The sequence below is a fragment of the Astyanax mexicanus genome, chromosome 25 (assembly GCF_023375975.1).
Source record: "Astyanax mexicanus isolate ESR-SI-001 chromosome 25, AstMex3_surface, whole genome shotgun sequence".
Classification (NCBI taxonomy): Eukaryota; Metazoa; Chordata; class Actinopteri; order Characiformes; family Acestrorhamphidae; genus Astyanax; species Astyanax mexicanus.
The window spans coordinates 22,022,732-22,247,248 of record NC_064432.1 but is presented as its reverse complement, the minus strand read 5'-3'; the positions used below and the strand labels follow the sequence as shown (position 1 = coordinate 22,247,248).

The following is a 224,517-nucleotide window of genomic DNA, read 5'->3' as shown; positions in this document are numbered from 1 at the left end:
ACCTGCAACGACCTGATCGCTAAACACGGCTCTGCGCTCCAGAGGTCGGGACCACCTCTCTCTCTCTCTCTCTCTCTCTCTCTTTCTCTCTGACTGCTGACGAGCTCAGTACTGACTGTTAGTCCTTCTTCAGGCACATCTGATTAAGCCCATCCGTTTGTGTGGTTCCTTTCAGGTCCTTGTCCGAGCTGGAGGGTGTGAAGCTGGGTGGAGACACGAGCGATAAGATTCGACAGGTCACAGAAAGAGCCACGCTGTTCCGAATCACTTCCAATGCCATGATCAACGTAAGGCTCTGACCCATATCTGACTCTTGTAGTTCTGTAGTAATAGACTAAAATCCTTTTATTCTCAGCACTGCTGTGATTAGCACTGATTAGCATGGTGGTGGTGTATGTGGTGTTAGTGTGTGTTGTTCTGGTTTGGGTTGATCAGAAACAGCAGTGCTGCTGGAGTTTTTAAACACCTCAGTGTCACTGCTGGACTGAGAAAAATAAAAATCAACCAGAAATGTTACGCCAAAATCGTCTTGTGAACATTAGGGGTGGGCAATATGACAAAAAAAATATTTTTTATTATAAGAATATACTACTGCAACAAAAATATTTGTTTTATTTCGTTTAAAAATAACAGTTTCAAACTGAATGAATCTTTAAGAAGAACAGGATTGAAGTAGGAAGTAGGATAATCACATATATTTTGTTGGACATGTCTCTGCGGTGTTCAGGCGTGCCGGGATTTCCTGGCCTTGGCTCAGGCTCACAGTAAGCGCTGGCAGAAAGCTCTACAGGCCGAGCGCGATCAGAGGGTTCGGCTGGAGGAGACGCTGGAGCAGCTCGCCAAGCAGCACAACCACCTGGAGAGAGCCTTCAGAGGAGCCACCGTACTGCCCGCCTCACCCAGCAACCCCACTGCAGACAGCAAAGGTGGAGTGTTTATACACGCGCACACACACACACACACACACACACACGTTCAGCAGACACTTCCTAGTACTTGTTTATTGATCTTTGCAAAGGCCAAAGTCTGAAATAATTGACAGAACTGAGAGATGCCCTCTTTGCTCTGGAGCTCAGCCAAAAATGGATGATGGGAAATCAATCCTCTGACTCTTCACTCTCTCACACATCATCAACCTCATGCAAAACCTGTTATCTGTTAAAGTTACCTGTTGTACCTGGCAGTAACAGTTAAAGCAGAGCTTTATGAAACGCACAGAAGTCACAACACATTGATGTTTCTGGCTGCATCTCAAATACATACTTACTCCCTATATAGTGAGACCCTATAAAGAGTCAACACGAAGATAGCATTAGATTTCAGATTGTCGTACGTGAGTTTATTGTAAATACATTTCTATTACATATACAGTACCAGTCAAAAGTTTGTTGTTTATTCGAATAATTTACGACGTTGTAGATTAATATCAAATATTTAAAAACTATGAAGGAACACATGCATTTAGTTATTAGACAAAAAAGTGTTTTTCTTGATATAAAAACCCAACCCAGGTGTTTTAATTGGGACGAGTTGGAGAGCAGAGTAAAGGAAAAGCAGTTAACAAGATCTCAGCACCTCTAGAACTCCTTTAAGACAGTTGGAAAACCAGAACCATTACAGTGTTTTTTTTTTTTTTTTTTTACACTTTGTATGTTTTTTTTTACTTCATGACTGCAGATGAATTCCTTCATCATTTTAACGTGTTCAATATTAGAAAGTAATACAATTAAAAAAGAATCATTAAATAAGAAGGGGAGTGTCCAAACTTTTGACTGGTACTGTGTGTAATGCTCTGTTAAGATTTGGGCCCAATTTAATTTCTCATTTCTACCCTTGTTTTTGAGTGTCAGTTTTTGCCTCAAAACTGAGTAATAAGGGGAAGTGGCTAAAATCTTTCCCATATGAACAGGGACAGCTCTTCAAGAACCAGATACGTCATCAAAATAAATAAATAAATAAGTAATAATAATAATAAAATGAAACACTGTAAAGTTCAACAATCTGCCTTAAAATTCAGTTTTGCCCCACATGGAGCTAAAGGTAGCTACTCGCTAGCTTCTTAGTCAGAATTTTATTTTCCTCCTTAAATGCAGCAGAAACTCAGTAACTGCTGTTGCACCATTTAAGGTGGAACAGAAAATGTGCCTAGCAAGGTACCAAAATGTTCTACTAGCGATTTTTTAAATGCTTGTTATGAAGGAAATGGCCATAATATTAAACTATTTTAAAATGAACATTGTTGTTTTATTCTATAAACTACAGACATTTCTCCCAAATTCCAAATAAAAATATTGTCCTTTAGAGCATTTATTTGCCTGAAATTAGAAATGGCTGAAATAACAGAAAAGATGCAGAGCTTTTAGACCTCAAATAATGCAATATTTATAAAGAAATCAATATTTGGTGGAATAACCCTGGTTTTTAATCACAGTTTTCATGCATCTTGGCATAATGTTCTCTTCCACCGGTCTTACACACTACTTTATGCCACATGTTAGGCAGGTGGTGTGCTGGTCAATCTATCCTGTGTTTTTTGACTTTCCTATTTTAGGTTCAGGTCCTGGAAAGGGCGACGCCAGCGATGACGATGATAATGAGTTTTTCGATGCTTGTGAGGACGTGCAGGAGTTTATCACTATTCCTGCCGACCCCAAATACCACAGGTCTTCACCCTCTCCTTTCTTTCTACTGCGTGTTCTGTAAAGGGATGCACCAGAATGAGCGTTTTTACCAAATTTAAACGAAAAATTAAATGATTACTTGAATTAAATGTGCTAAACAATTTTAAAACAATTAATTGAACACTGAATGCTTTAAACGTCAAGAGTGGTTGTAAATACGTGATGTTTCACACCAAATCGGATGCATCCCCTGTTCTGCATGTTCTCTGTGTGTGTTCTGCATGGTCCTGTCCCACTGTCGTCCATCTCTTTCCCCATTCTCTGTTTGTCTGATATAAGTGTTCACTGGACCTAAGTGTGTGGCCTCTGCTTTCCCTCCACCTTCTTTATCTTCCCCCATTTCACTCTCTCACTCTCCCTCTCTCTCATTCTCTCTCTCTCTTTCTCTCCCCCCTCTTCTATGCATTACTCTCAGGAGGTCCGGCAGCAACATCAGTGGAATCAGCAGTGAGATAGGAATGGACGATGGGACGACATCGGTAAGACGTCACTCTTCCCTTGTGATTCCTCACTCATAGATACAGTCTATCAGTTTTACCCACAATCACTTGGCAGTGGTATTGGTTTTTGTGGTATTGAGTTCTGACTGGATTTCTGCAGCAGAATAAGTTTAGCTGGGTTTCATTAAGGTCAAAGCCATTATTTATTGTTCTTTCAGTTTCAGTTTTGTGCTTAGTTTCAAATCTTTGCTTGAAACGCACACAAAGACGCCAAATGCAGAGAGTGCACAGTTAGGTAAACATGTAGAAGTGCTCTAAATTCGGGCTCTACTTCTAAATATTCATCCACACTTTTATTTTCTTTCCAATTGTCCACACACTATCGCTGTGCTCAAAAAAAAAGTCTCAAAAAAAAGTCTAAAAAAAAATAAATCTTAAAAACTGAACTGGATCTAGCCGTATGCTTAGAGAAAATATTTGTAATTTAAGCACAAGTAATGCTGTTGTTCCAAAGATCCAAAAAGATGGTAAATCCAGGTCCAGAGTAGAGGATTTCCAGGGCCAAAATTGTTACAAATGTTAAGAAAACTACTTTTTTTAATTCCCTAAAACAATTTATATCCCTTCAGAAATGTAAAATGCAGCATTTCCAAGTATACTTCCAGTATTGTAAGCTGGTGCTTTATGTTGAGATTCACCGAACAGTTGTCTTTTCTCTGAGCAGAGCAGATTAGCAAATGAGTTTTAACATCTGAGTGCCCGAGCCGAGGTTCATGTGTTTGTCACAATGTGTACTAGCAACTGATCACACAAGAACGTTACTGCATCCTGTAATCATCACCACCTACATGGGCTGCATCTCTCTATACTTCACACTATTAGTTTGTATGACGTTTTTAATTCGACAAATTTCTTTCCTGGTGTTGTGTCGAATTCTCAGTGACTCAGTGTCAAATTCTTACTGTTATCCTTTAGAGGTGTGCCAAAAAATCGATTCACATAAGAATCTTGATTCTCATTTACTACGATTCAGAATCGATTTAAAATGTCCCAAAATCGATTCTGAGGGGCGGGTTTTAGACTGATTTTGGGCTGGGTATTTTTGTTGGACCTGGCAACCCTGGGGATAGCGCTTGTCCTTTCAAACGGAGATCTTCCAGACACACACAGAGCGTAGGTGTTTGAGAATCACCGGTAAGATGGCAGAACAAGCACTATATTACATTAGATTAACGTGTAGTTTCAATGTTTTATGGCAGAATGCTTCATAACAAGCATAAAAAAGATCGCTAGTAGTTAGTTTCAGTAACTGTTAGCTAGCTAACTAGCTAACTTTCCAGTTCCACCTTAAATAACGCTACAGGTGGCAGCGGGCTGCAGCATTTAAGGCGGAACGGAAAAATACAATAAGCTAATCAGAGCTAATTTCAGCTCCTCATCACAGAGGAATTAAGGAATGGACCATATGAATTAATTTCTCCACCTCCTGCCCCCTTTCTGAAGAAATACAACGACCTTAAATTAACTAGTTAATCAGCAGCTGCTCCTGAACTTTAGCGCTTCACTGCTATCATCACATCAGCCCAGCAGCGTCACCTACACACCACCGCTAGTAGCCTGGTAATAAAGCAGTGTTATTTATTATTTATTTATTGTTCATTAACGTCATTGTGATATCCCAGTGATTCCTCTGTCACTGAGGACCCACATTCCTTTATTGTTTTTGTAACACATTACCTGCTCCAGGACCAGTGTATATTATGGAGGGTTTTTTTTCAATAAGATTCATAAGCCAGAAGCAGAAATTTTTATAATTCAAATCGTTTTGAATCAAAAATCGATTTTGAATCGAATCGTGGCCCCCAAAATCGGAATCGAATCGAATCGTGAGATAGTAAACGATTCCCACCCCTATTATCCTTACTAAATAAGGATTAATCTACAGTTACAGTAGATACAGAATCACCAGCACTGTAATCTATTGTACCCATACTGCTGCATGACTCATTTAAACACAGAGGGGAGTCAATTCTTCTATTGTTTAATGGGTGATGAAAGCCTGCTGTAACTTCCCATAATTTATCTGAAAGTCTCAAGTGTCTCACTGCAAACAAAACAGACCATTGTCTTTGAGCATTTATGAGCTACTTTGATGTGAAATGTGTTATTTGTACTAGGGGGTTTTAAATATCGTATATCGTTAAATATCGTTATCGCAGAAATATCCTGATATGGTGATAGCATTTTAGATCCATATGAGCCATTAGGGTACTACTTTTCTGCTGTTTGTATCAAAAGAATAATTCACACTCAATATAATTCTGTCTGTCCAGTATCATTCATTGTACTTCAGTCCTGGTACAGTCTGATAAATCTTGTATAAAATATCGCCAAATAAAATGTAATATTAATTTTGTTGCAGTTAGGACTGGTCTATATCGTAAAAAAAAACAGCACCAAGCTATTGTTTCTTTTACGTTTAATTTCAATATATATATTTTATATAAATAGTAAGCAGCCCCCTTCAACCCTATGCCTGTATATTAAACGTGCAACATAACCTCCTCGGATTTCAGTTAATTCAGTTAATTATAAGGAAAAGTGTAAAATATGTAAATCAGTTCTAAGGTTCACTGCAGCTTTTATATATAAAGATGGCAATCTTTTTAATCTTTTAAAGTCGCATTAAGACAGTAATTTCATTAATTGGATTAATTCCATTAACCTTCCAGCCCTAATCACAGTAGTATAATTTTTTAATTTATATATTTTTTAAATTCAGTATTTAGAATATATTTGGCAGATTTTGGTTTTGTGGTTCTCTGAGAGCTGCAGGTTTTCTTGGGTCATCCTGCAGTTCCTGTTACCCAGATCCTGATCCACATCATTTTGCTCTTAGCGTGCACTTTTGTGGTTTTGGCGTAATGACTTTCTTCTTCCTCTGCTGTCAGCTGATCTGTGTTTGACGTAAAGGCCTGTGTTTCCTGCAGGCTTGTCAGCAGATTCAGGACAGCCTTTCTGAAGCACTCTCCATAAATCTCACACTGGATCTGCCTGTTTTCTTCCTTTGTTTGGTTTTATAGCCAGATTGTAGCCGTGGGGTCTCAGTCAGGACGAGACTTTGTGCTTTTTACTTATTCAGTTTCGGTTCACCCAGTTAAGCGTCCCAACCTGAATGGACAGAGAAACACATACATAATATATATATATATTTTTTAAAAACATTTTTTTATTAGAGAAATCTCATTAATAGAGAAAAAAGAAAAGTTCTTATCCTTATTATTTTTATGATTTTGTTCTTCTGTACACTGTGGTAAACAGTGTTGAGCGCAGCAGCAGCAGCTTTAGCTCATGTTTGTTTTACTCTCTCTGTGTCCTGGTGATGATGGCAGAGAGCCAGAACCAATTTATAAGGATCCTCCTCCTCCTCCTCTTTCTTCTCCTCCCATCATAGCAAAAACCAAACTCACTGAAGAACACTAGAGGGCACTCTGAGACCTGAGAAACCGGATAAACCTTAATGAATAAGGCACTCTAGCTGCTGAATACTGATTGTTCTCTGGAAGAGCATGTTTCCAGATCATTTACTGTTTGATCCTCAATATATTTCAACACTGCTCATAATCTATCAGAACTTTTACATGTCAGGTTTATTAATGAGGTTTATTGGAATTAAATACAGAGTTGAATAAGGCAAAAACACTGACTGCTATATGTAATAACCTGGCAAAACTGTGTATAAATGGGGAAAAACAACACTGTTCAAGATTAAGAGGCATTTCCTTTTTCTCAGGTTTATTATTTAGGATTGTTGTAATAAAATATACAAAAAAGGCAAAAACAGTACTGTAATACAATGTGTGTAAAAACCTTGCAAAAACAATATAAATGAGGATAAATAGGGAGCAAATAAAATTTTACTACTATTTTACTACTATTCAGTATATATCCCAATATATAACAATATTGCAAGCAAAAGTGTATATATATTAAAATCAAATTTTTATCATATTTATAAATCCTGAGTTAAAGCAAAGTTTACTTTTTAGCCAGTCAGAACAGTGGGCTCTAAAGACTACACTGCTATCTAGTGGGCGGGGTTTAGCATAACCCTAAAGTATCCACATATAAACTATAAATGAGTTCACTCCACTAAAGTAAACATGTACTTCATGTACTTCAGATTTTTTTATTTTATTTTATTATTTTTTTTATTATTATTATTATTATTATTATTGTTTTTTTTTTGTTTGTTTGTTTTTTTTTCTCAAATTTTAAGTCCAGGCTTCAGAATCATTTATAATAAAGTGCTTCATTTTGGTGTATGTTAAATATTTTCCCCTCGTTGGTTGATTTGCAGCTGGACGAGCAGTCTTTGGCATCCAATCCGGAGTCTCCTCAGTCTCAGGAGGTGGTGCCTGTGAGGAAGAGGCGGACTCGCATCCCAGACAAACCCAACTACTCGCTCAATCTGTGGAGCATCATGAAGAACTGCATCGGGAAGGAGCTCTCCAAAATCCCCATGCCTGTAAGTGTCTGTCTGTTCTTCCTTTATGTGAGAGTGATTTTATGTAAAGAACAAATGATGAACATGTTTTGTAGAGCTCATAATGTGTGCCCTTTAAATAAATATTTTTGGTTTTATTTACTTTGTTTGTTAATGAATTTTTTCTTATTTTTCTTCCTATTTATATCAAATTATTTTACCACTTTGTAGATGGTACCTTTTTTCACTTAGGTTTCTTTCATTTGGCTTAAATAATCTTATATCTTTTTATCTTTATTCAGTGACTGATATAAACTATATGTTCCTTACTGTATCATTAAATATATACAAGCAGGTGAAGTGTTTGTGCTGTGCTCAGTTTCCTGGACAGATAAGACCTTACCACAGACTATATTTTCCTCTCAGTTGGAGATCTCCTATTTAAAATGCTGTTAAGTGGCCTCTGAGTGTTTAGAACTTTCTAAACCAATCCCTCCTCCTCCTCCTCTTCCTGCTGCAGGTGAACTTCAACGAGCCGATCTCCATGCTGCAGCGTCTGTCTGAGGACCTGGAGTACTCTGAGCTGCTGGATCGAGGCGCTAAGTGCCAGAGCTCTCTGGAGCAGCTGTGCTACGTGGCTGCGTTCACAGTGTCCTCCTACTCCACCACAGTGCACCGCACAGGCAAGCCCTTCAACCCCCTGCTGGGGGAGACCTTCGAGCTGGACCGCCTGCAGGAGAGCGGCTACAGGTCCCTCTGTGAGCAGGTGAGGAGATCATCACACAGAGAGAGCAATGAATGGGTTGGGTAATTGGCCTTCTAAATTAGGGAGATAATTGGTTAACAAATAGCATTATCTCCATAGTTTGTTTTACACTAGGAAAAAACCCTAAGTGTACAACAAACCTAAACTTAGGCCTGTCGCCATAATTGTTATCTAAGTATTGTACACAAAATTAATATGGCAGTAATCATCTTTGCCACCCATATATATTGCTGGTTTGTTTTTTTGTGTGTTTAAGCAGAGACGTTTAACCAGGTGTGCTGTTCTGATAAGCTCCACACACAGAGCCATCAGTTTTACTGCTGCTGTAGTCTTTCACACTGTTTAATCAGGGGGTACACAAACATCTGTAACTTGTGTTTTAATGGAAATCAAGTGATTATAATTAGTTACATCAGACCAGTGTAATGTATATACAGAGCTAGTTTTAATGTTATGGCTAATCTGCATATGAATTACGTATCACACAAGCTATATTATAGACAGTTGCACATTTGTATAGGCTTCCTAATGCTTTATACACACAGGAATTTGTTCAGCGTGGCTTATCTGATAAACAAGTCATAATAATAAAAGGAAATGCAGGTAGCAGGTCCTGTTTTGGGACAGTTTTGTATGGAGTAGCAGCAGAGATGGCTTCTGTTCACGGCTACAGTAATGTGAGCCTGTTATAAAGTACTGAGAGAGTTATTTGATGCATATAAAACTGTATATACATAACAAACGTTACACAGTGTAATGAATTTAAACTATCCTTCCTCCAGGTCAGTCACCATCCTCCAGCAGCAGCTCACCATGTGATCTCTGAGCGGGGTTGGACCCTGAGGCAGGAGATCACTGTGGCCAGCAAGTTCAGGGGCAAATACCTCTCCATCATGCCTCTCGGTATGTATGTGTGAAAGTGTAGTGTAATGGAAAGTCAGTTCTGTGTCCTCTGTGTCTCGAAATACGTCCGTCGATATCTACTGCCACAGTCACCCAGAGAAACTTCTCTACAAAGTAGAGACTTTTCTCTACAAAGTTGCAGCTAAAGACTCAAGCTATCACTAACAAGAAAGGACATGGGTGTACAATTTTACTGAGAATGGTCTTAAAAGTTCTTTAGTCTTTAATTTAACTTACTGAAACCTTAACGGTGTAACAAAGCAGCCTCAAAAGATGCATCGCGATTGAAACATTTGAGGATGTGCTTCACGGGAACATTTCATGATCTGTTTTTTTAAATGTTAAGCCGTTGCATTATTTAAACACCAGAGGTTGCAGTCATTCTAGTGCAGGGCAAAAGCAAAGGGATATGTCAGTCATTTTTGACTGAAACCAAGCACACAAGCTATGTAGTGGAATAAAGAGTAAGATTTTTAAAGATTGAATTTTGCAGCCAAATTAAAGAAAAACGTTACCATAAACGAAAATACTTTATTAAAGATGCACAGAAACCAATTTAAGTAGAGTAATTAATCATATTTCTTTTCTTCCACTTTGACAATTATAATTTTACTATAGATTTCCTAAATGAACAAGCTATTTTGAGAAATAAAAGAGCACAGTAGTTAATTTTTTTTTTAGGTGCATTTTTCCTTGTTTATACACTTAAGGAAAAAAAGATGTCTCATATTTTTGTCATTCAAAATTAGATCAGCAAATCCAGAATTGTGAATTAAATCCTGAGCAGAGTGCATCGATACACCACTAGTATATAGAATTAGACATTATACAGGATGAGGAATCTCAGTTTAAATAACAGTAATGGTAAACTGTATATCTGGAAAATACTTTTGCTTGCTTGTTTTTGCAAAAGGTGCAATTAGAGCACATTTTTAGCATAAATGCCAATCTTTTAGCTGCTTTTTGTATTGATTTTACTGTTTAAATCTCGCATTAATTTCGTATTCGTTTTCAGATTGTGAGAATAACGAGAGTAATGTATATATTGTTCTCTCTAGGGTCCATTCACTGTATATTTGACAAGAGTAATAATCACTATAGCTGGAAGAAAGTCACCACCACCGTGCACAACATCATTGTAGGCAAGCTGTGGATAGACCAGGTGAGAACTTTTACACCGTACACTCTCATAAATCTCCCACAGTTTATTGTATTATTTTAAAATGGATGTAAATTAACGGTAATATTGATTATTGAGGTTATTTTTTGGGTAAATATATTGTAGCATTGAAAAAAAATAAGTTATTATTATAACACTCCTACAAAACACTCAATATTTATTTGTTTATTTATTTTTATTCAGTCTGGTGAGATAGACGTGATCAACCACAGGACGGGAGACCGCTGCCACCTAAAGTTCACCCCCTACAGCTACTTCTCCAGAGACGTGGCCAGAAAGGTGAGGGTTTCTCAACCCAGAGCTATTTCCATTAATAACTACATCAGATAAGGTTATACACAGTTTTTTTTTGTCTTGTTTTAATTCATTTTCTCTCCTTTTTTCTCTCTGTCTGTTCTCCCAGGTGACGGGAGTGGTGACGGATAAGGACGGGAAGGCTTACTACGTGCTGTCCGGAACGTGGGATGAGAAGATGGAGTGCTCGCGTGTGATGCAGAGCAGCAGGGGAGGAGAGAACGGCACGGAGGGACGCCAGAAAACGGTTTACCAGACTCTCAAAGCCCGTGAGCTGTGGAGGAAGAACCCGCTACCGTAAGAACCTTACTGTTCCTCAACAACTTCCTTTCTTTAGTATGCAGTGGCAACTATAGGTTCAAGTTAAAGTGACAGTCTGTGCGTTTTGGTGAGAGTGTGTCATTACACTGAGCATGCTGGAGAGTACTTTTAAAACATGCATTGTGGTGCAGACTCTCTTCGGAGTAGATTAATCTGCTGAATTTAACTAGGAGTCATTGGCGCTCCCATTGAGCTTTTTGTAGGTCCCAGAACCTACCAGACAACCTACGTTTAGAATGAATGCACAGGACCAGTCAAAAGTTTGGACACACCTTCTTAGTCTGGTATTCTTTCTTTATTTATTTAATAAGTTTTCTACATTGAAGATTAATATTAAAGACACAAAAACTATTAAGCAACATATAAAATTATGTTCTAAAGAGTAAAAAAAAAGTTGATGAACTGAGATGATGATTTTAGGTGTTTTAATTGGGATGAGCTGGAGCTTCACAGCGTGAAGGAGAAGCGCAACTGTTGTTCAGCACCTCCAGGAACTCAAGTTGTGCTACAGATGACGATGGAAAGGCTGCAGAGAAGTATGTGTCCATTTTAGAGATTTTAGAGAGTTGCACGTCATCAGCGCAGCAGAGGAATGAGATTCCATGATGTCTGATTAAATTGCAGAGGGGAAGCATGTATATAGTAAAGAGGTTGGGGCCAAGGACTGACCCCTGGGGGGCCTGTGTAAAGATTCATCCAGAAATGTTGACATCTGTGCATTTTTATTAAATATTGCTTAGCATGTACCATTTTAAAGTCTTAAGTTGTGTGTAAAAGTTGTGTGGATGGAAATTTCAGGGGCTGTCGGTGGTGTTAACTGCTCAGCAGGTAGTCGTAGTTCTCCTCATATCAGTCTCTGACCCTGTTGGGTCATTGCGGAGGTGGTTCTGCCTCTAAAACAGATTTAAAACAGCTGTGTGTGTGTTGTTGTGTTAACAGGGAGGGGGCGGAGAACATGTACTACTTCACACAGCTGGCGTTGACCCTGAACGAGCAGGAGGACGGCGTAGCGCCGACGGACAGCCGGCGACGGCCGGACCAGCGGCTGATGGAGCAGGGGATGTGGGACGAGGCCAACGCTGAGAAGCAGCGTCTGGAGGAGAAGCAGCGCAGCGTCCGCAGGGAGAGAGAGAGGGAGGCCGTCCGACTGGCCAGCACTGCTGAGGAGGGTAAGGAGGAGAGAAACGCTGTAGAGCTCGGTTCAGACAAGGGGTGGGAATCACATAGGGCATCTCATGATACGATACAATCACAATACTGTAGATAAAATACTCCTAAATAAGCAAAAAACAGGAATTTTCCATACGCAGTAATTTAATATCGTATTTTTCGCACTATAAGGCAAAGAAATCTTTTAAACTTTCTCAAAAATCAGCAGTGCACCTTTTAATCCGGTACACCCTATGTAAGAATTTTACCAATCAGGTTGTAAGGAGCAGTGAGGCCACTCTGCTGAAGTACAGAGTTATACAGGAGTTTCAGGAGTTTAGTTCTCCAGCACCGAGATTCGAGACTGGAGCAGTATTAGCATTAGCCGCTAACCGCACTAAGCACTAGCACTCTTGAACTGTTCAAAAGTGAGAATTATTGGCCTGTATCCTGCTGCTAACTCTGGCTAGCACTGCTGGAGCAGCTTTAGCATTAGCATCTAACCCCGCTAGCTTTTTCAGCGTTGAAAGGCAAGTTTATCGGACTGTAATCTGTGTGTTTACACTTTTAAAACAAGCTAAGTGGTACAAACTACTAGTTAATATCATCCTGGCTTACCGAAACACTCAGGGTTCCTCAGTCTAGCGCTGTCGGGCAGCATTAGCTGCTAACTGCTAGCAACTACTGTTAATGTTCCAGCGTTAGTGCTGGAGAAATTCAAAAATCTAAGCTTACTGTAAATAAACGGAAGCACTTTACTCACCCAAATAATACATTTTTTTTTAGAAGAGAAGTCTGTGTAGAAAATAGACATTTATTGAGAATGCGCCTATTAATCCGGTGCGCCTTATGTTCGCCTTATTATCTGGTGCGCCTTATAGTGCAAAAAATACTGTAAGTTAAATTTGGGGTAAGTTTTGGGGAGCTTACATCGCCTATGTTAAAAAAAAAATAAAAAAATCCATATTTGACACCATGTATCGATACTAAACGATAAAATGTGTTCAACACTATACAATATATCGTGATTTTAATATATTGTCCCACCCCTAGTTCAGACCAGAGCTCAGTACTGCTCAGAATCAGAGGGTTTACTCTAGTTAATTCAGCCACCGCCTGAAAATCAGTTCAGAGTTCATTTATCTTGTCCTAATGTTGTAGTTTATGTGGTTTGTGTCCGTGTGTCGACGTGTCCTGTGGCATCTCTACTTGTTCACGGTCCTCCATTCACTCTCCTCTGCCTCTGTCTGTCTCTCCCTCAAGCTGTCATTGAGGACTCCATAACTGACTCGCCTCTAAAAAGCAAGTACTCTTCTTCTTCTTCTTACATCTGTCTCTTCAGTACAACACACACACACACACACACATACACAGTGTTGGTGCTGTGGGGCAGTACCGTATCTGTTATGTCTGAAACCCTACTGTTTAAAGCAGCTGATTTATTGGATTACACTTTAAAATAATTAAAAATATACGTTTTGAGATATTATCCAGTGAGAGACAGAACCTGTATACAACCTGTACACACACTCGCTGGTGTGCAGGCGTCCCAGTAAGTACTGGAACAAAAGCATTGAGACCGACATATTAATGCCTCTGGTTTTAGTATGTTATGTCTTAAAAGCTCCTGTAAGTGTGATGTGTAGGTGTTCCATTACTTTTGTCTGTATAGTATACACCGTTATTAATATATTAATGCCTTAGGAATGCAATGTCTTAAAAGCTCCTGGAGGTGTTATGTGCTAGGGGTGTGCCATAATGTATCGTACACAATAATAATAATAACTATTTTAAATTTTGTAATTGCAAAAAATAAACTAAAATATTGTGATACTTTTTTAAGGCCATATTGGCCTTCAAGATAAAACTATATCTGTTTATATCAAAAGGAAAATTCACACTAAATAAATGTACATTAAACCCAAATCTGTTACAGACACAATATGTCTGATTTCTATCTTTCCATTTTCATTCGTTGTACTTTTTGTAGTACTAGATATTTGGAGTGCATTATTAGTATCATGACATGCTGGATTATTCACTTCTGTTATAATCTGGTAAAAATCTCAGATCGGGGTGTGCCATAACATATCAAATGCAACAGTATTACCAAATATACTAAATACTTATTTTGTTGCAGTAGTGTGTTAAAAAAAAAATTAAATCCATTGTTTTTTCATTTTGACAAGAATATGTTTATTGCAAAAATACCCTGATATATTGTGATATTTTTTATAGCAATATCACCTACCCTAGTGTGTGTTAGTGTCCTAATACATTTGTACATGGAGTGTTTAAAAAGGCGTAGACCAACCTCATTCTTTCGTTTGTATTTATTTTATTGTTTATTGCATGTTTACCTACAACGAAAATGTTGGTGCATTCCCTGAAGCAGTGCTCAATATAAACATATTTAAATATATATATGTATACACACATGCACAAATAGACAGCAATCTCATTTGACAAGTGAGCACCTCAAAGGTCAAAATGTGTGTGTGTGTGTGTATATAGATATATATATAGATATATATAGATATATAGATATATATATAGATATATAGATATGTGTAATGGTAAGTAGTATATTACACAATACAATCTATAGTTTGTATAGTATATAGTGGGTAAAAACTGTGGGTCCTTATCAGTGCGCAGCATTAAGGAGCCAGTAGAGTTTAAGAGATGGACCGTGTATGTAGATCAGTCTTAGTTTTGGTCCAAAAAGAGTTTTTTGTGGCTTGATTATGTGTAGATAAAAAAAATGAAATGAATGAGCACAACACTCTGGAATTTTCCTCTCAAAGCGTTCCAGATGTGTCCTGTTCAAATGTTGTTGGGTTTGTGTTCTGAAATTGTCCTTTCTCTCACTGTTCCTGCCCCACCGTGCTGTTCCTGCAGACTGTGTGATACTATAAGCTTTACCACACACACACACAAAAAACAATCTGCTATAGATGAAGGGCATTTGTGCCTCTGTAGATTCAGTGATGTCCAGCTCTGGTCTAGGTGATTCAAATCTTCATGGCAATTGATATGTCTGTGTTGAACCTATGTCCTATTCTACGCGTACCATACGCGTAGCCATAGACCCTATGGTCTTCCCAGAAAGGTAAGAGTCATGTGACACAGACAGCAGCTGCTGTGATTGGTCTGTGATTGAACTGCCCACACATTTCCCGCCAAAAGCAGGGATGTAAACGAAAGAAGCTGCATAGGGCGCTCGCACAGGCAGAAGTATAAATTGGCCTTAGTCTTTTTTCCTTTTTTCCCCACCCCTGGTTATTTTGGTTTGAGTTGTTTTTTGATTGCCGGGCTCTCTGTGCTCCTCATCAGCTGACGATGTGGAGTTTTCTTCTGACCCATCGGACAGCGCTTTCAAAAGCAAGTATCACTCTCTTCTTCTTTATCCGCTCATCCCTCTTCAAATCCCGGTGGTCCTCCTTCCACTCCTTACTGTTTTTGGTGACGCTTGTCTGTTTACACGGACAAATCTAGCCGGATGCTACCAGTCACAATCATAACCACCCACTGCGCTGCCCTGCTATTCACTGTGGGTGGTAATATTAGCTTTCCAGTACGTATCCCTGTTACACATGTGATGTTAAATTTTACGTGTTTTTTTTCCCCATAAAACTGCTAAAGAGAGTAGGAGTGTAAAAATGTAGTAGTAAATTGAATTATTTAATATTCTGTATTAAACTCTGTAAAGTTGTGTGTTAGAGCAGTGGAGAATATAGCTGAGCGGCAGAGCACTGTAGCCATTATTCATGCATTCCAGTTCTTCCAGGTTCTCGCGTATAATATCTAGATCAACTTGTGAGTTTTATGCACCAGTCAAGAAGCTCATAATTTGATGGCAGTCTTGAAACAGTCACTGTTAGTAGCTAACATAGAGTCGATTTATAAAAGTAATGATGTGAATTTACTGAAATCTGCCAGGAATGTTATACATGTTTATTGTTTGACCCCCCCCTACTCTGTGTTTTTTAACCCCCAAACAAAAATACATGCATAAAAACATCTCCAGTTTTTTTTTTGTTGTTTTTTACTGTGAGAAGTATCCATTAGTAAAGAAGATTCTTCTAATTCTCAAAAACGGAAACAAATACTGTAATACAGTGTCGATGTTCAGATTGTGAAGGTTGGATTCTGCATTTTTAGTTTCTTTAAGCGCTCATCACTCATCGTTCTTCACTCCGCTGTGTTTTATTATTCTTCATTTGTCCTCCCGCCCCCAGCTTACACAGACGAGACCTCCTCTGATCTCTCGCTCTCAAGCAAGTAGCTCTTCATCACCCCTCTCTCTTCTCCTGTAGATCAAGAGTAGAGATGTTTAGTGTCAGAATCAGCATTTCAGCACCTCTCAGACGTAGCTTCTAGTGTTAGAACTGTATTTTTCTGGTCACATGATCAACACTGACTTTTTCACGCGTCTCTAATTCTGCTCTGTTCTTTGTTCATCCTTTCGTCTTTCATCTTCTGACCTCCTGCAGGTGAAACTCTGCATGGTTCACATCCTCCATCATACTCAAGCAAGTACCTTCACTACTGGACTGAACCACTAATGCCAGGTTCACGTGCAAAAGCTCTGCGCTGTTAAGATACGAACGCGCCAAAGTCAAAGCACACCTGGCTCTTTATCAAGCTGCGTGATGCGTATTTGCCCGCTGCGCTATAGATTGCTAAAATAGGGCCCATAGTATTAAAAACACATTTATGTTATGTATAAAGTGTAAGTAAAATAAAAGTTTACCTTTTATTTAGTCATAAAATTAAGATCTGACACACAAACCAATAATGATAATCAGTACTATATGGATTCTATTTAAATGTTTGCAGAGTGCTGTTTTACAAGCCCCTGCCAAATATCTAGCAGGTTTAATATTTGTACCAGTCGGTGATTTTAGTTAGTGAAACCAGTAGCCACAGCCAATGGGAAGAGCACATTGTGTGAGAATAAAGCTGAGAGTGGAGTTTGGACATTGTCAGCATGCATTCTTTTTCTCATCCATATTCTTCCCTTTTTCCTTTTGTTTGATTTTGCTGCAAATCTGCCAAACGTAAAACAGCTCTCATTGCTCATTTCTTACGGACGTGTTCCTCCTCTGAAAGATTGTGTATCATTTTTTTTTTATTCACTCCATCTCGTACAAACCACACAACTAAACCTTAAATATCTGACACCTCTGAAAGTAGGGCAGTGTGAACCTGGCATATGAATCTCATAAGATAATAGCTAGTCTAGTATAGAGACACAAAAGATTATAACCATGATGCACAAAGAACACACGTCCTCATTTGCTTGTTCTACTTACTTTAGTGGGGGGCGTGGACCTTCTGTATGGATCTCCAGCCAAAAGCAAGTATCACCCACACTGGGCTATAGACCTAAGCCCCCTCATCCTCTGCTTTAAGAGTGTATAGTGTGTAGAGCTGTGTTTTGTTCCTGTCTGGCTTGTGTTTAGGGCTGCAACAGTTAGTCGAGTGCAATCAATGTCAGTGTAAATTTGTAGACTATGTTGAGTTTCAGTACCATGTTTTTAATCCCTTTCCTGCCATGATCACAACCTGCTTTAGCTCATTTTCTTTTTGTCTCTGAAAATGTCCAAACAAAAAGTCCATATTTACGTCCTACACTTTGCTGTTTTTGTAATTTTGGCAGTTCAGACATCAAGTGACGACTGAAAGGGGTGGAGCCAGTAACATCATTGACCCAAATGGAGTTATAGCTGAATAAAAGAAATAAAAATAAAAGACTCTTTGCTGAAAATGTATAAAATAAAAAAATTAGGGGGCGCCGAGTGGTCCAGCGGGCTAAAGCGCTGCCACTATGAGCGGGAGGTCGCAGGTTCGACCCCCCGCTCATGCAGCTTTGCCATCAAGCTGCCGGCGCTCAGAGGGAGCACAATTGGCCCTGCTCCCTCCGGGTGGGTAGATGGCGCTCTCTCCCCCTCATGCTTAAAGGTGGCGCCGGACGGCACGAGGCATCTGTGAGCTGATGTATCGGAACCTAGCCGCTGTGATGATTCATCAGCAGCAGCTGGAAAAAAGGTGTCGGAGGAGGCATGTGCTTGTCCGCATCCTTCTAGGGTTGCAGGTGCCACTGGTGATGGGGACGCACAAAGGGGAGGGACAATTGGATAGCCAAATTGGGGGAAAATGGGGAAAAATCAGAAATAAACTTATATATTTAAAAAAAAAGATTAAAAGCATGGCTCCAGATTAACTTTTTTTTTTCGCAACCGTCACAGAACCATCACAAAGCTTTTTGTCAGTCACCCCAAACTGAAAATAGTCTTTTCCAAAATTACATATACAGGTGCTGGTTAACGAATTAGAATAATTTGAAATAGTGCAATCATGAAATTCTTTGAATGCATTTTTTGTGCAGAAAGCAAATCAGGTGTTCACCGCACCTGTCCTACTCGTTAGACTAATCGCAGAACTCGTTACCTGGAAAAAAATTTGCTCAGCTGAGCTTTCCAAAAGGCCCATTTAGGCCATTTAACTGTGACACTGTTGTTTTATTGAATTAGAATAATGGAGAAACCGTTTCATTGAATTAGAATAAATGCTCGAATTTTTGTTTTCTGTGAAGAGTGTTCACTGTGCAGTATAAAGTCAGGGTTGAGTAGAAGTTGTAAAATCAATCATGGGTAAGCAGCGCGACCTCTCAACCGGAATAGTGGCTCAAATTCAAGCCCTTCGCCAACAAGGCTTGACCCAAACTAAAATTGCTGAGCAGTTCGGCATCAGCCAGTCTTCCGTCTGCAAAGCTCTCAAGAAAAACTGCAGCAAGCGCACCAACTGTTCCGGCGTCCGAAAAACTTCTGCTCGCGACAACAAGCAGCTGAGAAAGATCGCAGTCAGCAACCGGTTCAAGTCCACTTCCGAGCTCACCGACTTGTGGAACAAGCAGACCGGCGCTGACATCTCCAGATCAACCACTTACCGTCGTCTGCGCGAACTCTGCTTCAAATCTCGCGTTCCAGCAGTAAAACCGATGCTGAACAAGAAACAAATGGAGAAACGGCTGAAGTGGGCCAAAGAACACGGCGAGTGGACTGCTGAAGACTGGCAGAAAGTGGTCTTCAGTGACGAATCACGCTTCTGCATCTCCTTCTGTGATTAGTCTAACGAGTAGGACAGGTGCGGTGAACACCTGATTTGCTTTCTGCACAAAAAATGCATTCAAAGAATTTCATGATTGCACTATTTCAAATTATTCTAATTCGTTGACCAGCACCTGTATATATATATATAAGTTACCGTTGCACAGTTTCCCTTATTTCCCTCTACACTTTTAAGCTCCGCAGTTGACTGACATGGAGAAACACCAACCCCCATTATTTTACTGTAGGGGCTTAACCAAAAAGAAGTTGGAACACAGAACTCACCCACAGGAAGCACTGATGGTAATAATTTCTTACCTAGGAATGTACTGAATATTTGCCAAACCTCTTTAAGGTTTTATGGATAAGATGGCAATGATGAAGGCATCAAATACATTTAACATATTTAATATATGCAGTGGTGAAAAAAGTGGCAATTTTTAAAAAGCCTATTTTCAACTAATTGAAAAAACAATCAACAGAATAGAAGACTATTTAAATAATAATTAGTTGCAGCCCTAGTTCTGCTAGAACACATCCTCCCTGTAGTTCTCAGAGTTTAGATTAGGCAAAATGTGCAATCTGTAGAGTTCGGGATTTTGGGTGTGATTTAGAGCAGGTCTTAACGTGTTTGTACAATTTAAAGTCGGGTCCAGAGTCTGAACCAAGGTTGATGTGTTTGTTACGTTGAGTCAGATTAGTTTTGTCCACTTTTACACTGTAGTTTAGCACAATAAACTATAAATAATGTTACTACATCCTGTCACAATCCCCTTCATGGGTAAAGTCTCCCTTTACTCCCCACTGATTGGTTTGTAGAATGGTGTAAGTTCGTTGAGTTGCTTTTCCAGGTGCTGGGCCATATTCCACCTCCTTTTTAAGAGCATGTTCCGGAGCAGAAAGAGTGTAACTCAAGGTTTAACATACATTTGCAGTAGATACAGAATCCCCAGCATAACCTGTATTACTCATACTTCTGCATGGAGAGGAATCAGAATTCTACACAACACCCATTCTATTTCTTCTTTTATTGTTTAATGGCTGATTATAGCCAAATAACTTGATGTAACTGGTATCTGAAGGTCTGAAACATCTAGAAAAGTGCTTTACACTGCTTTACACTGCAGACACAACCAGACCATGGTGTAAGCAGTTCCAGATCAAGACCATATTATAGTACTTTAGTCCTGGTCGAGATCATATTATTGTACTTTGGTTCAAATCAAGGCAATATTTTGGTACTTCGGTCTGGATTGAGACCATATAGTACTTTGGTCCCAATTAAGACAATATTATAGTACTTTGCTCCTAATACAGACCATATAATAGTACTTCAGTCCAGATTAAGACCATATTATATTACTTTGGTCTGGATTAAGACCATATAATAGTACTTCAGTCCAGATTAAGACCATATAATAGTTCTTCAGTCCAGATTAAGACCATATTATAGTACTTTGGTCTGGATTAAGACCATATTATACTCCAAAATGGTCCAGAATGTGGTTTGCAGCAGCTTTCATTGTTGTGACGTTGTGAAAGCACCTTTTAAGGACGACCAGGTTACTCCCTATGTTTTGTGTTTGAGGTTTTTTTTGTGGTTTTTAATCTCTAATCTATAATCTACTGTTTCAGAACCTCTCAGCTCCTGCAGAAGGTCCGGATCTACTCACTCCTATTAGGCTTCTGGACTAATGGTTCTCTGTGTGTTTCCTCTTTATTCAGGCGCTCCGCAGGACAACTACACGGCCTTGTGGTTCGAGCAGGTGGTGGACGAGGCGACTGGAGAGCCCACACACATCTACAAAGGAGGATACTGGGAGACGAAGGAGCAAGGCACCTGGGAGAACTGTCCCGACATCTTCTGATCCAAATATTGCACATCTTCTCCGGCAGTGGAGCGGACTTCCCGAAAACGGAACGGAACACGTGACACGCAGCGGACTGCTCTCCTTTCCCGTCGTCTGTCTCCTCCTCCAGAACTGACTGGACATGTGATTCCTACACCTGTGCTTGTCTCACCTGTAACCCCTCCCACCCATCTCCTGTTCCCGCTGTGTGAGTACATACAACAGTGTCTGACAGCAGAAACGACAGCAGAGGCGGCAGAGGGGTGCACGGGATTCTACTCTACCTGTCTGTCTGTCTGCTTACCTGATACTCTGTTCTGTTAACATCTGTCTGTCCTACCTTACCTCCTCTCCTCCTCCTCCTCCTCCTGTGTCCTCCACTGTTTGGTCATATAAGGGAAGGGATGCACACCTGCTCTCGTTCTTTAGTGCTGTCGGCGGAAAAGTGCCGGACTCGTTCGCACCGCGGTCCGGCCTTCGCTAAAAAAAAGAAAAAATAGAACAACCCCCTCACAACCACACGTCTTCCGTAGTGTGGTAAAACAAGGGGGTCTATGAGGTGTGTGTGTGTGTGTGTGTGGTGTATGTGGTATGTGTGTGTGTGGGGTCCCTCATGGCTCTTGAGTTCTGACTGACAGCGCGCCGTGTTCCTGGCTTTATCTCCCAATTCGTGAGCCCATATCATGCAAATAATTAATAATAATATTAATAATAATAATAATAATAATAATCATGGTTGCTCTGTGGAAGTGTGGAAAGTGTGCAGTATTAAGTCAGCTAGTTACTAACTAAGATACCATTGCAACCACCTAGGATACCAGAGCAGCCACTTGTCTGCTATGGCATCTTAAATGGTTGTTTTTATCAAGCTATCTCCTAGCAACAGCCTAGCATCCACCTAGCAACAACATAGCAGTGCAGTGTTTGAGTTGAGAGAGTGTTTTTTTTTCATACAGGCCAATCAGAACACAGGTCCTTTACATAGATCAGTCTTAAAATTACGATAACAAATGTTGTATTTAACCAAGTTGGTCAAGAAATGAATTGTGATTATTTTAGTGCTTTGGCGCAGAAGCTATATGATATAAGAGAGCTGTGGGTTATGAGCTCTTTAACCTCCCTAAACATGGTCTAATTTACATATTAATTAGACTTATCATTAATATAATAAAATTAATATTAATATTAACTTATTTAGTTTTGCATATGCAGTCTGCCACAGTTTAGCCCCAGCCCCCTCGATAATGACAATAATAATGGGAAAAAAGTACCTTTATCCCTTGTGTGGGATAAAATCCTCTAAAGTAAAGAAGTAAAGGTCTAATTTACATATTAATTAGATTTATCATTAATATAATAAAAATGTATTTATGTCGCGATTTCATTACGCAAGTTTAGTCTACCACAGTTTATTCCCACCCCCTTAGTAATGCTATCACTCTGGAGTACAGAAACAAGGTACCTTAGCAACACCCTAGCATCTACTTAATAAAGTCACAACAACCACCTTTTATTTTTGGAATAGACCAATTAGAAGACAGCTGATTTACATATATTAGTGGTAAAGGTATAATGACAGATACTGAATGTCTAACTGTAAATGATGAATTATGACTGATATAGCTGATCACTCAGCAATACCTTACCATCCACCTAACAGGGTCGCAGCAACCACCCGTTTATACTGCTGCTCTTTTTGAAGTAGGCCAATAAGTAGACCAGCTGATTTGTGCAAAAATGAATGATGACAGATTTTGGAACATAAAATTATGGTGAATAAAGTGAAGCTCAACAAAATCAATTAAATGAAAGAGAGCTGAAAGATATGGGCTCTTTATAGCGCCCCCTAGCAGCAGTGTGCGCAACAGCATCCTTCAAATTTAGAGGAATTATGCAACTGACAATAGAGCAGCTCTAATTTCCAAATTCTGTAGAACACTACTAACCTCCAGCGGCCGAACACCTACTATACCTAATGAAAGTGTGTGTGTGTGTGCGTGCAGGTGATGTCAGAGGGACTCTGAGAGAGTGTATGTGTGTGTGTGTGTCCGTCCGTCCGTCCGTGTTAATGAGTGACGTGAAGGGTTTCATGTATATTCTATCCGGGGAAAAAAAAAATCATATTTTATTTTCAAGTGTACTTACAGTAAAAAAACACACTCTCTTTCTCTCTCTCTCTCTCTCTCTCTAACACACATACACACACAGTGTGATAAACTGACACACAGCAAAGCAGCCCATTGCAAATATGTGTATATATCAAATAATGAAGGACTATTAGTAATATTAATAATAATAATAATAATAATAATATTAATGCTGATATTAATAATAACTGCAATCACTCTGCATGGGAGACCTGAGCACACACTCTGGTGCGGTGTTGAGGGCGCTGTGCCTTTGCTGTGGAGCGACACACTGCCCCAACTGCTGGTAAACAACAAAACCACACACAGCACAGTCCACACTAACAGTTCTTTCAGCAGGATAATGCTCGCCCACACACAGCGGAGGGGTTAAAGGTGGCGTAAGGGCGGTGGTGAGGGAAGAGCGATGGTTAGGGTGGGGTGGAGGGCTCTTTCGAGTGCAGCCTGGGGTTTATTGTGGCTTTAAGGGCATGGCGTGGTGCTGATGGTGTAGTGTTAAGGGTGGTGCTGGTTGTGGTTCAGTGTTGAAGGTGGTGCAGTGTTGATGGAAGTGTAAGTGTGTGTGTGTGTGTGTGTGTCTCTCAGCTGAAAGCTGGGAATGTTTTTCTCCTATCAGAATAAATGAACAATAAGAGCCAAGAGCTTTTTATTATGAACACAGACTGATTATGATGAAGAAGACGGCAATGATGATGATGATTATGATGATGATGGGATTTTTTCTTTTTTCTTTTTTTTTTTGTAATGTATCTTTTGACTAAACCCTCTCCGTTACTCTAAACAGCAGTAAACTGGTTTGTAATTTTTACTGTTTTGTGTTTTAATTTTTTGTGTGTAAACATTACTCTCTCGTTTTTCTTTCGTTCTGACTGATTTTCTCCTCTTTTTCGTTTTTTTTTTTTTTTTTTTTTTTTTTTTTTTTTTTAATTTCTCCCTCTGTTCTGGGTCTGTCTGGCTCTCTGTACCGGCGCAGAGCAGACTGAGTGTAGTGATGCTGCAGGATGATGATGTAATTAAATCGGATTGGAAACACGGCTGGTTTCGTTGTGTTTTGGTTTGTGTGTAAAAGTTAATGATCCATGCAGCACAACATTGACCACCTCCTTGTTTCTACACCCGTTAACGCAGTTATCTTTTCAATCATATACAGACCCTGGCTATGGTGTGTTCAGGGCGCTTTGCATCTAGGCCAAAAAGTTCAAGTTCAACTTTGTTTGCTTTGTTCTCTACATGGCTTGTGGCAAACTTTCTTTCAACAATGGTTTTGCTCTTGCCACTCTTTCATTAAGTCTAGATTTGTGCAGCGCACAACTTATAGTTGTCCTGTGGACAGATTCTCATGATTCACCTGAGCTGTGGATCTCTGCAGCTCCTCCAGAGTGACCATGGGCCTCTTGGCTGCTTCTTTGACCAGTGTTCTCCTTGCTTGATCTGTCAGATTTGGTGGACCATGGCCATGTCTTGGTAGCTTTGTAGAAACAGTTGTAGAGTACTTTTTCCAGTTTTGGATGATGGATTGAACAGTACTCCTTGGGAAGATCAAATCTTGGGATGTGTTTTTATAACCTAACCCTGCTTTAAACAAGATAAGCAAGTTTATCTCTAAACTGTCTGGTGAGTTGCTTGATCTTCATTATGCTGTTTGTTCACTAGTGTTATCTAATAAAACACTGAGGCCTTCACAGAACAGCTGGACTCTGTTAACTAATTAAATTACTTGTATAGTATTTAGGGGGTTCAGTGTAAAGGGGGCTGAATACTTTTGTAAGATTTTTATTTGATTAAAATTCATTGTTTAAAATTTCATCTTCATTCTAGTTTACACTTATGTGCTACTTTGTGTTTGTCTATCACTTAAAAAAATCACAATAAAATAACATTTAAGTTTATAATTGTAGGGGAGAAACGTGTGAAGGGGTTTGAATACTTTTGCAAGTGACTGTACCTAGCTGCTCCACCTTGTAGAGGTAAATTCAGAGAGCGATGCTCATTCTGGAGCTGAAAAAATAAAAAAAAATGGGTGTAGAAACAAGGATGTTTCTGTTATGCTTGATGGGTGTATGTTAAAATGAAACTGTGGGATTGGCTCATTTGCATAATTTTTTTAACATATTTTCCATTAGTCACAGGATGATCTTCAGTTCTGTTAAAATTCAGGACTGGCCAGTTTTGGGACCTTCCCCTTCACATTCCTCTCATCTGCTTTACATAATATTTACATTTTAATCAATTCCTGCTCTGATCACTGTCAGCTTTCCGTTTAGCCTGAAAACACACCTGTAACATCCCCACTGAATCAGATCTAGTGTACACTGATTAAGCGTAATGTTAGGATTTACAACGCTATTATCAGTTTTTCAGCTCCACTGATCATTTAGAGCTTTACAGACTGTAGTTTTGTATCTGTTTCAGTGGTCTGGACCACCACAGAGTCGCTATTATTAATATTTAATACTCTGCTGCTCCATGCTGTTTACACACTGAGGACAGTATGTGCAGCGTTCACTGCTCACATCTGCGCTGCGCGTCCCTGCACATTTTTTGTGTTCTGTGTTAAAGCAGCTTTCCCTTGCACTGATATACACACTGGAACACAGCATCTTCTCACTATATATACAGACTGTTCCGATCAATCAGAGATGACGATGTGGTTTTATCTGTATCCAGGAAGATTAAAAATTAACTTTTTGGATTTGGATTTACCCCTTCTGAATATGAATACACTATTAACACCCAACCAACCATATGGGTACCAGAGCAACCACCTGGGAGATGACTGCAAATGCCTGGAAACACCTGAGCAACACTCGAGCAAAAAACTAAGTAACCGCATTGCAGCCCTCTACCAGCATTGCAGTGACAACATTCTACACTGAAGCAAACGCCTAGCAACTGCCTTGCAAACGCCTAGCAACTGCCTTGTAAACCCATAGCAACCACTGGGGAGACCATAGCAACCACCATGAAACAAATTCCTGGGGTGTTTTTTTTTATTTTTTATTTTGTATATATATATATATATATATATATATATATATATATATATATATATATATATATATATATATATATTTATATTTATATATATATACACATACATACACCTGGGTTTGCCCCCTCTAGAAGCAGCTGTGGTGGGTTTAGTGCTTTGTGAAGGTGTGGATCAGGTGAAGATGATCTTCTGCTGACAGTAAGTAGATCTTCCTTCACTGATGAATGCTTGTAAAATTAATTAGGTAACACTTTCTATGAATGTCATCTCTATAAGACACTATAAACATACTCATAACACATTATAATGCATCCTTAAGGCATTATAAACGTGGCTATACATATTTCTAAAAATGTATAATTCATTATAGCAATGTTCACTATGCATCATGAACTGTGATTATAATGCATTAATAACTGTGTTTATAACATGTTATACATCAATACCAAGAAACTCAGTCCAGTGTGCAGACTCTATCATGACTAAAACAGCTTCCAACTTATAAACCCTCACCCACACCCTCAATAATCCTATAAATATATTTTTAACCACTCATAAATCATTCTTGTCTTGATATAATTGTGTTTAATATAATATTAATTGTAGTCCATTATAATGTATTATAAAAGTGCCAGACTTTTATTGTGGGACTAGATTTTTAATGATAGAGATATACTATTTTAACATATAAATTATAGGCACAGCTTATAATGTATTTTGATCACAGGTCATTATGCCTAACAAACATGGCTATAATGTTTTATGCATTTTTATAAACGTTTATGAATGCATTATAATATGTTATGAATGTGGTTATAGAGTCTTAATAAAGATGACATTCATAGAAAGTGTTACCATTATTTTTTTTTTATCTCTACAGGCATTGTTTTAGCCCTGTTTCTCTCCTCTTCTGAGAGCTTTAGGAGGAATTCTGCTTAGTCACTTATTAAAATAATACAACTGAAAAAATACCAGAGTCCTCCGTAAGTTTCTGTTCCCCAGAGTGTCCACTGATTCTGAGGAACTCCGCCCCCTGAGTTTATCACCTCCAACTCTCTAAAACAGAGCAGACCTCCTCCTTCACTCCACTGCTGGAGAACCTCCAACACCAGAGACCGGTGCGTATGTTCTCTATTTACTATTCTTTACTGTTAAATCCTTTATAAATCTGTCTGAACAAAAGAACTCAACAACAGCTAAACTATCTGCTAAGAAGCATTTAATGTATCTAGAAAAGATTTACTTGAACATACTAGAACAAGATTTTTACTCAAAAAACAGCCTTCAAAAAAAAAATAATAATAATATTTAAATTGAATTTAATTATAAACCTGAAATAATTCTTTATTTATATTCATTAATTTGATTCTTTGATTCTTGATCTTTTTTTTTTTTGAGGTCAGGTGAAGAATTTGCTGTTAAATTTTAGAAATGACTTAAAAATCAGATTCAGATAAAAAACAAATACTGTACTTCATTCATTTTCAGATCCTTAAATTTCTATGTTAGAATTTCCAAGATTTAAAATTATCAGGTTTTTAAACCAGTACAAGGTGGGTTGATCATGATTCTGCATAGATCCTTAGCCTTTTAATAATGACGCATGTAGCGTTGTATTAATAACTTAATACAATTCAAATCCATAAATCCCTATATTTATTGGCGTAACTCATAAATTTAATTGTAACTTTTTTTTTTTTGAAGATGAAAAAGGTGAAAAGCAAACCTTCAAGCCTCCAAGAAACTTTAATCATATGTTTTCTTTTTAATGCTATTAACATTTAAATTAAAATTATCCTCACATTGGAATTTTATTCATATTCAAATTTGTTTGTTTAAATTGTATCTTTTTAACTTTAAACACAAATTGTATTTTATTAAAAAAAAATATATATATATATATATATATATATGAAAGTAATTGATAAATAAATTTTTTAACAGTGCATTTTTTGGTTGCTGTTGAATAAAAAAAATTCTAACCCTAAATAAAACATATCGACCAGATGTTTCACCTGTGGCCTGAAAAATGCTTTAAGATTTAAATGTATACCCTTTTTTACCCATAAAAGTGGGATGATTAATAATAATAATGTATAGAACTGTAATCTTAATAAAAAAAAAACTAACTAACAAAAGCACGTTTTTAAAAGTGTTGTGTGTCACATTATAGTAATTATTTAGTAACATTTGACAGTGTAGTAAAAAGCAACTAAATATCTCAGATGAGATAATTAATAATCCCCTTTTAGAAAAAACAAGTTGTGTAAAAAAAAAAGTGTGTAAGTTCACCTGGACTGCGTGTTTGGATTGTGTAGAGCTTCTGTTTTATGGTTTAATCACATTTTTCCTTTTTAATACTGAAACTTATTAGAAATGTTAAATAAAACCATTGAAACAAGATTATCAGACTGGGATTTGATTATATATTTCAATATTTTTGTTTGTTTAGTCTTTTTAATTTTAAACAGTGTATTTTATGCAGAAATACAAAAATAATGCAAAATATGAAAAAGAAAGAAGAAAAGATTCTCATTAAGGTTATTGGCCTGTACTGTATGAATATTCATGAGCAAGAGCCCAAACCTAGACATCTGATTCAGTGATCTAAAACAGGGCTAAATAGTAACACAACTATAACAGAAATCACAACTAAACAAAAAAAAGTTGTAAGAGGTTGTAAGGAAATAAAAAGTGAAAAAGTTGAAGATCATATCCCTCACTGAAGGATTGTTTCTTTCTTTGTTTTCTTTCTTTTCTCGTTTAAGCATTGTATGTCCGTGCTTCTACTTTTCAGACATGACCCTGAACGAGCTGTCGCAGCTTCGTGACTCTGAGTTCGGGCGTCCCAGTCCACGGCACGGACTCAACCTCCTGTACTGGTTCGCCCAAGATTTCGTCACCTTCAGTGATGGCCTAATGATCCCGAAAGAGAACCCCAGCACCAACGCCTACGGGTTCCATCGGTTCTACAACTTTGACGATGACGATGACGATGACAATGACCATGACCATGTCAATGCCCTCCTGCCCAAGCAGAAACTTCCGTACTATGATGTGGGCAACCTCAACGCCCCCGGAGCAGAAAAGCTGCCCTCGTACGTCAGGAAGAATTACAACCACCGTGTGCCCAAAAGCAACATGGATCGGATCATGGTGCGTCTGAACGGCAACTTCCTGGAGAGGGTCTACATCACCCAACACGTTAACAAGAAATGTTTTGGCCACACCTACCGGATCAGCCAGGGCCTACTCATGAATATCAAGAACATGAGCCTGGAGGAATTCCTCAAGAAGATGCAGCCTCCTCAGATCCAGTATCAGAACCAATCCTACCTACAGGCTGGCTACAGTCAGAGCGCCTACGTCCAGACGGAGCCAAGTAACGACTCTTGGTGTGTCATTCTTTAAGCAGATTCAGAAACGAGGTGGTTTTGATTCGCTCATTTTTATCTTCTCCTTACCTTTGTTAAATAATTCAAATCAGTCATGAAGTCGCTGTGCTTTTTACAATTGTTATTAATCAAATAAACCATTATATTTGTTATTCCACTAAAGCAAAAAAATGAATAAAGCTCTTAATTAATCTTCCTCTGTTTTATGAATGCCTTGTTTTGTCTTCTGACTCTTCTTTTTGCCTCAAGTCTAAGTCTAAGGTATAAAATCCAGGTCCAGAAGGTAAAAAATCCATTCCAGGATTTTGCTTCAACAGCCTGGCTGATCACTGGTGCTTGAACGCTTGTATTTGAATGTATTTGAATGTATTTTTGCATGAACATGACCTGAAACATCAGATTTTCACAGTAAATCATCCTAAAAGTAAAAAAAGAGAACCTAGTTAAATAAACGAGATAAATATATTATACTTCGGGCATTTATTTATCGAGGAAAACATTACATACAGTATGTGAACCTTTACTTCTAGTATCTGGTGTGATTTCCCCTCTTAAGTGCAACTAAATGTTTTCAGTAACTATTGATCTGTCCTGCACACCAGCTTAGAGGAATTTAACCCCTTCGTACAGAACAGCTACAAATCTGGGTTTTTGGTGGGTTTTCTCACATTAACTGTTCTATTCAGGTCCTTTCACAACATTTCCATTCTAGAACTACTTGTGTGCTTTGGGTCGTTGTCTTGTTGCGTGACCCACCTTCCCTTGAGATTCAGTTTATGGACAGATGTCCTGAGATTTTCCTTTAAAATTCTCTCATTTAAATGAGGGCAAGTCTTTCTGGCCCAGATTCAGCAAAATAGAAATAGGTGGACTTGACCCCCTATAAGTGTAATGTGGAGTAACATGTTTAGGTGGTAACGTCACCTTTAGTTTGATTTAACTAATAATAAACAGAATTACAGGAACAAATGTATTTTGTTTATTTTTGATTAACTGTAATTCCACAAAAGTCAGTATAGAGTGGGCTTTAATATATTTTAGCAAATGTGTCTCCCCCCCCCCCCGTCTGTTATCCGTCTGTCCTCAAACCATTCTTTTATACATCTTTAATATTAATCCACATTGTAGAAAATAAGAAAAATAAAGAAAGTAACAGGTCATGAGAACGGTGGTGTCCAAACATTTGACCGCAATGTGAACTAATATGTGTAGATTTAAATTTTTTCAAAGTAGAGTAAGATAATAAAATATATACAAATATATATAAAATAAGATAGAGTAAGATAATAAAATATATACAAAGCACTTCTGATGTTCTAATCTGATATGATCTAATCTGATGAAATGCGGAAAAACCTGAAACAGAAGTGAAACAGCTGTAGCTGTAACTTCAGCAGCCCTCATCCTGATATGGCCGTACAGGTATGTATAGTGCTGTAAAAATAAAAAATAAATAAACTATATTTTTTCATATTAACAAACACATTTTGTATCAGAAAGATAACCTAAGAAAAAACAAAAAGTGTTTTTAAATGATGATTTCACTTATTAAGGGAGAAATCTATTTAAACCAGTCTTGCCAATCAACCCAAACGTTAGCGCTATCTAGCAACAAGTCTTTCACGTCTTTGTGGAGAGATTTTGGTGCATTCTTCTTTACAGAATTGTTTTGATCCAGCCACAACATCTCAATCTTAATCGGGCTACGGCACTCCACAAAAAAAAAGCTTTTTTTTTTTTTCTTCAAGCCATTAAGAGATGGACTTTCTGTTGTGTTTTGGGTCATTGTCCTGCTGCAGAACCCAAGTACGCCTGAGCTTGAGGTCAGAAACTGATTGCTGGACATTCTCCTTCAGGATTTTCTGATAGAGAGCGGAATTCATGGTTCCATCAATGGTTGCAAAAAGTTGTCCAGGTCCTGAAGAAAGAAGAATCTAAAGAAATCTGTAAGGGGTCAAATACTTTTTTTTTTTTACAGCAGTGTTTGTAGTTAGTTCACTTACTGTACTCTTTCAAGTCAAATCAAGTCAAGAGGCTTTTTAATGTCATGAAATCTGAGTACAGGTACACAGAGTAATGAAAGCTGTATTGTATTGTATTGTATTGTATTGTATGTTTTGTTTATTGTGCTCATTGTTGTGGCACCTAATTTGAGTCTGTTGCCCAGGCTTTACTTTCTCTTGTTGTTTCTGTGCAGTAAAACAACAGTGAAGCTGAACTGCCTCAGCCCAGACTCTCGCTGTGTCCCTGAGTGACCCCAGTAAAGCCCCTCCTCTTCAGTCCTGGACTGGGTAAGTTTCGGTTTCCTGCTCTCTGGGCTCTTTCTGAAGAAGCCAGTGGAGAGTCAGCAGCAGATCCAGATGGTAAGACTGGTTTAACAGGACTGAAATCCTCTAGTCTTTACTTTCATCTCTTTTATCTTTCTCTGCTGGATTAAGATCAGTGAAGCTGCAGTTTCAGTAGTTTTAATGTGTGTAACACTGTGTTTTAAGCTGCCTAAAACTTGAACGGAAAGCCCCAAGGCTGTGGTTTTACATATAGCAGGTTTTTAATAGATCAGCCGGCCTATGCCTTGTCCTCCTAATGCGTATTCTAACTTTCCAATACTTTAGATGAGCCTTTGCCAATTAATTGTATTAATTTAAAGTGATCTGACTCCAATTTATAAATATAAAAACTAGGTAAAAAAATTAACAGTTAAATATGACTAAGGAGCTCAATCTAAACACTATTTCCTGTTACCCAAATTAATCCTTAGATCTTATTTGTTCATTTTAAAATACTAATCTTGGGAAAATCACTAGAATGTGCTCGGTGTTCTCATACTATTAGCATAGACTCCATTTAGCTATTTTTCATGTTTTGGCTAATTCTATGCTAAAAACTCATTCCTGTTACTTGTATTCCTGTTACTCAAAACATAAAAAGTAACAGGAGTGAGTTAAATTAACAGGAATAATTGTTTTCTCATTAATCAGTTATTTGAATATGCAGTTGACCATGACCTCATGATCTCTCAAGAAGACAAAAAGTTGCTTTAAAACATGTTTTTTTTAAATGTAACATGAGTTTTGTAACCATCATCAGCTTAGAAACCTTGTAAAAAATTAAGTAAAAAAAAAAAAAAAAAAAAAAAGTAAAGTTTGACCATTACATGTTTTGAATAGTTAAATACATGTTTTTTTTTTTATTCAGAGTTTAAAAATATATAAAAATAAGTTTAATTTGTAAGAGTTACAACAAACAACAGGCCCCCATTCGCTGAAATGGCACTAGTATTAATTTAGCTGAAAACATTAGTTGAGAATCATTTTAATTGATAAACGTCACATGTTTTCAGAAAGTTCCTGGAATGTTATTTCTGTAATGTTACAGGTTAACCTTCCAGGAATCTTTTTAAAACGCTGCTAAACGTTCTTATAGACTTCTCTGTTAGTTGGGATTCTGAAGACATGAGTTGTAGTTCTAACACTGATGAAGTTTTAGTGTTTTTAGAGTTTAATGATCTGAACTATTGCTCTGGATTTGTCCCCCCATCCTGTGGCCATGTCCTCCAGAGTGCAGACCCTGTATGGAATGACCCGGCTGAGAGAGTCAGAGTTAAAGGATAAAATAAAATAAGGATGTACTATAATCAAAACCAAGTTAATTGCAGAATAACTTAAATACTGAATGATTAAATTATTTTATTGCAAAGCTATAGAACATTTAAACTCAGCCGGGTCACTTGTCATCCATTTCGCGCATCAAAGTTTTTTTAGTTCTCTAAACAAACTTTAGTCTAAAAGCAAAGATAAACAGAACTGAGCAAACAATTCAGCATAAAAGCTCAATATTTGGTCTATCACTGTTGTAAAATGAACTAAAGCTGTCCACGGCCACACACAGTTGTTTGATATGTAAAATCCCTTTTAAAACAAGAGATTAGCAGACTCAGTACTGTGTGTTGAATTTGCTTTGAATTTTTATGAGTTTTCAATCACTTTAATAACAATCTTAAAGGACCAATAGAGAATATATTTTCTGTAGTACCTCATAAAATGGTCAGAATGTATCATCAGGTATTATAAAGAGATGTGTTGAGTTTAAGCTCTGGCTTCAGGCAGTATTTTCTGATTTGAAATGTGTGGTACGTCACGCCTCCATATTCACCACCATTCTTCCAGTCCCATTTCCTCACCCTGGATTGCCAGGTGTAGAACAGAGTAGCGGACGAACAGTGTGCCGCAGCCATGGATGCTAAAAGTTGAACACAGGCAGGGTTTTGGGGTTTTTGTGTGGTAGTTTTCTGAAGTGAACTAACGTTGTTCTGGATTTATCCCCCCCTCGCAGCACCGCTGATCATGTCCCCCAAAGTGCAGACCCTGAATGGAATGCCCCAGCTGAGGGAGTCTGGGTTTGGATTGCCTTGGCCCAGACATGGACTCAAGCTGCTGTACTGGTTCTCCACCAGGTGCATCTCCTTTGATGGGAATAATGAAATGGTGTCTCGTTGTAACCCCAGGAGAGGACACTTTGGGTTCCACTACTTTAACAACACTCCCGACCAGGACGGCCTTATCCTGCTGCCTGACGAGGACCTCCCGTACTACATGGTGGGAAACCTTTACTATCCAGGAGCGAACCGGCTGCCCGAGTACGTCCGTGAGGACAGAGCTCTTAACAATGGTAACAAAGACCGCATCATCATCAGCCTGGACGACGAGATGGTCGACAGGGTTTACGTAACTTCACACATCGACGACTCAGAGTTCGACATCGACAGCACCTTCCGCATCAGCAGGGGCCTCCTCACCAGCATCAGACGCCATCAGGACGTAGACGACTTCCTGAGCGAGATGGACTTCCACAGACGACCTGCTCACCCCGTTCAACACGTTCACGTAGAGGTTGCTCCCATCCGGATCAGAGCAGCTGCTGCTCAGGTTAACAGGAGCCCGGGATTCTGGGAGACTTACTGTACAATCCTTTAATACGTCGATACTTTACGTTTCTCTATCGAACTTTTACTTCAATTTTTGTTAACAGTATTTTTTTTTGTTTTTCTCTTGGAGTTCTCATAAAATCCAGCAATCAGTATTATAATGTTGTAATTTTTGGCCTCCTTCAGGCCCTGTCTTAATGTTTTTTTTTTGTTTTGTTTTTTTTTAACGTTGATTGTCTACATAGGTTGTACAATGAAACTGAAACAGCTGGTTTTAGAGCACAATAATTTATTGAGGTGACGGACAGTTCTGGTGGAAACAGGAGAGTTGAGGTGCACATTGAATTCTGCGTGATTTGATCAGCTGTGGTTTTATGTTTTTTTGGATTCAATCTGGGTTAGCACCGGAACATCCCTTTCAGACAGCTTCCTCTTACAGCGTCCACAGTTAATCCTGTTGGATGTGGTTGGTCCTTCTTGGTGGTATCTCGCTGACATTACCCTGGATACTGTGGCTCTTAATGCATCACAAAGACTTGCTGTCTTGGTCACAGATGCTCCAGGAAGACGTGCACCAACAATTTGTCCTCTTTTGAACTCTGGTATGTCTCCCGTAATGTTGTGTGCATTGCAATATTTAGAGCAGAACTGTGCTCTTACCCTGCTAATTGAACTTTCACACTCTTACTGCTCTTACTGGTGCAATGTGCAATTAATGAAGATTGAACACCAGGCTGCTCCAATTTAGCCATGAAACCTCCCACACTAAAATAACAGGTGTTTCAGTTTCACTGTCCGACCTCTGTATTACTATATGTACATCATTAAGTCGCTTGGGACAAAAGTGTCTCCCAAATGTAATGTGATGTAATCACTAGTGAAAAAAAGTAGATTAAAGTATACTAAGCATTATTATGCTGTAGTGCACTAAATCTTCTTGTAGCCACATTATTATTAATCAGTTTATTTAAAAAGTGCTAAAATGGAACAACTATTTTTGTACTTATAAAAATAGTACAAAAGTCTTACTTAAATTGTTCTAAGTGTACTTAACTATACTAAAATGGAACAATATAAAATGGAAAATATACTTTTAAAGTAACACTTAAACATTTAAACTGTTTAATGAATATACAAAAACAAATGTACTAAGAATTGATGTTAAATATATGTGATTTAGACATTAGTGTACAAATATGCTTCTTGTTCTTTTTTTTAAGTAGCACATTTCTAGTATAGAATATACTTTGGTGGGTACAAAAGTATATTTTAATATACTGTACTACAATGTGTAGCGTGTTACAAATTTACTTTAAAATGTTTAAATTAGTAGTAGTAATAATTTAATTTACTTTCTAAAAAGTTACATGATACATTAAACTTTAAGTGAACTTCTGTAACAGATGTTTTTTTACACATTTTGCTAAAATGTACAAAAGTATATTTGGTAATAAGTATTTTAGAAGTATATTGAATTACATTGAGCTAAACTACAAGTGTACTTTATAGTACTATATTTATTTAAATGCGCTATATTTTACTTTTCAAGAAGTACGAGCAAAGTTCACGTTCAAATATTTTATGAAAGCATAATATTAATGTACTTTTAATCTATTTTAAGTAAGTATATACGTTGGTTTATAGTATATATTTACAGCATACTTAAACATTTCTCAACATGTTTGAAGTACAATTAAGTACATTTGTTTTTCACCAGGAATGGAATGGAATGTAATTTTAGAATAATTCAGTTCAAGTAAAGAAAATCCCAGGTTAAGTCACACTATTTTAATAATGACAATGTCTTTTAAATTTTTTTCCTGAGTATATTTTGTAATTGTGATGTAATTGTAATGTGTATCCAGTTTATAACATTTTCTAAATGATTTGTGAGATATTGAACAGACTTTAAACTGAAATGTCCAATAAACAGTTTTTGAAACCTTCTGAACAATTTGTATGTAGTTAATGTACCAATAACTATATAGTCATGTATACTGTGTGTGTGTGTGTGTGTATTTGTGTTTGAGTGTGTGTGTGTGTGTGTGTGTGTGTGTGACACAGGTGAACCTTAAAGATGGTAAAGTAGGTGTTTCTATTAAAGTGGCCAGTGAGGAAAAGCGCATAGTTAAAAAAAAAAAGTGTTCTGATTATTTATTTATTTATTTAAGTGTTTATTGAAAAGTAAACAAATTACCCCTTTACAGATTCTTCACATCAGTAAGTATTGTTGACAAGATACAAAATAAAAGTCTAATATCCAGTCTTGTATGCATAGATGTACACATGCATAGATACTCATACACACACACACCCACATATAAATACATATACACACACACAGTCACACACACACACACACACACACACATATATATACACATATATAAATATATACATATACAGCTCTGGAAAAAAATAAACCACTTCAGTTTATGTTTTAATAAAAGGAATATTGTTGTTTTATTCTATAAACTACAGACATCATTTCGCCCAAATTCTAAATAAAATATCGTCATTTAGAGCATTTATTTGCAGAAAATGAGAAATGGCTGAAATAACAAAAAAAGATGCAGAAAAGCTTTCAGACCTCAAATAATGCAAATAAAACAAGTTCATATTCATAAAGTTTTAAGATTTCAGAAATCAATATTTGGAGGAATAATCCTGGTTTTTAATCGCAGTATTTCATGCATCTTGGCATCATGTTCTCCTCCACCAGTCTTACACACTGCTTTTGGATAACATAATTTCACTCCTGGTGCAAAAATTCAAGCAGTTCAGTTTGGTGGTTTGATGGCTTGTGATCATCCATCTTCCTCTTGATTGTATTCCAGAGGTTTTCAATGTGGGCGGGCAGCGTTTTTTTTTGTTTGTTTGTTTTTTTGTTTTTGTTTCCTCTTGGACAGGATGCGTTCAGGAGCACCGTGGCTCCCATCAAAATTCATTTCTCCTCTGACTCTAAAGTATATCCATGTCTGGTAAAAGTGAAAAACAATGAAAGTCTTGCACGCTGTACAGTTTATAATAGTGATTTTTTAGTGTCCAAGTCCAGGTCTAGGGGATGTCTGAAGTTGGGTGTTTGTAATAAATTAGCTGGTAAGTACAGAGTTGAGAATATGTAGTGAAGATAGATAACATTGTAAACCTGGTTTTGATGTTTGAACTTTGCTTCATTAATTCTACTTCCTGTTCCTCTGTGCTGCTCTGTTGTGCTTAAGTTTCTGTTTCTCAGACTTTGGTCAGATCTGTTTTCAGTCTCGTCCGGCGCCCACACACTCCCTCTCTCTGAGTAAACCAGTACGGTACAGTATGAGTTTATCTTCTGACTCCTACTATAAACGATAAGAAGTGCTTTATTCTCTGTATTTTAATTATTAAATTATTACATTTATAAACAGTGTGACTTTTCCCTATTTTACATTCAGACCCATTCAGGCCAGACCCATGTTGTAATCAGGTCACAATGGCAATTGTATTGTAACAATAAAGGATATATGTTTTTTTTGGTTTAGATTAACACAGTGGTTTATTTTAATGTTTAAATAGCACAAGGTACAGTGGGTGCTTCTAATAAAGTGGCAAATGAGAGGTTCAAATACCTTATTATATTGTTGTAAGAACATGATCAGATGATTTAATGATTTGATGGACGTCTTTGTTGGAGGTTGAAGAGTTTAACCGTCTAACTGGATACCCCTCTCAAGAGTTAATCACTCTCAAATCTGGACTAAGTATGTAATATTGTTGTAAGAACAATTTCAGATGATTTAATGGCTTTAAAACTTGTTATTATTGGGGTCTGTTTTGATGGACGTCTTTATAGCAGGTTTGAATAAAAAAATATATATATATATAGATCTTCTCTTTTGTGTTTGATTTGTTCTTAGAGCTGAACTATGGTGAGAAAGGAGACCCTCAACACCTTACCGGATCTTGTGGACTCTGGGTTTGGGCGGCCGTCCCCCCGTCACGGACTCAACCTCCTGTACTGGTTTGTGACCCACTGTTTGCATTTTAGCTTCAATAACGAGATAACCGTTCTCTGCAGCCCGTTTAGAGGAGATTACGGCTTCAGACTTTTTCACAATAAAGAAAAGATTCTTCCTGTTACCAACATGCGCTACTATGAAGTTGGCAACCTGAACCATTATGAAGCCAAAGACCTGCCTGATTACGTGAGGAGAGAATACACCGGTAACCTGGACGACAGCAACACCGACCGTATCATCATCTGCATCACCCGCTTCAGTCTGGAGAGCCTCTACGTCACACGACACAAAGACCAGTGGACCTTCAACCCAAACCAAACCTTCTGCATCAGCCCAGAACTACTGAAAACCATCAGTGATGTGGAGAAAGAAGATTTCCTCAGACAAACAACCTCCCGTTACATCACCATTCCTGAGAGCACCCGACATGCGTCCATGCAGGACCACCAGCCATCCCAAAACCCCTGTGTGAAATGCTGTAGCCGCTGGCGTTACTGCATCGCAGTGTTCATTCCAATAATCGTGCTTTTTGTAATCGTCTTCCTACTTATAAAATATCTGAAATAGAAACAGAACAAACTTCAAGCCTTAACTTAGTGCTGTTATTGATTATCTGCCCGAGGTCTAAAGCCCGACATCTGTATCTGCTTGTTTTAATCACCACATTTAACAATAAAAATAACTTTAAAATCATGAGTTTTTTTCATTTTTTTGTTTGTTTTCAAGCTACGAGTGACCTTTTTAGATCTGCATAAAATAAACAACAAGCAACAAAAATATAAAGTTATCACATTAGTATGAAAATAAAATCTTATTGAAATGTAATTGATAAGCTGCTGAAGCCTACCAGATCAGGGCGTCCCTCACTATCTTTAATAAACTCCTGAAGACAGAGCTCTTCAAAGAGCACCTACTCTCCTAACACCTCTAACTAACTACCTTCTACTACCAGATCAGGAGAATCTCTCACTATCTTTAATAAACTCCTGAAGACAGAGCTCTTCAAAGAGCATTTACTCTCCTAACACCTCTAACTAACTACCTTCTACTACCAGATCAGGAGCATCTCTCACTATCTTTAATAAACTCCTGAAGACAGAGCTCTTCAAAGAGCACTAGACTCTGCATAGCCTGCCTCCTGGCGCTGGCTGCTGCGCTTTGTGGAGTCTATGTATATATGTCTGTCATTATCAGTTCAGTAATGGCGGTGCTCTGAGTTGAAGCTAGTGTTATGGGATGTAAACAGTGGGTTTTAATAAGCTTCTTGTGCACTTTTTAGGTTATTAATGCCTCATTTAAATGGCAGGGCTCTCCAGAATCTAGCAAGGAGGTGTGGAGCTATTTTGAGCTGGAAATAATGATTTATCAGGGTAAATTAAGCCCCGTATCTCCCAGTCTGAAGGGTGTTTTGGACAAACTGTTAAAATGTCTGGATCTCGGAATGCTGTGGGAGAACGGAGGTGTGCTATTCATCAAAGGTAAGAACTTTTATCATGTATTTATCATTACTACAACAAAAGTCCATTTTACACCAAAGTTCTCCTTTAATGTAAGGGAGTTTTTCCTCTGCGACTGTTTTCTCCACAATAATTGGCATCACTGTGGCGCTTGCTGCTCATAAGAGGCGTGGAGCTGTTTTTCCATGTAAAGCATAGAAAAAAAAAGCGCTATAGAAATAAAATTTAATTGAATTAAATGAATCTGCTGGCAGTGTCTCGGGGTGTTTTCTCTGTGTTTCTCTTTTATATTTCTTTTTTTTAATCTTACTCTCTGCCTCTTCAGGTAGCTGATGATGATGGAGCTGATGCTGGTTCAGTATTGGAGGATTTGTGCTTCTAATAGAAGAGACTGTATTACTGAGAGACAGGTAACAGTCTTTAAAAATGTCTTTATAGGGAAAAAAATAAGCTTATACCTTTTTTCTTTATTCAGGACAGTCTAGTCAGGTGTTTTCCTGTGTTTTAATCTCTCAGATTAAACTTCTTTTTTTTTTTTGACATTTAAATGTGTTATTTAACACTGTATCCTATAATTTACTTATATTTATATTTTCCTAGTTATAATACATTGAAATACATTTTAACTGTTATATCAATGTAAGTTAATACCTAAATATATTTTAAAACTTTTTACCATTGTAGTTAGTAATTTAATTTATTCTCTAAAAAGTTACATGATGCCCAAGTTACATTTAGAAGTATATTGAATTACAATAAGCTAAAAGTGTATTTCATATGAATTAGTTTATTTTTGATAATTGTCCTTTCAGACATTTGATGAAAGCATAATATTAATGTACTTTTTCTATATTTTAAGTACATAAATCTGTTATATGCATATTATATGTATATTTACAGCATACAACATTTCTCAATATGTTTAAATGTACAATTTTTATATATATTTATATATATATATATATATATATATATATATATATATATATATATATATATATATATACATCTACAGTGAAGCCCAAAATTATTCATACCCCTGGCAAATTTTGACTTGAAGTTACTTTTACTCAACCAGCAATTTTATTTTTGACTGGAAACGACACAGGCATCTCCCAGGAGATATTACAATTATGTACAAGAGGCATCATTGTGGAAAAAAATATTTCTCAGCCTTTATTCACATTTGAACAAAAAGTGGCATGTCCAAAATTATTAATTATTAAGTTTTCGGGCAAAAATAAAATTGCTGGTTGAGTAAAAGTAACTTCAAGTCAAAATTTGCCAGGGGTATGAATAATTTTGGGCTCCACTGTATATATATATATATATATATATATATATATATATATATATATATATATATATATATATATATATATATATATATATTATATATAATTGTACATTTAGACATACTGAGAAATGTATATATATATATATATATATATATATATTTATTATTAGGCAGGACAGTCTATTCAGGTGTTTTTCTGTGATTTAATCTCTCAGATTCGTCTCCTGGTCTCTGGCTGTTATTCAGTCTCCTGTTGTTTAGAATAGACTGAGGGGTCTGAGATCAGAGTTATAAACTTGATGGATCCTAAAATTGTTCTAAATATACCTGAAGTACTTTAATTATGTTTTTTTCTATTGATTACTGCTGTATGTAACCAAAAAAATCTACAAAAAATAGTTTAAAGCTGTGGTTATGTTTTTTTTTGTTTTTGTTGTTTTTTGTTGATTTTTAAATCGCTCTCTCTCTCTCAGTCTCTCACTCTGCAGCTTCAGACAGAGCTGGAAGATACACCTGCCACAGATCACAGGTACAGTTATTTTCTCTCATTTTTTTATCCTTAAGATTTCTAAATTTAATCAAATGTTTGTTCAGACTGATTTGTTTATCAAATCAGATCTGATTTGCTTTTTTTGGACCTACTCTGGTAAAAAAAAAAAAAAGTGAACTACTGTAACAGCTGTTTTAACACACTTTTCCTAAAAATGTACAAAAGTATATTTGTAAATAAGTATTTTAGAAGTGTATTGAATTACATTAAACTAAAACTTTACTTCATAGTAGTCTATTTATTTAAAATACACTGTATTGTACTTTTTAAAAAGAATAATAAGTTTATTTTAACAATCTGTTAGTGTATTTAAAGAATAATTTTATTTTTATTTAGTAGATTAACTAGTGTTTTCTTGTGGCCACATTATTATTAATCAGTATATTTAAAGAGTGATAAAATTGTGCTAAGTGTACTTAACTGTACTAAATTTTAACTATTTTAAATAAACTTAAGTAATGTTTAAATATTTAAACTACTTCATGTACATAACCCTGTATGTATTTTAAATATGCTTACAGTAAAATTATAATACATTTAATGAGTATTACAACAGTATCACTATTTATATATATATAAATATATATATATATATAAAACTATATATATATATATATAATTAACTATATATATTTTATTCTTGAGGCAGGACAGTCTATTCAGGTGTTTTTCTGTGATTTAATCTCTCAGATTCGTCTCCTGATCTCTGGCTGTTATTCAGTCTCCTGTTGTTTAGAATAGACTGAGGGGTCTGAGATCAGAGTTATAAACTTGATGGATCCTAAAATTGTTCTAAATATACCTGAAGTACTTTAATTATGTTTTTTTCTATTGATTACTGCTGTATGTAACCAAAAAAATCTACAGAAAATAGTTTAAAGCTGTGGCTGTTTTTTTATGTTTTTGTTGTTTTTTGTTGATTTTTAAATCGCTCTCTCTCTCTCTCAGTCTCTCACTCTGCAGCTTCAGACAGAGCTGGAAGATACACCTGCCACAGATCACAGGTACAGTTATTTTCTCTCATTTTTTTATCCTTAAGATTTCTAAATTTAATCAAATGTTTGTTCAGACTTATTTGTTTCTCAAATCAGATCTGATTTGCTTTTTTTTTATCTACTTTGGTAAAAAAAAGTGAACTACTGTAACAGCTGTTTTAACACACTTTTCCTAAAAATGTACAAAAGTATATTTGTAAATAAGTATTTTAGAAGTGTATTGTACTTAAGTAACTTAAGTAATGTTTAAACATTTAAACTACTTCATGTATATAACCCTGTATGTATTTTAAATATGCTTACAGTAAAATTATAATACATTTAATGAGTATTACAACAGTATCACTATTATACACCAGGTATATTAGAAAGCTACTCAGAATTGATTTCTGTCTTTTGTAAGCAGCACACTTCTAGTTTACTTCATTTGGTATAAAAATATATTTTAATACACTGTACTACACTTTTTAGTGTTACACATTTACTTGATTAATTTTTTTTATTTTTTTTATTTTTTATTGGTTGTAGTAATTTAATTTACCTTCTACTGTAAGTTAATAGATGTTTTTAACATACTTAACATCCTAAAAATGTACAAAAGTATATTTAAAAATAAGTATTTTAGAAGTATACTGAATTTTATTAAACTAAAAGTGAACTTCATAGTAGACTATTTATTTAAAATACACTGTATTGTACTTTTTAAAAAGCATGACCAAAGTTTCCTTTTTAAATATTTGATGAAGCATAATATTAATGTGATTTAAATATATTTTAGGTACGAACACAAATCTAGACATTTCTCAATATGTTTTAAGTATAATTAACTATATATTTATATATATATTATAATTTATTCTTGAGGGAGGTCAGTCTATTCAGGTGTTTTTCTGTGATTTAATCTCTCAGATTCGTCTCCTGATCTCTGGCTGTTATTCAGTCTCCTGTTGTTTAGAATAGACTGAGGGGTCTGAGATCAGAGTTATAAACTTGATGGATCCTTAAATTAGTTCTAAATATACCTGAAGTACTTTAATTATGTTTTTTTCTATTGATTACTGCTGTATGTAACCAAAAAAATCTACAAAAAATTTCTCCCCGTCTCAGGCGACCAGCTCTCTCTGCAGCTTCAGTAAACAGAGCTGCACAGATCACAGGTACAGTCCTTTTCTCTGGTTCATATTTGACTTAATTTAGACTTAATTAGATTTAATTTAGATTTCTAAATTTAGAACTTAGAACTCTGGGCTGTTTTGGGGTGTTTTTGGTCAGTTTCTCTTTCAGGTCTTATAACACAGTAATTATATCAGACAGACACATGCCCTGATCTCTTTTACTCCAGAAGACATACGGCTGCTCAAAAATATCATCATTTAAAATGTAAAAGGAAGCAGAATTGTTATATTGTATAGCTGTTCATGTTTTGGTCAAAAGCACCTGTTTTTACTTATTTATGGACGTATAGACTTCAAATATGTTTACACCTAAGATATCTTTTTTTTTCTATTAAATGGTTTATTACTTTGAAAAAACAATTTTATTCTGATAATCACACCTCTAGAATACATGTAGATAAAAAAAATAACAGAACTGATTTACTATACAAGATCTTTATTTTCAGCTGCTTAAAATAACAACAAATATTATAATAAAGAGTTGTTCCACTAAATTATGAGAAAAACACTTTTATTTAGGACACACAATGAAAACGATATACAAAAAATGTTTGGTCTAAATAAATAATGTTTAGTGCAAAATAAGTACTTAGTAAAATGTAAGTAAAATAAAATAAAAACTCTATAAAATAGTAGTGCCTGCGCCATACCTAGCTTTTTCTGTGGACACTAGTGTGCCATTTGCTGATATTATTTGGTTTGAAACATCATATAAATATGTTCAAAGCAAATTGCATGTATTTTTTAGTTTTGGTGAATTTACTCAGAGGCCCGAGAGTAAATATAGATACAACTGATTATGTGTTTTGAGCAAATAAATAGTTATAATGGAATAATAAAACAAGGAACTTTGAAGGAGCTTTTTCAGGGATTTACAGGATAGAGAAGCTACATGATCACATTAATGCAAAAATGATCCGCATTCATTTTCTATTTTATATATTTTCTATTCTACTTTATGTATGAGTGTTTCTATGATTTAAATATATTTTAGGTAAGAACATAAATTTAGACATTTCTCAATATGTTTAATAAAGTATAATTTACTATATATATTTTATTCTTGAGGGAGGACAGTCTATTCAGGTGTTTTTCTGTGATTTAATCTCTCAGATTCGTCTCCTGATCTCTGGCTGTTATTCAGTCTCCTGTTGTTTAGAATAGACTGAGGGGTCTGAGATCAGATTTATAAACGTGATGGATCCTAAATTAGTACTTTAATTATGTTTTTTTTTTTTTTTTTTTTTTTTTTGATTACTGCTGAATGTAACCAAAAAAATCTACAAAAAATAAAAAATCTTTTCTAATTTCTCCCCGTCTCAGGTGACCAGCTCTCTCTGCAGCTTCAGTAAACAGAGCTGGAAGTGGAGATACACCTGCACAGATCACAGGTACAGTCCTTTTCTCTGGTTCATATTTGACTTAATTTAGACTTAATTAGATTTAATTTAGATCTCTAAATTTAACCCTTAGAACTCTGGGCTGTTTTGGGGTGTTTTTGGTCAGTTTCTCTTTCAGGTCTAAATAGTTATAATGGAATAATAAAACAAGGAACTTTGAAGGAGCTTTTTCAGGGATTTACAGGATAGAGAAGCTACATGATCACATTAATGCACAAAATGGGTCAAAAATGACCCGTATTCATTTTCTATTTTATATATTTTCTATTCTACTTTATGTATGAGTGTTTCTATGATATACATTAGCAATAAATAAATTCAGTCATTCAGAATTTAAGGTAGTCCTCAATTCACTAGTTTTTGATCATCATACATCCTTATTTTATTTTTACCTTTCTTACTTTTTAAATTTATTGACCCACTTTTTGAATGGGTCATTTTTGACCCATGTTGCGCATTAGAGGGGTATTATTCAAAAAGCTAAAAAGGATAAAATAAAACAAGGATGGACTATAATCAAAAACAAGTTAATTGATAAATACCTTAAATACAGAATGATTAAATTATTTTATTGCAAAGATATAGAAAACCAAAACTCAGCCAGGTCATTTTTCACCCATTTTGCTCATCAAAAGTTTAACTCTCTAAACAAACTTTTGTGCAAAAGCAAGGATTAACAGAACTGACAGCAAATAATTAAGATATTTTAACCAATTCAGCATAAAAGCTCAATATTTGGTCTATCAATATTGCCAAATTAAGTAAAGCTCTCAACAGCCACACACAAGAGCTTGATATGTAAATACAAAACAAGGGATTACCAGACTTAGTAAGGTATGTTGAATTTGCTACGCATTTTTTATTTTAATAACGATCTTAAAGGACCAATAAGGATTCTACTGTATTTTCTGTAGTACCTCATAAAATGCTCAGACTGTATCATCAGGTATTATAAAGAGATGTGTTGAGTTTGAGCTCTGGCTTCAGGCAGTATTTTCTTATATGAACTGTCTGCTCTCACCACCCATTTCCTCATCCTGGGTTGCCAGGTGTAGAACACAGTAGCGGACGAACAGTGTGCTGCAACCACGGATTCTGAATGAAAACTGTGTTATAGTTGAACACAGGCAGGGTTTTGGGGTTTTTGTGTGGTAGTTTATTGAAGTGAACTAATGTTGTTCTGGATTTGTCCCCTCGCAGCACAGCTGATCATGTCCTCCGGATTGCAGACCCTGAATGAAATGACTCAGCTAAGGGAGACTGGGTTTGGAATGCCTTGGCCCAGACATGGACTCAAGCTCCTGTACTGGTTCTCCACCAGGTGCATCTCCTTTGATGGGAACAATGAAATGGTGTCTCGCTGTGACCCCAGGAGAGGACACTTCGGGTTCCATCGCTTCATAAACAGACCAATCGAGGAAGGCGTTACGCTGCTGCCTGTGGAGGAGCTCCAGTACTACGTTTTGGGAAACGTTAATTTTCCAAAAGCGGACCAGCTGCCCGAGTACGTCCGTAAGAACAGAGCTCTTAAAGGTAGTAATAAAGACCGCATCATCATCAGCCTGGACGCCCAGAAGATCCGCAAGGTCTACATAACCACACACATCGACAACAAGGAATTTGACATCAACAACACCTTCCTCATCAGCAGAGACCTGCTCACCAACATCAGCCTCCATCAGGACGTAGAAGACTTCCTGTGCGAGATGGACTACTCCAGTGCATCAGATCTGAAGGGTGGAGGTGAATCTTCCCCCACAAGAAGCTCGGACACCAGTCCAGAACCAGAATTAACTCCTCCCCCTGAGAACAGAAGCACTGAAGCTCAGAATACCATCTCACCCAGGACTCCAGGACCCTGGAAGTGCGCCTGCACAATCCTTTAAAGCTCAGGACACAGAAATATGAGGGATCAGATAAAAAAGGTGCTCCTTCTGAACTGTGTTTCAGCTAAAAAATAATTAAAGCTGAAATGGTAATCTTTTGCCTCATATTTATGTTTTAACGTCGAAACCAAGGGATTTCAGTTTACAGCAGAAATAATAGGATTGGCCTCACTGTCCCAGCGCATGTGTGGAGTTGGAATGTGGACATCATATCTGTATGGACATCAGTATTTGTAAAAGATCAGAAAAAAAACTATTAACTTGCCTTGACCCGTATACGGGCTAAAAGTGTAGGTGATACAAAACCCTTTTTCACTGCAGTCAAATAACGGTACCACTTTCAAATAAGACTACCTTTATAAAGCGTTTATAAATGGTTTACAATTAGTTTATTAACGGTTACTAATGAGGTTGTAAAAGCCTTAAAAATCATTAATAATCAGTTATAACACAAACATAGAAAGGGAAACATTGACCTGTTGTTTGCCAAATAGGAACCCACAGCCTTCTGTATTGTTACCCTTTCTAATCATGTGTTATAACTTTATAACTTATTAATGTGATTATTAATGATTTTTAAGGCATTTACCACCTAAATAGTAACTATTAATAAACTAATTGTAAACTATTTATAAACTCTTTATAAAGGTAGTCTTATTTTAAAGTGTTACCATAATAACTTATTTACATTCTGAAAAACTGAGGGCTTTAAATCTCTCTAAATTCACTTAATAATTCCAGATCAGAAACAGAAATTAACCCAAATTCTGCATGTTTAAAAATAGACGTAAAAACTAGAAAAACATAATGAAACTAAAGGTTTGGAGGACATGAACTGTTTGATCTGTATTCAGGAAAAATACTGATTTTAAAATGAAGTTCAGGAAAGAGTCAATTTTATGTTTTTTCTTTTATTATATTTTGACATTAGTAGATTTACTTAAATGTTTTTAAAATATTTTCTATTACAAGTACAATGATGTTTTTTAGTAATGTTCCTTATCAAATATGAAAGCTTTTTTATGTGATGCTTGATTAGAAATCCTCAAGATTTATTGGTGTGATGTCAGACGGACAAGCTGTGAAATTTATTGAGTATTACAAATGTATTGCTATTATACACAGAGTATATTAGAAATGTACTAAGAATTGACGTTAAATATATGTGATATATTTATTTTATAAAAATATGTTTTAATATACTGTACTACAATTTTTAACGTGTGACAAATGTACTTTTTTTATTATTTGACCTTTAAATGTTATTTAACACTGTATCCTATAATTTATTTTTATTTATATTTTTCTAATAATAATTACAGAGCATTGAAATACATTTTAACTGTTATATTAATGTAATATCTAAATATATATATAAATATAGTACATAAACCTGTTAATATATTCCATCTCCTATGATGGAAACAATTAAATGTTTAGCAATTGTACAGGTAAACCTATAAAGTGGCCAGTTAGAGGATGCACAAGGTAAAGTAGGTGTTTCTAATAAAGTGGCTAGTGAGAGGAAGCACAAGGTAGAGTAGGTGTTTCCAATAAAGTGGCCAGTGAGTGAAAGCAGAAGGTAAAGCAGGTGTTTCTAATAAAGTGGCCAGTGAGTGAAAAGATAAGGTAAATAGGTGTTTCCAATAAAGTGGCCATTGGGAGCACAAGGTAAAGTATGTGTTTCTAATAAAGTGGCCAGTGAGTGAAAGTACAAGGTAGAGTAGGTGTTTCCAATAAAGTGGCCAGTGAGTGAAAGCAGAAGGTAAAGCAGGTGTTTCTAATAAAGTGGCCAGTGAGTGGAAGGATAAGGTAAATAGGTGTTTCCAATAAAGTGGCCAGTGGGAGCACAAGGTAAAGTATGTGTTTCTAATAAAGTGGCCAGTGATAGGAAGGATAAGGTAAAGTAGGTGTTTCTAATAAAGTGGCCAGTAAACAGAGTTGAGAATCTGTACTGTACGTATGATGTAATGTTGGTTAACCAGTTTTAAAAGGAATGTTGCATAATGCTGCTTCCTGTTTCTGTACATCACTCTGTTTAAGTTTCTGTTTCTCAGAAGACGATCTGCTTTATTGCACAGAGCATCAGTCCTCAGTTATCACTTTCATCCAGCATCTTCGACACACTCTTCCACACTCCGAGCAAACTCACTACGGTATGTTGAATTTGTTATTGATTCTTCTGTTGTTGTACTTTACTAGCAATCTTAAATCTGCTCTAAACACCTTTGTTTGCTGTATGAACATGAACAGATGATGGAATCCTGTATTTGGACGTTTTATTTTAAAGTTGTGACACGCTTTGTAATTGGGGCTGTATTGATGAACGTCTTTGTTGGCGGTTAAAGAGTTTCACCCTGTAACTGGATACCCCCTCTAGAGAGTAAATCTCTCTCAAATCTGGACTGAGTATGTATTATTGTTGTAATAACATTATCAGATGATTTAACATACTGTATATCCAGATAATTCTTATGGCTCGCAGGTAAAAATTCAGGGGTGGCGTTTTTTTTTTTTTTTTTTTTTGGGCTACATTTTAAAATGACTGTGGCCGCCAAAAAATACAAAAAAAAAGTGGGTGTTGCCTTGAATGTTATGGGCAAATGTGTACAAATCGACACTAAAATCAATCTGATCCTAATGATCAACAACAATGAGAGACAGAGAGAGAGAGATTAAAAAAAGAAACAAAAAAAATTAAAAAGCAGAGAAGAGAGTTCAGGAGGGGCAAGAACCGAGATGAGTAAGTAAAAAATAAAAGTCAGTTTTCTTTGCTACTTATGTTACTATTAAATGTTGAGTGGAATATAAAACTGTTATAAAAGAACGAATAAAACACTAATGTTACAATATTATTAATGACCTAATGAGGTAAATAGCAATACTGATAATAAATCCCTTATAAACAAAAAACTAAGTCGTACACTCATAGTTATTTTGCAATTTGCTTTAAATGTGTGACAGACATATATTTTGGGCTAGTTTAAGCTTCTGAAGGGTGAGTTTTAGACCGAGTTTGGGTTGGATGTTTTTGTTGGACCTGGCAACCCTGAGTTAACCTAAAGTATCTAATATTGTTGAAGAACATTATCAGATCATAGACTGAAATAGATCTCTGAAATATGTTTTAATGGGCATCTTTATTGGAGGTTAAAGTGTTTGACCCTCTAACTGGATACCCCTCTCGAGAGTGAATCTATTTTAAATCTGCTCTGATACGTAATATAATGTTGTAAGAAAATGATTAGATATTTTAATGTTTATCTAGACTTAAAACATGTTATTATTGAGGCTACTTTGCTGGATTTTAACTTTTTCAACAAAGCAAAATAAAAAAGTCCCTTTTCAGATCTTTATTTCTGTGTTTGATTTGTTCTTAGAGCTGAACTATGGTGAGAAATCAGACCCTAACCACTGTCCCGGATCTTGTGGACTCTGGGTTTGGGCGGCCGCCCCCCCGACACGGACTCAACCTCCTGTACTGGTTTGTGACCCAATGTTTGCAATTCGGCTACAACCAGATAACCGTTCTCTGCACTCCGTCTACAGGAGTCTACGGCTTCAGACTTTTCCATAATAGAGAAATGATTCTTCCTGTTACCAACCTGCCCTACTATGAAGTTGGCAACCTGCACCATTATGCAGCCAAAGACCTGCCTGATTATGTGAGGAGAGAATACACCGGTAACCTAGACGACAGCAACACCGACCGTATCATCATCTGCATCAACGGCTCAAGACTGGAGAACCTCTACGTCACACGACACAAAGGCCAGTGGAAATTCAACTCAAACCAAACCTTCTGCATCAGTCCAGAACTACTGAAAACCATCAAGAGCCTGACACGAGATAATTTCCTCAGACAAACAACCTCCCGTTACATCACCATTCCTGAGAGCACCAGAGAGACGCCCCAGAGAGACGTCCCAGAGAGACGTCCCAGACAGACGCCCACCATGCAGAATAGCCAGCCATCCCAAAACTGCAAGTGCTGCAGCGGCTGGTGTTGCTGCATCGCAGTGTTTATTTTAATGATTGTGATTTCTTTAACCATCTTCCTGCTAACTAAATATCTAAAATAGAAACAGCAGAATCTTCAAACCTTAACCTAATGCTTCTATTGATCATCTGTCTGAAGCCTGAAGCCCAACATCTGTTTCTGCTTGTTTTAATTCCCACGTTTAAAAATAAAAATAACTTTTAAATCATGAATTGTTTCATTATTTTTGACTGATTAACTTTTGTGGATCTTCAAAAAAGTAAACCTGCGAAAAGATCTAAAGTTATGACATTAAGATAAAAATGAAAGATTATTAAAATGTTATTGATGGGTTGCAGACTATAAATCTTGCGACTGGACAGAAAAAAAAAAGTGTTGCAAATTGGCGGAAACTTTGTTGTAAAGCCAGCGCTGTGTGGGTGAGAATTATCCTCATTGCTTGATTCGCTCAATAATGAGGCAGCTTCAACCAAACAGCTGACAGAACACGGTACCTACTGTCAAATATGGTTCAGGGTTAATGATGATTTGTGCAAGTCCACCTCCTTTTAATGGCTTAAAAATGTACATGAAGGTTTTGGAGAGTTAAAGTCTGATTGAGATGCTGTGGATGATCTTAAACAAGCAGATCATGTTCAAACCCTCCAATGTGTCTGAATTAAAACAATTCTGTAAAGAAGAGTGGAACAAATTTTCTCCACAGAGATGAGAAAGACTCGTTGACAGTTATCAGTAAAGCTTGATTGCAGTTGTTGCTGCCAAAAGTGAACAACCAAGTTATTAGATTAAAATATATTATTATCATTATTATTATTACTCAGGTATACATATAAATACAAACAGCTCTGGACAAACGAAGAGACCCCTTCAGATTCTAATTCAGTTTCTCTGAATTTGCTATTTATAGGTTTATGTTTGAGTAAAATGAACATTGTTGTTTACTCCTGGTGCAAACATTTAAGCAGTTCAGCTTGGATTGATGGCTTGTGATCATCTATCTTCCTCTTGATTATATTCCAGAGGTTTTCAATTTGGTAAAATCAAATAAACTCAAAGAAAACATCAAAGAAACACAGGTGTGTTTATAGGTACCTTTAGATAAAGTGAATGATGAGTACAGTGTTGAGGATCTGTAGTGAAGACAGATAACGTAAGTAACCTGGTTTTGGTGTTGGACAGGAATGTTTGGACTTTGCTTCAATATTTCTACTTCCTGTTCCTCTGTGCTGCTCTGTTGTGTTTAAGTTTCTGTTTCTCAGACTTTGATCAGATCTGTTGTCAGTCTTGGCCAGAAGCTCCAGCACATTCCCTCTCTATACGGTACAGTAGGAGTTTTATCTTCTGAATCCTTCTAAACTTTCAGTGTTTTTTTCAGTGTTTAAGTGTATTTTAATGATTCAGTTATCACATTTTAAACAGTGTGACAATTTTATTAGATGATGTACCAAACAATTAGGACACTATTATTGGTATTTTAAGTAATTTTCCTATAAACATACGTAAGACAATAGTGTAATATTGATGGTTTGAGAAAATAAAACTATACATGTTTAACTTGCCCTGATGTACCTGATCAGTCAATAACTGTTTCATTTTCTAATTGTTCTTATTAATTTAGAATTGCAGGGTTACTGTAAGCTATAATTAATGAAAATGTATTTAGCTAACCAGTTAGCTAGAAGCTGGAGGTTGTGGATAGCCAGAATTTAGTCCTATACTTAGTTTAAATTAGTTTCTTAGCCCTAAAATTGTTTTCCACCGGATCCAACTGATCAGCTAATAAACTAATATATTTAACTGGGCTGAGCCCCGAATTTTTACAAACCCAGGCACCTGGTTTAGAAGACCAGCGCTCTGTCCACTGAGCTATGGAGCCGTGCAGGTGTACCTCGAGCTAGCTAACTGCGACTCCAGCGAGGATCGAACTCGCGACCTCTATGGAGCCGTGCGACTTAAATAATATTTAAATACAATTTTAATAAAAAATAAAAACTTGCAAGTTGAAAAGGGTAATAATATAACATGATCAAATTAATATATATATATATATATATAACAGGGTATTAAACAAGAACAAAAAATATATATAATACAATTTAAAATGTTAGAGTAAGGATCAGGAACATAAAATAATAACATAATACCATTAATAAACTAAAATTAAGCTAGTTAAATTATGTTAACATAATACTATATACGCTATATCTGCTGGAGGAATCGCCATTTATATGCTTCTCCTTAACATTATCTCAGATTGCTTCGTCTGCAAGTCTTCCTAATGTGTGGCCTAAAAAGCATAATTAGGTCCCACTGAGATTCGAACTCGGATCGCTGGATTCAGAGTGGTGATCAACCATTACACCATGGGACCGGAAATGCCTTTACCCCAAAGTTGTAGAAAAGGTTTACCTCGAGCTAGCTAACTGCGACTCCAGCGAGGATCGAACTCGCGACCTCTGGTTTTGTAGACCAGCGCTCTGTCCACTGAGCTATGGAGCCGTGCAGGTTTACCTCGAGCTAGCTAACTCCGACTCCAGCGAGGATCGAACTCGCGACCTCTGGTTTAGAAGACCAGCGCTGTGTCCACTGAGCTATGGAGCCGTGTAGGTTTATCTCGAGCTTGCTAACTGCGACTCCAGCGAGGAGCGAACTCGCGACCTCTGGTTTCGTAGACCAGCGCTCTGTCCACTGAGCTATGGAGCCGTGCAGGTGTACCTCGAGCTAGCTAACTGCGACTCCAGCGAGGATCGAACTCGCGACCTCTGGTTTAGAAGACCAGCGCTCTGTCCACTGAGCTATGGAGCCGTGTAGGTTTACCTCGAGCTAGCTAACTGCGACTCCAGCGAGGATCGAACTCGCGACCTCTGGTTTAGAAGACCAGCGCTCTGTCCACTGAGCTATGGAGCCATGTAGGTTTACCTCGAGCTAGCTAACTCCGACTCCAGCGAGGATCGAACTCGCGACCTCTGGTTTCGGAGACCAGCGCTCTGTCCACTGAGCTATGGAGCCGTGCAGGTGTACCTCGAGCTAGCTAACTGCGACTCCAGCGAGGATCGAACTCGCGACCTCTGGTTTCGAAGACCAGCGCTCTGTCCACTGAGCTATGGAGCCGTGCAGGTGTACCTCGAGCTAGCTAACTGCGACTCCAGCGAGGATCGAACTCGCGACCTCTGGTTTCGGAGACCAGCGCTCTGTCCACTGAGCTATGGAGCCGTGCAGGTTTCCCTCGAGCTAGCTAACTGCGACTCCAGCGAGGATCGAACTCGCGACCTCTGGTTTCGGAGACCAGCGCTCTGTCCACTGAGCTATGGAGCCGTGCAGGTGTACCTCGAGCTAGCTAACATGCGACTCCAGCGAGGATCGAACTCGCGACCTCTGGTTTCGGAGACCAGCGCTCTGTCCACTGAGCTATGGAGCCGTGCAGGTGTACCTCGAGCTAGCTAACTGCGACTCCAGCGAGGATCGAACTCGCGACCTCTGGTTTCGGAGACCAGCGCTCTGTCCACTAAGCTATGGAGCCGTGCAGGTTTACCTCGAGCTAGCTAACTGCGACTCCAGCGAGGATCGAACTCGCGACCTCTGGCTTAGGAGACCAGCGCTCTGTCCACTTAGCTATGCAGCCGTGCAGGTTTACCTCGAGCTAGCTAACTCCGACTCCAGCGAGGATCGAACTCGCGACCTCTGGTTTCGAAGACCAGCGCTCTGTCCACTGAGCTATGGAGCCGTTGAGGTTTCCCTCGAGCTTGCTAACATGCGACTCCAGCGAGGATCGAATTCGCGACCTCTGGTTTCGGAGACCAGCGCTCTGTCCACTGAGCTATGGAGCCGTTGAGGTTTCCCTCGAGCTTGCTAACATGCGACTCCAGCGAGGATCGAACTCGCGACCTCTGGTTTCATAGACCAGCGCTCTGTCCACTGAGCTATGGAGCCGTTGAGGTTTCCCTCGAGCTTGCTAACATGCGACTCCAGCGAGGATCGAATTCGCGACCTCTGGTTTCGGAGACCAGCGCTCTGTCCACTGAGCTATGGAGCCGTGCAGGTGTCCCTCGAGCTAGCTAACATGCGACTCCAGCGAGGATCGAACTCGCGACCTCTGGTTTAGAAGACCAGCGCTCTGTCCACTGAGCTATGGAGCCGTGCAGGTTTACCTCGAGCTAGCTAACTGCGACTCCAGCGAGGATCGAACTCGCGACCTCTGGTTTCGTAGACCAGCGCTCTGTCCACTGAGCTATGGAGCCGTGCAGGTGTACCTCGAGCTAGCTAACATGCGACTCCAGCGAGGATCGAACTCGCGACCTCTGGTTTCGAAGACCAGCGCTCTGTCCACTGAGCTATGGAGCCGTGCAGGTGTACCTCGAGCTAGCTAACATGCGACTCCAGCGAGGATCGAACTCGCGACCTCTGGTTTCGGAGACCAGCGCTCTGTCCACTGAGCTATGGAGCCGTGCAGGTGTACCTCGAGCTAGCTAACTGCGACTCCAGCGAGGATCGAACTCGCGACCTCTGGTTTCGGAGACCAGCGCTCTGTCCACTGAGCTATGGAGCCGTTGAGGTTTCCCTCGAGCTTGCTAACATGCGACTCCAGCGAGGATCGAATTCGCGACCTCTGGTTTCGGAGACCAGCGCTCTGTCCACTGAGCTATGGAGCCGTGCAGGTGTCCCTCGAGCTAGCTAACATGCGACTCCAGCGAGGATCGAACTCGCGACCTCTGGTTTAGAAGACCAGCGCTCTGTCCACTGAGCTATGGAGCCGTGCAGGTTTACCTCGAGCTAGCTAACTGCGACTCCAGCGAGGATCGAACTCGCGACCTCTGGTTTCGTAGACCAGCGCTCTTGTCCACTGAGCTATGGAGCCGTGCAGGTGTACCTCGAAGCTAGCTAACTGCGACTCCAGCGAGGATCGAACTCGCGACCTCTGGTTTCGAAGACCAGCGCTCTGTCCACTGAGCTATGGAGCCGTGCAGGTGTACCTCGAGCTAGCTAACATGCGACTCCAGCGAGGATCGAACTCGCGACCTCTGGTTTCCGTGCAGCCGTGCAGGTGTACCTCGAGCTAGCTAACTGTGACTTAAATAATATTTAAATACAATTTTAATAAAAAATAAAAACTTGCAAGTTGAAAAGGGTAATAATATAACATGATCAAATTAATACATATATAACAGGGTATTAAACAAGAACAAAAAAATATATAATACAATTTAAAATGTTAAAGTAAGGATCAGGAACATAAAATAATAACATAATACCATTAATAAACTAAAATTAAGCTAATTAAATTATGTTAACATAATACTATGCCTTTACCCCAAAGTTGTAGAAAAGAGCTGATCTTCCTCTCCTAAATATTCAGAAAATTAGCTTGGTCCCTGCTCTCCTTCACTATCGCTCATTAGTATAGTCCTGATAAACGATAAATGATCCGCAGTGGACTCTGTCCCCCTTTTATAGACTCTCGCTCTGATGACGTCATCGCGAGGGAGAGCGATGACGTCATCGGGCCAGAGAGAGCGAGCGCGGCAGAACGTCCTTTGAACTGCGGATTGGTGGAACAGTCGCTTAGCCCCGCCCACTTTTACACACTGATGTGTGTATTTAACCGCACCCAGAGCGGTGTACTGAAGAATATAAACAATATTAAAGTGAATTTATTATCTTATAATAGAGTTAATATAGTATTATCTAAATTATATTACAATATAGTGGTATCTACAATATATTATAATATAGTGTTATTATAGAATTATATATATATATATCATATTATAAAATGGTATTATCTATATTATATTGTATTATAGTTTTATTATCTCATAGTATAGTACTAATATAATATTATCTATATTATCTTATAATATATTATTATCTATATTATAGTATTAATATAGTATTAGCTGCTATATTAAGCTACAATTAATAATGTACTAAACAAATATAAATACTTAAAATATCAGAAAAATATAGGTGTTTCTAATAAAGTGGTCAGTGTGTGACAGTGCAAGATAAGTATGTAATGTAGGTGTTTCTAATGAAGTGGCCAGTGTGTGGATGTGCAAGCGAAGTACAGTAGGTAATGTAGGTGTTTCTAATAAAGTGGCCAGTGTGTGAAAGCACAAGCTAAGTACAGTGTGTAATGTAGGTGTTTCTAATAGTGGCCAGTGTGTGAAAGCACAAGCTAAGTACAGTACGTAATGTAGGTGTTTCTAATAAAGCGGCCAGTGTGTGAAAGTGCAAGATAACAAAGTAATGTAGGTGTTTCTAATAAAGTGGCCAGTGTGTGAAAGTGCACGATAACAAAGTAATGTAGGTGTTTCTAATAAAGTGGCCAGTGTATGAAAGCACAAGCTAAGTACAGTACGTAATGTAGGTGTTTCTAATAAAGCGGCCAGTGTGTGAAAGTGCAAGATAACAAAGTAATGTAGGTGTTTCTAATAAAGTGGCCAGTGTGTGAAAGCACAAGCTAAGTACAGTGTGTAATGTAGGTGTTTCTAATAAAGTGGCCAGTGTGTGAAAGCACAAGCTAAGTACAGTGTGTAATGTAGGTGTTTCTAATAAAGTGGCCAGTGTGTGAAAGTGCACGATAACAAAGTAATGTAGGTGTTTCTAATAAAGTGGCCAGTGTGTGAAAGCACAAGCTAAGTACAGTGTGTAATGTAGGTGTTTCTAATAAAGTGGCCAGTGTGTGAAAGTGCACGATAACAAAGTAATGTAGGTGTTTCTAATAAAGTGGCCAGTGTATGAAAGCACAAGCTAAGTACAGTACGTAATGTAGGTGTTTGTAATAAAGTGGCCAGTGTGGGAAAGCAGAAGATGAGGTCAGCAAAAACATAATTGTGATAATCTCGTCTAAATTTCAGATGTTTCTCATTTTAGGACTGTTGTAAGAACCTGATCAGATGATGTCCTGTGTTACTTATTCTAGATTCTAGATTTAAACCAATTCATTATTGAAGCAGTTTTGTTGGACATCTTTGTCGGATTTTAAAAACTCAGTTTGTTTACTTCTCTGTTTGATTTGTTTTTTAGAATAAAATTATGGTGAGAATTCAGACCCTCCACACTCTGCTGGATCTGCAGAAGTCTGGGTTTGGACGGCCGTCCCCCAGACACGGACTCAACCTCCTGTACTGGTTTGCAAACCGATGTGTTGAGGTCAGCTACTGGAACCTGATAACGGTTCTGTACGACCCCAGGACCAGGGTCTACGGCTTCCGACTTTTCCACAACGATGAAGAGCTTCTACCTGTCACCAACCAGCCCTACTATTTAGTGGGCAACCTGAACCATGATGAAGCCAGAAACCTGCCTGATTACGTCAGGAGAGAATACAACAGAAATCTGAACATCAGCTACACCGACCGTATCATCATCTGCGTCGGCCGCTTCAGTATCAGCGTCTACGTGACGAATTTCAACCCAAACCAAACCTACCAGATCAGTCCACAGCTTCTAAGAACCATCAGGAGAATGGAGCGAGAAGATTTCCTCAGAGAAACCACTTCTGTCATCAGCTACATTCGTAAGAGCGTTAAGAAATGCTGCAAAATGCTGCTTCATTTTCTGTCGTTTATAACGATTGTGTTTTGTATCGTCATCATCTTTCAAGAAAAAAATAATAATCCCAGAAAAGTTTCATAACTTTACCTCATGCTGTTAGTGTTGATCCTAAAAGCCTGAGTTATGTTTTTAATCCCCACTTTTAACAATAAAATTCTAAACAACTTTGCAGTGTTTCATTGTGTTTTATTGAATGAAAAACAGGATTTTATTGTAGAAGTATTGTGTATCACACAGGTGGCCAAAAAGCGTTGCAATCTGCCAAATACTGGGAAAAAAATGGACAATACCGGCTGTTTGTTTGGTTAAACATTGTCCTGCTGAAAAATAAGTGTCCCTAGTCCCCCTTAGTGTCCCTTGTATCACTACTAGTAGTGCTCGTCACGAGGCTTGCATGGACAAACCCAAATGTTGAGTCCAGACAGAACTTTAATTGGTTCACAAAACACCCACTGCACCCACTGTCCAATACTGAGTGATCTCTCACCAAGAGGTGCACTACCCCAAAAGTAGCTCTCAGATGAAGCACCAACACAGTTAGTGTTACAAATGTTTAAATGGGTTCTTTGCAAGGGTAGAACATCTTGCGCTGAGTTAATATTAGTGAACACGTTTCTGTATAAAGAGAGGAAGTGTTTACATCTTCAGCTTAACGCAGAAGAGTCCCTCCTCCTTCCTAACTTCCTAGATCCTCTCTCTCTCTTTCTCTCTCTCTTTCTCTCTGTTTCTCTCTCTCTCTCTCTCTCTCTCTCTCTCTCTCTCTCTCTCTCTCTCTCTCTCTCTCTCTCTCGGGTATCAGAGAGTCTCTGTGCAGCTGCAGTAAACAGAGCTGAGATTGGACGTACACCTGCCAGAGATTTCAGGTAAGATAATTTTCTCTCAAATTTTATTTCTTTTTTCTTAACTCAGATCAGATTGAGATGATTTGAGATGATTTGCCTCCCTGGACATCACAAAGATATCTACACGGGTTGGTGTGTATCGTTTGTGTTGAGTGAAGCAAGAGATACATTAAATCAGAGCAGAGTAAGAGTGGTAACTTGCTCTTACAGCCTACAACTCTGAGACTTTAAATGTACTTTAAATGTATTTAACACTGTGTCCTCTAATTTACTTACATTTATATTCTCCTAATTATAATTACAAAGCATTGAAATACATTTAACTGTTATATTAATGTAATACCTCACTCCCCATGTCCTCATGCCTTATGGTTTAACCCTTAGAACCCTACAGACGGATTTTCTGTCCAAAATCTCACCTTGTGTCCCTTAACCCTTTAAAATAATCCATATATGGTTAGAAAGGGCGGAGCTTACTCTTTCTAAAAATAGGGATCACATCCCAGTGCGATAAAGCTAAATCTACAAGAAAACCATTGAGTAAAACACCTAAAAAAGTGAAATCTCCTTCCCCAACCAATATTATTTACCTTTAGTGCTTCAAACATATTTATATGATGTTTCAAACCAAATAATATCAGTAAATAAAGACTCAAAAGTGTCCACAGAAAAAGTGTGAAACTACCTGCTTTACTCAAACTAAAGCTAGGTATGGTGTGCGCACTACTTTATATAGTTTATATTTCACTTGCACTTTTTTGCTAAGTATTTATTTTGCATTAAACATTTTTATGTATTTAGATTAAAAAGTTTACATTTTTGTATATATTGTAGTTTTCTTTATGTGTCCTAATTAAAATACTGAAAGGTATAGGCTGCTCTGAGTGTCAGGTTTTTAGTATCTACATGTATCCTAGAGGTGTGATTATTGATTATCAAGAGAAATAAATCCACCTGACGCTGTTTCTCCATGTATTTTATCAAAGTAATTAATAAACAATGTAATGAACCATCATCAATATTCTTATGCTTTCATCTCATATACACTCTAGTCTAAACATGATCCGTTCCAGGAATATATAACACTTCTGCTTCCTTTTACATTTTAAATGATTATATTTTTGAGCAGGAGTGTGACTTCTGGAGTAAAAGAGATCAGGGCATGTGACTGTCTGATATAATTACTGTGTTATAAGACCTGAAAGAGGAACTGACAAAAAACTAAGAAAAAACACACCAAAACATAACATATAACGGTTGAAGCCTATGGGAAAGGTGGAAATATGGCAGAAGCCAATGGGAAAGGTGGAAATATGGCAGAAGCCAATGGGAAAGGTGGAAATATGGCAGAAGCCAATGGGAAAGGTGGAAATATGGCAGAACTCAATGGGAAAGGTGGAAATATGGCAGAACTCAATGGGAAAGGTGGAAATATGGCAGAAGCCAATGGGAAAGGTGTGAGGTTTACTCATCGAGAGTGCACTCCCCAAACACCGCCTAAAGGCAGGTAAATTCATCAGCATGCCTGGCTAGACAAACTTAAGCACAACCCATTGTTTCTGTAGTTTACAGCAGAAGGTGCTGGTAGAGCAGGTAGAGCAGGTAAAGCTCTGAATTTGATCAGATGTAGTTTATTTGCGTTTCATGAGCAGCAGTGATTAGTCTCAGCCAGCAGCTCCGACACGCTCCTACACTCAAAGGAGACTCGGTACGGTATGTTGAATTTTCTTTTTTTTTTTTTTTTTTTTTTTTCTGTTCTTGTAGAATTTGTATTAAATTCCTTTTCAAACAATCAGGACTGACAGGGACTATTTAACAGGCCAGCATTGCGTTTTTTTGGCTTCATTTGGCCTCAATTTAGCTTGACATTGACTCAAATCATATACTTGTAGATTGGTTTAAGACTTAAGAACTTTCACTAAGGGGTGTACTCACTTCTGCTGCCAGTGGTTTAGACATTAATGGCTGTATATTGATTTATTTTGGGGGAAGAATAATTTACACTGTTATATAAGCTGCACACAGACTACTTTTCATTGTGTCAAAGTGTCATTTTGTCAGTGTTTTCCTGTGAAAAGATATACTTTAATATCTGCAGAAATGTGAGGGGTGTGCTCACTTTTATGATACACTGTATATATGTGTATGTATGTGTAAATAGATAGAATAAACATAGCAGCTCCACAGGTGTGTTTCTAGGTACCTATAGATATAGTGAATGATGAGTACAGTGTTGAGGATCTGTAGTGAAGACAGATAACGTAGTTAATCTGGCTTTGATGTTGGACAGGAATGTTTGGACGTTGCTTCATTAATTCTACTTCCTGCTGTTTTGTTTAAGTTTCTGTTTTTCAGACGTTGATCAGATCAGACCTGTTGTCAGTCTCGTCCGGCGCCCACACACTCCTTCACTCTGAATAAACCAATACGGTACAGTATGAGTTTATCTTCTGACTCCTTCTATAAACTATCAAGATTGTATTTTAACTGTTAATTGATTACATTTTTTAATTGTTTGGCTTTTTTACTATTTTACATTCTGAGCCATTCAGATCTTATGTTTTAAACATGCATGAATGATGTACTGCTCCGAACAAATGAGACACTAAACACAAATACTGTTATTTTAAGTAATTTTCCTAGTGGTTGGTGAACATCAACATAAACATATTTATTTATGAATGTGTGGAAGCACAAGATAAGTAGGTAATCTAGGTGTTTCTAATAAAGCAGCCAGTATGTGGAAATGCAAGATAAGGCAGATGTTGTTGTTGGAATATACAAATGTAAAATTATCCTAAATTAATAAAATATTTAATGTGCCATCTATAATAACTAAATACAACAAGCAATATTGAGATCAGCAAAAAAAACGTAATGCTCAGAGGTTATGTCCATGTTCTATACGATAAATTAACAACGTAACTGTCATAATCTAGAAGAGCTTGATGTAAGAACATGATCAGATGATGTTCTGTGTTCAGTCATTCTTACTAGATTTAAACCAGTACGTTATTGAGGCAGTTTTGGTGGACATATATCTTTTTGACATTAAAAACTATAAATAAAAAATTTAAAAAGCTTCACTTCACGATTTGTTTTTAGAATAAAAATATGGCGGGAATTCAGACTCTCAACACTCTATGGGATCTTCTGGACTCTGGGTTTGGACGGCCGTCCCCCAGACACGGACTCAACCTCCTGTACTGGTTTGCAAACCAGTGTTTGGAAGTCGACGACTGGAACCAGATAACGGTTCTCTACAAGCCCAGGACCAGGGTCTACGGCTTCCGACTTTACCACAACAATGAAGAGCTTCTTCCTGTCACCAACCAGCTTTACTTTGAAGTTGGCAACCTGAACCATGAAGAAGCTGAAGACCTGCCGGATTACGTCAGAAGAGATTACAACAGTGATCCGTACTACAGCAACGCCGACCGCATCATCTTCTGCATCACCCGCTTCAGTGTGAACAGCGTCTACGTGACGAGCCACAGGGACAAGTGGACCTTCAACCCAAACCAAACCTTCTGCATCAGTCCACAGCTTATAAGAACCATCAGGAGCCTGACGAGAGAAGATTTCCTCAAACAAACCCCTCCCCCTCAGTACATTATTACACAGAGCACCCCAGAGCGAGCCAATCAGCCTTCCCAAAACTCTGCTGAGGAATGCTGGGAATTTCTCTTCAGATTTCTGCCATTTACCATCCTATTATATTGTTTATTCATCTTCAGAAGTATCTGCACATAGTGGGATATTAGAAGCTTTCAAGATCAGCGACTTTGAATGCATTTATTAACAATGAAATTGTGTTATTTGTGTTGCATCAGGATTTTAACCATAAAACATGATTGAGTTTACTAAATCTATCTGATTCAATTTGAATTTGGAATTAATATTCAGGAATGGGTCAGGGATCTTAATACCGGTCCACGTCAAACCATGTCTAGAAATCGTAATGCGCAGTGCTTTTAATCATGGTATTTTTTTTTATATATATGCTAATAATCTTTTCCTTGTTATTATTATTATTATTATTATTCAGTAATTAGTTTGTTGGACTGACCATGGCTAAAATTTTTATTTTGTCGAGCCTAAATTGTGCTTTAATAATGGTCTCAAAGGGGGCAGGGGGGGGGGGGGGGCAACCACCCCCTCACTCCCCTGTCCTCAGGGCTATTGGTTTAAAAAACAAAAGTGCCTTCTAGAGTGGCTGCCCTTCTTGTCTGAAAAAGTGATCACGTGCCGCTTTTTGCAGTAAATTATGAATGGAATTATGAAATTATGATCTGCCTTCTAGACTCTTAGAGGTCTTAAGTTCCCCAAAATCATAACCAAGTGCTTATTCATGTTCTCTTCTCATAGTAAAGGGGGTCTCTAGATGTCTGAGAAGGATAGAACATGTCTGGAAGCCACTTTATTAGTAATTTTAATATTTACCTTTTATTTTTTCATCTCTGCCCTTCAAACACCTACTACTATCCATCCCTGAAGCTTCCTGTGGTAAGAAGCTCTTTAACCTGCTTAATTCCAGACACACACACACACCTGTCTATACACACACCTGTCTATACACACACACATACCTATCTATACACACACACCTGTTGACTTACCTAAAGAAAAGTTAAAAAGAATCTGTTCAGAAAATCAAAGGCACAGCTCATCATCTCAGACTCTTTCATTAAATAAGTCCTGAAATGAAAGTTGGACATAAAGGCTCTTTAGGGACAGTAGGAAGAATACTGGACAAAATGAGTAATGAACACATCTATTTAACTTCATCAAAATGGGATCTGGTGATGTCAAACCAGCAATAAAATAAAAGGGTAGCTGAATATATTGCTTATCCTTGGTTGGACATCACTAGGCCACATTTTGAAAAAGTTACGTAGATTTGTTCATTACTCATTTTGTGTGGTAGTTTAAAGGGCTTAAAGGTAAAATAAATAAAATTTGATAAATAAAAAGACAAATAAAACTCAACTAAAACAGACTGTCTGAAGGTGGCTAGTGATTAATAGTTTAAAATGATTCAGTGACTCCAGTGAGCTGAGTTTAAAAGTTTTAGAGTCTCCTACGATACTTTTTTTAACCGCGATCATTTTTGCAGACGTCGATAACAGCCATCGGGTCTCCGCACGAGTTTGTTTACATGAGAACGCTGGATTTCTAGTGCTGCTCTCCCACCGGCTCTTTATCTGAGGCAAAGTCCAATCTGTCAGACAGCGACATCTATCGGTTAATGAGTGTAGTGCACGCAGAGCTGCACCAGTAACGGTGCCACTGTAACACACAGCGGAGAGTGTGTGGAGATGTGTCTGCTGAGAAATGACATATGGAAGCCACGTGAGCATGGCATGTCCTGCACATATCACTACTAGTGGTGCATGATTGTGCTCATCACGAGGCTTGCACACTCAAGCCAGACTTTCGGATCCTAGACAGAACTTTAAATGATTCACAACACCCACTGCTACCAATTATGATGGAGGTAAAGAAACAACCATCCTGCTTCTCTTAGACCCTTTCATAGATTTTTAATTGGGCAAAATATATTTTAGTGTGCTGTAGATGAGTGTCCAACACTGAGTGATCTTTCACCAAGAGGTGCACTACCCCAAAGAAGCTCTCAGATGAAGCACCAACACAGTTAGTATTACAAATGTTTAAATAGGTTCTTTGCAAGGGTAGAACATATTGCACTGAGTTAATATTAGTGAACACGTTTCTGTATAAAGAGAGAGAGCTCTTTTTTCAGCTTAATGCAAAAGAGTCCCTCCCCCTTCCTAACTTCCTAGATCCTCTCTCTCTCTCTCTCTCTCTCTTTTTTTCTCTGGGGTGTCTGAGTCTCTCTGTGCAGCTGCAGTAAACAGAGCTGAGGTTGGATGTACACCTGCCAGAGAACAGAGGTTTTTATTTATACCGGTGCTTCCCCCAAAAAATTAGAATATCATTGAAAAATTACTTTATTTCAGTAATTCAGTTCAGAATGTGAAATTCATATATTATATAGATGTATTAAACACAGTGATCTTTTTTAAGCTTTTTATTTATTTTATTGTTGATGATTATGTCTTGCAGCTAATGGAAACCCACCAAAACAGCCTAGCGTTCAAAGGGTTAAAAAACAAATGTGCCCTCTAAAGTAACTGCCCTTCTTGTCCGAAAAAGTGATCAAGTGCCTCTTCTTGCAGTGAATTATGAATAGAATTATAAAATTATGATCCAGCTTTTAGACTCATAAAGATCTTTAGAAGGGGGTCCCTACATGTCTGAGAAGGATAGAACATGTCTGGAAGCCTCTTCAGCAGATCCTTTTATTTTATTTATTAATAATTAGCTTAATTATTTAATTCAATTTTTTTACATTTAATTTTTTTCATCTCTGCCCTTCAAACAGTTACTACTATCCATCCCTAAAGCTTCCTGTGATAAGAAGCTTTTTAACCTACTTAATTCCAGACACACACACCTAATAAATAACAAATGTATAGTTATATAGTTACGTATTGATTATGATCAGGACCCATAAACTAATAAATAAGTCCTGAAATGAAAGTTGGACATAAAGGCTCTTTAGGGACTGTTGGAAAAATACTGGACAAAATGAGTAATGAACACATCTATTTAACTTCATCAAAATGTGATCTGTTTACGTCAAACCAGCAATAAAATAAAAGGATAGCTGAATATATTGCTTGTCTTTGGTTGTACATCACTAAGTCGCATTTTGAAAAAGTTACGTAGATTCATTTATTACTCATTTTGTGTGGTCATTGTCTTACGGTCCCTTAGGTGCTGTTTGGTGCTGTAAATATAGACTTGTAAATGCTGTGACGTTGCCTCCAGTCCTATTGAATCTCTAATTTCAAAATACTGCCCAAAATCATTAGTGTCACCATATCTCTATCTCCCCTTTTTATTATCTTTGAGATTCCGAATTCCAGTTGGATTTTGCTTCACTTATAGCCAGGAGTAGAATATTATTACAGTGGAAATCTCACAAAGCCTCCTTCTTTTAGCTTCTGGCTCACAGACATGATGTTCTTTCTAAAGTTGGAAAAATTAAGTATGCTTTGCCTGGATCAACAGACCAATTCCATTTTTATAAATAGTTACTAAGAGTAGGATCCTTAATCTTTCTACATTGTCAATGTTTCAACAAATCTCTAACAGCAAAAACAAAACATCAACAACTGTGCAGACTACAAGCCACAGTCACACAAGCACTAAGTGTTCTGTATCCTCTTACTGATGAAACTGGTGGAGCAGACTGGGCCAGGTAGAGTTAGTAAAGGGAGTAAAGCAGGTACACAAAATTACAAAAAAGCAATTTGTCATTTGTAACTTGCTCTTACAGCCTCAAACCCCGAGCCTAGGCCAACGCAATTTAATAAAAGGTAGTGGTGACTACATATGAGAATGTGTAGGTTGAGGGAGTGACTACACACTGAGGGTAAGCATGGGTGGAATGCACACCCAATATGGCAGAAGCCCATGGGAAAGGTGGAAATCTGGCAGAAGCAAATAGGAAACTTTAGAGTGGCAGAAGCCCATGGGAAAGGTGGAAATCTGGCGGGAACCAATAGGAAACTATAAAGTGTCAGAAGCCAATGGGAAAGGTGGAAATATGGCAGGAATCAATAGGAAACTACTGTACATAGTGGCAGAAGCCAATGGGAAAGGGGTAAATATGGCACAAGCCAATGGGAAAATACATAGTGTCAGAAGCCAATGGGAAAGGTGGAAATATGGCAGGAACCAATAGGAAACTACATAGTGGCAGAAGCCAATGGGAAAGATGTGAGGTTTACTCATCGAGAGTGCACTGCCCAAACACCGCCTAAAGGCAGGTAAATTCATCAGCATGCCTGGCTAGACAAACTTAAGCACAACCCATTTTTTTCTGTAGTTTAAGCAGAAGGAGCTGGTAGAGCAAGTAGAGCAGGTAGAGCAGGTAAAGCTCTGAATTTGATCAGATGGGTTTTATTTGCGTTTCATGAGCAGCAGTGATTAGTCTCAGCCAGCAGCTCCGACACGCTCCTACACTCAAAGCAGACTCGGTACGGTATGTTGAATTTGTTTTTTTGTTTTTTTTCTGTTCTTGTAGAATTTGTATTAAATTCCTTTTCAGTCAGTCTGGCACATGACTGGCAGACACTAATAGTCATTTGGCATCAATTTAGCTTGATTTTGACTCAGATCACATATTTTAGATTGTGTAAGACTAATGCAGACTAACTCGTAGAGGACCCCACTAACTGGATACCCCTCTTGAGGGGTAAACTGTGAAATTAGTAGACTTATACAAAAAGCCTACCTTCTCTGATCTTTATTTATTATGTTTGATTACTATGTTATCTTTATTTATTATTTATTATGTTTGATTTGTTCTTAGAGCTGAACTATGGTGAGAAAGGAGACCCTTGACACTTTACCGGATCTTGTGGACTCTGGGTTTGGGCGGCCGCCCCCCCGACACGGACTCAACCTCCTGTACTGGTTTGTGACCCAATGTTTGCAATTCGGCTACAACCAGATAACCGTTCTCTGCACTCCGTCTACAGGAGTCTACGGCTTCAGACTTTTCCATAATAAAGAAAAGATTCTTCCTGTTACCAACCTGCCCTACTATGAAGTTGGCAACCTGCACCATTATGAAGCCAAAGACCTGCCTGATTATGTGAGGAGAGAATACACCGGTAACCTAGACGACAGCAACACCGACCGTATCATCATCTACATCAACGGCTCAAGACTGGAGAACCTCTACATCACACGACACAAAAACCAGTGGACCTTCAACCCAAACCAAACCTTCTGCATCAGTCCAGAACTACTGAAAACCATCAGGAGCCTGACACGAGAAGATTTCCTCAGACAAACAACCTCCCGTTACATCACCATTCCTGAGAGCCCCAGAGAGACATCTACCATGCAGGACTACCAGCTTCCACCAATCTCTGCTGAGGAATGCTGTGGAATGTGCTGCAGTTGTCTTTTTATTCTGTTTATAATTACTGTGTTTGTTTTTATCCTCTACTCCTATCTCTTTAAATAGTATAACATTAGAAGCCTTATCTGTTAGTTATACTGATTTAACTCTGTTATCTAAACATAGCTGTTACCACCCACGAGGGCTCCACCTACTGTCTGTTTAGGAAAAAAAACTAAACAAAAACTATTGCATTCCTATTTAAATAAAATCATTTTATATCCCCAAAAATAATATAAAGCTCTGAAAAGGACCAATCCAGTTTCTTAATCAGTTTCTCTGATTTTACTATTTATAGCTAAATGTTTGAGTAAAATATTATTGTTTTATTCTATAAACTACAGACAACATTTCTCTCAAATTCCAAATTCAAATATTGTCATTAAGGGCATTTATTTGCGGAAATTTAGAAGTGGCTGAAATAAAAGATGCAGAGCTTTCAGACCTCAAATAATGCAAAGAAAACAAGTTCATATTCATAAAGTTTTAAGAGTTCAGAAATCAATATTTGGTGGAATAACCCTGGTTTTTAATCACAGTTTTATGCATCTTGGCATCATGTTCTCCTCCACCAGTCTTACACACTGCTTTTGGATAACTTTATGCTGCTTTACTCCTGGTGCAAAAATTCAAGCAGGTCAGTTTGATTTGATGGCTTGTGATCATCCATCTTCCACTAGATTATATTCCAGAGGTTTTCAAAGAAAAGCATCATTTTAAGTGGTCTCTTATTGTTTTTCTCCAAAGCTGTGTATATTTTTTACTATGCTTTTGCTTTATACCGAATTAACTGATTTCTATACTGAAATTGACTCTTTATACTAAAGAACTCACTCTTTTTAACATTAAGTAATACAAAAGCCCTGAGCTGCCAATGGCAAATGAAATTAGTTGTGTGTGTGGTCACACATGTTCAGGAAGAAGAGAGTAATACATTTACTTAGTCATTAATGGCTAGACATTAATGGCTGTATATTAAGTTATTTTAAAGGAAGAATAAATTCACACTGTTATATAAGCTGCACATAGACTACTATTCATTGTTTCAAAGTATAATTTTGTCAGTGTTTCCCATGAAAATATATCTGCAGAAATGTGAGGGGTGTGCTCACGTTTGTGATACACTGTATATATGTGTAGGTATGTATATATTTAAAGATACCTATAGATGAGTGAATGGTGTGTACAGAGTTTATGATCTGTAGTGTAGATAACACAGTTATGTCGGTCGTTCGACGGACACTGTTACTCAAATGGCTTGCATGTACTCGCCTTAAACAAAATAGTAAAAGAATTGAAATAATTACAGCTGGAGACCAGGTTCTTCAAGAAAGGTGGAGATCCATCTTTTATTAAGCTTTAGATGTTACATCACCGGTGATTCCGTAGATCTCAATGACAAATACAGGCATTGCACAGTGTTTTATACACAAACTTTGCACACAATGAACCAATCACATCCTGGCTAGTGGCTGGGTTTTATAGCTCCACCCATTCTTTATTTTTAGACCTTTGAAAAATTAAACATAATCGTGTCCAATATGGCACGTTTTGTGTCCCCAAAAAAACCCGATACTCTCTTCACCTGGCACCTCTCCCTTGCAAAGAGCTGTCAGCTGTGGTTGGGTTTCTGTAGATTTATTCTAGTCAGGTCAAGTTGCACGTCAGTTTGTTACATTACATTACATTACATTACATTTGGCAGACGCTTTTGTCCAAAGCGACTTACAATAGTCAAGTACAATGTAAAATAAGTTTAAAGCTAAAACATCTTTGGATAGGGATAAAAGGAGGACAAAGGGGAATAATAGGATAAAGGAGTGAAGGAGAGGAAGAAGGAAATGAGGTTAGAAGTAGTTAGTGTGTTAGAGGTGTTAGGAGAGTAAGTGCTCTTTGAAGAGCTCTGTCTTCAGGAGTTTCTTAAAGATGGCGAGAGATTCTCCTGATCTGGTAGTGGAGGGTAGTTTGTTCCACCATTGGGGAACTCTGTATGAGAACAGTCTGGATTGCTTTGTGTGAATGTTTGTTTGGTAAAGCGAGGCGACGTTCATTGGAGGAGCGCAGCGGCCGGGAGGCAGCGTAAGCCTTCAGGAGCGAGTGCAGGTAGGAAGGAGCCTGTTCTATCATCACCTTGTAGGCGATTGTAAGAGTTTTGAATTTGATGCGACCATCAACTGGTAGCCAATGGAGCTCAATGAGCAGCGGGGTGACATGTGCCCGTTTTGGTTGGTTGAAGACCAGACGTGCTGCTGCGTTCTGGATCATCTGGAGTGGTTTTACTACACAGGCCGGGAGGCCAGTTAGCAGGGCATTGCAGTAGTCGAGGCGTGAGATGACGACCGCTTGCACCAGGAGTTGGGTGGCCTGTTGCGTCAGGAACGGTCTAATTTTTCGGATGTTATAGAGCGCAAAGCGGCAGGACCGAGCAACTGAGGCCACATGGTGCGTGAAGGAGAGAAATTAGAAATTTGTCCCTATATTATCTATACTTTTGCCATTTCATGAACTCTAGTATATTAAAGGCCTGTTCGTCTCTAAGGATGAGTGTCTGTAGTTTGTGCTTTTTTTCCTGTTTCGGCCGGAGAACATAAGAGTGTCTGTGTTTTCCCGATCTAAGCTTTAGATTGTTTTATGAGCTACGGTTTTAATTTGCATCGTGTATGCACTTTCTGAATATGTGTGTGTGCTTCGGCTGAGTGTCCAGGTTTCCCTGTATATGTGTAAAAAGAGTCTGCTATGTCTGTGTGTCGACTCTGCTGTGTGTGTGTGTGTGTGTGTGTGCGTCAAGAGAGCTCCTGACAAATATGACTGTGTGTGTGTGTTGTGTTAAACTTTCTATTTCTTTTATTCAAAATACTCCTACATTCAGTCTGGCTTTGATGTTGGACAGGAATGATTGGACGTTGCTTCATTAATTCTACTTCCTGTTTCTCTGTGCTGCTCTGTTGTGCTTAGGTTTCTGTTTCTCAGACTTTGCGCAGAACTGTTGTCAGTCTCCAGGCTCCAGCACACTCCCTCGCTCTGAGTAAACCAATACGGTACAGTATGAGTTTATCTTCTGACTCCTTCTATAAACTATCAGGAGTGTATTTTTTTTAATTGTTTGGCTTTTTTACTATTTTACATTCTGAGCCATTCAGATCTTATGTTCTAAACAGGCATGAATGAAACAAATACACAAATACTGCTATTTTAAGTAATTTTCCTAGAGGTTGGCGAATGTAAACATTAACATATGTATTTATGAATGTGTAGAAGCACAAGATAAGTAGGTAATATAGGTGTTTCTAATAAAGCAGCCAGTATGTAGAAGTGCAAGATAAGGCAGATGTTGTTATTGGAATATACAAATGTAAAATCATCCTAAATTAATAAAATATTTAATATGCCCTCTATAATAACTAAACACAACAAGCAAGATTAAGATCAGCAAAAAAACGTAATGCTCAGAGGTTATGTCCATGTTCTATATGATAAATTAACAACGTAACTGTCATAATCTAGAAGAGCTTGATGTAAGAACATGATCAGATGATGTTCTGTGTTCAGTCATTCTTACTAGATTTAAACCAAGACGTTATTGAGGCAGTTTAATTAAAATAAAAAATGAAAAAAAAAAGCTTTCCTTCTCTGTTTGATTTGTTTTTAGGATAAAAATATGTTGGGAATTCAGACTCTCAACACTCTATGGGATCTTCTGGACTCTGGGTTTGGATGGCCGTCCCCCAGACACGGACTCAACCTCTTGTACTGGTTTGCAAACGAGTGTGTGGAAGTCGACAACTGGAACCAGATAACGGTCCTGTGCGACCCCAGCAGCAGGGACTTCGGCTTCCGACTTTACCACAACAATGAAGGTCTTCTTCCTGTTACCAACCAGCCCTACTTTGAAGTTGGCAACCTGAACCATGAAGAAGCCAGAAACCTGCCTGATTACGTCAGGAGAGAATACAATGGATATCAGTACAACAACAACGCCGACCGCATCATCATCTGCGTCGACCACGACAGTGTGAACCGCGTCTACGTGACGAGCCACGGGGGTCAGAGGAACTTCAACCCAAACCAAACCTTCCAGATCAGTCCACAACTCCTAAAAACCATCAGGAGAATGAAGAGAGAAGATTTCATCAGAGAAACCACTTCTGTCTTCAGCTACATTTGTGGGAGCTTTAAGGAATGCTGCAAAATGCTGCTTTACTTTCTGTTTATTCTGTTTGTTCTGTTTGTTCTGATTGTGTTGTTTCACCATCATCTTTCAAGGAAAAATTACTGATCCCAGAAAAGTTTTATAACTTTACCTCATGCTGTTAATGTTAATCCTAAAAGCCTGAGTTTGTTTTTAATCCCCACTTTTAACAATAAAATTCTAAACAACTTTAGAGTGTTTCATTGTGTTTTATTGAATGAAAAACAGGATCTTATTGTAGAAGTATTGTGTATCACACAGGTGGCCAAGAAAGCGTTGCAATCTGCCAAATACTAGAAAAGATTGGAAAACACATTTGCTGTATGTTTTGGTTGAACATTGTCCTGCTGAAAAATGTCATTTTGAAGCTGTGTGATCATGGGATGTCTCGCACATATCACTGAGCTGTTAGTGTCCCTTGTATCGCTACTAGTCGTGCTCATCACGAGGCTTAGGTTGAATCCAGACAGAACCTTGATTGGTACACAACACCCACTGCAGCCAATTATGGCGACGGTAAAAAAAAAAAGAACCATTCTGCTCCTATCAGTCCATAATTGCACCTCTTTTAATGTCTTTTAATTGCACAAAATGTATTTTTGTGTGCTGTAGAGGCGTGTCCAACACTGAGTGATCTCTCACCAAGAGGTGCACTACCCAAAAGAATCTGTCAGATGAAGCCCCAACACAATTATTAGTACAAATATTTAAATGGGTTCTTTGCAAGGGTAGAACATCTTGCGTGTTTACATTTTCAGCTTAACACAGAAGAGTCCCTCCGCCTTTTTACCTTTACCTAAATACCACACTCTCTCTCTCTCTCGGGTATGAAAGAGCTGAGATTTGAGCTACACCTGCCAGAGAACACAGGTACGATCATTTTAGCTTACAGCCATTGAAAACCCAAAGATCAATGTCTCAGAAAATTTAAATATTATATAAGACAAATTGATACTTTTGCCATTGTGGGCTGTGTGCCAAATCCTGCTGGAAAATGAAATCCGCATCAGATCACATGAAGATTTCAAGAAAAAGAGAAGGATGACTCCGGTCCACTGCTCCTGCTCCTCATCACCTCCTGACCTCTGGGTTTGATGTTTTTATGTATGCAGTAGATAAAATATATATAGTTCTTTATTTTGACAGATTGATCTTATCTCATTACATGTGGGGTTTTACTTCTTCTCTTCTGGTTCAAGCAGTTATTTCCAGACACATGCACTGACCGGGCTAAAGTTCATTGGTTAGACATTTATTCCTTAGCATACATTTTAATGGGAACGTTTGATCATGAGTACAACATAATACACATTTTAATCTTGAGTAAAGCATAATATAAATCTTAATCTTGAGTATAACACAATGCTTTTTTCCCCCCAACAGTTGTGTATCATACACCCTCTCTTTTTTTTCTCTTTCTCTCTCTCTTCCTTTCTTCCTCTCTATAATAGTGAACCACACTTTCAGTTAAGCACAGGTAAGCCACTCCCCCTCCAGCAATAGTTTCTGTTTCCTAGATAACCCTCTCTCTCTCTCTCTCTCTCTCTCTCTCTCAAATCTCTACCTCTCTCTCTCAAATCTCTCTCTCTCTTTTTCTCTACCTCTCCCTCCACCTCTCTCTCTCTACCTCTCTCTCTCTCTCTCTCTCTCTCTCTCTCTCTCTCTCTCTCAGCTTCCTGTATGAAGCTGCAGTAAGCAGAGCTGAAAGCTGACGCAACACCAGAGAACTCGGGTATGATCAATTTTTTCACATCAAATTTATTACATTTTTATTCTGAATTTATTCTGATTTTATTCACATTTACTGATTTTAATCCAGTTCATATTCAGGTTCACTTTATATGTTTATATATCAAGCAAGATAAGTCTGTCCAGTCTACTCTTTAATGTGTGGTGTCGTTAACACACACACACACACACACACACACACACACACACACTGAAATCTCAGAAGCAGTAGAGAATTAGAAGAACAGCGTTTTCACTCCTACAGCTCTCTGAACTCAGTCTGAACTTCCTCCTGGTTTATGTTTTAGAGAGATTAAAGTAAAGTGCTGTCAATCTATTCACGTATTTATTCAAATTAGTGGCATCAATCGATTAAAAAAATTGACCATTTAAATGGCCTGAGGGAAATATTTAATGACCGGTGTTGAGTAAAGTGTACATTGTCAGAATGTACATATTCATATTTTTATCAGTGAATATATAACTACTTTAAAAATAATTCTATTAATCACAACAATATTCTTCGATTACGAATGATTCAAATGATACATTAAAGGTACAATGCTGGTATTTCCCTGTATTCTTGTGAGAGCTACAAAGATATTTCTGTTGTGTGGAAAAGGTACAGTTATAGTAGAGTAATAAATAACAGCACATTATAATCCTAATAAAATGTAAAAATCCGTACGTTTTGGGACACGTCTCAGATCTTCTTACAGTTTGTTCCAGTTGCAATCAGTGTAAAAGATAAACACTGTGTTATCAGGTTCAGTCTTAACTCTAGCGGACCTGAGGCAAAGAGGATACACACTCTGACAGACATAATATCACATCTGTGTGTGTGAGTGTGTGTGTGTGTGTGTGTTCTAGGGCGCTGTGATTAGTGTTCTAAGTTTTCTTTTTTTTTTTTTTTTGCAATTAGGTCAATGTACAAGACACTAAGCTTAATAATGAAAAGTATCGTTAAGGCCGTAGGGCTGTAAAAGAAGGTTAGGTGAAGGTAGATGTTACTGTGCTGTACTTGTTAATCTGATTCAGCAGATCAGAAAGCAGATTACAATGTTCTCAGTTTCTAATAAAATGTTTATTTGGTGTTTATAGATCTCCAGTAAGAACCTGACGATGAGCAAACTGGGGACACTGAACGAAATGGACCACCTGAAGAGGTCAGGATTTGGCGGATATTACCCGAGACACGGTCTCAAACTGCTGTACTGGTTCGCCAAGGACTTCATCACATTTGATAGGAGCAACAATATCACCTCTACGTATCATCCAGAGAGAGGAGACTTCGGCTTCTGCTACTTCCAGAACAGATTAGACCAGAACGTTAAACTGCTGCCGGACGTGGTCCACAAGTACTACGAGGTGGGCAACCTGAGCTCTTCAGGAAGACACGATTTCCCTGATTATGTCACTGAAGACTACACCGGTGATGAGGACGACAGTAACATGGACCGCATCATCATTAGCATCACCAAAATGAATGATAACGTTAAGTGGTTTGAGATGGTTTACGTGACTGAACATATCGATCTGAAAAACTTCAACCGTAAAGCCACCTACCGCATCAGCAAGGGTCTCCTGAAGCACATCAGGAACCTGCAGTTGGAGGAGTTTCTAGAACTGGCTGGATATCAGGGAGAAGTTGTTCACCAACTTGTGATGATCGATGACCCCGGAGTCGCTGAGAACCATGTAACGATTGCAGTATCATCTGATTCAGACAGTGAAAGCGACAGCTTTATGAATGAGCAGATGTATGAATCTACACGGAGCAGAAGGAGAAACAGACGCTGTGAATGTACTATACTTTAGAATTATACAATTTTACATCCCAAAATCTGGACCAAATACATATGTTTTTGTTGCATTGTGTACACTGCAGTGAATGGTCCAAAAACTCATGCAATTTTGCACAGGCATGGGCTTGGGCTCCCATAGTGCCTCCCTGTACACTCATTGACGTCCTCATAAAGAAAAGGGATTACTTGATTTTATCTGACTGTCCAACAGGAAGTCAGCCATTTTGGCAGTTATTCAACTTGACTTGACTTAAAAATGTTCTGCTGCTTTTCATATTTTTAGCTACAAAAGTGTTTTTCTCGCTGCAATCAAATCAAACCATGGTTCAGTTGATCTGAACCGAGTTCTTGTCTGACAAATGTTGGTCTTGGGGTCAAGACCATTGTTTGTGGGACCATTCACACCTGCTGTTTTGGTTTAGACCAAACTACATTTTTTTATCTAAAAATCTGCCCCACTCAAGCTCTATATGTGAAAGCACAGCACCTTATTCCTAGTCCACACTACACAATTTTTAGTTGCCAACTGTTTTAGAGGCACATTGACAATCCCTCAGTGCTACAGTCGAGTACAGCCGCTGTATGACCGCTGATGAGTCACAGACGCTCAGCAAACATCTATCAGCTTTGACATCTAGACCAGTCAGCAACTGTGAGTCAAAAACTGCGCCTACCTCCCTACCTACATCCAAATATTGATATACAGCTACGGAAAAAAATAACCAATTAAAAAGACTACTTAGAAATTATGAGATTTCTTTTTATTTTACCAAACTGAAAACCTCTGGAATATAATCAAGAGGAAGACGGATGATCACAAGCCATCAAATCAAGCTTGAACTGTTTACATTTTTGCACCAGGAGTAAAGCAGCATAAAGTTATCCAAAAGCAGTGTGTAAGACTGGTGGAAGAGAAAATGCCAATATGCATATCATATCATATATGCATAACATGCCAATATGCAATCACATGCCATGTGATTAAAAACCAGAGTTATTCCACCAAATATTGATTTCTGATCAACTGCTGTGTTACCAGTATAGGGTATGTTTTTTCCCACCAGCTTGACCATCAAAAACCAGCATAAATCATCTGAAACCAACTATTTCTAGAGATTCTCATGCAGTTGGGAAGAAGATTTGCTTTGTTTATGGATTTTTTCACTTTTGAATATGATATATATATTTGCTGATACAAATTATTAGAACAAAACCTGTATCAAAATATATATTTTTTTACACTGTATGTTTAAATAGTTTTACATATTTTCATGTGTTTACTGTTTTCTATGCATATAATAAACTGTGCAGTCTTTTATGTCAAGAAGGTAGATAAATTAGTGAGCTATGAATTAAATATTACTGTTAGCTGCCAGTCTAGCTATTATGGTTATAGTAGATAATTGAAGACACATTAATTGTAATACATTATTAAAGACATATCAATCTAAAACATGTTGTTGGTTCTAGGAGGCAGTATGAGGACTATTAATATTTTTGACACTGTTAATATTATTAATACCATGACACTATTCATTTGTTTGATTTTTATATTATTCAAAAATATATGATTTTTTTTAATATGATTTTATGTGATAAGTGTACAAATTTCTGATTTCTGATTATATTCTTAACAATAAATGTGTTTTATTTTAGCTTTTGCCTCAGACTTTATTTATTTATTAATTTTATTATTAATAATAAATAGTTAGAACACTACTTTAACAATATGAATTTATGAACAATTAAATCAATGACAGCAATAAGACTTTTTGAGATTTTTATTACTTTCCAAGAACAACATAATAATAAAAAAAGGAAAGCCATTATGATTCATAATGATTCACAGCTGTGATTAAACCCTTTCTCTGTTTCTCGTTTACAGCAGGATGAAGCGGCGGTGCTCTCTGCTGTCTGAAATCAGAATAACAGAACTGAGCTGGACTGGGAGGACTGGGTGGACTGGTCACAGGTCAGTCTGAACTAATAAGATTACATTGTTAGAAGGTTCTGCAGGACATCTCCCCTCACATGTTCCTCTCGCCCCCCTAAACACACACACTCAGCTCCTCTCAGACCATCAGGACCTGAAGGTAAGTACCAGGTCTGTGGTGAAAAAGTGGGAATATGGTGAGAAAAATAGTTTTTACATATCTATAAGTAATTTATTTCATGAAAATACATTTAATACATGCAAAATACAGGATGAAGACATTTACAAACAACGAAAATTACAAATACATAGCAATGAATAGACCATTAACCCATACCTGTCAAGTTTTAGATTAAAAAATTCACAGCTGTGAGCAGTGAATGATGCACATAGCGGGTGTGTAAACAGCATGGAGCAGCACAGACAGCGTTTGTTCATAGCTGTGGTAGTTAGCATTATCTTGCTAATATATCAGATTAAACTGTGCCTTATCAGCACTTTAGCTCAAATGAAATGATTATATTTGATAGATGGTTTGGATAGAATAAAGAGTAAAAGATAGTAAAAGAGGCAAATTAAAAGACCCTTACTTTACTAGTTGTATGTAATTTATGTAATTCATGTTTATTTTAGTGTTAAGGGATGACTTGCGAACAAAAAGGTCAATATCAAATCTAAAAGAAAAAACGTTAAGCACAGGCCTCCAATCCAATAGGCATAAAAAAACTGTTACTTATTTTAGTCAATTGGATTTAAATTGTAATATTAAAGTCTTCCTTTGTGTGCATTGCAGACAGAAAACAGCAGACAGAAAACAGCATTGTTATTATTAATAATATTTTTTCAACACTGGCACATAATTCAGGTCTGAAAGGGTTAAATGGGTGTTCATGACAGGGTGGACAGGGAATTCTTGAATATGTTTTTTTTTTTTTAAATATGCATGAAAATAGCTAAAGGAATAACAAAACAAATGCCTAAATTATGAAGAAAGAATATTCTAAACTTATACTTGGTGTGGTAAAAACCCACGCCCCACATGAAAGAAACTTTTTAAAGTATAAAAAAAAAAGTTAAAAAAATGTTTTTTAATAATGTGTTTATTCATAATACACCTTTAACTGATATTGACCTAAATAAACACACATATAATAAACAGATTCATCAATTGTATGTGAAAGTGAACTGCAGCCTGTAATTGAATCATTATGCTGTGCTGTTGTTTACTCCTCGTGTTGTTGCTCTTACAAGAAACCACGAGACTTCTCTTAACGTTTCTGTTTGCTTTGTTTGCCCAGTTTGCCCAGCACAACCCTCTGGATCATTTTCTCCTCCTCTGTAAAAACAGTGAGCTGCCAAATTAGGACAAAAGGGGAAGAAAAATACTTCAAATTCCCCTGCAGTATTTCTGATTAACTCAAGAAAACAGGAACACTAAAACTCTCCACATCATCTGACTTGAGGGCAGCCTAAAGCAGCCTAAACCCATACACCAGTACCGTAGCAGTAAAAAAAATTATACATACCATAAACTCAGTGTTTTTTATATTATTTAAAAAATATGCATTGTAGATTAATACTAAAGCCATCCAAACTATGATGACAAAAAACTTTACAGTGTAGTGGCGGCACCTTAATCCGCTGTACCACTAACTGTAACGGACTGTATTCATTTATTTCTAAGATCTCTGCTCAGTTCTGCTGAAGCTGCGCTTTCCAGATCAGGGATGATTTCCATTCCAGGAAGTGTGATCTTCAGAAACCCCCCCCACATTTTTCCCTCCCTCTGTCAAGCATTATTGTACTTTTAATATATTTTAATTAAGTATATATTTAAGCAATAGAACACGAGAGGGAGTGTGTTATCGCGAAATAACATCACGGCTGTGATTTGGTCGCAGGCACGAGCCGAAGGCGAGTACTGTAACGTTAGATCATCACAGCCGTGATGTTATTCGCGATAACACACGACCTCGACTGGTCTATTGCTTTTATACAACAGTTTCTTTTTTTACTAAATAAATAAAGAACATAAATCAAAGAACTTTAAGAAATTCAGGTTGAATATGCTTTAATATGGACTGAGCCTTCCGCCAAAAAAGTAGTTCCACCACAACTTAACTACATACAGTGTATGGTTCAGGCAGACTAACACCACGAAAGTTAGCTTGAAATCAAAATTGGGAATAGTGAAGATGGTAACGTTAGGAGCGTGAAATAACGCTAATACTCTCCTCTCCTGCTCCGCGGAGTCGTCTTCAGGTGAAAGCCGCGAATTTGATCATTTCTGCTTATTTTCCTGGGTGGTGTTGGTTTTAGCTAGCTGGCTGGACTGTGGTTAGGTTAGCGTAGCTTGCTTTAGCTCAGCATTAACTTAGCTTAGCCTAGCCTGGCTGGTTAGCGTTCTGGCTGTCAGACGGTATTAACCGAGCGATTTTCGTTCCCTTTTTTCCACGAAAGACGAGCCAGCGCTGCGGGCGAGCGTGCCGCGGCTGAGCGCTTGTCTGTGCTAAGCTAATGCTGCTGCGAGTGTCCTGTGTATATACGCCGTTACTCGGCAACGCGTCGGCGGAGAGATTAACAAGTTTAGTGTGAGAAGGCCGTTATGTTATCACGAAATATCATCACGGCTAGATCACTTCTCAACCAATCAGATTGTGAGGTCGGAACTAACTGTTGCATATATATATATATATATATATATTTCATTTTTCCTGCAGTTTTTCCAGGAATTCAGGACCTGGCTTTTCATTCTATGCTGGTAGGCTAGCTTGTTATCTAGCTCTTGACCAGAATAGGGTGTTTTTTTTCTGAATGACCAGCTGGTCTTGAGCTGGATTTGTTTTCAGGGTTGTTACTTGCAACTTTGTGACATGTTTCCATCCCACCTATGCTCAAAAAATAAATCAAATAGCTATTATTAGTAATAATTAGTGCACATTTGGGATAGATCCTATACAGCTGCAACACACAACAGTACTAATATGTTTGGGGTGAGTGGAGAGAGTAGCTTTCTTGCCCCATTTGCCCAGAAATGGCCCCTGTTCCAGTAATCCAACACCACCACAGAAAGCTCCTGCTGTGTAATGGGAGGGAGGAGCATCTGATCCAAACAGGACTTCACACTCTCACTTTCTTCAGTCACTCTCTCAGTCTCTCGTTCTCTCTCTCGCTCTTCCTCCTGCTGCTGCTTGGTAGTTTAGTAGTGAACGGGCAGGACTCCCAGCATTCAGCTCTCATTTACTACTACAGGCTCTGCTCAGCCTCAGCATTTACCCTCAATAATCACCCACAGTTTACTGGATCAAATGTGCCAAAGGACTTTATTTGGGGTTACCCTTGGTTTGCTGTGCTTGTATTTAGTCACAGGTAAGTAGTGGGATTTGTACCATTATATTTCAGATTTGGCTCTGTATTTCAGTTTGTGTCAAAGAGGCAACAGAAGCTGAGCTCTTCATTTAAATCATACTTTAACTTAAAGTATATTTCCATTATTTTAATGTTAATCATTGATTAGTCATTATAGAGTCAGAGTAGCTTATTGATATAGTTATTAATAATTATTAATTGAGGTGGTGTTGTGGGTGGGTAGGTGGGAAACTACCCAGAATTACCCTTTGCTCTGAGATAATGCTTTGTGAAACTGTGTAGGATGAATTGTTGTGCTATCTAGTAGGCTATATGCTATAGGCTCATTTCACCAGATATTACAGTAAAACATCTTCTGGACTTTTTCATGAACACTGGGTTTTCATGGTCACACAAATACCAATAACAAGTGGTGACGAAGCTGAAATTCCTTAGTTTAGACTACCAACAGATGACGCTGTTGCTTTGCTACTATTGTGTTTAGTTTGAGAAGTGCATCTCTAATGAGTTTTAATGCAGATCAGTGATTTGGTTCAGTTGTACAGAACTTTCTATTCTTTTGAATTGTTAATTTCGTTAAAGAGTCAGTTTAGAGTAGTTTCTTTAGTATTTTATGTTAAGATTTTTAGAGTTACCCCAGCTGGCATTTCAACGTTGAATAAGCGTTGAATCAACTATTACTGAACATCTGATCTCAAAAACACTAAAACAGTAAAACTATTAGAACATGAACATGATGTTAAATTAAAAAGCAGTTACTGCAAATAGAAGTAAAACACTGTTTCATTCCTCCATCCAACCGTTTTTATAAATGATATGGTGATGAAATGCAAAATGCTGATTCAAAAGGCAGAATGTTGAGGACATTATGTTGATTCAACGTTGAAACAACAACATACGTTACTTTAGTCATATTTCAACCACATTTCAACGTTGAAGGTCGTGAAGGTTGTGTGCCAGCTGGGACAGTTGTAAATGATTATTATGCTGCTCCATAAAGTGTAATATTTTTGTCAAATAATTAATTAAAAATAGACAAAATGTGCTTCAAAGTCTACTTTCTATTAGTCTCCCAGTTCGAATTCAGTTTAAGTAGATGGGGAGATTTTGTTGAGATTGGTTCACCTTTACAAAAGTGAATCTTTTATTCCATGATTCATTGATTCACTGACCTAGAAATCAGTTCTTATCTCCAACAAAGTGAGATTCTGTTCAGAGAGTGAGTCATTTTGTCTGTGTTGTGTTTAAAATTAGGATTTTAGGAGATTTTCTGATGTGAATGGTTATTATTCTGTTAAACAATAAAAAAATATTGCATGATTCATTGATTCACTGAATTAGGAATCAGTTCTTATCTCCCAGACTCGAACGCAGTGTGATGTGGTTCAGAGAGTGAGTCATTTCTTCAACACTGTGTTTAAAATTAGGATTTTAGGAGATTTTCTGATGTGAATAGTTATTATTCTGTTAAGCAATTCTCAAATTTAGGCAACTTTATTGCATGATTTATTGATTCACTGATTTTAAAGGCAGTTCTTTTCTCCAACACAGTGAGAGTCAGTTCAGAGAGTGAATCATTTTGTCAGTGTTGTGTTTAAAAATAAGATTTTAAAAGGTTTGGATGTGAGTTGTTACTATTCAGCCTAATTTGTTTTGTCAAAGTAAGTTCAGGCAACTTTATTCCATGATTCATTGATTTACTGATTTGGAGTGAGTCAGTTCTTCACTGGTATTTTATACTGGGACTTTCTAAGTTTAAGTTTTTCAGAAGTCCTTAGTCTTTAAAGAACAACTAAATCCTAAAGAATATTTTTCTATAAATAGCCGAAACGTGTTCCTTTTAAGTAATGAAACATACCAGTCCTGCTTAAAAAAAATTATAAACATTTCCTAACCTTTAAAAAAGGCTATTATTGTGGTCATTTTTTTTTCGCCTCTGCAGCGCCCTCTCAGGTTCAACTGTGCTATATGTAGGCGTAGATGATGTGTCCGAGTACTTTGGTTCGCAGACATATCTCAATATGCAGATCAATCAATCGATGATACCACCCCCCTGCTGATGTCCAATCATCTGCAATGAATTAATTGTGCCATTAATTTCTGTATGGGTTCAGCTTGTGCTTCAGGCCGTGTCAGTGATGCTAGGTGTTGTTATTTATATTTATCGGGTGAGTTTCATTGAGCAAGCTAAATACAGTCATTTTACCTCAGATATCAAATTCTGAAGCCTTACCTAGAGTGGGACATTACTCAAGAAAACACATTTACTGACTGTTATTTATGGATATATTTATGTTACATATATTTACTGTACAGCAGTGACAACCTACTAGCCTAGCCTACGACTAGCCTGTTCTTTTTACATTTGTTTTATAGATCATATTTGAGAGTCTCATCACCTAACTGATCTTAAGAACAAATGTCTTTTTTTAATGTTTTAACAAAGACTCTGATATTAACCAGTGTTTTGTATTTGGGAAATGTTAAATTCCCAGAACAACTTTTCAGGATTCATCATTATAAGAGAAGAGCTGTGAACAATAATCCATTTAAAAACACATCATGACTCTTATGTACACTTTCTGTAAATCATTTTCTCAAGAACAAGTGGTTATGAAGATATTGGTAAAAGAGGTCTGTTTTTTATGTATGTTTATGTGTATTTGTATTTTTTGTTAACGCTGTATTTTGTAACATTATATTATCGTAATACTTCAACTGAAGAACACTAAACAGTGAATGCTGTAGGTTAAGAAACACATCTCTAGCATGTTGTTATTTTCTACAGGTACAAATGCCAGCTCTTATTTGCGGCTTGACCCACCGAGAATTGTGGCAAGCTTTGGAAGTTCTATCTCTGCAAACTGCAGCACAGATGTTGCAGACTACTTGCTACTGGATTGGGAGAGTCCTCTAGGATTAAACAAAAAAACAGGACCTAAGACGGTCACCTGGATAGTGGAGAGTCTGACAGAATGGGACATAGAACCATCTTGCTACATCAACGTTAATTTTAACGTTCAAGAAGTACTTTCACTCAGCCTGACTGTATACAGTGAGTATTCTGTTTCCACCGGTCACTTTTTAATTGTGACAGTATCCCAGCTATTATACGAATATTTAGCAAAAATGTCAACCTACAACATTACAGAAATAACGTTTCAGGAACATTCTGAAAATGGCTGATGCAATACTAGTTTGCATCACAACATTTTTTTTTTTTTACATTTCTTAAAAAATACTTCCAGTTAGAGAAACACAACAACTGCTGATACATGATCACATTGATATCGCAGTAATGCATAATATTTCAGGAAAAAAAAGGTTAAATTTAGGGTTGTTAGCGTTAAAGAATTAAAGCATGTGATTACTTTGGAATCAGTAACGAGTAATTTATTAAGTTAATTACAACACCAAGTTTGACCCCAACTTCCGCCATAATCTGCCCCACCCCTAAAGCAGTTTGCTTGTGGTAAGAACGTGCTCTAGTCCTGATCCAACCCAGTTATCAAATATACTTCTTTTTATTTGAGCTGAACTACTGATAAAGCACAGTTTAATCTGATATATTAGCCAGATAATATACTGCTTTGAACAAACGCTGTCCCTGCTGCTCCTCCATGCTGTTTACACACCCAGTATGTGCAGCGTTCACTGCTCGCAGCCGTGCTGCACATCCCCATAAAAAACAATGGGTTTGAAATCTCAGCGGGACAGTCATTCCTGCAGAACCACAAGTTTTAAACGTTTTAATCGATTGATAATATGGCAACCAAATATAAAAAGCCCATATTCCAGGGGTGTCAAAACTGTCCACCTTGGGCTGGAGTGGCCACAGGCTTTCATTTTAAACAACTGATTCCACGTGTTAAATTAGTTGAGCAGTGACAAATGCTTCTGCTCGGCTGGAATGAAAATCTGCAGCCATATTTTGTTGTGTTATATGTATTACATGTTGCATTAAATTGTATTTAATTATATACATTATAATTTTAAATTAACATTCAAAAACATATTAAGAACTTCCAGAATAAGGTCCAGAAAACACTCTACAAAGGCGTATTCGTCGGATATTGAGATTTTGGGCTCTTGACCTAATTCTCAGTTTCATTTTAGTTTTTCATTTTTAATTTTCAGCTACAGGTCTAAAATGCTTGATATTTTCTGTTACTCAGAGAGTGTGGGTATAATATTAACTTCATTTATATTTTTTGTTTGACAGAGACCCCTGACACCGTGTCCATCAGCTCTGTCAATCACGCTGGACCGATGGTTGAGGGCCGACAGTATGAGCTCAAGTGTGATATTCAGAACGTCGCTCCTGTTGGGAATGTCACTGTGAAGTGGTACAAAGGAGACACTCTAGTGGGAAGTACAACCTTTACTGAATCCAGCAAAACTCCAGAGAATCTGTTAGCTACACTCCAGATCTCCCCCAGCAGAGATGATGATGGAGCTCAGTACAGGTGTGAAGCAGAACTGGATCTGGGACCAGAAGGACCTCAACCTCCTCCTGCAGTGATGTCAGATCCCCTCAACATTACTGTACACTGTAAGTTACACATGCGTGCCTGGTGGTCTGAGACTGCAAAACTGGCCAAGCTTAAATTTTGTAATGTAAGTTGTTTAGTGTTTTAAAAACTCCAACTTCGACTTCACCCTCATTCCTTGAGGAACTACGCGGCAGGTGTCTCGCGGCCGGGGAACCGATGCAGTGGTCAACTCTCCCCGCGCGCTGTGGAGACTCCACCACCACTGCAAAATCTGCACACTGTACTGTACATCTAACTGTATCACTAGTGCATTAATATCAGCAGGTTATAAATGTAGATAACTGATTATCTTCACCTCACCCCTGAAACAGATCAAGAGAGAGAAATTATCCTTTTCCTCTGAGCTTATTAGTGCGCATAAAACCGTTCGCTCGAATTACAGAAATCGTTCACTCCAATTACAGAAATCGTGAGCACGAATTGCAAATCGTTCACTCGAATTAAAGAAAACGTGAGCACCAACTGCTATATCGTTCACTCGATTTAATTATTTTTTTTATCCACGGCCCCTCCCGGGCTCCGTAGTTTTGCTATTTGCTACATATATTTTGGGCTAGTTTAAGCTTCTGAAGGGCGGCTTTTAGACTTTGAGAGATAGTTTGGGCTGGATATTTCCGTTGGATCTGGCAACCCTGCCAGCAAGAACATAGCAGACGTATGTAGTCTAGTATGAAGCTGATCCGTGCAGAGACTCAAGAAAACTCCAGACAAACGTCCAGTCCAACTAAGCTTTAACTTTAATATATTTACTTTATTCTACTCAAATATATTCATTTACAATCAGCATGTATGCAGCTGAAACAGGGAACAGCTTGAGCAGATACTTCAACTTCTACAGAAGTATTTTATTCAACCCTAGTATCTATACTTCTACCTACAGAGTAATGACTGGATATACACTTTATACCTGGGAGAATTCCACTACGAGTTAAACACAGTCAGGCCAAAATAGCTCAGTTGGGAGAGCGTTAGACTGAAGATCTAAAGGTCCCTGGTTCGATCCCGGGTTTCGGCAGAGGGTTGAGATGTTTTGAGGAGCAGTGCTCTCTGCTGGTGAAACGCTGCAGCTGACTGCATTTTCTCTGTAGTGGAAGACTTCCTGTGTGACACCTGTGGACACAAATCACTCCTGTGTTTACAGTGTGGTTCCATGGTGTAATGGTTAGCACTCTGGACTCTGAATCCAGCGATCCGAGTTCAAATCTCGGTGGGACCTAATTTTAGAAAAGTTTACACAGATACTGTGGTAGAGTGTGAACAAGTGGTCAGGAGGTTACTGAAGAGAGGTGATGCAGAGACCTAAAAGTCACCACCAAAATGCTCTAAAATCAGGCAACTCCCCGTCGGCATAGCAGCCACGCTCAACCAGTGTCTAACCCAATAGTGTACCCGCCTGCCCCCTTAACTACTCTTAGCCCACCCCTGGCTAAACCAACAAGTAATTAATTAGTGGGCAGGTGGGTAAGACAACTGTACACAATTGTTATTCTACATTATTTGCATATTTACAGTAAAGAAGACATGCATGCATCCATTTGGACAGCCAGGTAATTATTAATTATAATGTTAGGATGTTACTAATATACTGTTTTCTCTGTTTTCCCTTCCACAGGTACCCCAGGCCCCCCTGCCCCAGGACAACCCTTGGTCTCTACCAAGACCTTAAGGACCCTGGTGGCTCGTGCGCCCCCATTTGCTCTGAATCCAGGTGAGTATTCTGTTTGCTTTATGAATGTCTGTGTGGATAAAATGTCTCTTGAGTTGGTGGTGATGTGCTCAGGGCCCTGACATCATCACAGATTCATAAAGTGAATAAATGCAGTTCACTACATTGGAACTTATATAAAAAAATATGACCTTTCACCCAACATAGCCCTAGTGAAAAAAAGTAGATTAAAGTATACTAAGCATTATTATGCTATAGTGCACTTAAGTATTCTTGTAGCCACATTATTATTAATCAGTATATTTAAAGAGTGCTAAAATGGAACGACTTTTTTTTACTTATTATACTTTAATTGTATAAAAATAGTACAAAAGTCTTACTTAAATTGTGCTAAGTGTACTTAACTGTACTAAAATGGAACTATTTTAAATATACTTTAGTAACATTTAAACATTTAAACTACTTCATGTCTGTAACTTTATATTTTAAATATGCTTACAGTAAAATTAATACATAATACATTTAATGAGTATCACAAATATCACTATTATACACCAGGTATACAGTATGAGGAATGTACTAAGAATTGATGTTAAATATATGTGATATATTTACATTAGAGTAAAAATATGCTTCTTGTTCCTGTCCTTTGTAAGCAGGACACTTCTAGTATACTATATACTTCGTTGGGTATAAAAATAGATTTTAATATACTGTAATACAATTTTTAGCATGTTACAAATTTACTTAAAAAATTTATTTGACATTTAAATGTCTTATTTAACATTATCATATAATTTACTTATATTTATATTTGGCTAATTATGATTACACAAAATTTAAATACATTTTAACTGTTATTTCAATGCAATACCTAAATGTATTTTTAAACATTTGACCAATGTAGTGATTTAATTTACTTTCTAAAAAGTTACATGATACATTGTACTTTAAGTGAACTACTGTAAGAGCTGTTTTTAGCACACTTTGCTAAAAATGTACAAAAGCATATTTGGAAATAAATATTTCACAAGTATTTTGAATTACATTGAATTAAAAGTGTAATTCATAGTAGTCATTTTTTTAAATACACTATATTGTACTTTTTTTTTAAAGTATGATCAAAGTTTACTTTTAAACATTTGATTAAAGCATAATATTAATGTACTTTTAATATATATTTTAAGTAAGTACATAAATCTGCTATATTTTTCATATGCTTTAAGTACAATTAAGTATATATATTTTTCCACCAGAGTATACTTAATGTTAATGAATGTTAGTAATGAATGTCAATACTCTTGATATCTGTGGTTGCAGAGCTGACAGGCCCACTACGAGTGAAACCCCAATAGGCCGAAATAGCTCAGTTGGGAGAGCGTTAGACTGAAGATCTAAAGGTCCCTGGTTCGATCCCGGGTTTCGGCAGAGGGTTGAGATGTTTTGAGGAGCAGTGCTCTCTGCTGGTGAAACGCTGCAGCTGGCTGCATTTTCTCTGTAGTAGAAGACTTCCTGTGTGACACCTGTGGACACAAATCACTCCTGTGTTTACGGTGTGGTTCCATGGTGTAATGGTTAGCACTCTGGACTCTGAATCCAGCGATCCGAGTTCAAATCTCGGTGGGACCTAAATGTTGGTGGACCATGTGGTGTTTGTCCTTTTTCATGATTTCTTTTTTTTTTTTTTTATGAAAAGTATCCTGCATGAAATGTTAGAATCATTTATTCTTATATCAGTAGTTACATTTTTATGTTTATTGGGCAAAAATGTATTATATATATTTTTAATAGTATAGAAAGATGTTTTTAAGTATAAAGAAAAAACTTGTGCTTGTGTATAAACATACTTTAGTAACACATTAAGTTTTTTTAAGTATTTTTTTTTTATCACATTCGGCCACACTGTAATTTCAAGACAATAAGACAAATTAAATTGATTAAATAAAAATGTATCCACTTTGTACTTTTATACTTTACGTAGTTTTGAAACCAGTACTTTTACACTTTTATTTAAAGAGTAAAAAGCTTGAGTTGATCCTTTAACTTCTACAAAAGTGTTTTAAACACTAGAAACTACAGAGTAATTTATGAAAATACTCCTGGGACAATCCCTCTATGAATTTAGTACCAACAGGCCGAAATAGCTCAGTTGGGAGAGTGTTAGACTGAAGATCTAAAGGTCCCTGGTTTGATCCCGGGTTTCGGCAGAGGGTTGAGATGTTTTGAGGAGCAGTGCTCTCTGCTGGTGAAACGCTGCAGCTGACTGCATTTTCTCTGTAGTGGAAGACTTCCTGTGTGACACCTGTGGACACAAATCACTCCTGTGTTCATGGGGTGGTTCCATGGTGTAATGGTTAGCACTCTGGACTCTGAATCCAGTGATCTGAGTTCAAATCTCGGTGGGACCTGAATGTTTTAGAAACGTTTTTACAGATCCATAAAGTGAATAAATGCAGTACACTACACTGCAATTACAGTAAATATTAACAAAATACAACACTAATATTAAGAAAAAAACACTTTTGTGTTTAGTACACAATTCCATTCATTCCATTTTTAATTCCACTCATTAATTCGTTTTTAAACATTTAATTAAACTCTATTTTTAATTTGACTTTTTATTTTTGATATTTGATCTCATACAGTCTTTATTACTACTACTTCCCTCTTAGATTACTTTTACACTTTAATTAGTTTTGAAAAATGTAATTAAATTTATTTTAAATTAGACTTTTTTTGTTTTGATATTTGATCTCACACATTTTATTACTACTACTTCCCTCTTAGATTACTTTTTAAACTTTAATTAGTTTTGAAAAATGTAATTAAATTAATTTTTAATTAGATTTTTTTTGTTTTGATCTTTGATCTCATACAGTCTTTATTACTACTACATTAATTTTACATCTTAATTAGTTTTGAACTTTTTATTAAACTTTAGTTTAAATTTGCCTTTTTTTGTTTTAATCTTTGATCTCATACATTGATCTTTGATCTTCACTACTTCCCTCTTACATTACTTTTACTGTTATACTTCAGTTGATACTTTACCTTCTACAGAAGTATTTTATTAAACCCTAGTGTCTATACTTTTATCTACAGAGTAATGAATGGAGACACTTTTGATTTATTACTTTGGTAATTAGTCACAGCTGCCGAGAATCAGAACTCAGGTGATGATGAGCGTAGGAGCTGTCTGTGATTGGTTGAAAAAAGAGCATGTGACTGTGGCCTGAGAGGGAGTGGTGTTGTGATCCCAGTGTGTCAGAAGAGGAGAGTAAAGAGTAAAACTCTTAAACAATAAGTGAGAAAGCTGTGTGTGTATGTATGTGTGTGTGTGTGTGTGTTTTATCATGGTTGCCAGGGTGTTGATATTGTGAGAGTATTATGAAAACATACAACCGTTTCCCAGAAGATTCCAGCAGTAATTTCCACAAGGAAAACTATATCATCCTTCATCATCATTCTGGAGCGTGATTGGCTGTGGAGATGATTCAGAGCAGATCACTCAGTGTGGGCATGTTTTTGTAGCCACTCCTAGAAAAGCACTGGTCAGTGGTGAGTCAGTGTTTCACTGAGCTGCAGAGCTTTCCTCAAGCTTCCTGTCTCACTTCCTCTAAACTAATCGGAGGAAGGCGTTAGCCGACAGGACTGCAGGGTTGATGTCCGGTCTGGATAAAAGCAGAGCTTCCCTCTGCTGGGTGGACATTCCTGAAGTAGGAGAACTTGGAGAAGTTTGGCTATAACAGGACAGCAGGAAACATCTCGAGAGAGGTAAGTGTATACTTAAGAGCATCAGAACTATGTTTAAAATGTTTTAATTAGGTAAAGAAAACACATTTTTTAATAGTAAAGTGCTATTTTTATTTAATATACTCAATTAAAATACACTTTAAATATACTTAAAGTGCACTATAACATAGTTTTTTTTTTTCGCAGTAGCATTAGGTGTACACAATATGTGCATCATTACGCAAAATAGTAAATTTACAATATACTTCAAATGAATTTTAGAAAAAAAAAAAAAAAAAACATTAACATAATTAAATCTACTTAAGTTCGCAGACGATATATAAAAGAAGCACTGAAAAAAACAACCTAATGCTTTCATGTTGTTTTTAAATATGGCCTGATTACAAATATACTTGAAATATACTTAAGTTGCCATGAGTTGTTCCAATATAGTACATTTAGTATGTATTTAACCCTTTCAGACCCTACATCCATTGCAGTGGACAACATCTGTTTTCTTTTTTTTTTTGAGTGTGTGTGTGTGTGTGTGTGTTTTTGCATTTAACACAGATTAGATTAAGGCTTGTTGTCCAACAGAATCGACATTTATCAGACAGCAATCAAATAGCAGTTTAGCTCTGCTTAATGCATTGAACAAAGTAATAAAAAATCATGTTATGAGTTATTTTATTTGTGTGATGAAAAAAAGTTATATAAAATAAAAATAACAAACAAATCATTTTTAAACAAATGATTTAACTAAAATTAACCTAAAATTACAAATAATTTGTGCTTTGGAGTGTTTCTGGAGACAGGAAACAGCATTCTTCTTATATTTTTCTTCACAGGAACATAATGCAGGTCTGAAAGGGTTACGTACGTATTAGTTTTAAAGCTAAAAGTATGTACTTTTTAACGTTTAAAAAAATACTTTAAAAAATATACTTAAATGTACTTTCTTAAGGGTACTTTTACAAGGATACTCTATATGGTTCAGTCTGGCATTTAAATCCCAACCTGTCAACATTTTTCACCAACTCAACATTTTCTCTGCAGTATTATTGTTGTGTTGTTTATATTAAATTCAGATTTTATTGTGTATTATTTGTGATAGAAGTGTTTGATGACTGTTTTTACATTATTAAGAAAGCCTGCCTCTGAACTGCAGCCTGTAATATGTAATCATATGAAGTGTTTTCTGGATTTCTGTGTTTTTAATTCTGTTTTCTTTTTTCTCTCTCTCCGTGTTTCCTGTGTTCTCTTTGGCGCTGTTTGCGAAGGCGCTTGGACTGACTGACAGAATGGAATGCGTGAATCTGTTATTTCTAATCCTCCTCTCCAGCAGCCTCTCTCACACTGTAAGCTCTTCATATCCTACCATCTTCACTTTAACCCACCAGCAACAAAACACACATATATATATATATATATATATACATATATATATATATATATATGTATATATATATATATATATATATATATATATATATATATATATATATATATATATATATATATATATATATATATATATATATATATATATATATAATTTATATAAAATACTTCTGTAGAAGTTGAAGAATATACTCAAGCTTTTTACTCTTTAAAAGTAAAACTGTAAAACTTTTCAAAACTACTTAAAGTATAAAAGTAAAAGTAATGTAAGGGGACAAAAATAAAGCCATTAAGAACAAAAGCTTAGGCCCCGCCCACAGAGTCCTATAGTGCCCCAAAAAACACATTATTCTAAAAGTCATAATCTCTACAATGTTCTAATGTACTATTTCAGATAATTGTGTAAAAACGTAAAATAATTACTGCAGTAAAGTACAGATAACCAGCATTTCTACGTAAGAAGTGAGAGGTATTTGTTCTTCATTATGTGAGGCACCTGCTGGTTTATTTGCTTCTGCTTTAGTGTAGAATTTTACACACCAGAGCAACTAAAAGTTTTATTCAGATGGGAACAGTTTTACATTAGGGATGTGAGGAATGTAATTGTTACCAACGTTTCTCTGTGATTTTAGTTAATTTAATTTGAGCATTTTTGGAACATTTCTTTTAGTTCATTATTCAGAAAACTCTAAAATAATATAAAACCCGATCAACCCGGTTACTGACAAAAACAAAAGTAAAAATAAATAAAAATAAAATGAACATTCAGGTTTAATGTCCTTCAGCTACGAAATACTGTCACTTACACACCAGACCCTGTGGGAATTTAATGTACATGATTGTAAATATTTAGGTCAAAAATGCTTGTTTTTTAACATTTGCAGTAATATAAGTCTGTATTTCTATCTATTTTTTAATGTTCAAATATGAGTCTGATGTTCCTTCAACTAAATTTAAATGTGTGTTATTGTCCAGAGTTGTAATGTACTGTAGGCAATGAGAGTTAGATTAGCCCACATTTTCTTGGGAACCTGTTTTTGTGTGTTTTTAAGATTTTTTACTACCCTAACATCCAGAGATAAACTTAAGAGAAAGACCACTTTCAAAATAACACCACAATATCACAAACACCACACAACCAGTATTACATTTACATTTATAGAAAGCTCTATAGCTAGTAATAAAAGGGTCCAGTGCAAAATTGGGGTTATTTAACCTCCATGCCTGTGGTACTGTTTACACTAGATAAAAACTACTAACAAACCTTCCTGAAAATAGCATCCTTCTGAACTACAAATAATGCCTATTCTTCCCTTAACTTCAGTTCTGTTAAATCGGTAAGCTAGCTTGTTTATCATACTTGGAAAAGCATTTTTAAGTCTTTGGAGGATGGATTTAGGATATTTTTTGATATTTTTAATTTTTTTTTATTAAATTTTTTAAATAAACAAATTTAATACCTTTTTGAGGAATCTGTTGATCAGAAGGAGCCACTAGACACACCCACTGCTCTCTGATTGGCTGCTCTGAGATTCAACCAATGCCTGGAGCTCTTATGCAGCTTTTTTGCGTTCATTGTTGAAACAGCTGTACTTCTGCTGTAGTTTTAGACTCTTTTACCAGCATCTTTCTGTAGTTTTAGAGTTGGTGGATGACCCAGTGCACCCCCCCAGTCCCTGTAGTTGGTGTGTAGTTGGGTTGAAGTGCTCTGAACATGGTTCTGAGATACAGATGTGAAATTCATAGCTTTGTAAGCATGTGATGAATTACATCACTCACATAATAGCTTTCACTTGAAATTCCACCGCCCCGACACTTCCGTTCTTCAGCTGTTTCTGAGTGACATATTCTGAATACACACTACAATCCTTCTCATTCAGTATTTTTCTCCATTTGTATTATTGTCTATACTGTATATAGAACTCACCCTAATCCCATCCCAAACTCACTCAGAACCTGCAATGGTTCTGCTGAGCTCTTGTTGCTGCCTCAACTTGCTTTCTGCCTTCCATCCCAAACCTTGCACTCTGTACTCCAACTCATCCCAAACCCATCCAATGCTCATCCTAAACTCGCAGTGAACTCTGTGAAAATCCATGAAAATTTACCCCAAATTTATCCTATACACACCTCAAACCCACCACTGAACTAATTTCCAAACTCATTACCAAACCCATCCCATGCTCATCCTAAACACCTCATGAAGTTCTCCTGAACCCGTCTCAAACCCATTCCAAACCCATTCCAAACTCACCCAGGACTCATTCCACTTACCCCAAACTCACCCAGGACTCATTCCACTTACCCCAAACTCACCCAGGACTCATTCCACTTACCCCAAACTCACCCAGGACTCATTTCCACTTACCCCAAACTCACCCAGGACTCATTTCCACTTACCCCAAACTCACCCAGGACTCATTTCCACTTACCCCAAACTCACCCAGGACTCATTTCCACTTACCCCAAACTCACCCAGGACTCATTTCCACTTACCCCAAACTCACCCAGGACTCATTCCACTTACCCCAAACTCACCCAGGACTCATTTCCACTTACCCCAAACTCACCCAGGACTCATTTCCACTTACCCCAAACTCACCCAGGACTCATTTCCACTTACCCCAAACTCACCCAGGACTCATTTCCACTTACCCCAAACTCACCCAGGACTCATTCCACTTACCCCAAACTCACCCAGGACTCATTCCACTTACCCCAAACTCACCCAGGACCCATTCCAAACTCATTTCTGAACTCATCCCAATCACACCTTGAATTTGTCCTGAACTCGCCTCAAACTCACAAGAGTTTGTTGAGTAAAAAGCTTTGAATGATTAGGAACGTGTCCAAACCCTTGACTGGGACTGTAATCAGTGAGATTGAACTGGATCAAGCCTGTGCTGCTGGTTGTTGTTCTGCAGGTGAGAGCAGCAGAGAAAACTCTGGACATGGCTCCTGACGCTGTGGACGACGTCTTCTCAGGGTGTCGGGAGAGGATGCTGAAGGCTGTAACAGAAGCAGACGGCCTTCTGCAGAAAGAGCTCCAGACCACAGAGAAGTTTGCAGAGATGTGGAAAAACCCTAAAACCTGTAATAAGCAGATTCAAGGCCTGACCTCATTTCACCTAAATGCGTTAGAATCTTACGCAAATTCTAAAGGCGATATCCGAAAGACATTTAACGACAAGGTTTACGCCAGTGGCAACAATGCCACAACTTACAAAAATGAATTTTCCTTCAAGTCTCTTCACTTCCTGTTAACTGATGCTATGAAACATCTTAACGGTGGGAAAACACATATGCAGGTGTTCTACGGCACAGGCAATAAGTATAAAGCAACAACCGGGAAAGAGGTACGCTTTGGAAAATTCATCCGATCAGGAAGCAAGAGGACCGCTCAAGAAGAAAATTTTTCTTCAGACGGTACAGGAACGCTGTTTATCATCACCTCCGGCTCTGTGGTGAACGTGGAGAACTACACATGTTCTTCTGAGGAGATGGAACTGCTTATATCCCCAACCGAGGTCTTCACAGTGGAGAACATCCAGACTGTTTCAAGCGACGACGCAGACTATAAATTAATAACTTTAAATCATTCACGCTTTCTGAGCAATCATGACTGCTACCTGTTTGACGGGTAAGTGTACTAACTGTATCAATTACTCTTAATAATTTATTCTTGAATGCATTATGATTCTAAAAAAGTAGATCTTTCTATTTAGCATCAGTGAAGCTACAACACCAAGCAGCCGTGACCGCACTCAGTAAGTCAAGTCAATAAAATATGTTCTCTGTGTTCTTGCAGCTATAGGCAGTTTAAGGCTAATTATGAAAAGAAAATGTGAAAATATATTCTTTATTGTGGCTTTATTTATTAATTTCCAGTATTTTGTTCCAACTACAGCAGAGCCACACACAGATAAAACATGAAATGCATTATATTGCCAAAAGTATTCAAAAATCATTGACCACAGGTGTATAAAAACAACACCTAGGCATGCCGACTGCTTCTACATTATTAGAAGCATTATTAAAAGAGTTTGCCAGTTGCCAGGCAAAAAAGTTTGGTGGAGGGGGGATTATGGGATGGGGAGTTGGGCTCAGCCCCTTAGATCCAGTAGAAGGAACACTTAGTGCTCAAGGCTACCAAGAGATTTTGGACATTTTCATGCTCCCAACTTTCCGAGGACGTTTGGGACCTTCCTGTTCCAACATGACTGTTCCAACAAAGATATGGATGAACGAGTTTGTTGTGTGGAACAATCTGCATCTCAACCTGATGAAACACCTTTGGAATGATTTAGAGTGGATATTCACCAATGTACTAATGGAAGAATGGTCTACATTTCCCATAAACATGCTCATAAACCTTGTGGAAAGCCTTCCCAGGAGATGTAAAGCTATTATAGCTGCCAAGGATAGGCTGATATCATAATAAACCTTATGGATTAAGAATGGGGTGTCTCTCAAGTTCATATGCATGTGAAGGCAGATGAGCGAATACTCTTGGCAATATAGTGTATACTGGTTTTATATTGTCTCATTTGTATTTGCGCTTTTCATGCTGTCCCAACTTCATGGATCTACAACTCTTGGATGAGTGAGTTCTTGGCATCTTGGCTACAGCAGAAGCAGGACAGATGACCCCAGACTGACCTTTCTCTGTTTTCTCTTTTTGTCTTACTACAGGGCTCCTGGTGGATCCTCCAGTTCTCTGCTGAGCTCTATGGTTCTGGCCTGGATGGCGTCCATTCTGAGCTCATACTACTGCACATAAAACAGCCTCACCAGCTTAGTTCTTCACCAGTATATAATAGATGGGCTATGCTAAAAATCCAGTTAATCCATCAGATAATGTATAAAAATAATGAAGAAACGAGTAGTTGTGTTTAATTGGTGCATTGGTGCCCTATACTGGTAAACAAGCTGGTAAACAATTTGGCTCAAATCTTAACCTCTTAAATAACATGAATTTATTACACATTTGGCAACTATCTTTTGTGTGAGCATGCACCCAGTCATGCTTGAAGAGGCATTATAGTTCTTAAAATATTTTAAATAGCATTTCATTAAGTCAAAAGAAGATGTAGAGAAGAGGTTGTGGTGCTTGTAGCTGTAGTTTACGACGTAGTGTTTTTATATGCACTGATTAACTGTTCATCATGGATTTAAAAGTCTTAGCTGATAAAATGATCAGGATGAGTGATCAGATATTAAGGAACCATGCTTAGTTGATGCACTGTATGCTATTTTATTGATTTTTTTTTATGCTATAGAGTGGAAAACTGTTTGTATTTTAGCCTCTGAACCTGCTGCCTGCCCATTCCCCGGTCCTATTCCACACCCCGGATTGCCAGGTATGGAACACAAAAGCATGCAAACACACAGCCTTAGCATCCTCCTAATAGCTCCATAAGTAGAAGTGGTGTAAAACTTCAGTACATGTTGGAATCAGATTTGATTAATATATATATATAGATATAGATAATAGATCCCAGAAGGACTACAAGACATACTAACTTTCTCCTGAACAGGTAGGTAAACACTGAGCAACGTTATTTAAAGTTAAACTGAGCAGTATGTACTGTGTTCTGTATTTACTGGGATCTGTAAACTCCAGAAACCCCAACCTCAGAGTGTATGTTCAGCTAATAATAATAAAAAACACTGCAAACATACACCATTAGTCATTGCATGTCATGACTGTAAAAGTATTTGAACTCGCTTTGTGTTTGTTTGTGTACATTGAATATCCTCTACCTGGCAACCCATGTAAGCAGGAGGGGGGATGGGCAGACAAATCTCGTTTTAGTGTTTTGCAATTAGACTTGAATTTCATGCTTGATGTTGTTTAGAACATGTTTCTCAAACTTTTTAATTAAAAATACATTAGTATAAATAAATAACTGTGTGTATCGTTTGTTTGACAGTTTAATCATTAAATATTAAATGATGAAACAATCTGAGGCTTTGATTGACAGTTTGAATCTCAGATCGTGCTGCTTTGGCCTCAGCGGCTGGAGTCTGAGAGAGAGCGTGCTTTTTACCCAGTGATGCTGCTGTCTTTAAAGGTATCAGAGGAGGCATTTTCCTAATCTTAATTAGCATTCAGTTAGCATTTTATTTAAAGTTTTAAACGTTCTAGCATCATTGCTACAACTGTATTCCTCTAGCTGGAAACATTGTGTGAGAAATGTACTAAAACACATTAAAAAAAAAAGTTCCTGGAACATTTGGGTTTCTGTAACGTTACAGGCTAACCTTTCTGGAACCTTTTCAAAACGTTGCCAAACGTTCTCTGCTAGCTGGTACATTGCTGGTAATGGAGGGTAGAGTTCATATGAATAGGGATGGGTGTAACTGGCCTTAAAAATTGAAGAGAAAATGTCAACTGCTGCAAAAAAAAATAAGGATACATGATGTTCTTGTTTTACTGTTTTAGGTTTTGTAGTTGTCAGCTTTTGTTAACAGCATGGGAAGGATCATTTAGAGACAGGAAGGGACGTTTCCTGAAACCAGGCCAGGACTCTTGGATTCCTGCCGGCCCCAGGGGTCCGAGTAAACATCCCAGTTGAGTTGAGAGCTCTGAAAGTTGGAATGCCTGGAATGATATAATACCTTATGGCTAATGTGGAATGTAGAAATGGTGGGTTTGGGGTGAGTGGGTTACTGATTGAGTGAGGTTCTGCCGGGGGTTCCTTGTGGCGGTACTGGTGGACCGTTTCACGATGGGCTCCTTCCTTTGACGTCACAACGTTCCCCAGTCGCCATCAACAACATTTAAAAACCCCAGCTGGTTTTGGTTCACGTCCAGTTTAATCATACTTAATACATTCTGATAAATCAACAAAACACAGCCTTGACCTTCTGACCCCACCCCCTTTAACTCCCTCAGCCAATGACAGCACAGGCCCATATTCATATACAGCTTCTTAACTTCCCCAGTTAGTCATCAGTCATTTCTGGTTCCCTCTCGCTCTAAACATGCAGAGTTCTACAGTCCAATGCAGAAGTTCTTTCTAAAAATGTACTTGATACATTGTACTTTAAGTGAACTACTGTAACAGCTGTTTTTATCACACTACAAAAGTATATTTGGAAATAAGTATTTTAGAAGTATATTGAATTACATTAAACTAAAAGTGTACTTCATAGTAGTTAATTTTTTTTTAAATACACTATATTGTATTTTTGTAAAAGTAGGATCAGTTTAAAGTACTTTCAAACGTTTGATGAAAGCGCAATTAAAGTATATATATTTTTTCACCAGGGTTGTTAGAGTAGCATCTCCTGATTGGTTGACCAGTATGTATATAAATACGGGCCTGTGCTGTCATTGGTTAAGGGAGTAAAAGGGGGTGGGGTCAGAAGGTCAAGGCTGTGTTTTGTTGATTTATCAGAATGTATTAAGTATGATTAAACTGGACCTGAACCAAAACCAGCTGGGGTTTTTAAAATGTTGTTGATGGCGACTGGGGAACGTTGTGACGTAAACCCATCGTGAAACGGTCCACCAGTACCGCCATGAGGAACCCCCGGCAGAACCTCACTCAATCAGTAACCCACTCACCCCAAACCCACCATTTCTACATTCCACATTATGCACAAGGTAATATATCATTCTGTTCTCGTTCTGTTCTATTTCCTATCATCTCTTGTTGTAATCTAAAGAACAGTACATGTTGTGATTGACTGAGTCTGTGATCAGTTATGATACTCTGAATGTTGAAATCTGAAATGTTTATTTAGGTGGTTTTAGTTTGAGCCACTGGAGGAGCATCTGCTGTTTGTGGTACTGTGAGGTTCTCAGGGTCTGATGGGACGTGTCAACAAGCTCTAATATTTAATACAGGCCTCCATAAATCATCATAGCTTCTCCTGCAGTGTAGCAGAGCGAGGGGGGAGGCGGTGTTCCCACCCCTGTGTAGGTCAGAGCCAACTGCAGACTGGAGAACAGCCCAGAGCTTTAAACTGGGGAACCAGGCCCGGCATGTTGTTCTGTCTCTGGACTCGGACGTGCTGCTGAGCTGAGCTGAGCTGAGCTAATAGAGGTAAGTTCTCTCGCACTTTTTACAGAACCATATAGACTCCCATGCTGTTCTCTTTCTGTTCTATTTCTGTTCTACTGGGTTAGAGGTAAGAGGAGGAAGGAACTGGCTGTTCCTCAAACTGTTCTGTGTCATCACTCTCACTCTCACCGGGCCCCCAGAGCAGCCTGATCTGGGCCTCTTTCCTCTGAGCCTCAACACTGTAAAATCAGGCCATAAATCCTTTAAATACAGGCTTTATTATCAGCCAAGCCACTGTTTAACTGACCCTAGATCAGCTCAGTAAACCTGCTCTCTTACCACATGTTCAGAACCTGCCACCAGAGGGTCAGTCTGAACTTGTTTACTTGAGAAAACTTCATCAGAAAAGGTTGAGACTTCTCTTTCTCAGGTTTCTGGTCAGGAACCGCCCCCCTTTCGGTCACAGATCCAATCGTTTCAGGTTCACACTGCAGGAATTGGCAGCGGTCCAGCTACTGTGAATCATATTTTCACTGCAAAAAACTAGACAAAATGTATGTAAATTGAGACGTAGATGCTTAAATTAAGCAAAAAAAAAATCTGCCAATGGGGTGAGCAAATTTTTATTACTAAGATTTTAAAAAATAAGCAATCACAAAATATGGAAATGAGTGAAATAAGCTTAAATCAAGCTAAAATCCCTTATTTCTTGGCTTAAAATTTGTACACAAGAATCAGAATAACTTGACTAGTAACATTTACTTAAAATAAGGTTAATAAATTATCAGGGAAAGAAATAAGATTTATTGCCTTGAAATGAGATAATTTCACTTGCTAAGATTAATGTTTTTGCAGTGGAGTACCAGTCCAAAGCTTGGACACACCTTCTCATTCAGTGTTTTTTTATTTCTTTATTTTATTTATTTTCTACATTGTAGAATAATATTAAAGACATGAAAACAATTAAGGGACACAGAATAGAATTACGGAACCAAACTAAGATGGTGATTTGAGGTGATTTGAAGAAAAATGTTGTCTGTAGTTTATATAATAAAACAACAATGTTAATTTTACTCACATTTACCTATAAACACAACAATTCAAAGAAACTGATTGAAAAACTGAAGTGGTCTCTCTGGAGCTGTAGTCTTTAACATTAATGTACTGTATTTGGGATTATTATTATTATTATAAGACTGGTTTGAAAGCATGTTTATTTTAGGACTGCAAAATATATTATTTTAACATTATCGCAATGTGTTAATGTGCACGTGTGATCAAAATATCAATAAAAGCCTTTTGTTTTGCAGCGTAATTGTTTTAAATTTCATTCAAACAGTGTATTATTATTTTTTTTATTAAGATTTATTATGAATCAACAGATTAATACACATAAATGGAGGCTTTAAGTGCTTAAATATAAGGTTTCTTAAAAATCTGAATATATTTTTAACAATGTACACATGACTCTTATACAGATCTGGAAAAAAATGTAGAGATTTATAGGTTTATGTTTGAGTAAAATGAACATTGTTGTTTTATTCTATAAACTACAATCAACATTTCTCCCAAATTCCAAATGAAAAATATTGTCATTTAGAGCATTTATTTGCAGAAAATGAGAAATGGCTGAAATAACAAAAAAGATGCAGAGCTTTCAGACCTCAAATAATGTAAAGAAAACAAGTTCATATTCATAAAGTTTTAAGAGTTCAGAAATCAATATTTGGTGGAATAATCCTGGATTTAAATCGCAGTATTTCATGCATCTTGGCATGTTCTCCTCCACCAGTCTTACACACTGATTTTGGATAACTTTATGCCTTTACTCCTGGTGCAAAAATTCAAGCAGTTCAGTTTGGTTTGATGGCTTGTGATCATCCATCTTCCTCTTGATTATATTCCAGAGGTTTTCAATTTGGTAAAATCAAAAACTCATTATTTTTAAGTGGTGTGATAGACAGACATTTTCATAAAAAATATTAAGCTATTTTAACGTGTCTGAGAATTACTTATCCGCTCGTTTATCTTAGGAAAACTCTGCCCCTTTATTTTGGGATAACTCTGCCCCTTTAGGAAAGGCTCTCTTCAGCAGTGTAAACATGCAGCTAAAGATAAGGATAAAGAACATTGGTAATTGGAAACACAAACATTTAGACATCATTCAGAGCAGCAGTGATGTTTATAGTCCTTCAATAGAAAAGAGAAACTTCTGGTTTAGATAGTGTTTCCTTTTATAGCATTACTCTGGAAGAAGAGATCAGACTTTGGCTCCGGCAGTATGTTTCCTAACTCAGTCAGATTACGGAAAGTTCTCTCAGATCCTCAGGAGAACATGGCGAGTCAGAGTCTGCAGAGTCTAAATCAGAGAACCTGAATAAGCTTTTATTCATTTTTAAATACTATTTTATACACATCTAAATACACAGGGATGAAACTAAGAACAATAGAGTGACCGAGAAAGATGGATGGATGCAGTGGGGCCGACTCCAGCGAGAATCGAACTCGCGACCTCTGGTTTCAGAGACTAGCGCTCTGTCCACTGAGCTATGGAGCCGTGCAGGTTTCCCTCAAGCTAGCTAGCTGCGACTCCAGCGAGGATCGAACTCGCGACCTCTGGTTTAGAAGACCAGCGCTCTGTCCACTGAGCTATGGAGCCGTGCAGGTTTACCTCGAGCTAGCTAGCTGCGACTCCAGCGAGGATCGAACTCGCGACCTCTGGTTTCGGAGACCAGCACTCTGTCCACTGAGCTATGGAGCCGTGCAGGTTTCCCTCGAGCTAGCTAACTGCGACTCCAGCGAGGATCGAACTCGCGACCTCTGGTTTCGTAGACCAGCGCTCTGTCCACTGAGCTATGGAGCCGTGCAGGTGTACCTCGAGCTAGCTAACTGCGACTCCAGCGAGGATCGAACTCGCGCCCTCTGGTTTCGTAGACCAGCGCTCTGTCCACTGAGCTATGGAGCCGTGCAGGTTTCCCTCAAGCTAGCTAGCTGCGACTCCAGCGAGGATTGAACTCGCGACCTCTGGTTTAGAAGACCAGCGCTCTGTCCACTGAGCTATGGAGCCGTGCAGGTTTCCCTCGAGCTAGCTAACTGCGACTTAAATAATATTTAAATACAATTTTAATAAAAAATAAAAACTTGCAAGTTGAAAAGGGTAATAATATAACATGATCAAATTAATACATATATAACAGAGTATTAAACAAGAACAAAAAAAATATATAATACAATTTAAAATGTTAATGTAAGAATCAGGAACATAAAAAATAACATAATACCATTTTAATAAACTAAAATTAAGCTAATTAAATTATGTTAACATGATACTATATACGCTACATCTGCTGGAGGAATCGCCATTTATATGCTTCTCCTTAACATTATCTCAGATTGCTTCGTCTGCAAGTCTTCCTAAAGCGTGGTCTAAAAAGCATAATTAGGTCCCACCGAGATTCGAACTCGGATCGCTGGATTCAGAGTCCAGAGTGATCAACCATTACACCATGGGACCGGAAATGCCTTTACCCCAAAGTTGTAGAAAAGCTAGCTAGCTAACTGCGACTCCAGCGAGGATCGAACTTGCGACCTCTGGTTTCGTAGACCAGCACTCTGTCCACTGAGCTATGGAGCTGTGCAGGTTTTCCTCGAGCTAGCTAACTGCGACTCCAGCGAGGATCGAACTCGCGACCTCTGGTTTCGGAGACCAGCACTCTGTCCACTGAGCTATGGAGCCGTGCAGGTTTCCCTCGAGCTAGCTAACTGCGACTCCAGCGAGAATCGAACTCGCGACCTCTGGTTTAGGAGACCAGCGCTCTGTCCACTGAGCTATGGAGCCGTGCAGGTGTACCTCGAGCTAGCTAACTGCGACTCCAGCGAGGATCGAACTCGCGACCTCTGGTTTCGTAGACCAGCGCTCTTGTCCACTGAGCTATGGAGCCGTGCAGGTGTACCTCGAGCTAGCTAACTGCGACTCCAGCGAGGATCGAACTCGCGACCTCTGGTTTCGTAGACCAGCGCTCTGTCCACTGAGCTATGGAGCCGTGCAGGTTTACCTCGAGCTAGCTAACTGCGACTTAAATAATATTTAAATACAATTTTAATAAAAAATAAAAACTTGCAAGTTGAAAAGGGTAATAATATAACATGATCAAATTAATACATATATAACAGAGTATTAAACAAGAACAAAAAAATATATAATACAATTTAAAATGTTAATGTAAGAATCAGGAACATAAAAAAATAACATAATACCATTTAATAAACTAAAATTAAGCTAATTAAATTGTGTTAACATAATACTATATACGCTATATCTGCTGGAGGAATCGCCATTTATATGCTTCTCCTTAACATTATCTCAGATTGCTTCGTCTGCAAGTCTTCCTAAAGTGTGGTCTAAAAAGCATAATTAGGTCCCACCGAGATTCGAACTCGGATCGCTGGATTCAGAGTCCAGAGTGATCAACCATTACACCATGGGACCGGAAATGCCTTTACCCCAAAGTTGTAGAAAAGGTTTCCCTCGAGCTAGCTAACTGCAACTCCAGTGAGGATCGAACTCGCGACCTCTGGTTTCGGAGACCAGCGCTCTGTCCACTGAGCTATGGAGCCGTGCAGGTTTACCTCGAGCTAGCTAACTGTGACTCCAGCGAGAATCGAACTCGCGACCTCTGGTTTTGGAGACCAGCGCTCTGTCCACTGAGCTATGGAGCCGTGCAGGTGTACCTCGGGCTAGCGAGAATCGAACTCGCGATCTCTGGTTTCGGAGACCAGCACTCTGTCCACTGAGCTATGGAGCCGTGCAGGTTTCCCTCGAGCTAGCTAACTGCGACTCCAGCGAGGATCGAACTCGCGACCTCTGGTTTCGAAGACCAGCGCTCTGTCCACTGAGCTATGGAGCCGTGCAGGTTTCCCTCGTGCTAGCTAGCTGCGACTCCAGCGAGGATCGAACTTGCGACCTCTGGTTTAGAAGACCAGTGCTCTGTCCACTGAGCTATGTCTGCAAGTCTGCAAGTCTTCCTAAAGTGTGGTCTAAAAAGCATAATTAGGTCCCACCGAGATTCGAACTCGGATTGCTGGATTCAAAGTCCAGAGTGATCAACCATTACACCATGGGACCGGAAATGCCTTTACCCCAAAGTTGTAGAAAAGGTTTACCTCAAGCTAGCTAACTGCGACTCCAGCGAGAATCGAAATCGCGACCTCTGGCTTAGGAGACCAGCGCTCTGTCCACTGAGCTATGGAGCCGTGCAGGTGTACCTCGGGCTAGCTAACTGCGACTCCAGCGAGAATCGAACTCGCGACCTCTGGTTTCGTAGACCAGCGCTCTGTCCACTGAGCTATGGAGCCGTGCAGGTGTACCTCGAGCTAGCTAACTGCGACTCCAGCGAGGATCGAACTCGCGCCCTCTGGTTTCGTAGACCAGCGCTCTGTCCACTGAGCTATGGAGCCGTGCAGGTTTCCCTCGAGCTAGCTAGCTGCGACTCCAGCGAGAATCAAACTCGCGACCTCTGGTTTAGGAGACCAGCGCTCTGTCCACTGAGCTATGGAGCCGTGCAGGTGTACCTTGGGCTAGCGAGAATCGAACTCGCGACCTCTGGTTTCGGAGACCAGCGCTCTGTCCACTGAGCTATGGAGCCGTGCAGGTTTCCCTCGTGCTAGCTAGCTGCGACTCCAGCGAGAATCGAACTCGCGACCTCTGGTTTAGGAGACCAGCGCTCTGTCCACTGAGCTATGGAGCCGTGCAGGTGTACCTCGAGCTAGCTAACTGCGACTCCAAACAAGAACAAAAAATATATAAAAAAAATATATAATACAATTTAAAATGTTAATGTAAGAATCAGGAACATAAAATAATAACATAATACCATTAATAAACTAAAATTAAGCTAATTAAATTATGTTAACATAATACTATATACGCTATATCTGCTGGAGGAATCGCCATTTATATGCTTCTCCTTAACATTATCTCAGATTGCTTCGTCTGCAAGTCTTCCTAAAGTGTGGTCTAAAAAGCATAATTAGGTCCCACCGAGATTCGAACTCGGATTGCTGGATTCAAAGTCCAGAGTGATCAACCATTACACCATGGGACCGGAAATGCCTTTACCCCAAAGTTGTAGAAAAGGTTTACCTCAAGCTAGCTAACTGCGACTCCAGCGAGAATCGAACTCGCGACCTCTGGTTTCGGAGACCAGCGCTCTGTCCACTGAGCTATGGAGCCGTGCAGGTGTACCTTGGGCTAGCGAGAATCGAACTCGCGACCTCTGGTTTCGGAGACCAGCGCTCTGTCCACTGAGCTATGGAGCCGTGCAGGTTTCCCTCGTGCTAGCTAGCTGCGACTCCAGCGAGGATCGAACTCGCGACCTCTGGTTTCGAAGACCAGCGCTCTGTCCACTGAGCTATGGAGCCGTGCAGGCGTACCTCGAGCTAGCTAACTGCGACTCCAGCGAGGATCGAACTCGCGACCTCTGGTTTAGGAGACCAGCGCTCTGTCCACTGAGCTATGGAGCTGTGCAGGTGTACCTCGGGCTAGCGAGAATCGAACTCGCGACCTCTGGTTTCGGAGACCAGCACTCTGTCCACTGAGCTATGGAGCCGTGCAGGTGTACCTTGAGCTAGCTAACTGCGACTCCAGCGAGGATCGAACTCGCGACCTCTGGTTTCGTAGACCAGCGCTCTGTCCACTGAGCTATGGAGCCGTGCAGGTGTACCTCGAGCTAGCTAACTGCGACTCCAGCGAGGATCGAACTCGCGCCCTCTGGTTTCGTAGACCAGCGCTCTGTCCACTGAGCTATGGAGCCGTGCAGGTTTCCCTCGAGCTAGCTAGCTGCGACTCCAGCGAGAATCGAACTCGCGACCTCTGGTTTAGGAGACCAGCGCTCTGTCCACTGAGCTATGGAGCCGTGCAGGTGTACCTTGGGCTAGCGAGAATCGAACTCGCGACCTCTGGTTTCGGAGACCAGCGCTCTGTCCACTGAGCTATGGAGCCGTGCAGGTTTCCCTCGTGCTAGCTAGCTGCGACTCCAGCGAGGATCGAACTCGCGACCTCTGGTTTCGAAGACCAGCGCTCTGTCCACTGAGCTATGGAGCCGTGCAGGCGTACCTCGAGCTAGCTAACTGCGACTCCAGCGAGGATCGAACTCGCGACCTCTGGTTTAGGAGACCAGCGCTCTGTCCACTGAGCTATGGAGCCGTGCAGGTGTACCTCGGGCTAGCGAGAATCGAACTCGCGACCTCTGGTTTCGGAGACCAGCACTCTGTCCACTGAGCTATGGAGCCGTGCAGGTGTACCTTGAGCTAGCTAACTGCGACTCCAGCGAGGATCGAACTCGCGACCTCTGGTTTCGTAGACCAGCGCTCTGTCCACTGAGCTATGGAGCCGTGCAGGTTTCCCTCGTGCTAGCTAGCTGCGACTCCAGCGAGGATCGAACTCGCGACCTCTGGTTTAGAAGACCAGCGCTCTGTCCACTGAGCTATGGAGCCGTGCAGGTGTACCTCGAGCTAGCTAACTGCGACTCCAGCGAGAATCGAACTCGCGACCTCTGGTTTAGGAGACCAGCGCTCTGTCCACTGAGCTATGGAGCCGTGCAGGTGTACCTCGAGCTAGCTAACTCTGACTTAAATAATATTTAAATACAATTTTAATAAAAAATAAAAACTTGCAAGTTGAAAAGGGTAATAATATAACATCAGAAACATAAAATAATAATATAATACCATTAATAAACTAAAATTAAGCTAATTAAATTATGTTAACATAATACTATGCCTTTACCCCAAAGTTGTAGAAAAGAGTTGATCTTCCTCTCCTAAATATTCAGAAAATTAGCTTGGTCCCTGCTCTCCTTCACTATCGCTCATTAGTATAGTCCTGATAAACGATGAATGATCCGCAGTGGACTCTGTCCCCCTTTTATAGACTCTCGCTCTGATGACGTCATCGCGAGGGAGAGCGATGACGTCATCGGGCCAGCGCGAGCGAGCGAGCGCGGCAGAACGTCCTTTGAACTGCGGATTGGTGGAACAGTCGCTTAGCCCCGCCCACTTTTACACACTGATGTGTGTATTTAACCGCACCCAGAGCGGTGTACTGAAGAATATAAACAATATTAAAGTGAATGTATTATCTTATAATAGAGTTAATATAGTATTATCTAAATTATATTACAATATAGTGGTATCTATATTATATTATAATATAGTGTTAATATAGCATTATATATATCATATTATAAAATAGTATTATCTATATTATATTATAATATAGTGTTATTATCTCATAATATAGTACTAATATAATATTATCTCTATTATCTTTAAATATATTATATTATATTATTTTATATTATATTTAATATATACTAATACATATCAAAAAACTGAAGCATAGCACTAATCAGGCACCCATCCACTCCTTCCCCATCTATCCTCTTGTCACTTCCTCACAAACACACATCATGGCGCACCTGCAGGACAGGTGCTGTATTTACAATATAACGGATCATAATATATAATATATAATATATAAATATATTATATAATATATAAAAGTAAGTAAGTAGATGGTGAATCATAAAACTAATAAATTACAGAACAGGGGTTGCCAGCACTGCTTTTTATATTACATAACTGATATTCTGCATCTAGAAATATGTTTTTGGGAGGACTATAGTAGGTTTGCATACACCTCAAAAAGTGTAGTTGCACCCCTGGATGGATGAAACAGAGAGCAATATAGTGACAAAAAGACCTAGAGATAATAGAAATAGGGAGAGAGAGAGTGAGAAACAGAGAAAGAAAGACATAGATTTGGAGAGAGAGAGAGAGAGAGAGAGAGTGAGCAAAAACACCACTGCGTTGTTGAGCAATAGATTGAGAGAGTGAGACAAAGACTGCACTGCGTTGTTGAATCTAATTTTCTCCCGTGATTCTGTTTTGTGTGTGTGTGTGTGTCTCTCTGTGTGTGTGTGTGTGTGTGTGTGTGTGTGTGTGTGTGTGTGTGTGTGTGTCTCTGTGTGTGTGTGTCTTTGTGTGTGTGTCTGTGTGTGTGTGTGTGTGTGTGTGTTTCAGAGGCGGGTCCTGTGGGCAGATATGATGGGAGGTTTGAGTATGAGGCTGTTTCTGCTGATGCTCCTCCCTCTGCTCCTCCTCACTGTAAGTTATTCTTATAATTTTACATCAGTTAGAGACTTCAGCCTCTCCTGTACTCTCTCTCTCTCTCTCTCTCTCTCTCTCACTCTCACTCTTTTTGTCAGTAATTACAGATCTATAGCTCTATATATTAATGATGTGCTGATCTAATACTCAGTATCAGGGTATCAGTGTACTCTTAACCGGAGTATTCTGGGATTTCTCAGTGCATGTTAACTCTTAATCAGAGTATAAAATGACCGGGGTTAATATATTACATCAGATACATCAGAAACATTAGTTATCTGGACAGACCTATATATTGGAAATGGCAGTTACTTATAATTATAATATGTTATACTTCTATTAAAAGCTACAATATTGTATGATTGTATATATTAAAATGACTATATAATTATTTGTATTATATGTTATAATCTACTTATTGTAACTTATTTTAGATTTTTATTCTGGTGTATGAATTGTAATTTCTTATTTAATTTGCTTATATTTTATTACCAGTATTTTTGCTTAACATATATTATTCTTAGTTTTATTATTATTATTATTATTTTAATTATTTGTACAGCACTGGAAAAAAAAATAAGACCACTTAAAAATGATGGGTTTCTTTTATTTTAGAATATTAAAAAAACTCTGGAATATAATCAAGAGGAAGATGGATGATCACAAGCCATCAAACCAAAGTGAACTGCTTGAATTTTGCACCAGGAGTATAAGACATAAAGTTATCCAAAAGCAGTGTGAAAGACTGGTGGAGGAGAACATGCCAAGATGCATAAAAACAAAACTGTGATTAAAAAACACCAAATATTGATTTCTGAACTTTTAAAACTTTATGATTATGAACTTGTTTTCTTTGCATTATTTGACGTCTGAAAGCTCTGAATCTTAATTCAGCAATCTTATTTTCTGCAAATAAATGCTTTAAATGAGAAGATTTTTATTTGGAATTTTGGAGAAATGTTGTCTGTAGTTTATAGAATAAAACAACTATGTTCATTTTACTCAAACATAAACCTGTAAAAAGCAAAATCAGAGAAACTGATTCAGAAACTGAAGTGGTATCTTAATTCTTTCCAGAGCATCACTAATTGCTAGTGGCCTACCACATCATGTGGTAGAATGGGGTTCAATTCGTGGTCTGTGCCAGATTGGCCGATGGCCGCCAAGTGTCTTTGAACATCTCTTTTTCTTAGGCTCTACAGTAACACACTGGTTCCCTCCAGACGTTTTTGAGCTTCATTAACAGTGTTTCTAACTGGTTGTTGTTCTGCAGGTCAGAGCGGAGCAGAAAACTCTGGACATGTCTGCTAACGCTGTGGACGACGTCTTCTCAGGGTGTCGGGACAGGATGCTGAGGGCTGTAACAGAACCAGGCGGGGTTCTGGAGAGGGAGATCCGGGTTAGAGGGGATTTCTCGGAGATGTGGAGGGTTTCTGGAAGAACCTGTGAGAAGCAGATTCACGGCGGGACTCAGCATCACCTGTCTGCTCTGCACTCGTACGGGAACTCTGGAGTTAACTTCAGAAAGAAGTTCAACAGAATGGTCCAGACCAATGGCACCAACGCCACGACGTACTCGCAGTTTCCCTACAAATCTCTCCACTTCCTGCTGACGGACGCCATGCGGCTCCTGAACGACAGGAACGCCTCCTGCCGCCACGTCTACTTCGGCACCAACCTTCGATATTCAGCACAAACTGGGAAGGAGATCCGCTTTGGGAGGTTCCTCCATCCCAGAACCCAGAAGAGCTCTGAAATAGAAGCAGCCGGGTCAGGTGAAGGTGAAGGAACGCTGTTTGACATCACTTCCTGTTCGGTGGTGAACGTGGAGGACTACACATGTTTTTCTGATGAGGTAGAGCAGCTCATATCCCCGACTGAGGTCTTTACAGTGGAGAACGTCCAGCCTGTTAAAAGTGACGATGGGGACTACAGAACTATCACTTTATCACATTCACGCTTTCTCAGCAATCACGACTGCTACCTGTTCCACAGGTGAGTCTCATATCTGTTGATTATCATCATATACGTACAGTACCAGTCAAAAGTTTGAACACATCTTCTCATTCAATGTCTCAATTATTTATTTACTAAAATCATCCAGACTATGAAGAAACTCATAAGGAGTAGTATAATGTAGTAACTTAAAAGTGTTAAACAAACCAAAATACTCTGTGAAGCATTAGGTGCTCTGGGGAGTCGTTAACTTGCATTTGTTTGTGAAGCTAGTCCTGATGAGAGCCAGTTTCATCATTATTATAAGACGAGGGTCTTTGCGACTGCACTTGAGAATACTTTTAAGTTCTTTAAGTTCTTGAAATGTTTCAGATTGACTGACCTTCATTTCTTAAAGTTTCATTTTGTTCTTTACTTAGTTGAGTAGTTTTGCTTTTCATAATATAGATCAGAACATTGCTCAAATAGGGCTGTTCACTGTATACCAACTCTACCTCTTCACTACTTTACTACTGATGCTCACAGACTAACACTAAGAGGCAAGAAATTCAAGTAATTAACTCTTGAGGATTTTAAGCACAGCTGTTAACTGAAAGCCTGAATTCCAGGTGACTCTACCTCATAAAACTGACTAAGAAAATCCAGCCAAGATGTGCAAAACTGGCTTTTGAAGAATCCAAAATATGTGTAACTCTTTTTTTGTTTACTAAATAATTCCATATGTGTTTTCTTCATAGTTTGGATTACTTTAGAATTGACCTACAATGCAGGACATTTTAAATAATAATAATAAGAAGAAAGTACTGAATTTAAGGTGTGTCCAACTTTTGATTGAGGCTTGCCAAAGCACTATGCATATTTATTCATAATAAATGCACTACTAATACTTTAAATTGGTTGCATATTTTTCTGACATGATTACACATCTTCAATACACAATCTTCATTATTAATGTTTGAAACTCTGTGTTTCTGTGATTGTTCTCTCTAAAGTTCTGATTCTTCTCCTGATGGATCCTCTGCTCCGTCGCTGACGCCCTGGATCCTGGTTCTCCTGGGTCCCCTCCTTCTGGCTGGTCTCCTGACAGAACCCCTGCTCCAGATCTGACTTAGAATAAGTCGGCTTCTTTTCCAAACTTTCTTCAGTGTTCCATTAAAAGCTACTCTGCAGATTAGAGGAGCTGGGTTAGTGTATTCAGGGCAGGTTTAATATACGCCTGATTCAAACTGAACTGAGGAAACATAGGAGAAGTGAAAATAACAGGGGTTAATAGACTACAAAGTCTTAAAAAAAGGCTTTTAATGCATCTCTAAATGTCTTAAAATGTTACAGACAATAAATACCACTTTGTTTTTATTTTATTACATTGCATTTAGCAGTTTCCATATTTGACATGCAGGTTATTTTTCTAATTTAACAGCAGAACAGAGCAGTATCATTATTTGGCTCAGAGGGGGCTGCTGTTTTCAGCTATGGTCATTACTAGTGCTTTAGTACAAATTCTGAATTTTAAATATACCAACAGCTATATTTTAGTCTGAAAAATGGTAAATCAGGTTTGTTTGTAATATTGGTTTATAATAAATACAGGAATTACATGCTTTCTGTAGTGTCTGTAAACAGATCAGTGTCTGAAATTGATCAGAACTGTGATTAAATGATGATCGATTTGATTGAACCCACTTTATAGATTCACATCTCTAAATTTTCTTAAAGGTGTGGAATAGTTTTGCCAAGTGCCAAGTCCTGCTGGAAAATGAAATCCTCATCTCCATAAAAGCTGTCAGCAGAGTGAAACATGAAGTGGTGTGAGACATTTCTCTCCAAACCATCACTGATTGCGAAATCTTCACACTAGATCTTAAGCAGTTTGGACTGTGTGTCTCTCCACTCTTCCTCCAGACTCTGCTGCCTTGATTTACAAATGAAATGTAAAATTTACTGAAGATCAGTGATGGTTTGGAGAGACGTCATCTGCTGGTGTTGATCCACTGTGTTTTATTATCAAGTCTAAAGTCAGTGCAGTTTTGTTTTCCCACAACACCTTACAGCACTTCCCAAAATGCTTTCCTCTGCTGACAACTTTTATGAAGATACAGATTTCATTTTCCAGCAGGATTTTGGCACACTGCCCACACTGCCTAAAGTACCAATTGGTCTTGATTTTCTAAATTTCTGAGACACAGATTTTTGTGTTTTAATCATCAACAATAAAAGAAATAAACACTTGAAATAAATCACGCTGTGGGTAATACTCTATAATCTATATGGTATATAATTTTTACATTTTGAACTGAATTACTGAAATGAAGTAACTCTTTTTAAAGTGAAATTCTAATTTTTTGAGATGTACTAGTAAATAATTAGTGTTTTGCTGTTTAATTAATTCTTCTATAATTAAGAATAATAATTTTATCATTATTTTGTTATAATAAAAAGTCAGAGCTGTTTTAAACAGCAGTCAACACTTAGCGCCTCCTACAGGCAACTCCTTGTTAGTGCAGTACACACACACACACACACACACACACTGTCGGCTCCACTTTTGTTACCGAAGGAGTGAACACACACACACACACACTGTCAGGACAGTGAGAGCAGTGTGTGGAGCTGAGGATGAGCAGGCGGAGGTGTAAACAGCAGCTGGTGAAATTCCTGCAGCACCTCCATCGACTCCTCACCGGGACCCTCAGCACAGGTCAGTGACCCGAGCCGGGCGGGGTGGGGTCAGCTGAGGGGGCGAGGTGGTCTTGTGGGTGGGTTACATGGGTGTGGCCAACAGAATAACGGCTCTGTAACAGGTTCTGTGTCCTGAAATGACCAGGGAACCCTTTTAATGCTCTATAGAACTTCTCTTTACATAAGATTTTATGAAGAAGTACATTTTGTAGAGCTTCTCCTTCTACACTCTTATCATAAAAAAAAAAAGATTTTTTAAATGTTTTGTGTTGGGGAAAAAAAGAGCCTTTATATCCACATGATGATCTGTGTAAATGTTTTGTTTGAGATTATCGTTCTATTCTCATAGTACTAAACAAAGGTTCCTCACAGGTTCTTTAGTAAACCAACAGTTTTATTTTAGTTTTTTTGTTTTTTATATTCGTTGACATGCTTCAGTGGATATTCTGATTTATTTTTAACAAATATGAAACAGTTCTACTGTATAGAGAACCTGTTATTATATTGGTTCTGTGGAAGTTAGTTCTATATAGCACTGAAAAGGGTTCTATGAACTGTAGTGGCATTGAAAACCCTTGAACGGCTTTTTTAGAATATTTATTTATTTTTAAATAACTAAGCTTCTGTGGAGAACCATCTACCTGATATTCTTGTTCTATTATCTTAGTACTAAAAATGTCTACTAAAGGTTCTTTAGTACACCAACAGTTTTTTTCATTCATTTACATGCTTCAGTGGATATTCTGATTTATTTTGAATAAAAATAGAACATTTCTACTGTATAGAGAATCTGTTGTTATATTGCTTCTGTGGAAGTAGGTTCTATATCTGGTGTTTTTAGAGCACTATAAGTGAAGTCGGTGTAATGTGGTGTTTTCAGCACTGCAGTGTCGCGTGTTCACCGTGATGATGTCATTAGAAACTGGGTCAGTGGTGTAACGCTCTTTAAAGAGGACACCGCTTAGCACAGGTGTGTTCAGTTACCTGCATGGCCTGAGGAGCTCCAGGTCCACATTCCAACGTTCCAGATCTAAACATAACCTAAATTCTCACCCAGAAATCCACCAAGCAACACCCTACCACAAGTAACAATTGACTCCTATACCACAACAAAACCTTTGTAGCAGTTATACCATATCAACACCTTGCCAACACCTTACCAACCACTTAACAACTGACTCCTTTTCTTCAGCAACATCTCAGCAATCACTGAACAACTCACTCCTATTCCTCAGCAACCACTTAACAGCTGATTCCTATAACTCAGCAACACCTCAGCTACCACTTAACAACTGACTCCTATTCCTTAGCAACACATCAGCATCCACTGAACAACAGACTCCAATACCTCAGCAACACATCAAAAACCACTTAACAACAGACTCCAATACCTCAGCATCACCTTAGCAACCACTAAACAACTGACTCCTGTACCTCAGCAACCACTGAACAACTGACTCCTATTCCTTAGCAACACCTCAGGAACCACTAAACAACTAACTCCTTTACCTCAGCAATCACTGAACAACTTACTCCTATTTCTCAGCAACACCTCGGCAACCACTTAACAACTGACTCCTATACCTCAGCAACACCTCAGCAACCACTTAACATCTGACCTGTGTAACTCCCTAGTAATGCCTCAACCGACAGTTATACCATATCAACACCTTACCAACCACTGAACAACTGACTTCTATACCACGGCAACTCCCCGGCAACCACTGAACAACCTATTTCATTTTGACACTAATGGATTCCTTCTCATATTTGACTCTACACACATGCATACACACATACACACACATGAACAAACAGACATGTGGTCCCCATAGCGCAAGAGGTCCCCATGACCTAACTGTGTAAATAGATAGTTGTCCCCAGAATGTATTGAATTACAACACACACTCACACACGTGGGTCAGTAATAGTGTCCAGCTCTCTACATTATTGATGCTGGAGGTAAGTGTGTGTGTAATTAATGGAGCTGCTGTAGCGGGTGAGTGAGCGGTGAGCACAGCTCACGATTCACATCTGAGGCAGAAAACTCTATCCAGTGTTTAGAAATTGGACTCCTATAGCCATTTCACACACTCACTCCCATTTATTACTGATTGAATTTTAATAATGCTTTGTTTGTGATTTAAACTTGTGAAGCATGAAATTTGCTGTTGGACAAAATACATTTACATTTTTTTTTAATCAAATGGATTTTAATTTATAGATCTAATAGGTATTTGTATTAATCTAAATTATTTAAATCTAAATACTGCAAATTGTTATTTTTAAATGCATATACAGCTCTGGAAAAAAATTAAGAGAGCATTTCAGTTTCTCTGATTTTGCTATTTATAGGTAAATGTTTGAGTGAAATGAACATTGTTGTTTTATTATATAAACTTTTATTTGCAGAAAATGAGAAATGACTGAAATAACAAACAAAAAAATGCAGAGCTTTCAGACCTCAATAATGCAAAGAAAACAAGTTTATATTTATAAAGTTTTATGGATTCAGAAATCAATATTTGGTGGAATAATCCTGGTTTTTAATAACAGTTTTTATGCATCTTGGCATCATGTTCTCCTCCACCAGTCTTACACACTGCTTTTGGATAACTTTATGCTGCTTTACTCCTGGTGCAAAAATTCAAGCAGTTCAGTTTGGTGGTTTGATGGCTTGTGATCATTCATCTTCCTCTTGATTCTATTCCAGAGGTTTTCAATTTGGTAAAATCAAAGAAACTCATCATTTTTTAAGAGGTTAGTAATACATGAATAGCATTATTTCTTTAGTAAATGTATAATTTGGGCATTGTATTGTGTTGTAGATAATGAGGATGAGGAGCAGGATGGTACTGTGGTGCGCCGTCGGCGTCCGGAGGACCTGGAGAGACTCCACCGTCAGAGTCGCTTCAGCAAGAGAGAGCTGCAGTTTCTCTACAGGAGCTTTAAAAGTGTAAGACTGCTTCCTTTACACTGTTATAATCCTATGTCAGGATTATATCTTTGCTTTATATGGTAAATATTGATTTCTGTTTTGCTTGGGTTTGGTCAGGGCTGTCCCAGCGGCATCGTAACCGAGGAGACATTTAAAACCATCTATAGCCAGTTTTTCCCTGGTGGAGGTATGTGTTTTTTATTATGATAATAAACAACTTTTCATCAGCACCTCCAGAAACTCCTTTAAGATACTGAGACTCTACTTATATATAAAGACACTGAGAAAATGGCAAACATTTGGAAACCCCTTCTTATTCCATGTTTTTTTTCTTTTGATAAATTCCTAAATTTAATGTTAAAGATTCCAAATTTGCCCCTTAATTGTTGTCATGTGTTTATTATTAATGTGCAATGTAGAAAATAAATAAAATTAAGAAATAAAGAAAAATTCTTAATTAAAAAGGTGTGCATTGGTACCTTATATATATATACTGAAACAGTATAAACCACTATAATGTGTAATTACCAATGTTTTTTAAATAAATATAACAAATATAAATGTATTTTAATTATGTAATTTAAAGAAATAAAATATATTTTCTATTGAAATAAATATATGTTTAATTTTTAAACATTTAAAAATACTGCAACACTGCCATCTAGTGGGTAAAACTGATCATTTCGAAACAAACTGCATTTTTTTTTTTACTGTTTGGTTTATAATGTGAAATCATTAAACTGTATTAATACGACCTGCTTTAATTTACATATATTGTACATATATTGTGGTATTCATAGCATACTTAAAGTCAGAATACTGCACTATACTGTGCTGGATATATTGTGTTTTCTTAGCTTTAACAGTGTAAAAATATTAAAATATTTTAGTTGTAATGATGTCATTTTATTGATGTGATTAATATTGTTTTTGTTTCAGATGTGACTAAATACGCTCATTACCTCTTCAGTGCATTCGACACTGATCAGAACGGCACTGTCAGCTTTGAGGTAAGAGTGACAGCAGAGACACAGAGTCTCCAGAGTACAGATACAACATTTTAGTACTGAAGTACAGTAGTAAAGTAAAAGTAATACTCCAGTAGATACAGATACAATACGGTGGCCGAGAAAGCCCAGCGCAGTGCAAATTGAAAAGCGCTGCAAAAGCACAAAACACATCCATCAAAATAACAACACAGGCGCAGCAAATAGAAAAACGCTCTGCAAATAGAAAAACGCGCTGCAAATAGAACCACAACACAACGGAAGTGAGTCACAACACAACGGAATTTTCCCGGGGGACCTTAAAAGATGCTGTACCAGCTGTATACAAAGGACAATAAGTGGCAAACAAGCTTCTGAAAAGTAAGTTATGTTTATTACCTGTGATTACCACGGTTGTGTGCATATTATTAAAAGTTCTGCTTCACAAAACGCCTTGTTTGCCACTTATTGTCCTTTGTACACATAGTGAAGTCCGAGACGTTACTGAAGACGCAGCTTAGCTAGTACAGTATCTTTTAAGGTCCCCCGGGAAAATTCCGTTGTGTTGTGACTCACTTCCGTTGTGTTGTGGTTCTATTTGCAGCGCGTTTTTCTATTTGCTGCGCCTGTGTTGTAATTTTGATGGATGTGTTTTGTGCTTTTGCAGCGCTTTTCAATTTGCACTGCGTTGAGCTTTCTCGGCCACCGTATACGGCCTTTTAATACTTAAATACAGTAGTGAAGTAAAAATAATACTCCAGTAGATACAGCTACAGCATTTTAGTACTTAAATACAGTAGTGAAGTAAAAAAAATACTACAGTAGATACAGCTACAGCATTTTAGTACTTAAATACAGTAGTGAAGTAAAAAAAATACTACAGTAGATACAGCTACAGCATTTTAGTACTTAAATACAGTAGTGAAGTAAAAAAAAATACTACAGTAGATACAGATACAGTATTTTAGTACTTAAATACTGTAGTGGAGTAAAATAATACTACAGTAGATACAGATACAAGCACAGTAGTGAAGTAGTTGTACAAGTAAAACAATGTACAATGTAAAACTTCTTCACTACCGTACTTAAGTACTAAAATGCAGTATATGTATCTATTGGAGTGTTATTTGTGTGTTATGAGTGTGTTTGAGTGTTATACTTCACTATGGTACTTGCATAATTTATTTAATTTCAGTATTTAATTACATAATGTCAGTTAAATATATCAGAAGAACACAGTGAAATTTGAGAAGTGAAATGAAGTTTATAGGATTTACAGAAAGTGTGCAATAATTCTTTAAACTAAATTAGGCAGGTGCATAAATTTGGGCACCCTTGTGGTTTTATTGATTTGAAGATTTTTATCACTAATTATTGGAGCACAGCATTAGTTTGGATCTATATGTGTGTTTGTGTGTGTGTGTATTAAGAGGAACACACTGCTGTGAGTTTTGCAGGAGCTGATCAGAGGCATGTCGGTGCTGCTGAGAGGTTCTGCTGAGGAGAAGCTGTACTGGACCTTCAACCTCTATGACCTGAACCGAGACGGACAGATCACTAGAGAGGTCTGGACTCTTCAGGAATTCTCAGATTAGATTTAATAAGAGATCTAATTAAAGATATAGCCAAATACCATGATTTACACTGTTTACACCTGTGCTCCAGGTGTCCTCAGTAACCTGTACAGGTGTGTTTGGTGTCAAAGAGGAGCAGAAGCTAAAGTTTTGGCTAAATGTTTAATCATTTCTCTGATTTACTGAAGTGAATCTGTTTTATTTAATCATGTTAGTGTTGTGTATCATGTTTAGGATTATAACAGTAGCATTAAGTAGTGATGAGTAGTAAAAACAGAGACGTGTTTAAGGATAAAGTCCCGCCCTTTAACAAAAGGAGCCAATCAGCTTACTGCTTAGAATAGAGTAAGAGCCTCTCTTGATGAGGAGATCTGCGCAAGCGCAGTAGCCAGAACTAATAGAGAAATCAAGAGTCGAACCCTACAAACTGTTCATGGTTTTTGATTACTTTTATAAGATCCTTTTACTGTGTGATTGTGATTATGTGTGTGTGTGTATGTGTATGTGTGTGTGTGTGTGTGTGTGTGTGTGTGTGTGTGTGTGTGTGTGTGTGTGTACTGTACTGTACTGTGCAGGAAATGCTGGATGTACTGAAAGCTATTTATGATCTGATGGGGAAGAATGTTCCTACAGGACTAAAGGAAGAGATACCCAGATTACACCTGGAGGCCTTCTTTCAGGTAATAAAGAATTTACACACCTAGTCACCCAACACACACACAATAACATTTCACAAAATGCATACCTGTCAAGTCTCCCGTTTTGGCCGGGAAACTACCGTATTTCACTCCTCTTTCCCGCCGTCCTCCCGCATTAGTATTTTCCCGTATATTTCCCATATTATATTAAAATTAAAAAATATATATTATTGAGGAGACAGGGCACTGACCGCTCTGTGTCTCTTAACCAATCGTGGAGGCGGTTCAAGGAGAAAGTCCCGCCTTTCAGGAGAAACAGCCAATCAGCTTGAAAAGGAGGGTCAGTGTGGGGAAGCCCCCCCGTCGCGGTGAGTTCAGGGAGCTAGTCGGAGCTGCTGATGTTAAAACAGATCTGGATATTCAGCGATTTTTCTTAAAGAAAGGTAACGGTAGGCTAATCATGTAAACTGTGATGAGATTTTTCTGATAGCTGCTTAAAAATACTCGTCTCCGAAATAAAACACACAGATTAAACCTTTTAAAATAAAAAATGTACAGCTTGTGACTAGAAACAACTAGAAATGTGGAGAGGACCGAAATTAACTGAACTGATCAGGAGTGATCAAAAGAAAGAAGTATTAATTAAAAATTATTAATTGTGTAGACCCCTTAGGACTAATTTTTACTGATGGAATATATGTGGTCCATGTCCTTTTAGTAAAAGCTCATAATACTATTTTTAGGATTTTTAATTTGGCTGTAAAGAATGACATATGTAGGAATGTCCACAAAATTTCAGATTCTGATAATCTAATTGTAGTGTGTAAGTGGTTCACATGTGGTAGATTTTTTGTAAACCTGTCTTAAAATGGAAGGGATACTGAATCTTCGTTGGGCTGGTGGGACGACTTTAAGCGGACAGAGGAAAATATCCCTTATTTTTAAATCTAAAACTTGACAGGTATGAAAATGTCATACATTTTTGTGTATATATATATATATATATATATATATATATATAGATAGATAGATAGATAGATATATAAACACATTGCATACCAGACATGTATTGGATAATAAATTGATTCTGCTCTGAATAAATTCACCTTTTTTTAATGTGTCATTTAATATTACAGAGATGGAAGTGGAACACATCAATTATCTTGTCCTTAACAGCTATTAGATAGAATTTAGGTAATTTTAACAAACCTAACCAAAAGAAAAAAATGAAAATGTTCTAATGGTAGGAAAAATGCAGTTTATACTGGCAAGAAATTGCTTTTCTAGGAGCAGACATGCCAAAAAATGATATATTGAAATTCTGTGACAGTTTTTGCCGTTGTTTTTTTTTTTCATAATGGGATTTTTCTGATTTTTTACAGATCTGCTCCTGTAAGCTCAGTATATAAGAGTATCTCACAGTGTTGTTTTTTTGTGTTTGTAGAAAATGGACCGGAATCATGACGGCGTGGTCACCGCTGAGGAGTTCATCGAAACCTGTCAAAAAGTGACCTTTCTCTCTGATAATCTCATTATTTACTAAAACTTATATCATTATATCATTAACTGTTTAATCAAAACACTGTCTGCCTGCCTGCCTGCTTGCCTGTCTGTCTGTGTTTATTTCTGGCTGTCTGTCCTCTTATATTCCTCTCAGTCTGCCTCTCTGTCTGTCATTCTGTATTGCTTCTACATTCCTGTGTTTCTGCCTACCTGTGTATCTGTTTCTCTCTTTCTTTTCTCTCTTACATAATAAATTGTATAATAAAAAAAAACATATTTGTTTCTCAATCAGCCTGCACACCTGTCTGTCTGACTCTGTTCTGGACTTCCTTATATAATCAGCTGTATAATCAAAATTCTATATCTGTCTGTCTGCCTGCCAACTTTTCTTTGTGGTTGTCTACCTGTGTGTCTATATGCCTGTCTGTCTGTCTGTGTGGTTTTCCTTGTATAATAATTAACTGTATAATCAGAACTGCATTAATGTCTGCCTACCAGTCTTTCTGTCTCCCTGTCTGTCTCACTGCCTGCTGGTCTTTCTCACTGTCTGTCTGTCTGTCTGTCTGTTTGTCCACAGGATGAGAATATCCTGAGGTCGATGGGTCTGTTTGAGAACACTGTTTAGGAGCAGCTGGTGGGTTTCTGCTGAAGGATGACAGCTGCTGGGTCTTCAGGAACTCTTCAGGACGATCTGATTGGACGATGTTGACGCTCTGTGATTAATGAACATTGCTGTCGGTGGATTGATGGCGTCGTCCAGCTCTGAGATGTTTTACAGGAAGTGACAGTTTTCCTCTTCTCTTGCACCAATCAAAACCCGACCCAACCCTAAGAATCGTAAAAAAAACGGATGACAAAACCTCGTCAAACGTTAACATCCGTCTCAGATCAGAGCTTTAACTATGTATAGCTGTATCTGTAATTATGTGTAAATTGTGGGGTTTGTGTTCAGAAAGAGACAGCACTGACGAATATGCATTACTGTGTATATATATTTACTTTAATTGAATGTAAATTGATGGTGTGTTAATCAGGGTGTGATCTTGTGTGTGTGGTCAGAAGTATTTGGACACCTGCGCTTTCATTGTTTTTAACAAAAAAGGTATTAAAATAATTTATCCTGCTTTTGTTGCAGTAATTAATTGTCTCTACTGTCCAGGAAACACTTTCTACAGCTTTTACGGCTATACCCAAAAATATAGGATGGAGCTCCATCATTCCAGAGAACACAGGTCCACTCCCCCACAGTGTTCTCAATACTGGGGGGCTTTATACCCCTCTTGCCCACCGCCTGCCATTCGACATGTTACCAACAGCTTCATGTTTATTAGTCCTATTCTATTCTATTAGCAATGATTCTCTTCTGCAGAGAATAGACAAGCTGTCTGTGTTCATTAACAGGGTGTAACTTAAAAACACAAAAACATGTACTTGAGTGAGGTCTGTGTACCCCCGGGGGTCCCAGACATATACTGACATGCCAAAAGTCAAGGGACAGCAGTATGCAGGATTACTGTGAAGTGTTACATCATGGGGCGACTTGGGAAGCAGAAATCACACCCTACAATATATATCCCACAGGTAGGCGTGTGTGTGTCTGTCTGTCTGTCTGTCTGTCTGCCTGCTTGTCTGTCTGTCTACCTGCGGTTTCTCTTTTATTTCTTCCTTATATAATGAACTGTATAATCAAGACACCATATCTGTCTGTCAGCCTGCTTGTCTCTCTTCCAGTTTTCTTGCCTTTCTCTGTCTGTCTGTCTGTCTGTCTGCCTGTGTGCTGACCTGTCTTCCTGCATTTCTCCCTATCCATCCACAAGATGAGAATATCCCACAGGTAGGTTTAGCCTGTGTATCTGTCTTTCTTTTCTTCCTTATTTTTTAACTGTATAATCAAGACCCCAAATCTGTCTGTCAGCCTACTTGCTTGTCGTTGTGTTTAACTGCCTGGCTCCCTGTCTGTCTGTCTGTCTCTCTATCTACCTGTCTTTCTGCCTGTCCATATACACAGGATGAGAATTTCCCACGGGTCAGTTCAGCCTGTGTATCTGTCTGTCTGTCAGCCTACTTGTCTGCCTTCTGTTTCTCTGTCTTTCTTTTCTCCCTCAATTAAATAATTACCTGTATAGTCAAAACCCCATATCTGTCTGTGTGTCTGTCAGTCTTTCTTCCTGTCTGTCTGCCTCTTAAACTGTGTTCCAGTCTTCCTTATATAATTAACTTTACAATCAAACCCCTCTATCTGTCTGTGTGTCTGTTTGTCTGTCTGTCTGTAAAGATGATGAGAATGCTGTGAGGTGGATGGGTCTGTTTGAGAGCATGGTTTAGTTTCTGCAGGATCTGTGTGTGTGTGTGTGTGTGTGTGTGTGTGTGTGTGTGTTGCAGGCGTGTTAGAGTCAGTGTTTATGTGGATGACCGACAGCGATCAGCTCGTTAACCTCGGCAGAGTGAGTCGGAGTACAGTGTCCGTATTTGGACAGGAGCTGCAGTGGAGTATCACGCTGAACTGACCTAACAAGGCTGGATTTGCTTTAAAAAGCCCTGCGGTACCGGAGTAGGGGGTTTCTCTGTAATTACAAAATTCACTCATACACAAACACACAGACTAAAATTTTGGTTCTGGCTTGTCATTTTCATCTTGGATTGAGAATAACTGAATCATTAGAACTCGTTGAGAGATGGATTTTTAGAATAAGAACTTGTTTTGTCATCTAATACATTCTTACATGAGTAAAATATGTAAATTGACTCCACACTGATATTCTCAGCCAGTATTTTCAGTCTATGGTTCTCAGGGTATGGTCCAGGGCCTCCTAATGTGTCATAATTAGTCTTCAGGGTGTCCCCAAACCTAAGTATCCTTGAATTACAACCAAAACGAACATCACTGAGCTCATTATTCTGTACGCCAACTCAAATCAATAAAAGACCATGAGTGTGGTTGCTGTGGTTGCATTGTTATACATTAGGGTAGAAGGATGGCAGGACTGTGAGGACTGGGGAATATTAAGACTACATAACTAGAGGGACAGTAGGACCTGAGTACTGTCAAACTGTAGAGTAATAGAAATGTAGAGAAGTAAGAAAGAAGAAAGTTCTAGAAGGAGTTAACAATGTGTTTTGAAATTCCTTTATTTCAGTAAACTATAAATTCTGATTTCTCTTATATCGGCCATCTAGGAGAGTGCTTTCTGGACATTCCTCCACCTTTGCTTGTTGGGGGGAAAAAGGAGTGCTGTAAAAGAAAGTGCGGTGGTCCATCACCCAAAGTTCCTCCCCTTTCTCTCTCTCTCTTTCTCTCTCTCATTCTCTCTATGTCTCCTGTCCTCCCCCGCTCTATGTGTTGTGTGGATGGCTCTTTTCTGTCTGTTGCTGAGGTTTCTCTATAGGGTTTACTTTCAGGGTTCTGAGAAGTTCTGCTGGATGGAATGAGAGCAGGGAAGGTGCGGGTGGTGTGACCCATCGGACATCAGATCGGCAGAGCTCCAGAACCTTCAGCCTCACCTGATCTGATCTGCTCTGATCTGATATCAGGTAAGCTTCTATTAAACTTGAGTATAATCTGATTTCAAAGCTAGCTGTTTATAAAGTGTCTCAATATTAATGAATGTCCACTTAGCATTGATCATTAGCATTGGTATCAAAAATAGGAAGGAGAAGGAACAGTTTGATATGTGAATATTGATTCTGGTGTTGAATATTGATTCTGGTGTTGAATATCTGGCAACCCAAGAACAGATGGATGTACCACAGTTGTGATTGCAGGATGCTGATGTTTAGCTCAAGGTGGGATCCTGATGGTGGCAGTGTTAATAAATAATGATTTAATACATATAAAAATGTTGTTAAGTGAAATTTATCATAACACCCGCACTGTTCCCACTCCAGATTGTTTGGTCTGAGGGTAATACTACTAGTAATGCTCAATCAAGCACTTGGAGTACCACAGCAACCACTTGACAACATCATAACAACCATGGTGGATCAAGTACTGTACCTAGCAACGTTCTAGTAACCACTATACAGCACCACATAGCAGCTGCTGAATACCATTGCAGTCATTTTAGACACCATAGTAACCACCTCTGATACTGTATCATAGCAAACACCTTGTATTGACTTAGGTACACCACAGTTTAACCACCTGGGAAACTTAAGCTGCCATCTATCAACACCACCTGAACCAACCCCCTTCAGGAAATATTAATGTATTATCTATCTAACGTATGTATTATTTTTAACAATTCTAAAATATAATGTAGAAAATAGTGTTCATATGCAGGCAGTTTAATATCACAGCTCAACCTCCTCCATCTATTGCTCTGCAGCTCTTTAAGTGCTGCTTCTTCTTCCCTGCAGAGCAGCGAGAACACTGATGGTGAGGTAATCTGTGATGGAAAAGCTTTAATCCTGTGACAGGTTTCACACAGGTCAGCCAGCTGGACGTGAGGGTCACTTGCTGGACACAGAAACGCACTGCCTTACTAGGAAACTGTTATAGAACTAAGAACCAGGATTATTAAAGGAGAACTCTGGTGTAAAATGGACTTTTGTTGTGGTAAAACATGATAAAAAGTACTTAGCTTTGATGAATAGCACACGTCTGTTCTCCCACAGCGTTCTGAGATCCAGAAATCTTAACAGTTTGTCCAAACACCCTTCAGACTGGATGACCCAGGGCATAATTTGCCATGATAAATTACTTTTTCCACCGTTATCCAGCTCAAAGTAGCTCCACACCTCCTTGCTAGAATCCGAAGAGCCCTGACATGTATAAAGAGCCATTAATAACTTAATACATGTCATAGACATATATACATAGACTCCACATAGCGTAGCAGTCGGCACCAGGAGGCAGGCTATGCAGAGTCTATGCGTATGTAAACAGTGTTTTTTAAATAAGCTTCCTGTGCACTTTTTAGGTTATGAATGCCTTGTTTTTAATGTCAGGGCTCTCCGGATTCTAGCAAGGAGGTGTGGAGCTACTTTGAGCTGGATAACGGTGTAAAAAGTGATTTATTAGGGTAAATTATGCCCCGTGTCGCCCAGTGTGAAGGGTGTTCGGACAAACTGTTAAAATTTCTGGATCTCGGAACGCTGTGGGAGAACGGAGGAATACCATTCTTCAAAAGTAAGAACTTTTTTATAATGTTTTACTACAACATAAGTCCATCTATCTATCTATCTATCTATCTATCTATCTATCTATCTATCTATCTATCTATCTATCTATACCACATTATCAATAATAGTATGGTTAATTAGCTAGCTGATAGAACGACGGCAGTGTAGCCCCGCCTTCTTACGATAATACAGTAGAATAAGTTTAAAAACTGATTTCTGGGCGATGTCACACTGTTTCCAGTCAGATAAGGCACTAGAACTGCAATGGCTTCCCTTTTGAGAGTCAATATGGTAGATGTTATTCTGGGTGTATTTTTGCTTTGTGAACCTGGATTACGATAGTTTTTTTCTGAGAAGAGTCATTGAAAAATTTCCCTTTAAAGGAAGACATTCGTTTTTTTTTACGAGTGAATCAAACTGAGACGGGTTCAGAGAAGCTTAACGTTCTGCTGTTCCAGTCTATAAACACTAATCTCAGCTTTTAGCCTCGTATATAAACCCCTGAGCCTGTGATTCAGCCCCGGCTGGGTTTTATTAGCTGTTAATTGACTCTCTGGGTTGGAAGATAAATTGACTGGCTGATTGCCAACACCTATAAACTGTCTGTAACTTCTAGGCCTGACTCATCCAGGAAGAGCGCTGCACAATAAAAACCACAGTGTGTTCTGTCTCAGAGGCTCTTCGTCTTCTTCATGATCTGCGGCCACCATTAGTCTTAGTTTAGGGTTAATAGGGTTGTATGTTTTTTGTGGGTTTTTATGTGTTTATTCAGATTAATGGGATTTCACTAGTGGAGCATTATTTACCCTCTTGTTGTTGGGTGAAAGTTGGATTAGGGTCTTCACTGACAAGTTGCTGTTGATGGATGGATGGATGGATGGATGGATGGATGGGTGGATTGAATGGATGGCTGTTTGGATGGATGCTGTCAAGAAGGACACCCAGGTATTTGTAGGTATTTACCAGCTCTTCATTCAATATCCACTGATCTTTTATGTTCTTTCCTGTACTAGATAAAGTTTGCTCAGGATGAAAAAGTCACTTATGACTTCCACATTTTATAATCCCCTATTAATACAAGCTTTACTTGTGGAGTAGAAATCAGTAGAAATCATACACTCTAGTAAAGGGCACATCAAGAGATCAGTCATCAAGAGAGTTTACACATAAATAGAAATGTTACACAAGGATGTGAAACTTAAGTGGTTCCCACTTCTTGCTATGGGCTGTTGTTATGTGGTTGATGTGGTATCCCATGTGGTTTCTATGGTGTTGCTAGCTGCTTGCTGTGAGATCCCAGGTTGACTGAGTTGTTTGCTGTAATGTTGCTAAGTGGTTGTAGGGCTTTGGTACTTTGGTATCCCAGATGGTTGCCATGGTGTTTCAGGTGCTTGTTTACAAGTGGTAGCTGTGGTACCCCATGTATCTTGCTGGGTGTTACTAGTATATCTAATAATTACATTTTTGCTATATATATATATATATATATATATATATATATATATATATATATATATATATATATATATATATATATATATATATATATATATATATATATATATATATATATGTGTGTGTGTTTTCTTTTTTTTTGTGATTTTTATGATTTTTATGATTTTTTTTACATTTTAAATCTAATATTGAAGGCTAAATTTAAGCTATACAGGAACACATGCAGAATTATTCTGTAAACAAACCAGAATATGTTTTACACTTTAGATTCTTCTAAGTATCACATTTATCATTGAGGACAGATCTGCTCACTCTTGGTATTTTAATCTCAGTGTCTTCATGAGGGAGAGTCACCTGGATTAGTTTTCTCAGCGTCTTGAAGGAAGGAGTTCCTGGAGGTGCTGAACAATAGTTCCTGCTTTTCTTCATCCCAAATCGCCTCAAATCACCATCTCAGTTCATCAGGTTTAGATCAGGGGATTGGGTCAGGTGGAGAACAAATACTTTTTTACTGTTTACTTGTTACTGTTAATTGTTTTCATGTCTTTAATATTAATCTACAATGTAGAAAATAAATAAGATCAAATATATTACTAGTAGAATACAGCAGGTGGTTTAGGAGTCTTGTGGGGAGATCTGATTTTCAGCACTAGAGGGCATTAAAACACACTGCATTCACAAAAAATAGACTGTGTGTGTGTGTGTGTGTGTCTGTGTGTAAGAGAAAGAGAGAGAGAAAGAGAGAGAGAGAGATATAATATAATACAGTTAAATAGTTTTTGGCTCTTTTATAGTGACTAAATAAAAAAAAAGACTATTCTCTCCATAAACATTACCTTTCTCTTTTTTAAACACTTTATTTATAGATTTTTGTGAGCATGAATGAATGTTATGAATGTTACTATAGCACTTCTGCACAAGCAGTAATAAAAAGTTCACTTACTGCACTACATGAGCTGATATGGGAAGAAATCTATCTGAAACAATCTGGCCCTGTGTGAAAAAGGATTTACCCTGTAAATCTAATAACCTGGTTGTGTCACTTTTGGCAGCAACAACTCAAATCAAGTTTTACAGATAACTGTTAATGTATCATTCATATCTCTGTGGAGGAATTTAGTTCCACTCTTCTTTACAGAATTGTTTTAATTCAGACACATTGGAGGATTTTCCAGCATGAACGTCCTGTTTAAAAATCATCCACAGCATCTCAATCAGACATTAGCTAGGCCACTCCAAAACCTTCATTTAGTTTTTTGTTTTTTTTTAAACCATTCAGAGATTAACTTGTTTGTGTGCTTTGGGTCATTGTCCTGCTGCAGTACCCAAGTAAACCTGAGCTTGAGGTCACAAACTGATGGCCGATATTCTCCTTTAGGATTGTCTGGTAAACAGCAGAATTCCTGCTTCCATCAGTTACAGCAAGTTATCCAGCAGCCCCAGACCATCACACACACTACCACCACCATGCTTTACGTTTAATATGAAGTTTTTCTTCTGAAAATATGTGTTTAAGTCAGATTTAAAGGGACACACACCTTTCAAAAAGTTCATTTTTTTTGTCTCCTTTGGAGTCCCAAAGCTTTAGAAATGACTTTGTTGTCTTTTCCAGACTGATAAATGATCAATGACTTAGTTTTCTTCTTATCTGTGTTTGAATTTCTTCAGATTGTGGTATAATGTGCTGCTTTTTGAGATATTTTATCTGCTTCATGTTGTCAGACAGGTTCTATTTAAGTGATTTCCTGATTCTACAGGTCTGGCAGTAATCAGGCCTGGGTGTGAAGAGTGAAATTGAACTCAGCTTTCTAAAAAAATGTAGTTAATCACAGTTAATTCATGGGGGGAGTTAGGGCACTGTATTTATATGTATATTTTAATTAAATAATTATTACTGAAGAGAACTCAGCACATTCACCAGCACCCAATCAGAGCAGCCGAGTGCTGTCTCCTCAGGGATTCTCCTGCTGTATATCTCCTCATTCCTCCCTGCCCTCTCCCCTGTATCCTGCACTGCTGCCCGGGGGGGGACTTAAATGGCAATGCATCCTGGTCGGGGTGGAAAACAGCCGCCCCTCTGTTTTGTTTGGAACGCTGGTTTACTGTTCAGAACCAAACACTGAATACCATTCCATCTAGAGAGAGCAGGGAACCGTCCGCTCCACAGCGCCGACCTCGGCTCCCGGCCCCCGGCCCCCGGCTCAGCCTCAGGAATAAACCCATCCCTCCTCAACCCGGCTCTGGACCTCCTCTGAATTTATGACACTTTTTATTTTGCTAAACGTCCCAAAAATCCAGTTATTTCAGGACTGAACTTTAGAAGAACACTCAGTTCTGTGAGCTCTGAGAATGGGTCAGCTGGAGTTCACGCTTCTGCAGATACAGAACCAGCAGGACCAGTCCAGAAGTAAAGCAACCGTTCATTAACCGTTTGTTTGTATTTTACAGTGATTTCTTTATTTTTTGTCATACTTACATTTTTCAGATTATCAAACAAACTTTAATATCAGACAGATTTAACCTGAATACATCCAAAAATCACTTCTTAAATGAAAATTTAATTTATAAATGTACAGGAATCTATCCAAACCAATCTAGCCCTTTGTGAAAAAGTGTCTCCCCCCTATAAATTACCTGTGATTAATCACACTTTTTAAAAAAAAAAAAAAGAGTTCAATTTCGACCTGTAGAATCAAGAATTTACTTAAATAGAACCTGTCTGACAACATGAAGCAGATAAAAGATCTCAAAAAGCAACACATTAAGTCCCGATCTGAAGAAATTTAAAACAGATGAGAAAACATTGAGTCATTGATCATCTATCAGTCTAGAAAAGATTATTAAGTAATTTCTAAAGCTTTGGGACTCCAAAGAACCACAGTGAGAGCTATTATTATTCACAAATGGAAAAAACATGGAACACTGGTGAACCTTCTCAGGAGTGTCCGGCCGATCCACATTACTCCAAAAGGGCATGAACAACTCATCCAGGAGGTCACTTACAAAGAAAAACCCAGAACAGCATTTTAAAAATTTCACGTCTCCTTTGTCTCAGTAAAGGTCAATAATTTAATAATTCAACAATAAGAAAGAGACTGGGTGAAAATAGTCTTCATTAAAGAATTCCAAGATAAAAAAAACACTGCTGACCATAAAGAACACAACAACCAATTTCATATTTGCCAAAAGAATCTTGACGATCTCCAACCAAATATGTCCTGTTACATCTTATATAAAACTGACACAATTTCAGAAAATGAACATCATACTGAATGTAAAACATGGTGGTGGTGGTATTATGAACTGGGGCTGCTTTGCTACTTTAGGACCCGGATAACTTGCTGTAATTGATGGAATCATGAATTCTGCTGTTTACCAGACAATCCTGAAGGAGAATATCCGGCTTTCAGTTTGTGACCTCAACCTCAGGTGTACTTGGGTTCTGCAGCAGGACAATGATCCGAAGCACATCAATTATTCTAGCTTAGAATGGCAAAAATAAAAAATAAAATATAAGGTGTTGTGTGCTGCACTGACCTGTGGGGTATGTGTGTGGGGTTTTCACAGAAAATTTAGGCCAGACACAGATTATTTGGTAAAAGTTTTTAGTTTTCATTTTTACTCCTGCAAGGTTCTATTTTAGGTCATTTGAAATAATCGGATGATTATGGCAGTAATACAATTATAAGATTGAATAACCAATAAATATTCATACAGTGAGTATAACCAGTTACAAAATTAGAATTCGGTTTGGTTCGAATCCTGTTCATGCAGCTTGCCATTAGCTACCGGAGCCCCAGGGGAGCACAATTGTCCTTGCTCTCTCTCTCTGAGTGGGTAGATGGCGCTCTTTCCACTCATCACTCCTAGGGTGATGTTGATCAGCACGAGGCTGATCCCGAGTCGCTGCGCTTTCCTCTGAGCGTTAGCGCTGTGATGCTACTCGGCAATGCAGTTCAGAAAGAGGCGGAGTCTGACTTCACATGTATCAGAGACGCATGTGCTAGTCTTCATCCTCCTGGTGTTGGGGCATCACCACTAATGAGTGGGTTGGATAATTGGCCTTGTAAAAAAATATGGAGAAAATGAAGAAAAAAAAATAGAAATAAAATTATATTTAAAAATTGTCTAATAGGTTTATAAATACACTGTTTTTATTGAGATTTTGATGCATTTTGCATTTTTTATGTATTATTTTATCTGAAGTCTCTCAGAACAGTGAAGTGAGAGGTAACTGCTGTACTGGGTCTCTAGCTGAGCTGTGTGCTGTGTCTATATTAGGGTTTGTACACAGCCCTCATTTGCTGTGAGAGACGTTGGGCTTTGCTGTTTAATGTCTCGGAAAGGCCGGAGATGTTCTGCGTGTTTTTGGACTGGGTGTGTTTGTGGGTTCTGGTTCCTGTCTCTTTCACTTTAGAACTTTATCCTGAGCCGTATGATATTTACCTAAATAAGCAGCATGTTTAGTTAGGACCGCTAGTTCTTAATTTTGGGTCTGTTAAACAGAATTTCAAAGTATTTGGTGGAGTTTCCCTCCATCTGCTTTAACATATTAGAACCTGTATGTCTTTTAAGGATGGTATACACCCTGCTTACCATCTGATAGCCACCTAGCAACCATCTAGACATCATAGCAACTGCTTCAAGTCAGCATATCAGCCATACGTAACTGCACAGCTAATATCTATTAACTTAGCAGCCACCTAGAATACCACAGCAACCACTAATAAGTAACCATGTCAAACAGCATAGCAACCATTTATAAGAGCAAGGAATAAACAAGCATCAATTTTAAACAGCATAGCAACCATCTCTTGCTTAGCATGGCAACATCACCACCTGGGGCACCATAGCAACTCCGTAGCAACTGCCTAGAAGCCACATAGAACAGCAGAGCAACTGTAAGGAACAGCATAGCAACCACCTAGCAACAGACCAGTAACCATGTAGGACAGCACATAGCCTTGCATCCATTTCCAACTGCATAGAAACTCCCTATCAGCCATCTGGGTCACCACAGCAACTGTTTTATAACAGCATGGCAAGAAGAGCATAGCCACTGCCTAACAATCAGTCATTATAGCAACTGCTTAGCAACTGTGTAGCACCCTGCTGGAAGAAGTGAAAACCTAAAAACCATAGGAACCGTTTGGAATAGCATTGTAACCATGTGGGAAATCATAGCAACCACCTAGCAACTGACACACAATCATGTAGGAGGCCATAGCCTAGCATTCATTTTGAACATCATAGCTTTAATCTAGCAACCACCTGCACCACTATAGTAACTGGTTAGCGTATAACAACATCATGGAACACCCTTGGTTATTTAGAATAAAACAACAGTGTTCATTTTACTCAAACATATGCCTATAAATAGCAAAATAAGAGAAACTGAAGTGGTCTCTTAATTTTTTCCATAGCTTTAGAGTACAGTATAGTCACTGCTGCCTAGCAACCAGCTAGCAGCACCATAACAACCACCCAGTTCTGCTTCTATTGTGAAATCACTTTTTTTAGCAAGGTTTGTTAACATTCCATTTATCTCCATTCAGATCAGACTACATCTCATACAGTGTAAATGGACCCTATCACAGATGACCCTGACAGATCCAGCTCCCTAGATGACTCTAAGGCTTGGTCAGGTTCTGAAGACCCTGAGTATGACCCTGAAGGACCATACTGCTCCCAGGATGAGGACCACTATAGGGAATCTGAGAGTGATACAGAGCTACAGGACAATCAGGAGTCATTGTTCCAGGCTCTGGACCCCGAACTTGACGGCCATCCTGAGGATCCCCCAGAGCAATACAACCCTGAGCCCTCTTCCTCAGACTACTCCCAGGAGGACGAACGCCAGGAGTTGCTCAGATCTGGGAAACAGATTGACAGCTCTGCTGAGGAGCAGGACTCTGGAAGCAACTCTGGAGGCAGCCCAGGTTCTGTCTCAGAGTGCAGTGCCCACCATCAAGAAGATCACCAGCCTTCTGATTCAGGCTCTTCCTCAGCTGGTACCCCACCACAGCTCAGGAAGCATTTGGCTCAGAACAGTTTGGAATCTGCGGAATCAGAAGATGAAGGGAAGGAGGGAAGAGCAGCAGGAGAAGGAGGAGAAGGAGGAGGAGGGATTGAGGCAGCACCTCCCGCATCGTATGTCTCTGATGGAATTCAAGCCCAGAGTGCTGAGCAGGCAGAGCAGTGGGGCGCTGCTTTCCTCACCGAGACCACCAGAGCCAGCAGACAGCGGGCAAGACACACATGTAAGTCCAACTGTCTGTCTCTCTTTCTCTCTTTTTTTCTCTCTCTCTCTACGACCCTGCCTCTCTTGCCCTCTCTATCTCACTATGTCTGCTCGAGATGTTTTATTAAGAGCTCCAACCGTTGAAGTTTATGAAGGAATCCAATTGATTTGGTTGGGATTTGTTGAGGTTTGAGGCTCTAAGAAGTTGAAGGAGTTCAACTTCAGGAGATTTCTCCAGACTTTTAGTGAATTTAAAACACTGTGAAAGAAACCCTTGGTTGTCTGGTTGCTTCTCTGCAGCTTGTTTGTTAGTTATGGCTTGCCAAAGCCAGTTTGAAGAGGCTGAGAAGAAGTATGCTCCTTACGCCCACCTTCAGCACTTCAGCACTCGAGCAGAGGCTTTATTAGGCATTGCATTTGCACTCGACTGGCGTATGTGCCCCATTAAGCTGCTGGGCACTATATGAACAAATCCCCTATGAGCCCCTGGGAAGTTTACATGAGGTAGGACTCGTAGGATCGTTTGCAGTCACTTCTGCTCTGGAATTCTAAAAGCATTTGTTTGATGAAAGCTCAAGAAGGAGGAGGAGGTGGGTCAGCATTTATTTGAGAACAATTGAGGACGTCCAAAGCTTTGAGCCTTTTAGCTCCTGAAAATTAGATTTGGGTTCAGATGAGGCAAAGCAAAGCCAGCATTTAAGAGCAGCCAACGTCGGCCTGTGTCCAACAGTTAGTTGCCTGCAGAGGTTTGACAGACACCAGCATGTGTCTATGATGGTTTGTCATCTGATCTTTCTCGGCTTGAAGCCCTGGACCCATTTGCGAAGAGTATGCCTCAGTCCCTAGCTCTCACTCACTCTCAGTCACTCTCAATTGCTCTCGCTTGCTCTCACTTGCTGTCTATCTCCGTTCCCCACCCTTCCACCCCATCCAAGGTTAGCGCTGCTGCTGTAAGTGCAGAGACCCCCTCTCGCCTAAGGATTTTGTGGCACCTTGTAATGTTTGCGCTCCTAAAAAAGGTTGCAGGTGTCCAATCCTCCTGCCCTGCTCAAGTCAAGTTCAAGTCGGCTAGAAGGCATTGGCAGATGCAGCAAGTGCCCACCTAAAAGTGTATAAGGGGTCCTGGGTTATTTTGAGGTCCCTTAAACTGTGCCTAACAAATGTGGCATGCTTTGATAGAATCAGCTGCTCCAGAGAGCCACAGTGACATCATCCCCTGACCATATGCTTATTCTATTTTTTTCCAGTAGTGGTCAGATTTCTGTCTGATGAACTTCCGTTGCATCACCTAACAAGTTTAAATAATAGAAGATTTTTTAAGAGTTAAAGAACTATTTATTTCAGTCCATCTACATTAAGTAATCTCCCTGAGTCCCTGAGTATGGCCGATTATTCCAGCTCTAGCAATGCACAGTGCAACAGTGCAACAGTGCAACTTAAAGTTTAATATTAAGGATGAAATGGAAAGCAATGCATGTATGTAAAAGTGTAGCAAAGTATTTAAAAGGTCTTGTTGGTATGGTTTGCATGGTATGTAATAAGTGAAATCCAACATGTCTTTAATAATTTCCAATTGTTCTCTTGTTCACTCCACATCAACACCAACCTTAGGCCTAAGACGAAGTGAGGGGCAGACCGAGAGGCATCTGAAGGAGGCCAAGTCCAAGTGTAAACGCATCGCTCAGCTATTGACAGCCGCACCCAACCCCAAAAGCAGGGGAGTGTTGATGTTCAAGAAGCGCCGGCAAAGAGCCAGGAAATTCACCCTAGTGAGCTACGGTACAGGAAAGCCAACAGACGACGGTTTTGAAGACGAGTACGGATTTGAAGAGGACAGTGCAGGCCAGGACTTTAGATGTTCTCTACAAGCAACCAGTGATTCTGAATTTGACGAAGATTACAGCTTTCATGTGCAGGGTCAAAGTGCTTTGAACTTCTACTACGAGTACAGTACACAAGATCAAGGACTATCTGCAAGTTATAACTGTGACAAAATGGAGCAACTTCCACAGACAAAAGGAAAAGGAGTTATGATGTTCGCCCAGAGGCGCCAAAGGATTGACGAAATTACTGCACAGCATGAGGAGATGAGGCAGAAGGGCATACCTGTGGAAGCATTTTTGGAAACTGAGACTCCTGCACCTCCAGTTCCTGCCTTTATTCGGCAAGAAAGCGCCCCAGGACAGCAAGAAGTACAGGCCAAGCAACAACTACAGTATCAGGAACAGCAATATCAGCTACAGCAATATCAGCAACAGCAATATCAGCAACAGATGTCCCAGCCTTTAAACACTGGGATAAATGGTGTAGATCCCTACCAGATGTCTTCCGTGTCCAAATCCCTTGTGTCCAACAGAACCGCCAAACCATTCCTTGGTGGTCTAAATCAGTCCCCAACAACCTATTCTCCTGTCAAAAATGTCCCAAGCCCAATACCCAAAAAACCTGACAACATCTTCAAAGTTCCTGTCCCAGTAAACACAAGCCCGCAGGTGTGGTCTCCCACGGGTGACGTCATTGCCTCTCGTGATGAACGCATTGCAGTACCAGCGATTAAATCTGGAATTCTGCCAGAGGCAAAAAAGAGAGGGTCAAATAAAAGCAGAGACGTTCCTCCAGAGGAAGACTATCTTAGTCTTGGTGCAGAGGCCTGCAATTTCATGCAAGCTCCATCAGTCAGGCAAAAGAAACCTCCACCTGTCCTTCCAAAGCCTGCCATCAACCCAGCCTGCCCACCATGGTCTTCAGAGGGCCATGCCTCTCACAGTCCCCTTCAAGCAGCATCAAGTCATGCCCCTGCTCAGCAACCTCAGCCGGCCACCAAACCCTGGACGCCATCACCAACTCAGCCAGTGCCACAGCAGCATATGGCTGGGTGGGTGCCATCAAACCCTTCAGCTTCATATCAGCCCACCTGGCCTTCAGAACCACAGCAGACATCCGTGAGTATCAAGACCCCAACCACACCCCACGCAACTCCCTCGCAGTCAAAGGGCCCACGGACTACATCACAAGTTGATGCTAATTCTGTGTCTTCCTGTCCACCCCAACGAGGGAGCTCCTACCTCCATGCATCCAAGGCTCCACCAGCTTCTCCAAGGGGGCATGCCTCAGAAACAGGGCTCTCTGATGGGCCAGCCTTTAAGGGAAAAGGTGCAGAACTCTTTGCCAGGCGACAGTCCCGTATGGAGAAGTTTGTGGTTGATGCTGAGACTGTGCAGGCCAACAGAGACAGGCCCCCTTCACCTACACTCTCCATGCCAAGCACTTGGAAGTATTCCCCAAACATCCGGGCCCCTCCTCCAGTGTCCTACAATCCCATTGTGTCCCCTTTCTACCCTCTTGCAGCACAGAAGCAGCCCCCTCCTTCAAGTAGCCCTAATGCAAAGTCCAAAGAAAACCAAGGGAAACCCAAGGCAGCACCCAAACATCTCAGTGTTGTGGATGTCATGAAACACCAGCCGTACCAGCTAGACACCTCACTCTTCACCTATAACTCCACCCCAGAGGTGAAGGGTCCAAGTCCCAAAACCTCTCCTGTGCCCCCTCCAGAGTCTAGGCGAACCCCTTCCCACACCCCTAGCCATCTCCAACCCACCGTTTCTGGTCGTTTCCCATCCCCTACCATGTCCCCTTCCCCAGTCCCATCTTCTGGAAGTACCCAGTCACTTAAACAAGGTGCTCCTGCCAAACCTGGCGGACCGGTGAGTGTTCCATATCCCTTTTTCCGTCAACCTGCTCCACCTGAGGCTGCTCCTGCCACACAGCCCTCACATGGGAACACTGCTGGAAATGCTCCTTCTTCTTCCTCCTCTTCCTCTTTCCCACTGGGTAGTGAAACTGTCTCGAGAAATGCCCCGCCAGTAGCCCCCAGGCCTAAGTTCTCTGCAAAAAAGGCTGCCATTGGCGGCAAGCAGTGGAAACCGGTGTTAATGCAGCATTAAACAGATTTATTGATCGAGTCAGAATGTAGCTCAGAATGAGTGTGTGTACAGAAAGACTGGATATCTCAGAGCGCTTTATATGTTGAGAATGCACAACAAAATGCATCACTAAATGAGCTTGCAGGTATTGTATTGCATCAGAGTTGTCATGCAGTTTGAAATTTGAACATTGTGAATGCTACGTTGAGTTAGGAAGAGATAAGAAAAGCTAAAGTGAAAAAGAGAAGTCTATTTTTTAAAAAAGATTATGAAATTTTGGAATTATTAGCATTGTTTTTATGTCAGATTTACAGAGATACTTGTAGATTTCCCAGTGATCTCAGGAAAACAAGACACTTTAGATCATTAATTATCATGATGCCTTAATTACATCTTCTAGTTGTGCCCCATAAATACAGAATAGTTATATTTATATGTGAAACATGTTGGAGTGCACCTCGGGGAGACAGGGAGGAATGTTGGGAGGATCCGTGTCGACCCTTTTCCTGGGCTAAAAAAGGATTGGTGGCAGAACAGCTCAAAGCAGATCAAAGCAAAAAATATAGTGTTTGGCTTTCAAAGCTTTAGAAGTTTGGTCTTTGGTCATAAGTTTAGTGCAGAGATAGAGCTGCCATTAGACTGTGAGTGCAGACTGAGGGGTTACTGTTGCTGCATGGCAGACTGTTACTCCTGATTCAGACTCGCTCACCTGGTTGATGCTCCACCTAGAAATGCTTTCTTTTATAGCAGATGTTTTACAGAACACTATTAATCCTGTTCAACTTAATTATAAAGTGATAATGCTTAATATTTGTAGAAGATTCAACAGGGGTGTTTATTGGAGATAACACAGACTTTGTATAAAAATAGAAAATAAACCATTTTTATTGTATATTATGTATATTATTGATGTAAATAAAAGCTGATTATGCAGAATTATTGGTATAATTCAGTAGCACATTAACTAATTAACAAAATATTAACGAAATACCTTTTTGTTATTTTTCTTAATACCAATATTTAAAATAATGACATCAAATAGAAAATATCACTAATTTGTTACTTTTTTCAATCAGTAAATTTCAGAACATTTATCCATAATAGACAAAAAATTACCTAGGAAAAAAAGAGTTTAAAAGACATTCACTTAAATGTTTGAATGAACTGCTTGAATTTTTGCACCAGGAGTAAAGGCATAAAGTTATCCAAAAGCAGTGTGTAAGACTGGTGGAGGAGAACATGCCAAGATGCATGAAAACTGTGATTAAAAAACAGGGTTATTCCACCAAATATTGAATTTTTTGTTGCCTACAAATAGCAAAATCTGAGAAACTGATTCAGAAACCGAAGTGGTCTCTTAATTTTCTCCAGAGCTGTATATATATATATATATATATATATATATAGAGAGAGAGAGAGAGAGAGAGAGAGAGAGAGAAAGAGAGAGAGAAAGAGAGAGAGAGTTTTTTTCAATCTTCTGTAAAGCTTGAAATTTAGGAATTAATTCTGTGATCAATACTAAATAATTATTATAATGTATGTTCTGATCCAGATTCTTAACAGAGATGCTGCTTTATTGTTTAAGAATGTTTTCTATTATACTGAAATATTTAAGTTATAAAGAATCTTACTGCTAGTCTGTTGCTATAAACACTTGCTATTGAAGAAGGAATTTGTGGGCGGAGCTTGGGTAGGTCACTTAAGTCTGTTTTCTCGTGTCCTGTGTTTTTTAGTCTGTAGTCTTTTATCTACTGTTGTTTAGTGTTCTGCTGTGCAGACAGGGCTGTTATACACAGGGGGTCCCCGGGGTCTGAGCTATGGTCCAGTATGTGAGTGTAAACACGCCTCCTCAGTTGGGCCTGGTCTTTTCTGACTGCACCTCCTGAACTTTCTCTTTTCCTATTAAACATCTCTCTCAGCTCCGCCTCTTTTCTTCTATTCTGCTTTTTATCTCACTCACTTTCTGCAGCACCTGCAGGCCCACCGCCAGACACACACACACACACACACACACACACTCATACACACCTGCAGGCCCACAGCCGGACTACACTGTTCTTTCAGTGTAAAAATTTCCACTCAAAATTCTGCTTAGTTCAACACTAGGCCCAATCCTGAACCATACTTCATGCTCATGTGGAGCCTGCATGGTTCTCTCCACAGGTTCCACACTGGCCCCATATATTGATGTTAGTGATGATCAGGGTATACACATATACAATCCCACCCAGAGCCCCCCCTGCAACCCACCTAGCCCGTATTGCACCCCTGTGAGCCCCACATGAGCATGTTGTCTGGGTGGAAGTCTAAAATTAGATTGACCAACAGTTCTACAGATTAAGCTAAAAACATTAATAAGCCATGTTTAGACATTAAATTCCGGTAAGCTGAATGGGTGGGGCTAAACTGAGGTAGGACGAATGGGTGGGGCTAAATCACTCAATTTTAAATGGGAGGGGATAAAACTGAGAGTCTTAGTGCGTTTCGTTAAACTTAATTGGCTAAACTGCTGTAGGCTAAATGGGAGGGGCTAAACTGAGGTATGATGAATGTTGTGGTAGGCTGGATGGGTGGGGCTAAACTACTCAACTATGGATGGGTGCGGCTAAACTGCTGTAGGCTTGAGTGGGAGGAGCTATAACTGCTGTAGGCTGAATGGGTATGACTTTTCCGTCTTTAGTTTAAAATTTAAGAATATCACATAGTATTTACATATTTTTTTTCAATTACATTAAGGAGATTCCCTGATAAAGTCTCTTTAATGCATTTTTTTATTAAATTGTCTCAGTAGTTTGATATGTTCAGTGTATTTTTTAGTGCATTTGTAAGATCATTGGGTTAAATATACACAAATCCAGCTCATGTCCAGAGCTCTGTCTGGGTCACCCTGTGTTTCTGCTGCTGCTGCTGAACGGACCGGCGCTTGGTCTTCCACTGCAACAGAGCCCACCCCTTTCTAAACATAGCATCCCACCCGTCTATCTCTGTCCCTGTTCCTCACCGCTCCCGCTCAGCAACCTGATCAGCCCCACACCTGCCCACCAGCCGAGTGCCTTTACAAATAGGTAAGTGCTGACAGCCCCTCAGACGCCCCCTGCTGGTGGAGTGATGCTGCTTCTGTTTGGGTTATGTTTAGAGTGTGATATCAGCTGTAGTCTTTAATACTGGCTTATATCATCACTCACTGATTCTGCATTATAAACACAGGGGTCTACAACACCAGAAAACCAACATAACATAATACTGCATTTCTACTACATATATATTTTCAGTAGTGGCTCGCTGCTTCTTCAGAATATCATGAAACATCGTAAATTGCAATAACAAACCCTTCAGAGGGCTTTGAGTTTAAAACGAGAGATGCAGACACGTCAGCCAGCCTCCTCTGGGCTGGAGCGGTGTTACTGCAATTACTAACAGGTGAATTAAAAACGCAAAGCTAACAGACACAGCATCTGGTTAAGCTGAGATGCTAACTGTTTTTCTGAGCTGGATTACTCGCTGATAACTGATGACAGACCGAAGTTATTAGTTACGTGACGTGTGCAGGTATGATGGATTACAGTATAAACCAATAGGGAGTTGGAATTATATATATTAGTATATATTATATATATATAAGTTTATGTTCTCTACATCCAATCACAATCACATTCACTCTATCTGGATGGAGAGATTTATCTGGATAGGGGTTTTATCATTTTATAATTTTATAAATAAGTTCAGATAATTGTGTAAAAATGTAAAATAAAATGCTCCAGTACAGATAAGTACAGATAACAGATAATTACAGTGAAGTGAATAGAGCTCATCATTGTATGTGGATCTCAGAGGGGGGGGGGGTTTGAGATGAACTCAGTTACACAGAGTCGCCACAGGATGGAAGCAAAACCTAAACAGTATCAGAGCCGGTTTATGGAGAGGCTGGACACTTCAAATCTCCCCCATTATAACAGAGCATGACTGCACACTGCTGAATGAATTAGGTGAATGCAGAAGTGCATTCCTTTACTTAAGCAGAAATGTTGGTTATCTATATTTTACTGGAGTTATAATCTTTACATTTTTACAAAATTATCTGAACTTCCTACTCCTTACATTTAAAAATAGTGTCGTTACTCATATTACATTTTCAGGCTTCTTATTATTCAATAAAACCCCTATCCAGAAAAATCTCTCCATCCAGATAGAGTGAATCTGATTGTGATTGGATGTAGAGAAGTATAAACATATACCATTCTGACTCCCTATTGGTTTGTACTGTGATCAGGTAGTCCCCCCACCCCACACACACACACACTCACTCACACACTCCAGCAAGAACATAGCAGATGTATGTAGTCTAGTATGAAGATGAAGACTCCAGACAAACTCCAGTCCAACTAAACTTCTTTAATATATTTACATTCTACTAAAATACATTCATTTACAATCAGCATATATGCAGCGGAAACATTAACATCAACATTAACTTTTTAATAATAGAAATTTTAGAGTTTTAGTGGACTGAACTGCGGCACCGTGTCCCAAACCCAGAAGACAGGTTTTCTGCGAGCAATATTTTTGCACATTTTTAAGCTTAACATTTTATTAATTTTTTTATTATAGAACCTATAATAACATAACAGTTTTAATCAGAACTGATGTGTTTTATTACTGTTGTGAAAGACAGTACTACATATGACCCTTGCTGAGAGTGTGCACTTCTTCAACTAAGGGATTATCTTTAGAAAAAATAATAAAGGTTTTGTATTGAACCGTGATACGACTCATGATTCAATTTGAATCATTTGGATGCTTAAATGATTCCTCTTCTTTTAATTAAAGGTTCTTCCACTGCTGTTATGAATCCGTACTGTGTGGAACTAACTGACTCATTATTGATGTGAATGATGGTACTAAAATAACAGAATCATGAATCACTGACTCTTAAATCACTAACTTCTGACTGTTATGAATCAGTACTGTGTGGAACTAACTGTGATTCATTATTGTTGTAAATCATATCTCTAAAATAACAGAATCATGAATCACTGATTTGTGAATCATTTCCAAAAGAATTCGAATCAGAAGTTCTGATCCCTGTTTCAATTTTTTTCCACCTCGATTTCTCAGGTCTACAGCCGGAGCCGCTCCATGTCTCTGCCCCGGAGACTGTCCTCCATGTCCACCCTGTCCCCACTGTCCAGTCCAGGCATTTATCCCACCCGTAGCCCCCTGGAGAGACACTTGTCCTGGGTGGAGCCTTTTCAGAAGCCCCTCAGCCCTTGGGAGGCAGCAGCCCGAAGCCCCTTGGGTCTGGTGGAAGAAGCTTTTGGTCCTCAGAGCGTCCAGGAGGCCATCTCCTCCAGCGTCCACTCCGCCGCTCACAGGAAGTCCCTGCCTGAACCCCCGCTGGAATGGAAACGACGGGTGTCTAATGACCCCATCCCTCCTCCACGGGCCACGCCCCCCACGCTGTCCATCACCCTGCCTGCCAGACCTTCCGTTCCAGACCCGGAGAAGCTGATTGTATACGGGCCTCCGTTCAGACCAGCCCAGCCTCTAACGATCGGTATCAGGTACACCGGGAGCAGCTCCCTGCCTCGGAACTTCACCCTCCAATCTGGAGGCGTTCCTGCTCACAGGGTCAGCTGGAGAATGTAGAGAACGGTGGAGCTTCAGCCTCTGTTCCTCCTCACAGTGGTGTCTGGTGTTTCAGCTCACATACCTACACTCAACACTGTAGTCTTGTTTCCGTTTCTCTATATAGTTTATTACTATCATCCTCCTTTCATCCTGTTCTTCAATTGTTCGGGTGGTAGGTCTTTATTATTCTCAGCACTGCAGTGATTAGCAGTGATTAGCATGGTGGTGGTGTATGAGGTGTTAGTGTGTGTTGTGCTGGAACAGTAAGTGGATCAGATACAGCAGCAGTGCTGCTGGAGTTTTTAAACACCGTGTTTAATCACTCACTGTCCTCCACTCTATTATGCACTCCAACTTGTAGAAGTAAAGTAAAGTAAAGTCACAGACAGAAGCTCTGAGTCTGTTGGTCATCCAATAATGATGGTTTTTAGACCATGTACCACCAATGACCAAACTAAAACAAAAAGTTGCTACAAGCCATTTCACAGGATACCACACATATATACGTACAGATCTTTTACATCTTATACACATACATATCAGTTGTTCTTCACGTGTCGTGTGGAGCTCGCCCACTTTTGCAGTCTGTAAGTTAGTATGTTAAGTTGTTTGATTGATTATTTGTTGTTTCTAGTTGCCGTTTTTTTTTGGACTATAAGGTGCACTGGATTGTAAGGTGCATTAAGTGACAATATTAAGGACACTACTAAGGATGTCTACATCAAAGTGAATAAGGGCGTCTCTGTATTTTACTGATGTAATCAGTGTATGTATGCCCACACAGGACAAAGGGGGCAAAGGCGCACTCCACACAAAGAAGCCCAGCGTTTCGAAAATGTGCACTATTACACACATCAACAGCCACCAATATCAGGTTAAAAGATGATAAACTGTAGCTCTGAGAGTGAAGGACTGAAGTGCAGCTTATATAAAGGTTCTAACAGGTAGAGCACTAAACACTTACTATTAAAATGTTAGGAAAACTACAGGTGGAAACTTTTTAGATTTAAGTTCTTAATAATTGAATTCAAGCATATATTTTTTTGTTGATGCTTCGAGTAACACCAGTGGTACCCGTACCACAATTTAAAAACCACTGCTTTAGGACACCACTGCCCACCAGATAAGTATAAAGTACTGGAGATCCAGACTTGAGTAAAAATACAAAAACTCTATCAAAAAAAGTGACTTGAGGAAAAGTTGAAGTTGTTCTTAAGCTCCACACTTAAGTAGAAAAAGAGAGAAAGAGCAAGGCCAATTGTGCTCTCTCAGGGCTCCGGCAGCTGATGGCAAGCTGCATGACCGGGATTCAAACCAGTGATCTCTTGATCATAGTGGCAGCGATTTAGACAATTGGACCTCTTGGCATCCCCACTGTGTACTGTGTTAATAGTGTAGTAATTACAGAAAGCAGTGAAAAGTTAGCAGTGCTAAAGGCAGAACAGGAGTTGCTTCTTATAAAATCACCCAAATAATAATAATAATAATAATAATAGCTGCTCTGTGGTGGTTTTCTATCCAGTGGTGGTTTTCTGAGTATTGAAGTACAGGGTAAAAGGAGGAGAATAATGAAGTATACAGAGAAACAGATACAGAACTACAGTCTGTTATTATTATACAACTACAAAGTGTCCTATATGATTAACAGAGCTGAAAAGTAGATAATAACTGTACAAACAAGCTAAATATTTTGGTACAAATCCATCCAAGTGGTTCTAGATGGCGGGTTAATGTGGAACTTAAAAGCTGATATAAATATTTAAATCTACAAATATAAAAGTGAATGAAGGAATGTAGAATGTGGGTTCTCTAACACACACAGGTTGATGAGTTTGATGAAAGCATAGCTGAATGTGAAAGGGTAAATGGAGTTTGCATGTTTAGGTGTGTAGTAACACTGCATTGGATTTCTATGGGTGGAAAAATGCTTGTCGAATGTATAAAAAAGGCGTTTTCACAAAAACAAAAAAACAAATGCAGTTTTGAAAGTGTTGGAATATAGGAGGTTTAGCTTTAATCAAAGCTTTAATGCATTATACATTTAAACTGTTCTGCTGCGTCAGACTTACGGTCCAGCAAGTAAATTAAGAACCCATGTTCTTAAGTGTAAATGCTTATTGACTTCAGCCCCTCAGCACAACCAATCAGATTTTAGCCATTTTAGCTAGGGGCGGGATACAAGAGGATAAAGAACCAATCCTAAACCTCCTTTTGGTGGAGAGGAAGAACAACAAGTTCTTTATATTCTGCTCAAACCGAGAAGAAGAACCAATCAGAATCCTCTTTTTTGATGAACTTGATGCTCATTTGTTTGGTCTGCAGCCATGATAACTGAGCTCTGTTTGCTCAGTCTGATTTTAGCACAGCTGTACAGCGCAGAGAATAGAGCAGGTAGAGCCTCGATTCAAACACTGACTCTGAATTAAACAAACAATGCACTGATTCTGAAGCACAGTCAGAGAACAGCGTACATGTTCATCGCTACTGCTTTTATTTTTTGCTGCTCTCAGTTTTATCACATCGTTTTGGTGTAAAACACTTGAATCTGTTGTTTTCGATGCACTTAAATAGTTTTAGAGTTTGATTTTGGCACATTTAAAGGGGACATATCATGTAAAATTCACTTTTTGTGTAAGTTTGCACTTGGGACTTTTTTCTGTGAATCAGCTGAAAGGGTTCCTCAGAGTACACAGAATGCAGAATTAGCCAGGAGACTTTGTCTGAGGGAGGGATCTGTACCTAGTGTCCATGCTAAACATACACTAGCTTGTTTGTGTTTTGTCATTTAGCACAAGCTAACACTAACAAGTGCTAAATGCTTAATGTTGCGTGCTTAATGGGGCGTGCTTAATGGGGCATGCTTAATGGGGCGTGGCCAGCAACAGCGTATTTGCATAAAAGTGGCCTAGCCCTTAAACGTCTCATTTTTTTAAATGGACTGAAACTGGCAAGAATAGAGCTGGTAATTTGTCTCTGAGAGTGATTTTGTCTAAATAACTCTATGAACATGTTTGTTTATAGACCTGTTCTAACTTGGGTAAAATTAGGTATACTATGTCCCCTTTAAAAAGCAAGTTGAAGAAAACTGAGATCTGCTGCAAATTGAGCACTTTAGTCCAGAACAATCACAAACAGGCCTTGAGATCCTGGTGGGTTTTACATGCATGTTTAGCATGAGTGAGTGTGTAATGAGCTACTGAGTGCTGAGACTGTTTACCATCACAGATTTGTTTACAAACACTGTGTTTATATGTTGTTTATTTCTTCTAAAACATCTTGTCATTAAAATTTGCGATAAAATTTCCAACCTGATAGTTGCCTGTTGTTTTCATGAATGGTTACCAGTAACCAAGACCAAGTTATTATAATTAATTTATACAGTAATTATACACTATATACCCAAATGTGTGCAAATATTTGTGAACACCCTTCTAATAAATAAGCCTAAGTGGTTACTATGGTGTTTCTAGGCTGTTTGATATGAAGTTGCTACGTTTTTTCTAGAGTAGGCAATTCCTATGGTTGTTGGGGGAGAGGTGGTTGTTAGGGTGCAACCAAGTGGTTGCTCTGGTGTCCCATGTGGTTGTCTGGGCATTACCAGTGTGTTTCTATTCTGAGGTGGAATAAAAATACAGTTGCAGAAAGTAAAAATCAATTCCAGGGTTTTGTTGCAATGTTTGTTTCTACTTGGATATGGTCACAGGTGGTTTTTGTGGCGTTGCTAATGGATTGCTAGGGAGTTGTTTAGTGGTTGCTAAGCTGTTGCTTAATGGTTGCTAGGCAGTTGATTAGTGGTTGCTAGGCAGTTGCTATGGTCTCCCATGTGGCTGCAATGGGGCTGATAGGTAGGTGCTAGTTTTGTTTGGTCTTTCACTGTTGCTTTGATCTTGCTAATTGGTTGGCTGCTAGGTGGTTGATGTGGAGTACTCCAAAGTACAAAATCAAATAGAAAAAAAATCCTTCCTTGGCCGTAGAGACTTACTTACTCCAGCAAAAGTATATAGAATAAACATTACATTTGTCCATATACTGTATGTCTTTGCTCTCTGAAGGCTGGTTGTGGTGATGTCATTTCTAGTTTAGCTGTAATGTCAGTGCTAAAGCACAGTAGCCTGGCGTGGCTTTAGCTCTGGTGTAGTGTTTCATGCTCTTCTCTCTCTTGGACAATGTGAGAAGATCACTCTCGGCTTCCAGCCGGGGCTTGTTTAGGAGTCAGGGATTCAGCTGCCCTCAGGACTAGCTAATGTCGCGGTACCTTAAAATAAAACATATTTGTTTTAGCACTAAATACAGCAACAGCTACAGAACCCAGAGGTGGTAAATCCAGAAAGTTGCAGAAAGTATCAGAAATCTGCCTCACAATTTTGTTTCAATTGCCTGGATGCACGTGTTGTTGCTAGGATGTAGCTCAGTGGTTGCTCTGGTACACCACATAGTGGTTTGGGTGTTATAAGTGTATTTACAGCTCTGGAAAAAAATAAGAGGCCACTTAAAAATTATTTTGCAAATTGAAAACCTCTGGAATATAATCAAGAGGAAGATGGATGATCACAAGCCATCAGACCAAACTAAACTTATTGAATTGTTGCACCAGGAGTAAAGGCATAAAGTTATCCAAAAGCAGTGTGTAAGACAGGTGGAGGAGAACATGATGCCAAGATGCATGAAAACTGTGATTAAAAAACAGGTTTATTCCACCAAATATTGATTATTTCTGAACTCTTAAAACTTTATGAATATGAACTTGTTTTCTTTACATTATTTGAGGTCTGAAAGCTCTGCATCTTTTTTGTTATTTCAGCCATTTCTCATTTTCTGCTAAAAAAATTCTCTAAATGACAACATTTTTATTGGGAATTTGGGAGAAATGTTGTCTGTAGTTTATAGAATAAAACAACAATGTTCATTTTACTCAAACATAAACCTATAAATAGCAAAAACAGAGAAACTGATTCAGAAACTGAAGTGGTCTCTTAATTTTGTCCAGAGCTGTACATTTCGAGGTGGGTAAAACAGGTCCAGAAAGTATACAGAATCCACTCCCAGATTTTGTCCCTTGTTGTTGCTAGGTGTTTGCCATGGAGGTGCTTGATGGTTGATACAGAGTAATTATGGTCTGTTAGATGATTGCTATGATGTTGCTTAGTGTTTGGTTGTTCCTAGAAAGACCCAGACTTGTGGATTTTTGGGGCTCTGAACAGCTCTGAACCAGGAGTAGGCTCTTGGTTCTTGATCTTTTCTTTTCTCTCAGAAAACATACCACAAAAACCTGGGTTTGACCTGGGACACCACAGCAACCACCTAGTCATCAATCCCAAAGCAAAACTATCTGGGATAATGTTGGAACTGCTTAGCAATTAGCAATATTTAGTTCTTTAGCTCACGCCAAAGTTTATGGATCTGCTTGTGGAAAAACTAAAGACCCCCCAGTTCAATGTTTGTCCACGTACTGCTGCCTTGAAGACACAGGCCAATCACATTGTCAGAACTATAATCGATTAAAAAATGTGTGAGATGCGATGCGACCGCAAAATCTGCATGACTAATGCAGGACACCATTAGGAACCTCTACAACACAATACAATTTAAAATTAATTGATGCTCAATTTCCAGACCTCAACCCCATTGGATTGCCATTTGGAGTGTAATCAAGAGGAAGGTAAATGGTCACAAGCCATCAAACAAAGCTAAATTCTTTTTTTTTTTTTTGGAGCAGCAGCAGGAGTGGAATAAGGTCACCTAAAATCAGTGTGTAAGACTGGAGGAGAGCATGCCAAGATGCTTTAAAGATGTGATTAAAAAACTGGCTAATTTACCAATAAAGTAGGAACTGCGTAGCAATTAGCAATTTTTTAGCCATTTTTAGACCCCCTGGCTCTACGTCATTGACCTCTGGGGACCCCATGGCCCCAGTTTAGAATCTATGGCTCTTAATAGACTTGACTATGAGGAGTTTGACTGACTGTAGACACAATCTGGGACACAAAACTTGATACTAGCACAGTTTTAGTTACAATACCTATAGTTTAATTCATTGTTCTTTATAGTAAATTAGATTTTTTATTGATTACCCACCCCCACCCCACCCCCTTCGCAAACCTGACTTCACACGATGAACATACTACACCCCCATCCTCTTCCCCATTCTCTCCTGTCCTCAGCCAGCTCGGGGCATTGTGAGGCTCGGGGTGTTGAACACGCGCTAAAATTAGTCTATTGATGTAAGCTGGCATTCCAGCCCTCGACCCCCCACCCACATCTCCCCCGTTGTCCCACAGTGGGTCGAGAGTAGACAGGGCGAGAGAGGAGACTCGGTCTGGATCAAACTGCCCAGGGTGACCCTCTCTACCTTCCCTCACAACTTCCAGAACTCGTCTGCAGGTAAGAAACGCTCTGTACGAGAAAATATTCAGACGTTCTGCTGCCAAAAAATCCAAATTTTACCTAAATAATCATCTAAAATCATTCGTAATTACTTTAAGGTGAGTCTAAACATCTAATCATTCTCATTTAACCATTGTGGTGAGAATATATTAAATTAAAACAAGGACAATGTCTAGTTTTAAGTCATTTTTATCAATAATAAAAATTGTTTTAAATGAGAAATCGTCTGCAGACGATTAGAGATGTATTGTACTCAATGCTGGTGTTCAAAAATCAAATTTTGAAAAACTATAATTCTGAAATCCTCTTGAGTATGTTTTAATCCACATTTTTAAATTGTGATAGATTGTTTAGAATGTGGAAAAATGTCTAGTTTTATATGTTTTTATATCACTGAGAGTGATTTAACCCATCATCAGATTTTGCTTATTTAAGGAAATAATGTTTAAAACAAGTGAAATACAGTAATCTGCCAATTATACAACAGCACGCTCATTACATACAATGGCTTAAAGCTGGTAAAAAAAAAAATAAAAGACCAAATATAAAAATGAGAACTATTTCCAAAAATAGAATTATTTGATAATTCAAGTCAAGACACATATTTACTTAAAGTTGGTGCGCAAAATACAGAAATCATCTTAAATGTATTCTAATTTCAATTTTGAGATTGTTAAGAAAATATTTAATTTTTTTTTAAACTTAATTCTAGATTTTAGTAGTTTTATCACTAACAAAGTTATTTTCCATCCAAGAAATAATGTTCGAGCCCAATAAAATAAACTGCTAGTGGACTAAAACAACTTTAAGTAGATACAATGGCTTTAAACAGTTTTACAAAATTAGAAACTAAAAATTAGATAATGCACTAAACGTATTGTATCTCAGTTTAATGCTTTTTGGTGGTTTCAGAGGTTCAGATTTTTCAATTTTTCAATTTTTTTTTTTCTGGGAATGTTATTATCCATTAGCAGATAATCTTTAAAACAAGTAAAATAATCTGCCATATAATCAAAATCACTTTAAGATGAGAAAGTTTATGGAATCATGTAAAATGGTTAAATATATTGTTTTGAGAATATTTTTATTTATAATACAAAAAATATATAGATATCAGTCATAAACTATCCCAGAATGAGAATGATCAGATCTTTAGATTCTTTAGGGGTTTTTTTGTGCAGTGATTTTGTGGGTGAGCTGATGATTGGCTGGTTTCCTGTCTGGATAAAAGGCCTGTGAAGATCTTCCTCACTGTTCTAATGATCTAATCTGTTCTAATCTACAGCTCCTCTCTTCTCTATTTCAGGTGTCAGGTTTTCTAATAAACTAAACACTCTGTCGTCTCCATCCTTCTCACATCAACCCTCATCTTAACACCATTCGTCTCTAACTGTGTTTCATTTACTGGTGCTTTTTTATTTCTGATGGTGATGAATGGACCAGAAGGCCTGGTATTGTGGTTTAGGGTTGAATTTTGTACAAAACCAGATCACCTTTGTAAATGAGTTAATGAGTTTCTGCAAACAGTAGCCTTGTCCTTTCTGAATGCACACTCCAGTACACTATTTCAGCAGGACAATGTTTGTCCACATACTGCTGCCGCCATCTCAGGAGCTTGCCTTGAAGACACAGGCAAACATTGTTGTTTTATTCTATAAACTACAGACAACATTTCTCCCAAATTCCAAATTAAAATCTTGTCATTTAGAGCATTTATTTGCAGAAAATGATAAATGTCTGAAATGACAAAAAAGATGCAGAGCTTTCAGACCTCAAATAATGCAAAGACAAAAACAAGTTCATATTCATAAGGTTTTAAAGAGTTCAGAAATCAATATTTGGTGGAATAACCCTGTTTTTTAATCACAGTTTTCATGCATCTTGGCATCATGTTCTCCTCCACCAGTCTTACACACTGCTTTTGGATAACTTTATGCCACTCCTTTAAGCAGTTCAGTTTGGTTTGATGGCTTGTGATCATACATCTTCCTCTTGATTATATTCCAGACGTTTTTAATCTGGTAAAATCAAAGAGACTCATCATCTTTAAGTGGTCTCTTTTTTTCAGGAGCTGTATATAAATAACTTAAAACATTACTGATGCTCAATCTCCAGACCTCAACCCCATTGGATTCCCATCTCGAATATAATCAAGAGGAAGATGGATGAGCATAAGCCATCAAACCAAACTGAACTGCTTGAATTGTTGCATCAGGAGTGGCATAAAGTTATCCAAAAGCAGTGTGTAAGACTGGTGGAGGAGAACATGATGCCAAGATGCATGAAAGCTGTGATTAAAAACCAGGGTTATTCCACCTAGTATGAACTTGTTTTTCTTTAGATTATTTTGACCATTACTCCAACAAAATGCTCTAAATGACTATATATTTTTATTTGAAATTTGCAAGAAATGTTGTCCATAGTTTATAGAATCATGCAATGTTACATTTTACTCAAACTTAGTAAAATCAGAGAAACTGAACATTTTGAACTTTTTTTTTGGAGCTGTAGATTTATGGATAGAGATATAGATTTTTAGATAGAGTGTGATCCTCCAGGATGACAGTGATATAAAAATAGTGGGTGCACATGTTCTGAAGTCTTTAATAAGGTCAGGTTGGCACGCCGGGCCATAGGGACGCACTACATCGAGTGCTGAATGTTTGCCTTGGCAAGACCAAGGCTAGATTTCTCACTGACGCATTCTAGAACATGATGTCCAATCAGCAGCCTGTCCAGTCCACAGCCCGTCCAATAATTCATAACGCATCCAGAACATGTGACATCCTGTCCTGTACAACTCCCATTCAATCCCAGCTTATTTTAAAGTGAGTCCTACCTTTACTCTTCTGAACATGATCAAAGACATGCTGGTGGGGTTAGGTTTGGATGTTGGATGGTGGTTTAGATTGGTTTGGACTTAGTGCCCTATCGTAGACCCTGCACAGGGCGTGTCGTGATGCTCATCGCTATCTTACACCCTGTCAACCCTGTCAACAGTCCATTTTCATGTCTTGCGCCAAACCGTTCAAATAGCGTTGAAGTTTAGGAATATATTTACACCAATGGGCATGTTTCTATCTTGGGGGCTGTAGATACAAGTGCACCACTGACTGATTAAAACCCTGACAACAGTAAATAGTCAGTTGCCCAATCCTATCTTAGCCATGCAGGAGTGCCAGTCAGTATCCTCTGCTTAGACACGCAAAAGCTCTGCACTGTTAAGATACAAATGCGCCAAAGTCCGAGAGCACCAGGCTTTTAAAGGGAATGACAACTGGCACACTGATTGGTTTATTTCATGCTATGCCCAAAACACACCCATGGTTAATTAAGAGAATTATGGATGTTGAGTTTGTACTCCACTTTTTAGGCCATTCCTCAAAGGTTCTTGTCTCAGATGTAGAGAAGAAGGAAAATTAGGTATTAGGTAGTTGGTAAAAAGCTTTTACTACTAAAGGCGTGATAGAAATGATGGGCTAGACTGATGTTGTGGTAGTGATGTGTATACCAGCGTTGCAATGCTAAGCATGCTAATGCACCATGACCATGAAATAACACAACATTAGCCAAACTAATGGTAAAGCAGCCTCTCTTCACTGAAGCTTGGTGGAAAAAGCCAGTCCTTGAGCAGTAAATGTAAAATACAGCTCTGGAAAAAAATAAGAGACCACTTAAAAATGATGAGTTTTTTTTATTTTATCAAATTGAAAACCTCTTGAATATAATCAAGAGGAAGATGGATGATCATAAGCCATCAAACCAAACTGAACTGCTTGAATTTTTGCACCAGGAGTAAAGCAGCATAAAGTTATCCAAAAGCAGTGTGTAAGACTGGTGGAGGAGAACATGCCAAGATGCATAAAAAAACTGTGATTAAAAACCAGGGTTATTCCACCAAATATTGATTTCTGAACTCTTAAAACTTTATGAATATGAACTTGTTTTCTTTGCATTATTTGAGGTCTGAAAGCTCTGCATCTTTTTTGTTATTTCAGTCATTTCTCATTTTCTGCAAATAAATGCTCTAAATGACAATATTCTTATTTCGAATTTGGGAGAAATATTGTCTGTAGTTTATAGAATAAAACAACAATGTTCATTTTACTCAAACATATAGCTATAAATAGCAAAATCAGAGAAAGTTATTCAGAAACTGAAGTGATCTCTTAATTTTTTCCAGAGCTGTAACTGTAATTTGTGACAGTGGGTTGCCAGAAAATGTCTGTGGAATTTTAGAAGTGTTTTATAATGTGTTCCTTCAAATTTCCAGCCAGAATGTGGATATTTCTGGTAAAAATGGATATAAATGTTCTTTCATCGTACACATATTTCCATCAACACCAACAACTCCATCAATTCCACCAACTAACTCATCACACCAGATCAGATCATGTTCACATGTTCAGCATGCTCCATTTACTCCTCCACCTCCTCCACCAGGCCTTTTATCAATGATGAATCCAAAGATGTGCTATAGAGGGGTGCTATAATATATATAATAATAATGTGGAATGATTATGTGGAATGAATACACACTGATGGTGAGTGTCAGATACTAGGGAACACACCCCGTATGCAAACAGACATACAAATAGAGTGTTACAAATACAGTGTACAGCTTTAATTTAAACTTTAAGATAATTTGGCCAATAGAAATGGTCCATATTTACATGTGCCACACTTGTGTCAGCTTCTTTCCACTCGTTTAATCCCAATAGGAAACGGCATCATGTCGCGCTTCAGCACGCTCTCATCTGGCGAGAGGAAGATGCAGGCGGCCGCCATTTGCCGTGAAGTCCACGGTGGTGCCAATGGTACAGCACCTCCATAACCACACCCCCACCGACCTCCACCCCTCTGAACTCACAACCGATTCACTCGACTCTGCTCTTTAGGAGTCGATTCACTGCATCGTTAAATCTCACACCTTACTACAACACGATTCAGTAAAACAAATCAGTATGATTCATTCAGGCACGATTCATTACAAATGAAATGATTCATTGCACATCCATGGAAATCTGATTCAGTGAATCAAAAGATTCACAAGTACTTCATAATTTAACTATTCATGAAAAAATATTATGCACATAGAAATGTTAACATTACTGATTTGATCTAATTATGATACTTTATCACACTGTTCAGTACATCAGTAAAAGTTTTAAATTCCATGATTTGATTTAATTATGATTCACTTTGAAACAATTCAATACATAATGAAGAGTCAAATGTCATGATTTGATACAATTTTCATTCATTTTAAAACAATTCAATACATTGTACAAAAAATCATAATTACATACATACAACTCTTAATTAAATAATTAAGTAAATCATGAAAATACTGAATTTCATGAATCAGTTTTATTAAGATTCTTTTTCAAACAGTTCAATGCCTCAGGATCCATGAGTCAATACAAATATGACTTTTTATAAAAAACTATTTAGTTTATCATAAAAAGTCAAAATTCATTCAATTTGTACCATCATTAAGTTCAATGACAATTATTTGGAAAATAATTTAATATATCATAAAAAGTTACATATTTAATATGATAAGATGATTCAAATTATTTGGTTAATGATTCAGTGAAAATAAAATTATAGTATAATTTATCTCTTTTTAGCTGATCAGTTTTCGTTCAGGTCATTCAGTTCAATAATTCTTCCCATTGCAATTGTGAGTTATTTTGGAAAATGCTTCTAATACTCAAATGTGATGAAGGATCAATTAAAATGTTATTTTATGAAGAACCTATTTAAAATGTGGAATTCAGATAAATTTGCTGACTTGGAGGATTTGAATATTGTAAGCTCTGCTAATGTTACAGTTGATGCAGTTGCATCGCCATCTTTAGATAAATGAATCAAAACTCACTGATTCATTTTTACACCTTTAATAACCACCGCACTAAAACCCCCAGACCGCCTCGTCACGGCCGGCCCGCGGGGTCCGGTCTTCTCGTGTGGCTCCGCAGAGCTCTCCGCCTCTGGGAGAATTCCAGGGCAAGGTTTGGGAGAGGTTCACGGACACATTCCCCTTTACCGGCCAAAAATACGCCCGCGGCTGCTCTGAGAGCCGGAGCGCTGGATCCTTCTGTCGCTGGCGTTTGGAGAGGGGTTATTTTAGAGTTGAGAGGTGATGTTGGGGGAGGGGACAGGGGGGGGACAGGGGGTGGACGGTGGACAACTGCGTGGTGCTGGAGTGAGGACAGAGTGAAGACCACGGACAGCTGCTCTACGCTCTGTCTCTGAGCCCAAACCTCCAGTGATTTAGACGGGCTCTGAAACATGGGCCCCTCGTGGCCCTCATGAACCACAGTACTTAAACACAGCAGCTATGAGGCCCCTTAAAACAGCCCGTTCTGATTGGCCCCATGCGGTACTGTCCCCCAATGTGGACCCATTGGACAAGTTACTGATTCTTTTTCCATTTACTGTGTTGCTAAATCAAGACAAGTGCTGTTGTTGGATGTGTCCCACATTCCCTAATTAGACAAAGTTAGCATGTTAGCATCTTATGCTTCTTTACAAAAAGAAGCAACATACAAATTAAAAAGAGGAACGATAAGAGCACCTTTTTACATAGATTAGGACGTCGTCCAACACAACTATTTAATATGTTGCTGCTGCCCCGTCTAACATCACTACCACAGTGTTAGCATCACTTCCACAATGATAGCATCACTACCACAGTGTTAGCACCATTACCACAGTGTTAGCATCACTACTACAATGTTAGCTCCCTGGCTACTGCTCTTGTCCAACATCACTACCAAAGTGTTAGCTCCCCGGCTACTGCCCATATCTAAGATTGCTACCACAATGATATCACGCCGGCCACAAGCCTCATCCAACATCACTATCGTGTTAGAGCACCGGCTGCCATAATTCTCTGGGTTAGCACCAGCTATGTCCCACATCACACATTGCTACCAGTCTCATCCAACATTGCAACTGCTGTTGTGAAGAATCATTGTATAAAATGCTGCCTAACAAGTTTCCCTCACCTTGCCTACATGTGAAGGTAGCTTAGGTGTATCTGGGTAAGCACTGGCAAACATAGCATTAGCATGCAGGCTACCACAATGTTAGCACAATGGCTACAAGCCTCGTCCAACATCACTACTGAAGTGTTAGCAGAATGGCTATGGCCTCGTTCCACACTAACAAAAAACTAAAGTGTTGAGCGATGTGTATGAATGTCTAACATTGTGTACACACACCATTCTGTATTGTGAACTGAATTATATGAGTGTAAATGTCACAGAGTGGGTTTTACTACAGTAATATTACTAACATTTATGTTATGCTGTTTAACAATTAAACCCACTGACTAAATCCTATATTAGTGTTTTAATACTGCATGCTTTATTGCAAGTTGCATTACTACATACAGTACATACATTCTTTAAGCTTCTTTTAATTTAAACTTTTTGGATTTATTTGCAAATTATGAAAGGACTTATTTTTTTGTCACTTTTTTATTTTTAGGAATGTATTAGTTTGTAATTTTAAGCCTTCTGACACAGCAGCTCTGTGTCCATCAACTTTTAACGCAATTTATAAGCAATATATGAGTAATAATGCATCAAAACTCAAAGGGTGCGTCCCAATTGCATACTACTTGCTTACAATGACTAGTGTTTGAGTATGTAGTTTAGATAAAATCCACAGTTAGAACTGTACGAACACTCGTACACTATACAAACACTCCTATACCATAATATTTTCTTTAATCTCAAAGGTTTATTTTGTAAACAGAACAAGTCTCACTGTCTCAAAACAACATGGACGGCATGTAATACATTCTTTTTAGTATACTACTTATGCAATTGGGACACAACTGGTCACTTTTTTTTTTTTGGTCAACAGTTGCCCCCCCTGCCCCCCCTTCTGTCCACTGGTGTCTGGATGGAAGCGTAGCTGGTGTGTGTAAGGGTGTATTGCGAGGTCAGGGCTGTTGTGATGTGTTGTGTAGTGTATGTGTGATGTGTATGATGTACACTGTTCAGGTGATACGATGGATCTGGGTAAGAAGCTCTCCACCCCTAAAGACATCATGCTGGAGGAGCTGTCACTGCTCTCCAACCGAGGATCCCGCCTCTTCAAGATGCGCCAGCGCCGCTCCGAGAAGTACACCTTCGAAAGTATTCAGAATGAAGCTAACGCAATTCTGAACGTGAGTAAAACACTGACACAGAGAAGATTAAAACAACAACTGTTCACACCTCTAAAATCAAGCGCATCAGATAACTAACAAATAATGGGATAAAGTAGACAAAAAAAAGAGCTTACACTCCAACAATTAGCTCTGGAGCTACAGGGGTTGGACAATGACACAAAAACACCTGTCATTTTAGTGTGGGAGGTTTTATGGCTAAATTGGGGCAGCCTGGTGGCCAATCTTCATTAATTGCACATTGCACCACTAAGAGCAGAGTGTGAAGGTTCAATTAGCAGAGTAAGAGCACAGATTTGCTCAAAATATTGCAATGTAAACAACATTATGGGTGACATACCAGAGTTCAAAAGAGGACAACATTTTGTTGGTGCACGTCTTCCTGGATCATCTGTGACCAAGACAGCAAGTCTTTGTGATGCATCAAGAGCCACGGTATCCAGGGTAATGTCAGCATACCACCAAGAAGGACCAACCACATCCAACGGGATTAACTGTGGACGCTGTAAGAGGAAGCTGTCTGAAAGGGATGTTCGGGTGCTAACCCGGATTGTATCCAAAAAACATAAAACCACGGCAGATCAAATGACGCAGAATTCAATGTGCAGCTCAACTCTCCTGTTTCCACCAGAACTGTCCGTCACCACTATAAATTATCAATAAATTATTGTGCTCTAAAACCAGGTGTTTCAGTTTCACTGTCCAACCCCTGTAGCATTGTGTTGTGGAATCAGTATCTAACTCAGGCTGTGGATAACACTCACGCCAGTGTGCTCGGATGGCAGTCGCACATGGGAGATAGCACTGGACACGTGCTTCACGCCCTTCCAAATGTTTCCCCTCTGGGTTGTGCGATAACACGAGGGCTCACCGGCCCACTTCAGTTATCACCACCAGCGGACGCTTAGGAATGTGTCGCATTTTAACACTTTTCTACAAGGATTTTACCAGTGGTGGTAAATCCAGGTCCGGAAAAGAAAAAACTCCACCTTTTGGATTTTATTTCAACTCCCAGGGCAGCTCTGGCGGTGGTAAATCCAGGTCCAGAAAGGAAAAATCCACCCCTGGATTTTGTTCCAACTGCTTGGACAGAACTAGTGGTGGTAAATCCAGGTTTAGAAAGGAATATTCTGCCTCAGGATTTTGTCCCAACTGTCTGAGCAGCTGTAGTGGTGAAAAATCCAGGTCCAGAACGGGAAAACTCTACAACTGGATTTTGTTCCAATTGTCTGGGCAGCTCTAGCGGTGGTAAATCCAAGTCCAGAGAGGAAAAGATCCACCTCACTATTTTGTTCCAACTGTTTAGGCAGATCTAGTGGTAAGAAATCCAGGTCCAGAAAGAAAAAATCTTCCTCTGGATTTCGTCCCAACTGCCTGGGCAGATCTAGTGGTGGTTTTAAATCCAGGTTCAGAAAGGATAATCTACCCCTGGATTTTGTTTCAACTGCATGGGCAGATCTAGTGTTGGTAAATCCAAATCCAGAAAGGAAAAATCCAACCCTGGATTTTATCCCAATTTCCTGGATAGATCTAGTGGTGGTAAATTTAGGCCCAGGAAGGAAAAATCCACCCATGTATTTTTGTCCGAACTGCCTTGGTCTACTGAGATAACTCCATGTCCATTAAGGAAACACTACTCCAGGATTTACCACTTCTAGATTTTGGTTATGATATTTTAACAACTTTTGCATTGCATTTGCAAATTTTGCATTGTTGGTACTGCCACTATTGGTGCATTGGTATTGCCATTATTGGTGCACTCAAGGACCCATATATTTTATAGAGTTTACATAAATCGTTTTAGAACCATTGCTTTTACTAAAAACTCTTGACAAATATAGAATTGTTAAAAAAAACTTAATGGCAATGGCTCAATTTACTATTTGGGTGCTTTGATTGTTCTTTGAAAGGTTTAATCATTCTAAAGATTGGTGACAAATTTGTGAATATTACCAAAAAGTGTCCATTTTCAGTAGGAAGGAATAAGAAGAGCTCTACATGGAACCCCATTTTAGCATTTTAGCATTTAAATGGTTCTGTATAGGTCTTTCAGATGTCGTATTGTTCTATTTATAATCATTGGCTTTGCTGCAGAACCCTTGGAGAACTCCTATATTAACAGAGTGTTTATGCTGGCTGCTCTTTGCCCTGTAAACTCTTCTCCATGGCACCCCCAGTGGGCCGGCTGAGTGTTTGGATGGGCTCGGGCCCAGTGGAGGATAGTCTTTCCTGCCCTTTAAGAGCCATAAACACTCTGAAAGCACCAGAGACCGGACTGTACCACATCTAACACTGGGTTCACAGCACTTTAGCTCTTCAGCTGGTTAAACTTCACTGCAGTGTAGGACTGTTTTTTGTAAAAAGCTACAGTTGGAGGTTAAATTGGCATCTTAAATTGTGCATCTACACCATAGAAGTCCACATATAGAATTCGAGAGTTTTGTGAAGTGATAATAAACTGTGTAACCCTACAATTTTTTACTACTGTTGATGTGCAGAGCAGCCATCTTGGATTTTAAACTCTTTTGAGTTTGTAAGACTTTTCCAACTTGAAGGATCATTTCTGTTAAAATTCATTTTAAACCTTGGAAATTTTGAGATCTGAGTGCAAATGAAAAGGAAAATAAGAGATTAGCATGTTAGCAAAAGAGATAAATCAGTAACACAGCTAATCTGTGTGATATCTGTACTGTTTAAACAGAGTGAAGACCAGACTGGAGCTGAAAATGCAGAAAATAAATCCAAAACCCCTCCAAACACGCCTGACCCCCGAAACCCCGCCAACCCTGAGGAGATTGCACCAGGTAGGTGAACAAAATTACATTTCTTTTATTATTTTTTAACACTTAGGCCCATTCTACATATGTGCTATAACTGATTATTAATGGTTTTTAAGGCATTTACAACCTAATAAGTAACCATTAATAAACTAATTGTAAACCATTTATAAACCCTTTATAAAGGTAGTCTTATTTTAAAGTGATACCGAAAAAGTTTAAACTGCAATGGAGCAATAGTTTAGCCCCAGCCACTGCACTAGAAAAAAAACAGAGCTAAAACCAAAGAGGCAAATTAAAAGTGCTTATTTTTACTAACTGTATGTAATTATGATGTAATTTTTATGTTTATTTTAGTTTTTAGGGATGGCTTGTGAACAAAAAGGTCAATATCAATAATAAAAAAAATGTTAAGCAAAGGTTTCCAATCCAATAGACATAAAATAACAGTTATTTATTTTAGTTTAATTGGATTTAATTCAGGTTACGGCGGCCCCTTAAAGGACGTTCCACCTGAGAGGTTCAACGCCACAGCCCTGCCCAAATCCTACCACTCGCCCTGGGAGGAGGCCATCATCAACGACCCTGATCTGGCTGAAACACTGAAGCTCAGGATGCCCGTTCCTGAACCCCGGCTGGAGATGCCCGATTACAAGAGCTTTAACAGGTACGACTGCAGCGCCACCTGCTGACACAGATACCTGTGGCAAGACATGTAATCAAAAAGTATTAAACAAACCAGGATATATATGTTTTATACTTTAGATTCTTCTAAAGCATTTATCTTTGAGGACAGATCTGCACACTGTTCATGAGTCACCTGGAATAGTTTTCTCAGCATCTTGAAGGAGTTCCTAGAGGTGCTCATCTCAAATTACCTCAAATCATCATCTCAGTTCATCAGGTTTAGATCAGGGGTAAACGTGTCCCTTAATTTTTTTCATTAATCTACCATGTAGAAAATATCCTTGAAACCCTTCAGTTCCAGACAGTGAGTGTGAACTGGTCTGAGGGACTGGTGGTGCTTCAGTTTGGAGATGTTTTTGTCCAGTGGCTCCTTCTGCTGGTCAGTAGCTGCAGGGTCAGTCCACTGAAACCCAGTTCATCTACATCAGTGTTTCTCAAATATTTTAGATAATGTACCGTAAACAGTCAAACTAAAAACTCAGAGTACCACCTACAAGCCATCCACAAGATCATATGCAAGGAAATTAGGGGTTAGCAATGAGAACAAAAAAGCAGTGTGTGATAATGCTAATAAATTAATGTTATTGAAATGTATACTCCAAATTCAAATAGGAATGATGCAAAATGACTTTCATTTTAAAGTTGATGACATTTGGGAGAAAGTTGTACTCATTTTAGAGATGAAATTGTTTTATCAGACACTGACTGATATTCTATATTCTACTAATGCAGAATATAGAATATGATAATATTTCAATAATTCAGTTCAAAATGTGAAACTGCTGGAAAATGAAATCCGCATATCCATGAAAGTTGTCAATTTCCAGGAAAACTCTGCACTGACTTTAAACTTGATAATAAAATACAGTGGATCAACACCAGCAGATCACATCACTGATTGGTGGAAACTTCACACTAGACCTCGAGCAGTTGGGACTGTGTGTCTCTCCACTCTTCCTCCAGACTCTGCTCCCTTGATTTACTTTAAATGAAATGTACAATTTACTGATGATCAGTGATGGTTTGGAGAGACATGTCATCTGCTGGTGTTGATCCACTGTGTTATACTGTATCAAATCCAAATTCAGTGCAAATTCACTGTTTTCTCAAAAAATCTTACAGCACTTCATGCTTCCCTCTGCTGACAACTTTTATGGAGATGCGGCTTTCATTTTCCAGCAGGACTTGGCACACTGCCCACACTGCCTAAAGTACCATCAGGTTTTATATAATATTCTAATTTTCTGAGATGCTGATTTTTGGATTTTCATTGACTGTAAGCCATAATCATCAACAATAAAATAAATAAACGCTTAAAATAGATCACTCTGTGTGTTTAATACATCTATATAATATATGAGTTTCACATTTTCAACTGAATTACTGGAATAAAGTAACTTTTGAATGATATTCAACTAGAATTTGCTAGCTGTATATCAAACGAATTGTTGTGACTAGTTATAAATCTTGACATGAGATCAAAATCAATTCTAATTTTCACAAATTTAGCTTCTTCATAATTCTGTGTCTTTGATGTTTCTCCAGGGTGGCCACACCATTCGGAGGATTTGAGAAAGCCCCTCGAGGAATCACCTTCAAGCTCCCGGAGGTCGACCTGAACCCACAGAGATACCCTGAGCTTCAGGACCCTGCAGCCAAGCGGCCCACCTTCAACAGGACCGCCCAGGGCTGGATCTCCGACGGCCTGCCCCTCATCCTGCCCACCATCCCCGTGGAGCCCCCCGAGATCCCCGAGTCTGATGACCTGTAACTGTGAACACTGCGTCCGTATGTTCTGGGGTAGAGGGTCTTTTTTAAAGGTGGTCCCCCACGGCTGATCCAAAACCAGTTTAATATTCCCTCATGTTAAGTAAACAAGACTGGGATACGGAAACTGGTTTTGGAACGTAGCCAAAGACATCCTCTACAAAGAGCTTGAGTCTTGATTGGTTGGCTCAGTGATTTAATGGCTGATTGGTCCAACATGATCTGACAGCAACAAGCTGGTGAACCAGTTCCTTAATCTTTAAAGCGTAATCTATTAGCAAGTTAGCAACTTAGCTTCAACTTAGTACAAACACTGTGCTAAAGAAAGTTTTAGGTGAAGAATTAGAGTACCATGATTGTTCTCTTATCAAATAATTAGATTAATAATGTAACCAGTATTTTGTTTATTCAGATTTAATTTAATAAAATTGTTTAAAAATGTATCTAAATCAAAAGTCAGGTAAATTTTATATATTTTAATAATACAAAATGCAGATTTAAATAGTTACAAATAATTATTTTAAATAGTTTACAATAAAAGTGGGAAATTAATATTAGTAATGATTTTTATTTAATCTAAATCAATGAAATCACCAACCACAGGTCTAGTGCCTCTGCTGGCTGGTTGCAGTATGATGTTTAGCTCTGCCCATCCCCATTTGTTTTAATGACAAACAGCTCAAACAGCAGCTATTTTTCATAAAATTTTTATTTTCTAAACTTTCTTTCCATCCCCAGATTTTCAGCAATTCCAACAGTTGGAACAGTTTTCACTGAGCTAAACGGTCAAATGAGTTTTTAAACGTATTCTACTATTTTATTTCATCATAAGAAGGCGGAGCTACACTTAGTAATTAAGTAATTGACAGGCATTATTGGCTGGAACAGATCAGTTATAGTTGTAATAAAGCTGTCAGATAGATAACGAGTTAGTTAATTATACTATTATTGATCATGTGCTGTTATTGTGCTGTTGGTCACATGAAAAAAACTTTTTTGTTGTTTTTATTCAGTAAGTCTGCTGTTAGCGTGGAACAGTCTAACTCATCTGATCTAGCTAATTAATAATTACCTAGACAGATAACGCAAGTTATTCCCACTAGACTTAATAGTATTTGTAGCTCTGGAAAAAATAAGACACTTCTTTCTTTTATTTTACCAAATTAAAAACATCTGGAATGTAATCAAGAGGAAGATGGATGATCACAAGCCATCAAACCACCAAACTGAACTACCTGAATTTTTGCACCAGAAGTAAAGCAGCATAAAGTTATCCAAAAGCAGTGTGTAAGACTGGTGGAGGATAAAATGCCAAGATGCATGAAAACTGTGATTAAAAACAGGGTTTATTCACCAAATATTGATTTCTGAACTCCTAAAAACTTTATGAATATGAACTTGTTTTCTTTGCATTATTTGAGGTCTGAAAGCTCTGCTCTTTTTTGTTATTTCAGCCATTTCTCATTTTCTGCAAATAAATGCTCTAAATGAAAATATTTTTATTTGGAATTTTGCAGAAAAGTTGTCTGTAGTTTATAGAATAAAACAACAATGTTCATTTTACTCAAACATAAACCTATAAATAGCAAAATCAGAGAAACTGATTCAGAAACTGAATTTGTCTCTTAATTGTTTTTTTACAGAGCTGTATACTGTGTTCTGTGGTCTGGATTGAGTCCAAAACCTCTCAGCTGATTTATGGTTCTGTTGTTTCTGCAGTTTTATAACATCAGAACACAAGAACCAGAAGCTTTTATGAACAATAGAACAGTAGAAATAATGTAGAATTCTTTTCGAATAGAGAGGTTTTGTTAGTACAGTAATGATAATGTGTATTTATACTATGATTGATATATAATATACTAAATGTAAAAGTTAAATTTCTATACATATTTATAAATAATACATAAGTTATACTCAAATATTATATTAACATAGATAAAATACATATTTCTACAGAAATGTTTAATAAAGGAATGGTATAATGTATTAATACATAACTATTATGTAACTTATATATATATATATATATATATACACTATACACTACAATATATATACCATGAAACATGATGCATATTGTCACTGTCAGAACAGTACTTTCATATTTTGCACTTTATAACATTATTTTAAGTCTTCAGCTGGTGTTTACATTTGGTCTAAATTTCATTAAGAATGGGCCAATAAAAAGTGTACCTAAAATAAAATTAAGAACTTAAGAATTTTCTGATTTTGAGATACAAGGTTTTTTTTCTGACAGTGATGATGTGCATCATGTTTTTAAATATAAAGGATGCATTGAATATTTGGAAAAAAAAAAAGTTCAGCTTTTGACCAAAAATTATATTTTCTTTCATTTTGGTTCATCTCTAATAAATATTTGTTTTATTTGTTTAGTTTTCTTTTAAATGCATTTCTTTATACAACATAAACTCAAATTCTAAAAGGACCCATTAAAAATAAACAGTAAAGTAAAATTACAAAAGGGTGTAGCTTTTTTAAAGTAGTAAAATAAATTTAAATTTAAATTTAAAATAAAAGGACCATACAAATGCAATTGGTAACCAAAGTAAGTAAAACAACAAATAATTTAAAGTGATAATAAATATACAGTATGTATTATTATACTAGTTATTGAATATTAGTTATTAGAGCCTGTAGCGATGCCAGCTGTGTAGAAATGTGCATTAATGTTACTAATAATCATTAATGATGAATTATTAGTGTGTACAGAACATACAGAACATCTGGTACCAGAACTTTTGAAATGTTAATTTCTGACTGCTCTACAGATCATAATCAGTATTTTCAATATGTTTTATGCTTTACTAAATCTGATCATTAACATTAATAAGGAGCGGGAGAACGTGTAAATAGAAAGAGCTGAATTCTGAAGGTTTTTACTGTAAAAAGTTGTGTTTTTGTGATTGATGGTGAAATCTGATCTGCTGTTGGTGTTCAGAATGAATGTGTGTTTGAGTTGTAGTGGAAATTACTGTAGTGAGCTGTGATGAAAAATACTAAATAAAATGTTTATTTAAAGGAAAATTAGAACTTTATTTATTTATTTATTTATTTATTTATTTATTTTATAAACCAATCTGGTGACATTATTGTCCAGCTTGAGGAGATTTCTCAGAAGGGAAATTATTTTAGAATTATTTAGAGTCTGCAGTGAAAAAACATGAAAGCATCCCATAATATCTGAAACTATGTAAAATCATTAACCAAATTCCCAAACATTTAATGAGCAGCACAACTTATCCAAATTGTTGGTGTTCATGGGGATTAAATTATTAGTGCCTAAAAAAATAGAATAACATTCAAAAGTTACTTTATTTCAGTAATTCAGTCCAAAATGTGAAACTCATATATTATATAGATGTATTAAACACAGTGTGATCTATTTTAAACATTTATTTCTTTTATTGTTGATGATTATGGCTTACAGCCAATGACAACCCAAAAATTAGTGTCTCAGACAATTACAATATTATATAAGAACAATTGGTACTTTTGGCAGTGTGCCAAGTCCTGCTGGAAAATGAAATCTGCAGTAAGATTTCCCCGGAAAACACTGCACTGACTTTAGTCTTGATATAACACAGTGGATCAACACCAGCAGATGTCTTGTCTCTCCAAACCATCACTGATTGGTGGAAACTTCACACTAGTCCTCAAGCAATTTGGACTGTGTGTCTCTCCACTCTTCCTCCAGACTCTTAAACCTTGATTTACAAATGAAATGTAAAATTTACTGATGATCAGTGATGGTTTGGAGAGTCATGTCATCTGCTGGTGTTGATCCACTGTGTTTTATTATCAAGTCTAAAGTCAGTGCAGTTTTGTTTTCCCACAAAATCTTACAGCACTTCATGTTTCCCTCTGCTACTGACAACTTTTATGGAGATGCAGATTTCATTTTCCAGCAGGGCTTGGCACACTGCCCACACTGCCAAAAGTACCAATTGGTCTTATATAATATTCTCATTTTCTGAGACAATGATTTTTTTGGGTTTTCATTGGCTGTAAGCCATAATCATCAACAATAAAAGAAAATGAATGTTTATAATAGATTACTGTGTGTTTAATACATGGATATAATATGAGTTTCCCCCCAGCAGTGCAGTGGTCAGCTGGTATGTGTGTTTTCTAGCACCGGTTCTATTTAAAGGGTTCATAAGTAGCCTTGATGGTTTGGCACTCGCTGTGCTAGAGTTACAGTCTGCACCTCCAACACCCCCAACACCCCCCTACACCCACCGAGCCAGCATCAACACCTGCTCTCACTCACACAGCACATCTATCCATATCAGCTGCAGTGGTGCAACCTGCCTCATGTTTACAGTCATATCTATTGTACAGACTGTACAGAACCCACATTTTCTCGTGGTCATTAAGTCGCAACGTACTTTTTCCGATGCAGTTTTAGGGCCCACTTTTAAAATAATAAAAACAGTTCACTTTGAGAATAAAGTCGTAGTATTACGAGATTAAAGTCATAATATTTCGATATTAAAGTGGTAATATTACAAGACCATATCTGACCATATTCCTTCCTTGAAGATGATGTTCCTCCACTGTCCTTCCACTTTTTAATAAAATGTTGGACGTCTGAGAAAAACACATACATGGTCGTTCCGGGCGGAAATAAAATCACAGAGGACCCCCCCATAAAAGACAAAAATTTACCCCAGAACCCCCTGAGAAACTAATTTCTGGCACATCTCATTACCTCGTTTATTAAAACGTTTATTAATTGTTCACTGCTATGCACCGTAATTACACTTTGAGCGCCATTTCCACAGAGATCCATGAAACACAACAGCGAGTGGAAATGGAGGAGCTACTGAATTTGATGTCATGTGACCGAGAAAGCCTAAAAACTCGCTGACTGGTCCTCGTTTTTTTTTTTTTTTTTGCAGTCCGGATGCAAGAGTTTTATCACTGAGTAGAAGTGTGAAATATATATTTTTTTTATTTATACGTCCACCTGAGAAACTAATCTTGTCCGGATTGGGCTTAAGTGTTTATTCTGCAGCATCTTTTTTGAAGAGCATCTCTATGTGTTGAAATGTCAGTGATGCAGCCGGTGGTGGTCTGGAGAATCTGGGCTTGTCTGCTTTTTCTTGTTAAAAATAAAAATAGGCCCAGAGGCCTGCAGGCCACCATGACATCAGTGCAGGAGGAGGAGAGGCTGGCAGAGGGCGCTGTTCTCTGATCTCAGGCCTGCTGTTAACTATGTTAACTCTGCTGCTGCTGTTCAGCCATGGATCTCTGCTCAGACAGCGGGTGGGCAGAGCAGGACCAGCCGGCCTTCAGTGCTGCTGCCCCGGTCACGACTCAGGACAGGGAGCCCGGCTCTGGAGCCCACGGGCACTGCAGCACACACACACACACACACACACACACACACACACACACACACACACACACACACACACACACACACACACACACACACACAGAGCGCCTGGCTCAGTCTTGCGGGATTGCAGTACAGAGTGTAAACTGGGGGCGGGGTTTGACACTGCGTTATTTATTTTCGTCCCACCCGTATTCATACAGGCCCCGCCCCTCTTGAGCCGTGATTGGCCCGCAGCAGTCAAGCAGCTGCGCCAGGATTGGCTAGTCTAATATTCTCGCTCTTTTTCTATTATTCCCATCAAAAAGTAAGCATGGCTGTGTCTCAAACCCAAGAAATGCTGACTTGCTGCCCACACTAGCTCACTAAGAAGGCAAGATAAAACAAGATAGAAAAGACAAGACAAGAAAACACAAGATATGATAAGACAAGACAAGATAAGATAATACAAGACCAGTTAAGATAAGATGAGATAAGACAAGATAATACAAGATAAGACATGACAAGACAAATGGCAAGGCAAGTATTAATCATATTATCATTATAAATATTTAAGTATCAGAAATATTTGAAGAATATTTAATATTAATATTTACAATTGCACATGAAATGTTTTTATATAATATAGGCATTTTATATAATTCTCAGTTAGCTGTTTTTTATATAAAAAATATCAAGCTCTATAAATCTGTCCAGGAATTTCCTGTAAGGATTAAGGGATTCAAGGAGATTGTATTGTCATTTTACATCACATGTGGCACATGAGGTGGAATGAAATTGCATTTCCATGGTTCAGTTTACACCCAAAAAACAATTGTTAAAATAAATCAATATAAAAATAAAATAAAATATAATAAAAGTTAAATAATAATAAATTAAATAGATAAATACACAAAACACAAAATTGTTCATTTCAATGTATAATATTAATATCACTTAATATTTACATACGTTTTCTTAAAATGCCACCAAATTGTCAGTAGAATTATCCACCCTGTCGTGAAGCTTGCTGTAACAGGGTGGAAGCATGTATGGCAAATATGATATTTTTAAGAATGTTAAACCTGAAGTCATTTTTAATATGATTATGCAAATTGACTGAAAATTAGACAGAATTAATTCAAGTACAATTTACGCCTTAGGATTTGAAAACATTCAGTGTTATTTATATATATACCAAAACAAACGTTATGACCGACTTTAATTCTTGTAGATTAACATTAGTATTAAATACATGAAAACAATTAAAGGACCATTAAGAATGATATTTTCTGTAGTAATTTTTTTATTTGTCAGGAACAGCAACAGTGTTCCTGGTCAATTTAACCAGGTGTGTGTTTAATTAGGGAAAAAATAATATTTTCTGATTTTTCAATTTTTGCACTTTGCAAGTTGGATTTTACTGGAGCATATATGGATTATATTTGTGTTACAATACACAAAATGGAAAAAATCTGAAAATCGAAAAATCACCTTTTCATTTTTCTTGAAATTCTGTTTGCAAAAGGCTGGAATGAAAGACTATACACTATATAATACAATAATACACTATATAAAGAACTATATAATTTCGGTGAAAACCCATTTCATCTTTACTATACTGAATGAAAAGAAAAATAACGATTAGGTTTTATACTCTTTATTTTGGAATTTTGGCTTGATACAGAAAATGTAGAAAATTAAACTGCTAAACGTTACACTGACCCATTTTCATATTATATGTTGATTACAGTAATTAAGGCATGCAGAAGAAGTTTAATATCAGATTTTCAAAGTTTAAAACGGATCAGTTTAACCCAGAACAGGAGGGTTAAGAGAGTCAATAAATAAATAAAATAAATAAATAAATTCGACAAAGAAAAGCTTAAAGAACGACTTTATATTATATTATATTCTATAATATTCTATGATATATTATATTATATTACATTATATGATATGATATTATATTATATTGTATTGTATTGTATTGTATTATATGATATTATTTTATATTAAAGTGTAGTGTTATTAGTCTCAGCGGGCCGTTTATGAGCGTCAAAGCCACGCTCTGATGTGGGGAACCCATGAGCCAATCACAGCGCTCGGAGGGCGGGGCCTGTCGGAAAACGGGCGGAGACTGAAATTAACGCAGAACTCCGATCCATCGGTTCCGTTAATCCCGTACAGACTCCCGAGAGCACGCGGCTTAACCCGCCTCCCCCCGCGCTGACACAGGCCGCCGAGAGACCCGGTACCGCGGCAGCTGCTCGTTACCCGCGGGGACCTCGCTACCGGACCGGCTCGCGCTCTTTTTCCCTGTAGCGCGCGCTGCGGCTCCGCTGCTGATCCGGTGTCGCGCGCCGCTGCGGGCTGCTGTTGTTATAGCGACCCGAGCTAGCCGCAGCCAACCCAGAGCCCTGGAACCGCACTTTATTCACCCCCGGAGCTTTTAACAGCTTTTAGCGGACGCTCCGGGACAGCGCGCGCAGCCAACCGGAGCCTGGAGGTGAGTCTCGCGCTGCGGAAAACTCGCTGTGTTTATATGCTGCTGTGATTCTCCTGAAGAGATGATGTGAACTGAGTGAATCAAGGAATCGGGTCTTTCCACCATTGAACCGATTCACGAGCAGTTTATAAAACTGAATCAAACTTTTCCCCTTTTAGCGTTTAACCTAAATCTAATTATATATTTATGTGCAGCTTTAGATTTAAAGCTGTAAAATCAACCTAATTAAACTTCAGATTTATGTTCTCAAAAAATCTGCGTCTTAAAATGATAAATTTAACTCGTTGTTAATTCATTTTAACCTAACCGGTTCATTTCGTACGAGTCGAGTCACTAGATAAAACTGAATCAAACAATTATTAATGTCTCGCCCAAGTTTTAATCGTGTTCAGTGCATAAACTCTAGCTGTATGTCTATAATCAGCCTTGTAAAATATTATTATAGCATTATTAAAATTCACAGTTCTGATTTTAAATGTGTAAGATAAAAACAAAGAGTTCCTCTTCATGAACCGATTCACCACCAAACACTGAATCAAACTCTCACACACATTTATTTTCATATCTGTATTTAATTATAAACTTGTAAAGTTGTCTAAACTCTCTTTGTAGAGGTATTTGGAGTATAATGTCATCAGATTATTATTATTATTATTATTATCTAATGAGATATTTAGTGATAATTAGAATCAGTTTTTCCCTATGAACTGATTCATAAGCTGCAACTCAATCACACTTCTCCCCGCATAGCATTTACATTATATTATTACATTTATGTCTAGCACTTGTTTTAAGCATGCACAACTGATTAAACTCTTAATCTGTTTAAAATAATGCAATTTAATTAATTATTAATCAACCAGAACCGACTCTTTACCTACAAACTGAATCATGAGCCAGAACTTAATTAAACCTGTCCTTTTATTCTGTTTTATATTTATATCTAGCTCTTTAAAGTAAAATTGGTCATGTTAATGTCAGTAGTTTAATGTTATCAAATTATAATTATTATTAAAGTTTTTCCCTGAGATTTTCCATCAGGTTGGATGATTGTCTATTTCTCCACTGATTATTCGCTGATTATTATTATTATTTACTACTACTACTACTACTACTAATAATAATAATAACAATAACAATAATAATAATAATGTAACATAACTTTATTCTGAAAAAATAAAATAAGGCCCCAACAATCACAACAACAAGAACTCACTTATTAAACATAATGGGAAATATAGTAAGATAAGTCACTATCAGATTTGTTGTAAAAGGTTGTCCTGCCCTGCACATCTTAGTGTTTTCCTGTATTGATACACCCACCTGATTCCAATAATGAGCTGTTTAAGAGCAGATTGAGCATTGTGTGATCTAATTCTTAAAAAGAACATGCATTGTTTGCTTGGATATTAGAAGAGGTTTTGGTTTGATTAAACACCAAATAACAAAAGGTTTACAGGTTTTTATTCATTTGTTTTGCCACTTTTTTCCAGTGTTGGATTCATTTAGTAGCTAAATTAAATAGCAAAGACAGCTCAATTCTCTTTAGTATAAATTAATCAGTCTTTTTGGCTGAAAACACCTAAATTCTCACTGAAATTATTCTTCGGAAAAGCAATGCCAAATAACAAGATTTAATCTTTACGACCAAACAGTATTTTCAGCTTTATTGTAAAATACTATATTAAGGCTATTTAAATTAAAAAGTGGCTTTATTATTGAAAACCTGCGGAAAACTGTGTTTGGAATTTTACCTTTGAGCAAATTTTATTTTTGTTTTTCCTTTTATTGCATCCCTACAGTAAATCCATAGAGTGGAGGCTTCCAGTTTTGATTCTTGTTTTCTTGTTTTTACTGCTGTGTTAATGCAGAGCGCAATCTGGTATCCTCATTGGCCCAGACACTGGCAAAAATTCCCAGCCCACAGCAGTGAGGAGAGTTCTCAGAAGGCAGCAGAACAGTTTAGAGTCTGCAGCCTGAAACCATTTTACATAATCTAAATCTAGAGCTTTGGAATAATGGATGGAATAATTTATTTTGAGTTGATTTACTTTTGATCAAATTGCTGCATTTATCTTTTTTTTTTAGCATTATCTGCAGGCTCACTCTTACTTATGGTGTCACAATATATTGCTAAGGAATCGCAACCTCTGTGTTATGATACATAGGGTTTCACCAGTTTCTAGCCAATACAGCCAATATAAACACAAACAAACAGATGACTTATTATTTTTATTTTTATTTCAGTAAAATAGCAGCAGAATTCCAATCTTTATACACACTATATCATCAGAAATATGAAATAAAATATCAGATCTGATCAGTATCAGTACCGATACTGAGTATCGTTGTACTCAGATCGGATCTGGCAGCTAAAGCACTGGATCAGAGCCTCCCTGCTGAAAGTAGAAGTATCTCCCACAGTGATGATGTCATAAGACCTGACGAGGCGTGCTCCAGTCGCAGTAAAGGTTGAGGACCCCCTCTTGCTGTATCAGCCTGCGGTTCCTCGGCCCGCTCTCCCGGTGCTGTAGTCATGGCGATCTTCCAGAGTGTGATTTTAACGGTAATATACTGCGACACTGCGGCAACAAGTTCTACACCGGCTCTGACCCGAGGCGCGCAGTGTTTACGGCTGCTGTATCTGTTCCAGCCCTGCGCCACGGCCGCCAATAAATCCCACCCGTAACAAAACCGGACGCCTAATTAGTGAGATCGGAGGCCGCGGAGCGAGGCCTGAGCTAATGCTCCCCTATAGCACAGGGGCCTCTGAGGACCTACAGGTTAAAGGGCCACACTGACCACCTCCTTGCTCGACCACCTCTTAAAGCAAAAGTAATGAAAGGAGAAAAAATAAAGACATTAAGAACAAAAGCTCCTATAGTGCACTACCCCCCCCCCCCCCCTCCCTAAAACACATTTTACTAAAAGCCATAATGACTATAATGTTAAAATATTAAAATGTTAATGTTGATAATATAATTTGGGATGCACTTGGCTGCTACCTGTTTCAGCTTCATATATGCTGATTGTAAATGAATGTATTTTAGTAGAATGCAAATATATTAAAGAAGTGCGCGTGACAGGTGCAGGTGTGATGGATCACAGTATAAACCAATAGGGAGTCAAAATGGTATATGTTTATACTTCTCTACATCCAGTCACAATCAGATTTACTCTATCTGGATGAAGAGATTTATCTGGATGCGGGTTTTATTGAATAATGAGAAGCCGAAATGAAAATGAAGTAACAAAGTGAAATAGGAGTAACAAGGCTATTTTTAAAATGTAAGAAGTAGAAAGTTCACATAATTGTGTGAAAATGTAAAGAGTAGTATTTGTACTTTACATTACATTACTTCACACCTCTGGGCTTACACACTAACGCACTAACTACCACCATGTGTGGGTGTGGTAACTGGAAGGACCAACAAGCTCTATACAGCAGCTCATAGATGCTCAGCATGATTCTGAGCGTGCACTAAAAAAGCCCAGCTTGTGCTACTGTGCTAGTCCTGTACAGCTTGTATCATTTAGCTGGAAAAGACACAGTGATCCTGAATGCTTTATTTTGTTTTACTTATGTGAGTAGAGGATAAAAGTGAACTTAAACCTGCCGTTTGCCATTGTTTTGTATAAATAATTGGTTCTTTTGACTTTTTATTGCATCGTTTCCAGACAAATTATTTTGGTTGCCAAATATTCAGTGCATCTCTAGCCTAAAGCTTGTCCTGTACGCTAGTGTCCCGCTGTACTGTACACTGCCCTGTTCTGATCTGCAGTCTGGAAATAGTGCAGCAGTAGCTGCGAGGACAGATCGCCTACACACAGCAACTCCTGTACATTAGCCACGACGCACAACCCGCTGAGATCAGACTTCTCGACAGATTAGCTTCACTGGTGAGGCCTCCCTTAACCCAGTTACTGCCCCACTCCGCTTTCCTTCCAGGAACTACGGTCAGTATAGCTGAGCTTATAGGAGCTGCTGAGAAACCGCACCTCATAGGATTAACCTGCAGTTGAGGTTTAGACTGGAGTGTCTCCAAACACTGATTTAACTTCTACTGCTGCTTAAAACCCTCTCAGTATAACATTACACCATCTTACCGTAATGAATAGAACACACAGTGAGTGGATCTGATGACCCGAGTGAGGCAAACCGTAATAAAACTATTATTGTTTTAGATATTATTTAATTATTGTTATTAAAAATATTATTTAGTTATTAAATAGTGTATTCTAGGGGTGCACTGAATATTTGTCAACTGAAAATATTTACCCAAAAATGGCAAACAAAGGGCAAATTATTAAAAACACCTAAACAATTTGTAATTTAATTTGTAACAATGACTATGATGAATTGACGTTAAGATAGACAGAGCTAAATACAGGGCAATCCTGGAGGAAAACCTTGTGGAGGCTGCAAAAGACTTGAAACTGGGAAGTCTCAACTCTTTCACTGGCTTACTCTAAAAAAAAAAAAAAATGCTTTCCAGTAAATTGTATGAAATTTGTGGGCATCAGGGAGCGTCTATTAAAATACGGGAGACTCCCTGAACATCTGAGACAGGTGGAATCTCTGGCGTTAGTTCTTCAGAATCAGTTATGTAGGTAAAATATTAATCAAAGCAGATGAAGGTAGCAGCAGCAGCAGTATTTGGGAGCTCAGTCGTGGGATTGGAGGAGGGTTAGTGGACTCTGTGGTGTGATGTTATATCTTGGCAGCGTCTCTGATCCCTCTTTAACATTGGAAGTGAACTCCGGGAGTTAAAGGGATGCGGCGTTTGGACTCGACTTGGCTTCTCCTGTAGAGCTGAATCAGCAGGAACGCGTCAGGCTGCTCCGCTGATGCTTTACGGCCTATTGATCCCGGGGGCTGAACACTGCGGAGCACCTACAGCACTTTAGCACCAGCTTACAGAGGAGAGGAGGCTGGCTTTATAAACACCACCCACTAAACTAGCATACAGTGCTAGGCCAGCACACTTTAGGATATATATATATATATATATATATATATATATATATATATATATATATATATATATATATATATATATATATATATATATATATATATGCACTGCATCATGGTTTTCGTAATGTGCTGGAATATCATTAAAGATACTGGGCATAAATACATTTCCTGTGGTAGATAGGTAATGGAAAACAACAACAAATGTTAGCTAGGGTTAGCCTGTGCTACCTTAAGGTAAACAATGTTAGCTAGCGTAAGCTTGTGTTACCTTGAGGTAAGGTTAGCTAGGGTTAGCCTGAGATATTCTGAGGTAAACAATAATAGGTAGGGTTAGCCTGTGGTATTCTGAGGTAAACAATAATACGTGGGTTTAATTTATGTTAAGCTAGCTTAAAATGTTTGGCTAGCCTAAGCCTTTGTTACCATGAGGTAAGCAATATCAGGTAGGGGTTGTCTGTTTTTAACCTGAGGTAAAAAAAGAAAAAATGCTAGGAACACTAAAGTAAAAAAATATATAGCTAGGCTTATTCTGTGATAGCCTGAGGTAAACAGTGTTAGCTAGCATAAACCTATGTTACCCTGAGGTAAAAAAATGTTAGGGAGGGGTAACGTGTGTTAAGCTGAGGTAAACAATGTTGGCTAGTGTAACCCTGTTTCACCCTGACGTAAACAAAGTTAGCTAGGGTTAGCCTGTGTTAACCTGACTTAAAAAAAAAAGTTGGCTAGAATAGGCCTTGGTTTATAGGCATTATGCCTGGTTACCTTAAACAAAAAATGCTAGCTTGGGTTCGCCTACATTTACATGAGTTAAACAGGGAACCTAGAGTTTATCTTCTTGTCAACCCAACTTAAATTTTTTTAATTTGAGGCCTGTGTCGTTCTTTTCCCTGCATTTTTTTCTGGTCACCCTTCACATTGTTAAGCATCAGCTCTAGAACTGTAGTGGCTTTTTCTTTAACAACCATTGATTTTTTTTTTTCTTCTTCTCCTTTACCCCCACCCCCCCTCCATCCCCTGTCAATCACAGTATAGATTGTCGTGTGCCGGCCCACTGCTCAGAAACGTCCCTATGGATGAGTTGAAGATTGACCTGTGCTGACCCCCATCAGGAGCTCCCTGGAGGAAGGATGGATTTATCCCGCTCTCCTCATCCCGACGCCTTTTCCAGTCGCATGTCAATGCCAGGGTCTTCCCCCCGACAGAGACGCCGCAGCAGGTCTGTCCCTCAGTCTGTGGGATTAGCGCAGAAGCAGTACATCGCCGCCTGTGGCTAGACACTATGCGCTCACTTTACTGAACACTGGGCTAGGACGTCTGCATCCCGGCCGCTTTTACTTCCATCCCAATGGTGTCCGGTCAGTTTCTGCACCCTGTTCCTCGCTGTATCTGTTGCACCCAATTAGGACTGTCCCCTGGAGCCCCGCGGGACCGACGTCTCGATCAGGTGCAGGGCCTGCCGGGCACAGATGTTGCCCGACACGGACCCGTCCACTCCTTTCTGAAATAAGTGACTCATTCGGACCTCTGGGTAGAGGTGGACTCGTGCCCCATGGCATGGGTCAAGCTGTTCAGGAAGCCAGGGACCGGCTCCACTGGCACAGGGGGACCTGCGGGCCCGGGAACGGGGCCGGGGCTGGGGAGGTCCTATCAGCCAGGCAGCATGCTCTCGCTGGCCCTCACCAAGGGCCTCCTCAACGAGCCGGGCCAGAACAGCTGCTTCCTCAACAGTGCCGTGCAGGTGAGCGCCATGGTGGATAAGGGTACCAGAGCAACCACATTGGGCAGGATAGAAACTGCATTGCCACCTACTGGGTTATTATAGCAACCACCTAGCAATTGCGTAGTGCCTATGATGTATGCTGTAGCATCAACAGCATTGTTACCACCTGAAGCACCATAGCAACTGTCTAGAAACCACCTATGATATCATAGAAACTGATTAGCAGCAGCAAAGCAGCCACTTCAGAGACCATTACATCTGTGTGGCAACTGTCTAGCAATTGATGTATCAACCACATGGGACTCCGTAAAAATGTTATCGTTCCATAGGTGGTTGCTTTGCCAATTAGCTATTAATTGCATGACAACAATGTAAAACACTGTAGCAACTAATTAGCAGCAGCATAGTAACCACTCGGGGAGCCATAGCAACTGTCTAGCTATTGATGTATCAACCACATGGGACTCCGTAAAAATGTTATCGTTCCATAGGTGGTTGCTTTGCCAATTAGCTATTAATTGCATGACAACAATGTAGAACACTGTAGGAACCATTTAGCAACCACCTGGGATGTTATAGATATAGCAACTGTCTAGCAATTGCTGTATCAACCATATGGGACTCATAAAAATGTTATAGTTCCATAGGTGGTTGCTTTGCCAATCAACAACTAACTGCAAGCTACCTTGGGCTCCAAAGCAAAGTCATGGCAACCATAACAAAGTCATGGCAGCCACCTGTGGTACCAGAGCAACCACCTAACAATTGCATAACAACTTCCAACTACATTGGACACTGTAGCAACCACAACAGTATAATTACCAATTGTAACAGCACAACAATTGTCTCACATCCACCACTACTTATAATATTATAGAACGTGGTCAGCAGCAGCATAGCAACCACTTCCGATACCATAACAACTGTGTGGCAACCATATGTGACACCATAGCTACTGTCTAGCTTAATGTGCCTTAGAAAATAAATAGAAAACAGCACAACAACTACTATGGGTTGCTGTTGAGTGTGCGTTTCTGTGTGTTTGTGTAGTCATTGGTACTAAGCTGTTGTGTTCTGCAGGTTCTCTGGCAGCTGGACGTCTTCAGGAGGAGTCTGAGGCAGCTGTCTGCGCACTTCTGCCTCGGTGACGCCTGCATCTTCTGTGCTTTAAAGGTCAGCAGGAAAACACTCATCTTCATGACACCCTTTATTGTTGTTCTAGCATTTAGAACTATGATGTGTAATCTTTCACTAGCTTAGACATTTAAATAAAATGCATCATTTTTGGACAAAACTGAACAAAATCTGGACTGAAGGCAGAGTTAGAATTATTATTAGAAAACTATAATTATTCAAAAAGTCTATTTTAGCTACCCAAGCTAATGTTACTATCCTAGCCCTGTACAGCCCCTATCTTGCAGCTGGAAAATGAGTAGTATGTTAGAGGTTGTAAACTGATGTCAGACCTTGTCCTCTATATGAGCTACAAGTGTAGGTGATACAAAAGCTGGGTGTTAGCATATCACTAACAGGGTACAACTGATTGTTTAATGCCATGTTCTATGTCCACAAATATTCGGACATATCGTTTATTAGAATTATATTTTTTCCGTTTTGTTGAATGTTGATTCATTGTTGTATTATTAATATTTATTATAATAAGTAATTTAAGTATTTAGGTGCTATTTTGTGCTTTTATATTTAAGTTGGCCCATGTATAGACTTATTATCCTAGACTAATTATTTTGCATTGTCATTTAATACACTTTCACAAAAAACAACCACAAAATATTTAATATATTTTTCCATAATTATCTAATATTAGTTTATTGTTATGATGTGTACATATGATGGCTATTTCTAACTCATAGCGCTCTCTGTTGTATTATTAATATTTTTTATAAGTAATTTAATTATTTAAATAAGTAATTTGATTGGCTAAGTATCTCTGTGCTTTATGTTTAAGTTGGCTCATGTATAGACATAATTATTTTGCACTGTCCAATTAAATGTAAATTTAATACACTTTCTCAAAAAACAACCACAATATTTAGTGTATTTTTCAATAATTATCTAATATTATTTAATAATTATGATGTATACATATAATCTTACTCGTATCTCTCTGTGTCTGTTTTCTCTGCAGAGCATCTTCAGTCAGTTTCAGCAAAGTCGAGAGCGGGCGTTGCCGTCCGACACCCTGCGGCACGCGTTGGCCGAGACCTTTAAGGACGAGCAGCGTTTCCAGCTGGGCCTCATGGACGACGCTGCAGAATGCTTCGTACGCCACCTTTATCTCACTATTTTTACAACCAACCTAAACAGCGTTCATACACGCGTATAATATTATATTTTTATAACATATAACTTGGCTAGGGAATTAGAATACATTAAATTAAAAAGCTGATTTTAGTAATTCCTTTACATTATTTCATAATGGCAGTACATTCAAGGGACAGTAGTATTTAAATAAAGCATTAGGGGCCATGTTTTAGCTGTCTATAGGCAATCGTGCACAGAGCAGCTTGATTTAGTATCAGTGTGTCTTTGCTATCATAACGACGTGAAAAGTACACCTTGCGCCGCTCAGAACGCACATAGTATAGCATAGGTGCTCCAGTTGTTACCTCAGGAGATGGGAACCCCCACACCTGTAATATCTATAAGTTGTGAGGTGTAATGGGTGGTATTGATGGTGACCGGCGGTGTCTGGCTAGAATTGTCCATGTGAAAAGACACTAGAAGTTATGGCAAAAATACCATATAATATTGCAATTCCTGCACATATTTTATTAGGAGCAACACTATAGAAATTACACAATTTGGCACAGTTTGAACATATTCACTGTGAGCTGTACTTGTGTCCCTTGTGTTGCCAGATATGTAGACATTAATGACTGTGTGTTAAGTTATTTTCAGAGAACAGTCTATACTGCTATTCAAGCTGTACACTGACTACTCTAAAGTATGTCCAAGTTTACTTTCTATAGTATCCAAAAGCAGTGTGTAAGACTGGTGGAGGAGGACATGCCAAGATGCATGAAAACTGTGATTACCTGGAACACCCGGGTTGTTCCACCAAATATTGATTACTGAACTCTTAAAACTTTATGAATATGAACTTGTTTTCTTTGCATTATTTGAGGTCTGAAAGCTCTGGATCTTTTTAGTTATTTAATCATTTCTTATTTTATGCAAGCAAATGCTCTAAATGACAATATTTTTATGTGGATTTTGGGAGAAATGTTGTCTGTAGATCATTGAATAAAACAACATTTTATTCTATGTTCATTTTACTCAAATCTATACCTATAAATAGCAAAATAAGAAAAACTGATTTAGAAACTGAAATGGTCTCCTAATTTTTTCCAGAGCCATATACGTGCACATTTGGCTCTCTCTTTTTTTATATATATATTTAGATAAACAGTATGTGCAGGATTTGAATAAATATATTTGAGTTCATAGAAAGTTCAAAGTTTTCTAGGAGGTTTTCTGTCAGCAGTGGAAACTTTGATAATCAGTTATATGACCTGAATGAGTTCTAATGTGCTTTTAAGTGGATATTATTAGATTTATCAGGGTATTATATAAATATAGCTTTCCTTTCTAATGACAGGAGCAGTCGTGTTCAGCCCTGACCCCTCTCTCCCTCTCTCCGCCTGAAATAGAGCTGAGTTTGAAGTGGTATTTTTATTTTTCATGACAGGATAAGAATGCTAATAATATCAGCTATGATAAAGCAGTTAGCGTGCTGCTAAGAATAGCTATAATAACCCGCTGTAATTATACTGAGAGCAGATGAAGGATCCGTCAGCTCACTCGTCTGGATGCGTGTGTTTTGTCTGTTTGACAGGAGAACATCCTGGAGAGGATCCACCTGCACTTAGTGTCCGACTCGGCCGCTGAAGCCTGCACGTCCAAGTCCTGCATCACGCACCAGAAGTTCGCCATGACTCTTTACGAGCAGGTAGAGATACTGTAGGCAAACGATGATATACAGGGGTTGGACAATGAAACTGAAACACCTGTCATTTTAGTGTGGGAGGTTTCATGGCTAAATTGGAGCAGCCTGGTGGCCAATCTTCATTAATTACACATTGCACCAGTAAGAGCAGAGTGTGAAGGTTCAATTAGCAGGGTAAGAGCACAGTTTTACTCAAAATATTACAATGCACACAACATTATGGGAGACATACCAGAGTCTTCCTGGAGCATCTGTGACCAAGACAGCAAGTCTTGTGATGCATCAAGAGCCACGGTATCCAGGGTAATGTCAGCATACCACCAAGAAGGACCAACCACATCCAACAGGATTAACTGTGGACGCTGTAAGAGGAAGCTGTCTGAAAGGGATGTTCGGGTGTTAACACGGATTGTATCCAAAAAATATAAAACCACGGCTGATCAAATCACGCAGAATTCAATGTGCACCTCAACTCTCCTGTTTCCACCAGAACTGTCCGTCACCACAATCAATTATTGTGCTCTAAAACCAGGTGTTTCAGTTTCATTGTCTAACCTTTAAATTTGATGTTAAAATGTAGCCACTTTTAAATATGCTGTAAATAATCAGATATTTATCATTTATTATTGAGATTATAACTTTAATTGAGAACACAAATGGTTTAATGATTTAAAAATAAAAAATCAATTTAATTCAGAGTTTGCCACAAACTCATACACAGTGCAGCTAGTAGTAAAATGGTACGATGACTTTCTAATCACATAGAAATGCAATAAAAGGCATTAAGATAAAAAAAAATATACATATAAAATAAAAAAAATGCATATAGATAAAATACATACATGCGTTTATATACACGCACATAAAACACAGAATTGACTGTACTGTGTTCTCTACAGTTTGTGTGCCGGAGCTGCGGATCGTCGTCGGACCCCCTCCCCTTCACAGAGCTAGTGCACTATGTCTCCACTACGGCCCTCTGGTGAGCCATCCTTCACCCAACACCTCCACCCGACTCCTCCACCCTGTCAGCCTGTTAGAAACGCCTGTAAACCCTGACCTTTAGAAAACAGCAGAAACATCAGTATAAGAATAACAAATCCAAACAATCAGAAGAAAAGGAGTATGTTCTTCTTCATAAACCAAATAAAGTCCCAGTCGAATAATCAAATGAATATGTAAGTTAAAGTCCCAGTATGATCGAAAGTACATGCTTTAAAAAGTATTTTATTTATATATATATATATATATATATATATATATATATATATATATATATATATATATATATATATATATATATATATATTCTTTTTCGCTATATATATATATATATATATATATATATATATATATATATATACAGTTGTGGTCAAAAGTTTACATACACTTGTAAAAAAAACATAATGTTATGGCTGTCTTGAGTTTTCAATAAGTTCTACAACTCTTATTTTTCTGTGATAGAGTGATCGGAACACATACATGTTTGTCACAAAAAACAGTCATAAAATTTGGTTCTTTCATAAATTTATTATGGGTCTGCTGAAAATGTCACCAAATCTGCTGGGTCAAAAATATACATACAGCAACAAAATTTGTCAATTTTGGTGATGTAGCGAGTTGTGTCAATCAAATTAGCTTCATGTCATGGCCTCTTCACTTCTTGTAAGTGATTCTGATTGACTACAGCTGTTGACTTCTCATGAGCCCATTTAAATAGGGCTCATTTGACCCAGTGATTAGACTCAGCTACAAAAGCTACAATGGGAAAGTCAAAGGAACTCAGTGTGGATCTGAAAAAGCGAATTATTGACTTGAACAAGTCAGGGAAGTCACTTGGAGCCATTTCAAAGCAGCTACAGGTCCCAAGAGCAACTGTGCAGACAATTATACGCAAGTATAAAGTGCATGGAACAGTTGTGTCACTGCCACGATCAGGAAGAAAACGCAAGCTATCACATGCTGCCGAGAGGAGATTGGTCAGGATGGTCAAGAGTCAACCAAGAATCACCAAGAAGCAGGTCTGCAAGGATTTGGAAGCTGATGGAACACAGGTGTCAGTCTCCACAGTCAAGCGTGTTTTACATCGCCATGGACTGAGAGGCTGCCGTGCAAGAAAGAAGCCCTTGCTCCAGAAAAGGCACCTTAAGACTCGGCTGAAGTTTGTTGCTGATCACATGGACAAAGATAAAACCTTCTGGAGGAAAGTTCTCTGGTCAGACGAAACAAAAATTGAGCTGTTTGGCCACAACACCCAGCAATATGTTTGGAGGAGAAAAGGTGAGGCCTTTAATCCCAGGAACACCATGCCTACTGTCAAGCATGGTGGTGGTAGTATTATGCTCTGGGGATGTTTTGCTGCCAGTGGAACTGGTTCTTTGCAGAAAGTAAATGGGATAATGAAGAAGGAGGATTACCTCCAAATTCTGCAGGAAAACTTAAAACCATCAGCCCGAAGGTTGGGTCTTGGGCGCAGTTGGGTGTTCCAACAAGACAATGACCCAAAACACACATCAAAAGTGGTAAAGGAATGGCTAAACCAGGCTAGAATTAAGGTTTTAGAATGGCCTTCCCAAAGTCCTGACTTAAACCCCATTGAGAACATGTGGACAGTGCTAAAGAAACGGGTTCATGCAAGAAAACCATCACATTTAGCTGAACTGCACCAATTCTGTCAAGAAGAGTGGTCAAACATTCGACCTGAAGCTTGCCAGGAGCTTGTGGATGGCTACCAAAAGCACCTAGTTGCCGTGAAAATGGCCAAGGGACATGTAACCAAATACTAATGTTGCTGTATGTATATTTTTGACCCAGCAGATTTGGTGACATTTTCAGCAGACCCATAATAAATTTATGAAAGAACCAAATTTTATGACTGTTTTTTGTGACAAACATGTATGTGTTCCGATCACTCTATCACAGAAAAATAAGAGTTGTAGAACTTATTGAAAACTCAAGACAGCCATAACATTATGTTTTTTTTACAAGTGTATGTAAACTTTTGACCACAACTGTATATATAGCGAAAAAGAATAGGGCTGTTCTGTGTACAGTGATACAAATGTTTAAAATGAATGTAGATCATCACCGTTTTTATTACAATAGCACCATTATTAAAACATTTTTAATATTTTAATATACAGAACGGGTTAAACGTCACAGGATACCCTTTTATTTCAGAAATGAAAGAATATCTGAATACCCCAACAAGTAATGGGTGAGGGGTCTTATATGTTAGGCATTAGGCACATGGGTACCACCTTGAAAGCATCCATATTTTGTGTGTGGAATAAAAGAGTGTCCTGTGACTTTTGTCACTGACCGAGACTCATTAAAAGAAGCATAAGACAAATTGGCAAATTGAATGAAGCACGTTGTGTAAATCAGATGTTTTTGTGTGTTTTTAGCCAACAGGTGGAGCGGGTTCTGGAGAGGACGGACAGGCTGAGGTCTGATATGTTTGGGGAACTGCTGCAGGCAGCAAACACCATCGGGGACCTCCGCAACTGCCCTGTACGTCCCCTCCTCTTACTATTATATTACTGTCTCATTGCCTAGTGAACAATCTGACACTTTTCACACGATTTTCCAGAATAGAGCTTATCTGTTTAGTGGATAGGCAGCAGAAGAACTGTATCACCCATTTTATTAAACCATGACTGATGTTAGAGATGTTGTTAATGATGAGGAGAGCATCCACTGATGGATGAAATATGATTGGAAGTTCTCATAACCCAGCGTATGTTTAAAGTTCCATCTTTCAACAGAAAGAGCAAATCATCTTGCTGTTTACGTTGTGATTGAAGGAACATCAGTGTAGGAGAAAAATCTAATTTTTTGCGAATTATGGATCCAAACGCATCAAAATGTACATGAGGTTTTTTTTGTTTTTTTTTGTTTTTTTTTTCGTCAGAAATACAGCTCTGAAAAAGAATTAAACCACTTAAAATTATGAGTTTCTTTTGATTTTACCAAATTAAAAACCTCTGGAATATAATCAAGAGGAAGATGGATGATCACAAGCCATCAAACCAATTGTTTTGCACCAGGAGTGTAAAGGCATAAAGTTATCCAAAAGCAGTGTGTAAGACTGGTGGAGGAGAACATGACGTCAAGATGCATAAAAACTGTGATTAAAAACCAGGGTTATTCCACCAAATATTGATTTCTGAACTCTTTTTATAAAGAGATAAATATATAAAGAATAATAAAATATAAACACAGTTAAAGAAATAGAGGGCTAAAAGAACACTAAAATTATAAAAAAGTTAAAGTATAAAAAAAAATAAAAGGACGAAATAAATGAAATAAAAAGGTAAAATGCAAAAATAAAACCAGTAATACAACAAATAAAAGGATGAAATGAATAAAACGGCTAAAAGGTAAAACATAAAATTGAATAAGTAGAAAGACAAAATAAATAAAATAAAAAGGTAAAATAAACAAAAAAATCAACTGAAACAGTTACAGGCTGTCTGAAGGTGGTTAAAGACCAAAAGTTTAAAATGACGTGTGCAGATGTGTGATGGATCACAGTATAAACCAATAGGAAGTCGGAATAGTATATGTTTATACTTCTCTACATCCAATCACAATCAGATTAACTCTATCTGGATGGAGAGATTTATCTGAATAGTGGTTTTATTGAATGATGAGAAGCCGGAATGAAAACCAGCTGAAATTAAATAGAAGTAACGAGGCTGTTTTTAAAATGTAAGGAGTAGAAATTTCAGATAATTGAGTGAAAATGTAAAAAATAATAATTACTGCAGTAAAGCACAGATAGTCTGTAACTATACTGTAGAACTACAGAGTGCTTCTATATGATTGTAGAGCAGAAAAATGTATAATGTGTGTATAAACAGAAGGGAGAAAGGGTTGGTATATGTTTATATATGGATAAACGGATGTAAATACGGGGGCTGTAAGACTTGGGCAGGTGCTGAAGACTGAAACATGGGGTAGATCTGCTGATTCAGCCCTGAGCCGGTCCTCCGCTGCGTGCCAGTGATGACATAACAGCGGGTCATGTGACGGTCTATATTTACTGTAGCTCTCTAGGGGACGACACGTGTTTCCGAGGATGTGCCTCAGACATTCAAGCACAGCGTTCCTGTGTTTCAGTGGAGCATCCGAGCTCTCGGCCCCTGTCGCTCTTCCGTTTCTCACATATTATATTATATTAATATTATGTACTGTGAGTGGATACAGTCGCTCAGACAGACGCTCAGATTAAACAGATTAACAGGGGTTTATTAGGATGATAAATTGTCCTAGAACTAATAGTAATAAATGATATTTTCATTTTCAGACCCGTTTTATGCCACTGATTTAATAATATAATAATAGTGCAGTTCCACTTATTTAAAGAGTCATGATCTTTTAATTATTAAGGATAGTCAGACAATGGAATGTAATAAATATAAATGTTTAAAATATTTTAAAGCATAAATAAAATAAACACTTGTTTTTCAATCAATGCATTAAACATACAAGCTCTTTTATATTAATGGTCTCTCTTTGTTTGAGAGAAATGAGGGAAAGTTGATCATTAAAAAATAATTTATGCTCTACTTTCACAAATCTGAAAAAGAATTACACCCTGTTTTAGTTGTTTTTCTCTCTACAAACCGCCTGTATTTCAGCTAAAAAAAAAAGATCTGAGCTGTACAGGACTAGCATAGTAATGCTAACTGAACTAACTTAGCCTTAGCATTTATTTGTTCACTAAAAGACTGGTTGCCTTTCTCTGTGTAAATGGATTCAGTAGCACTACCGAGGTAAATTCATGAATAAAATTATACCGTTTAGGTAAATATATTGTGTTTTGTTGATATCTGTCTGCTATTAAAAATGTTCAATTTGAAAATATACTTTTAAATTGTAGGTTTATGTGAAAAGCAAGACATTAAGGATTTTTAATGTGTGTAATGGTGGAAAAAGTTGCTAAATAAATGAAGGAAAATTCAGTTTCGACATTTTAATATTTAAATATCTAAATATTAATCACAGGTGAGAATTGGATCTGTGTTGCCAGATGTTCTGATAAGATGTTTGTGTTCTCAGAGTAACTGTGGGCAGAGTATAAAGATCCGCCGGGTTCTGATGAACTGTCCCGAGATCGTCACCATCGGGTTCGTGTGGGACGCCGAGCAGTCGGACCTGACCGAGGACGTGATCCGCTCGCTCGGACCCCACCTCAACCTTTCAGGGGTACGACTCCACCCCCCACCACACCGTTCACACACTGAACTGAACTGGTTCCAATAATCCACTTCACACTGTTTACACACTGAACAGAACCGGTTCCAATAATTCACTTCATACCGTTTACACTGAACAAAACTGAATGCAATAATCAAATTCGCACAGTTTACACACAGAACTGAGCCAGTTCTAATTATTCACTTTACATTTACACACACTTTAAACTCACAGTTCCAAAAATCCACTTTACGCACTTTCCCCTCCATCCCAATTTGAATCAGGCAGTAGTCAACATTTATTTAAACCTTTTTTATATATATATTTTAAATCTAGATGTGAACTTTGTCAGAACTTTATTTGATCTTTCATTTAAACTTTCTTTTAAACTTTATTGGCAACTTTTGTTTAAACATTTTTATTCTTTTAAACCTTATTTTTTTAGAAACATTTTAACTTAACGACAACAACAGAATATATAACTAAAATATCTCTTTTATTTTCATTATTATTTATATCTATATATTGTATGTGTAAGTGGGAATATTTCAGGGCATAATATAGTTTAGCTGTTGTGTTGATAATCTGTCTATTGAAACTACTTAATTACACTCTGAATTAATGCTGTATGATCGTGTGTATTATTACTGGACCTAAATCTAATATAAAAATTAGAGCTGAGTTCCGATGTGTTCATCCTGTGACTGTTCTCTTTCTGCTACTCCAGCTCTTCTATCGAGTCACTGATGAAAATGCCAAAAAACGAGATCTTCACCTGGTGGGCATGATCTGCTACTCCAGCCGCCATTACCTAGCCTTTGCCTATCACAGCAAGTCTTCCAAATGGGTGTTCTTCGATGACGCCACCGTGAAAGAGGTCAGCAAGACTACCAATACAAGCCTAATCAATCAAATCAATCATATTTATAGATCATTATGTTTGAGTTGAAATGTTTAGTGTAATTTATATATAATTTATTTACTTTTAGCATTGGCACTTGCATCTCCAGTCTGAAACCAGTGGAGCTGGTAAAGGCTGTCTAGTAAAATATATATTATAAAATAAAAAATCCAGTTTGTAAAGTAATTCTAGAAAATTAATGTTTAAAAATCTGAAAGTAAAAAAAAAAAAAAAATTGACAGTAAGTAAAAAAATCACGTCTACAATATATAAATCCTGGACCAGAATGTGAAAGCATAGGTCCTAAAAGTAAAAATAAAAAAAGTATAAATCCAGGTCTAGCAACTAAAAAAAGCAAAGATTCTAATTACTGGAACAAAGTAAAATTTCAGTCCACAAAGTATAACCCAGCTGAGCCATGCAGGCAGTGTTAACTTTCTGGACTTTAATTTGCTGTTTTTGTATTTATTTATTTATTTATTTATTTATTTATTTATTTATTTATTTTTATGTAGATTGGTTCTAAATGGAAAGATGTAGCGTCGAAGTGTATCCGGGGTCATTTCCAGCCGCTGCTTCTGTTCTATGCTAATCCAGACGGTACTGCAGTATCCAATGAGGACGCACCCAGACAAACCACCATGTGGTCCCAGTTCAAGTCTCCCCTCAACGGGGAGGGAACAGGTACGTCCACTGTCATATATGTATATACACACACATAAACCCTATCCAGACGGGATTAGTTTCTCAGGGGGTCCTGGGTTAATTGTCTCTTTTATGCGGGGTCCTCTGTGATTTTATTCCCGTCAGGAATTACCATGTGTGTCTTTTTCTCAGACGTCCTCTGAGAAAATTACAGACTGAGTTATCTACAGTTTTTCTTTGAACTCTGTGGTCCTCCAGTAATTTCGCTTTGGACAAAAGCGTCTGCCAAATGTAATGTAATGTAATGTAATGTCATTTTAGTCCCATCCGGACGCACATCTCTGAGTTTCATCACCTCGCGTTTAATAAAATAGCTATTTATTCACTGCTACACACTGTAATTCTATTTTAGGTGCGTGTTTCCACGGAGATCCACGTAAACACAAGAGCGAGTGGAAATGGAGGAGCTACTGAACGCGATGTCATGTGACTGAGAAAGCCTAAAAACTCACTGGTCCTCCTGTTTTTTCAGTTGTATTCTGGATGTAATAAAATATTTTTCACAGACGCCCCCTTAAAACAACTAATCCCATCTAGATAGGGCTTATCACACTTTCTGAAAAATGTACAAAGGTATTGGGAAATCAAGGGTATTAAAGAGTTTTCCTGCTTTTGCTCAAATATGTGTCTCTACAAAATTCTGCTAGAAAACCTTGGTGTGAGGATTTGATTGCATTCAGGATGTTGGTTATTTGATAATCACCATCCCATCTCATTAAGAACTATCCAACTTAAACGTATTTGTATAGTGTTTCTTACAACTGATGTTACAAACAGCTTTACAGAAACAAACAACCTAAAACCCCCAGTATCAAGAAAAGCCAAAACAAATTGGACCAAAATGTGAAAATCCCGGTCCAAAATGTTTAATATCCAGGTAGTAAAAATCTGGGTTTAAAAGCAAAAATCCAGACACTAAAATAAAAAGGTCAGGTAATTATAGTTAGTTATTATACATCCACATAGGCCTTAGTTAACAATTCATTTTAGCTGTTTCTGTTTTTATAAAGTTCTTGAGAAAGCAGATGTGGTGATATGTTAAGACAGGGACTGAACAATTAAAGATTAGTCGACACTAAAAGTTGAAGTCGTCAAGTTTGTATAATCGACTACATCTTTGCATACTTGGTTGTCTTACAAAATTACTGTTAGTTTTAGTCCCAGTGGCTAAAATCTCACTGCCAGATCTGACTATAACCTCCTAACTATAGAGAGAGAGCCAGAAGGTATCATAGACACGGGGACCCCCATAAATGTTCCAGAGAATACAGTTTGTTCTTGACTAAACTAGCTGGATGCTACATTAATCAGAAAGTGAAACACAAGTATTTGATTATATAGTGTATATCTATTCAGTTCTGGTTCTGATAAAGGAGGTTCTGGGCGGGTAAAGAGCAGCAGGATGAGCTGATTATCAGTTATATAAGTTGCTCCATTTGCTGCTCCGACTTTTTTCTGCACAAATCCCAGGTTTCCTCCTCTCAGCGTCCAGCAGCTCTCGCTCGCCCTTAACTTCACCGAGGACGGAGATTATCACCCACCCACCCTCTCACTCAACCTCCCTCTCTCTCTCTCTCTCCCTCTCTCTCTCTCTCTCTCTCTCTCTGTCTCTCTCTCTCTTGTCTGTCACTTGTGCTCCATCTCTATCTCATACCCTTTCCCTTTCATTCAGCGTCTCGTGTGTCTCTTCTCTCTCTCTCTCCTCCTCTCTCTCCTCTCTCTCCTCTCTCTCTCTCTCTCTCTCTCTCTCTCTCTCCTCCTCTCTCTCCTCTCTCTCCTCTCTCTCTCTCTCTCTCTCTCTCTCTCTTCCCTAATCCCTGCCGCTGGGCCTGGCACTGCGTCCTGACTCTCTCTTCCACTCGCATGCCCGCTCTCTCCCACTGCGCTGATCTTTCTCTCCGTCCTCAATCCCATCCCTCGTTTCTTTCTTCTGCTCTGAGCTCAAAAACCTCCTCTCGCTAAAATGGACATTCTACCTCGAGTCGCCTACCCACAATCCTCCTTGGCCATGGGAGGCCATCGCTACTTCTCTGTGAATCTGTGTAAGTAGAGCTGCTGCAGTTTTATATAGAATATTATAGATTTACCCAGAAATTAAAAAAAAGTGTAGAAGTTACATCATTTAGTTATTTTAGTATTTATAGAATATTAAGTATTAATAGCTTTAATCATTAAAATAATTATTTAATATTAGTGGTGTATCAATGTGATGCTCAGTATCACTATTGTTCGGATACTAGAAATGACTGGATTAAGTATCAAAAGGACACAGAGCTCGAACAATACCCTGCGGTGGATCTTTACTGATCCAGGATCTGCCACCGTTCCAGCCAGGACGTCTATCTGTGTTCTATAATGATATGAGTAATTGATCAGCGATTGATTGGTTGATTGATTGACATGCTGACCTCTTCCCATGAGCCTTAGCAGCTGACTCAGACTCTCAGTCCACTGCGGCTCATCTGGCTTGAGCTGTAACCACAATAGCTATACTACTAATAAAGCTCTACAGGGAAAAAAAAAAAAAAAAAACAAGAGACCACTTTATAATGATGAGTTTCTCAGATTTTACTAAATTGAAAACCTCTGGAATATAATCAAGAGGAAGATGGATGATCACAAGCCTTCAAACCAAACTGAACTGCTTGAATTTCTGCACCAGGAGTAAAGCAGCATAAAGTTATCCAAAAGCAGTGTGTAAGACTGGTGGAGGAGAACATGACAAGGTGCATAAAAACTGTGATAAAAACCAGGTCAATTCCACCGAATATTGATTTCTGAACTCTTAAAACTTTATGAATATGAACTTGTTTTCTTTTTATTTAAGGTCTGATAGCTCTGGATCTTTTATGTTATTTCAGCCATTTTTAAGTTATGAGAGTTCAGAAATCAATATTTCCTGTTTTTTTAATCACAGTGTTCATGCATCTTGGCATGTTCTCCTCCACCAGTCGTACACACTGCTTTTGGACAGCTTTATGCCTTTACTCCTGGTGCAAAAATTCAAGCAGTTCAGTTTGGTGGTTTGATGGCTTGTGATCATCCATCTTCCTCTTGATTATATTCCAGATGTTTTCTATTTGGTAAAAGCAAAGAAAATCATCATTTTTTTTCCAGAGCTGTATATATAATATGTATTAACTAATATTTAGATTATGGCATGTTGGACCATTTTTATTAATTTACACTGTCTATACAGTGTAAATAGTGTACTAGTGGGCCTGTCATAGTAGCTACCATTTTCTAATTGTGACAAACGGTAATGTTTATTATTGTATGCCACTTATATAATTATTTTTAAAGTGCAGTGAACTTTTAAATATTATTAAAGTATTTAGACATTAAAATTGGAATACATTTTTATAACCTAAAAAAAAAAAAAAAAAAAGAAGACTTTTTCTTTTTTTCATCAAAGTTGACACACAGTACTAGCATATTCATGTCTATATATATATTGTACAATAAGTTGATAATGTAATTATCGTGACAGGCCTTAGTGCTAGTATTCTAATTATTGCCCCACCCTTAAGAAAGGTTAACCTTAAGGTTAAAGGTGGTTAAAGGTGGGTTAAACTGAGGTTTGGTAGACCCTCGGTTTGCGTCCGCAGCAGCATCGTAACCCCCGCCGGGACTCGATCTGTGCCGTCGCTGCTTTAGGATGGATATTTAATGGGCGTGCGGTGCCAGCTTCGTTACTCTCGCTTTGCTGAGTTCGCTGCTTCAGTGCAGCGGCAGCACACACTCTCTCACACACACACTTACACACACACACTCACACAAACCCACACTCTCGCACTGCGCTGTTTTTCTGCTGAGCAGAGCCACTGGCAGCTCTCCGAACTCCTGTACGGGCTGCTCACACGCCAGCGCTTTATCAGAGTGAACACTGCACACTTTTCCTTTTTTCTCTCCATCCTCAGATGCCCTCTGTACTGTTAAAGAGCCCCATCCCACAAACCTCAACCTCCAGATACAGCATTTCACACTAACAGAAACTGTGGATTTTTTTAAATATTTAATATCACAAGAGCCATGACTCTGACAGTCTTTCCTTGGTAGTATGGAACCATGATTGGTACTGATCTCTGCATATTAGGAACAAAAAAAACACCCTAAATCTGATCTTTTCAATTCCAATTTTGCCCACCAGCTGCATATCAGATACGTGGCAATGTAAAAGTGCAGTGAGCAGTGAGGAAGGTTTCCAGTGGCAGGATAGCTAGGTTTTACCCATAATATTGGGACAGATTAGTGTTTTTGGGGGCTATCACTGATCACAGATTGTCTTTAACTCTGTAGTCTGATTGGCAGTACCAATCAAGGGTGAGACTTGGAAATGCGTTGTCATAAAGTGCTTTTATAATAATCTCTCCAGATGAAATATACTTGAAAGATACTTTTTCGAGTGAAACAAATCCCCATGTGTAGATGCACTTTCAAGAGGGGTATCCGGTTAGTGATGTTTATATATGTTTTTACACATTCTATGAATATGAATGGCAAATAAATAAATGACTAAGTAAATACCAGACTGACAGCCAGTTTTCCATCTAGTGGTTGAGCAAGGAGATGCAGTTTCCTGTGACCTCTATAATGAACCTCAAACAGCGCTTCTGTAACCCTTAGCTTAGCTGAATGTGATCTAATTGGCTCTTAGGTTTGGCTAATTAGAGAAACTGTTATCTGCAGATACCAGATACATGGCTAATATATGTTTTCATCTGTAATATGAACTGAGATCTCTGTTTAAACTAAATTAGAAGGCTTGTGTTTCAGTAGTTGCTTCAATGTCAACAATTTAGAAATACAATTTAACTACATTTAGAGAAACCAAAGATGAAATTAAAGATATGGAAGTGGCTGAACAACATGCCCTTTTTACAGTGAACATCCAGCTGTTAGTCACTGGAACTCCCTGATAGCTCCTGTGAGGCTGGAGAAAATGAAACTGAAACTTCATGTGAAGCGCTGCTCTTGTTCAGACAAATGACGGACATTGATCAAGTTGAAAAGTTAGTGTGAACTCCCTAAAAGAAGATTTGTAAAGCTTGAAACACATCAAACGTAAAAAAAAAACTGATTGTGTACTCACTGCCTAATGTATCCACCCCATTCTGAGCCAGATATGGTGTATGGTTCATCATGGTTCATGTTGGTGGTTTTAATGTTGTAGTAGATTAGTGTGAGGACGTGGTTGGGGGGTTTATGGGAGAGCCACTGCTTTTTTGTCAGTTTTTGATGGCCTCTCTTGTTCTAAATAAAGCTTAGATAGGATAAAAAAGTAATTTATTCTGTGGTATAGATTTACACATTTGTATAAAGTTTTATAGATACTCTGGTATGTATTCAAATTGAAAAAAAGTTTATATGGTGTTGAATTAACTCTTAAATTGTAACTCTTGTGATGGTTATTTTAACACTATAGTAAGTGGGACCATGTCTAGGAAAGTGTTAGTGTAAATTTAGCACAGTGTAATTTTGCAGTGTAGTTGTGTGTGGTTTGTTAGAGAAGTGTATCAGGGGGTGTGTTGAACTGAAGTGAGGGTAGAAGAGTGGCGGGGCGGGGTCATCTGAGCAGATGTGAGGGGGATTTGCCTAAACGTAAGAGGAGCAGGTCAGCGGTGAACACAGTGTACCGGCCAGCTGTTGTTCAGGGCAGTAAAAAATGCTCTGTTTTTCCATGGAATCATTTTTCCCCAGTTTTTATCCGAGTTTATAGTTGAGTGGAGAGCTGAGATCTGTTTATGGTCAGATTAGAGTTTCTGAGGTCACTGGGTTAATAATACTGGTTCTGATTATTTTACTGCAGTTCTGAAGTTCTGGGTTTACAGCCTTTTATGGAAGTTTGGTGGTGAAACTGGAGCTTTTGAAGTAGTTTGCTTCTCTCTCTCTCTCTCTCTTTCTATGTCTCTCTCTATCTCAATCTCTCACTCTCTCTCTAACTCTATCTCTCCATCTCTTCATCTCTCTCTCTTTCTCTCTCTGTCAGTGGGCTGTAATCCCTCTCCGGCCCGGTCACCCATCGCCAGGTCCAGCTGTGTGTGTGTGGTTTTTACTCTCAGCATCTGGGCCGACTCTCATTCTGTCCTTCTTATCCCCGTATACTCTGTCTCTGTCTCTGTCTCTCTCTCTCTCTCTCTCTCTCTCTCTCAGTGGAAATTTACAAGCTTTTTTACCACTACCAGTCATGTGACTGTTTAGACTATGATTTTATGTGAGCGTTGATCTGTCGCAATAATTTCATCATTGATTTATCATATTATACATAGACATGACCTTAATAATGTTTGCTGACCTCAGTATTGCCCGTTATGTTTACAGAGTGAGTCAGTATGCTAATTTTTATTTTAACCAATGGTCTTAATTTATAGACGATTCATATGGTAATATAAAAGCTGATTGATTCAGATGCTGATAAAAAATAATTCAGAAGTGGATATGCAAAATTATTCAGATGCTGAAATAAAAACTGATTGAGAAGCTGATTAAGAAAATTATTTTTTTATTTTTTAATTAATTATTATTTAATATAGAAATCAAATTGAGATGCTAAAACAGAAACTGATTCAGATGCTGATACAGAAACTGATTCAGATGCTGGTATAGAAACTGATTCCAAGGCTGGTATATAGTCTAATTCAGATACTGACAAAGAATCTAATTCAGGTGCTAATACGGAGACTCTTATAGGAACAAATTCAGGTGCCGATTTAGATGCTGTTATAAAAGCTGATTCAGATGCGTATATAGGGGCTGATTCAGATGGTAATAAATGGGTCAAATCGATTTAGAACTGAATCAGTCTCAATGTCAGCATCTTAAGTTTCAGTATCAGTATCTGAATCAACACTGATAGTGAAGCCTAAGATGTTGGTATAGAAACTGATTCCAATGCTGATATAGAAACTGATTCAAAGGCTGGTATAGAGACAATAGAAAGGTAATCAGAGGCGGCTATAGAAACTGATTCAGATGCTGATATGAAAAGTGATTCAGATGCTGATATAGAATCTGATTTAAATGCTGAGATAGAAACTGATTCAGATACTAATATAAAAAGTGATTCAGATGCGCTTAAATAAGCTGATTTAGATGCTTATCATAGAAACTGATTCAGATGTTAATATTGAGATTAATTCAGATGCTGTTAGAATTTTATTTAAATGCTGAGATAGATTCAGATGCTGATATAGACTGAACAGATTCAGATTCTGGCGTAGGAACTAACTCAAATGCGGATTCAGATTCCGGTGTAGAGACTGATTCAAAAGTTGGTATAAAACTGATTCAGATGCTGATTACGGATCATGTGGCTCAGTGTGCTCTTTGTGGAAGACTGAAGGTATTGTGAAAGAGATGTTGGGTAACAGTGTCTCTCTCTCTCTCTCTCTCTCTCTCTCTCTCTCTCTCTCTGTCGTTTGTGTGACAGTAGCTGACGTTTCTCTCTCAGGGTCGAAGAAACTTGACGGCGTGAGAGAGCCTGCTGGCTCCCTGCGGACCAATCAGGGAACCCACAAGCAACCGCTGCAATCAGCCAGTCGGCGTAAGGCACTATATATTTGCTATTTTAGTCAGGAAGAGGAAAAGGGCTTAAATTAGTCTGTTTGATTCAGCTGATTGAAGTTTCTTTCTATCCGCTCTTCAGTCAAAGTGCTTCCGGAAAGTCCGGGCCGACTGCGGGAGTCTTCCAGAGAGCCGTCACAGGGAGGTGGAGGAGGAGGAGGAGGAGAGCGGCTGAGGAGAGAGAGTGATCGGAGCCATCGCAGACCCGACTCCTTCCAACACAAAGGTACTTTACCCCAAACACTGAGGACTAACTGCGGTCATTACCCGTCACCCTGTGTTCACACTGCCAGAAGACAGGTCTGCTCACATGCTCGTGTGGTGGCGCGTGTTGCCGTGGTCTGTTAGCATGCTGGCTACTCTAGCTCTGTCTCCCTATTGTATTCTATTCTTCCATTAGCTTAGAAGGACTTTTCCTGTAACTTTTTTAGAATTGTATTACTGACAGTAGTTGTAAAAGAGCAATACCCATACATTTGACTTAATTTTGAATGAATCAAATTTTTCCTGCAATTGGGTAACAATCAAATAACATGTCTTTAGGACCATTTACATGCTGATATTGAAACTGGTTTGGAAGCTGATTAATAAACCGTTTTATAAATTGATTTATAAGCTGCTCTAGAAGGTGATTCAGAAGCTGATGTATAAAGTGACTCAGATGCTGTTATGGAAAGTGATTTAAGATGCTGATTCGTAAACCGATTTATAAACTGATTCATTAGCTGATATAGAAAGTGATTCAGAAGCTGATATAGAAAGTGATTCAATAGCTGATATAGAAAGTAATTCAGATGCAGATAAGGAAAGTGATTCAGTTGCTGATATGGAAAGTGATTCAGATTCTGATATGGAAAGTGATTCAGTTGCTGATACGGAACGTAATTCAAATGCTGATATGGAAAGTGATTCAGATCCTGATACAGAAATTGATTCAGTTGCTGATATAGAAAGTGATTCAGTTGCTGATATAGAAAGTGATTCAGTTGCTGATATAGAAAGTGATTCAGTTGCTGATATAGAAAGTGATTCAGTTGCTGATATAGAAAGTGATTCAGTTGCTGATATAGAAAGTGATTCAGTTGCTGATATAGAAGGTTATACTGCAAAAGCTCTTGAATCACTTTCTCTATCAGATTCTGAAACTGTTTCTGAAGCTGATATAGAAAGTGATTCAGATATGGAAAGTGATTCAGTTGCTGATACAGAAAGTGATTCAGTTGCTGATACAGAAAGTGATTCAGTTGCTGATACAGAAAGTGATTCAGTTGCTGATACAGAAAGTGATTCAGTTGCTGATACAGAAAGTGATTCAGTTGCTGATACAGAAAGTGATTCAGTTGCTGATACAGAAAGTGATTCAGTTGCTGATACAGAAAGTGATTCAGTTGCTGATACAGAAAGTGATTCAGTTGCTGATAGAGAAAGTGATTCAGATATGGAAAGTGATTCAGTTGCTGATACAGAAAGTGATTCAGTTGCTGATACAGAAAGTGATTCAGTTGCTGATACAGAAAGTGATTCAGTTGCTGGTACGGAAAGTAATTCAAATGCTGATATGGAAAGTGATTCAGATCCTGATAGAGAAAGTGATTCAATAGCTAATATAAAAAGTGATTCAGAAGCTAATATAGAAGAGCGCTATATAAATAACATTGAACTAAATTTAAATATATTTGAGATTTTTTTTTAAGGATCATCATGCAGTGAGTTTCTTAGTATTTGAAGGTTCAGTATATTTCAGTATATGTATGTGTGTTGATGGCTTTATAATATTAGTTTTTAGGGAAAGGTGTTCAGTTAATGCTCTGTAGTGTAATGTAGTGAACTGTGTTTGGTTTGGAAAGTGGTTATACAGAAACTCTGTGTGGAACGTCAAGGAGAAACCATCAGCCTCCCAAAACAGCATTAGTGAGCATTAACACAGTGGCCTCTGGCTCTGTGAGCACTCCAGCACCATATGACGACCCCGTAAGCCGATTTTTGGGCTTTTTGGGTTTTATGAGACTCTGTCTCCGGTCCGGCTGTTACAGCATGTTTCTGCATCAGCTATTACACTCATTTAATAAAGCAAATATAGGGCGTGTGTGGGTGTATATACACACACAACAAACAAATAAAAATGTTTAAGAAGAGTCTACCGTACTTTTCTGTTGTGTTTTTGTATTAGTTGAAATTAGGTTTTGAGTAATAGAAAAAAAAATGGTGACAGGTCAGTGTTTAACAGCATTAGCGTAGCATCTGTACAAATACTTAAATCCAATCTAAAATATGTTTTTGTGGCTAATTAGGCTTAATATCTTTCCATATAAAAAGACTCCTATTTGCTACTTTTGGGTAGTGTACCTCTTGGTAAGAGATCACAATGCACTTAAAGATATTGTCCAGTTGATCTCTGGACTAAGAGAAGCTGGTTGGTCCATTTCAACAATGTTTATAGTGATGTAGTGATCAATAAACCTGGACTGCAAAAGTGCTGGGTGGAGATATTTCTCATAAGCTCTAATGTACCAGTAAGACACAAGTTTAATACCAATTTACAATATGTTATTATTGAAGCCATTAGAGGCCTTAGAGTGTTAAAAACAGCTACAATTCCCTTTTTCCTCGAGTTAACAAATAAATTCAGTCCAGTGTGCATTAATATTATAATTTAAGATACAGTATTATATATTTAAAATGGCTGTAATTACTGCTCTTGAAGTTTTTCACCTGGTATCCAGAGTTTTAAAACTCATTATTTCTTCTTCTTTTTTTATGTAGTTTAGTGTCCAAGAAATAAGTTTTCATCTGTTTTTCCAATTTTATTTTTTTCATCTCTGCCCCTCACAACTGGAGTTTTTCTTTATTTTTTTATATTTACATTTTTGCATTTTACAAGTTTTATAGCATCAGATTTGTGTTAAAAGATACAAGAATGGATAAATTTAAAATTCAAGAAAAGATTCAACTTTTTATTTTTCTTAAAATTCACTTTGTGAAAGGCTGAAACGAAAAACTAGATAATTGAAAAAATGGATAAAAACACATTTTTATACCTAATTTTCTATTTTTGATTTTGCTTAATATGGTCAGAAATTAAACTGATAAAAGTTACACTGACTATTCACCTTTTTATTTTTCTTGAAATTTGGTTTGCGAAGGCTGAAATAAAAAATTAGATAATTGAAATATTGTATGAAAATTCAAATGATTTAAGTTTTATACCCAATTTTCTATTTTTGAATGTAGTTTGATACGGTCAGAAAATTAAACTGCTAATGTTACTCTGATGGTTCTGATGGTATAATCCAACCATAATCCAACTTTTGTTACAAGATACAAACATGGAAAAATTAGAAAACAAAGAAAATACTTTTTGGTTGAAATGGATGAAAACGTTAATATTTTTATAACTATATTTTAATACTGGGTTTTTACATCCAATTTTACGTTTTTTGCAATTAGCACTGACCCTACAGGCCCAGCTGTAGCAACATCTGTAGGTAAATGTGCTAAAGCAGGGGTCGGCAATAGGTGGGCTGTGGGCCAGATAAGGGAAAAAAAAAAATGCTTCTCTGGTGAGCTTTTGTTTACACTCCTCCCCTGTCTTTCTGTCGTGCGTGACTTTAGTTTCGCCTGTTCTCGTTTTTCCACCCGTTCTTGTGCTCCCTATCTCCTTATAAGGGTGTGTTTATTTATTTATTGTTTTTCTTTCTTCTTGGGTTTACCTGCTTTGAGATCAACTGTTCTGCAGTTGGGTTCAACAACCCTCTGGGCTGGAGAGCTGCTAGTCTGTAGCTCCATCCCATTAATGGGATGGAAAATGGCTTGGAAAATATCTGGCCCACGGCCAAACTTAATTGTCTATGCTAAAGCATGCCATACTGAACCTGAACATCTTCATACCCAACCATAACGTATCTCACCTTGTATCCAGGCTAGAGGCTCCAGGGTCTAATCTATTGTAGCCTCCATCCTTTCACTGTAATATTATAATCACTTATAAATACTGTATCATCACTACGTTCACACACACTCACATAAAATACCCTGTATATAATTTTACACACCGTGTATATAATATTACCTGATAGAGTAACCCACTGGCAGGATGTTGCAGCTCTTTGTTTCTGTGCGGGTCTTAGGGTAGAGGGGGGTGTGTCCTCTACAGAAGGGCATTCTGAGGGCAGCGCTTGCTCAGGAAAATGGTTTACGGTGTTGGCCAACATCCAGAAGCATAGCGCACCATCTGTCTCCCAAACTAGAGGCTAGCTCACAGCGAGTGTATCCACACACACACACACAACTCTCCAGATTCACTTTAAACACACACTTCCGGAGAGAGAGTGAAGAATGGGATCACACCTTAAAGAGCAAAATCTGAGAGAACTGTACTGTACTTACTGTTTTCTAATAAAATTTCACTTCTTTTACAGCCAATCAGAACATAGCACATTTACATATACAGTACCAGTCAAAAGTTTGGACACTTCTTATTCAAATTATTCAATGTTTTTCTTTTTTTTTTTTATCATACATAGTAAATGAATACTGAAGTGATCCAGACTATGAAGGAACACATAAGGAATCATGTAGTAACTTAAAAGTTATCCTGGGGCGGTCCTGATGAGAGCCAGTTTCTTTCTTAAAAAAACAAAGTAATTTGTTTCTTAACTCTTAAATCATTATGTCAAATTTTTCCAGCACCTTCAATAAATCTCAGCAGCCAGAGTCCGAGAGATCACAGTAAGCCCTGCTAGGTTTGGGTGGGTAGATGGTGCTCTCTCCCCTTATTACTTCTAGTGTAATGTAATGTTGGTCAGCACAGGTGTCTGTTAGCTGATGTATCAGAACTGGGGATCTGGCACTTTCTTCAGATCATGTTGCCGCTGCCTAGTGATGATGGAAAAGAGGTGGAGTCATGCGCTTGTGGATGGGTAAATTGTCTCGGAGAACATTTGAGTATGAACAATAATATTAAAGAGAAAAATATGTAAAATCAATAAATGAATGTAAAAACTAAAGCTGTGCTATTGATTAATTTGAAAAATGGCCAAATTTAAAGACAAAACAACTGAGCTAATTAACCTAAATTGTGGTCAAATTGGGTAATAAAATTTGTGAAAAATTGGTAACATTTGTGAAGCAGATAAACAGAAAAAAATGATCAACTTTCATTTGGACGTCACTGATTAGTTAATTACTTTGGTAATTGAGTAATTTAGTAGTGAGCCACTGTGCTGAATTAGCTTCAGTTAGTTTAGTTTGTTGGTGTAATATAATATATTAATTGAAATGCATTAATTGATAGTAATCCACTCTGTGTTTAGATATGGCGTATCCCAGGTCCTCTTCTCCCACTGAGAACGGTCTTCGCTCGCACTCTGACCAGAGACACCGTCCCGCTCTCTGTCGCCCGTCCCGCCCGGAGCGCTCCTCCTTCTACCCCCGCGGGTCACCCCAGGACCCCCGCTCGCACCCGGACCCTTCGGCCCGGAGACACGACTCCTCCTCCTCGGGACAGTACGAGCTGGGGGACGTGTCTGAGCGCGAGAGGTCTAAGCCGTCCTGGCGTCCGGTGCGGGAGGTCCTGAACGTAGACCGGGTCCTGAACGAGCTGGAGCGCCGCCAGCAGCAGCAGCAGCAGCAGCACGGGAGCCCGCGCTGCAACCGGTAGGATCCCATACGTACGATCCCAGTATTCCCTTACCGTTTGTGTGAAGCTCATATTTACACTTTTCCAGTTTCCCCTGTGCATATTCTCAACCTTTATAAAGTTCAGAAAGCTGACCTTTTAAAAAGTATTCTGTCCTCCATCTCTTGCAGCCGGCGGCTCGGCCAGGAGAGGGCGCTAACGGAGCGGAAGCAGAAAGGCCTGATGACCATCTACGAGGACGAGTCCAGGCTGGAGACGGAGAGCCGCAGTTCTCAAGAGTCTCAGCGCAGAGCCACGCCCACCAGCTCGGCACCACGCCCTAAGGGCGGAGCCAACGGCGGCCTGAGGGGTGACAACTGGACGATCCAGAGGACTGAGTCGGGCTACGAGAGCAGCGATAGGCTGAGCAGCGGATCCACCAATCCTGATTCGCCAGGCGTAGAGAACTTCGCTGGGAAGGAGCTGCGAGTGACTCCAGAAACTCAGCAGATCAGGTACTGAGAACATCCTGATCTTCAGCCTGAGAACGAACATTTACAGTTACATTTATGGCGTTTAGCTGATACTCTTATCCAGAGCGAAGTTCTTTCTATTACAGAGGTAAACCAATGTAGCGTTAGGAGTCTAGCCCAAGGACTCTTATTGGTGTAGCAAAGCATCCAGTCACCCAGGCTGGGAATTGAACCCCCGTCTCCCATGCAATGTGTGATGTGGTAGTTAGCTCACTGACAGGGAGTGGTGTTATCCACTGCACCGCTCCAACCACTGATGCTGCACTAATGAGGCTGGATAAGATTTTCTCCAGTTTCTTACAGAGTTTCTCTGTTCCACCTTAAATGACTAAGAGCTTACAGGAGGCATAATGTAACTGCATTGCTGTTTTAAGGTGGAATGTCCACCAACAGCACAGCATCCTGTGGGCAGTGTTTAAGGGGGGATAATAAAGTATGCAGGGAAACAGAAGAAAGAATAGAGGGATGCTATATTTTAATTTTAATGTGGATTTGAGCAATTTGGGACACGGCCTGTGTGTTTGTTGGTTGTGCAGGAAGTCTGTAACTGAATATAAGCATAAATGTTTGATTATTCACAGAATATAAGTGTGTAGCGGAGGCTTTTACAACTTTTCTGTTATCAACAAACATTATTCTTAGTGTTTATCTTCCAAAGCTGAGCGGAAAATCATTAAATATTACTCATTGTTTCCGTTTAGCAGCTTTTTGAAGCGTTATAATGTATGTTTGTTTGTTTGTTGTAAAATGTGTATTTAGATAGAAACACAGCAATTTTCTGCTTGGTTATAAATTGTTAAAATTTAATCCTCTTCCTCTCAGGGGTCAAGTTCATCACAATCGCGGCGACTCTAAACCTGAGCCAGTGCGCTCTCCATTGTGTCACGGTGAGTACCAGTTACATCTATAAACCCCACACCTACAGTTACCTGTATATTCTATTTTATTATTCTATTTATTCTACTGTAAATATTTTTTCTATGCACACTAGTGGGAACCTACACCCAAGTTTTCTTTTACAGAAAAATAGAAAAATTCTGTATTCTGCCAGTTATGCACACAAAAGAAGAATTTAATACTCTTAAGTCCAGTTAAATCCAATTTAGCTTAAATATTTTTAATTGTTTATGTCCAACATTTTTATTTTATGTTTGATATGGATGTTTTTATGTCACAAACCATTCCTTCACATTAAACATACATGATTAAAGTGTCTAAATCACATAAAATTAGCACATATAAGCTCTTATTACTTATTATTCTTATTACTGAGCTGCCGTTTTTTTTCTAGTGAAGTGGGCGGAGCTAAACTACTGTTTCTTTGGCTTGTAAACGTGTTCATTGGCTGGTTCATAATTATTAGTCCTAATTATTGGTATGTGCAACACAATGTTAAAAAAGGAAATAAGTGATGTCCGTTGTAATGGATGCAGGGTTTTAAAGGGTTAATGCGAACTTTAATTAAAGAAACTAAAGGAGTGAAATATTTTATTTTTGGTGACTGAGGTTGGGTTTAGGTGTAGGGGTGGTATGAATTAGGTACAGTTATTATTTTATGAATAAAGATATAAAAAGGATAGAAAAACAAATGCGTGTGAGAGAGAGAGAGATTTAATTTAAATTTCAGCATTAAATAAATAGTAATAAACTCTACAGCAATGACTCTTTTCACATGTGCGTGAAACTCATACACCGCTGTATGTAGATAGATAGATAGATAGATAGATAGATAGATAGATAGATAGATAGATAGATAGAATGGCAGAGAGGATAGATAGACAGATAGATAGACAGATAGATAGACAGATAGATAGACAGATAGATAGACAGATAGATAGACAGATAGACAGATAGATAGATAGACAGATATATATAGAGAAAGGCAGAGAGGATAGATAGATAGATGGATAGACAGATATATATAGAGAGAAAGGCAGAGAGGATAGATAGATAGATAGATAGATAGATGGTGTAGAAAAGTGCTGTCTTTAGCTTCTCTGTTGAATGTTCGTTGATCCAGGAATTCAGTCGACACGGAGATTGAGAGTGAACAAGTATGATTTATTTCAGATATCTGGGAAGAACAAATACAGGCAAAGCATCCTAGCCTAAGCTAGTAAGTCGCTCCCAAGTTCTTCTGAACCTCGGTATTTCTGACTCCATCTTTATACCCTTTTGTGACGTACCTCGGTTGCTAGGTGGTTGCTAGGCATGAATGAGTAATACTTCTGTTTTTCTAATTATTAGTCCCTTTTTAGTTTTATTCAGTCTTTCTCAGAACTCGTTTTATTTAGACCTTCTCGGAACTTCTGTTTGACCTTTGCCCAGTAGGCTTTCTGGGGAATCGTGAGTTGCCAAAAACACTGCTCGGGAAGTTTCAATTCCCCCAAGTGGCGGGCCTTTGGTTAAATGAGGTTCTATTATGGGTTATTGATTCCCCTGCTCAATGAAGAAGGGAAGATTCAGTTCCCCTTTGTGGCAGGCCCCATGGGTTATTAATTCCCCTGCTCAATAAACTTCCCCTATTTGTGGCGGGCCATGGTTAATTAACATTCACATTGTCTCACTGTGTATCTGCAGTAAGTTTTAGTTCATACTCTCCGTTTTATAATGGTATCGTTATATCTACCGTAAGATTAGTTAGTTAGTATATCTTAAACAAAGCTTGAAGTTGTATGTATAACTTTTCAGAGTAATCTTTTAATGTAAGGTTACAAAAATGTACTTTATTCACTAGTTTCAATCCAGCTAAAAAGAGGAACCCTGTAGTCTGTGTTTTATTCATTAGTTTCAATCTAGCTGAAAAGAGGAACCCTGCAGTCTGCCATGCTCTGGGACCGCAAGATGTTTTTACCATTAAAAAGAGGAAGCATGTTTTCTACAGTTGACCCTTGGGTCAGTGCTGCTGAGATGAGAGATTCTTTTAAGCAATTATATGATGTGTCTACGTGTGGAATACGATGTGTCTACGTGTGGATTAGTAACTAAGTATTAATGTTTACGAGAAGATGATGAGAATATAGAGTATAGCTTACATAGATATATTTGTGTAATATGTGCTTTAATTATCTAAGCTAAGGCTTTAGCAAGCATGATTATTGTAAGGTAAGCTCTAGCATGATTATTATAAGGTAAGCTTGTTATTTTAAGGCCAATCTTCCACAATTCCTCCTTTTGGCCTGTCCTAAGACAGGTCAACACTAAGCTCGAAGTCAAGCTCGAAGTCTACAGAACCCCCGTGGTTCTCTGGGCTAGCATCCAATAGTGACATCATATAATCAGGCGGCCGCTGTTTGTCGTCAAACATTTTAACAATGGTACGCTCTATGAGGGTTCGTAAGCAAGGAATACAGCAGCATCCGCACGTGACTATGATGGCCACAAATATTGCAAGAGCAGATGCCAGTGATAAAAAAACAGCCTTCCACTGGCCAAAAGTTCTATCTAACCAGTTGGTAAGCGGATTGTCGACCCCTGTATTATCTGTCATTTCTTTTGAGAGTGCCTTAAGGGCGTCCAAAGCTTTTGTTACGGACCCATCAGGTGCAGTGTTGTTAGGAATGACGGTACAGCACTCGGTTGTAGACTCAGTTCTAATCATGTGACATACCCCTCCTTTTTCAGCCAATAGCATGTCCAGAGCTATCCTATTTTGAATGGTCATTAGTGACGTTGCAGACAATTGGGATGCTAATCCTGTTACCGCTACACCAGTTATATTAGCCAGTCTCATTACCTGATAATTGACGTAATTAATTCGGTCAACATTTTTATTTGGAGTAATCCAGATTAAGATACTTTCAAATCCGGCTGAAACCTGGTCCACTAATTTATGTTCATCTGGAACGCCCCTCGGAACCCCAATCGAGTCTATATATGTGGGTGTGTTTTTAGTAAGATCGAATGAAACGTCACGTCTACTTCTGGATCCATGTAGTGTAGGTTTTCCAGTACTGGGACCAAACAGGGTAATTGGAGATAACAGTCTAACCATAGCACACAGGCCCTTGCTCCATATGGGGAGCCTCAGCAACAATGAGGAACCGCCACAATAATAGTACAGTCCCGCCCTGGCCCATTCGCCAACCGAATTGTTAGATGTATCAGTAAAAATAGTATGACACCAAGATGATTGTATTTCTCCCAGAATTTGAGGCGGATGGGTAACATTGCCCTTAGTGCGTCGGAAGCAAGTAAAATTGCCGGTTTTTGGGACTTGGAAGGGACCTGAGCCTGTGTTATTAGGAATTACTGGAAAAATGGTTGAAAGCGTGGTGCAGTTCGGTGGAGTAGCCATACGAGTCATTTTGATTAAACAGCTAAACCCTATCGGATCAGCGTTTGGATATAGTGGGGCCGTACTTAAATATAATGGGGGTCTAGCTTCTGCACATGCCACGCAGCCTTCCATCCCGGCCTCCCGAGCCTGACCCGCTATCCAGGTCAGCCACAAATTATCGTTACTGTACCCCATAGTTAGCCTTAGTATGTCCTCGGGTGTCCATGTCGAGTAGTCTGAACCTACCAATGTTGGTACTGCACCGTCAGGGGTAGTAGCGTTATCATTTGGTGATGGGGTTGCCCCTGCTTTCGGCAGATGCTTTGGAGGTGTGCGTAACACTCTAACCTTTATTACACCTAATGGATCTGTTCCCGTTATTGATACCCCCAATGTCAAATAGATTGTTGACTCCCGCATATTTGACCAATGTACAGACAACGTGATTGGGTTTTGGACCCCGGATTTGTCACGTTGCATCCTGATACGCTTCAAATTAAAATACATGGAGTTGGATACTATCTCATAAATGCCATTAGACGAGCGACCATCGGTGCTAAGGAAAACATTGGCTGAGTTTGGACATAGTTCGATAGTTTTAAGCCATTGTGCCTGTCCTGCAGTGCACTGTTCATTAGCGTATTTCGAGTAGCACAGATATATGGGATAGCCCCGCCATGTTGAATTCTGACCGTTACAGTTGATTACGTCACATAGGTCGAAATTGTATGCTGTTTTAGTATTTATAACATATTCTAGATTAATTCCCCTAAACTTCTGTACACATGCGTTTTGGTTATCTGTCGAGCGTTTAGTCCGGTGAAAATTATTGTTGCCTGAACGGGCCTTATGTGGGGTGTATTTAGTTGGAGGGTTTACAGCTGTCGTGTCATTGTTCTTACTAATTGGTTCAGCTTTTCTCTGAAGCGCTATGTCTACCCAGAGCATGCCAACCAGCAGTACTACCAATAGTACTTTCAGATATGTTGGAATCACTCCCATCTGTAGATTTGACCAGCTTAGGCAATCCCCATTCCTTTCTTCAGTCCTGCCCCCACCCCGTCTGCCATACCATGCCATAGCTAAAACAAGTGTGTTCCCCCTAATGAGTAAATAGTTGATTATAGCCCTATATGTGTATGTGTAAAGGTGTAAAAGTTCAGTTCTTCAACTCCCCAGGGAGTCTCAGGGTGGTAATTCAGGTGGCGCAGGTTGGTGCCCTAGGTGGCACTAGTTGATCTGCGCTGGAGGCGAGGGGTAGACTACCCTCGACGTGCCCCTGGCCTCAGGGGATTATTCTGCCCCTATGTTGGTGGAGGCCTCCTTTTCTGCCTGTTCTGATCCGGTTGCCTTGGCTTGTGGTTGATCAGCAGGCCGACACTGGGAGAGATGATACCAGGAAGTGCCTTTGCCGTCCAGCCGGACTGCGTGGCTTGTCCTCTCCGCCACCCGGAATGGGCCTGTCCACCTGGGTTCAGACCACTTCCGCTTTATGACTCTCAGGTATACCCACGGAGTTATGGCCAACTCGGGGGGGTTATCCTCCTCTGGTGTCTGCTCCCGTGTGTTCTGTACCTGCACAGAAAAAGCTTCACATACAGCTTTTAACTTATTGAACACTTGATCGTAACCTTGGTTGGTAGTGCCATGAGGCAGTTCGGATGGGGCTTTTAGTGCAGTCTGCGGCCCCGGGAATGCTACGCCTCTGACCAGTTCAAATGGGGAGAAGCCTGTGCTTCTGTTCACTGAACTCCTAATGCTGATCAGGGCAATTGGTAAGGCATCAAGCCAATTCATGCCTGTGGTCAGTTTAATTTTTGCTAGTTTGGCCTTCAAATTTTGATTCATCCGCTCCACCTGACCCTGTGAGGCGGGATGATATACAGAACCATAGCTATGGCGCAAGCCCAACGCTTGCTCTACCCACTGCAGTGTTTTGCTGGTAAAATGCGTCCCGTTATCCGAGTGGATTTTCCTAGGAAACCCATGTTGTGGAATCCAGTGGTTGATCAACATTTTGCAAACTGAGCGAGCATCCTCCTTAATGGTAGGAATTGCCTCAACCCACCCTGAACCTATATGTTTATTATCATTGCTCCATGCAAAGTTTTAATGATCAGCTGCTCTATTCTCCCATTCATCTCCACACTGATTGATAGAATATCAGGGCCCAAAGTTTTAAATTCTGCACAAACTACACATAATGTGGCTTCTGTGTCAGGAATGGTTCCATGTTGATGTACTGGGCTTTCTTGGGTTACTTTTGCTTGGACTTTAGCATCACCGCTTGTGGCTATATTATTTTACCTGCCACTTTAATTTTCTGCGGTGTGCTATTTATTAAGAAGTTATGATTCTGACTTTATTCAGTTCCCAAGATTTTATAAAGCCTTGATTTCTAGATTTAGTTGATTTTATTTAGTGCTTTAAGAATTGGGATAAGTGGAACGTGATTATTTTTCTCTGTATCAATCGTTCCATTACAAACAATAATATTATCAATATCCATAAACACAGATGTTATGCTTTGCTTTGTCCACGTTATTATAGCAAGTAAATCCGAACAATGCTTTACATTTACTTTTCAATATTTTCAATATGTATTTATGCATATACAATGCCAAGCAGATTGCTTTTCACAATGATCAACAATACATGTATTTCCTTAAACAATTTATCAAATCTCACTTACTGTTTCCCTTGCTCAAAAAGTGGCTCACATGTTGAATAGTGAAAGTTCAATTTTATGATTTCTAAGTTTCTTATTTCTTCTTTTTAAATTAGGATTGAGTGTGTCTTATGCTAGTTAAGACTGTTACAATATTGCTGAAAGTAATTGCTCATCTGCATAGAGGTTGTTTTAAAACCAAACTTTAAAAAATAAACAAGCTAAAAGTTTAAAAAAAAAAAAAAAAAATGCTCTATATCTATAAAATAATGATTGGTCAAAAATGGTGGTAATATTGGTGATCTATTTACATCTCCCCCTTGTTCTGAAACAGAATTTCTGTTTCAGAAAACTTAACACAAAATTGCTCCACCCTCTGTTGTCTTTCCCCTGTCCACTGGGCTGGTCTACCCTGCACAAGCCTCCACTGACACACACCCCATCACTCCATTCATCCACTCACTCTCCCCCTGGGCTGCGCTTCCCTTCCATGATGTTTTCTCTGTTTTCTGTTAAAATGCATGTGGTGGTCAGATCGAGACTGTGCCTGCCTTAGGTTGTCCCTTTGTAGTACGTTGGGATCTTACCCGTCTTTGGCTAACCAGCCTATCCCACTGAACCACACACAGCGTAGCAGCACTGTTTTATCAACATTCAGTGCTGTAGTGTACAGGGTACAGCTAGGGAGCACAAACCCAGGTATGTCATACTGTCATAAACTCACACTCTGGTGTTCACAGTGAAAGCCTGTGCAAGGCACCGAGTATCCATAGTTTATTATTTGTTATTATTGTATACAGATTTTCCTTATTACCATCAGTATCACCCTTTTTCTCCCACTGAATTTAGCTTAAATTATTTGCTTTGATGCCACTGCTCTGGAATAGACCCCAAAGAGTGCATGTCAATGAATATTATTCAGATTTGGCATCTGTATCTCACAGATGTACCACAAGGTTAAATTTTGGTCCAGTTTTATTTAATATATACATAAATTATATTGCTGGCTCTGCTTCTCAGATTGCAAACTTTACCTTTATGCAGATGAAACAATTTTATATTGCTTAGCTGATTTTGTTCATGCTACAGCCAGAAAATTATGCATTTGTTTTATAGGTGGCATTGTATAAGCATGAAAACTAAATTTATGCTGTTTTCCAGATCTCTTTCTAGTCTAATTTAATACTGTAAAGCAAAACAGAGAGCTGCATTTTCAAACTCATTGTATTTCCCCTTATTTAAAATGAGAAAGACCCAATTCACTAATGCTTGTATTACATCCAATACTGAGTTTCATTTTTCAAATAAATAAGGTCTTTCCTCATTGGTTTCTGAAATCAACTATCCCTCTTAAGAGGATCAAAATGTCGGCATAGCCTGAGATACATGAGAACATAGAGAAATTTGATATTACATCTGTCTTATATAAGTCTCATTCAGCTAGGACTGAACTGAGATCAGTCTGAATAAGAAACGAATAGTAAGATAATTGACTAAATCACCTGATAGAAAAAGCTGTGTTTGGAATGGCTCACTCATTAATTCATTCACTATTCACTATGTAGCATTTTTCTATTTATTGAACTGATTATTTAACAATCAAACAAGAAACCATGTTTATTTGTCCTGCTCTGAGGACATCTGACACAACAGTACTGCATGGCATAGTATATTTTGGAATTTCCAGCATACATCTTCTGTACAATATTATTATAATATAATGTAATTAATAGTGAACTCTATGGGGAAAAAATGTACTGCTCAGTTTTTACAAAGCACTGCAAAAATGGCCAATCCAAATTGCTTAGTATTTCTGCAATAGGAAACGATTCCGACACCGCCACACACATTCATTATTTCCATTATTAGATTTGCTTATAGAATATAGAGTTAGACATATGTCCCTGTTAGGTTAGGGCCCCCAAGATATAGTCCAATACCCAAAATGAAGCTAATTATTTTCCTCAATTCTGACTCCCCCTTTTCTGTGTTTTATTTTTTATTTGTTTTGCTAACCAACCCCATAATCCCTTTATTAAGTTCTCTAAATTCTCTAATTATCTATCCAGTCACACACCTTCTCTGACATTATTCAACAACTTAATTATTTATATTAACACTTCCCCAACCTTGCTTACATTAAAGTACACTGTACTCATGATTGGGTATTCACATTTTCACATTTTCATTTTAGAACTGTCTTATAACGTATGCATATGTATATTATATTATATTTCTATTTCACATTAGTCACTGTCATAATAGATGTCATTGCACTTTACTCTGTTAATTATTTAATTATTTATGACCATTAGTAATATCGACTGCACTGCTCCGTGTACAGATAGATATTTACCTTGTATAGTTAGGTTTTTTATATCCTTATTATTTTCTTATATATATATATATATCTATCTACCCATACAAAAGCCTTTTCCCCCTGTTCACCTCTGTCCCCCATTTTCACTGTGTATTACTCTATTTCCCTACTGAACTTATGTTCTATTTTCTATGATATCTCACAAGTGTTAATTCACAAATAACCAACCTCTCAGTCTAAAGCCAATAGGCTGGACCAACTCCACCTACTTCACCTTGGACTCCTCCCCTGCAGTGGGACTCATCCATTCCTATTTCGTTGTCACACAAGATTTCGTACACTCAACCAATCACACCGCTCACAGGAGCCCCGCTTACAGACAGTTTCACACACACTCCAACACATACGCACACACTTCTGTTTCACGCACTCTGTCTTACACACACTCTTTTAATTCGCTGCCATACACTTTCACACTCACTGGTACACTTTTAATCCCTGTAACAGACACTCGTACACCCTTTTACTGTGCCTATTCAGTCATCATCACTTAAACAAGTGGATTACACCCATTGTTCTGTAGGATTGTTAAATACTCCAACTATCCTATTTATTTTATATATGTATATATATATATATATATATATATATATATATATATATATATATATATATATATACATTTTATTATTATGCTATTTTATTATGTTATTTTACCCCCCCGCGCGCACAAATCACATACAACAATTAAATCAACAATTAGCAATTGCTTTACCTCAGTTGTACAATACCAATAGCATATGTATTTTTATTTTGTTTTTCTTATTTTTATTTAAACTACATACTCTTATCCTTCTTTCCTGCACCTAAGCAGAAAACACTACTTCAGAGTATTTCAGTGCTCGTTCTTTAAACTAAAAACTTAAAAATAAAGAAAATAAAAAAGTTTTAAAAATCTCCCAGCAGTTTGTATAACCGTCTGGGTTTAAGGTGGACCACGCCTAAGGATGACCCCGTCTGTCCCGGCAATTATCTCACATTGATCACGTGTGAGTGGGGTACGCCAGCTCCCAGTCCTTTTAATTTATTTAGAAGTAACCACTTTCAAGGAACACCACGTCCTAGCCATTAATCTAACCCAATATGGGCAGATGGGGCACGCCAGCACCCGGTCTCATTAAGCACTGTTTTCCTTATCCTTTATCCTTTTTCCTTTTATCCTTTTATCCTTTATACCGGTTTCTTAAACATAAAATAGAAGAGAAAATAATAATAAAAAATTTTAGTTGTTCAATCCAATTTACCAGGATGTAGCTTACTGGATCCCATCACTCATTCTGTTTGAAATATCCAATATGCAGATTTTTTAATAAAAAGGCAATCTGCTCACCTGTGTAGGATGGGCCCAAATGAGTGAAGAAATCTGTCAGCTGTGTCCTCGCCGGCCGAAACCCTGGATCGCACGTCGGAAGGTCACCAAATTGTAGAAAAGTGCTGTCTTTAGCTTCTCTGTTGAATGTTCGTTGATCCAGGAATTCAGTCGACACGGAGATTGAGAGTGAACAAGTATGATTTATTTCAGATATCTGGGAAGAACAAATACAGGCAAAGCATCCTAGCCTAAGCTAGTAAGTCGCTCCCAAGTTCTTCTGAACCTCGGTATTTCTGACTCCATCTTTATACCCTTTTGTGACGTACCTCGGTTGCTAGGTGGTTGCTAGGCATGAATGAGTAATACTTCTGTTTTTCTAATTATTAGTCCCTTTTTAGTTTTATTCAGTCTTTCTCAGAACTCGTTTTATTTAGACCTTCTCGGAACTTCTGTTTGACCTTTGCCCAGTAGGCTTTCTGGGGAATCGTGAGTTGCCAAAAACACTGCTCGGGAAGTTTCAATTCCCCCAAGTGGCGGGCCTTTGGTTAAATGAGGTTCTATTATGGGTTATTGATTCCCCTGCTCAATGAAGAAGGGAAGATTCAGTTCCCCTTTGTGGCAGGCCCCATGGGTTATTAATTCCCCTGCTCAATAAACTTCCCCTATTTGTGGCGGGCCATGGTTAATTAACATTCACATTGTCTCACTGTGTATCTGCAGTAAGTTTTAGTTCATACTCTCCGTTTTATAATGGTATCGTTATATCTACCGTAAGATTAGTTAGTTAGTATATCTTAAACAAAGCTTGAAGTTGTATGTATAACTTTTCAGAGTAATCTTTTAATGTAAGGTTACAAAAATGTACTTTATTCACTAGTTTCAATCCAGCTAAAAAGAGGAACCCTGTAGTCTGTGTTTTATTCATTAGTTTCAATCTAGCTGAAAAGAGGAACCCTGCAGTCTGCCATGCTCTGGGACCGCAAGATGTTTTTACCATTAAAAAGAGGAAGCATGTTTTCTACAGTTGACCCTTGGGTCAGTGCTGCTGAGATGAGAGATTCTTTTAAGCAATTATATGATGTGTCTACGTGTGGAATACGATGTGTCTACGTGTGGATTAGTAACTAAGTATTAATGTTTACGAGAAGATGATGAGAATATAGAGTATAGCTTACATAGATATATTTGTGTAATATGTGCTTTAATTATCTAAGCTAAGGCTTTAGCAAGCATGATTATTGTAAGGTAAGCTCTAGCATGATTATTATAAGGTAAGCTTGTTATTTTAAGGCCAATCTTCCACAATGGATAGATGGATAGATGGATAGATGGATAGACGGATAGACGGATAGATAGATGGATAGACAGATAGATAGATGGATAGACAGATATATATATATATATAGAGAAAGGCAGAGAGGATAGATAGATAGAGAGATAGATAGAGAGATAGATAGATAGAGAGATAGATAGAGAGATAGATAGAGAGATACTTTATTTATCCTGAAGGAAATTTAGGCATCCAGCAGCAACAACACAATACAATAAGAAACATATTCAAACATAAATTAAAAAAATATAAGGCTATAAAAAACGTACTATACAAGGTAAGATATATCTGTAAACAGAGCAGTGCAGTAGATGTTACTAATGGTCAATAAATAATTAAATAATTAACAGAGCAAAGTGCAATGTGCAATGACATTGATTATGAAAGTGGCTGATGTGACAGAGAAATATAATATAAATATGCATCTGTAACAAATATAGTTCTAAAAAGAGAATGTGAAAATGTGAATACCCAATCATGAGTAAAGTGTACTTGAATGTAAGTGAGGTTTGGGAAGTGTTAATGTAAATGTAAAGTTAAGTGGTTGAATAATGTCCATGTGGTGTGCCTGGATTAAACTCAGTCAGCAGCAGCATCCCGTCCCCGATAGGAGGAGTTAAAGAGTCTGATGGCTCTTGGAATGAAGGATTTTCTGAGTCTGTCTGTTGTGCAGCCCATGTGCCAGTAAAGCACGTTTTTTTGGTCAGTTGTTCTGATTTGTACAGGTTTCTCTGTTTTTGCGTTCGCTAAACGAATCACGTAAAACACGCAGTAAAAACTTTCCCAAAAAAAGCCTCTAAAGAGAAAAGCAGCTTACAGTTTTAGGCCAGCCCACCCCCGTCCTAAAGAGTGGAAGATTATGATAGAACATGAGCCAGAGGAAAAGCCCGCTCTACACAGTCGCTAATGACCCTGCAGCTGCATTTGGGGCGGGTTACACAAACCCAGCTCCAGCATTAGAGCTGTATAATCTGCATTTCACTTACAATCTGCACCTCTTTCCAAAAAGTCCAAGTGTTCAGCTTTAGCTCCTCCTCACAGCCTGTGGAAAAGCTGAGGGAGCAAAGATCTAGGCCACTATAAGCCTGGATAAAAAAAAAAATTAGATCACACACATTGTTTTACAACACTGGTATTGTGTGTTTGAGCTGCTCTTATTATACAACCACATGTCAAAAAATCCTGGGCGAGGGTTTCTATCCAAGCCCTGCACAGCTCGCTGCTTTCAGCTAGTTTATAAAGATGTATATAAGTGATCCTGAACACTTTACTTCATTTCATTTGTGTAATTAAAGCATAAAAATGAACTAAAACCTACCATTTCTCAGCTCTTTATCCTGGCTCTCTCCCTCACTCCTCGCTGCCACTGTACACAGCAGCTCACTTATATGCTGGGGGCTGTTCTAATCGTGAATTTACCTCAGCAGTGCTGCTCTTATCATGAATTTACCCTTGCAGTGCTGTTCTAATGATGGATTTACCTCAGCAGTGCTGTTCTAAACATGAATGCTCCTCAACATTGCTGTTCTAATCATGAATGTACCTCAGCATTGCTGTTCTAATAATGAATTTACCTTTGCAGTGCTGATCTAATCAACAATTTACCTCAGCGGTGCTGTTCTAATAGTGAATTTGCCTTTGCAGTGTTGCTCTAATAGTGAATTTACCTCAGCAGTGATGCTCTAATGCCCTAATAGTGAATTCCCCTGTCAGGGAAAGCAATGCAATGTGTTGCAATACAACTTTAAACATATAAGTCATTGTTCTGGGATGAAAAATATTGGTTTTCAATAGTAACTGTTGGCAATATTGGAAAGCTCTAGATTAACAGGGTGGTGGTAATAATAATAATAATAATAATAATAATAATGCTGGACATCTATGTGTGTGTGTGTGTGTGTGTGTATCAAAGCATTGACCTTAAAAGTCAAACATTAAGTATTTAAAGAGCGATTGGCAGAGTGGCTTGTAAGTTAACTAAAATTAGCGCTGACCTTTAGTCCTTTGTGCTTGTTAAAGGGGTGTGTGTGTGTGTTCTCTGATTTAAAGAACAAAACGTTCTGTTCCATCTTGTGGTTTTATTGATTTAAAATTTAAATGATTATTAAATGATGATTATGTTTATGGGGCAGCGTGCCCACTGCTCACCTGCTGACCCGGCTCAGGCCGTGCTGTTACTGCCCCCTACTGCTGAAGCTGTGGAGCTGCAGCGCTGCTGTTTGATCAGTTTGGGTTCAGCAATGATGTTTTCTCATTCCTGCTGTTATCTGTGATCGTAGGTAAACATCTGTTAAAGGTCCAGGGCAGGAACACTGAGCACCTGATGAAGGGCAGCCCGAGCTCACGGTATCTATATAACGCCACACCACACACCAACACTACTGTTAATACAGACTTTTGTTCCTTAATTGTTCCCGTCATTTAAACAAAAGTGTTTAAACCTTTGCCCACAACTACAGCTCTAGGAAAAAATTAAGATACCACTCTGATTTTGCTTTTTATAGGAATATGTTTGAGTAAAATTATCTATTCTATAAACTACAGACAACATTTCTCCCAAATTCCCCCCCCCCCCCCCAAAAAAAATTAGGGAATTTATTTGCAGAAAATGAGAAATGACTAAAATAACAAAAAAGATGCAGAGCTTTCAGACCTCAAATAACGTAAAGAAAACAAGTTCATATTCATAAAGTTTTAAGAGTTCAGAAATCAATATTTGGTGGAATAACCCTGTTTTTTAATCATAGTTTTTATCCACCTTGGCATCATGTTCTCCTCCACCAGTCTTACACACTGCTTTTGGATAACTTTATGCATTTACTCCTGGTGCAAAAAGTCAAGCAGTTCAGTTTGGTTTTTACTGGTTTGTGATCATCCATCTTCCTCTTGATTATATTCCAGAGGTTTTCAATGTGGTAAAATTAAAGAAACTCGTAATTTTTAGGGGGTTTCTTATTTTTTTGCAGAGCTGTATTTAGTTTAACATTGTTTTTAATAATTGTACAGCATTTTACAGAAGTATGCAGCCAGTACTACGTGGCAAAAAAATTCTCCTCAGACCTCAGTTTTGACCCGAGTTGTTGTTCTTCTTTACAGACGGAAGCAGAGGTACTCCTCCTCCTGCAGCTCCCGGAAGGGAACCGGCTCTGAGCGGGACCCCACGGCCCCTGAGCAGCAGGACGTCCCGCTCTGTTCCCCCGAGAGCCCGGCGGTGCGGCGGGTCTCCAGGCTGAGCAGCTCCGAGTGCAACAGCTCAGACGAGACCACCAACCCCCCGTCCGAGCAGGAGGACAGCGCCTACCGCTCCAGCACCAGCGAGACGGCCCCGCCCGAATCCCCCCGCCCGGGACGTCCCGTCCGAGACGAGTCTCCTCTGGCCACACGACCCAAACAGGGCCGGACCCCCCCCTTCCGCCCGCGCCTCCTGCAGGAGCCGTCCCAGACGAGCCCACGACCGGCCAATCACCGCAGACTGGACCCCTGGCAGGCCTCGTCCGACCTGAGCTCCAAATCCGGCTCTGATCAGGAGCGGGGCGAGTCCGGGGCCAGCGAGCCGTCAGACGAGAGACCCCGAGCCCCCGCCTCCAACTCCGCCTCCACATCTAGCTCCGCCCCTCAGGGACCCGGAGTGGCTCTCACTACGTACTTCAACGTGGACAACTGCATGACGGACACCTACAGACTGAAGTACCACCACCAGAGGCCGCTAGTGCTCGCCATACCCGAGCAGAGGGGAGGGGGCAGGGGGGCGGAGCACCGAGACACCCCCCACTCCGTCCACTCCGCCCACACGGACGCTCCGGAGCACAGCAAGAACAGGCCCGAGACAGGTTTACTGCTGTTCCCACCTGAGATACATAAACATAAATACTCATATACACTGATCTGATTAGCCCTTTTAAAACCTATACTGTCTCACATCACTACTACAGCATTAGCACACTGTCTACCAATACTGTACCACATCACTACTACAGGCCTACAGGCCTCAGCCCACATTGCTAGCGGGATGTTAGAACGCTAGCTAAAAGCCTTGTCCTGTATTTATAGTGTGCTTACCCAGCTCGTTCTAGGTGGGTCACATGACGTGGCAGGTGTACTGTTATAGGTGGCAGAATTTATGCCAGATTTAAGTAATTAATTATGCATATTTTAACTGTGGATGTATTGCGTTACAATAATGTACAATTAAACACCACCAATGCAATTGTTTGGCTGTTAAGTTATCAAATAAACTAGATTTTTCTGTAGCCTCTTTAGCGCCCCCTAATGTAAACGGCTCTCATTTTGAGAACTTCTGCTCTACAGTTAATTCTTTAAATGCTGTTAATAATGTATTTAATGCTCTTTTATTTTCTCCACTTTTTATTTTAGGCCCAAGCAGCAATAAGTCCACTGCAAAGTGGCACCCAGTAACTCCTAAAGGACTGGACGAGCGTGGATATTTGTGAAGGTGAGTTGTTTTTCTAGTTTTCTTCCAGTTAGTTAATCCCAGTTCAACACAAAAGGGGCAAATTCAGGTCCAGAGGGTAAATATCCACCCCATGATTTTCCCTCGACCTGGATTCACGGCCTTTGAGTGTAGGGGAGAAGGGAAGGGCCATCATGCACACACACACACACACACTAATTTAATTCATTTTTTTCCTTAAGTTTGTTTTTAATAATATATATTTTTTCATTTTATTTTATTTTAGACTTTGTTTTATTATACTATAATTTTAGCAGTTTTTAACTATGTATTTATTTATTATTTGTTATATATTGTGTTTTTTTAGTTTAGTTTTTATTTTACTTTTATTTGATTGTTTTTTACTTTTTATTTTATTTTATTTTAGTTGTATTTATGTTTTGTCCTCTACTTTATTTATTTATTTATTTTGTGTAGTTTGTGTTTTATTTTATTAATTTTGTTCTCTTCTTGTTTGTTTATTTACTGTACCTCAAATATTAATTAAAATCTTAGTTTTTCTTAGTTAACAATTGACATTATTTTATTTTTTATTATATTTTTTCCTTTTTATTTTATTTTAGTTTTTATTTTATTATACTAATTTATTTTTTCATATTTAAATTTTATTATTAATATATTGTTTTTTCATTTTAGTTTTTAATTTATTTTTATTAAATTGTTTTTTTTTTTCCTTTTTTTATTTATTTATTTTTATTTATTTTTTGTTTTCTATTTTATTTTGTTTTGTGTTTTATTGTAGTTTTTAGTGCTCTATTTTATTTTATTTTGTTTTGTTTTATTTCATTTTATTTTATGCTTGTTTTTTTTTTATCTGTGGTACCTAAAATATAAAAAAAATTATATATTTTTTTTGTAGTTAACAGTTAACGCTTCAAATACATAATATATATTTTTTGTTGTTTTTGTTTTTCTTTAAGGTCCTGATTGTTGGAAAATATGCAGTTTGAAGCTGAGGCCAAAGATTGGAGGAGGAGGAGGAGGAGGAGGAGGAGAGTCAGTGGATGTTTATTATTGGACTCTGGGAGCTGAGGCTGGAGGAGAGGCAGGTGTGTGTTGCTGAGAAGGGTGGTTGCTGGGGTTCTGTCCGGGTGCAGGTGTGTGTGTGTGGGGGGGGTGGGGGCAGGAGGGCAGAATGCACTTTGGCTTATCATAGAGTTCACATGCAAACCATGGCTGGCCATTTCTGTGCTTTGGAGTTTCTTCAGGAGATCTGACTGAAGGTAAGGAAAGAGTCTGAGCTCGCGTGTCTCGGTGAATTCGGAACGTTGCGGTTTCTCCGGCGGTAAAGTTAGAATTTTACCGCGGACCAGAACTTTGTTGCGTCTTCACAGGTTGCTTATGGAGTGCCTTCCCGCTGTCGGTCGTGCTGAATATTGGCATGACGATTCATACGATACGTCTGTTGTACAATGATGTCCTCTATCTATTTTTGGAGATGTCTATGCATTTATTTTTATTCTTTGTTTAATAAATATTATTTGAATGCTCCTCCCTGAATTTGTTGCGTGTTTTCTTTTCTGCAATATGAAGAAAATAACATAAAAAATTGGTGTATTTTTTAAAATATAATTTAAAGTGTTAACCAATTTTCTCTCCAATTTATGAGAGAGCCAGTGAACCCACACCCTCACTAGGACTCCTCCTATTACTTGTGATGTTCAGAACACTAGAAGAGCCAGGACAAGTGCATGCCTCCTTGATACATGTGAAGTCAGGCCCCGCCTCTTTTCCACCGCTGCCAATGCAGCATCACCAGGAAAAGCACCAGATCCCCAGCTCATCATCAGCTCATCAGCTAACAGACGCCCGTGATGATCAGCATTACACCAGGAGTTATAAGAAGGGAGAGCGCCACCTACTGTACCAACCCAGAGAGAGCAAAGCCAGTTGTGCTCTCTCAGACTCCGGCTGCTGATGCTAAAGCAGTGGGTTTTTTTTTTTTATAACTGTGTCTATAATTCTTTTTGTGTATGCTAATGTATTTCCTATGTTGTATTTTCTGTTATTTACCTCACTCTCTTTAAAGTGCAATAAACTCTTAATATATATATTTTTTTATTTTATCGACACTATAAGATAGATACTATTTTCCCTCAGCTTGTCAAGAAATGTATGTGTAAGAGGTGCAATTTGAATTTACTGCAATGGAGAAAAGGTGAATTATACTCCACCTCTGTAGGGGTAGCCCATGAGCTAAAATACTAATTCTCAAATAGTGCTACCTTAACAGTGGTCCAAACGCAGTCTAAAGCACTGCCACTATGATTAAGAGATTGCTGGTTCAGATCCCGGTCATGCAGCTTGCCATCAGCTGCCCTGAGAGAGCACAGTTGGCTAAGGCTAAGGGGAAATGGCGAGCGTGGTTGGCAAGGAATGCTAATGCTGCTACAGGCCGATAATACTCCCCTCTGAGCTGGGAAATGGCGGTTAGCGGCTAATGCTAATGCTGCTCCAGCACCGGTGCGTCAGTGTTTCTGAAAAACACTTCAGTTTAGCGGAGTGGCTTTTCTGCTTCTTACAACCCAACGAAGTAAAATTCATACACAATATGCACTAGATTATAAGTTGCACTGACAATTTTTGGGAAAATTAAAGGATTTTAAGTGTGCCTTCTAGTGCAAAAAATACAGCATATGATGGTTATTTGCCTGGACCCAGTATTGTAGGCTATAAGAGCAAATTACGTTGATTGTACTGTGTGTTCTGTGACAAAAGTGCTGGCAGTGCACTAACACTGACTTAGAAATTAGACTATTTAACTCTGAAAAGAGTCAAAGAAAGGAACTTTGTGGGAGTTATTTCAACATCATCCAGTATGAATAGCATGGGCAGGGCCTTTGGGAATTTTCTCACGTAGTTGCAGCAGCAGCAGAGTTGGAACAGGCCGAGGCCTGGACTATACAGCTTTTCCCAGTGAATCACCTGTGAGAGAGGGGTGTGTTCACACAGGCAGGTAGTAAAGAGTTTTGTGTTTAAAGGCTTTAGTGTTCAGACTGTGAGATTTCATCACACGCATCACTGGGCCGTGTTTGTGTTCAGTATGTTATTATTATTATTATTATTATTATTATTATTATTATTATTATTATTATTATTATTATTATATTCTGTTAGCATACTGACATTGAAATCTATTAATATACCACCGCTAGGTCCAACCCTGCAGTGTGATTGGCTGAGAGATATGTTAAAAAAGCCATTATTGCACAGTAATGGCACTCTGACCAAAATGTTTTT

At 38.4% G+C, this 224,517-nt stretch overlaps 16 protein-coding genes, 2 long non-coding RNA genes and 71 other non-coding genes across 102 annotated transcripts in view; 22 read left to right on the top strand and 67 right to left on the bottom strand.

Moving 5' to 3' along the window:
* Nucleotides 1–24,366, top strand: part of LOC103044970 (oxysterol binding protein) — a 37,643-nt gene extending 13,277 nt beyond the window's left edge. The window contains exons 4-17 of one of the 5 annotated variants that reach the window (XM_049472269.1): nt 1–44; nt 176–287; nt 728–926; nt 2,552–2,663; nt 3,097–3,160; nt 7,482–7,649; nt 8,128–8,373; nt 9,156–9,276; nt 10,335–10,438; nt 10,640–10,735; nt 10,860–11,047; nt 12,011–12,240; nt 13,484–13,522; nt 21,061–24,366. The exon at nt 1–44 is cut by the window's left edge and continues 119 nt beyond it. In XM_049472269.1, the coding sequence (XP_049328226.1) occupies nt 1–44; nt 176–287; nt 728–926; nt 2,552–2,663; nt 3,097–3,160; nt 7,482–7,649; nt 8,128–8,373; nt 9,156–9,276; nt 10,335–10,438; nt 10,640–10,735; nt 10,860–11,047; nt 12,011–12,240; nt 13,484–13,522; nt 21,061–21,203 (1,866 nt within the window). In that variant the 3' untranslated portion in view covers nt 21,204–24,366. Of the gene's footprint in view, nt 45–175; nt 288–727; nt 927–2,551; nt 2,664–3,096; nt 3,161–7,481; nt 7,650–8,127; nt 8,374–9,155; nt 9,277–10,334; nt 10,439–10,639; nt 10,736–10,859; nt 11,048–12,010; nt 12,241–13,483; nt 13,523–15,556; nt 17,000–21,060 lie in introns of those variants that run through there. The other 4 variants (XM_049472268.1, XM_049472267.1, XM_049472271.1 and 1 more) reach the window with 4 other exon arrangements.
* A 2,862-nt stretch (nt 24,367–27,228) lies between these two features.
* Nucleotides 27,229–29,915, top strand: LOC103044655 (uncharacterized). Its single transcript, XM_007232731.3, has 2 exons — nt 27,229–27,442; nt 29,122–29,915. The coding sequence occupies exon 2, from the start codon at nt 29,124–29,126 to the stop codon at nt 29,733–29,735; it is 612 nt and encodes a 203-aa protein (XP_007232793.3). The 5' UTR covers nt 27,229–27,442; nt 29,122–29,123; the 3' UTR covers nt 29,736–29,915.
* A 1,990-nt stretch (nt 29,916–31,905) lies between these two features.
* Nucleotides 31,906–47,488, top strand: LOC103027522 (uncharacterized). Of its 3 annotated transcripts, XM_049472275.1 has the most exons (5): nt 41,684–41,918; nt 42,888–42,943; nt 44,042–44,091; nt 45,433–45,500; nt 46,710–47,488. In XM_049472275.1, exon 5 carries the CDS (start codon nt 46,721–46,723, stop codon nt 47,393–47,395), a length of 675 nt encoding a protein of 224 aa, XP_049328232.1. In that variant the 5' UTR covers nt 41,684–41,918; nt 42,888–42,943; nt 44,042–44,091; nt 45,433–45,500; nt 46,710–46,720; the 3' UTR covers nt 47,396–47,488. The 3 variants fall into 3 exon arrangements, with proteins under 3 accessions (XP_049328234.1, XP_049328232.1, XP_049328233.1); XM_049472276.1 differs by lacking the exon at nt 42,888–42,943; XM_049472277.1 differs by lacking the exons at nt 41,684–41,918; nt 42,888–42,943; nt 44,042–44,091; nt 45,433–45,500 and adding exons at nt 31,906–32,082; nt 34,052–34,172 and having other exon boundaries at nt 46,831–47,488.
* Nucleotides 37,693–39,328, top strand: LOC103044060 (uncharacterized). Of its 2 annotated transcripts, none has more exons than XM_022681576.2 (2): nt 37,693–37,943; nt 38,534–39,328. In XM_022681576.2, the coding sequence occupies exon 2, from the start codon at nt 38,543–38,545 to the stop codon at nt 39,200–39,202; it is 660 nt and encodes a 219-aa protein (XP_022537297.2). In that variant the 5' UTR covers nt 37,693–37,943; nt 38,534–38,542; the 3' UTR covers nt 39,203–39,328. The 2 variants fall into 2 exon arrangements, with proteins under 2 accessions (XP_022537297.2, XP_007232791.3); XM_007232729.4 differs by having other exon boundaries at nt 37,693–37,948.
* A 1,557-nt stretch (nt 47,489–49,045) lies between the features above and the next one.
* LOC111195154 (uncharacterized) lies at nt 49,046–51,603 on the top strand. Its single transcript, XM_022681577.2, has 2 exons — nt 49,046–49,551; nt 50,776–51,603. Exon 2 carries the CDS (start codon nt 50,785–50,787, stop codon nt 51,475–51,477), a length of 693 nt encoding a protein of 230 aa, XP_022537298.1. The 5' UTR covers nt 49,046–49,551; nt 50,776–50,784; the 3' UTR covers nt 51,478–51,603.
* Nucleotides 51,604–53,821: 2,218 nt separating this feature from the next.
* trnar-ccg (transfer RNA arginine (anticodon CCG)) lies at nt 53,822–53,894 on the bottom strand. The gene has a single exon. It is a non-coding gene; the product is annotated as a tRNA-Cys (tRNA).
* Nucleotides 53,895–53,923: 29 nt separating this feature from the next.
* On the bottom strand, nt 53,924–53,996 carry trnar-ucu (transfer RNA arginine (anticodon UCU)). The gene has a single exon. It is a non-coding gene; the product is annotated as a tRNA-Arg (tRNA).
* Nucleotides 53,997–54,025: 29 nt separating this feature from the next.
* Nucleotides 54,026–54,098, bottom strand: trnar-ucu (transfer RNA arginine (anticodon UCU)). The gene has a single exon. It is a non-coding gene; the product is annotated as a tRNA-Arg (tRNA).
* A 29-nt stretch (nt 54,099–54,127) lies between these two features.
* trnar-ucg (transfer RNA arginine (anticodon UCG)) lies at nt 54,128–54,200 on the bottom strand. Its single transcript has one exon. It is a non-coding gene; the product is annotated as a tRNA-Arg (tRNA).
* A 29-nt stretch (nt 54,201–54,229) lies between these two features.
* On the bottom strand, nt 54,230–54,302 carry trnar-ucg (transfer RNA arginine (anticodon UCG)). The gene has a single exon. It is a non-coding gene; the product is annotated as a tRNA-Arg (tRNA).
* Nucleotides 54,303–54,331: 29 nt separating this feature from the next.
* trnar-ccg (transfer RNA arginine (anticodon CCG)) lies at nt 54,332–54,404 on the bottom strand. The gene has a single exon. It is a non-coding gene; the product is annotated as a tRNA-Arg (tRNA).
* A 29-nt stretch (nt 54,405–54,433) lies between these two features.
* Nucleotides 54,434–54,506, bottom strand: trnar-ccg (transfer RNA arginine (anticodon CCG)). Its single transcript has one exon. It is a non-coding gene; the product is annotated as a tRNA-Arg (tRNA).
* Nucleotides 54,507–54,535: 29 nt separating this feature from the next.
* Nucleotides 54,536–54,608, bottom strand: trnar-ccu (transfer RNA arginine (anticodon CCU)). The gene has a single exon. It is a non-coding gene; the product is annotated as a tRNA-Arg (tRNA).
* Nucleotides 54,609–54,637: 29 nt separating this feature from the next.
* trnar-ccg (transfer RNA arginine (anticodon CCG)) lies at nt 54,638–54,710 on the bottom strand. Its single transcript has one exon. It is a non-coding gene; the product is annotated as a tRNA-Arg (tRNA).
* Nucleotides 54,711–54,740: 30 nt separating this feature from the next.
* On the bottom strand, nt 54,741–54,813 carry trnar-ccu (transfer RNA arginine (anticodon CCU)). Its single transcript has one exon. It is a non-coding gene; the product is annotated as a tRNA-Arg (tRNA).
* Nucleotides 54,814–54,842: 29 nt separating this feature from the next.
* Nucleotides 54,843–54,915, bottom strand: trnar-ccg (transfer RNA arginine (anticodon CCG)). The gene has a single exon. It is a non-coding gene; the product is annotated as a tRNA-Arg (tRNA).
* A 29-nt stretch (nt 54,916–54,944) lies between these two features.
* On the bottom strand, nt 54,945–55,017 carry trnar-ccu (transfer RNA arginine (anticodon CCU)). The gene has a single exon. It is a non-coding gene; the product is annotated as a tRNA-Arg (tRNA).
* Nucleotides 55,018–55,046: 29 nt separating this feature from the next.
* On the bottom strand, nt 55,047–55,119 carry trnar-ucg (transfer RNA arginine (anticodon UCG)). The gene has a single exon. It is a non-coding gene; the product is annotated as a tRNA-Arg (tRNA).
* A 30-nt stretch (nt 55,120–55,149) lies between these two features.
* On the bottom strand, nt 55,150–55,222 carry trnar-ucg (transfer RNA arginine (anticodon UCG)). Its single transcript has one exon. It is a non-coding gene; the product is annotated as a tRNA-Arg (tRNA).
* Nucleotides 55,223–55,252: 30 nt separating this feature from the next.
* Nucleotides 55,253–55,325, bottom strand: trnar-ccg (transfer RNA arginine (anticodon CCG)). The gene has a single exon. It is a non-coding gene; the product is annotated as a tRNA-His (tRNA).
* Nucleotides 55,326–55,355: 30 nt separating this feature from the next.
* On the bottom strand, nt 55,356–55,428 carry trnar-ccg (transfer RNA arginine (anticodon CCG)). The gene has a single exon. It is a non-coding gene; the product is annotated as a tRNA-Arg (tRNA).
* Nucleotides 55,429–55,458: 30 nt separating this feature from the next.
* On the bottom strand, nt 55,459–55,531 carry trnar-ucu (transfer RNA arginine (anticodon UCU)). Its single transcript has one exon. It is a non-coding gene; the product is annotated as a tRNA-Arg (tRNA).
* Nucleotides 55,532–55,560: 29 nt separating this feature from the next.
* On the bottom strand, nt 55,561–55,633 carry trnar-acg (transfer RNA arginine (anticodon ACG)). The gene has a single exon. It is a non-coding gene; the product is annotated as a tRNA-Arg (tRNA).
* A 30-nt stretch (nt 55,634–55,663) lies between these two features.
* Nucleotides 55,664–55,736, bottom strand: trnar-acg (transfer RNA arginine (anticodon ACG)). The gene has a single exon. It is a non-coding gene; the product is annotated as a tRNA-Arg (tRNA).
* A 30-nt stretch (nt 55,737–55,766) lies between these two features.
* On the bottom strand, nt 55,767–55,839 carry trnar-ucg (transfer RNA arginine (anticodon UCG)). The gene has a single exon. It is a non-coding gene; the product is annotated as a tRNA-Arg (tRNA).
* Nucleotides 55,840–55,868: 29 nt separating this feature from the next.
* trnar-ccg (transfer RNA arginine (anticodon CCG)) lies at nt 55,869–55,941 on the bottom strand. Its single transcript has one exon. It is a non-coding gene; the product is annotated as a tRNA-Arg (tRNA).
* A 30-nt stretch (nt 55,942–55,971) lies between these two features.
* trnar-ccg (transfer RNA arginine (anticodon CCG)) lies at nt 55,972–56,044 on the bottom strand. Its single transcript has one exon. It is a non-coding gene; the product is annotated as a tRNA-Arg (tRNA).
* A 30-nt stretch (nt 56,045–56,074) lies between these two features.
* trnar-ccg (transfer RNA arginine (anticodon CCG)) lies at nt 56,075–56,147 on the bottom strand. The gene has a single exon. It is a non-coding gene; the product is annotated as a tRNA-Arg (tRNA).
* A 29-nt stretch (nt 56,148–56,176) lies between these two features.
* On the bottom strand, nt 56,177–56,250 carry trnar-ucu (transfer RNA arginine (anticodon UCU)). The gene has a single exon. It is a non-coding gene; the product is annotated as a tRNA-Arg (tRNA).
* Nucleotides 56,251–56,280: 30 nt separating this feature from the next.
* Nucleotides 56,281–56,353, bottom strand: trnar-ucg (transfer RNA arginine (anticodon UCG)). Its single transcript has one exon. It is a non-coding gene; the product is annotated as a tRNA-Arg (tRNA).
* A 5,734-nt stretch (nt 56,354–62,087) lies between these two features.
* On the top strand, nt 62,088–63,929 carry LOC111195155 (uncharacterized). The gene is made up of 2 exons (XM_049472281.1): nt 62,088–62,224; nt 62,900–63,929. The coding sequence occupies exon 2, from the start codon at nt 62,909–62,911 to the stop codon at nt 63,545–63,547; it is 639 nt and encodes a 212-aa protein (XP_049328238.1). The 5' UTR covers nt 62,088–62,224; nt 62,900–62,908; the 3' UTR covers nt 63,548–63,929.
* A 3,945-nt stretch (nt 63,930–67,874) lies between these two features.
* On the top strand, nt 67,875–155,172 carry LOC125787693 (uncharacterized). 2 transcript variants are annotated; one of them, XM_049472279.1, is made up of 2 exons: nt 67,875–69,432; nt 153,330–155,172. In XM_049472279.1, the coding sequence occupies exon 1, from the start codon at nt 68,208–68,210 to the stop codon at nt 68,859–68,861; it is 654 nt and encodes a 217-aa protein (XP_049328236.1). In that variant the 5' UTR covers nt 67,875–68,207; the 3' UTR covers nt 68,862–69,432; nt 153,330–155,172. The 2 variants fall into 2 exon arrangements, with proteins under 2 accessions (XP_049328236.1, XP_049328237.1); XM_049472280.1 differs by lacking the exon at nt 153,330–155,172 and adding an exon at nt 103,036–103,096.
* Nucleotides 71,575–73,157, top strand: LOC103043743 (uncharacterized). Its single transcript, XM_007232728.4, has 2 exons — nt 71,575–71,833; nt 72,445–73,157. Exon 2 carries the CDS (start codon nt 72,454–72,456, stop codon nt 73,069–73,071), a length of 618 nt encoding a protein of 205 aa, XP_007232790.3. The 5' UTR covers nt 71,575–71,833; nt 72,445–72,453; the 3' UTR covers nt 73,072–73,157.
* On the top strand, nt 74,623–78,046 carry LOC111195241 (uncharacterized). The gene is made up of 2 exons (XM_022682024.2): nt 74,623–74,716; nt 75,814–78,046. The coding sequence occupies exon 2, from the start codon at nt 75,835–75,837 to the stop codon at nt 76,528–76,530; it is 696 nt and encodes a 231-aa protein (XP_022537745.2). The 5' UTR covers nt 74,623–74,716; nt 75,814–75,834; the 3' UTR covers nt 76,531–78,046.
* Nucleotides 81,604–89,988, top strand: LOC103023890 (intercellular adhesion molecule 1-like). Its single transcript, XM_049472274.1, has 5 exons — nt 81,604–81,819; nt 84,608–84,874; nt 86,042–86,371; nt 87,985–88,080; nt 89,359–89,988. Exons 1-5 carry the CDS (start codon nt 81,759–81,761, stop codon nt 89,391–89,393), a joined length of 789 nt encoding a protein of 262 aa, XP_049328231.1. The 5' UTR covers nt 81,604–81,758; the 3' UTR covers nt 89,394–89,988.
* On the top strand, nt 87,315–87,387 carry trnaf-gaa (transfer RNA phenylalanine (anticodon GAA)). Its single transcript has one exon. It is a non-coding gene; the product is annotated as a tRNA-Phe (tRNA).
* Nucleotides 87,517–87,588, top strand: trnaq-cug (transfer RNA glutamine (anticodon CUG)). The gene has a single exon. It is a non-coding gene; the product is annotated as a tRNA-Gln (tRNA).
* trnaf-gaa (transfer RNA phenylalanine (anticodon GAA)) lies at nt 89,394–89,466 on the top strand. Its single transcript has one exon. It is a non-coding gene; the product is annotated as a tRNA-Phe (tRNA).
* trnaq-cug (transfer RNA glutamine (anticodon CUG)) lies at nt 89,596–89,667 on the top strand. Its single transcript has one exon. It is a non-coding gene; the product is annotated as a tRNA-Gln (tRNA).
* trnaf-gaa (transfer RNA phenylalanine (anticodon GAA)) lies at nt 90,173–90,245 on the top strand. The gene has a single exon. It is a non-coding gene; the product is annotated as a tRNA-Phe (tRNA).
* On the top strand, nt 90,375–90,446 carry trnaq-cug (transfer RNA glutamine (anticodon CUG)). Its single transcript has one exon. It is a non-coding gene; the product is annotated as a tRNA-Gln (tRNA).
* On the top strand, nt 91,378–99,077 carry LOC103043244 (ecto-ADP-ribosyltransferase 5-like). Of its 2 annotated transcripts, XM_049472273.1 has the most exons (5): nt 91,378–91,812; nt 93,051–93,128; nt 96,096–96,811; nt 96,897–96,938; nt 97,864–99,077. In XM_049472273.1, exons 2-5 carry the CDS (start codon nt 93,072–93,074, stop codon nt 97,949–97,951), a joined length of 903 nt encoding a protein of 300 aa, XP_049328230.1. In that variant the 5' UTR covers nt 91,378–91,812; nt 93,051–93,071; the 3' UTR covers nt 97,952–99,077. The 2 variants fall into 2 exon arrangements, with proteins under 2 accessions (XP_049328230.1, XP_015456644.3); XM_015601158.3 differs by lacking the exon at nt 96,897–96,938 and having other exon boundaries at nt 91,380–91,812.
* On the top strand, nt 100,776–113,668 carry LOC111195242 (T-cell ecto-ADP-ribosyltransferase 1). Its single transcript, XM_022682025.2, has 4 exons — nt 100,776–101,225; nt 110,265–110,348; nt 111,625–112,346; nt 113,300–113,668. The coding sequence occupies exons 2-4, from the start codon at nt 110,286–110,288 to the stop codon at nt 113,412–113,414; spliced, it is 900 nt and encodes a 299-aa protein (XP_022537746.2). The 5' UTR covers nt 100,776–101,225; nt 110,265–110,285; the 3' UTR covers nt 113,415–113,668.
* On the bottom strand, nt 103,668–103,740 carry trnaq-cug (transfer RNA glutamine (anticodon CUG)). Its single transcript has one exon. It is a non-coding gene; the product is annotated as a tRNA-Gln (tRNA).
* On the bottom strand, nt 103,770–103,842 carry trnar-ucu (transfer RNA arginine (anticodon UCU)). Its single transcript has one exon. It is a non-coding gene; the product is annotated as a tRNA-Arg (tRNA).
* trnar-acg (transfer RNA arginine (anticodon ACG)) lies at nt 103,872–103,944 on the bottom strand. Its single transcript has one exon. It is a non-coding gene; the product is annotated as a tRNA-Arg (tRNA).
* Nucleotides 103,974–104,046, bottom strand: trnar-ccg (transfer RNA arginine (anticodon CCG)). Its single transcript has one exon. It is a non-coding gene; the product is annotated as a tRNA-Arg (tRNA).
* On the bottom strand, nt 104,076–104,148 carry trnar-ccg (transfer RNA arginine (anticodon CCG)). Its single transcript has one exon. It is a non-coding gene; the product is annotated as a tRNA-Arg (tRNA).
* Nucleotides 104,178–104,250, bottom strand: trnar-ucu (transfer RNA arginine (anticodon UCU)). The gene has a single exon. It is a non-coding gene; the product is annotated as a tRNA-Arg (tRNA).
* trnaq-cug (transfer RNA glutamine (anticodon CUG)) lies at nt 104,625–104,697 on the bottom strand. Its single transcript has one exon. It is a non-coding gene; the product is annotated as a tRNA-Gln (tRNA).
* Nucleotides 104,745–104,817, bottom strand: trnaw-cca (transfer RNA tryptophan (anticodon CCA)). Its single transcript has one exon. It is a non-coding gene; the product is annotated as a tRNA-Arg (tRNA).
* trnar-ccu (transfer RNA arginine (anticodon CCU)) lies at nt 104,847–104,919 on the bottom strand. The gene has a single exon. It is a non-coding gene; the product is annotated as a tRNA-Arg (tRNA).
* On the bottom strand, nt 104,949–105,021 carry trnar-acg (transfer RNA arginine (anticodon ACG)). Its single transcript has one exon. It is a non-coding gene; the product is annotated as a tRNA-Arg (tRNA).
* trnar-ucg (transfer RNA arginine (anticodon UCG)) lies at nt 105,051–105,124 on the bottom strand. The gene has a single exon. It is a non-coding gene; the product is annotated as a tRNA-Arg (tRNA).
* Nucleotides 105,154–105,226, bottom strand: trnar-acg (transfer RNA arginine (anticodon ACG)). The gene has a single exon. It is a non-coding gene; the product is annotated as a tRNA-Arg (tRNA).
* Nucleotides 105,600–105,672, bottom strand: trnaq-cug (transfer RNA glutamine (anticodon CUG)). The gene has a single exon. It is a non-coding gene; the product is annotated as a tRNA-Gln (tRNA).
* On the bottom strand, nt 105,728–105,800 carry trnar-ccu (transfer RNA arginine (anticodon CCU)). Its single transcript has one exon. It is a non-coding gene; the product is annotated as a tRNA-Arg (tRNA).
* On the bottom strand, nt 105,830–105,902 carry trnar-ccu (transfer RNA arginine (anticodon CCU)). The gene has a single exon. It is a non-coding gene; the product is annotated as a tRNA-Trp (tRNA).
* trnar-ccg (transfer RNA arginine (anticodon CCG)) lies at nt 105,918–105,988 on the bottom strand. Its single transcript has one exon. It is a non-coding gene; the product is annotated as a tRNA-Arg (tRNA).
* On the bottom strand, nt 106,018–106,090 carry trnar-ucg (transfer RNA arginine (anticodon UCG)). The gene has a single exon. It is a non-coding gene; the product is annotated as a tRNA-Arg (tRNA).
* On the bottom strand, nt 106,236–106,308 carry trnar-ccu (transfer RNA arginine (anticodon CCU)). The gene has a single exon. It is a non-coding gene; the product is annotated as a tRNA-Gln (tRNA).
* Nucleotides 106,364–106,436, bottom strand: trnar-ccu (transfer RNA arginine (anticodon CCU)). The gene has a single exon. It is a non-coding gene; the product is annotated as a tRNA-Arg (tRNA).
* On the bottom strand, nt 106,466–106,538 carry trnar-ccu (transfer RNA arginine (anticodon CCU)). Its single transcript has one exon. It is a non-coding gene; the product is annotated as a tRNA-Arg (tRNA).
* Nucleotides 106,568–106,640, bottom strand: trnar-ccu (transfer RNA arginine (anticodon CCU)). The gene has a single exon. It is a non-coding gene; the product is annotated as a tRNA-Arg (tRNA).
* On the bottom strand, nt 106,670–106,742 carry trnar-ccu (transfer RNA arginine (anticodon CCU)). The gene has a single exon. It is a non-coding gene; the product is annotated as a tRNA-Arg (tRNA).
* On the bottom strand, nt 106,758–106,828 carry trnar-ccu (transfer RNA arginine (anticodon CCU)). Its single transcript has one exon. It is a non-coding gene; the product is annotated as a tRNA-Arg (tRNA).
* Nucleotides 106,770–109,062, bottom strand: LOC125787697 (uncharacterized). The gene is made up of 3 exons (XR_007429484.1): nt 108,531–109,062; nt 107,849–108,052; nt 106,770–106,885 (listed from the first exon to the last, which is right to left on the bottom strand). It is a non-coding gene; the product is annotated as an uncharacterized LOC125787697 (long non-coding RNA).
* trnar-ccu (transfer RNA arginine (anticodon CCU)) lies at nt 106,858–106,930 on the bottom strand. Its single transcript has one exon. It is a non-coding gene; the product is annotated as a tRNA-Arg (tRNA).
* trnaq-uug (transfer RNA glutamine (anticodon UUG)) lies at nt 107,215–107,287 on the bottom strand. The gene has a single exon. It is a non-coding gene; the product is annotated as a tRNA-Gln (tRNA).
* On the bottom strand, nt 107,343–107,415 carry trnaw-cca (transfer RNA tryptophan (anticodon CCA)). The gene has a single exon. It is a non-coding gene; the product is annotated as a tRNA-Arg (tRNA).
* On the bottom strand, nt 107,431–107,501 carry trnar-ccu (transfer RNA arginine (anticodon CCU)). The gene has a single exon. It is a non-coding gene; the product is annotated as a tRNA-Arg (tRNA).
* Nucleotides 107,531–107,603, bottom strand: trnar-ccu (transfer RNA arginine (anticodon CCU)). Its single transcript has one exon. It is a non-coding gene; the product is annotated as a tRNA-Arg (tRNA).
* On the bottom strand, nt 107,633–107,705 carry trnar-ccu (transfer RNA arginine (anticodon CCU)). The gene has a single exon. It is a non-coding gene; the product is annotated as a tRNA-Arg (tRNA).
* On the bottom strand, nt 107,721–107,791 carry trnar-ccg (transfer RNA arginine (anticodon CCG)). The gene has a single exon. It is a non-coding gene; the product is annotated as a tRNA-Arg (tRNA).
* Nucleotides 107,821–107,893, bottom strand: trnar-ccu (transfer RNA arginine (anticodon CCU)). The gene has a single exon. It is a non-coding gene; the product is annotated as a tRNA-Arg (tRNA).
* On the bottom strand, nt 107,923–107,995 carry trnar-ccu (transfer RNA arginine (anticodon CCU)). The gene has a single exon. It is a non-coding gene; the product is annotated as a tRNA-Arg (tRNA).
* trnar-ccu (transfer RNA arginine (anticodon CCU)) lies at nt 108,025–108,097 on the bottom strand. Its single transcript has one exon. It is a non-coding gene; the product is annotated as a tRNA-Arg (tRNA).
* Nucleotides 108,113–108,183, bottom strand: trnar-ccu (transfer RNA arginine (anticodon CCU)). The gene has a single exon. It is a non-coding gene; the product is annotated as a tRNA-Arg (tRNA).
* On the bottom strand, nt 108,213–108,285 carry trnar-ccu (transfer RNA arginine (anticodon CCU)). Its single transcript has one exon. It is a non-coding gene; the product is annotated as a tRNA-Arg (tRNA).
* On the bottom strand, nt 108,315–108,387 carry trnar-ccu (transfer RNA arginine (anticodon CCU)). Its single transcript has one exon. It is a non-coding gene; the product is annotated as a tRNA-Arg (tRNA).
* Nucleotides 108,403–108,473, bottom strand: trnar-ccg (transfer RNA arginine (anticodon CCG)). The gene has a single exon. It is a non-coding gene; the product is annotated as a tRNA-Arg (tRNA).
* Nucleotides 108,503–108,575, bottom strand: trnar-ccu (transfer RNA arginine (anticodon CCU)). The gene has a single exon. It is a non-coding gene; the product is annotated as a tRNA-Arg (tRNA).
* trnar-ucu (transfer RNA arginine (anticodon UCU)) lies at nt 108,605–108,677 on the bottom strand. The gene has a single exon. It is a non-coding gene; the product is annotated as a tRNA-Arg (tRNA).
* trnar-ccu (transfer RNA arginine (anticodon CCU)) lies at nt 108,707–108,779 on the bottom strand. Its single transcript has one exon. It is a non-coding gene; the product is annotated as a tRNA-Arg (tRNA).
* On the top strand, nt 114,594–123,748 carry kcnip4b (potassium voltage-gated channel interacting protein 4b). The gene is made up of 8 exons (XM_049472278.1): nt 114,594–115,005; nt 117,815–117,942; nt 118,042–118,111; nt 118,864–118,934; nt 120,368–120,475; nt 121,060–121,164; nt 122,567–122,629; nt 123,203–123,748. The coding sequence occupies exons 1-8, from the start codon at nt 114,924–114,926 to the stop codon at nt 123,248–123,250; spliced, it is 675 nt and encodes a 224-aa protein (XP_049328235.1). The 5' UTR covers nt 114,594–114,923; the 3' UTR covers nt 123,251–123,748.
* On the top strand, nt 125,972–148,300 carry synpo2b (synaptopodin 2b). The gene is made up of 4 exons (XM_007232757.4): nt 125,972–126,156; nt 134,757–135,461; nt 137,054–139,146; nt 144,481–148,300. The coding sequence occupies exons 2-4, from the start codon at nt 134,783–134,785 to the stop codon at nt 145,009–145,011; spliced, it is 3,303 nt and encodes a 1,100-aa protein (XP_007232819.3). The 5' UTR covers nt 125,972–126,156; nt 134,757–134,782; the 3' UTR covers nt 145,012–148,300.
* Nucleotides 151,212–165,568, top strand: myoz2b (myozenin 2b). Of its 2 annotated transcripts, XM_007232724.4 has the most exons (6): nt 151,213–151,374; nt 156,099–156,194; nt 159,399–159,565; nt 162,267–162,369; nt 162,826–163,009; nt 164,575–165,568. In XM_007232724.4, exons 2-6 carry the CDS (start codon nt 156,110–156,112, stop codon nt 164,798–164,800), a joined length of 765 nt encoding a protein of 254 aa, XP_007232786.2. In that variant the 5' UTR covers nt 151,213–151,374; nt 156,099–156,109; the 3' UTR covers nt 164,801–165,568. The 2 variants fall into 2 exon arrangements, with proteins under 2 accessions (XP_007232787.2, XP_007232786.2); XM_007232725.4 differs by lacking the exon at nt 156,099–156,194 and having other exon boundaries at nt 151,212–151,374.
* Nucleotides 165,569–172,276: 6,708 nt separating this feature from the next.
* usp53b (ubiquitin specific peptidase 53b) lies at nt 172,277–222,768 on the top strand. 4 transcript variants are annotated; one of them, XM_049472266.1, is made up of 19 exons: nt 172,277–172,649; nt 178,655–179,365; nt 180,428–180,520; nt 181,494–181,628; nt 183,204–183,317; nt 184,214–184,296; nt 186,722–186,827; nt 189,381–189,527; nt 190,246–190,395; nt 190,935–191,103; nt 198,575–198,667; nt 198,770–198,913; nt 204,000–204,342; nt 204,496–204,819; nt 205,660–205,724; nt 219,086–219,152; nt 219,903–220,636; nt 221,181–221,259; nt 222,198–222,768. In XM_049472266.1, exons 2-18 carry the CDS (start codon nt 179,177–179,179, stop codon nt 221,255–221,257), a joined length of 3,033 nt encoding a protein of 1,010 aa, XP_049328223.1. In that variant the 5' UTR covers nt 172,277–172,649; nt 178,655–179,176; the 3' UTR covers nt 221,258–221,259; nt 222,198–222,768. The 4 variants fall into 4 exon arrangements, with proteins under 4 accessions (XP_049328223.1, XP_049328222.1, XP_049328221.1 ...); XM_049472265.1 differs by having other exon boundaries at nt 198,557–198,667; XM_049472264.1 differs by having other exon boundaries at nt 172,278–172,649; nt 178,660–179,365; nt 198,554–198,667.
* Nucleotides 213,769–214,557, bottom strand: LOC125787696 (uncharacterized). The gene is made up of 2 exons (XR_007429483.1): nt 214,370–214,557; nt 213,769–214,270 (listed from the first exon to the last, which is right to left on the bottom strand). It is a non-coding gene; the product is annotated as an uncharacterized LOC125787696 (long non-coding RNA).
* Nucleotides 222,769–224,517: the final 1,749 nt, after the last annotated feature.

Coding starts and splice junctions, on each gene's coding strand:
- LOC103044655 (XM_007232731.3), top strand. CDS start 29,124: ATGACCCTGAACGAGCTGTCGCAGCTTCGTGACTCTGAGTTCGGGCGT.
- LOC103027522 (XM_049472277.1), top strand. CDS start 34,063: ATGTCCCCCAAAGTGCAGACCCTGAATGGAATGCCCCAGCTGAGGGAG. Junction 34,173..46,830: donor CTGTACTGGTTCTCCACCAG/GTGCATCTCCTT, acceptor GTTCTCCACCAG/GTGCATCTCCTTTGATGGGA.
- LOC103044060 (XM_022681576.2), top strand. CDS start 38,543: ATGGTGAGAAAGGAGACCCTCAACACCTTACCGGATCTTGTGGACTCT.
- LOC111195154 (XM_022681577.2), top strand. CDS start 50,785: ATGGTGAGAAATCAGACCCTAACCACTGTCCCGGATCTTGTGGACTCT.
- LOC111195155 (XM_049472281.1), top strand. CDS start 62,909: ATGGCGGGAATTCAGACTCTCAACACTCTATGGGATCTTCTGGACTCT.
- LOC125787693 (XM_049472279.1), top strand. CDS start 68,208: ATGGTGAGAAAGGAGACCCTTGACACTTTACCGGATCTTGTGGACTCT.
- LOC103043743 (XM_007232728.4), top strand. CDS start 72,454: ATGTTGGGAATTCAGACTCTCAACACTCTATGGGATCTTCTGGACTCT.
- LOC111195241 (XM_022682024.2), top strand. CDS start 75,835: ATGAGCAAACTGGGGACACTGAACGAAATGGACCACCTGAAGAGGTCA.
- LOC103023890 (XM_049472274.1), top strand. CDS start 81,759: ATGTGCCAAAGGACTTTATTTGGGGTTACCCTTGGTTTGCTGTGCTTG. Junction 81,820..84,607: donor GTGCTTGTATTTAGTCACAG/GTAAGTAGTGGG, acceptor TATTTTCTACAG/GTACAAATGCCAGCTCTTAT. Junction 88,081..89,358: donor CCCATTTGCTCTGAATCCAG/GTGAGTATTCTG, acceptor CTGTGGTTGCAG/AGCTGACAGGCCCACTACGA.
- LOC103043244 (XM_049472273.1), top strand. CDS start 93,072: ATGGAATGCGTGAATCTGTTATTTCTAATCCTCCTCTCCAGCAGCCTC. Junction 93,129..96,095: donor CCAGCAGCCTCTCTCACACT/GTAAGCTCTTCA, acceptor GTTGTTCTGCAG/GTGAGAGCAGCAGAGAAAAC. Junction 96,812..96,896: donor GACTGCTACCTGTTTGACGG/GTAAGTGTACTA, acceptor CTTTCTATTTAG/CATCAGTGAAGCTACAACAC.
- LOC111195242 (XM_022682025.2), top strand. CDS start 110,286: ATGATGGGAGGTTTGAGTATGAGGCTGTTTCTGCTGATGCTCCTCCCT. Junction 110,349..111,624: donor TCCCTCTGCTCCTCCTCACT/GTAAGTTATTCT, acceptor GTTGTTCTGCAG/GTCAGAGCGGAGCAGAAAAC. Junction 112,347..113,299: donor GACTGCTACCTGTTCCACAG/GTGAGTCTCATA, acceptor TTCTCTCTAAAG/TTCTGATTCTTCTCCTGATG.
- kcnip4b (XM_049472278.1), top strand. CDS start 114,924: ATGAGCAGGCGGAGGTGTAAACAGCAGCTGGTGAAATTCCTGCAGCAC. Junction 118,935..120,367: donor ACGGCACTGTCAGCTTTGAG/GTAAGAGTGACA, acceptor TGAGTTTTGCAG/GAGCTGATCAGAGGCATGTC. Junction 120,476..121,059: donor ACGGACAGATCACTAGAGAG/GTCTGGACTCTT, acceptor TGTACTGTGCAG/GAAATGCTGGATGTACTGAA.
- synpo2b (XM_007232757.4), top strand. CDS start 134,783: ATGGACCCTATCACAGATGACCCTGACAGATCCAGCTCCCTAGATGAC. Junction 135,462..137,053: donor ACAGCGGGCAAGACACACAT/GTAAGTCCAACT, acceptor CACCAACCTTAG/GCCTAAGACGAAGTGAGGGG. Junction 139,147..144,480: donor CTGCCAAACCTGGCGGACCG/GTGAGTGTTCCA, acceptor TCGATTTCTCAG/GTCTACAGCCGGAGCCGCTC.
- myoz2b (XM_007232724.4), top strand. CDS start 156,110: ATGTCGCGCTTCAGCACGCTCTCATCTGGCGAGAGGAAGATGCAGGCG. Junction 156,195..159,398: donor AGTCCACGGTGGTGCCAATG/GTACAGCACCTC, acceptor TACACTGTTCAG/GTGATACGATGGATCTGGGT. Junction 159,566..162,266: donor AAGCTAACGCAATTCTGAAC/GTGAGTAAAACA, acceptor CTGTTTAAACAG/AGTGAAGACCAGACTGGAGC.
- usp53b (XM_049472264.1), top strand. CDS start 179,177: ATGGCATGGGTCAAGCTGTTCAGGAAGCCAGGGACCGGCTCCACTGGC. Junction 181,629..183,203: donor ACGACGCTGCAGAATGCTTC/GTACGCCACCTT, acceptor TCTGTTTGACAG/GAGAACATCCTGGAGAGGAT. Junction 198,914..203,999: donor CGACTCCTTCCAACACAAAG/GTACTTTACCCC, acceptor CTCTGTGTTTAG/ATATGGCGTATCCCAGGTCC.